Source organism: Hyaloscypha bicolor (assembly GCF_002865645.1).
Source record: "Hyaloscypha bicolor E unplaced genomic scaffold K444scaffold_58, whole genome shotgun sequence".
NCBI classification, from domain to species: Eukaryota; Fungi; Ascomycota; class Leotiomycetes; order Helotiales; family Hyaloscyphaceae; genus Hyaloscypha; species Hyaloscypha bicolor.
In genome coordinates this window covers 936,292-1,191,661 of record NW_020194560.1, presented here as the reverse complement: position 1 = coordinate 1,191,661, position 255,370 = coordinate 936,292, and the positions used below count along the sequence as shown (strand labels likewise).

General features: G+C 34.8%; 44 protein-coding genes across 44 annotated transcripts; 22 read left to right on the top strand and 22 right to left on the bottom strand.

Annotated features, from left to right (window-relative positions):
• Positions 1-324: 324 nt before the first annotated feature.
• K444DRAFT_527780 (HET-domain-containing protein) lies at positions 325-1,341 on the top strand (the record flags this gene model as incomplete). The annotated part of the gene is made up of 1 exon (XM_024874659.1): positions 325-1,341. A coding segment is annotated over one exon (1,017 nt), but the record flags the coding sequence as incomplete, so codon positions are not given.
• Positions 1,342-4,698: 3,357 nt separating this feature from the next.
• Positions 4,699-4,890, bottom strand: K444DRAFT_527919 (uncharacterized protein; the record flags this gene model as incomplete). The annotated part of the gene is made up of 1 exon (XM_024874667.1): positions 4,699-4,890. A coding segment is annotated over one exon (192 nt), but the record flags the coding sequence as incomplete, so codon positions are not given.
• A 499-nt stretch (positions 4,891-5,389) lies between these two features.
• Positions 5,390-5,605, top strand: K444DRAFT_612487 (uncharacterized protein; the record flags this gene model as incomplete). Its single annotated transcript, XM_024880143.1, has 1 exon — positions 5,390-5,605. A coding segment is annotated over one exon (168 nt), but the record flags the coding sequence as incomplete, so codon positions are not given.
• A 48,431-nt stretch (positions 5,606-54,036) lies between these two features.
• K444DRAFT_663133 (uncharacterized protein) lies at positions 54,037-55,649 on the top strand. The gene is made up of 2 exons (XM_024886788.1): positions 54,037-54,450; positions 54,534-55,649. Exons 1-2 carry the CDS (start codon positions 54,110-54,112, stop codon positions 55,423-55,425), a joined length of 1,233 nt encoding a protein of 410 aa, XP_024737706.1. The 5' UTR covers positions 54,037-54,109; the 3' UTR covers positions 55,426-55,649.
• Positions 55,650-55,670: 21 nt separating this feature from the next.
• K444DRAFT_721393 (uncharacterized protein) lies at positions 55,671-56,997 on the top strand. Its single transcript, XM_024888519.1, has 2 exons — positions 55,671-55,835; positions 55,890-56,997. The coding sequence occupies exon 2, from the start codon at positions 56,041-56,043 to the stop codon at positions 56,620-56,622; it is 582 nt and encodes a 193-aa protein (XP_024737705.1). The 5' UTR covers positions 55,671-55,835; positions 55,890-56,040; the 3' UTR covers positions 56,623-56,997.
• A 473-nt stretch (positions 56,998-57,470) lies between these two features.
• Positions 57,471-58,391, bottom strand: K444DRAFT_389956 (uncharacterized protein). Its single transcript, XM_024872424.1, has 2 exons — positions 58,018-58,391; positions 57,471-57,968 (listed from the first exon to the last, which is right to left on the bottom strand). The coding sequence occupies exons 1-2, from the start codon at positions 58,185-58,187 to the stop codon at positions 57,530-57,532; spliced, it is 609 nt and encodes a 202-aa protein (XP_024737704.1). The 5' UTR covers positions 58,188-58,391; the 3' UTR covers positions 57,471-57,529.
• A 2,355-nt stretch (positions 58,392-60,746) lies between these two features.
• K444DRAFT_629270 (uncharacterized protein) lies at positions 60,747-63,556 on the top strand (the record flags this gene model as incomplete). The annotated part of the gene is made up of 3 exons (XM_024883035.1): positions 60,747-60,873; positions 60,930-62,503; positions 62,555-63,556. The coding sequence occupies 3 exons, from the start codon at positions 60,747-60,749 to the stop codon at positions 63,554-63,556; spliced, it is 2,703 nt and encodes a 900-aa protein (XP_024737703.1).
• A 201-nt stretch (positions 63,557-63,757) lies between these two features.
• K444DRAFT_528101 (uncharacterized protein) lies at positions 63,758-65,857 on the bottom strand (the record flags this gene model as incomplete). The annotated part of the gene is made up of 2 exons (XM_024874688.1): positions 63,758-64,246; positions 64,283-65,857. The coding sequence occupies 2 exons, from the start codon at positions 65,855-65,857 to the stop codon at positions 63,758-63,760; spliced, it is 2,064 nt and encodes a 687-aa protein (XP_024737702.1).
• A 909-nt stretch (positions 65,858-66,766) lies between these two features.
• On the top strand, positions 66,767-67,644 carry K444DRAFT_721387 (uncharacterized protein; the record flags this gene model as incomplete). The annotated part of the gene is made up of 2 exons (XM_024888518.1): positions 66,767-66,830; positions 66,872-67,644. The coding sequence occupies 2 exons, from the start codon at positions 66,767-66,769 to the stop codon at positions 67,633-67,635; spliced, it is 828 nt and encodes a 275-aa protein (XP_024737701.1). The 3' UTR covers positions 67,636-67,644.
• Positions 67,645-68,582: 938 nt separating this feature from the next.
• K444DRAFT_721385 (uncharacterized protein) lies at positions 68,583-71,084 on the bottom strand. Its single transcript, XM_024888517.1, has 3 exons — positions 69,876-71,084; positions 69,090-69,673; positions 68,583-69,053 (listed from the first exon to the last, which is right to left on the bottom strand). The coding sequence occupies exons 1-3, from the start codon at positions 71,062-71,064 to the stop codon at positions 68,598-68,600; spliced, it is 2,229 nt and encodes a 742-aa protein (XP_024737700.1). The 5' UTR covers positions 71,065-71,084; the 3' UTR covers positions 68,583-68,597.
• A 315-nt stretch (positions 71,085-71,399) lies between these two features.
• K444DRAFT_629266 (uncharacterized protein) lies at positions 71,400-72,121 on the top strand (the record flags this gene model as incomplete). Its single annotated transcript, XM_024883034.1, has 4 exons — positions 71,400-71,440; positions 71,499-71,623; positions 71,710-71,837; positions 71,924-72,121. 4 exons carry the CDS (start codon positions 71,400-71,402, stop codon positions 72,119-72,121), a joined length of 492 nt encoding a protein of 163 aa, XP_024737699.1.
• Positions 72,122-73,827: 1,706 nt separating this feature from the next.
• K444DRAFT_389903 (uncharacterized protein) lies at positions 73,828-76,097 on the bottom strand. The gene is made up of 3 exons (XM_024872423.1): positions 76,077-76,097; positions 75,512-76,026; positions 73,828-75,460 (listed from the first exon to the last, which is right to left on the bottom strand). The coding sequence occupies exons 2-3, from the start codon at positions 75,776-75,778 to the stop codon at positions 73,991-73,993; spliced, it is 1,737 nt and encodes a 578-aa protein (XP_024737698.1). The 5' UTR covers positions 75,779-76,026; positions 76,077-76,097; the 3' UTR covers positions 73,828-73,990.
• Positions 75,884-76,511, bottom strand: K444DRAFT_389896 (uncharacterized protein). The gene is made up of 3 exons (XM_024872422.1): positions 76,264-76,511; positions 76,081-76,204; positions 75,884-76,026 (listed from the first exon to the last, which is right to left on the bottom strand). The coding sequence occupies exons 1-3, from the start codon at positions 76,447-76,449 to the stop codon at positions 75,989-75,991; spliced, it is 348 nt and encodes a 115-aa protein (XP_024737697.1). The 5' UTR covers positions 76,450-76,511; the 3' UTR covers positions 75,884-75,988.
• Positions 76,512-91,503: 14,992 nt separating this feature from the next.
• K444DRAFT_652591 (kinase domain-containing protein) lies at positions 91,504-92,768 on the top strand (the record flags this gene model as incomplete). The annotated part of the gene is made up of 4 exons (XM_024885809.1): positions 91,504-91,743; positions 91,773-92,028; positions 92,083-92,128; positions 92,162-92,768. The coding sequence occupies 4 exons, from the start codon at positions 91,504-91,506 to the stop codon at positions 92,766-92,768; spliced, it is 1,149 nt and encodes a 382-aa protein (XP_024737696.1).
• A 5,338-nt stretch (positions 92,769-98,106) lies between these two features.
• On the bottom strand, positions 98,107-100,108 carry K444DRAFT_389856 (uncharacterized protein). Its single transcript, XM_024872421.1, has 2 exons — positions 99,640-100,108; positions 98,107-99,591 (listed from the first exon to the last, which is right to left on the bottom strand). The coding sequence occupies exons 1-2, from the start codon at positions 99,795-99,797 to the stop codon at positions 98,154-98,156; spliced, it is 1,596 nt and encodes a 531-aa protein (XP_024737695.1). The 5' UTR covers positions 99,798-100,108; the 3' UTR covers positions 98,107-98,153.
• A 1,308-nt stretch (positions 100,109-101,416) lies between these two features.
• K444DRAFT_612475 (uncharacterized protein) lies at positions 101,417-102,236 on the bottom strand. The gene has a single exon (XM_024880142.1). The coding sequence runs from the start codon at positions 101,914-101,916 to the stop codon at positions 101,518-101,520; it is 399 nt and encodes a 132-aa protein (XP_024737694.1). The 5' UTR covers positions 101,917-102,236; the 3' UTR covers positions 101,417-101,517.
• On the bottom strand, positions 102,058-103,025 carry K444DRAFT_389131 (uncharacterized protein). Its single transcript, XM_024872420.1, has one exon. It carries the CDS (start codon positions 102,666-102,668, stop codon positions 102,171-102,173), a length of 498 nt encoding a protein of 165 aa, XP_024737693.1. The 5' UTR covers positions 102,669-103,025; the 3' UTR covers positions 102,058-102,170.
• Positions 103,026-103,813: 788 nt separating this feature from the next.
• Positions 103,814-104,660, bottom strand: K444DRAFT_528075 (P-loop containing nucleoside triphosphate hydrolase protein; the record flags this gene model as incomplete). Its single annotated transcript, XM_024874684.1, has 4 exons — positions 103,814-104,222; positions 104,336-104,355; positions 104,421-104,493; positions 104,611-104,660. 4 exons carry the CDS (start codon positions 104,658-104,660, stop codon positions 103,814-103,816), a joined length of 552 nt encoding a protein of 183 aa, XP_024737692.1.
• A 1,174-nt stretch (positions 104,661-105,834) lies between these two features.
• Positions 105,835-109,504, top strand: K444DRAFT_642956 (beta and beta-prime subunits of DNA dependent RNA-polymerase; the record flags this gene model as incomplete). Its single annotated transcript, XM_024884799.1, has 2 exons — positions 105,835-106,311; positions 106,358-109,504. 2 exons carry the CDS (start codon positions 105,835-105,837, stop codon positions 109,502-109,504), a joined length of 3,624 nt encoding a protein of 1,207 aa, XP_024737691.1.
• A 987-nt stretch (positions 109,505-110,491) lies between these two features.
• Positions 110,492-112,520, top strand: K444DRAFT_527963 (Di-copper centre-containing protein; the record flags this gene model as incomplete). The annotated part of the gene is made up of 5 exons (XM_024874674.1): positions 110,492-110,762; positions 110,811-110,941; positions 110,998-111,267; positions 111,317-111,583; positions 111,660-112,520. The coding sequence occupies 5 exons, from the start codon at positions 110,492-110,494 to the stop codon at positions 112,518-112,520; spliced, it is 1,800 nt and encodes a 599-aa protein (XP_024737690.1).
• A 921-nt stretch (positions 112,521-113,441) lies between these two features.
• On the top strand, positions 113,442-114,371 carry K444DRAFT_612469 (uncharacterized protein). The gene has a single exon (XM_024880141.1). The coding sequence runs from the start codon at positions 113,745-113,747 to the stop codon at positions 114,000-114,002; it is 258 nt and encodes an 85-aa protein (XP_024737689.1). The 5' UTR covers positions 113,442-113,744; the 3' UTR covers positions 114,003-114,371.
• Positions 114,372-114,661: 290 nt separating this feature from the next.
• On the top strand, positions 114,662-116,350 carry K444DRAFT_612465 (uncharacterized protein). Its single transcript, XM_024880140.1, has 4 exons — positions 114,662-114,792; positions 114,890-114,924; positions 115,082-115,598; positions 115,653-116,350. Coding segments are annotated over exons 2-4 (987 nt in total). The 5' UTR covers positions 114,662-114,792; positions 114,890-114,922; the 3' UTR covers positions 116,121-116,350.
• A 320-nt stretch (positions 116,351-116,670) lies between these two features.
• Positions 116,671-117,816, bottom strand: K444DRAFT_527948 (carbohydrate esterase family 15 protein; the record flags this gene model as incomplete). Its single annotated transcript, XM_024874672.1, has 1 exon — positions 116,671-117,816. One exon carries the CDS (start codon positions 117,814-117,816, stop codon positions 116,671-116,673), a length of 1,146 nt encoding a protein of 381 aa, XP_024737687.1.
• A 594-nt stretch (positions 117,817-118,410) lies between these two features.
• Positions 118,411-120,522, bottom strand: K444DRAFT_612461 (MFS general substrate transporter). The gene is made up of 3 exons (XM_024880139.1): positions 120,213-120,522; positions 120,131-120,164; positions 118,411-120,082 (listed from the first exon to the last, which is right to left on the bottom strand). The coding sequence occupies exons 1-3, from the start codon at positions 120,433-120,435 to the stop codon at positions 118,516-118,518; spliced, it is 1,824 nt and encodes a 607-aa protein (XP_024737686.1). The 5' UTR covers positions 120,436-120,522; the 3' UTR covers positions 118,411-118,515.
• A 2,058-nt stretch (positions 120,523-122,580) lies between these two features.
• Positions 122,581-125,480, top strand: K444DRAFT_642951 (uncharacterized protein; the record flags this gene model as incomplete). The annotated part of the gene is made up of 3 exons (XM_024884798.1): positions 122,581-123,174; positions 123,225-125,247; positions 125,287-125,480. The coding sequence occupies 3 exons, from the start codon at positions 122,581-122,583 to the stop codon at positions 125,478-125,480; spliced, it is 2,811 nt and encodes a 936-aa protein (XP_024737685.1).
• Positions 125,481-136,413: 10,933 nt separating this feature from the next.
• K444DRAFT_560785 (NAD(P)-binding protein) lies at positions 136,414-137,878 on the top strand. Its single transcript, XM_024876912.1, has 5 exons — positions 136,414-136,600; positions 136,662-136,986; positions 137,051-137,150; positions 137,212-137,446; positions 137,500-137,878. Exons 1-5 carry the CDS (start codon positions 136,538-136,540, stop codon positions 137,698-137,700), a joined length of 924 nt encoding a protein of 307 aa, XP_024737684.1. The 5' UTR covers positions 136,414-136,537; the 3' UTR covers positions 137,701-137,878.
• A 1,792-nt stretch (positions 137,879-139,670) lies between these two features.
• On the bottom strand, positions 139,671-140,310 carry K444DRAFT_388799 (uncharacterized protein). The gene is made up of 2 exons (XM_024872418.1): positions 140,136-140,310; positions 139,671-140,078 (listed from the first exon to the last, which is right to left on the bottom strand). The coding sequence occupies exon 2, from the start codon at positions 140,075-140,077 to the stop codon at positions 139,787-139,789; it is 291 nt and encodes a 96-aa protein (XP_024737683.1). The 5' UTR covers position 140,078; positions 140,136-140,310; the 3' UTR covers positions 139,671-139,786.
• K444DRAFT_527792 (uncharacterized protein) lies at positions 140,249-142,619 on the bottom strand (the record flags this gene model as incomplete). The annotated part of the gene is made up of 2 exons (XM_024874661.1): positions 140,249-142,003; positions 142,053-142,619. The coding sequence occupies 2 exons, from the start codon at positions 142,617-142,619 to the stop codon at positions 140,249-140,251; spliced, it is 2,322 nt and encodes a 773-aa protein (XP_024737682.1).
• A 447-nt stretch (positions 142,620-143,066) lies between these two features.
• Positions 143,067-144,957, top strand: K444DRAFT_588807 (riboflavin transporter MCH5). The gene is made up of 3 exons (XM_024878076.1): positions 143,067-143,460; positions 143,526-143,667; positions 143,731-144,957. Exons 1-3 carry the CDS (start codon positions 143,264-143,266, stop codon positions 144,688-144,690), a joined length of 1,299 nt encoding a protein of 432 aa, XP_024737681.1. The 5' UTR covers positions 143,067-143,263; the 3' UTR covers positions 144,691-144,957.
• Positions 144,946-145,625, top strand: K444DRAFT_388726 (uncharacterized protein). The gene has a single exon (XM_024872417.1). It carries the CDS (start codon positions 145,201-145,203, stop codon positions 145,525-145,527), a length of 327 nt encoding a protein of 108 aa, XP_024737679.1. The 5' UTR covers positions 144,946-145,200; the 3' UTR covers positions 145,528-145,625.
• On the bottom strand, positions 145,008-145,612 carry K444DRAFT_612456 (uncharacterized protein). Its single transcript, XM_024880138.1, has one exon. The coding sequence runs from the start codon at positions 145,198-145,200 to the stop codon at positions 145,012-145,014; it is 189 nt and encodes a 62-aa protein (XP_024737680.1). The 5' UTR covers positions 145,201-145,612; the 3' UTR covers positions 145,008-145,011.
• A 2,025-nt stretch (positions 145,626-147,650) lies between the features above and the next one.
• K444DRAFT_527783 (multicopper oxidase) lies at positions 147,651-149,445 on the bottom strand (the record flags this gene model as incomplete). Its single annotated transcript, XM_024874660.1, has 4 exons — positions 147,651-148,355; positions 148,415-148,616; positions 148,666-148,832; positions 148,888-149,445. The coding sequence occupies 4 exons, from the start codon at positions 149,443-149,445 to the stop codon at positions 147,651-147,653; spliced, it is 1,632 nt and encodes a 543-aa protein (XP_024737678.1).
• Positions 149,446-150,699: 1,254 nt separating this feature from the next.
• On the top strand, positions 150,700-152,588 carry K444DRAFT_528114 (phosphoesterase-domain-containing protein; the record flags this gene model as incomplete). Its single annotated transcript, XM_024874691.1, has 2 exons — positions 150,700-150,772; positions 150,820-152,588. 2 exons carry the CDS (start codon positions 150,700-150,702, stop codon positions 152,586-152,588), a joined length of 1,842 nt encoding a protein of 613 aa, XP_024737677.1.
• A 144-nt stretch (positions 152,589-152,732) lies between these two features.
• K444DRAFT_652576 (putative retrograde regulation protein 2) lies at positions 152,733-154,509 on the bottom strand (the record flags this gene model as incomplete). The annotated part of the gene is made up of 2 exons (XM_024885808.1): positions 152,733-154,344; positions 154,397-154,509. 2 exons carry the CDS (start codon positions 154,507-154,509, stop codon positions 152,733-152,735), a joined length of 1,725 nt encoding a protein of 574 aa, XP_024737676.1.
• Positions 154,510-180,782: 26,273 nt separating this feature from the next.
• Positions 180,783-181,728, top strand: K444DRAFT_663114 (uncharacterized protein; the record flags this gene model as incomplete). Its single annotated transcript, XM_024886787.1, has 2 exons — positions 180,783-180,825; positions 181,136-181,728. The coding sequence occupies 2 exons, from the start codon at positions 180,783-180,785 to the stop codon at positions 181,612-181,614; spliced, it is 522 nt and encodes a 173-aa protein (XP_024737675.1). The 3' UTR covers positions 181,615-181,728.
• Positions 181,729-183,251: 1,523 nt separating this feature from the next.
• K444DRAFT_527973 (P-loop containing nucleoside triphosphate hydrolase protein) lies at positions 183,252-187,565 on the bottom strand (the record flags this gene model as incomplete). The annotated part of the gene is made up of 7 exons (XM_024874675.1): positions 183,252-185,580; positions 185,627-186,709; positions 186,784-186,931; positions 186,981-187,233; positions 187,285-187,333; positions 187,390-187,418; positions 187,467-187,565. The coding sequence occupies 7 exons, from the start codon at positions 187,563-187,565 to the stop codon at positions 183,252-183,254; spliced, it is 3,990 nt and encodes a 1,329-aa protein (XP_024737674.1).
• Positions 187,566-188,326: 761 nt separating this feature from the next.
• K444DRAFT_721229 (uncharacterized protein) lies at positions 188,327-190,063 on the top strand (the record flags this gene model as incomplete). The annotated part of the gene is made up of 2 exons (XM_024888516.1): positions 188,327-188,844; positions 188,916-190,063. The coding sequence occupies 2 exons, from the start codon at positions 188,327-188,329 to the stop codon at positions 189,871-189,873; spliced, it is 1,476 nt and encodes a 491-aa protein (XP_024737673.1). The 3' UTR covers positions 189,874-190,063.
• A 4,484-nt stretch (positions 190,064-194,547) lies between these two features.
• K444DRAFT_721226 (uncharacterized protein) lies at positions 194,548-195,939 on the bottom strand. The gene is made up of 5 exons (XM_024888515.1): positions 195,754-195,939; positions 195,589-195,688; positions 195,199-195,361; positions 194,896-195,034; positions 194,548-194,754 (listed from the first exon to the last, which is right to left on the bottom strand). Coding segments are annotated over exons 1-4 (336 nt in total). The 5' UTR covers positions 195,826-195,939; the 3' UTR covers positions 194,548-194,754; positions 194,896-195,033.
• Positions 195,940-219,314: 23,375 nt separating this feature from the next.
• Positions 219,315-220,430, bottom strand: K444DRAFT_612450 (uncharacterized protein). Its single transcript, XM_024880137.1, has one exon. It carries the CDS (start codon positions 220,273-220,275, stop codon positions 219,601-219,603), a length of 675 nt encoding a protein of 224 aa, XP_024737671.1. The 5' UTR covers positions 220,276-220,430; the 3' UTR covers positions 219,315-219,600.
• Positions 220,431-221,096: 666 nt separating this feature from the next.
• Positions 221,097-221,906, bottom strand: K444DRAFT_528042 (uncharacterized protein; the record flags this gene model as incomplete). The annotated part of the gene is made up of 2 exons (XM_024874681.1): positions 221,097-221,654; positions 221,697-221,906. Coding segments are annotated over 2 exons (768 nt in total), but the record flags the coding sequence as incomplete, so codon positions are not given.
• Positions 221,907-222,246: 340 nt separating this feature from the next.
• Positions 222,247-222,548, top strand: K444DRAFT_612448 (uncharacterized protein). The gene has a single exon (XM_024880136.1). It carries the CDS (start codon positions 222,251-222,253, stop codon positions 222,479-222,481), a length of 231 nt encoding a protein of 76 aa, XP_024737669.1. The 5' UTR covers positions 222,247-222,250; the 3' UTR covers positions 222,482-222,548.
• A 1,676-nt stretch (positions 222,549-224,224) lies between these two features.
• Positions 224,225-226,514, top strand: K444DRAFT_612447 (uncharacterized protein). The gene has a single exon (XM_024880135.1). It carries the CDS (start codon positions 224,289-224,291, stop codon positions 226,182-226,184), a length of 1,896 nt encoding a protein of 631 aa, XP_024737668.1. The 5' UTR covers positions 224,225-224,288; the 3' UTR covers positions 226,185-226,514.
• Positions 226,515-241,285: 14,771 nt separating this feature from the next.
• K444DRAFT_588791 (HET-domain-containing protein) lies at positions 241,286-243,160 on the bottom strand (the record flags this gene model as incomplete). Its single annotated transcript, XM_024878075.1, has 1 exon — positions 241,286-243,160. One exon carries the CDS (start codon positions 243,158-243,160, stop codon positions 241,286-241,288), a length of 1,875 nt encoding a protein of 624 aa, XP_024737667.1.
• An 8,985-nt stretch (positions 243,161-252,145) lies between these two features.
• K444DRAFT_514211 (HET-domain-containing protein) lies at positions 252,146-253,100 on the top strand (the record flags this gene model as incomplete). Its single annotated transcript, XM_024873537.1, has 3 exons — positions 252,146-252,523; positions 252,597-252,860; positions 252,915-253,100. Coding segments are annotated over 3 exons (828 nt in total), but the record flags the coding sequence as incomplete, so codon positions are not given.
• Between the last annotated feature and the right edge of the window lie 2,270 nt (positions 253,101-255,370).

Below are 255,370 nucleotides of genomic sequence, written 5' to 3'. Positions count from 1 at the left end.
TCACCCCTCTCCTGTATATATATATATATAAATAAGAATCAAAGAGAGAGTAATATTTTAAGCAGTAATAATAGGTAGAGGTACAGGGAGAGGGGGGTGTGGTATGTGGGCGATTTTTGGTGGGAGCACGGGCCACAAATCGGACATCGAAAGTCGAAAACCGGATTCGAAAATCGCTTGATCACTTGATCCTTACGGCTTTCCGTAATCCGGCTACCTGAGATTCGAGCGCCGCCCCAGCCTGATCGCGTTGAGCGTGCACATATAGCTCCTGATAGAATTCCCACATCACTGGACATCCAACAAAGCTGGAAATTCAAAAACATGCTGAAATTCATCTTTGCCGCAAGAGATACTGGAGCACTTCCACCATATCAATACTCCAAACTCGCTACCTCAGAGTCGATCCGAATCATCGCACTACATCAGGCTGAAGCGTTCAACGACCCCCTTCACTGTACCATCATCACCAAAGATCGACCAGGACTTTACAAGTTGACCGACAACTGCCTGAACTACTACGAAGCTATTTCATATGCCTGGGGAATTCCTGAATTTACGAAGGCCCTTATCTGTAATGGCAACAGTGTTTCGAAGATCACCCCCAATGTCGACAACATGCTTCGCCGCTTGCGAAAGAAGCACCGAGTTCGATACCTCTGGATTGATGCGATCTCGTTGAACCAAGCGGATAAAGAAGAGAAGGCGCAGCAAGTTCCACTTATGAGCAAGATATATAACCAGGCCGCAAGGGTTCTTATTTGGCTGGGGGACGAGAAACATTGTATAAAAGAGTCATTTGCTCTGATCCGATCCTTTGCTTTGGCGCAATACGACAACGTGAGGATAGAGGAATTGATCACGTCCCTTCCTGAAGACTGGCATTTGATTCTTAATTCATTGCTCGACAGGCCATGGTTCCGGCGACGATGGATCCTTCAGGAGGTAGCTCAAAGTCGAAATACTACAATTCAATGTCACACCGAGGAAATCGGCTGGGTTTGGCTCGTAGACGCTGTTAGTTATCTTAAAAGTCACACGAGCATTCAAAATCAGCCAAAACTGAGCAGCCACTCATTTCATGCTCTCGACACCGTGCAGAACATCCAGGGCAAAAATACTGATTGGCTCGACCTTCTCTGGAATCTTGATCATGCCGAATGTTCAGACCCCAATGATAGACTCTTTGCCCTATACGGGCTAGCTAAATCGACGCCAGAAAACCTTACTCCAGCGATTGACTGCAAGATTGGTTGGAATATTAATTTTACCAACTTCGCTACCAAGTGCGCTGTCAATGGTCGATGGTTCAATTTAGTGCAACACGTTGCTGCTTTTGGGGCTCTAAGTGATTTGGATGGGAAGGGACCTTCCTGGGTTCCTAATTGGGCTGGGCCAAGACGCCGAATTCTACCCCCAGGTGGTAATAAAGGCGAGTCAAGCAGGGAACTGGAAGCAATTCAAGAAGACGGGGGAATAAGGTTGATATTACTTCCGAAATCCACTGGTACCACCAAGAGAAATTACAATGTTCTCACAGGTGTTTTTGCACCATCAACTTCGTCCTGGAAGTGGCAGGAACTATTGGATTGGTGGTATTCCCAAGATTGCTCGGGCAATCGCTCAGATGCGGAATATAGGCTAGTTGCACTTTTTCAGTTTGGTACGCCATTTTTCCTACGGGAAGATGTCTTGACTGAAGTTACGCGGATCAGATTAAGGGCAGAACACAAATTGTCAGAGCACGATCAAGAATACATGCTCCGATTGGCGCGATACCTGCTCAAAGAAAATTTCCTCTTTATGTACTATGAAGAGCTTGAAGAAAAGCTTATAGGACTGTACGGAGAAAGGAGAAAGCCACGGCAGAAGATTGGAATCTGCTCTGGAATCGTTAAACCGGGCGACGGTCTAACCAGGATTGGTAATTTAAGTTATGTGATTCGATTAGTAGAGGAGGATGCCAAAGACGTTGCGACTACTGTTCCTTACTGCACAAAGAATCTGCTTGGCCTGGATGATCTTACAAATGACGAGCAAACCGATCGAAATCATGTTCAACTAGTGGGTTTTGCCTATTCGGAGGAAGCCCAGAGTTCCTGGAATTTCAGTAGGAAGCGGGAGCAAATCAAACCACCTCAAAATCCTTACAAACAGAAAATCAACGTTATTTGTTAAATTTGAGCCGGGACAAATATAGTGTTAACTGTCGGATAGAATCGTCACTTCAGTGTTTGATATATAGTTTCCTATGGTTAGATCTGCGAATTCAGCACTCACTTCAAACAGATCGTCAGGATCGGGTGTCGGCCCCTTATTCTGCTGAAGAATAGGGGTAAATGCCCAAATTTCACTTTAACAGAACTCTCTTTGATTCATTATATAGTCTACATAGCTCCCATAAGGATCAAAGCCAGGCTTGGCAGAAATACCTAATTTCCGGTATCGATACGTATCGATGCCAGAATCGTAAGGTATCGATACTATTAATACCGAATCGATTCTTAGTAATACTTTGCCCTATTTCTAAGGCCCCAGCTAATTTTAGTACTATCGTCTGAACTATACCAAATAACTACGTGAATCATAGCTTCATATAATGCAATATAGCTTAATCTGAGTTATTTATACTCCCATTTTTAATTTTCGATAATCCAGATACCTTTAAAATAAGCTCTCAGCTCCCAACCCTCTCTCTAATTTACACATACTTTCCACATACCCTCCATTCTACCTACTCCCATATATACATATATACACACATATACATACATATACTAGTCAAGATAGCAGCTCAAGCTCAGCAAGATCTGGTAATCTGGACTCGTCTTAATAGCTATAATAACGTATATTACTTCCTTCGTATAGGAGGTAATGAACTAGAGCCATCTGTTATTACTAGTAGCCCTTAATAGTAAAATACCTTTAATATCACTAATCCTGCCCCCTCAGATATCGCAATCAAGGGTCCCTATACTCCTAATACCTTCAATATCCCGCTTCTTCCTGAGGTTATTAATATAATCTTGACTTAATAAGTATAAGTTACTTCTTTATACTTTATATAATCTATACTAAATAATATAGTAGCCAAGTTAATATCCGTACTTCTTATACTACTTACCAAAATGGTCAAGGCATTTTTGAGAAGTACTTAAGGGTTCCTGGAGAAGAGTGATATAGAGTATATAGTAACTATATTTATCGTGGTCATATGACCCATTATAGTATACAAGATATTAATAATAATAGAGAAGAGGATAATAGTAGAGGATAACCCAAACCCCCTTAAATTATATAAAGTGGCCGGGTTTTAAAGCCTGGATATTACCCTGGCCAGAGTATCCCTTCTATTACAAATAAATAGATAGAACTACTCTTTTTGTATTATATAATTGCCTGGCTTTTATATAATACCTAATAGACTATATTGAGCTCTTAATATTTGCCCTTTTTTGATTTTTCCCTAGCTAGTTTCAAGGAAAGTATTTAGAATTCCACTCTTTTTCTAATGCTTTAAGTACTCTCGTATCTTAATAGTCTCTGCCTCCATTTTTGCCCTATCCTAGCCTATTATATATTAACCCCCTGAAAATACTCTCTCTGGCTTATTACTTATTAGTGGAATAGAGAGGATATTAATAGCCATAAGAGAGAGCCTTAGCCAGTATTGCCTCTATATATCCTAATACTACTAAGCAAGGGCCCCCTGTTTACCAGGATTATATAATACTAGTAAGTTATAGTCCTTAAACTCGTCTTAATTTACAGGCCGAGCTACTGCCCGGAGAGATATAGAAATTCGATTAAAGATATCTAGTTCTAATATCTCGTAAGACGAGCTATTATACGAAAAAGCTAGAGGAGTAGGTATAATTATAGCCCTTTTCCTATACTTCTCCTAGAGCTTTTTAATCTTGACTAGAACTGGTTTGGACTATTTCTTTAGCTAGTATATCTTAATATACCTTGTATAATTACGAGGATTTAAAATTAATACGGTAGTATAAACTAGAGACATATTAGTCTTTATATAATAATTATCTAGAACCTTATATACTGCCTCAATTCGGCAAAGAAAGTCTTTTCCCTCTGGATCTCTACTCTTCTAATATTTAGCCTATTAGAATTAGTATAGTTATATAATAGAAAAGGAAAACTTATATTCTCTTCTTAGAGGTATTTAATTAAAATATCTATTATAAAAAGGGTAGAATTAAGAGAAGTCGAGCCCTTAGTAGTAAGAGTAGCTTATATAAAAGAAGCAAGGAACTCCTTAATTATACGAAGCTTTTTCTAATCTTTGGGAGTCAAGATATCCTCCTCAAGCTTCTCCTTATAGTCTTAATAATATCTTTCTACTATAGGCCATAAGTTGAGTAATATAAGAAGCATCTTATACTAGCTATTCCATCTCGTATAATTATCTATTGGAATTAGCCTTCCTATAAGTATACGGAACTTCACTATTCTTCTAGCTAATCCACAAATATAAACCATAATATTATATACTTGGCCAAGGGAACCTATTAGCCTGAATTAGGCCCTTATTGCCTCTATTATATTAAAGGCTTTAGCTTGCTCTTACTCATTATACGAATCAAGCTTCTCCAAGCTAATCTGATTCGTAAATAAGAAGGCTTATATAATCAGATTAATAATATAGCCCAGATAGCGAATATACTAGTAATCTACTTCCTAATTCAAGCCAAGCGTATCCTTTAGCTTCTTTTGAACCGTATGACAAAGAACATTATTCGTAAAAGCATTATTGCTTATAATAGCTCCAAGCTTATTAATAATGCTATAATTTTGAAGAACTGGCCAAAAAACTACTATTTGAGCCTCTGAGCTATGGCCAGAAACCTTCTTTAAAGCGAGAAGGGCCTTTTATTACTTTCTATTATACGTAGTAAAATGGCCACAGATCACAAGTAAAAGCTATTGATTTAGAGAAGTCCAGATATTAAGAGAGATATGGATAAGTGAGAATATAGCCTGGAGTACTTGTTATACGGTATTCTGATATTTTCCCCAAGCTTCTTTAATTGAGCTAGCAATTCCTGAATAAGAAGTCGTAATTTTGCCCGTAATAGCTCGGTTTAGTAGTTGGCAAAAGATATGGAACTCTGGTCATTTAATGAGAGTATAAGACAAATTCCGTATAATAATAAGAGAAATTAAAGCTTTAGTAATAATTAAGCTATTGAGATGGGCTTCCAGGATCTCGGTATTAAGCTCCTCTCTCTCGCTTGTTCCAGTAGCTTATTGGTAATATTACTTTAATTACAAATTAACCGCTACTTGGTTCTTGCTCAAAACCTTCTTAATAATAATCTGGTAATGGCCTTTCAAGTACTTCTTTATATTCTGAGTAATAGAAGTACTATATGGCGATTTTTCTGAATTAGTATAATGAGCGTAATAAAGATAAGCTTGGTTCTCCTCCTCAGTGGGAGAACGATAGTACTCCCAAGCAGGAGACCTCTATTTTATATAATTCTGGGAAGTCGAAATTAATTCTACTAAAGCGGAAGCTAAAAAGGAAAAGTCTAGTTCAGATAGAGAAGACATTTTGAGAGTGTAATCTGAATGGAATCGTAATATGAGGTGAGAGAAGTAAAGAGAGTAAAAATTAAAGGGTGCGGGGTAGAAAGCGGTATAAGAATCGATTCGGTATCGATACGTATCGATATTAGTAATACCTGAGTAATACCATCCAGTATCAATACCGAATCGATGCCTCAGGTATCGTTGCCAAGCCTAATCAAAGCAATGGATTCATCTTATAACATATTCTATAACTGATATTTTGGCTGATAATAACATATTCCCTTTGGTTCAAAGAGCCATTTTGGCGAATTCCTGGTCCGTGCCATAAGTTCAATAAAAAAAGAGGACATTTCGCTCCTGGTTGTATTTATAAGCTTGGGCGTGAGGGCAAGAATTGGCTCCACTTAGCAGCAGTACCTTGGAGTACAACTAGACAGGGGTACATAGCTACAGGTATCTGGAAATGGACTGCGCTAAAAAATAATTAACTAAAAAACTTGCGATACCCAATTCGCCTTCTACTATAAAGGAATAGCAAGTTAAATAATTAAATTAAAGAGGAGTTAAGCATATACTAACTTGCAAAATCGGCTGCCTCCCCTTTTACTAAAAAAAATGTAAGTATAGACTACCTCATCCAATTTTGGTACTAATACCTAGATACCTCTATTAAAGGCTGGTATATAACACCCAGCCACTTTGTCTTATATAATTGCCTATTATTTTGTATCTCAAATTCCTTTTTACTATTATTACTGCTTGTAGAATCGGCTCGCCCCCTTTTGCTTAAAAAAAACCCTGTGAGTATAGACTACCTCGTCTATTTTTGAAATAATTAAGTATTATTTTCCAATATACTATAACCCTTATAAATAATACTAGGATTTATTAGCTCCTTTATCTCTCTACTAGCATATTAATATGTAATAGTAACTTCCCTAAACCAGGAATATATAATTAAACTCTTATAAATAATATTATTATATTAATATCCTCCTATATTATTTCTTTATAAGAGGGGCCTATTAGCGGTCTCCTACTTACTATTCCGCTACTTGCTATTCTATATACTATTACTATTATAGTTAATATATTACTACTAATTATTACTATAGTAGTCCTGCGAGGTAATAGAATAAATTAACTAGTTATTTGAACTTTAAGTATTTCGGACCTTGCTTGGGAAGAATTTGGCTGCTATAAAATTAAAAGGGTTATTGAATTTGGTCGGTATAAAGTCTTTAAAAGAGTTATTATTATATTTAAGAGTTAGGTACTTATTATAGCTCTTAAGATAGTCGAATTTCGCAAACTAATATAATTTAGTAAGGTAATTAGTAATAAGAGAGAGCTACTACTAGAGATATTTCTAGCCGAGAAAGTAAAGTTAATAGGCCTAACTTTAATATTTGAGTAAATAATATAAGTATTGGGACTACTAGCCTTAATAGTTATAGGAATATCTAAAGAAGTAAAGCAAGTTCTATATAAGATACCGGGAGTACTAGGGTCTATAGTAGTAGGGTAGTTACTATTAAGCCAAAGAAGGTTTGCGGTATAATTGTCCTAAAAAGATATTACAAAAACTATTTCTTTATTTATAGTACTTATTATAGAGGCAAATCTACCGTAAGTAGCGAAATTATTAATATTATTAAAAATAGTCTTCTGAGCCTTATAGAACTCAGTTATAATTAAGTTACTAGATATACCAGGAATTATAAATATTGAGTTTGGGATTACTATACTGTTTTGGATATAGAATTGCTTAATCTCATTTATAGTTCCTAACGGGGTTCCTATACTCGTAAGAAATTAGGTAATAATAGTAAAAATAGACTCGGTATTTACTTTTATATATGGGCTATAGAATGTTATATTCCCTATATAATAGGAGTTGAAATTATATCCGTCTGGATTAGTAGTTCTAGTATATTTATTTATAAAGCCTATATTTTTATATAAGTTCCTAGTATATATAGTTTATAATATATTCTCGGTAAAATAGGAAATAAAGGCTATTAAAATGAAATTAGCCTCCCAGATATCTATTTCCGTATAGTATAACCCGTAATTACTAGTATTATTACTAGTATTATTCTTTAATATAACCTATCTATTTATATTTCCCTATTTATTTATTAGTATATATCTTTTATATTAGTAAGATAAGTATACTTGGCTATTAATAAACTTAAGATCCTATAGATATTAAGTATTATAATACCTAATATTATAGGTTATACTAGCCTTATTACCTAGGTATATAGAAAGACTATTATCTTTAGCTATAGCTAAAATATATATTAGTATATTTAGATAATATTTATATATTTAAGAATACTTGCCTAATATATATAAGGCTTTATTAAAACTATAAGATAGCTAAGAGATATTTATATTAAATATAAATTCTTAAGTAAGTATATTAAACTACTAGTATATAGTATTATTAGCTATAAGATAAATACGGGATCTAATATTCTTTTAAGTTAATATAGTAATAAAGTCAAGTTTTAAAAAGTTACTACTTATTATAATACTATATATACTAGTATAATTAGCTCTATTAAAAATATAGTTTATAGTACAGGTAATATTATCCGGGCAAAATATAGTATTTCAGGTATTATTAGTAAAGTAGTTAGTAGAGTTAACTATTAAGTAAAGCTAATACTAATTAGTATTAAGAATAATCTTATTACTATTATTTATATAATTTCCTCTTCTAGTATAGGTCTGCCAAGTTAAAGTAGGGTAAACTTTGGCTATAAGATTACTAATCTACTAAAAATATATAATGTTTATAAGAAGTATAATAAGAGTAATAATATAAGATATAGTAATATTATCTCTTGAATTTATTAAATTAATAATTATTAATAAATATTTGTTTAATATATTAAGAATATATTATTAAACTTTAGCTAGATAGGAGCTAGCCGGAAGTTGCTTTATTACTAAGTTCCTAAATAGTAGGCAATACTAAGCTTGGAAAACTTTTATTATTTTGGCCAAAACTAATCTAATAGGTACAAGTATCTAATTCATAATCTGCTATAACTAGGTTATCTAGTATTTTATACCCTTGTAATTTTATTTAACTAGTATATTAAATAGTTCTAATTAAAGTAATTAGTAAATATATTATATATTAGTATCTCGAGTCTTATTCTAGTTTTCTTTATATTCTTTCCAAAGGCATTAGCCTATATAAATAATAGTATTACTATAGTTAAAAAGAAAGGTATTAAAGCAGATATATATAGGTTATATAAAACTAGTAAATTAAAATCGGTTATAATAATAATTGCCCCTGGTATTATATTTATCTTTAAGAGAATTTATATAGGCCTAGCTATATCTATAGTACTATTAGATATATAAATATATATTTCAAGTACTATAGTCTTATTTACTAGAGTAGTATTCCCGGAGTTTAAAAAATATATTATACTTATTTTTATAGTTAGAGTTTTTGTTTTATTTAAGCCTACTATATAGTTTTCCTTATTATAAAGAGAAGCTTCTATAACTTTACTAATATTCTACTTTTTATTAGTAAAACCTATTATTACTTTTAGCTTTTCTATTTCCTTACTAGATAAATATAGAGTTACTTATAATAATATATTACTTGTTTTAGTATTTCAAAAATATCCAGAAATAATATAGGCTTATAATTAGGCTAATATTATACTTAATATACTATTAAGTATTAAATATATACCTATATTCTAGGGACTTGGGAATCCTATATAAAATTAGGAATTAAATATAAAGAAAGTAATTATATTAGATATAATTTACTTTCTTATATTTAATAAGCCTAATATAGATTCTCAAGTAAATCTTATTATTACTATAATAATAACTAGCTATCTTAATTACCTCTAATCTTTTACTAGTAAAATCAAGTTTAGTTCTTTAGCTATTACTAATAGAAGTAAATATATGAGTCTGAGATAGCTTAAAAACTTTCTCTCTAGATATTTATCTTATATAATTGATTTCGTAGCCATATACTAGTATAATAGTAGAAATATAGGTGCCTTTAAAGATTATATTATATAAATATATAAAAATAATAGTTATAGGCTAGTTTAAATTACGGAATTTCAAGGCCCTAGCTTAAAAAAAAAGGAAATAACGTTTCTAGAAGAAGTTTTGCCTTAGCTAGATAGCTAAGATTATATATATAAATATATATATTTTATGGCTTCTAAGAGAAATCTTATTTCAGGTCGTATTCTTTCTTATATTAAAGAGATATTTGCCTTCTTTAGTATAGATAGCTTATAGTATAGAAACTATAGAAAGACTTAATATTAAAAAAACTCTTTTAATAATAAATCTATAGCTACTAAGAGCCGTTTATATAGAAATAGTTCTGAGTTAAGGTATAGGAGAATTAAGATAATTAATAAGAGATTTAGAATATAGAATATTTAGGTATCTATAACTAGAATAATATTTAGGCTTAGGACTTACTATTTATAGTATCTGTTTTAAATTTAATATGGGTAAAATACTTAGTAATTAAGAGTATTTTTACTAATAACCTCTATATTTATTACTTTTATAACTCTTATAATATAAGTTCTGGGATTTAGATCTAGTAATATTTATTTATATTACTTTTATATCCTATATATAGAAGATAATAAGCTGAGATTCTATAATCTTAGTAGTAGAAGCCTGTTTTTATACCGCTTATAGTAATCTTTCTGAAATATTATAACTATAAAGTCTTTATTTTTTTTAGGTAGCTAATTCCGAAAATATTTAATACTAATAAATTCTAGTAATATTACTTATATTTTTATGAAATCTAATAGGATATTCTCTTAAGTAATAACGAAATAGACTTCTGAATCTAATTAAATATTAATAGGAGAATATCTCTTTCTTATATATATAAAGACGTATTTCTCTAGCTTTAAAATAGTATTTGGGCAAGTACTAGAGAACTTGTTCTGGATTCTCTCGGGATATATAGAGCTTAAGTCGAGGTTTATAAACGGAAAATATAATTCGGTAGGATTATTAGTAGACCTTAAGTATTATAAAAGAGCTAATAGTCTAGATATAGTTATCTTTATACTTATTATTAATTCGGATATTAAATTTAAAAGAATATTAAGCTAGTAAAGCAAACTATTATATTATTTTATAAAGCTCTAGAAGAAGCCTTGAAAATTAATGGAATTTAGCTTTAATTAGTTAATATTTATTAATTTCTTATAAGGCTATTATTAAGAACTACTAAAAGCCTTAGATTTCTTTAGAAAGAGATATAGATTAACGAAATTCGGGTTATAAATATACCTGGACTAGGCTAAGTTAATTAATTATTTAGTAGAGAGTTATTGAGTTATTTATAGAAAGGCTTAATAATGCCCTAAAAAGAATTAATATTAATTAGGAAATAGGTAATTAAACTTATATTATTTGGTATAGAAATATTTTTCTTTAAATTATAATTTTAGCTTAAGATTAAAGTTATAATAATAGGTTATAATTTTATTCTTATAATTATATTTATTTACTTAGTACTTAACTAAGATTAGAAATATAGTAATAAGAATACTCCAAAAATAATTACTACTAGGCCTATATTAAATAAGATTAAGGCAAAGCTATTTTTAGTATTTATTTACTAATCTTAAATCTGGAAGCTAGTTCTATTATTATATCTTTATATCTCTTCTAATAAAGGACTAATTCTGTTATTATACCTTAATATTTCTCGAATAAGTAGCTAGTTCTATTACTATACTATTTTAATAAAGAGTTATTTCTGCTATTATACTACTTCCTATAAGTAGCTAGTTCTACTATTATACTATTTTAATAAAGAGCTATTTCTGCTATTATAAATGCCTTACTAATTATTAATAAATATTATAACTTTCTAGCTACTAATATAATTACTATTAATAGTAAGACTTACTCTTATACTAAAGCTTTATCTCTCTTTATTAATACTATTTAAGCGGCTATACCAAGCCTTTATCTTTATATTATAGAAGCTAATATGGTTCTAATATTTCTTACTTTACTAGAATTTCTTGATTTTAAATACTAACTTACTAGGTAGTTTGTATTATTAGTAGAGGATTAATAGAAACCTATTTAACTATTTAATTGAGCCAAGATTTGAGAAATACTATTATAGTTATTAAAAAGTTAAATATATTTAGTAAATATATTAATACTTTTATTAATCCTATTATAAACTTCCCGGTTAATTATAGTATATAAGATTTCTATAACTCCTCGGTTATTACTAATTATTTTGGTCGGTTTAATATTCTTCTAATATTCGTTTCTTTAATAAATCCTTTTACTACTAAATATATGAATCTAAAGACCGGAAAAGTCGTATCTAGATATAGCTAATCTAATTTTATAACTGTTTTAGAAATTCTGGCTTAGTAGCTTTTACTATTCTTAATCTATTAGAAGGTTATAAATTTCCTAATCCTGTTTCTATAGATCTTTTATTTCTATTTAGTAACTTTATTACTAAATATAGTATTTAAGATATAGTCCCAATTATTTTTACTTTTACCTATAATATTAGAGACTTTCTTATATTACCTACTCTTTATATTTTTTAGAACTTTGGCCTTTTTTAGCTAGAAAGTATAATTACTAGTAGTTACCTAACTATAGCTTATTATAATAATAGTAAGCTTTACTAAAAGGCAATAGTACTTCTTAGATCTTTAGTTTTATATAGAAGTATACTAGTTTATACTAAGTATTATATTAATAGTAATTACTATATTATAGTTTATATCCTAACTAGCCTTAAACTAATTAAAGTAAAGAAGCTACTAATAATAATTTTACTTATTCTTAATAATCTGATTTCCTTTAAGCTAGATTACTATAAGTATAGTATATTTAGTTAATAGTAATATATAAACTATTATACTAGTATTATCTATAATAGTATCCCTGCTAATACTAGTATTATTAATATTACTACTAATTCTTTATTAAATATCCCGACTTCTTTATATATCCTCTATTTCTTATATTTTAGTATTCCTAATTTCTATATTTTCTTTATAGTCTTTACCTTTCTATAAATACTTTCTTAAATAGAAACCTTTATTAATTCTAATATTTCCCTATTATAAAAATCCGGAACTATCTTAGCCTATAGGGTAATAATTATAGTAATTAATAATTATATACTAATTTAAATATATATCCCGACTAATTTAATTAAAAAGCGATTTTACTCGGATTTATATATATTATAGAAATAGTATGGGACTTATTAGACTAGAGCTATATAAGTACCGGATAATTTATTCTTATTATAGGAGTTTATAGAAAGCATTTTACTATTAGTTATTAAGGCTTTAGAATAAGTTAAGATAAATATTATTAATTAATAATAAAAGTAACTCTCTTAATTTATACTTTTTAAAATCTTATTTCTTATTTAACTTTTCCTATTTATAGCTATAAATGTCTTATTTTTTATTCTAGTAGTTCTTTTTACTTTTTCCTTTATTACTTTAGGTATTATTATACTCGTAAGAATAACTAGTAATTTATTAAAATAATAGGAGACTTATAAGGACTTAGGAAATTATCTATAATCCGTTCTTAGGAATTATTATATAAATATTTATTTCCCTATATTATTCCTATAACTTTTCTAGAGTTTCTAGTTAACTAATATCCTAATATCTATTCTTATATAGTAGAAAACCCTATATACTAGAAAAAAATAATAAGTACTTTAATTTTAAGTATCTTAAAATCTATATATATCTTAATATTTCTTATATTTTCTTATAGGTTATAATCTATAGTTATTTCCGGATACCCTAAATTCTTTTTACTAGAAAATCACGTTTATATTATTATTCTTATACCTGATTTATTAAAAGTTTTCTTTTATAATATAATACTATAGACTTTCTTTATTATAGCTTTACTATAGAGCTTATATTATTCCTAATACTTATAAAGGAGTTTTATTTGAGCTTTAAGACCTTATTATTATATAGGAAATTATTAGTAGCCTTATAGCTATTATAGTATATATATTTATATAAGATTACTATACGGATTAGTATCTCGGATTAAAGCAAGTAATACTTTTAGTTAGGGCAAAATAGCCCCGTATATACTTGTAATATTTAGAATATAATTTTATTTATAAAGCCTTAGGTATAAAGGCTAATAGTAGCTAGCCTAGTATATTATATTTAGTTTAGTAATAACTTTTATACTCCTAGTATTATACCTGGTATAATATAAGTACTAGCCTATAGCTTATATAAAGCCTTTAAAATTAATTAGAATATTAGAAATATAAGTTAGTTTAGTAGTTAGTAAGTTATAAAAAATAAAGCAAAATACTTTTAAATATATAAAAAGAAAGTAATATTAGTAATATTAAAGTAGTCCGAAATAATAAGGCAAGCTATAAGATTTTTAAAATATTACTAAATATAGTATAAAATAATAAAAAGCTAAAAGTATTATACTTTCTTTTTCTTAAAGGCATTTATTAGCCTAAATAAATCTCCTAACTAATTAATAGTAATAATTATCTTACTAATTTAATATACTTATTCGAGAATATTATAGTCTATAAGTATATATAAATATAGCTAATATACTCTTATATATCCTATATCTTCTCTATAATTAAAAGAAAATAGTATTTCCCGGTAAGATCCTAGTATAAAGACTCTAAATATATTTTAAATAGATATTAGTTAGGCTATTTATAAGATCGTGATTTGTTTATTTTATTTAATAAATGAAATTTCTTATACTTAATGTCTTTACTATAGTATATTTTGGTATAGAATACTAGGTTTTCTATATTAAAATAATAATTTACGAAGTATTTTATCTTAATAACTAGAGTCTAGTACCTGAGTATAATTATACTAGAAGTAATAATTATATTATCCTAATAATAAAGATTTGACTCAAACTCGGTCTAATTAATTAGTTTACCTATAATAGACTCTAAAAATACTATAATCCCAGATTATATTTCCTAATTATTCATAAATAGTAAATATATATTACTAGACTACTATTTTACCTAAGACTAAAATGGGAATCCAGGCCTATAATTAGCCGGGAATAAATTAAACTAGTAAAGATTAGCCAAAAAGCAGTTATTACTACTCTTAGTTATCTGACTTTATAATTACTAAGGTAATATAGGTATATTTATAAGAAGTATTAATATATCCGGGCTACTTAATAAATTAAAATACTTCTTTATCTTATAGTTATTATACTTTAAATATTTCATTATATTTAAAGTTTTTTTTATTATATTAAAACTATTTAGGTATACTAAAACCGTTTAAGTATACTAAAACTATTTAAATATACTAAAACTATTTAACTATACTAAAATTATTTAACTATACTTGAACTATTCTATTTACTTTTAATTATAATTATAACTCTTTTTTAGCCCTATTATAATACCTAGTATAATAGAAGAATGGCCGCTACTATTATTAGAGGCTTAGCTTAATAATTTAAATAAATGCCTTATAGAAATAAAAACTTTGCTTTACCGGGAATTTCTTAGTACTTTAGTAAAGTAGTATTTATATCTAGAAACTAAGATTAAGAACTTTTAATAAGTTATTATATTATATAAACTTATTATTTTCTTTTAAATAGCTTTAAAATAGAATAAAGAAATAGCTACTTTTAAAAAATAGACCCTAAAAGGCCTTATTAAGGAAGTAATTCAAGCTTATTATAATAACCTATATAAAAACGGTAAGACTAAATACATATTTTATAAATATAGAGGTTTTAATAAACTTCTTATATTTTACCTAAATACTAGGTTTTAGACTGGCCTTTTTACTAAAATAGATATATTATTACTAAAGTTAAAACAAGATTTTATAGAGAAGTCCAGAGAAGAAAAGATTTCTTTTAACCTTTTTTTAGTATAGGTATATACCTATAATAAATTATCTAATAGTATTTTTTTCTTGCCTAATAAACTTTTAATAACTAATATTTCTAGATAAACTTAAGGAGGAAATACTTCCTTAACTTTATATATATAATAAGAAAAAGGAGGTTTTATCTAAGCTACTATATTATTAGTAAAAGAAAGGAGATCGAGCCTATATAAAATATATTAAATCTATAATAGAACCTCTATAGGACCTCTTATTTCCCGCTTTTAGTATTATAAATATAGACCTGGATATAACTTGAAATTAGGTTACTAATTCGAGTTTGTTTATAGAGGATTTTAGATAGTTTATATATTTATATATATAACTAGTATTCTAGAATTCTTTATAAGGCAGATTTTCGAGTATTCTTAGAGATAATTATAGACCTCGAGGCTTTCCTTACTTTTAGAATTATTCTCGAATATAAATAATTCCCTAATAGAAATATTAGTAATAGTACTATTCCCGAAATCTAAAGTATCTTCTTTTAAGTCTAATCCTTATTTCTTTTTCCTATAAATAGGTTCTTTATTATGGCCTCTATACCTGTTATTTTATTATTTAAACCATATTACTATAAATTAGCCCAAAATTCAGGGTAATAATAATAAGGTATTTAGAATATACCTCTTATAAAACCTGCCGGTTATAATTCTTCTTATTATACTTTACTACCTTATTAAGCCTTTCCTTAAGCTTTTTCTTATTACTTCTACGGGCTACTTAATTACTTGGCCCTATAGTATAGAACTAGATAATTGTACTTATTTAATAATAGTTCTTATAATAGTAGATAGAGCCGCAAAATACGAAAAATATTAATATATTATTATTATATACTATCTATAGAATACTATTATATATAGGTAAATATTATAAGCTTAATCAAATACGGTTTTCTCTTTAATATCCGATCGGAATATAAGAGAAATATTATTATAATAATATAAATATTTTATAAGGCTAATATACTTTACTATTAAGTAACTAGTAGCTAACTAAGATTACTAAGGATATAAAGGCAGCCATAATAAAACTATTAAAATCCTCTGTTTTTTAAGGCTATTACTAAGCCGCCTTAGCCTTTTTAATAATAATAGCTCTATAACCATACTACCCTATAACTCTTTTACTAATAAAACGAGGCCGGAAATTATTTAGGCTCTAGAAATTAATAATAGTATATAATAAAAAAAAAAGTAATTAGTAATTTTAATATAAGCCGGCTTTATTTAACTAGAAAGATTATAATAGTATTTATATAAATAATAATAGTAAGCCCTATTTACCTGTTTATATATATTCTAAAACTAATAGTAACTAGTATAATTCTTATTTAGATACTAGTCTATTTTCTCGAATTTCTTATAATCTCTAAGACCCGAATTACTTAACTAAGATATAAAATAAGCAAGCCCGAATTACTTGACTAGGGTATAGAATATATAATACTTCCCTATTTTTCTAATTAATTTAATAAGTTGCGAATAAAATAAGATACTCGAGAATATATTCCTGAGTTTAAAAGTAGCGGCCTGCTTATATCTTATAGGACTGAGCCTAATTAGTAAAGATCTCGGTTCTATATTAGAAGTAGTTATTGAAATAAGGAAAAGATTAAGAAAGCAAAGCTCCTAATAACTAGCCCTATTCTTGGTAGCTTATATATAGAAGAATTATAGAGCCTTATATATATTAATATTATATAATACAAATATCGTATTAGCGAAAATTCTGAGATAATAAGCCTAGTTAATATAATTTGAGCTATATCTAATCTAGAATAGCTTTAAGGAAAGATATTTATTAAAAAGCTAAGAAAGAAATATAAATATAAATATACGGGATATATATAGAAAATAGAAAGAGTTTATAGAAGCTATATAAACCTATGGCTTTAGAACTACTATCTAAGATTATTAGGCTTAAAGAGGCTAAGACTATTTAATTATATAAATTATAGAATAGATATTCTATAAAAGATATTTTACTATTTCTTCTTACTTTTTACTTAGTTAGTATTTATATTATTCTCTCCTTAAATCCTGTTTCTCTATTTTTAAATAAATAGCTTTACGTATTCCTAAGGGCTACTATAATGCCTTTCCCTAGTATCTAATACTTTAGTTTTAGTTTCTAACTTCCCTTAATTTAATATTATAGGATACTTATACTAATTAGATATAATCCATTATTTAGAGAACTATTCCAGGCTTACTAGAACTATTTTAGGGCTTGCTTAAATAGTTTTAGTATACTTAAATAGTTTTAGCTTACTTAAATAGTTTTAGTATATTTGAATAGTTTTAGTATACTTAAATAATTTAAGCGAGACTTAAACTACTCAAGTTAATAGTATATATTATAATATTTATAGTAATAGGTTCTTTCTTTATATTTTGGCTATTTGGAATACTTTATCTAATACGGGTAATAACTTAGATCTTCTCTTTTAGTCTTAGTTTCAAGCCCGATTATTAGGGATTCTTATTACCTCTTTAATTAATACAAGATTTAATAGATAGAAGTATAGTAATAATTATATATATAAAGAAAGGCAAGTATAAGACAAGACAGTTTTTAATCTATTTATTACTTTTCCTTAATTTATAAACTATAGATCTTCTTATTAGTAGAGCATTTTCCCCTATAACTATTTACTAATATAAGCTACTATTTAATAGCCGCAAAATCGTCTCCTATAATACTTTAATAAAACTATAATTACTATAAACTACTTCTATTATATAATATATCTAATATTCTCTCTTTATATAAACTAACTATAATTAATTTACTTAGTCCTATTTAGAATAGAAGCGTCTTTCTCTCTTAGTATTCCTATACTAGCCTATAGTATTAGTAGGAGGAAATAGTTTATAAAGTCTACTAAATCTCTAATTCCGGTACTATTTATAATACCCTTAGGTTACTTCTAGTCCCTAGTAATACTATTACCTTATTATCCAAGCGAGAAGAGAAATAGCTAAATACCTGTTTGGAAGTTACCTATAAAAGGCATAATATTAAAGTGCCTCCTTATAACTCGCCAGAATTCATAGCTCGGATAATTATAGATATTATTATATAGAGGCAGTTATATCTACTATAAAATAGAGATTAGATTATCCCAGTATTATAAGAGAAAATAGTAATTCTTATAATTACTAAATAGCTTGATTTTGAGATTTATTACGAGTTTTCTAAAACTATAATTCCAGAATAAGTAGTATAGTACCTTGAGTATCTAAATAATATTATAAACTTCCTTAATATAATAATTATAGTCCGTAATAGACTTATTTACTATACCTAAAGTTATAATACTATGAGATTAGAATCTTTTCTTTAGGTATTACTATTTTAATAATCTTTATTATAATAGATATTATTAAATATAATATCCTATAATAACTTGTTTCTTCTAACTATATATTTATAATTTATTATTAATCCTATTAAACGAGTACTTATAGAATAGTAATCTGATTTTCGATTACTAATTTAATATCTTTTAATTCTCGAAATATATTTCTAATTAAAGATTATAAACTCAAGTAATATAACTTAATCTATATTTTTTCTAATTAACTTTTGGCTCTAGAGAAGTATTAATACTTTATTACTATATATACTAGTAAAATTAATTATAAAAGTTATAAAGGAGTTATTCTATAGAGTTTTACTTATAAATATTACTTGAAATAATAGATATATAAAGAATATTAATATAAACTAGTTAGCCTTCTCTAATAATATACTAGTATATTTAAATATAAATATAGGAATAGTAAATTATATTAAGGATTTTATAAATATATATTAAAATTATTTTAATTATATATCTCTAACTTTATATAGGAATTACTATTTTCTAGCCTATAAAATATATATACCGTAATAATTATAAGTTTGGCCCTTAAGAGATAGGGATTTCAGGCTTATAAACCTTAGGTATTATAAGATGTTATTAATTCCGATAATAACTTTACTAGTTATATAGAACTTATATTTCTAGGAAACTATATCCTATACCTGAATTAAATTATAATAGAAGTAAATAAAGTTTATAGGCTTCTTATAATAAAGAAAGAGCTTCTTATAATAGAAGTAGAAAATAACTAATTACTTTACTATATTCTTCTAATCTTAAAAAGAATATAAGAAAAGGAAAATATAAAGTTAGTATATCTCGAGAAGAAAAAGCAGCAGAAAATAAGCTAGAGAATTATAGAAATTAAGGAAAAGTTAGTATATTTAGAAAAGTAGTAAATAAGCTAAGGAATTATAGAAAGAATATAAGAAGTTAAGGAAAATAATAAAATTAGTATATTTCGAGATAATTAGGTAGTAAAACACAAGTTAGGAGATATTAAGAGAAAGAATATAGTTTAAAAACGAATATATAGGTTCTTTCTAGGATTCTTTAGTTTTATTTTAATTAATCTTTATAAATAATAGAAATATACTAGACTTAATATTCTATAATCCTATCTTATTTTTAGGAAATAATACGGATATCTACTTATAAATATTTTCTTTATTAATAATTACCTAAAGAAAGAATCTTCTACTAGTATTTATTAGCAGAATATTTTCTAATATTAAAATAAATAATTTTATTTCCTCCTAATATATCGAATATTAGCTAACCCAAATTAGAGGTAGTAATAAATCTGTTTTATATAATATATAATTATCTAATTATAAGAAACGGGAATATAAGTTATCTAGAAATAATTATATTATATATAAGAAGAGGTATATAAAGTATAATAAAAGGAAGTCTTTTTATTAGTCTTTCTTTATTTTTTCTTTAATTTATTACTTATAGCTAATACTAAGTAAGTACGAGATATCCGAAAGCTAGACTTATATATCCAGAATATATATCTATAATAGAAGTAGACTCTTAGTCTTATAATAAACTTCTACTAATATCTCTTAAAAAAATACCTATTACTAGATTACTTTCTAATAGCCCTAATTTTATAATAGTTCCCTAAATTCTCGAGTTAATATAGTCAGAGCTTTTATATAACTTTCTTTTAATAAGATCTGAGTCTTATAAGAGACTTGCTTTATTAAAATATTTATTATTACTAAAATAGAACTTTCTTATATCTTATAAAGAATTAAACTCTGAAATCCATTCCTAGATATAGATAAAAAAGCAGGCAAGCTATTCTCCCGTAATCTAAGAAGTTTCAAATTATATAGCCTATACTAATAATACTTATCCTATTAAAGAAGTAAAGAGAAGTACTATTATATTTCTACTTAATACAAATATATAGCAAGTTAATTTATTTATTATAGAACTACTTACTAAAAGTCAAGATTCCTAGTACCTTATAAACTTACTAAGAAACTAGATTAAGGTAATTCGGGACTAGCCTAGATATACTTGCCCCTTATTATTATTAAGCCCAGAGATATACTCCCAAGTTTCCTATTTAGTAGTAATATTTATATAAACCGATTTTATAATAGTACTTTTATCTAAATATATTAATTAGTTAACCCAGATACTAAATATTAAAGAAAATCCAAGGAGAATAGATATCTAAAGGTATTGAGTAGAGAAGTAGCTAGATTATTCTTTTATTATTCAAAGGAATTATTAAAATCCCTCCGGGTCTATAATTATTTCGTCTAAATACTTTTACTTAGCTTTAATAAATAACTAATATAGAAAAATCCAAGATATTATTAATCCGGATAGTATATAAGCCCAGAAATCCTGGAAGCTTAATTCTTAGCCGGAATTAATATAACTATATATAAATAGAACGAGCTTCCCGTAAATTGAGTTTATAATAAAATAACTTAGCTAGTTATAAATCAAGTTTATCTAAAAACAGAGAATCCTAGCTAACCAGAATAGATATAAGATATATTATAATTAGTTTTATAAATAATACTTTCCCGTTAATACTATTAAGCGAAACTACAAGATTATATAGCTATATACTTTAGTCTTAGGATTAACTTAATTAAAAAGATCTTAGTCTCATAATATAATACCTAGCCTTTACTTTAATAAAGAATTAAACTCTCAAGTTTATTCTTTGGCTTATCCGGATTCAATTACTTATATAGCTATAGAATATATAACTTCCAAATACTAAAGGTCTATAATTTCTTTACTAGCTTCTTAAATTCTTATTATTAAAGCCATTAATAAAAAGCAGAGTAACTTTACCTAATATAGTACCTATAATCTTAATAAAACCTTCTAGTAAATACGAACCCGGTTTAAAGAACTCTTTTATAAAAGCTTATCTAATAAAACCATTTATCTTATAAGAATAAAAGTAAATATAAGTTTAAAAAAAAAGAAAATCATATATAAAACGAAATCCCGGCTAATTAATACGGAATCTTATTATACTAGTAAATATTCCTGGGTTAAGAATTACTATAAATAGGAAATTGAGGCAAACCTATAACGGGTAATACTGCCTTTAATTATACTAGAGTATCTTAGGCCATTTTCGGTTAAGGCTCTCGATTTTCTATAGTTCTTATATTATAACTTAGAGATTCCTACTAATTTCTTCCTGGATATATTCTAGCCTTAATATTTCCCAGAGATTATTTAAAAAGTATATTAGGCTGACTTTAAAAAAAGAGATATTACTTTAAGTTATAGAGATATTAGTAAATTATAATTAAGGACAGGTCCGTCTATTATAGCCAAGGTATATAATAAGAAGTTCCGTTTCTATAATCTTTGCCTAGATATAATTTAATATAACTGGATACTAGATATTTTTAAATCTAAAATAAGATATTCTTACCTCTATTATAAAGCTTTTTAGTAATTTTCTAAGCTCTTAGATAAGAAGAAAATAGAGCTTATAATAGTATAACTTTATAGATCTCTCAGGTTTCCCGGTCTTAAAAATATACTAGAAAGTATATTTTATTACTAATATAATAGAGAGTAATTATAGAAGTATAATACAAGTTTAAAGCCCGGACGAAAATTTTATATTAGGTTATATATAGAATATATTATATATAAAAACAAGAGGGGAAAGTATAATAAATTATAATTATCTAGTAAGTTTTTTTCTTTTCTCTTTCAAAATTTAACTAACTTGAATTAAAAAATAAGAAAGAAATAGTTAAAGAATTATTAGCTATATCTTCTAATATATCCGCAAATATATAATAGATTAATCCGGGAAATATAATCTCCGAATACCAAAATCCTATAAACTTTTATTTTTCTTTATTAATAAAGTAGTTATATTTGGTATATAAGTATACTAATAGTACTCTAATAGACTTCTATTACCTTAAAAGAGATAATAGACTAGATAAAACATATCCCTTTATATAAACTATATCTTTAAATACTATTTAAATAAGAATAACTTATTTTCTAGACAGAAGTTATAAATAAAATTTATTATAGCAGAAATAGAATAATCTTATATAAGATATTTTCGGGAATAATAGTAAGGTAGGCTACTATAATAATAATTATAATAATAATTATAATAATAATAAGCTAAATAGTACTAATATAATCTGTCCTAAAGTATTTAATAATTACTAAAATAGAAATTTATACTTAACTTCTCTATATATATTATATAATAAAGATTCTGCTTCTATATATAACTTACTCTAACTAGCTATTTAAAGAATCTAGAGAATAGTATATAATAATAAACTAAAGGTATTATTAGTTCTTATAATAATATCTTTAATTTAAGGAACTCCCCGTATTATATATAATAAAGCCAAGCCTATATACTAACTAACTTTAGTCAGGATATAAACGAGCTCCGGATTACTAAAAGTTATATAATAGAATTATATAACTAGGAGATAAAATCCCTACTATATAACTATAATATTTTCTTATTAAAAAACCGAACTTTTCTAGAGAAATAGCTAAAGAATAATAGTAAACTAATTATAACTTTATATATTTATATAGTAGAGATTTGAGACTTATAATCTATAAAATTATTCCGGTATATAGGGTTTTCTGGTATATAGAGATAAATATTATAATATTGCCTTATAGACTTAACTAGTAGTATTTATATCTTTAGCCAGGATTAGATAGCTGCTAATAGGACTCGATATACTAATATATAGTATTCGTATTATAATTCTATAGCTCCGGTAAGTAAATTCTTTAAAATTCAAGAGTAAGTTTTTAATATATTTAAAGTATACTAGGTCTATAATTACTAGAACTATAAATACTTATATATAAGTTACTAGAAATTAGTATACTAATTATTTTTAAAAGCAAATATATACCGAGATAATATTTAAAAATAAGAGTAATTAGGAAAGTATACTAGAATTAGACTTTTGAAAATCCATTTCTCTTACTAGATATTAAATATATAATAGGAACTAAAAGGTTTATAGAAGAGTAAAAAGTAACTAATTAAAAGCCCGTAAAGGTAAGTAAAAGAAGTAGTATTTTAGAAAGACTAGTTAGTTTAGTATAAGATTATTATTATAGATTATTAGATATGAAATAATTTATATTATTATAGTTCTATAAAGTTAATTCCATACTTATAATTCAATTTATCTAAAAATTATTCTATATTTATTACAGACCAAACTTAAAAATATAGTAAATAATAGAGCTTGTAATTTAATTTATAATTACTATACTATTTCTATATAGTTCCCGTTCTACTAATATATCCGAATAGTAGCCAGGAAAAGAATTAGAAATATAGCCTAATATTAGTTAAAGGCCTACTATAGACCAAGAGACTACTTTTAGCTATTAACTAAGCTCTTTAATTAAGGCTAGAAGTACTATACTTCTTAATAATATCTTTCTCTTAATATGGAGCTAAGAGATATTATAAGGCCTGGTCGGCCATTATTTGGTTCTCTGGTACTTATTAAAGTATAGATTTATAGCTTATTATAATAGGCTTAATAGATTTCTTATTAAGCTACCTATAAATATTTTCAAACTTCTTTTTATTTATTTTACTATCTAGCCTTTTATATCTAATAATATCTAGACTAACTAATATATAAGCCTAGTAATTAATACTATATCTATAATCCTATTCTTCTTATTATTCAGGTACTAGGTAAGGTATTATTTCCGGTTAATTATAGAATATACTATCTTTAATTATAGCAGATCCGAAATTAATAATTTGGGCTAAAGGAGGGTTATAAGATTCTATAATAAGGTTAGTAGGCTTTATATTACGATATATAATATTTTTCTTATAAAGAAATATAATTCCTTTAAGAACTTATATAAAAAGAATAATATAAACTTCCAGAAATGCCTTTAATATAATTAAGAAATAAAATATACTAGTTAAAAATAGGGAATAGAATATATATTTATTAATAATATTATTTAATCTAGGTTTCCAGGTATTATTTAAAAGTCTAGTAATATATTCCTATTTATTTTAATAAAATAATTAGATATTTTAATTTCCTAGAAATATATCTTTTTGGCTCTATTATAAATAGTCTTATAATAGAGTTCGAATAGTATTACTAAGTATTTCTGAAACTATTATTAGCTCTAATAAATACAAAGATTCATATATATATAATTAATTTTTATAAGTAAGTTTATAATAGAAACCTTCTTATTAATCTTACTTTTATTCTAGGGTATTTGCTATAGCTCTTTAGCTATTACTACTTGTCCGGTATATATATATATAATTATATAAATATAACTAAATAACTCTTTTATAATTATATATCTAATAACCTAATTCCCTATTATTATCTCTTATTTGAACGGAGTCGAGATAACTAATAGAGCTATATTACTTAGAATAATTCTATAGAATATAGCTAGTTCTATTTGGAACTACTTATCCTATTCGGGTATCCGTACTATAAACTTAAAGGTGAAGTAATACTCTCTAATTCCGATTATATTCCGGTAAGAAATTAATTACTACTTATTAGAGAGCTCCTTTCTATTTAGTATTACTATTTTTCCCTGCAAATTATCTATAACTAGGAAAAACCCACCTCCTCTCTTTATTTAAGTAAAATATATATATCTCCTAGCTACCTTATTATAGTCCTCTTTTATTAATAAAAGAATATTAACTCCCAGATTCTTTTTTATCTTTCTTTCCCTACTAATTCTCTAGCCTAGTAGTATAAATTCTAGCAGATTACTAAGTAAAAAAATAAAGTATTTACCTAGCTATAGTATAACTAAATTAATATATATAAAACAGTAATAGTATTTATATATATTATTATAATAATGAAATCCGAGATAATAGAAAACGTCTTTAGTATCTCGATTTAAGAAATATAGTTTACTAATAAATCCTATATTCTTAGCGGCCTTATTTTAGATTCTGTCTTTATTACCTTAATAGTTTCTACTCTCTAGAGTATTAGGAACCGTCTTAATATTAGACTCGCTAATTATAATAATATTATTTATAGCTCTTATCTATAGTAATCTCATTAATTAATAAAAGTATAATAAGTAAACCTTATTTTATTTAGTAAAGTATAAGATAAAAGCAAAGCCATTTTTGAATTCCTATCTAATATAAGTATTATAGCCCTATAAATAATTAAAAGTTTCTAATTACTAATATGGGTTTGAGCTAGTTAAGACCTAGACTAATTCTTTATTCCTGCCTAATTAACTAAAACTAAATATAATTATTAAAAACACATATTTTTACTTTATATATATTATATAATATATAGTATATAGTATATGGCTAGCTAGGTACAGGTTAGTAGTTCCGGATAGTAACTTTTTTACTAAGCTTAATTTTAATATAATTTTCGCTTAGTAAGCTATTCTTTCCTAACTATTAGCTATACTAATAACATTTGTTATTATATTACTAGAATACTTATTCTTTACTTATTACCTTATAACTCAGATATATATTTCCTTTAATTAGAATAATCTGTATTTTTTACTAGATAGGTTAAACCTAGTTAATAAGTAATTCCTAGAGTCAAAAATCTAGCTAAGAACTAGTAAGCTTAAACTCTACTTTAAAGGCTATAAGGAATTTTTAAAACTGCTACTATCTTTAACTCTTTTAGATAAAGGCAAATTATTTTCGTATTATAAATAGAGTAGCTCGAATCTTAATAAAGCTCTAATTATCTCATATTCTTATAATGAATTACTTTAGATCCAGGCTATAATAAAGAAGTTTTCGAATTAAGAGATATAATCCTAAGGTAATATTAAGCCCTTCTTTAATATATTATAGAGCTAATTGCTTTCTTTATTAGTTAATCTTAGTAGATTAAATTAGCTAAAGGCATATTCTAATAATACTTTATAATACGAAAAGAGAAGCTATAGAATATAGTAAAAAGAGATACGAGATAATATAAGTAATAATACTTTAAAGGCAAACCTAGTCGAGCCTCCTATATTACTATAAATAACTATCCTAAATAATATATTAAGTTATACTAATAGAGAATAGAATCGAATTCTAAGAAATTCTTATAGTAAAGTACTCGAGAGGCCCTTAATACTAATACCTAATTACAGATTATAGAAAGATAATAAATCTAGTAAATCGAAAGTTTATAACCTAATAAATACCCAAGAATATAAAGATAGATTAAGGTACCTATTAGGAGCTATTATAAGCAGGTTATATAAGGTTATAAAGCTACTAATAACCAGGATATAAGAACCTATAATAAGGTTTATAATACGGGAATAAATCCTATTAGAAATATAAATAGGAACCTGACTATAGATTAGGACTATAATAAGGAAGTAATTAGAGCTAATATACTAAAGAAATATATTCAGGGTAATAATATAGGATTATAGATATAGATAGTAAAGGCAGGATACGGAATTTTTATAAGTAATATATATAGTATATATTTAGTAGTTTCTTTATAATTATATCCCGGGATTATATAATAGCAGGTCTTATTTTATTAGCCTTAATAGTCCGGAGTTAATTACTTAAAGCCTGCCAAGTATAATCTTACCTATAAAGTAGGACCTATAACCAAGCTAAAGCTACTAGTAATAAGCTCTTATTAATTAATAGTAGCTAGGGTATATTATATTAATTATTTATATTCTTGGATTTAGTTATATAAGTAAGGTATACGAGATTATTATTACTAGTTAGCCTAATATTAGTAGGAGATCTATTATAGCTTCTCCGAATTATTATAGTAAAGGTAATTATATTATATTAGCTAAATTAGATAGTATATAGAATTATAGACTCTAGTCTTAAGATTTTATTTATAGTTATATATTTATAATAATAAAAGATACTTAAATAAGGAATTTAATATAGAAATATAATCCTAATTAATAGGTAAAAGCTTTTTTGCTTTCCAAAATATAGTTATATATATAAAATACTAATAGATTCTATAATATTATTATAATATCTTATCTTAACTATTTTTAATAAGATTTAGTTCGTAATAGTATTTACCTAAATAGTACTAAGATATATCTTTACTATAATTCTTTTTCCCTAGTTCTTTATATATTAGCGCTTCCTTAATCCTGGTACTTCTTCTAAGTTTCCTTTAGTATAGTCTATAGTTTTATTTATTATTCTTTTTTATAAGATATTATTATAATTATATTTAATTATATTTATAAACTTTTTTAGATTATTATAGAATTCTTCTATTATTTCTATAGCTATTTTCATATTATTAAGGAATTTCTTAATTATTATTATAGACTTTTTTAGGTTATTATAGAGTTCTTCTATTATTTCTATAGATTTTTTCGTATTATTATAGAGTTCTTTAATTATCTCTATAGACTTTTCCGTTTCGAGCTTAAAGATCCTGATTTTCCGTTTTATCTTGTCTCGAAGATTAATAGTTCCCTATCCCGTATTAACTTAATAACTAATTATTACTTATTTAAAGTCCGAGATTTATATAGTAGTATGGTTTTAAAGAAGTTTATTATTATTTTTAAGGCTATTAATATATATAATTACTTACTATATTTAAGAGATATTAGTATTAAGCTAGCTTTTTCTTTATTTTAAATTAAAGACCCTATTAGATAAGATTTAGTTATAAGTATAAATTCTTGCAAATAATTATATTAGTAGAAAGAAAATCTTAAATATTATATTACTTATAAATAAGGCTCTATTAATGGCTTTTTAATTAATAGATTATAGCAAATTTTCTCTCTATTAAAATATATATAGGCTATTCTCTTACTAACTAATAAGTATTTATTACCTAATTCCGTTCTACTTGTTTTATTAAATATCTCTATATTATTTATTACTAGTACTTTAAATTAAGTAATATAATAGAATAGGATATAAGTAATACTTTTTTAAAAGAATTATTATATTAGCTTTATTTACTAGAAATAAAAAGAGCTTTTAAATTCTTTCCTCTTTATTACTTATATATAACTATACTAATTCATATAAATAATATATAAGATCCAGACTTTACCTGTATTAGGAGCTATATACCCTACTACTTCGAATACAAGTAACTTTTATCCCTATACCTCTTTACTTATATGATTTATTAAGAGGCATAACCATATAGTAAGAATATAAATCTTCCTATAGTAAAGCTTCTTTCTATCTCGCCTATATAAAAGCCTATATTTCTAATTAAGTATGGGCTATATTAAACTAGATCTGCCTTACTCTAGGATATTATAATAGTAGAATTAAATACTTTATATAGAGAATAAGAAGAGACGGCCCAGATCTAGATAAATAACCCGTCTACCTAGATACTTTTATACTATACTTATTCTAACTATTTAAAATTCGCTATAATCCTATTCTATATCCGGATTATACGGAAATTATTCTTCCTATAGCCTAATAGAAATAGCAGACCCGTAATAGTATTATTCCTATATTGGAGCTAAATAGTTTAAATAATACTATAATACTATAAAGAATAAGTATTATTCTTCTAGATATATACTATAGGCAGATTTACTAGATTATAAAACTAGTAGGAAATCTGGCTTTATTACTCTAGCTATATTAACTAGGAAATATAGCTTATTTAGTATATACTATTAGACTTTATTAAGTAGGCTTTTTATACCGAGAGTAGGACTTATAATATAGTAGAAGCCGCTAATTATTTACTATAGTTAGGGATTTGGGTATTAAGTCTGCTATTAGAATCCCTGGTTAGTTATATTAGTATAGTATCCCAACTAATACTAGTATAGAATATCTCCTAATTAGTTCTATTAATTATTTATAATTAAGCTAACCTATCTCTAATAAAGTAATATTCTTGAATACTAAATTAGCTAAGGCTTATACTAAGCTATCTATTATAAATAGCTATAAATAACTAGACTTTTCTTTTTACCTTATACTTTATTACTAATAAGGAAAGTGCCTCAAATATAAGGTACTATTATATACTATAATAATACTTCTCCGAGATTTAATATTAGCTTTAATATATTTCAGAAAGTAGTTTATTTAATTACCTATTTATATACCTAAGAGAATTCTACTATATTTACTAATCTAATATAAGCTATCTCTTTCTAGAAGCCAATATACTTATAGGAAAAGCAAAAGTTCTTTAATTTTTTAATAAAGAGTTCTGGTCTATAAATAATCTCATCTTAATTATATAGGATATAAAGTAATAATAATAAGAATAGTAGTAATAACTATATTACTATTATAATTCGCTAGTAGACGAAGTTATAATATTATAAGATAGTACTAAATTAAGTATAGAATTAGGTCAGGAAGCCATAAGTTATATTATTAAGCTATAGAAAGAAATAAAGAATATTCTAATATAATAAATAGTTAATATAAAAAGAAGAATATTCTAGTATATCTTAAAATTCTTTTATTATACCCTATTATCTAACCATTTCTATTAATAAGATATTAAACCCAAGCTATAGTAATTCTTTCCTAAGATTATCTAATCTATTCTCAAATATTTTCTTATTAAGAAAAAGCCTATTACCCTAAATATTTTAGGGAAGTATAATACTAGAAATCTTGCGATTTTCTAAGTCTTAAATTAGGTATTTAAAACAAGTTACTATATCTTTTATTATAATAATACTTTTGATTTCTAGGGAAATAAAATATTTAAATATTTAAAGTCAAAACAGATTTAATTATTTATCTACTATATTATAATCGAAATACCTTATTTATCTACTTTCCCGAAATACTTATATATCCTTAAATACTACTTGGAGCTCAGGAGCCTGGATATTATTCTTTATAACTATTTGGAATAAAAGCCTAACTTTTCTTTTTATATTTTTAAAAGACTAAAAAAGCTATAATCCTAAACTATTATCTCTAATAATATTAAGTTAGCTAAAATATATATAGGACTTAATTATAGCTAGATCCTAACTATTTATACTATTAAAGCTCGAGAAAAAAGAGGGTTACTAAAGAGCTTAATAGGAGTTATTTATCTTTAGGCTAAGGATATATAGTTAATCTATAAGTCTTATAATAGAAATAAACGAGTCCGAGAGAGATAATCTATTTTAGTATTAAGAAGTTATATATAGTATTATATTTACTAAAGTTATAGATATAAGAAATAATATAGTAATATAAGAAAATCGGGTAATTATAGCCTTAAGCTTAGTTAAAACTTAATTCTTTAGGAAGTTCAAAAAAATCTATTACTAGATTCCAGCCCGTAATTTAGATAGAATATAATTACCTTTTTCCTTTAACTTAGTTATAGACTTCCCGTTTACTAGATTTATAGCCTATAATAACTCTTACTAAAATATATATTCTATTTCTTTTTTTCTCTAATCCGAGCCCAAGTTAGCTTAATAGCTTCCTTAGCTATATTAATAATCTAGAGTTAGCTATATTATATAAAGAGCCTTAGTATTATATATAGTATAATATAGAAAACCCTATATATATATTTAGCTAAAATATAGGCAAATCCTTAGGATATATATTAGTAGGCTAGATCTATAAGAACCTATATTCTCCTTTTAGTACCCTAATATGTCTTTCCTTATACTATATCGAATTCTCTATACTTTTCCTAACCAAGATATTAAAATCTAAAAAGAAAGCTACCTATATTCGAAAACGTATTTAAAAGCCAAGAGTTTTAAAGCAAAATCCCCTGGCTACTATAAATAAGAACTCCCTAGCTCGTTTATATAATATAGTCTTATTTATACTTCTACTTATTACTTATTAAAATATAAGTAAAGTTTTTCCTTACCTGCTTATATATTATATTATATCTAACTAGCTTTATGACTTTAATAATATTATAATAGATTTACTTATTAATAATATAAGATAGCTTAATATATATTTAAATAATTATAGCTGAATTTAGTATATAGATATATCCCGAGATAATAATTTAGAAGAACTATTATATATATTTAGTAGCTTATAAAAATTAAAAGAATATAGTTTAGATAATAAAAAATATTATTATTAAGTAAAAGGATCCTAGGAAAGCCGTTTTATAGTTATTATAGGTTCCTAACCTGAAAAGTTTCTCAGATAACCTTATATTAGCTAATAAGAAAGAAAACTTTTAGAAATATATAAGAAAATATATTAATCTTTACTTACCGGACTATTTATTTAAGGTTTTAAGAATAACTTAATACTTACCTATACCCGAGGCTATATTTAAAGTACAGAAAAATATTAAGAGAGGCGAGATTATATATTTATATAAAACTCAAGTCTGCTTTATAGAAAAGAAGGCACCTAACCAGAATAATTTCAGTTTTATAAAATCAAATTACTATAAGATCCGATTTAGAATACTTGACCTAATATATTTTGCAAATCACGCTTATGGCCCGAATATCTAGTTAATATTAAGTAAATTATATAAGGAGGTCAAGATTATAGCTTTAAGGAAGATTTAGGCTAGTAAGGAAATTATTATTTCTTATAATAAAAATGCCTTCGGGAAAGATAATTATAATTACTTTTATAAAACGAGCAAACCATAGTTCTATATAGCAAAATAAGCTTTTTATTATCTATAGTCTATAAAGAAAGAAATTTCGCTTAATAAGTTAATACTTATATTAATAGAACTCTGGTATAAGAAGCTATATAAACGAGAGTAGCCTATAATGAAATAATATATAGTTTCGGGTTTCGGAAGGCTTTAAGAAATAATTATAGACTAATATTAGGTAAGATAAATCTTAGGCTAGATAGTAAGAATATATTTGAGATATTATATTAATATATTTCTAAGAAATATTAAATATAGGATTACTAGTTCTATAAAATGGGATTATTATATTACTATAAAATAGGAGCTATTTCTATTTACTATTACGAGATAGCTATTTCAAGTTATATCTAAAGAAGTAGTTTCTGGCTTAAGTCAAATATTAAGTTTAAAATAGATCTTTTTTTAATATAGTATAACTTATATAATATCTTTTACTATAATCTCAAGTATTATACTTTACTATATTTATTTTTCCTCCTTTTTTTATATTCTATACTTTTAATTCTTTTATTTTCCTTTATTAACTATCTTAAAATTACTATTAAGTTAAGATATAATTCTTTAAATTTATAGTACTCTTACTACTAGTAATATTATTCTCCTTTACTTAATTTGGTCTAGCTCTAGTTACCCAGAATAGTACTATAATTATAATTAATAAATATAATTTTCCTATATATTATAAGTCTATTAGTAATTATTTAGTACTCTCGAGTATTATTCCTATTAAAGGAATTTATAAAGAGACCTACTAGCTTAGAATTATTAATAGAACCTTAAATACTAATAGTACTATTAATAGTACCTTTAATAATATATCTATTAAGCTCTTATTTAATTAAGCTATTATAAATATAATTAATAAGTCTAATACTTTTAATATAAATATAATTATATAATTTGAATATATATATAATCCAAATATAGTACCGGGATTATAGTATAATATTTCAAATATAAATAGCTACTAAAACAAATATAATAGAAGTTAGTCTTTCGAAATATTTAGAAATCTGGTTCTTAAAGGTACTAGTAATAAATATCTAAATATAACTTGTTCTCCTAATAATATAACCTGTTCTATAGCCTATACCTACTAGAATAATAACTGGGTAACCCTTAGTTATTAGAATAATAATTCTATTATATTAATACTCTATTTTATAATTAGTAATCTAAAAGCTTTAGAAGCGGGTCTAATAGCTAGTAATCCGGGGGCTATAAAGGAGGTTATAACTAGTAATATTTTAATACTAATAAGAAAAGATTACTCGGATAAATAAATATTAATAATAATAAGCTTCTCTTTATAATATAGTAATTCTATTCTAATAGTATAAAGTAATACTATTAATAATATACTAAAAGCTCTATTCTTTTTTAATATTTATACCTCTAAACTCCGTCCTAATTACAAGACTTCCTAAATTAAGCCTATAAATCTTATTTCCTTTACTAGTACTTCTAGGCTCTATATAATCTATCCAAGTACCTATAGTAGCTCTTACTATTTCTCTGCCTTAATCCTTGACTTTCCTAAACTAAAAGAAATAAGATAAAATAATACTATAAAGAGGTAACTTATTATATTGTTCTTATAAATATATATATAAAAGGCTTATATTAATAAGAAATAAAAGTAGTATAATATAATAAATTAAAGACAAAAAAACTCTAATACTATCCGGGTAAGTTAGGACTTGAGAATTAGGATATAGAAGTCGGCGATTAGAGATATTATATATAATTATAATCTTATATATATAGATAATATGAAGTCAAATATTAAAGGGGTTTAATAGGTTTACTTTAAGGTACTTTAAATTATTTCTTATATAGGGACCTTTAATATATTATAAGAGTTATAATATATATTATTTATTAAAATAAATAGAGATAAATTAAGCTATTACTAGCGAATTATATTAAGAGAAATAGTAATTAGGATAGTAAGGATTATTAAGATATATATTACTAATAGCTATAATTATAGTATAAAATCTTATATTTTATTTTCCAAAATAATCTATTATATCTAATATTATTAAGGTAATATATTATATTATATCTTAAGGCTAATTAAAGCTCTATTCTAGAAGAACATTTATAGTATATTCTTTTTAGCTTATATTTTAGAAAACCGCTTCTAGAATTAGCTTCTTAGTTTTTACTTATTTAATAATAAATATATTCCGTTAATAGCTTTAATCTATATTTATTACTACTAATATATATTTATTAAATTCCAAAAATATTATTTCAAATTCATTTAATTAAAACTTATTATAAGTATTATATAATTCTTATTAATAAAGAAATAATTTTCTTATATAAATATCTTAATATATAATTTTATATTAATATCTTCTTTATTCTCTTTACTTTTTTCTCTTCTATATTAGGTATAAATTTATCTATATCTAGAATTAAGAAAACTACTTATTATTATAAGTATTAGAAAAGAAATCTCTTTTCTTTTATAATATTTCAAAGTCCCGAAATATTTCTGAAAAAGTAATTACTAACTTCTCTATTATTTAGGGAATTACTATAAACCTTTTTATACTTGGCTATATAAGGCTATCTTTGCTTCTGGACCCGTACTTACCTATAATATCTTTAATAATTCTCTTAAAGACCTTAATACCGCTTCCGGTTATAATAGAGGTATAGTATATATATATTCTAATTAATCTTTTTAAGTAATCTCGGATAGTCTTATATATGGCTATATAGTAATAAACTTGAAAGAAAGCTCTAAAGCAAGTTAGTATTATACTTATTATAAGTTGACCTTTATAAGCGGCCTAGTTAATAGCAAGAAAATAGTTATTTAAGCTATAAATACAGGTAGAGATCTGGGTAAAAACTAGTTTAATCTTAGTATATATTTACCTTTTTTATTTCTCTTATTCTTACTTATAGAATATCTCTTAATATTAAACCAGATTCCTAATAGAGGAATCGGACTCAATAATAGCTATACTATTAAATAGAGAGCTCTAAACTCAGATTAGAGTACCTAATATAGTAGTATTTCCTCTTGATCCGATTATAATAACTTCCCAAAGTCCTTATAAGCAGGCTACTATTAGTACTTTAATTGGTTTATAAGAACTAATAATCCGAATATATTATTTATATAAATTAAATATCTAGCTACTATTATAGTAAATACTAGCTATATCCGAGCTATTAATAGAAATACTCTAGTAATACTATTAGTTAATAGGAGTTTAAAATATTTATTTATAGCTTAAAAATAAGAAACCTTTTATTAATTATAAATATACTAGTTTAAGGGTTAGAGGCTTTAAAAAAAGATAAATAATATCTGTTCCTATATACCGGAAAATCCGGTATATCGGAAATAACTAATAAGATTATAAGAATTACGGATTTTTTACTATAATATTCTTTTTAAACTAATTATAATAAAAAAAATTTAAGTTATATTTAAAGTTAGTAATAGGCTTATTATACGAGTTCTATTTATATAGTAACTTGTAAATATTGAAATTTGTCTAATTTTCTAGTATACTGGATTATTTATTATATAAGGACAAATATTATATAATATTATATATATTTTTAGTTTTATAATAATAAATAAAGGTAATTCAAATCCAGATTACTAACTTAACTTAGAATATTTTTTTCCCTTAAGAAGGGAAAGAGTAAGTATTAGATAGGGAATTAAATTTACTTATATAATATAGGAGAAACCTAAATAATACTCGAATTCTTAGTAGGCTTAGCTATAAAAACCATAAGAGAAGACTAACTAGGCTAGCTATTAAAATTATAATTTATAAGTTAGGGCTAATACTAATATCTATCTTTAGTAAGGCAAGTATATATTAAAAACTAGGAATTAGTAATTAGAAACTAGAACTAGAATTCGAGATTAGTTCCTTGCCTATACTTTCTATTATAGATATTACTAGTAGTTAATAAGTATAAGTAATAGTAATATATTCTCCTGTAATATTTATTAATTAATTATTACTAAAGTCTATAGCTAATCCAAATATATTTAAGATACTATAGAAAGCTATAAAGAAAAATAATTCTTAATCTTAATAAACTAGTTTCCTAATCCTAAAACAGATATACTATATATTTCTCTTATCTAAAAAGTACTAATTTAAGTATACTATTTAGTTCCTTTATCTAGCTTTAAGCTTATTTACTAGAATTAGATATAATAGTTATTACTTTATCTAGGTAATATTATTCTTTTCTTTTATATTTAAATCTACTAATGAAATAGGCTAAAGAAGCTATTTAATACAGATATAATAAATAAAAAATATAACTTTTATATTACCCCTTTAGTATTATTTACTGATTTATCCTTGGGTACTAATAGAGATTTATAGAATATAAATAATACTAATAGAGGAGATATATTAGTATAAGTAGCTAAGCTAGTTACTGAGCCCTTATTATCTTTTCTTAATAAGACTTTATATTAGATATTCTGCTATTTATAGTAGTCAGGAAGCCTAAGCTATAGGGTTTTATTATTTTTTATTTATTACCGGGTTAGTTATATCTTAATATATATAGTAATATCTAGTAACCTATAATCTACTCGAATAATAGTAGTTATATTAGTAAGTTTACTAACTTAAATATATAATATTTCCCTAAATTAGAATTATAAAAAGTAATAGTAACCTAATAATTACAGAACTCTACTATCTTATAGGCTTTATAAAAAAGCCCCTTTTTTCTTTTCTATTACTATATATTTCTTTCCTTTATTATCTTCTTGCTTTTTGTTTTAAATTATTGCCTTATCTATAGCCGCTTTATTTAATATAGAGAATCTATAATTATTATAGCTAGAAGTGAAAGTTACTATCCGAAATACTCTTATGAGACAGATATACTATTTGTATAGTATAAGTAAGAAAGAAATAAGAGATATAATATTCCCAAGCTTATAATATAATTTAAGAAGTACTAGAAGAAGGCTATAGAAAGTAATATAATATCTTACTACTATACTATCTATTAGTAAAATTCCGGTAATAGTAATTAGAACTAAAGTAGCTAGTTTTTATATTATACTTTTATATTCTTTTCTAGGGGGCTATATTAGCTATTATATTTTTCTTTTAAGAAGCCGTTTCTTATATTATACTTTTGAATTCTTTTCCGGGAAGCCATATCTGCTATTATACCTCTTTTATTAAGTAACTAGTTTTTATACTATACTTTTATATTTTCTTTTAGGAACTATATTAGTTATTATGCCTTTCTTCTAAGAAGCCGTTTCTTATACTATATTTTTGGATTCTCTTCCGAGAAGCCATATTTATTACTATATCTCTTTTATTAAATAACTAGTTCTTATTCTATACTTTTATATTCTTTTCTAGGAGAGCTATATCTACTATTATATTTTTCTTCTAAGAAGTTATTTCTTATACTATATCTTTTATACTCTTTTAAGCTACTAATTCTACTACTATACCTCTTTTATTAAGTAGCTAATTCTTATATTATATCTTTATATTCTTTTCCGGAAAGCTATATCTACTATTATATCTTTTTCTAAGAAGCTAGTTTCTATATTATACTTTTATATCCTCTTTTATTAAGTAGCTAGTTTTTACTTTATACTTTTATAACTTCTTCTAAAAAAGCCATATTTGCTATTATACTCAAACAAAAATAATAAGTTAGAATATTCGGAACTAAAGCCGATTTCGGACTTTATTATATTTAATATCTCGGTCTATATAAATTAGAATTTATAGTTAATTATCTAATACTTTAAAGTAAAGAAGAAATTCTTAAAAAATTAAAATAATATATAATTATAAAATAAATAATATAATAATTCTTATTAGGAAACTATAACTTCCTTAAACTTTCTATTTAAATAAGAGTTCCGGAAATAAGAACTACTTTAAAATAGTACTAAATATAATAATATTACCTAAATTACCAAAATATATAATATAAATTAATAGTTCAGAACTAGTTATCCGGATTTATATAATAATCTTATAGCTAATTATAAATATAAACTTTATAAATAGCTTTCGAGAGAATTACTTTATATTTGGCCTAATAGAAATTATAATAACTTTATACTTATTACTAATTTCATATAGATAGTACTTTATAAGTATTAATACTCTTTATTAGAAGAACTAAGAATATATATATAGATAATGAAATATACTTAGTAGACTAGCTAAATATATTAGCCCGGTAAATATAACCATAATATAAAGTATCTAATAACTACTACTATAAGTATTATATCTTTATAGATATTATCTTTCCGGAATCCTAATAATATAAACTATTATACTAATTATATTTAGCTCTTTTATTAATTCCATCTAACTCAAGCTTATTCTATAATCTTAGAAAACCCAATTATAGAATACGAGGCCATATATAATAAAGCAAATTATAGAAAGACCAAAACTAGAATATATTATAGCCCGATATAGCCGAAAATTTAAATAGTAAAATCTATAGTAAAGAGTAATAACTATATAAGTAGAAGCTAGAATTATAGCTATAAGCTAATATAGCTTCTAAAGCTTTGGTTTATAATAAAATCCATAATAGACAGAAGAAATAATTAATTCCTATATTAAAATTATAATACTCAAATAGTTAAGATAATTACTTAATACTACTATTACTAAACTATAATTCAATATAATATAGAAGAAGGCTAAGAGAAGAAAGCAAATAGTAATACTTTAGAAAAATACTAAAAATATAATAATATTACCTAGCTAAGTATTTATATACTAATAATAGACCTTATTATATATAGAAAACGAAAGAGTTCCGAAAATAATTATACTAAGAAAATAAGTATAAATATTTATAATTTTATTATAGATATAACCTAGGCTCTTTAGGGACTAGCAAAAAGATCCAGATATAGGGTAATAACTAGCTAGTATAAACTTATTATCTTATTACTAAATATATAATTCATATTATAGTAGTAATTAAATACTATTAACTCGGACCTTCCTGTTTCTAGGCTTCCCTAATAGTTTATTGCCTTTTATAATTCGTATATTATACTTATATAATTATATAATTAATTTAGATAATATATTCTTTCTATTTAAATATATAAGAAAAGCTCAAAAGTTAAAAAAAGGAAATATTATTAAAATAAAAGACCGGGATTAGATAAGTACTAAAAATTAATACTATTATTATAATATTAAGAAAAAGAGTCATATCAAATTCTAACCTTAATTAAACCAGAATTAGAGCCTTAGCTAAAATCAAGCCGGAAATAAATATAGTATAATTTATAGGAATTTCCTAGCCTATTAACTTTAAGGTTTCTATTTATATTAATCTATATACTTGGACCTATAGAGAAATATTATACTAGGTTTATTAATAATAAGTTTTTAAGTATACCTAGTAAAGAGCTAGTAATAATTCAAATCTATTTCTGTTTCTATTTATATAGCCCTTCTGCTTTCTAAGGCTATTAATATACGGCTATAATTAAAACAGATTCTAACTAATAGGGCCTCTCTAGTAACCAGATTACCGAACTAATTCAAGGAATAGGCTATATACTTAGGAAATAAGCAAATATCTTTCCTCGGGAAACTTGGATAGTAAAGCTCCTAGTATAAAAAATTTCTGCTATTTGTTTATAATAAAATATAAGCTAATATAAGCTTATATACTAGTATAAGAATTATAGGTAATATGAGAATTATAAATAGTATAAGAGCTAATACTAGTATTTTAATAATAGAAGACATTTTTATTAAATAATTCTTAATTAAAAGGCAGCTCGAATTTTAGCTCTACTAATAATACAAATAACTTACTTATTCTATTATAGTATTTAAATATATTACTTTAAGACTACTTTATTACTAATTTTTATTTCTATATATATTATTCTAACTTTTAATTATTATTTCAAGCCTCTTAAATAATAACCTCTAAGTAATTTACTTTCCTTTTAGCCTAGTACCTTATATCTAATTCTATAGCTATTTGGTTTCTTTATTTATTTAATTTATAAATAAGTCTTACTTCTCTTTCTTATAACTTATTAATCTTTATAATAAAGCTTACTTCGGTTTTAGGAAAATACAAATACTATATTTTAGTTAGTTTAAACCTATAGTTAAAATATTAATAGTAAATACCTTACTTTAAATAGCCCCTGCTTATAATTCACATATTAAATCCTTCCCGACTACTGCAAATAATATACTAATTCCCTTATATAATTTTATAAGACTTTTATTTAAATAATTACTTATATTTTTTAAGAAAAGATACTTTTTCTCTTCTATTCTCTTTTAAGTATATAGGTTATTAAGGTTTGGTTTAAGTTATATTTGGAAAGGATCTACTAGTATTTCTAGTCTATTTTCTTGAATTTAATTAGTAAAAGTAATAACTAAATATAGTATTATATCTTACGAATATAAGCTAATAATTTCTCTCGGTATTTTCTATTCTATTTCGTATATTTCAAGTTACTTAATTAAGCTATAGCTATTTAATACTTCTTTATTAAATAGTAATGAATTTTATTCTAAATTCTTCTATTTTTATATAAAAGCTAGGAGATGAAATTCTACTAATAGTAGTAAGTAGGCTATAATATATATAACCTAGTAATTTGAATATATATAATATAACCTATCTATAATACTAGATTAGAAAGAAAGATACTAGTTTTAGCTAAAGTACCTTTTTATATAAATTGCTATATTTGGTACTTCTTTATTTTAAAGTTATTCTTTAGTACCTAAGGTACTAAAGAGCTTGAAATATCTTTACCTAAATAACTAGTATAGAATAGATTAAACTAGAAAGGATTTTTATTACTTAGAAATAGCTAGTTAAAATCCAAAATAAAATAAAATAAAATAATATAGATTAATAACTCCTATAAAATAATTCTACTAACTATATAATCTCTTTTATTATTAAAACTTCCCCTAACTTAGGTCTCTAAAAGCTAAAGTAATTAATAATATTCTTTAATTATCTTTAGGCTATTAAATAACTCAGGACAGATCTACTTATTATCTTTAGGTCTATAGCTAGCCTAGTATACCTTATACTTATATTTCTTATTTCCGTTTAAATAGAAGACTTTATAGTTTACTATCTGCTTTACCTTATATAATTCTTTATTATCCAGAGAACCTGAATTAGAGTAGTTTAATTATTTATAAAACTTTTTCTTAGTAATAGATATAATTATATTAAGTTCCTAATCTAATATTAAAGACGAGTTTTTAGAAATAGGTAAAGCTATTATAGATGTACTTATTATAGAATTATTATTCGTATACGAATTTTCTAATACCTAGCTCTTCTCTTTATACTAAATCTAAATAATTAGATTAGTAATATTAGATATAAAAGTCTCTATAGTCTTATTAATAAACTTATTCTAAGAATTATTATCTGAATAATATTGCCTTTTGGCCTTATATAAATTTTACTCCGGCCTATAATAACGTTTTATAAGATTAATCTCTATCTAATTAATATAGTAGATATCCTAGCTATAATACTAGAGATCCTTAATAGAATCGAAGTATAGGATATATTAAAAGTCGGGATATAGAGCCGGTTTATTATATAGCCCTTATATATCTGATTTTTTTCGCTCGGCTTTCTAGTATAGGCTTATATATTCTTACTAGCTCTACTTAATTAGGAGCTATTAGAACCTCTTCTCGGGCAAGAGCTCGGGATTAAATAAGTAAAAGAGGTATTACCTAGTAGTAGTAATTGTTTTTCGGAAAACAAATAGGTTTAATTAAATAGGAAGTAACTTGTAATAATTAAAATAATATTAATAGTATTTGTACTATTAAGCCTTACTAGTAATTTATTAATTATATTAGAAGTAAAGCTCTATAAAGCCATATTTTTTAGAAAGATAAGACTTATAGTATATATAAATATAATATTACCTAGTAAAGGGATTAATACTAGAGAGGTAAAAAAGATATAATTAGCTTGGGCTTCTTAAATAAGGTTAATACCAGAAAATAAGGAAATATAAACTTAATTATTATTCGAGTATATAATAATATAAGGCAGTAGCCATTTACTAGATATAGGCTCGGATAGTATACTATTTAAGGGTTTTCCCGGTATAATATAATTATATTATAGAGTATAATCCGGTCCTATAGAGAATAGAGAGAGATATATTAGAAGAGTAAAGAGATTAGGTAATTATATAGAGGGTCTAGATAACGGATATAGTTAAAGAAGTTCGAATAGAGACCTATTAAGAGCTCTGGCTTAGCTTTCTTAAAAGCAATTTTAAGTAATTAGATAGCCTGCTATTAGCTTAGTTTATTAGATATAAGTTTATACCTTACTAAATAGAGTTACTATTAGTAATTACAAACCTCTTATCCCTTATTACCTTCCGAAGTCCTAAGCTCTTATAGCCGGTCTTCTAGAGCTATAAGTTCCTTACTAATTTGGATAAAGTCTAGGTAATACGAGAGGTTATTTTCTATTTTTACGGGTAAGAAGTATAATTACTATAGATTATACTAGAGAAAGAGGCTATAGAAAGTATTAATATAGATAATATAATATTTCCCGCCAAATATATTTAATTAATTATTAATTATACTTATATTATTTATATATAAATAAAAAAATATATTAGAATTAGTATAGCTACTAAACTTTATTCTCTTTACTATTAAATAGCTATTAGCTTTACTATTATTAGTACCTCCCTAGTTAATATATTATTAAAGAGCCCTTACTATCTGTACTAATAAGAGCCTCTTACTGCTTTATATGAAATATAATATTTATACCTATTCTAGTATAATAACTAGTATTTACTATCCGCTTACTATATAAGCCCGCTATTTGGATCTTCCTAATAAGGCCTTTAGTAGATATAACTTAGAAGAATAGTACCTAGTCTAGCTTTTTTTTAATCCGGAGTTCAAATAAAATTCTATCTAGAGATACTAGGATCTTAAAGATATCTTTAATAGTTTAATAGTTCTGGAAAGCCTTATCTACTATAGTAATAGCTAAGACAAGTATAATTAGATTTATATATAAGAGTTCTATATTCTTGTAAAGAATATACTTTGGCCTGTAATTATATAAAGTAGTTAATATAATAGCCCTATTAATATATAGAGGCTAGAAGAGGCAATTATCTTTTATATAAAATATATATTATATCTTTTGTATTTCTTATAATATAAATAGCAAGCTCTATTATTTCTTTCTTATTCTTGAAAACTATAAATATAATATTCTATTTAAAATAAGTATAATACTTCTAATTAATAGCCCTGGAAGTACTAGGGATACTTACCTTATATAGTAATCCGTAGCTATTATTATATCATATCCCGGACTCGAAATATTTCCCTATTCTTAATAATATATAGGTAAAGTTTAAGGATACTATATAATTATAAATAAGGATTTATAGATATATATATTAATACTAGTCTTTCTACTAAAGATACTTAGTTAGGATAATTAAATAGGCTAGTATTATAAAGTATTAAGGCCGTCGGTCTTTAGAAAGTCCTAATAACTTTCTTAATAGTTCTTATATATACTAGAAATAAATAGTTAGACCTTATATAAATAGGAAGTATAAGTAATTTATAATAATTCGAGACTTATATAATATATAAACTCTAATATTATAGATAAGACCGGTATATCCCGCCGGGCCGAATTCGTATTAAGGTCTGCTTATAATTAAAGGATATAGTATATAGATATCTTCTTTTCCTTATTTCGAGTAGCTTATCTAATATCTTCTATAAAGTACTTTATATCTATTATAGCTTTTTCGATTTCTATAGTATTTCCGGTTTTGGCTATAAGAATTATACTTTTATTTCTTATCTTATACCTATTTAGCTAGTATAGATATAATTAGTAAAGAATTTTGCCCTTTACCGGTATAGTAACTTTATACGGAAACTTACTTATTCTAGAAATCTAATATATAATTATAGTTATTACTAGTACCTTGCTCTAGTTTCTTTTAGATAATATTACTATTAATACCAGACTCCGCTACTAGTTTGAGACCGTTTGCTTCTATATTATCCCAAAATTTCTCTATACTTTGCTTTTTTCTTCCTATTTAGTTATTATAAAAATGGTATAAGAGGCAGGGAGTCAAGAAGAATAGTAAGATAAATAAGATAAATAAGATAAATAAGATAAATAAGATAAATAAGATAAATAAGATAAATAAGATAAGGAAGAATAGAGAATATATTAGTAAAAGAAATAGTAAAACTCGAGTATTAAAAGAAAAGAAGATTTTGGGAAAGTATAAGGCTTATATATAAATTACTAGAGAAAGATAAGTGAGAAGTATATTTTATTAGGGCTGGTTTATGGGAAAGGTCTAAAATTGGATCCTGGGCTTTATATATAGTAATACCTAGAATAGGCTCCCTAAATAGCTTCGGCAAAAGTTAACCAAAAAGTAAGTATCCCTGGTTAAGAGCAAGCAGGAAGGAGAGGGAGGGAGTTATGAGAGAGCCGAGGGTGAGCAATGAGAGAGTAAAGCGGCTATAATTAGTTAGCCATAAATCCCGTTAGATACTGAGTTTCTTATTCTAATATATATATATCTGCTTTTTATTTCTCGGTTATAAGTATCTAGGAAATTCGTATTTATAATAGATTTATAGAAATATAGTTATTATTTTAATAGTAATTAGCTAGAAAGCTATTATATTTTCGAAAGAGTTATAAAATAGGGTAATATTTATAATATTTGGGCTTAAGTAGGAAGTCTTTTAGGTCTTATTAGGAATCTCTTGAGTCTTTTTATAATATTTGCTATTAGGTAATTATTATTTAATATTTTATTTTTGAATTCTTATAAATAAATAAATAGTAATTTCTTATTTAGTTAGTAATAACTCGGTACTTTATTTTTAAATTCTAGTAAATTTGCAAATAGTAGGCTTTTATATTATATAAGACAGGCCTATACTTTATACTAAAAGTTCTATAGAATCGGGTATAGATTTTTAATATCTAATTAATAATTCTTATATATTTCGAGATTAAATTAATAATATTTAGAAGCCAAGTAGCTCTATATTTAAAGTACTTATAGTATTTGAATATTTTTGGATATAGTAAGAAGGTAATATACATAAAGAATTAGGCTATTATATAATTAGAGTTAAAGAAGTCGGTATATTTAAGGAAAGAGGTTATAAAGAAAGAGGATATTATTAAGAAAAAGGTTATTAAAGAGGTTATTAAAAGGAAGGTTATTAAGAAAAAAATTACTAAATAGTATTTAAAAAAGCTAGAAAAAGGCATATATTAGTTATTAAATCTAAAATAAATAGAAGAAGCTTAAGGGAATATAAGTAAATAAATAATAATCTATTAAATTAGGATCTGGAACTTATTAATACTTTTCTTACTAGTATACTTATTAAGTTATATTACTTTTATATTTTATTTCTTTCTTTTCTTTTTTACTTTTCTTTAGATAAGGTATTTTTAGAGAATTAGATTTAGAAATAAAAGATTAAAATCCGGTAATAATTTACTAAAAGTTTAGGATTAAAAGGCTATTAAAAAATTAGCTTATTTAGAAATAATATTTAAAAAAATTATTATTAATTATACTAAGAATAAAAGAGGCTTAGATTTAGAAAGTACTTTTAGTCTCAAACTCTAAGCAAGTTCCAGGCTTTTAATAATAAATTTATTATATATATTATAATATATATATTTAATTTAGTATTTAATTTATAGCCTTTTAGCCTTAAACTAATATAAAGAAAGTTATTAATAATATAATATTAGTTTTATTAAAGTATATATATTATATATATTATACTTTTTTGGCTTTTAATATATATATTCTTATTATAAAATCGTAATTAATCTACTATATAACTAATATATAATATATAGCTATAAGATTCATAAACCTAATAATATATAATTATTTTAGTACCTAATTTATAGCTATTTACCTATTATTTATTAAATTATTACTAGTATTATATATATTATACTTTTTTGGCTTTTAATATATATACTCTTATTATAAAATCGTAATTAATTTACTAGATAACTAATATATAATATATACCTATAAGCTTTTATAAATCTAATAATATATAATTATTTTAGTATCTAATTTATAGCTATTTACCTATTATTTATTGAGTTATTACTAGTATTATATATATTATACTTTTTCGGCTTTTAATATATATATTCTTATTATAAAATCGCAATTAATCTACTATATAACTAATATATAATATATAGCTATAAGCTTTTATAAACCTAATAATATGTAATTGTTTTAATACCTAATTTATAGCTATTTGCCTATTATTTAATATCGAGTTATTAACTATATGATTTTAGTAAGAGAGCTTCTTATTAATATATGTTTTTTAAAACTACCTTATTTATATATTTGCTTTTCAGGTATTTAATTAGAAAAAATAACTATAATTACTAAATTTAATACAAATATTTTTAATAAGCTTTTAAAGTAGAAAACCTTTATTAAAAACAGAACTAGACTAGAATTAACTAAGGAGAAGCTAAAGAACTATTAAGCTAATAATAGAGAATTCGAGAATATTATTAAAGGTATTACTAAAGGTAGATAAAAGAAACTTAATAAAATTAAAACTATAGTAAATAGTCTAGAAATCAAGAATTAAAATAGAATTATATTATATAATAAAGCCTTTAGCTAATATATTAATAATATCTATAATAATCTTAGTAAGAATATTTATAAGAAATTATATTTCCTTTTTAAAATAAAAGCTTTAGTATATAAGGCTATTTAGTTAATTAATAAAGCTATTTTAGAATATATTAAAAATAAAAAATATTAAAATACTAATATATTTACTAAATCAGATATTACTAAAGTATTTAAGTATAGCTAATAACCTTAAAGCTAAATAATATATTTTTAATACTTCTGGAATTTTTATTAAAGAATATTATAATAATAAAATTTTTTCTGGCTTCTATAATAAGCCTAAAGAATAGGCCTCTATTATAATCTTAATAGTAATTTAATCGAATTCAATTAGTAAAACTAGAACTAATTTAATAAAGCCTATTACTAATATTACTAGTAAAACTAGTAAAACTAGTATAACTAATTAAGAACCTAATAAGAAAAGAAAATAAACTAAGCCTAAAACTTCTAATAAATAATATAAATCTAAATACTAGTTTAAGTATAAGATTAGTAATATACTAGAAAATAAAATAGTAAGAAATAAGAAAGAAATACTATCTAGAAAGCCTCTAAGAACTTAGAAAAAAAAGATTAATAATATTAATTATAACGGCTGGTATTACATGGTTGGTTTCAGCCAAAGGGATTGGTTTCAGCTAAGGTTCCAAGCTATGGTTCAAACCAAGCTCGCTTCCAAAGCTCGGCGTTTCAGTGGTCTTGGCCATACCTACTTATCCACTGCCACGCCTCACTCCTTCTCTCCTTAGCTTTAGATTCTATAGGATATTGGAAATCATTAATCTTTGAGCATCGTTCCATTGCTTTGTTCCTGCCGTCATATTAATAATATATCTAAATACTATACTTATAAAATATTAGCTAAATAGAAGCTAATACTTAGTTATTAGAATAACTATATTTTTAAGAAATTATATAATAGTATTCTGAAATTTATTTATAAATAAGAATACTATAGAATTACTAATAGATTTCTTAAAGCTCTTTATAAAATATATCTTTAATAACTTACTAATATTTTCTTTATTTAGATAATTAATATTAAGCTTATAAATATTTTGAAAATAATTACTAAGATTTATAAAGTTATTAAGAATAAGAAATATATTTCTATTATTTAAGTAAATAAGAAAATACGGGTTTTCTTTTTAGAAAATAAAGAAATTATAAACTATAAATATAAATATCGGGTTTCTAATTAATTCCGCTCGAATCTATAGCTTTAATTTAATACTATAGCTTTTATTTCTGAGTCTAATACCTTTAATTTAAATATAAATAGCTATATTTATAAAAAGAATTACCTAAAATAGACTAAAAGGCTTAGTATTTAAAAACTTTTAATAGAAGAAATAGAAATACTATAATTTCACTTCTAAAAAAATAAAGTATTAAAATCTAGAAATCTAAATAATAACTATTTTACTTTAGCTTCTTAACTCTTAATAGTAGACTCTTTAATATAGCTTGAATTTTATAAAACATTAGCTAAATATTCTATTTATCTAGTTATTTATTCTTAATTAGCTTAATACTATTTTCCTAAAGATATTAATTACTATTAGTATAAAAATAATACTAATAATCTAGCTATTATTAAAGCTCTAAATAGCGAGTTTTTTCTTAGTAAGAAAAATCGGAATATTAGTTATATTTTCTTTATAAACTATAAAAAGGCAATTTTCTTTAATAAGAAATTTTTTAAGGGTATTAATTACTTTTTTATTTATAATAATTTCGATTTAGAAAATATAAAGAAATTAAATAAGTACCTAATAAAAGAAATAGAAGAAAAGTATCTAAATATATAATATTTAACTAGATAAATAAATACTTTTAGCTAGATAATTTATAAGTTTGAAATTATAATTAAATAATAATTCTCGAATAAAATAGTAATTAAAAAATAGCTTAATAATAATCTACTATTCGAAAAACCTTTTATTATAATTTTAATAAGCCTAATTACTATTTAGAACGAAATATACGAGAATAGAATCTTTTATAAAGTTATTAAAGTTTTTTACTAAGAGCTTTCTTCTCTTATTAAAGGCTAATTTAAAAATATTAAGGGTAATACAAAATTTAAAAGAGTTATTTATTTAGAATATATTAGTATAATTTATAATATAATTCGCTATAGTAAGCTATTTTAGTATCTAGCTATAAAGGCTAAGATTAATTAATAGTTAAAAGAAGATATTAAGTAATAAGAAGAACTATATTATATTTAGTATAAGAATATAGTTAAGCGGGTTTGAATTACTTTTAAGTAAGTTCAAGAATATAAAATAAGACTATTTAAAAGTAATAGATTATATTTTCGGTATATTATAGAGAAATTAGAAATACTAGTAAAGAAGAATTCTAACTATTTTATTATTTCAGACTTTAAATAGGGATTTTCTATTAGATTTTAATATTTAGAAGATAAGTATAAATAAATAAGAAATTAGATATAATATAATAAGCCGTACTTTATTAAAATCGCTTTATTTTAATAGTTTTAATATTTTGGTTATATAATAAAGGCTAGAGCCTTTTATATATAACTTGCAAAAATTATATAAAAAAGCTAGCTTTTCTATAGTTCTAGATAATAATCCCTTCTTTATATTTAATTAATTAAGCTTTTATATACTATATACTATTTATACTTTTATTTCTATTATTTTATTATTAAGTTACGTTTTATACTCTAGTATACTTTATATAGGTTTTTATCTTATTATAGTTTTTCTCTTATAATAGCTTTTAGCTATTAGTCTTTATTTTATTATAATATTTCGGAAAACTATTATTAAAATTATTAAAATTATATAATAAGAAATTATAACTTTATAAGAAATCTTTATTTTAGTTTTATAAATTTAAAAGTTTTAATTAGTATTCTAATAAATAATTAGTATTTAAAAAATAAATTATTAATTTTTTTAAAGTTAATTAATAGACTTTAATTTTTTATTATTTATATATTATAAATACTTAATTTTATAAATATTATTAAATTTATAGCTCATTTATATAATAGGCTTTATAAAATATATATATATTTACCTTTTATTTCTCGATTATAAATATTTAGAAAATTTGTATTTATAATAGATTTATAGAAATAGAATTATTAATTTAATAATAATTAGCTAAAAAGCTATTATATTTTTAAAAGAGTTATAAAATAAAATAATACTTGTAATATTTGAATTTAAATAAAAAGTTTCTTGAGTTTTATTAGAAATCTTTTAAATTTCTTCTTAACTTTTATTATTAGTTAATTATTATTTAATATTTTATTCTCGAATTTTTATAAATAAATAAATAGTAATTTCTTAATTAGTTAATAATAACTCGATATTTTACTTTCGAATTTTAATAGATTTATAAATAATAGGCTTTTATATTATATAAGGCAGGCTTATATTTTACTTTAAAAATTCTATAGAATTAGATATAAATCTTTAATATCTAATTAATAATTCTTATATATTTTAATATTGAATTAATAATATTTAAAGTATTTATAATATTTAAATATTTTTAGATATAGTAAAAAGGTAATATATATAATAAGTTAGATTATTATATAATTAGAAATAAAAAGATTAATATATTTAATAAAAAAATTTATAAAAAAAAAGAGATTATTAAAAGACAAATTATTAAGGAAGAAATTATTAAAAGAAAAGTTATTAAGGAAAAGGTTATTAAGAGTAAGATTATTAAAAAGAAAATTACTAAATAATATTTAAAGAAGCTAAAAAAATATATATATTAGTTACTAAATCTAAAATAAATAGAAAAAGCTTAAGGAAATATAAATAAATTTATAATAATTTATTAAATTGAGATCTAGAAGTTATAAATACCTTTTTTATTAATATATTTATTTAGTTATATTACTTTTATATTTTATTTCCTTTTTTTCTTTTTTGCTTTTCTTAAAATAAAATATTTTTAAAGAATTAAATTAAAAAAATTAAAAATTAAAAATTAGTAATAAATTATTAAAAATTAGCTTATTTAAAAGTAATATCTAAAAGTATTACTATTAATTATACTAAAAGTAAAAGGGCTTAGATTTTAAAAATATCTTTAGCTTTAATTTCTAAGCAAATTTTAGATTTTTAATAAAAAACTTATTATATATATTATAATATATTAGATTCTAAAATATATATTATTTATTATAATATATAAAATTAATTTAATACTTAATTTATAGCCTTTTAGCCTTAAATTAATATAAAGTTATTAATAATATAATATTAGTTTTATTAAAATATATTATATTTTCTTAGTTTTTAATATTATATATATTTACTATAAAGTTATAACTAATTTTCTATATAATTAATATATAATATATAGCTATAAGCCTTTATAAATCTAATATTATATAGTTATTTTAATATCTAATTTATAGCTATTTGCCTATTATTAGATATTGAATTATTAATTATATAATTTTAATAAAGAAGCTTTTTACTAATATATATTTTTTAAAACTGCCTTATTTATATATTTGTTTTTTAAGTATTTAATTTTAAGAAACTATATTTCTTTATATTTAGATCTATTATAAATATTGGAACTTGCTTTTTATTTCTTACTTATAAAGTTTTTATAAAAATATTATATAAAAATTAGATTATATAACTTAAGGAACTTTATTTTAAAAAAGGAAATTATATTTCGAAATATTTTCTAATTAGTTCTATAAAAATATTAAAGAACTTTATTTTAATCTATAAATTATATTTCACTTTTCTTTAAATTACTTTTATAGTAATAGTTTTCGATAGACTAGTAAAGTATTTCTATATTTCCTAATTAGTTCTATAAGAACTTTAAGGAACTATATCTTATATTTATTTAATTTTTTAAAAGGGTTTCCTTTATTTACTAATTAGTTTTATAGAAAATTTAAGGAATTATATTTCTTCTATATTTTCCGAATTATATCCTATATTTATTTAAATCCCTAAAGGGATTTTACTAAATCTTAAAGAAAAAACGGAATTTAAAGCCTCTATTACTTTTCTATTAATTTCCCTTACTAGTTCCCTTAATAAAGGGCTATTATAAAAAAATAGATCTATATATTATTCGAGTCTTAAAACTATATTAGTAGCTGTATTTATAGCTTATATAAAAAATTATATATAGCCTATATATATCCTAAAACCTATTTGAAATATTTATTAGATTAAAAGATTATATTATAGAATTAGCTTAATAAAAATTAAAGTAGCCTAAAAAATAAATAAAATTAAAAGAATAGAAGTTATAAATTAAAATAAAATAAATACTAGCTTATATTAGTATTTAAGGAAATAAAGTAATAAATAAAATAACTAAATAAATAGCTAAACTAAATATAGAAACTAGTTATATAAATAAGAATATATTACTTATAAGTAATTTTAAAGACCTGAATTAAAAGGCAAATAAGAGCCGAATAAATAAATAGCTAGAAAGTAGAAATAAGAGCAAAAATTATATTTAAATATATTTTATAGCTATTTTATAATATTCTATAATTATATTATAGCCTAAAGAAATCGAAGAATATTTTGCTTATTTAAATATATATAGAGAAAATTGGCTAAAAAACTTTCTATAAAAGAGAAAAGTACTAGAAATTAATAATTTTAGATATAACTATAGTAAAAAAATAGTAAATAATAAACTATATTTTACTAAGATATTAGATATATAATAATATATAGAGAAGTGTATTTGAAAGGAGAGGATATATAGATCTAAGGGTAATCTTAAACGAGTCAAAACTAGTTATAAAGGCAATTAGATTTATGGAATAGATATGCCTTCTTGAGCAGTTTTGGAGTTGTAATACAGAGCAAAGAAACGAAGTGAAGTACTTGGGGGAGACTAAAGGTACAGAGATACGAGATGGCTAGCAGAAGCGGCAGCCAAAGAGCCTGATATACTATTACAGGATAAAGCAAAGTACTCCTACTTAAACGCCTATATAAATAGTTATAGATAGAAGCCAGACCGTCCAGTAAAGAAGGTTTCTGGCCACTGCAAAGTAATGAAGTGAAGTGCGAATTACCGAATGTGGTAATGTACACTTCGGCAACTGGCGCCGAAGCTGGACTATGACGGCATAGCAGTCCTATGGTGGGCAGCTGGAACCGAGTATAAATAAATGAATAAATGAATGAATAAACAAAATTGCCCTTCGACTTTGGATTTTAAATTAGTACTGAGACAGCGTCAAAGTCTTCCAGACAGGGCAGGCGAGGAGTAGGTCGTCGGGAGTAAGTTGCAGGAAGTATATCGTAGAAAGCCAGGAGTGAGGGTAGACTTTGGAAAAGAGCTAGGAAGGATTGACGAGCGACGGTAGACTGTGTGCTGGTAGGTGTTGGACATAGGTCTGAATTTCCTTGCTGTGAATGTTACAAGCCCTTGCCAGTTGAACCTGACTGGCGTTATTGGTTGAATAAAATTGGTTTATGTTTGGGGTGGAGGCTGTGCCATGCGTATACCTGCAACCACGGCTGGGAGGTCTGGATCAAGTTGTTTGGGGTGGAGGCTGTACCATGCGCATACCTGCAACCACGGCTGGGAGGTCTGGATCAAGTTGTTTGGGGTGGAGGCTGTGCCTCTCCATGGCACACTCTGCAGTGCGTCTTGGTTTATCTCCTCGCACGTCTCGTGCCTTTAGACTTTCAATCTTGACCTCTAATTCTCTCATCGCTATATATGTTCGATCATTGTATCGTATCAGTTAAAGTTGTTCAGGAACGCTACACTCATGTCAAATGTCTGGACGAATCGTGGTACCATCACCACGACGTTTACCCCACCTTCATCATGCTTCACAACCACCTTTGACACGGTCGTTACCGAAATGTCCTTTTTCCACGTTGCGCATTGGGGCGGGTACGGCAAAGGCTACGGTGGATCATGCTATCCCAGCTCCGCGTCAACCGTGACGTTCGGCACCGCAGCTTCGGAGTCTGCCTTTGGCAATTATTATTACTCTCCCGCGTTCATCTGCCCAGCTGGATGGACCACCGCAAAGTCACTAAGCGTGGACCCTTCCTCTGGGTTGACGACGAGTACTGGCGTGTCAGCGTATCTTTGCTGCCCGAGGTAAGTCATCACGCGAGCCTTGTACATCAGACGGCTAGGTCTATATGTATCCAAGGTCTAGATCCCGATACTGACCATATCAGCGGACTGGCGTGGAGTTATGCGGGATATGCGCCATATCATCAGTGTGCTGTGACCACTATTCCGGGGAACGTCCTCTACAACGTCACCTTAACAGATGCCGGTTTATCGTACGCTTCTTTATCAATCTCCGCAGTCACGAGTGCTGTTGTATCTTGTGATGGCATCCCAATCCTATACGATCAAGCGGACTTGGCAAGTTTCCAGCGTGTTCTTTCGACCACAACATCGTCGTCGCAAACACAATCATCCAGCATTTCAAAAATGTCAAGTATTCCGCCGCCCACTGGGACTCCTTCGGGTAACTCAGGTCCGACAGGCTCAAAGGGACTCTCTTCCGGGGCCAAGGCAGGCATGGCTATCGCAGCAGTCCTCGTCGTCTTCGCCATCTTTCTCTTCCTCTTCCTATTCATCCGACGGCACAGGAAGCAGCAAGCTACCCAACGAAGCGAGCACGCAGCGACCAGCACAGCAGAAGCGGACGAAAAAGGCGTCGTTGTATCAGAATTCCCCACCTCAGCAAATAAGCACGAGCTACCCTCTCCCTATCATCAGAACCAAGAACTCGAATCGCCTGACAACCGCGCCAAATACTCAATGGGCCACGAGCTCCATGCTCCTGTTCCCAGTGAACTTGGATCCTACGGCCCACCCTCCGGCCCAATAGCGCAGGAGAGCTCGGCGTCGAATTTACGGTCACCTGTAAGCCACAAGGCTGTACCGACAGAGATAGCAAAGGACGACGACCCCGAGCTGGAGCGTATGAAAGCCGAGATTGAGGCGTTGCGAGTCGAGAAAGAGCGTAGGCTGCAGGATTTAGAGGGGAGAGAACGGGAGTTGAGCAGGGCTATTGTGGCGAAATCTCGGACGGAGATGAGAGGGAATCTGGGCTGATCATAGAATAGACGGCCTGGTAGGAAAGATAATGAATGCTGCTAAGATTAGAGGAAGGAGTATTGTTAGCGTGTGGCAGTTAAGATGTACCCGTTGAGTCACATGATTGACTCATTTGGAGTGATTGGCTTTTCTGCCTAATTTGCAGTACTGAGGTTTACTGCTGCCTGTCGTTCAAATGCTCTATATAAGCATCAATAACTGTAGTCTCAATGGGATAACTCAAACCAATTTCTTGAATCGTTCTATGTGCCACAAAGCGCGTCAATACCGCTTACCTAAAACCTGTGTTGTTAACGAGCCGGGCTGCACGGGTCTGTGCTCTACAGGGCATTTTTTACATAAAATCATTAAAATTAGGCAACAAAACAGCATTTAATTAGGAGTAGACCAGCCATGACGTTGCATAAGTACAGTAACCCAATGTTCCTGCTTTAAAACCAATTGATTGATCCAATATTGAGGGATTGCATCCCTTCTTCTAAAACAGCTTGGCGCATTTCTGCCACAGTTGTGGGTTGATGCAGACGACGATGCAATGCTTGTTTGAGGCGACGCTAGCACTTTTCAATTGGATTCATATCAGGAGACGTAGAAGGATGTGGTAGGGGGATAATGCCGAAGAAATCACAGCGGAAAGCTCTACGGGATGTGATCAAAGCTGCCGCGGACAAAACAGACGACAGTGAAGACGTTGCCCTCAAGCACCTTCTTCGGCGGTTCTTCTTTGCTCTGATCTGTCACGTCGTTGGTAGTGTGCCATTCCGGTCGCCCATCCTAAGCTTCTGTGCCATGCTAGGCAGGTCAGTACGCATGAGTAAGGTTGCTGAAGGAGAGGAGATGAAGACCAAATGGCAGGGGAAGGAACCAGGGATACTCAGCAGCCACTTGTCAGCCCTTACCTGGACAGCCCAGCTTCTCATCTTCGACTACGCCTGTTTTCAAGAGCAAGAGGACGAGAACCAGATTCCTGTCTTTTTGTCGAGGATCTGTAAACAGTTCTTCCAGCAGCTCGCTGAGACTCCGTTTGGGCACATCCTCCAATGGAGGCTGTATTTATTTAAGACCAATAAGCGACAACTTGCCAAACACCAAGCGCGGTGGTCTCTTGACAAGCAGACAGTCGGATACCGAGGGACAGATCTCCATATATCGCATATCCCGAAGCTTGTTTTGTCAGAACATGAGCAGACATAGTCAATATTATACTAAGATCTCTTATTCCAGGCCGGTGATCTCATCCCACTCCAGTCATGGAAACTAAAAGACGATCTGAGCATGCTAGATTTTAGAGAGTCTTGGCCCACCAACCCGGAGAACGTAGAGCTGCTCAAGGGTTCCGAGGTGACACTCTTGCAACACATACAAAAAAGTTCCGAACTTCGGTCCATGTTCCTGGTTGATGACCCAGATGGTACTATAGTTTTCAACCTTGGAACTATAAATGTCTACGAGGCAAAAATTCAGGACTTTCTCAAGCGAATGCTCGTCTTGTGTTATATTACAGTAGGCCAGCCATTGCGGGAGCCAGAGTATCTATTTATATTGTGGTATAACACGTCACGACAGAAACATATTATAATCTGGGAGAAGTTCGTTATAATATTTATACAGTATCACAAGGGGCGGCAGCAGTCTGGCGCCTACAAGGATAATATCCGTTTCTTGCCTAAAGACCTTGGAGATCTCCTGCTTTAGTATGTGACGTATGTTCAACCGCTCCGCCAAGTATTCCTCCGGCAACGAGAACCCAAAGCTTTAATTTCGCCGTATCTTTGGACTATACTTGATGGCAAAGTATGGCCTGATGGAACTGTTGCGGCTTGTCTGAAAAGGGTATGTGCTGGTGCTGCTGCTCGTGCTCAGATTCCTCAGCTACACACGTTGCATTAGCTTCACTTCTTAACTACAATCTATAAGGAGAAACTCTCTACTCGAGACAATGCAAATTTTAGTAGCCAAGATATATTACTTTAGAAAATATTGAGGATGAGCTCGATCTCGCAGCCCTTGTTTTTCAGAGTAATCATAACTATGCAACCTTCAATATGACGTACGCTAGCTCTACCACGCTCACAATAGATACTCTCCTCTATCGGAATCATCACGCTTCCAAGCTATGGCAGGATCTCTTCCGGTTTGATATAATTCTCCAAGGTAAGCGTGAGCGATCAGTTTCTGACGTGCTCTCGATTCGTATACTTGATGATATGAAACGGAGCCAGCAGCGGAAGAGGGTTGTATATTCTGAGACTGATTTTCTTACTATTGCACGCCGATACACTCCTGCTGAAAGCCGTTTTCGAGATACTGGTGGGTTATCTCCTGGCCTCCACATTATCACAATCCCATTAGCAACGACGTCCATGGTCGCGCTAGATATGCCTAGTGTCGTCCTACTTATTGTCCTAGCATCGGGAATCGAGGAGGATGACTCCAGCACAAAAAGGTCCGTCAAAACTTGTCCAGACGTAACTCTAGATTCACACCTTTGGGAAGCAAGGTCGTCGAAAATGCGTTGATTAGGAGGCGCGGAGAGTCCACTATGCGCCATCAGCATTCACGTATGAATTGAGAAGGGCATAAACGAACGCTGGGTAACACAGATAGGCTGATACATCTTTACTTGAGGGAAATACCACAGGTATAGATATTGCAGTCCTCCACCCACTGGGGCAATAGAATGCAGGCGAGTAGTAATCTTCCCCTGCTCCGTGGTACCATCGATAAAAGAAGCAGTACCCGTTCTTGATGGATAGCATTCTGTCCCGCCTGAGATCCAGTGCCCAACCTGTAGATACGTCTCACCTACAGGTGTTGTAAGGGAAAGACATGAGGCAGGCGGTGTAAATATAGTCGTGAGAGGACCACGATTGGTAAATTGGTATGCCATTGTATCAATTCGGGAAGAGTCCGATGCTCTACGGTGCAAGGAAATCTGGCGGACGCAGCACGCTTAATATGCTGCCTCGAATGGACGTGATAGCCCCCAATACTACTTTGCTTTGCAAGTTGACACGAATTGAGCCACTAGAAATTTGTGGGTTCGCTCATTGGTGACGAGAGACGCCTCCATCTGCAGCTCGACATTAGCGGCGGCAAGGAAGTGTATGCGGGGCCAAAAACCCCGCTGTTCAATAAAAACTCGCTGCAACTCACACTTTTGTTAGAGAAGAGTCTACAAGTTCTCGATTACTTACACACCAACATGACTAGTTCTTCAGGATTAGCTTGTTAGAAGAGATACAAGCTTTGCGAAACAGAAAGTATGAGATGAGGCATACCAGCAATAAACAACGTAGATTGGGGTTCCCCTCTGTCAGGTGAATCTTCAAGGTGTCGATACCCTATTTCAGGGCATCCTTCGTCCTCTCAATGCAAGCCTCAACCACATCCAACACCTTCTCATCCACCAAAGACGTATCAGGAATCACAGTTCCCAACCCACGAAATACTTGTAAGATTACATCATCGGCGCCCATAATCGCGTCAAGTATACTTTGCCTCCCTCCTTCAGCCACTCCCGGTAGCATGTTTGAAAAACACAACCCTGATGTCTGCACTCTTCAAGTTCTCCAGCTCCCTTCTCAAGACACGGAACGTCTGTGTTCTATGATACGTGCTCGAACTTGCCCGCCCTTCCACGACAACCCCAATCTGCTTCACCAAGGTCCTCCTGTCTCCGATGTTATCCGGCCAGCTGGTTGTTGAAATTAGGGGCCTGAGGCCCCTAATAGGCTTAGTAAGCCCTGGAACCGAACGCCATGGGGCTGTGCACTAGCTTAATACCCCGTCCAGCTGGAATACCCTGTACAGCTGGAATACCCTGTATAGCTGGAATCGGTTCAGCTGGCATAGGGATTTAGTGCATGTGATTTAGGGGGTTCAGGGCTATATATACGGGCTACTTACCACTGTAGAACAGCATTCAATTCAGTACGTTTTACTTGGCTTACATTGCAAGCACGTGACCCTAGCTTTATTACTTAGCTAGTTCAACACTGGTCACGCTGGCAGCGGTCATTCTCGCAGGAAACTGGAATGTGAAGTCGCCGCTGTACAACATGTCTACAGCCTCGGAATGAATTGATGGTTGATGCGTAACTGCCCGGTCATTGGTTCTTTGCCCCAGGTGCCGTGGATACGAGGTTTAGGTCGGAGTTGCAGGTGATAAAGGGGTTTCTGTATAGTGTATACCATAGTGCAAGCGTCACCTCGATGTCGGATAAGCTCTCGCACCTCCTATACGCAGTAACATATTGCTATAAATGCGTACTTGAGGATCTGACTACAGATTCCGACTGGGAGGTTGAGAAGCGTTGGAGCAGTGTGGGGAAAGGTTTCCGTTGTCATGACGACCCCGGGTTTGGTGCTGGGAGAGCGAATTAGAACCGCAGCTTGCGCTACCATTTACGGATCTTCTAAAAAGACCGCACAAGCACCAAACTCCTGAAGAGAGCGAGTAGGTCTGGTAGTTCAGCTTCCCACCGCCTGTCGGAGGGATCGGCTCGGGTCCGTATTAAGGTGTACTCCGTAGATTGCGTTGCATGGCTAAAACGTCCTGAAATTTCGATCTTACCTCGTATGCAGGTTCTCAGGGGCGTGATACTCTTGCCGCCGCCCGTTTTGGGGCCGGTGTCCTTTTCGCAGCTTCTTAGAGGCCCGTCCGTCCGTGTAGGAGCGGAGCGAGTCTGAAGTCAGACCCAATCAGTCGGGTTTACGAAGACCCGGGCTGCGGCACACCGTTAAATAAACGATTCGGGCGGTCAGCCCTACTCAGCCCTCCCGCCCTAAGGCAAGAAGAATCTTAAAATAGCCGGGGGTCATCCGGGACAGGCCTCGGCGAAGACGAGCAATTTGATGTTGCAATTTGCAAGGTTACTCGCACAGGTCAATGCGTTAGGCCCACTCCTCTATGCTCCAAAGCTCCACAGGGGGATTGTTTGTAGGGCGACAGAAGAGCGATCAAGGTTATCTCGTTATCTTTTTCTCTCGCAAGCTCCAGCCAAATGAGAATTTAATAAGTCTATTCAGTCTCCAAACCGCATGGTACGGAGCAAAGTTGATGTGAATAAAGGCTTCAAACGAGACCAGGGACTCTGCCCGCAGACCGGAAACTAATGCGAGTTTCGTCTCCACACCTGGGCAGACGCTCTTACCTCCCCGCACTTTTTGGCCCCCGACCTGCATTTCGCTGGTTCTTAGAGCAGGAGCTCTTCTCTCTTTCGTTCTTTCCCTTCTTCGTCCTTTCATTCCTTTTCTCAGAAAGCTACACTGTCATTACCACTTGATTTTCTTTTTAAAACGATTGTTGCGGCATTATGCCGTGGTTGATGCTCTCGCTGCTGATTTTCGGCACCTCGCTATGCCTTGCAGTTCCAGCCTCACCCTCGTCCAGCGCACAGGCATCGCAATCCACAGCCTGTGGTGCTATTGTAAATGATCAAGGTAAGAGATATTGCGTCTCTCATTTTGGTACACCTGCTAATAATTGAACGGAATAGAGAACAGTGTCTTCAATGCCAGCTTTGTCTATGAATGTCTCACAAGCGTGCCTTTTAATCCGGCTGTTGCATCGCAATTTCTGGACTACTACAATGACACGCTCCAATTCCAAAGCACTTTAACGTACCTCAAAGACCCGCCGCGCAGTTATCAGCAGCCTGGGGTTGATTTGCTGGGAGGTCTAGCGGCTCTGAAGAAAGGCGTTGAAGACGGCATCTTCCCCAACCAATACGAATTCGAGGCCGCACTTCAGACTCTCCTCTACGCCTCGCACGATAGCCATGTCAGGTTGAATGCAGGCATTCTTGCTGCCTTCTCGTTCTCAAGTCCTCAAGAAATCGTCTCACTGTCTCTGGATGGAATTCAACTTCCTCAAGTTTACCTGGTAAAGGATCTTGCCGACAGCAACTTTCTCTTGGCTTACAAACCATCCCCCATTATCTCAATCAACGGCGAGGAAGTTGTTACCTATCTCACGAAATTCGCTGGGAAGAACTCCATTGGCATGATCGAGCCCCACGGAGACTGGAATCAATTAATGCGCAGCGCGGCTCAGGATATCCAAGGCTACCGCAACACCTTCACCACGGCGACCTTCTATCCTGGTGACACGATTACATTCAACCTTGGAAATGGCACCAATCTGACTGAGCGATTTCAGGCAACTTATTATGATCTAGGTGACACTGGGCCGTTGCAAACAGGAGGCGATTTCTACAACTCCTTTGTCCTCGGGCTTCTACCGGCTTCGTACGATCCAGACTTGGTCGACAACAATACTATTAATATCACCGCTATATTAGACGACCCTGGTTCATTCGATAACGCGACGACTGCATCACCAACTGCAGCGCCGAGTGCGGCGCCAACAGCTTCCATTTCATCCGAACCAACATGTGGCAGCTGGTTCAATCTTGCGTATCCAGACTGCGCAGATACTTTCCAAAACGATCTAGGTACCTACGGGGGAGGCTTCGTATCCGGCTACTTTCTCAACAGCACGCAGGTTGCCGTCCTCAGCATCCCCTCTTTTGACGCTCTAGAGCAAGAAGCCGGCACTTTCGACTCTGCGATCCTAGATTTCATCACGACAAGTCAGAAAGCGAACATGAAGAAAATCGTCATTGACCTTCAATCCAACTATGGAGGGTCCCCTCTTGTGGCAGTTGATACGTTCAGGCGGTTCTTTCCAAACATCGACGCCTTCCAAGGTTCTCGCCTTCGAGCCCATCCTGCGGCAAACGTGATGGGAAACACCATAACGGAGTACTTTGGACTTTTTGAAAACACTGATGAGATGTACGCGGATCTGATTAGCAATGAATGGGTAGCAACGACCAAGATCAACGCCGATACAAATCAATTGTTCAAATCTTGGCCAGAGGAATTCGGCCGCCCTCAATCCTTCGATGGAGACAACTTTACAACAACGCAACGATATGATCTTGCGGACACCTTCTTTGACTCCATAGCGGTGGATGATCAAAACAAAACCTTTACAGTCTTTGGATATGGGTCAAATGCAGCTCCTGCAAACGCTGCTCCAGCCTATGCTGCCGAGGACATCATTATCGTAAGTCTTGTCGCACAATCCATCTTCAGCAGCCCCTAACATCCCAACCAGCTTACCGACGGAATCTGTCACTCGTCCTGTGCCCTCTTCGTCGAAATGATGCACCACGAGGCTGGCGTCCGAGTCGTGGTAGCGGGTGGGCGACCGGAGACAGGGCCAATGCAAGGAGCAAGCGGTAGTCGCGGAGCAAGCATCTACTACACCTACGAACTCGACCAAGACATCCAATTCACGCAAGAAATCTTGGAAGAATCCATCTTCGACTCCTCGTTCGCGAACCCCTATTTCCTGCCCAACCGCACGACCGAGCTCACAGTGCAGGTCTCATACGCTTCGATCAACCTGCGCGACCAGGTGCGAGCAAACGAGACTGTGCCGCTGCAATTCGCCTACGAGGCCGCCGACTGCCGGATCTTCTACACGCCCAGCACGTTCTACAACTACAGCGCGCTCTGGCAACACGCGGCCGACGCGATCTGGGCGAACCCCAGCCTGTGCGTGAACGGGTCAACAGGCTTCGCGTCCCAGGCAGGCGCGAAGAGCGATCTCAACGGTCCATCCGCTGACTCTAACGCGGGCACGGTAACGGCGAGCGATATCCTAGGCCACCTGAACACATCCGACACGTCCTCGCTCCCCTTCCTAACACACGACACCAACGGGCTCGACGACGGCGCCGACCCGGTCTCCAAGGCGAACCCCGTCAAGCGCTGCAAGAGCAACGACGACTGCGCCGCGCTGGGGAAGTCGCACCACTTCTGCGCCGTCGTCCCGCTGTGTGACGCGAACCTCAACCCGACGGTGACGACGGGGCTGTGTCTGAAGAAGTGCTCGAATGGGCCGCAGGGCGCGCCGGAGTGCAAGGCCGCGGAAACGTGTCTGCTTTCGCAGCTCATTTGTGATAAGCCCGGCCATTGTGTGAGGGAGAATTCGACGCCGAATAAGCAGGCGTTGGTTCCTAATAGTGCGGCGACGGTCCCGCAGGGCGTTTGTGATCTGATATGTAATGGTAAGGGTGGATTGAAGGCTGTGAAGAAGTCCGGGCCATCGTGAGAGTGCGGTGTGGGGTCGAGAATAATCAAGGGAGAGGAAGCGGCGTTGGATCATAGAGAAAATTCTGGGAGATTTTCATTGCAACACAGTTAGTTGCTTACTTCACTTCTTGCTAAATATATAATAAGAATACCTCATCCCGTTGGAGAGAGACAAGACTCATTTCTCTTCTCTACTCCCATCGACCACGAACCTTGCTGTTCACTCCAAGATTATGCTCACCTCTTGCCCAACGGCTGCTGCCTCTCCATTCATAATCCCATGCACATACGCCTCCCCCACAAACTCCCATTTCTCACCCGTCGCGTCCTTGGCTCTCAACACCACCGGAACGGCTGCCCCAGCCAACACCCACACCACATCCCTTTCCGTATCCAACGACTGCGCGGCGATCCCAAGGAAGTTTTTCCTCGTCCGAAACAGTCTCCGGCACTGATAAGCGGCGTTGAAGCTCTCCATGATATTCACAAGATCCTCGTGCATTTCTTCCGGGTAAACACCATACTCCTTTTTAAGCTTGATTGCGTGCCGAATGGATTTCCAACCCGGGATGACCGAGTTGTCCAACGCAGCCAACTTGTTCACAAGCCGCCGCGTGCGGGAATAGATTTCTGAGAGCGTGCGGAGTCGGGTGTCCTGTGTGATGATCCCGCTCTTGTTGACGGGGTTCTCGAGCGCTTTTCGCATGGACTCGATCTCGTAGTCCATTTCCCGAACAAAGTGTACGATGATCATTGGGAATGCCTTCCTCGCCTCGGACCCAGCCGGTCTCCCAAGAAACGAGTCTTTGATCAGCGTTTTCCAAAATGCCTCGAACCTATCTTCTGTTGTTGAAGTGCCAGAAGGGTTTGCAGATTCGAATTCCAGATATCGAGATAAGATATCCAGTAAAGTAACCATCTGGCACTCGTCAATTAGGTTTAGATCCGTTTCCGCACAGTTCTCGATGTCGTCAACGCGAATCCCCTTCACTAGGAGACGACCGGAATTCGTCTTGAGAAGAGGGAGTGCGAATGGCAACGCTTCCCCCGCAGCCCAACGACTCATGCCCGCCGGCGCAGGCGGAACCCCAGCTAAAGGCGTCCACACAAGGGGAGCACTGAAGTCAGGAACCCAGGACGGGAGACCGGGAAGTCTGCGCCAATTCTTATCTTCCACGAGCGAGAGCAAGTTAAGATTTTCCGTCTCGCGAATCGAAACGATTGAGGCTCGCTCGTAGACTTCGGCAGGAATGCTGTTCTTCATGATGAAGACCGCTGTCTCGTCCTCCACATCGCCGTCTCTTTTCCTCTTCCAGCTGCTCGGTTTCCACATGTTGAGGACCGCAAAGACACGATCTTCAGCTTTCGTGGCGCCGAAATATCTACTGTCCGCCAAGAGCCGCTCGAGCGTCAGCGGTAATGCCTGGGTCTTGTAGTCGTGAAAACGGAACTGGTTGGCGATGGGATTGCTGATGTATTGCGACGTCGTGCTTGGCTGGCCGATTGTCCTGTCTCTTTCTTCCATCGCTTCGTTGAGTAGTGTTCCGAGGCTGGTTGACTTGAGGACCCGAGATGCAGATGTGATTTGTGACCAGGGAAGGATGTTTGATCCACAGAAGACAATGAACTTCTTCGCGAAGAAGGTTTCTTGTACAACCCACATTCGACCGAACCATCTGCGGAGGACGAACGAACCGAAGCACACCCATTCAGTCTTTGAAATGAATTCGATGCCGAGGTTTTGATAGGTGTCGGCATTGCCTAGACGGGATAGCACTGCTGTCTTGAATTTCTCGGGCGGAATCTGAGAGAGTCGTTCCATGACGAGGAGGGCCTTTTTCAACCTTGGATCATCAGGCATTTCCGGGCCCAGCCAAACGACTACGCTCTGAGCGCGGGCATAAATCCGACTCATCATCCTAATCTGAATTCCCTTTTCATATTCGTTGTCTTGATTTATGCACACTGCGTCAATCCAAATCTTATCCTGTAGACCTTGAAGGCCTCCCTTGCCGCCGCGACTTTTACCGATTTCCACCAACGCATCACGCAGATTCTCAGCGATGTTGAAGGTCTGGCCGTTGCAGTCGATAGGGTAAGTAAGATTCTTCTCGTACACTCTCGGCATAAGGAGATATTTCTGGTAGAGAGGTTCCTCCCATGTGTATGAGAGGCAGTCGTAATTCGGGTTTCTGTCGAGCTCCGCCGCTTCGAGGGTGCATTTTATTTGATCGTCGGCGGGGGGGTTACTGATGATGGAGAGATTACTGATGAGGCGGATGGATCCGGCTTTCAATGGGCCGTATACGAAGGGTGCCATTTCCGGGGATGTAGAGACAGAGAGGAGAAGTGCTGCGATTCTGAAAATGTTCATGGCGAGAAGGGGATGGGGCCCACAGCTGGGTGGCAAGCATTCCGCCCCCAATCTGACACCATGATCATCAACCAATTGAGACCCGGATTCTAACGTCGTGTGCTGGGGTTGTAAGAGACCGAGAGCATCTGTGTCTGTCTAGAGAGGGTAGGGTGGTGAGCAGAATGGGTATCTGAGGATCTTGGCGGATCTCGGGCAGGCCCTGTGGTGGGAACGGTTGCCATTGCCCTGACGAGAGGGGAAAATGTAAAACGACACCCCCCCGGGTGTCGATTATATGAATCAGTGGATTTTAGAGTTTTAATAATGCCTAATTAGTTGCTTGTACTTACTTAAGTCTTTCTCTCGAATCAGATTTCCTAATATAGGTATAAGGAAGTTTATATATAAGAGCTCTAATTTGGGGCGTGGAACAGGCGAGGCGATAATTGCATACGAGGTAATTAGTTCCAGGCGCTTGATCGCTAAATTTTCAGGCTCTCATAGTACCTTAAAAATTCCGACTTTCCTTACCTTCTTTAAATTTTCTTAAATCTACTAATTATTATATAATAAAAACTTTATATTCTATTAGCTTATGATCTGGCTTTCTATAATATCAAAAAATAATTAAATTATAATAATTCTTTATATAGTAAATTAAACTTAAAGGAAAACTAGATTTTGTGGTGTTCCTCTCTACTTTAGGTTAGTCCGGCCCCCAATCGACCCCCGGGGGGTTGGGGGGGTCGTTTTACATTTTCCCCAAATTTGAGACATATTCCCTGCAAGAACTGACCGCCTGGCAGCGAGCAGTGTACCTTCCTGGAAGAACAGCCCGCCTTGCAGTCTGCCTTACTGCGAGTCAAATCGAAGATGCTTGACGCCCGACAGAGCAGTGGTCCACAGAATCAGCCACCAGTAGGGCTCGGATTAACTGGTAAGTATTACTGGTTCTTGGTCGTCTCGTCATGCGCGTAGATTCTTGTCGAGTTGCCATCCTGGATCACGACTGGATCGTCGCTGTGACTTCGAACTCATTGTTCATCATCTGTCAAGTTGTGCGTGCATTCGAAATGGCGGCCGGAACAAATTTGAGAACTGAGCCCTCGGAGCACTTGCAAAGGAAGATCATTAACAGCTTTTGGAAGAAAAGGCCAGCCGACATCAGAACTGTGGAATATATGTCGTATTTCCTCCATTACAACACCACTTGCCGAGCGTTGTTTCTAGGAACCATTCGTAGCGAGTCTATGGCAATTGCTTTACAGACTCATGAAGATATACTCGATGTGGTCAGCAAGATATGGCTTCTTGCAGAGGAGAGTCTCAATTTTGGCCGTCCGGAGTTACGAGCCTCACTCGCGCAGCTCGATTGCTTTGCTCAACAACCTTCATTCAAGATCGACAATTCGATCAATCTGGTGTTACGTCTTTGGTTGACAATCCGAATTCAAGACACGGACTTCAACCCAGCCGGCAAGACCATGCAATGGGATGATACATCGACATTCTCTGATTTCATGAACATACACTTCCCAGGACCGAGGCTGCAGGGACAGACTAACTCGGGAAACATGCTAGAAAGCAACTTCACAGCCGTCAATCTCTATCGAATGTGCGGTATTCGGATCGAGTGGATCAGCCACCTCGAAGATCACTTGACATTTGATATCGAGCGCCGGGCATTGATGGTGTATTCATTGGCTGGATGCCTTCAAGACCATATTGATGGGTACATATGAATCACCGACCCGAAATTAACTTCGAAGCTCACGTTTTTATGGCCGCACTATCCTCCCAACTTCTCTGGTTCGGGAGACATTACTCTCCCTCGGTATTCTATTCCCGACCTGGGATCTCAGAACCGAAAGATTTCTTTGCAATTCCCAGAATACACAACTCTATGATCATCCTTTTGAAAATCCCTGTCATGTCCATCTGAATGAGTTTTGGCATTGGAGGGACCGTCTTGCTCGGATCCACCATGAATTCCAAACCCCTGGACCAGGGTGGCGCCAACTCTGGTCCGATCGACGGAATCCATTGCAATGGTATACCTTTTGGTTTGCCGTCGCTATATTGATATTGACGCTTATTTTTGGTATAGCAACTACTGTTTTAACGTCTCTGCAAACTTTGTACACGTATCAAGGCCTGCAATTAGCTAGGCAAGCTGCGGCAACACCAGCAAGTGCTTCCTAGTAGACAATTAATTATGGAGTCAGGGCACTGTTATTGGGATAGATATTTCAATCATATCTGTACCACGTGGGTTCTGGGATATTTGGCCAGCTGCTTAACACTTATTGAAGCTTTTTGATTATTAAAGTGGGACAGATACACTGCACAAGATACAGATTTCGACTTTAGTAAGCTCTCCATAAAAGCAGTCAAAAAATCAGAAAATCACTTTTCGCTTCCGCGTTTTGTCCGCTAGCCAGGTCTGGGCCTCTATATAAGTGTGCGTGTCTAGGGATATGAAAGCAATGCAGGTACGTGACCAAATTCGCTGGACATAGTCTGTTTCTTGCTTGCCTAGAAAGATAGTTAGCGCGAGACATAGAGGAGAAGACTTCGCTCCTTCCTGCAAATTTATAATCCCCATACCACAAGCTTAAAACCTCTACTATATAGCTACTTGCCCTCACACTGTTCCTATGCTTGTAATAGCCCTTCTTTTCTTTTTGCCTTGTCCTCACCCCATTCATTCCCCATGTCGCCCAGAAGGAAGGCGAATCTTTGTTTGGGCTGCGTGATTATTCCCTACCCTCCTGACCACACCAACAACTCGCGATCCATCAATTTTCTCGAGGCCTACTACCGTCCTCTTCACCCCATCTTGCTTCATTTTCTCTTCCACTTCGCTATCCGTCATCATCGAGGCTATGGAAAGGTGATCTCTCGTCTCCTCAGTAACGGCTTGAGACAGCCCTTGCCAGGTATTGCCCAGCATGGAGAACCGGCTCTCGCGCGCAAAAACGGTCACGACGATGAGTAGCAAAATTATATGGAGCAGCAAGACAGTGCACACAGCCAAAAGCCCCCAGTAGCGTTGGGGAGTATTTGCAATGACGAAGTAATCCACCTCGGCTGTCTGGTTGTTGTTGAATTGAGCGATTTGGTCATAGTATGCCATGCTTGATAGCACAGTAATGATGGACTGCAAAGCAAAAGCTACAGAGGCGCCTGTGCTTACCATCTCCTGTACCAGCCAGACGTGCATTGGATCCGGGGCGATGAATTGAGGCTGTTGAGCAGTCGGCTGACTCGGCGGGCTGGCTTGCCACAGGATGGCGGTATAATTCCCGGCCATTCCAGATGTACCTCCAGCTTGGCCTTGCATGTTCGCGAAATCACGAACGAAAGGCTCGACAGGAGGCAGATCGGAGGCATCTGCTATCCAAGATGGTTTCTTCTCCAATTGTAGAACTCCCCTGTCTTCTAGAGATGCGGGATCGGGTCCTTGGCCAAGTTGATTTCGGATCTCGCTGAATGTGTACATCGAGTTGACCAAATCGAAGGAAGCCGCTGGTTCGGTCCGGTTGAAGTTGCTAGAAACCAAGACGGGAATATCTGCAGTACGAAATGCTGAATAGCATACAGTTACTCCGAGTACCAAGTCTCCTTTGGAATATACCAAATCCAGCCATTCTCCATTTTGGCTATATTCTGGAGGAGCAACAGGAGTCCCTCCCGCAACTGCATCCCAGGTATAACTTGAGCCAAGAGTCACGTTCAAGATCAGGTATGCCGCTCCATAGGCTTCCGACTCCTCGAAACCTGCAGAAAAGTTTCCAACTGCAGGTAAGACGTCCGCCACGAACTCTCAAGCCCCCAGCCTGGAAACCCGCGCCTAGTTGGCAAATTGCTAGTCTCCATCGGTTGACTTGGCTCGAATTAACCAGGTTGAACCCACTAAGTCCACTGGTAGGTGCATAACACTGAAAGGGGACCGATTCATTGTAGGTGGAGCGAAACATACTCCCTGATGGAGAAGGACTGGAACCAATGATTGAGTTCTGAAGCCTAGGTGTGATTGCGTTGGCTTGAAATGAGCCCTCCAGCAATAGAGTTTCAGTGTTGAGCACCTTTATGGTTTCATTGGAGAGTATTGGTACCTGGCAGGTCACACGCGCATCCAGTACTGTGGTTTTGCCGCTGTATGTTCGGATAGTCTGTCTGTCCTGAGCTGCGGGGAATGGAAGAAAGGCTCTCAAGGTCAGCCCTGTGTCGTCCACCCCGTGAGAAACAAAAGGTGGCTCGCTGTATTCTGCGAACGTCGGGTAGAATGGAGGCTTTCTCGACCAGGTAGTCCCACGTGTTAAGATCTCAGTTTGAGGGGCATTCGCCTGTTCGTTGCTGTAGTATGTGAAGCCGATGTTCAGCTCTGTTGAATTGGACTTCCCAGGGATCGACGATAGTCCAATATCACTAACTAGTACGACCGAGATGGCTTGAATCAGGCCCAGGATGGTGGTAGCCACAAACACCATGCCGGTCATCCCAATCTTCTTGCTGTTAAAGAAATGCCGATGAAATCTTTTCCGCGAGAGAAACAATAGTTGACCACTTCCAGTCCCAGCCCTCATGATTGAAATCGAAGCCAGCTGTGGCAATGGGACTTGGAAATTCTCCAACGCTAAAGCTGTCAAAATAGCACCGGCGACACCGAGCTGGAATGTCACGGCCTGTTTTATCACCTCGGAGGAGATTGTGACGGCTTTGACAAGCCAGTCTCGGACGATAATCGAGTGCCAGAATGAATTCCCGGAGTTGGCAAACCACAAAAAGCATAAAAATCCAACAGCCCCGAAGATCAACATCAGCCCGCATGCTAGAATGACTATTGCCATCTTGCCAAATTTCCGGGCCAAAGATGGGATTTGGATGACGCTGTTGTGAATTTCTTCGCTGCTGTTCTCTTGGATACGTTCTGGGACTGGTGAAGGAACTGGTGAAGGAACCTCGCTGTTCCTGACTTGGCCTTGACTGCCCGTCCACTGGGCCCCAACACTTGGGAGATGACTGCTCTCTCCATGACCTCTTTCCGTATTGCTCGCACTCCCCTGAGATGGGATCGAGGCTCTCCATTCTTGAAGCTCCACAGCCTCGTTATCTGGATGAGTTCGGTCAAGTAGGCAAGAACTTGCGTCGACTGCTTTGGCCTCCATATTCGTTGTCGGAGACCAAAGAACTCGAAAAGCATTAAATTGATGCCACTGGGTCCCATGCTTTTTACTACTAATAAACTTATGGGACTTGCCGGGCGGAGTCCTGGAGAGATTCTTGTGGTCTTTCGTGTAACACCAAAACACGAATCGGGAACCATATCGCTTGTTTTTTCCAGAAAGGGGTTGTCTAGATCCATTTTCCTTTTGTCTCAGCCGCCACATCGCACAAAGGGTGTGACAAGGCTGAGAGCTATGATATCATATACTTCAGATCGCTCTGGCTTCTCATCCATTTCCTCTGGCGTTCACACAAAGCTACATCGAAACAATTCAAGATGAAGTTCGAGTTGGCTCTGACTAGTTTTTTCCTCCGGGGGTGAGCATCATGAGGCTCTTCCTTCATTTGCGTCTCATTTGGTGACATCAGACAGCAGTGTTTTCTCCCAAGCCTGCTCAAGTGGAGTCTACGGCGCCCTAACCTGCGGCAGTCCCAGTGCTTCATATTGCGAATCAGCCAGTCTGGAGGGCAGCATCATTTTCCGATGTACCGATGGTTGTGGTACACCAGGAAAGTGCAATGATAAGTATAATTTTACCTTGCTCAACTGAAAGGTCTACGCAATTGACCAAACACTGGCCTTGCAGAGGCTCCTCCATATGGTGTCAAACAAGGGGCGCTCTGCTGGCAAGATAGTCCCACGGCGGGCGATGCGCAATGCACATTTGATTGCGTGAATGTTACTGCAGTAAATGGTAGTACTTTTTATCCTGTGGTAAGAGGCTCGACCTCGCTTTGGCTCTCCCTGCTTCACATCACTTCCTAACTCTCCTTCTAGTTGTACGCTAATGCGTAGTCTAGGGATGTAGCTTCACACTAGCAAACACGACAGCTCCTCCAAGCAGTGTGAGTCTGAACCTCCCAACCGCTGCCAGTACTCCGCCGAGCAGTACCACCAGTCAAGTAGCAACAACGCATACATCCAAAAGCGGAGTTGAGGCTATGCGTGTAGGCGGCGGTACTGCTATGATTCTAGGACTTCTAGGATTATTCTTGTAAAGTGAAAGATGCTTGGCTGGATATAAGTCCGGATTGGCATACGGGGATTTGTGCCTAGAAATTCAGAAAAGGAAATCCCGTTACTGAGCACGGACATCGAAAATAAAGCAGGAAAAGGGTGGAACTACCACCGAAGCTCTTGAAGAGAACTGAAAGGGTAGAATATGACTGAAAAAGACCAATGTATGGCTGTACTGAAAGGCTCAATTTCGCTTTTACGCTCAATTCATCATCCATCGTTCGTCTCCATCCCTAATATAATGTACACATCCTCGTCCATCACCTCTACTTCAATCTTCCCTCAACAGCCTTCCAGTTAACCACATCCCAAACCGCGCTAAGGTATTCCGCCTTACGATTCTGATACTGCAGATAGGACGCATGCTCCCAAGTATCAATACCCAGCAACGGCGTGAACTTGCCTACAACGAGGTCTTAATTGGCATATGTGCGGATCAAGACCTGTCCCGTCTCGTTGTCCTTGACCAGCCAGGCCCAGCCGCTGCCTTGGATACCGGCGAGCGGAGCATTAAACTTGGTCTTAAAGGACGCAAAGTCTTTATAGCTAGACTCAATCGCTGTCTATTTTTATATGTTTGTCTTGTGCCTAGTATATTATAATCTCTAAGCCATGAGTCAATTTTAAGAAGCATTAATAGAAGTAATAAACTTATATAAAGTATTTCTTATTATTTAAAAGAAAAATTAAAGTTTTACTAATAATATAAATAATAAATATAAATTCTTAATTATAATTTTAATTAATTAATAATAAAAATATAAAGTAAAGTATAATTTTGAAAGATATTAATTAAATAAGCTCATAAATATTCTTTATAATATATTAATTAAAAGTATATTAATATAAAGCTAAGCTTATAACTACTATATATAAATTTAATAAAATAAAAAGCTAATTAAAACTAGCTAGAAGAGAGCTTAAGTAAAGTATAAAAACTCTAGAATATAAGTATATAAAGCCTGATTAAATAAAGCAATCACGCTATACCTAAATGAGAGATTGTATTGCAATAGTATTGCAATAAATTTCAGTGTATTAAATAATTAGGTTTGATTTAATTAGACCCCCCTACTCAAATCAAATCAAGTCAAAATCAAGCTAATCAAATTATACTTAATTATAATCAAAGATAATCAAAGATAATTAATTAGATTTATCACGTGATTCCGCATATAACTCTGGAGCTTCGGAAGCCGAGATAAGGCTAAAATAAGGTCTGGGCTAGCCATATTCGGTATTACTAAAGGCACTCTTTACTAAACCAGGCCTAGTACTAATTAGTAAGCGAAGCCAAAGGCGCTAGAACCTCCTTAATATCCAGTAATTCCTTGCCACTAATAAAAGAGCTATAAATAAACCCTTATAGTAATTAAAGAAAAAGAAATGAGAAAATAAGAAAATAAGAAGGGGAAAGAGAAAGAGATTTCTAAAGAAGAAAACTATCAAGATAAAGTAATGTTATAGTAGTAGTAAAGAGCTTGAATTGAGCTATTTGCCAGGCTAAGGAAGTACTGGCCGCATTCTAAGTCACGTGCAATAATACTACGTGACTTGTACCACGTAACAAAAACTAGTTTATTATTTTAGATTTAGACTAATTTTATACTCTTATATATGCTCTATAGATTTTATTTATATTTTATTAATATAGCTACTAGTTATTTAATAATCTTTAAAAATGCCTAAGAAAGTATACTTTTGTATTATCACGTGATAATTATAGTTAATTATAATTAATTATAATAAAAATCAAGCTAATCAAATCATACTTAATTATAATCAATTCTAATTAATTCTAATTAATTAGCCTTGATTATTTTTTGACACACTGGCAATAATCCTCTACTTCAAACAAGAAGCCTCCGTGGTATAGATTTTGTATTAGCCATATGCACTCCATTACTACCAACTTCGAAGTGTCTCATCATGTTGTAGTTCTGGTCGTGAACATCGCCGCAAATGGTGACATCTAGTAGATTCGATTCTTGCATCAAGCGATTGGCGCCTTCTTCACCAATGAGCATAGTCAGATCCTCAGAAAATCCATCAGTATGGGAATGCTGCTCGTGTAGTAGGAGATTTCTCGAGGGTGCCTGGACCTCCTCCGTTGTGAAAGGCTCTTTGGCTAGATACTGCCGCAAGGTTTGAGACGAGCCCTTCCATGTCGATCCGGGACCGAAGGTTGTGTTCCTGGCCGTAAGTCTTTCGCCGGAGTCAGAGCATAGTTCGTTTGTGTGAAACGCCGTCCCAGGATGGCAGTAGACGAGATTACTTCGCTGCTCTAATTCAATCATCGCAATACCGATGTGCGAGCGAAAAAGATCGTTGTTCGCGTTGAGATTTGGGAATGGCTTATTGTTTGTTTCGAGGCATCTGTCACACCCTGGATTCGGATTCAGACTACACACGATCCTACGCATCAAGCAAAGCTTACACCAATTTCTTTTGCGAAGCGCATGTGCGCTTTCGTGTTTCTCGGGTGAAAACGGAGGCCTCTTTCTCATCACCTTCTTCCGGTCTAAACTAAAGGCTCCTTTCCAAGCTGCGAAGGAGTCGAGTGTCGCCGTAGTCCAGCATTGCATCTCACCTGACTGCATGTCCAGTCTTTCGACCAAGTTTCCCGATTTCTCGACGGCAGATTGTCTAATTGATGTAGATGAAAGCCCTACTGAGCTATCAATCATGATGTCCTCTGTCAAGTTTGATATAATCTCCGGGCTTGAGAATTGTGTTGATTCCGATCCGGGACCTCCAGTGTTTTTAGGGATATCATAGACATAAGTTTTAGGAATATGCCCCACATTATGATCTGGTAGAACTGCAATCGCGGGGTGATAAACCACTCCAGTACTAGCACTCTCTGCGAAAGTATCTTGAGTCCAGACAGGCGGAGGTAGATGGTGGTCTTCTATGATGCCTTCAACATCAGTGGGAAATGGCGGGGAGGAAGAACAGCCCCGGACATAATCGTGGATAAATAAACCAGCTCTTTCCTGCTGACCGAATTCCTCCAACGCGTCGTTCCAAACTTCGGAATCTCCAAGACGAGTAGACCTTTCTTCGCTACTATTGGAAGTTCTGGTACATTTTGAATCTGAGTCTCCGGACCTTCCTCGAAACGGCACCGGAGTCATCCATTGGAAATGGCCCTGGGCCTGCCATCGCTCATGTGCTTTGGTGATCAAGTGCTCTTGTGTTGGTGGATCGAATGTGATAGTCGTTTTGTGGCCAAGGTAAATCATGTAATGGGCTAGAGTTGCACAGAGATGCTCTTGAACTGATTGATAGAGGGGTATAGACAAGGTCGGGTCGATATGCTGTTGGATTATAAGCGAGAAGGTGTTGTAAAATGGAAGATAAGCACTCACTGAAGCATTAGCCAAGTTAGGCGTATCCTGAATTGGCTCCATGTAGCCCACCGCAAGGATGGTACCTAGCAGAATAAGGAATAATGCTTGTGAGTATTCAAGACTGCCTGTGCACTTCTCGAGTTCTGCAGGTGTTAGCCTCTTTTCAAGAGATACAAGAACACATTCTCCAGCCACAGATGTGATCTGTTGAAGTTCTCCATCACTGAACTGGGAGGTTTCCACGCTCTTGTCCTGATTGTAAGCCGTAGTGCAGGCGAGAAGCATCTGCTGGAACGAGCGACTCAGGTCCAATCCAACTTGGGCTTGAATGAGTCTTTGAAAACCTGTTGAGCACAAAATACCGACTTTGGACGTAGGTGACTTCGCAGGATCTACCAGCCAGGATGAGACGTGCCGCGATAGCGAGTTCAAGCTCCATTCAAAGTCCAATGGAAAGTTCAGTTCGATTGAGGCAGATATCAGGTCTTTCGCCTTTCACACGATTGTCTCTGTCTTCGCCTGTTGAGGCAAGCCTGTCGGCCAGCGATTAGTCTCAATGCAACAAAAATACCGAGCTTGGCGCCTACTGTAGCCAAAGATACTCAAATCTTTCAACGAAGCTCTGACGCAATACGAAAACTGAAGGTGCTTGCTCTGAGTCGACAAACTTGCCGCCTTAAGGCACGTTTGACATGGATTGTCTCCTGAGCACTGCACATCTCAAATTAGAACACTTTGGCGGGAATTTGGACGATGGCTACACTACGCACCCGCAACTTCAACAACCTGCATCTAAGACACGCTTTGCCTCTCAGTAGAGCAACCTCCTTTCTTCGCTGGGGCGTGAACTTGGCACGTTTGCGAGGATGGCTATCGTTGGTCTGGGGGAAATGCTCAAGCTCGAAGCATCCAAATGCTGTATTTGAGAGCTGCATGTGGTCCTGGGAGGCAAGCATGATGACTGAAAGCAATACTACAAATTGTGACTACAATATTGGTGAAAGAAGGTGGATGTCATCTCCATTTTATCTCAGGAGGTCCCGCTCAATATTGAAATAGCAGGCTTGTTTCGTTCTTAGCTGCCTGATTTTAGGCTCTGCTGTTCGGCCAATCATGGCGTTTTAAAACAAAGTGGCGCTCAACTCACCGAGCTGGCCTAATCGGGGTAGGCTGTCAAGTCACGTGAGTCTGAAACTCAAAAAGTGTGCTGCACACAAATTGGAAGCCAGTTTGCTAGAATTCTCCATAAGGCCGTTGTTTTGAAGATACTGGTAGCAGAGAAGTGCAAGGGAGAGAAGATAGGTATCCAGGCCTGGTAGTGCTCACCTGTTGCATGGCAGGATGGCACGTGTACGGATAAGCGAGGCTTCGCCCTACTTAGCTAGTTTTCAGACAGAGAACTCAATGAATCATCCTTTACTACATATACAGCATTCAATAATAGTAGCAATACCTTATTAACCATTTATTACAGGCTTCATACTAGCTTGCAATACAATCCGGATCGACCTCCCGCCCGTCGATACCATAATTACGTTATCTAAACACGCTTTAATACCAAGCCAGTTCCTAGCGGATATTATTAAGCTTATATACCAGCTTTAGAATATTATTAATAAGAACCTCAAACTTGCAGAGTCCATTGGCCCAGAGACTCGAATAGTAATTAAGGTAATCCTATATAATTATCTAGAAAGAGAATATACTCTCGAGTTATAATCCAGTTATTCTAATAGACTCTAATTACTCCTCAAACCCGATCTCTTCCTAATAGAGTAGCTTAATAGTAAGTATACCTTTAATACAGCCCTATAATAATTTATTACTATAGTAAAACCATTTACTATTTCCCCGCCTAATACAAGTAATTTACAAAGCCAGTAACAGATTTCCGAGAGCGGTACTATAGAGGAAATCACGAGGGAAGGTGTTCCTTCTAGTTCCGGTATATATATTACTATACCGGATATAAATCCTAATAATCCGGGAAGTACCGGGAACAGAAATAATAGTAATGGCCTCATACTAGATATATGAGAAAATATAGTCTAATTAATTATATAGACTATATAAGTATTAAATATAGGACAGAATAATAATAGTATATATTCCGGAAACAGAAATGGGAATATATAGTAAGATTCTAATTAAGATTTTACGGACCTAAGATAGTAATTATAAAATATTAGTTTCTTTAACCCGAAGCTTAATAAATTATATAGGAAAAATAATTATATTATAATAGAAACGAATATATACTAGCGAAATATTTATATATTTATAGACCAAGTTAGAAATAATAGTATAGATCTATAAGTAGCTATAGTTAGATAGAACCTATTCTCTTATCTTTGCGGTAAAGCCTTAGTATAATATATAGATAAGTTAGATAAGCTTTATTAGACCGGCCTTAAGTTTTTATAAAATAGTATAGAGAATTAGTATATAGTACTAATTAAGAAATTTAAAAATATACTAAATAAAGTATTAAGAAAGATATAAAAGAAACGGTTTACTAAAAAGGATATATATTCCGGGAAAGATATATAATTATATATTACTATAGTTATAAGATATATAAAAGCTATCGAGTTCCTAGAGATAATCTAGTAGCTTTCCTAAGCCTATAATAACCTTAACCTAGAGCTTTATATCTATATTTCCTGTCTAGGACTTACTATTACCCTTAGTAGCTTTATAGAGAAAGTATTAGTAAAGTTATAATTATAGAAAAATATATTAGATTTCTAGTTACGATTCTAAGGTAATAGATAAAGCTAATAGTAGTTATTCCAATAAGAAAATAGAAAAGGTAATACTAATTTTAATATTATTATAAGAAATAAGGTCTGCTAATATCCTATAATAAGACTAAATTTTAGACTAGTATTTAGATCTTTTATTCCATATATAAATTTCAGACCTTAATATTCTTTTATTTCTTAATTCAAACCCAAGACTTAATTCGATACTAACGAGAAACCTAAGCTAAAGCCTCTACTAGTTCTAAGACTAAGATTAGCCCTAATAGCAGGTTTCATATAGGAATAGGGAAGATAAAACGGGCCCTAAGATAGTAAGCCCTATTACGGATCTAGCTTCTTTAATAATAGCTCTTTATAAAATAGTAGTAGATTCTGCTATTTCAGATACTATAACGGGGTAAACTTTATAGAAAATAATTACTATAATATACCTGAGGAATATAAAGACTAATATAATAAGGAATTAGAGAAAAACAAATACTTTATTAGTAAAGAGATATGTTTTCTTACTAAGAAAAAGTAATTCGAGACTAGTAAACCCGAGAATAAAATTTACCTGACTATTAATTATATAGTTCTCAAGAAACTTATATATTGGAAATACCAGGAATCTTTCCTGTTTTATAATAAGCTCTTTAAATATATCTATATAAATTTATATAATATTAAATCCGAATAGGTTCCCCAAGATTCCTAGTAAGAACCTAATTCCTAGTATTAGGAACCGCCTTCTTATTCGAGTTCTTGTAATATAGAACCCTCTTCCTAGAATAAAGTATAAGCTACTTTCCCGGTATTTCTAGCTTATTCCTATTCTAATATATTAATTCCCAAGGTTCCTAATATAATTAATACTTTACTAATTAGACTAACCGGTATATTTATTTCCGGATATATATACTTTATATTTAATATATAGTTTACTATAAATAGAAAGAAATATAAGATCTATACTAATATAGGATATTCCCGACCTCTTATAAATAGGAATTAGCTTATAGGATATCCGGATATTAGTATTAATACGAAATAGTTTATAATAGTAAAGGGAATCGGATCTAGGCTAAAGTTATACGGGCTAGTAATATTTATATTATATATATCCGGTAAGATTAATAGCTAGAATACTTTTAGAAAAGTAACTATTAGAGTTTGGATTACTAAAAATCTTAAGCCTTATTTGCTTTTAGGTAATAAATTCTTATATCCTTATAATACTATTATTAATTTAAAGAAGAACGAGATTATTATTAGTACTTATAAGGATCTAATAGCCCCGATTATTATCTATTATAAGGGTAAACATATTATATATAAAGTATTAACTATAAAAATAGTTATTATTTTTCCGAAATCTATAATTATTATTTCCTTAATATATATATTATTACTAAAGAAATATAGCTATATATTTAAAGCTTCCTATAATAGTACTCGTAATATTATTATAGAATATATAAACTTTATTATAGTTATGAATTTTTCTAATAAAGTAAAAAAGATTTTAATAAAAACTAGACTTGAAATAGTAATAGAATTCGAGAAAGAAGGCTATTACCTAATATAAAACCTAAAAGTAATAAAGGAAACCTAATATAAGGAAGTTTTCGATTTTTAGGACTTTTCTAATAATAGTCCTATAATTAGTATCTCAAAGCTATTAAATATTCCCGAAATTATAATAGAAAATAGTATTTATATTTATAATTTCGAGCCCGAGCTTACTAAGCAGATTTAAATATTAGTTATTAAATTCACGATATATTAGGAAAAGAAAGGCCTAATTAATATACTCGAGAAAGAAATAATATCTATTTCTCTTATAAATGGCTAGTAGAATAGGAAGATCTCTATAAAAGTCTATCCTATTAGTTTCAAGAATCGGAAAGCAATTAATAATATCTTTAATAGTCTATATATAAAGAACCTAATAAATTAGGTAAAGTTCCCGATACTATTCGGTTATATAGTATTTATAATCTAAAAGATTATAAAGGGGAAATATAAAATATATCTAGTAATTAATCTCAGACTATTAAATAAATAGGCTATTTCTAATACTTATCTAATACTGCTTTAATTAGAAGTTATTAAAGCTCTATAAAATATATAATATATCTCGTATATTAATAGTTCTACTTTCTTTTACTAATTTCTAGTTAAGCCCAAATATAGGAAATACTTTACTATTATTAGCTACTATAGCCAAAAATAGTCTAAGATTATATTAATAGGATTTAAGAATTCCCTGGTATATATTTAATAATTTATAAATAAAAAGCTATACCTATATAGAGATTTCGCTTATATATTTATTAATAATATAATTATTTTTTCTAAGACTACTAACTAATATATTTACTACTTTTAATAAATCTTTTCCCTATTTACTAAAATAGGTTTTTTCCTTTCCCTAATAAAGTTCTTTCTAACCTATCCTTCCGTTTAGCTTCTTAAATACCGAGTAAACGAATTCGGAATATCTATAACTAAAAAATATATATTAGTAATTAAGAATCTTATATTCCTATTCTTATTTAAGGAACTTAAAACTTTTATTAGAATAATAAGATTTCTCAGATAATATATTTCCTTCTATATAAAGGTAATCGAGCCTTTATAATAGTATAAGACCGAGATATTAGTAAAGAAATACAAGTAAAATTAAATTAGACCTAAGAGAAAGAAGTTCTATACCTATTTTACCTGGGAACTAACTAATTTAGAGAAAGCCTCCTTTAAGTTAGTAAGAAGTTATCTTTCCGATTCTCGATTCCTAATATATTATAATCCTGAAAAAGTTACCTATATAAAAATTAATATCTCAAATACTTACGGTTTTAAAATTATACTTTTTTACCTTAAAAAGAATTATAAGATACCTAAAAACCTAATAAAGATTTCTTCTATAATAGTTTAGCCTATTTTATTTCTTAATAAGTTTCTTAACCTTATAGAAAAGAATTATTATCTAATGAAGCTAGAAGTTACCTGCCTTATTTATATCTATTATTACCTATATATTATATTTCACTTATTAAAATATCTAATTATTATTCTTACTAATTACTTTACTACTTATAAAATATATAATTAAATTATACTTATAACTTCTAATACTAAGTAAATATATACTTATATTATATATTATAATACCTTTCCTAGTTTAGCCTAGAAATATACTATATTTCTAGAAAAACGAATATTATTCCTAATATACTTTTTAGACTTTATATCTTTAAACCAAAGGATATCTCTAAGAATAATACCCTTAATAATATCTATATAATATTGGAAATATATATAATCGAGGAATTTAGAGAATATCTAGTAACCGAATATACTAAGAATCTATATTTCTAGTAAACTCTCCGATTTCTGGAATATATAAATAGTAAGCTTCCTGAATTATATATTTGGCTAGAAATTCTATTCTTTATTAAAAATAGTCTATTATATAATATTATAATAAAGGGCCAAGATAGATTATATATTTCTAATATAGTTCTCTAAGATATATTTGAGAAAGCCTATAGTCCGGAATATTTCGGAATTCTAAAAATAGTTCAGGAATTAAAACTATTCTATATTTCCAGACTAACTAAGAAAATTAAGAACTTTATTAAATACTACCCGAGCTATCTTATAAATACTATTCTCTATACCTAATCAAATAATAAACTTTAGCCTATCTATACTATTTCCTATCTATTTTATATAATTACTATAAATTTTATTCTCGTATTACTAGAAATTAATATAGTTATATCCTGGTCTATTAATAGCTATAGTACCTTTAATTATCTTATAATAAATACCTATAAGTTTTCCTATAAGTCCTTACTTATTCCCGGATATAATATATATACTATAGAAAATTAGGCTACTATTCTAGTTAGAATACTACTACTTATATTTTAAGGTATTCTAAAAGAGTTTATTTCTAACCGGGATTTCAAATTTATATTAGTAGTTTAAAAAAAGATTTTTATATTACTTAGTACTAAGCTTCTTTATTTAACTATATGGTATCTATAGACTAATAGGTAGTCCGAAATCAAAAACTAGTATATTAAGATTACCTTTTACTATTATATATATAAATACCCGGAAATTCCCTAGTCTAATAGTATACTATTTCTTTAATATACCTTAAATAATTCCTTTTATATATTAATCGGATATAGCCCTAATAAAGTTATTATAGGAATAAAGACTAATACGAGATTAAGCCTTATTATACTAGAATAGGAACAGGAACTTCCCTTAGTTATTTGCAAGCTATATTACTTAGATACTCAAGTCTCAATTAATTTTACTATAAATACTATTAAGGAAAGCTATAATACTAAATACTAACTAATTTCCTTGGAAATCGGTAATAAAGTATACCTGAAGCTATATAAGGGCTATAGCCTATCTAAGAAACCTAATCCGAAGCTTTTCGAGTAATATATAGGATCCTTTATAATTATAAAAAAGATTAGCCGCCTTATATATAAGCTAAATCTTTTATCTTTTTAGAAGATTTATTATATAATCTCTATTATATATCTCTAGCTAACTTCTAAAAGAAAGAATCTATTTAGAAAATCTAAGCCAAATATCTAAGAACTAGTAAAAGAAATTATAAGAGATACTAATAAGTAGAAGTCCTATAAGCTAGAATGTCTTATAAATAAATATATTATAAGATATAGTAATAAGATATCTATTAAATATCTTATATAATATAAGAGCTATTTATTAGTATATAATAAATAGTTTCTAGTCAAGCTTTTAGGAAATATAAAAGAGCTAGTTAATAATTACGAGAATTTTCTCTTAGCCCTTCTAGCTCTAAAATATTAGAGACGGTTTTTCAAAACCACAGATACTTACTAGTATTATTTTTTATACTTACTTAATAATTTTAGTATTACCTTATTATTTATCTTTATAATATTTACTTAGCTTATTTATAGAATAATCTCTTTATTATATTTCTTATATTTCTAATAATTTCTATTCTTAATTATCTTATAATATTACTAGGGATATTACTAGTTCTTCCTTCGAGATTTCTTTTCTAGAAGTCTTTATATAATTTAGTATTTACTAGTTACTAAATACCTTCCCCGGTATATATATAAAAATACTAGCTATTTATAATTAAGAAAGAAATTAGTAATAATTTTAATATAAGTAATATTAAAAACTATAACGAGCCTAATTAGAATATACTTAATATATATTATAATTTTACTTTATATCTATTTCCCGCCTATAATAATAATAAGCTTCTAATTACTTAAATATCCCCGTTATAATAATACTAAATAAATCCCGGACTCTTTTTCGAAAATAATAAAGATCCCGAAACTAGTTCCTAATAACTTCTAGCAAATCCCGAAGGTAATATAATAAAGTACTAATAATCTAAATAGGAATACTAATAATCCGAATATATTTCCCAAGTTCCTATATAAGAATACTAATAATTCGAATAGGGTTCCCAAGTTCCTATATAGGAATACTAGGAATTTCAAGATATTTCCCAGGTTCCCGTATAAGATTACTAGTACTTCTAATAAGCTTCCCAAGTTCTATAATAAGAATTCTAACCTTTCTAATAAGTTTCCTAATAATCCGAGTTCTTTCCTATAATTTCCGGCTCTATTTTTAGATAGTCCAGAATCCTATACCCGACTTCTAATATATCTATATAACTTTATTAAACTAAAAGGCCGGCTTCCTAGTTAGCTAGAATAAGCCTACTATAAAAATTATAAAGAACTAATAAGGAATCCCAGAAAGAACCCCTTTATTTCTAGTTAGATCCTAAATAATAAGCGGTTTTATAGTAATACTAGTATTATAAGGTTTATAACCTAGTTAGGAAAAAGAAATTACCAAGATAAGATAAGATTAATAAATATATTAGAGAAAGTAATAATAGTTACCTTATATAGGCTATATATATATTTATTAAAAATCTAATATAAGAGTTAGGAACTTTGAAGAAAAACCTTTAGTTAGACCTAAAGAAATTATAAAAGACTAGCTTAAAGGTATTAATAATATAACCTGTAATTCTAATAACTTTTCTTCTAGAAAAAGCTCTAATTTCTAATCTAATAACTAAGATATATTCCAAAGCCGGTCTAATATTAGTTCTAAAAATAAATACGGATTCCGAGATTCCAAAAATAAGCTTGGATTCCGAATCCGTTCTAATATTAGTTCCAAAGATATTTATAAATTCGGAAATATTAGTACCCCAAATAACTATAATAGACACCGAGCTATTCTATAGTATATAAAGATTAGTTAGACTCACAAATAAACTATATTTCTAGTTATAATAAAGTAAATTAATATTTTATAATATAATATATTCTATATAGTTTGCCTATTACCTTATATAAGATATTATTAAAAAGGATTTCGAGAATAATCTCGAGGAACTATAGCTACTTTTTCTGAAATATAAATATAATAATTACTCTTACTTTATTATTTCTATCTCGGAATCTAATCTTATATATATAAAGTAGTATATATTAGGATTTAAAGAGTACTTAGTAGAATTTACTAGTATATATAAGAAAAGTTTAGTATTTAGTATATTTCTTTGCCTTCTCAAATAGTATTACTAGGAGCTTTATATTATGGTACTAAATAATAACAAGCTTTATATTTAGAAATTACCTAAAGACCTACCTAAAGTTCTATAGGATCCCGAAGCTTTAAATAATCCCGAAGTTCTATAGGATCCTATAGTAGTAGATTTCCAAGCCAGCGGTTAATAAATCCCAGTTATTAAGTATAACAAATCCTTATTATTATATATCCAAAAGAATATTAAAAAAAAAGAATAAGAAAACTAATTATACCTAAAGGAAATAGTTAAGGCGAACTATATTAGGAAGATTAAGGGTAATATACTAGTCCTAATAGGAAATATATCCTATCTCGACTTTATTTCTAATAGGGAAATTCCCTAGTTACTAAAGGAATAGTAAACTCCCAAGGAGATTATTATAATTTCTAATAACTAGGAAATACGTAATACTAGTCTAATTCTCTTAGTTATATAATAAATATTATAACTTCTAGCTATTTATACAAGCCCTGAAATAAGATTAATAATAACTATAGCCCAAGCTAGTAATAATAGTTCTTAGTTCCCGAATACTAATATATTCCCGACTTCCGGTTATATTACTATATACGGTTTTTTAGTAAATAGTTTAATATAAGAAGACATATATTACTAATCTTCTCCTACTATAAGTTAGTAATTCTAAGTTTAGTACCTATTTCCTATATTAAGTAATTATTCCTAATATATAATTATATATCCTATACTAGTTCCTAATTTTGGTCCCGCCTTATTTCTATACCCAAATATAGCAGATCTCTACTATTATTAGTAATAATATAATCCCAGGCTATAATAATATCTTTCTTATTTCTTATAAAAATACTATTAAGGTCTATAGTTCGGCTAAAACCAAAGATTACTAGGAAGTAGTTAATTGGAATACTAGAAAGTATTAAATAGCTACTACTTTTATAAAGTATAATAATATATACTTAGTACTTTTTATTTGCTTTTCTATTAGAAGTATTATAGATTATATATAAATATATTAACTTTATAATAAGAATATTATAATTAGTATATTAGGGCAAATATATTATATAATAAGATAATATATATATAAATAAGCAAGGCTTTACTCTATTTAGCTAGTTTTTAAATAGAGAACTTAATGAATTATTCTTTACTATATATATAATATTTAATATTACTAGACCTCTTTATATATTATAATAGGATACTAATATTAAATTCAAGTATAATAAAATAGGCTAAATTTAGGATAAATATAGTATAAGGATTAAATACTAATATACTAGATCTTATATTATAATAGGGTTTTTTTTATCTCTTATCCCGTAACTCCCGTTATATATTATATTCTTCATATATACTAGTACTAGTTTAGGGACTATATAAGACGTCTATCTATTTATATAATGAGACTTACTAATATATTACTTTTTAGAGCTCGTTATTTTTACTATTTATATTATTTATTATTTATAATAAAAGTATTAAAAGTATTACTTCTATTATTTAGCTTACTATTCTCTTTTCTCCCGCCTATATATCTAATACCTATATATAGTATATTAAATAATTTAATTAATTATAATTATTAGCTAGTAATTAAATTAAATTAAATCAGAATTATAGTAATTAAATTATAATTAATTATTTGCTTAATTTAATTAAATATAATTAATTACTAGGTTACGTATTATTACACGTAACTATAAAGATAATATAAGTATTATAGTATAAAAGTAAAGCGTATTTTATTCTAATTTAGATATTACCTTACTATTATAGGTTTAATAGCTAGTATCTTGCCTTTACTTGTTTTATTTATTTTTATAAATAAGTACTATAGTCAGGGTTTTAACTTCTCTAGTTACATGAGTATATTTATATAATATATAGAGTAAATAATTCATATATATATTACCTTACTTTCTTTCTCTTTTTTTTAGAAATTAATTAATCTTTATTTTCTTTATATTTTAGTTATATATTATCTAAAGAAAAAGAAGAGAATTTATTACTTATATAATTTTTATATAGGTTTCATATAATAATTAGAAATATTTAATTATATTTAATTATAATCTTTCTAATAATTAAATTTTTTTAAAAAGTTAATAATTAAATTATAATTAATTATTTACTTGATTTAATTAAATATAATTAATTACCTTAATTATTTTTTTAATATACTACTTATATATAGTCCGAAATTCATATAATAATTAAATCCCTATTATAATACTAGTTATATCTGTTTTCAAATATAAGTAATAGTAGGAAATACTAATATAGTACTAGTACTAACTATATAATAGCTAGATATGTGGAAGAAATACTAATATAGAAATTAGGCTAATTAATTAGCTAGTTATTATAATAAGAATACTTTCTTATAGTACTTATATAGAGTAATAGCTAATTATTATAGTAAGACCGCTTACTAGAAATACTAATACTAAGCCTGGGCGGGCAAATAGCTAGTTATTACGGGGTAAGCGCTTGCTAGAAATACTAGTACAAGTTTGAGCTAATTAAGCGGCGAAGTAGTATCCTGAAAGCATTAGCTAGAAAACTAATACGGAAGCTCGGGCTATAGTTAGTCTAATCCAAAAGTAATAAAACGGTCGCTTTTTTATGCCCATAATAACTTTTTAACCATAACCCTAATTAATTAATACTAAGTAATGCGATTATAGAGTAGAACTAGGCGAAAAATATCTATTAATTAGATTTTTAATATAATTTGTGGTTTATTAATAATCGAGGTTCAAAGTATATGAACCCTTTTTACTTTTTTGATTTTTCCTTATACAAAACGCTAATATATTTGCTTGCTAAGGTTACGTGATGTGAGGCACGTAATAGCAGGGTGATGCACAAGTAGTCAAGGTAAGTAAGCTGCGGAGTGACGCTTGCAAGTGTAACTGATTCCAAGAATTGATTCCAACAAGAGACTAATCGATGCCCCTTCCAAAGCTAGGAGCGTCTCCCTATATATTCCCTAGTGCTTAGCCAGGCATGCGAAGCCCTTTACTTAATTAGGAAATCCCATGCGATCCATACGATTCCGATCGCAAGCTGTACCCAAAATAGGAAACTAGATCCACGACATCTGACACCTGTCCATGCGCCATCACGTGTGCCCATTACACGTGATTCCGGACTTTAGGGAGAGATCGCGGTATCTTACTAGCCTTATTATTAATATAATAATAATAATTAAGCCTTATAAGCTTAAGTAAATCTTCCTAAATACTAAATATAGCTTTTTCTAGTATTATATATATTATATATATAGTAGGGCCCTAATTATATAGGTTTTAAGCTAACTTTTGACCGAACTAAATTTATAAATCTTACTTATTACTTAGCTACCTTTTTTTTCTTACTTTTATATATTATTCTATTTATCTATTACCTTTTTAGATATTGTTTTATAGCATTTTTGCTTCTATATATACTAAGTAGTTTGTTTAATACTTAATTCCTTTTAATATATATTTATCTAGTAAAATATACGGTTATAAAATCTTTATATAGTCTTAATTAAATAAGATTTAAGTACCTCTATTATCTTAATCTTAGTATCTGGAAAGCTAGCCTTCTTTACTTAATAATATCGAGTTTTGCTATATCCCTAGTATATTTTAATTAGGTTGATTTTATAGTAGAACTTTAGTAAAAACATAGCCTTATATTTCCGATCTATAATAAGCTCTTTAACTTGGGACTTCTTTTTAAAGAAGTCTTAGTAGTTTAATAATATATAAGCTAAATAGTATATTTGTTTAATAGCAGGAGGGTATTTAAGAGATATAGTATATTTAGTATCCTTTAGATACTTAAATCTTAAGCCAGGTATATTATAACCTTATTTAATAAGAATCTGTTCTATATCCTTAGGCTCTTTTTCTCTATTTGGATTAAGTTACTAAAGGACTTAAATAGTGCCCTATAATCCCGGAATTATATACTTTGGTAGAAAGTATATATCCCTTTTATAGGCCTTAATATTACCCTTTTTAACCCCTTTTAGTACCTTGTTTATACCAAAGGTATTTAGTATGTTTTTGCTATATAAAGTATATATAAAGAACTAATCGAATATTAGAATAGCTATATAGTTTGAGTGCTTCTATTTAAATATATTAAATATTCTAGTAATTTGTACTAGTAGCTATTTTATATCCTACTAGGGGTCCCTATTTAAGCCTGGATATATAATTTTATAGGTATCCAAATCAGGATTATCCGGAATAAAAATATTTTTATTATTTAGGACCCTAATATATTCTTTAGGGCCTATGAATTCAGAATTACGAATTAGCCTTTTTTTGCTCTTTCCGGGTATTTTTTACTAACTATTTACTAGCCAGAGGCTCTTTTTATAGTTATATCTATAGAAATAACTCTTATTTTAAAGGTATATTATATATACCTGAACTCTAATTAGGAATAAAGGTTAAATTATATGCCATATACTAGCTTTATCCTTCTTATATTAAACTATATATAATAAAAGCTCCTTTATTAATAGTAAAAATATCTTTTAATAATACTGAATTATATTAGATTATTTATATCTATTTATATAAAGCCCTTTCTTAGTCTTATAGTAATAAAAGCCGAGCCTAGGAAGCTATAAGTAAGCTATATTACGAGTAATAGGCTTTTTTATTATTAATAATAATTAGGGTAAAATCTCCTAATTAATAGTATTTAGGAAATTATTTAGTAATATTATTCCAAGCTCTTAATTAATTAACCAAGTATAGTAAGCTAAAAAAATATCTTTATTATCTAGATAAGAGGTACTAGCTCTTTTATTACCCCTAGTTTCCTATAAAATACCATGCTACTATTAATAGTAATTAAATAGCTCCCTAATTTACCGAGCTAATATCTTTCTATTATTAAAGTAATAATTACTAGAAGCTACTAGAAGTAATATATTAACCCTTCCAAGTTAATATTGCCCTAGCTTTAGAAGCTATTGGGTATATTACCGGAATAAGTATAAATTAGTAATTATATATAGAGTATATAGCTCTTTGATTTGAGCTAGCTTAATATCTATATTATTAAGGACTTCTTGGTAAGTTATTTATATGTCTAGAGTTTTGTTATCTCCGTAAGCATTTCTAATAAGGGCATCCAAAAGTAGCTTATTAGTTCTATTATCTTTATTTTTAAGCCTTTGCTCTTCCCTTAATTATATATTTCTAGGAATATTAATTAGCCTCCTAATAATATCGAATTATAGCTTCTTTTATTTAAGAGGTAGTATAATTATAGGGGTCTTAAGCCTACTAGATTACTTTATAACCTGAGTATCTTTTGCCCTCTAATTATATATATGTCTTTATTAAGTTCTTAATAGCTTTACTAATTCCTTTATTATTTTGGAGAAATAGGAGCCTCTGGAAGCTAGAAATAATATTAGTATACTTATATTATAATATAAAAATAAGAAAATAAAATAAGAAACTTACTAGTCTGTTCTATAAGTCTTTATTCTCGCTATGCGAATATAGGCTTCTCCAAAATAATCGTCTTATTACTACTAATAAAAAGCTTTTACTAAACCCAAAAAAGTATCGAATCTTTAAGTTCTACTTTATTACTTGGTTTAATATCTGAATTATTAGAATTATTCTCTATATTAGAGGGTTTCCCATACCGTTCGTTAATAGTTACTTAGATTATAGCTTCTTTAGCTAGGGTAAGAACTATAACTGAATCAAGAGTTGAATTAGCTCGCTTGCGTTTCTGAAGCCTTATAGAGGTAGCCATTAGAAGTATATAAAAGGAGCACTTGATTGGGTTTGTGGCTATTGAGGTATTAATATAATTATAGAAGAGCGGTTAACTTAGGGGGGCAGTTACGTAATAACCAAAGTAAAAAAACGACTATATAAAACGCTAATATATTTGCTCGCTTAATCACGTATATTATAACTTCCTTAATAATAAAGATATTATAATTTTGAGAATATAGAATTAATTCCTATAGTATATAGTATAGTTTTAATTAATATGATTTATATCAATTAGTATTGTGGTGGTTTTTTTTTTTTTTTGTCGCTTTTGGATCGGACCGACTGTAGTCGCGGCTCCTCGAGGGCCGGCTACACCAATGATTGCGACGTGAACGCTTAAGAACCTTGAGAAGGCTGCTAGGGTCATTACTATGGCCCAGACGGTTCGGCCGCGCTAAATAATATTATCATAAGTGCTTACGAGCAACTTTAATCTAAAGTCAAGGCAGAGGAGCTAGCCGTATAGAATTGCTGTAGCCTAATGGCTACGAGAAACACCCTTTGTAACGGCGCTGGCTGGGGTCACATGGGGTTGGCTGTCATATGACTAGTTTCACTTGTCAGGGGCCGGCGTTTTAGTCCTTTTAGCTAGTACTTCTTCTCTTTTACCCTCTCTCTCTCTCTTCTTCTCCCAACCCAATCCAGACAATATCAGTCACCCACCACAGACAGATGACCCTTTCTCTATCCCTGAGAAACGATACCTCTTCTCGGCTCATAAACACAGACAAGATAGTACCATTTAAAGCAGAGGCTATTGCCCCAGGCTCGGCAGGCATCTATCCAGCAACTGACGTAGCCGCTACTCCAATGGCATCTGCACCTATCCCTAACATCCCCAACGGTGGCGACTTCGGCGATTTCATCGATTCCGATGATGAGTGCGAGGTAGAGACGGATGCTGAACCTCGCATACGGTACTGGGAAGGCTTGTACTGCCCTCTTTACGTCGGAGAGGTGCTCGACGGCAGGTACCGTATCGAGCACAAACTCGGCTGGGGAGGCTTCTCTACTGTATGGCTGGCCCACGACACCCAACAGAACAAGGCCGTGACCTTAAGGTAGCGATATCCGGTCAGCAAGGAGAACACAAGCGCGCCATGCAAGACAAGATTATACGGACCGTACGAGATACATCTAACCTCGTTACGTATCCAGCTTTTTTCCGCTATCCCGGCCAGAGAGGCGATTACCATACAGTATTCGTGTTTCCGCTACGAGGCCCGAATCTCGACACGGCCTGCTTCAACCTACCGCCTAAGTTTCGGGTCCCCGCAGCAATGCCGCTGCTTTTGTCTCTGAAGAGTCTACACGACGCTGGAATTGTCCACCGAGGTAAATCCATATTGAACCCGTCCCTTGGTACATAGGGACTAAGTAGTCGTATAGACCTAAATAGCGGAGCAGCTCTATGGGGTATTGATTTCATTGACGAGTGGACAACCGCGTAAAAATACCGGCGCCTCAGCCGACCACGAAAGGTGCTTTTAGCAGAGGATGAGGGGAGGCCTGGGGAGCTCGTAGAACCAATCAGTTTTCCGCGGGAAATGCTTAGACATCCCGTATGCCTATGCGACTTTGGCCTTGCGATCAAGTCCGGGACTGTGGTAGAAAACACCGCTCAGCTTCCGCCCTTGTTATGTGCTCCAGAGAGGCTGCATGGTATAAACCCGAGTTTTGCGAGCGATATGTGGAGCTTTACATGTATCTTTGCAAAGATCTACCTAGGCGTCGAAATCATTTGGGGTGAGGGCTCTACCCCGGTTTCCAGTATAGTCAATATAGTGGGACCCCTTCCAGCGCATTGGAAAGGCCATTTTGGTAATGGCACCGCGGCTAAGGACTGGTGGTACGATCAAAGTGGCTCGATGCCTCTGTCTAAGATCTTGGGAGGATATGAAACGCTCGAAGGGAAAGTTGACCGCCTTCGACCTGATATTTGCCGAGATGGGCGAGAGCATGCTCTGTCTATTATGAAAAGGGGGTTTTCTTGCTCACCAGAGCGCCGAATTACTGCTACTCAGTTGCTCGAGGATCCTTCATTTAAAGCTCTCATGTCTTATTATATACCTTAGATTCTAGAATCGAGACATCTATTTCAACCGGCGGGTGGCGGTGCAGCAGCAAGAGAAATCATTGTATAAGATCGTATGTAAAATCAATGGAACCAGTGAGGAACGATACGAATAACCGTATAAAATGAATGCGGATGGTATTTGTTAGTAACATAAATCAGAGATACAAAACAGTGAGGATCAGGCAGTAATAATATGAGGGTTTTATGTAGGTCTTCAACCAACAAGTCGCACTAGTCACCACCTTTAAAAATCTACCTGAGTATGACAAGAAGTCGCCGCCATATCGAAAATGTCGTTCAGCCGGGCTGCTTTTACGAGGGACGACGTTGAGGTAATCTGGATTCTGAAGACGACCTCGAAATTAATACAAATGGCCACAGTAACCGCTTTCGGATAGAGACGGATTTAATGTAAGGAAATAGCTAGACCCCACAAGAATAGCTGTACTGGCAGGTTTAATTTCTCGGCAGGGCGAGCAAGGCGGCCCCCTCCTCCATTGACTCGAATACTCACGCAAACCAGACCATTCATGTCAACTCAAGGAAATATCTAACATTGACTGAAGCCAGTATATGACATTCATTTGGGGAAATATTTTACATTGATTCAAGATAATAAGTATATGTAATTAGATTCATAAACTTACAGACTCAATGCTCAAATACAACCTGGATATCGCTCCAACTCTTCAAACACTTGCCCATGATTTACTTGAAGGCGGCCTCTCTCTGCGCATACTACGGCCTGTATGGCGTTTCAGATACCTGCATATGCAACGGTACCTCTCCAATACCCATACACCGCCTTCACACCTGATGCAACCGGCGCTCTCAACTTAACAAACTCCACATATCAGCAGGCGAATGACCGAAATATTGCTCAGCCCAACTACAGCATAGCCCCTGTGAAGGTTAGCGCTGGGTTGTTGGGCCTTGTTGAGGCTGTTATGGGGTTGTTGCGGAGAGGGAGTATAGAGAGAAGACTGGATGTAATGGGAGGGATATCGCATGAGAGAGAGGACATCTTGAACTGAGGGCATATGTTGTGGTAATTTGGTTTTGAGGGGCAATTTGTCAAATGTTGCTTTTCTCGAGTTGTGGAAGGAACTTTATGGGCGATGTCGAATGGGATAGTGCCACTTGTTTGGAGTACGATTTGGCATGAGAGAAGATAAGAAGGTGACTCTCGGTCGGTCTTGGGAAACCATGGAAGCCAGTGCTAGAATATCGAGTAGAATGAGGGACCTGGCAAGAGTTTGGAAACAAAGTTAGATCCTCGAGCAATGGAAGTAATCGTCTGTTATCTCGGCACCAAATTGGGAGTTCAACGGATGTCAACTTTATTCGTATCAGCGGAGTTCCTGCCTCTTCGTGCATCAGTGTCTTTTTATCCCATTAGAGAGCGCTCATAGCTCTCTCTAAAGAATATATATTGACCTTTCTAATATCAAGCGTTTCCAGCATTTATAATCGCGCATGCTTCTCTTTACTGGCTCGGGAGATACCGCGTCCTACTACCTCACGTACAAGGTTCAAGAGCGAGGTGTTTGGAGGACCTCTCGTAGTCTTGATGTACTGTAGATCCTTCTAATCCATCCGATATTGAGCGGGTGAGTACTCTTAAAAACGCCCCACATCGGAAGACGTTCCAGTCATAGACGGAAATCGGTTGTGTAGGAAGGAATTTATATGCTAACGAGAGCTAGTGCGGCGACTGACCGCTCATTTTAATTGGCCACAGTTTTGGCGGACTTATCATCGAGCAGGTACGTTTCTTGTTTTTTTCATCCGTCCACATCGAAAAATCGTCATATCTGAACTTGTTGCAGGCGTTAGTCCTTGCCACGGAACCTGTGATTGACGCAAGAGTTGCACTGCAAAATAAGAGCATTGCTCAAAGCCTTACTAAAGTATCTGCCTGTGGCGGGATCAAGGCAATGGTTAAAAAGGCTCAAAGTTCCGAGAATCCCATGTATTGAGAATACTAAGCTAAAGAGGAGAAGGAGAGAGAGAGAGAGAGAGAGAGAGAGAGAGAATGGAGAGAGAATACTAGAGAGAGAGAGAGAGAGAAGGAGAGAGAGAGAGAGAGAGAGAGAGAGGTTAAATGGAGAGAGATACTAGCTAAAACCACTGAAATGCCAGCTAGCAAGGTGAAACTAGTCAAGTGACAGCCATCCCCTTATAACCCTAGCCAGTGCTGTCACACTTCCTTTGAATACTAATAATTTTATATATAATACAAATTTAATTCTATTATATATATACTATAGTACTTTCTTTAAACTACTTTAAAATTGTACTTATATAATTAAGAATTTAATCATCTTTTAACTTTGCCTTTTTCTTTTTAAGAAAACTAGTTTTACAATTTTATTATAAAGCTAAGCCTTATATTTTCGTTACATTTTAATTTCTTTTATATTTAAATAAGATACGTGTTTCTAATTTCTGTCTTATATATTACTTAAGTTTCTATCCTTAATTATATAATTTATTTAATATAAAGTAAAGAGTTAAACTAGAGTTATATATTAAAGGCATGTTATAGTATGCCGCTGGAGCTAAAAGCAAGCTACGCCACACGTAAAGGAAGCTCCTAGTATTAGTAGAGACAAGATTTAGACCTCTCTATTCAAGCGTACTCTCTAGTTCGCTGCAAGACGAGCGAGCTTCAGCCAGAGAAAAGAAGTAAAATTGACTTCGCAAAAAAAGAAACTTACAACAAAACACTAGTAAATGGAGCAAATACTGGGCATAATGGGTTACAGGTAACTTCGTGCATTATGGAAGGATTGAAGATTTAACTTTAGGACTCATCCTAGCTCTGCTTAATACAGACGGGAGGAGACGGTTTTAGTAGTATGCCCTCTGAAACTTTCGTTGAATTGAACAAGACTTGAGTTTCAATGACTCAACTTGGGTCAGGCGATAGAGCACATAGAAGGAGTACGTCAATAGGGAAGACCGTGGTTATGGAGGGAATGGTATGCTGCTGAATGATTTTGGGCAGAGCATGACTGTCGGAAGGAAAGCGAACAAAGGAGAGCGTTGCAGAGAGTGGAAATGGACAACAACCTGCGCTCAAATAATATGCCTGCAACTTGGAATAAATTTGAACATGAGAAAATGATTCAGACACCCCTGTGGCCAAGTCTTGGCTGCGAATTTTTAAATGCCTACCTGTAACCCCAGGTCTTCCTCTCCAAACCTCCGTTCTTCCCAACAGATCATCGGCCGTCAATCGTGCCTCTATCCTCCAACTTCAGTCAGAAAACATGTGTCTCAAAAATATCGAGTGCTTTAAGTGTGGCCACAAGGAATACTATGGCGACATCCAGAAATGTCCTGATTGGGATAATGAAAACCAGACATGTCCAAGGCTTCGCACGGAGGATCACAGCCATAATGGTAAGTGTCCGCAGTGTAATCCAGCAGACCCGAAAGAGCGATTTTGGTACAAGGTATTTAGATATCCCCTCCTAACCAACCATTTGGCTCAGCTGACAATGTTAGCACTGTGACCAATCCAAGGTCTGTCAGCATGAGTACAATCATATGCTCACAGACGTTGAACGAGACGAGGACGAGGACGATGTCGTTCTCGTGAGTCCTCAATATGGTCTCTGCCCTGACTGCACACGCGGAGGTTACGATGTGCTCCCTGGCGGAAGCAACCCTCCTCCGAATACTGCGTCAGTCATGCCAAGAGATTTTGAGGACTTGACGAGAAAGCCATACGACGCAGTTGAAAGATTTTCCAAGATTCCGAGCTCATCTCTTCGGCCCGCCTCGCCTTCGCAACTTGGTCCAAGCCGACTTCCTTCTGACACCTACAACCCTGGAGCTAGTCGCCGAACTCCTCAATCCGCAGCAAAATCGTACCTAGGCCAAGCCGCATCGAAGTACTCAACTCAAGCACCCTCCGAATATGTAGGTACCTCTCAAGTTCCAAGCCCATCCCAAATTGCACGAGAGTCGCATCGACCCTTGCAATCTCAAGTCTCTAGAGAGTCACAACGCCCCTCCCAATCTCAAACCCCAAAGGAACCGCATCAACAGTCGCCTTCCCAGGCTCCCCGAGAGTCCCAAAGGTCTTCATATTCTGCCTCAGCTGTCTCATCTGTAAAGTCGCCGACCGCAATCTACAACCACATCTCAAAGGTGGCAGGCACAAAGGTCGCCCCCTCAGGATCCAGTTTCTATGGTCGCACGAAAGGGCCCCTAGCCGACGAAGAGGCTCCAGATCTGGAAGTGTTGTTGAATAGCGAAACGATTACGCCGTCCAGCAAACACCCCGATGAGCCGCTGAGTCCGCCTGGAGCCACAGTTTTCCCTGGCAAGTCATTTGCTCCTCGTAGAGCGTCTGCGTCGAAACAATCACAGGTGCCTTCGCGGTCAAAGATTTCAAGTGGCACATACCTGCCGAGATCAGTGATCTCGAGAGATTCGCAGATGACATCGCCTTCAAACATCGCGAGTGCCTCATCGGTGTCGAAGTCTGAAGTCCCAGGACAGACTTCGCAATTAAAGATTGCAACTGCCTCAACCGTGTCAAAGCATTCACAAGCTCACTCATCTCGCCCCCCACAGGCAAGACGGTCCGCCCTCCTCTCATATACCTCTCAGTCTGCGTCCAAGAAGCCTGCTATCGCGATGTCGCCTGCCGAGCTCCTGAAGCGCGGACCGCCGAAGAACGTGAATGCGAGTGCGTTTTATGATAATCTTGATGGCGAGGACGCGAGAGCGCGAGCGGAGGGAAGGGGACAGTCCTCTCCTCCTTTTGGAAGCGCTGCACCGAAGAGCAGCGCGTCGAGGAGTGAGACGCCGAAGGGATGAGATAATTGACGGTGGATAATGGCGGATCGGGTTTTGGCGTGATCCATGGAGCAGAGACATCAAGGTTAGGCCAATATTGGTAATGATGCAGCGAGCGGGATGCATGCCTGGCGAAAGAAGAACTGTAAGATAACTTATCTCAACGATTTTTCTTATCCAAGGGATAGCAATGCGAAGATGTTCAATAAATCACGTTGCAAATATCACAGTTTGTTTGATATTTGATGAATTGATTGTCGAACACAATCTCTTGACCGCCGAGCCCTCGAACTCCTTAGAAACTCAAGAGCTCTTAAACGCCAGAAAATGCTACTACGCAGTAGATGCACATATACAATACTATAGTGAAAGGGGAAGAAACAAATATAGTCACCCTATCGATAAAAGAGAAATGGAACCAGACCAACATTCAAACGGAATCCAACCACAGCCCCAAGTTCTATTCACACAGTGAAGAAAGGGAATCTTATCAAGAACAAGAACAAACGAGCATTGTATCTCATTTCAATCAACATCATCACTTCGTAATCCTCCTCCCACCCCATATCTATTGACGAACAGGGTCCCAACGTTGAGGTTCCCGTGCTCCTCGCGAACCTGGTGCACTACTCGGCATCGCGCCTCTACTTCCTTGGCCAGGAGCTTGATACGGCCGATATCCAGGATAGCTGGGCTCTGGCGGGCCCTGCTGGTTTGGGCTTCTCCCTGAGTATCCATTCCCATTTCCTTGAAGTGGCGGGCTTGGTCTGCCTCCTCCATTCGACGATTCGTATGACATTTGTTGAGGAGGTGGCGAGGGTCGTGATGAATATGGTTGTTGGTTATTGGTGCCGAAGTCAAAGCCGGAATTGTTGTTCAACGGCGGGGATGCCATGCGGCCCGGTTGGAAATTGTCGCCAGGATAAGGTCTATCTGAGTAGCCGCGTCCAGGATTCAGAGGACGAGCAGAGTCAGAAGAGTATTGTCTTTGTGGTTGAGGAGGGAAGGCTCTGCCGGAATTATTCGAGTTATTCGAGTATTCGCGATTTGGCTGAGGACGACCGTATCCGCCAGCTGCAGCGCCAGTAAGGCCAGCATCAGCGGCATAGGGATCTTGTTGTGGAGTACCATATCCACGGCCTTGTGCGCCAAAGTCTTGACCTTGTGGGGAACCATAACCTCTGCCTGGTCCGCCTCTCCCAGGTCCACCCCTTCCAGGCCCAGGTGGAGTCCCATATCCTCCTTTCCCATTGCCATCGTAAGCTCCTTGATTCTGCGCATATGGATCCGATGGAGGGGCCGCTCCTCCATAACCTCTCCCATTTTGTGCATACGGATCCGCGGCGGGAGGCGCTCCGCCATATGCTCTGCCATTCCCGTTGAAGGCAGCTTGATTTTGGTCGTGGTGATCTCCAGGAACATCAGAATATGCACCGCCAACAGCTTGACCTGGAGCGCCATATGGACTGTGCCCATGAACAGGACTTGGAGGCATACTTGTCCCAGCAGGTGCTGCTCCGGTCATAAGAGGAACCTTTTGCCCAGTCGCCGGATCCAATTCCCCCAACTCAACAGCATTCTTCTCTTCCTCCGTCAAGACGTGCTTCTTCGTCGCAGTCTCCCAACTAGGCATCGGAGGCAAGGCATCTTCGCTCAAGCCACCGGCCTTAGGATCAACAGCAAGTCCACTCTTTCCAACTTCGAATTGTGCGTATTGAGGAGGCTCGGGCTTCCCATGTCCGGTTGCAGCGCCAAACGCAGCACCAGACATCATCGGAGCAGGAGCCTGGTATCCTTGTCGTGGCGGAGGAAAGTATGGATCGTCGAGATGCTTCATAGGTTTGTCCTTCTTACCGGCACAGGAATCTCCGCAACAGTCGCAGCACTTCAAGAACGAAAAGCAACTGCAACAACATGAATACCCACAACAACAGCATCGAGCTATGCACGTAATGACTGACAGGATAATTAGGGAGACGACAACGATCGCGATAATGACAGGCCATCTGAGGCACCGTTAGCAGAGGCCTGGGGGAGAGGCTGGCAACACTGACTTGCAATATGATGCCTTCATGCAATTATCCCAACTCGAAAAGGAATTCTTGACACTGGACGCTTCTCCGATGATATCTCGCGGCCGCAGACTGGCCACTATTACGTCCCCAACCTTCTTCCTCATACTCCGCTCCATCGCCGTTGTAATATGAGGCATCTTGGAAGTGTCGCTGGCGTATCCACGAATGGCAATAAAAAAAACGAGAGTGATTCGCGAACGCGGAGAAAGAGTGGGTGACTGTTTCGAGGCCCGTCCCGATTGATGTACGGTCGCAGATCCTCCCTACTCCATACCCAAAAGCGGTGTTTTCAAACGTCAATTTCCAGGGCTGATGATCTTGCTGATCGTTCTCGACGCTTGAGATCCCTAAGAGGGCCCGGTTTTCTTTTGGCCTTTCGTCGCAGGAACAATCTGAAGTCGATACGGAAGGGGGACGTCCGAAGTTCGAGCGGGAGTCTGATGTTTTGTTCTCGTCGCTCTCGGGTTGCTTGGCCGTTCAAAACTGGGCAGCGCTGAAACGAGGCGGCTGGGCTGTGCAATCTCACGAGAGTTGGGGCTCGAGTCGCAACCCGACCAGCTCAAAATAGACCCTCAACTTCGATACCAGACTTGTCAAAGAACGAGAAGATGGCGCGCAACTTCAGCAGCGCATAATGGATGTCAGGGAGGGGGATAGAAAAGGAGAGACTGTAGTTGGAGCAAAGAATGGGGGGATAAAGAAGGGAGCGGGAAGAAGGAAAGTCAGGTGGCGCAGGGGGGGGAATGGAAGGGGATGAAGCTACCAAGTAGAATATTTCGTGGCCAGGCCCCGGGCTCCTGGGCGTTCACTGCCGAGCCCTGGCATTAGCGACGGCTCCAAGGTCGGCCGAACGCAAGAACGCAAGAACGCAAGAACGACCAAGGAGAAAAGTCTACTCATAGAATATTCTAAACATTTATTCATAAGTGTCACGGTAAGGCGATGTTGCAGTAGAGCTTCGATTGAGCTGAAGGCTGTTTGCCAGCCTAAAATCATTAGCTACATTCTAAGTCACGTGTAGTACCACGTGACTGGTGCCACGTAACAATAAGTTTATAAAGATTTTAGTAGTTTATTGTAATAATAGTTGCAAATTATAGTATCAAGGGAAGGGTGGCGCGGATAGCCGGAGCTAAATAAGCTCACGGAACCATTTCACACTTGCCATGCTGTTTAACAGTAATATTTTAAAAGTTATTATCGGCAAAAAAAGGCTGGCTGGGTTGGACCGACTACAGCAGACTTCAGTCAGCCTTGGCGGAACTGAACCACCCCTAATCTCAGCCTCAGCCACGCGCGGGGCTGTGAGTGAGGTGTGGCGGGAAGATGTGGGGTGGCTGTTGAGGCGGTGGAGGCGGGACGCGCGTTCATGGGTTATGGGTGATGGATGTCACGACGGCGAGGTTTGAGATCGGGATGGACGGCTTTGGAAACTATGTGGTCCATCGTGAACCTCGCATTCATGAGATATGAAAGCGTAAACCGATCAGACTTGCGTCTTGAGGCGACTCAAACCTTACGAAGTAAGGTAATTTGAAATTTGTTATTAGCATTTTGCCAGGCTTTGCCGTGAGTGACAGCTCGCTCATAACTCTCTGCACTCCATCCGCTCCTATTTTGCGCAATCGGATTTCCCCCAATAAACGTGTAGAGTCTCTCTCGATGTCTTTGCATCATCCCTCAGAAACGACAGACGTATCCCTCAACATATCAGACTTCCTCCGCCAGAGAGATGTGTGCCACCAGGACGCCCCCAAAAGAAAGCATCGCAAATTGGTATGTATCCTATCATTACACCATTCCTCGTGTCTTGTTCGTTATCCTCCCACCATCACCTTCTTGCTCCATCCTCATCCTTCATCGAATAATCCCGTCTCCCTTCTTCGGCGGCGGTCCCTGCGGAGCATCATACACCGGATCACCTCCCCGTTGAGGCTGATAGCTGTTCTGCGGTTGCTGCAACTCATACGCATTGTGTCCATAGTAGCCATCATTACTGTTGAAGGTCGTGCCTGTAGCCTGGTTGGGGATCGGTGGTTCGTAGGGAGGAGCTGCGCCGCCGTTGTAGGGTTGGTTTGGGTAATATCCTCCATTATTTCCGTACTGTTGACCGACGGGAGGCTTGTGACTCCAGTTTCCTCCCATCCAGCCAGTTCCGTACATGGGGGCCATGCCGCGACGACGGCGACGGCGACTGTTGTAGCGCCTGTTAATAGGGGTCAGTGGGGAGGTAGGTGGAAGGGAAGAGAGGAACATACGAGAAGAGGAAAGCTAGGAGAATGAACGCGGCGACGACTACACCCAAAGCGACCCATCGCCCCCAGGTATTCCATCTCGAGTAGCAGTTGCCGTAGACATCGTAGCCGTAGGAGCAGCTGTACATCGCCGTGTTAGTGGTTTTTCGCGTGCTGAGCTGAGGAGCATTTTGTGTTTGGACATTGATGGTAGAGAAGCAGAACCAAGAAGATGTCAGAGCGAGGAAGCTTACACATATCTCCTTCCAATTCTATTCAAAACCTCGTCCATGAGCATGTCCTGCATGGAGGTTGGCGCCATGGTGGGGTTGGGTGTTCGTGGTTGATTGTGGAGTGGCGGAGGAGGTGGAGTGTTGGGTTGTGCCCTGTCCCGATTGTTTCGATTGTTTCGATCAAACGACAGACACTCTGATGGATTCGCAAGTTGATGTAATCGACTTGATGGAAAATGAATTCGAGTGTCGAACAAAGACCAGATTGTCGGTCGGTCGTGCGTGTGAGTAATAAAGGTCTCGAGGTTCGCGTGATGTTGCGAAAGAGGGTGGCTGAGCTCGGATGCGGAGCTCCCTTCAGCGCCCGGCTTTCACTACGGACAGTACGTAGTACGTACTGGGGTAGTACCAGAATTGCCGCAGCCTGCAGGAGAGGACTCGAGGAGGGCCGCGGAATCAGGTGCGTCGTTCGGGCTGTGTGTGTCTGGCTGGGTGTCCGAGCAGAACAGGAGCGAGGCGAGGACCGGTATTCCACATCCATTCTTTCAATGGGGTTTTGTCTTGAGATGTGAGATCACCTTCTGAGACCCCCCTTCCGGCGACTGCATGCAGATGTTTACCAACCTCCTGCTTCCAAGATTCCATAGCCCAAGCCCAAGTCAGTTTGGCTCCGGCCACACAGAATCTGTCACGACTCACAATCTGGCATCTGGCATCTGGCATCTGGCCAACCCTTGCCGTCTCGCCGTCTCGCCGTCTCTCCGTCTCTCCGTCTCTCCGTCATCATCAAATGATCGGCGCCGAAGCAGAGCACCCTTTCCGCAGTGGCCAATCAACGTCCCTTATTTCTGCAGCAAGGGTGTCCCATGCGTCAACTGCCAACGCATCAAATGGTTGTGCGTAGTCTGAGTTGTAAAACTGTACTTGCTGCAATGAAAGTCCGGTTCTGAGTTCTCCCAATTTTTTCTTCTCTCTCAATTCTACTTCCCCCGTACACGCAATGATGTGGATTCTGAACAAGCGGCGCTTCACTCCGTTGCAAACTTGCATCATGATGTCCAACACACCGGGACCACCAAAGCATTCATCCTGCACATGACCAGGAAGAACATTTCACAAACGCAAGCTGGGCGAGACCCAAAGTCACACACCTAGAAAAATCTTGTTCGAGAGAGACCGCTACCAAGGTCGCAATATGAGTATAATATGCTAATTACAGTGCCATTCCCAATCCAGGAACACCCAAGCGATGCCTTCACCAAAGCCTCCGCAAAAATATCACCCCCGAGGAACCAGACCACGCTCGAATGCCAGAACCAAGAACAGAAAACACAAGAAATCTAGCAGCTTGCAGGCCGCTGATGCAACGAACGCAGGTCATCAAAGTCGTCTCATCGTTGCAGACATGGCGCATTCGTTAGAGAAGGGGAAGAGACAGAACGGGGAGCAACGAGATCCCTTTCGAACCAGATTTGGACGCCTATTGCGTCCTGGAGGCCGTGAGAAGATGTACGGAAAAGGTAAGAGTTGCAGTGAGCTGGGGAGATGTATTTGGTCTTCGCAGACCGGAGAGGAAGTTTTATCTTTCCTTCAGTTTTCATGATCGTCATTATTGGGGTCCCCAGAGGTTCAGCCACGAAGGGAAGGTGGAATTTGAGTTTCTAGGAAGTTTTCGACTCCACGGGACTACTTGCTGGCACGAGCAACGAGCCATTGCAACACGGCATCCAGATTCGTCTCCTCTTTCGCGCTGATCCCGTAGCAGCTCACTTCCCGGTGGGAGATGCTTTTGAGATCCAGCGCTTCGATCAACTCGTCGACGGATAATTTCTCCTCGAGATCCGATTTATTACCGAGCACGAGCAAGGGGATCCCATCCAACACCGGCTTTTCCAGGAGAAGATGGAGTTCATCCTTTGCGACCGGCAGGGCCTCGGTGTCTGCCGAATCAACGATGAACACAATGGCGTTTACACCTCGGCAGTATCTCTCCCACATGGACCGAAATCGAGGTTGCCCTCCTAGATCCCAACATTTGAGCGTCACATGGCCCTTTTGTACGCGTTTCATGTTAAATCCAACGGTTGGAATGGAACTGTAGGGGGAGAAGGATGGTCAGCCAGCATTCTCCATCGGGCCGTGTGGTGGGGGTGTCGCAGGACCCCGCCACAGCACCAAAGAGGTCGATTGCGCGATAGTGGGACATACTCAAGAGTGAATTCACCGCCCTGTTCGTCGCAGAAGAGTCAGCGTTGGCGCGATAAGGATTTGGAGTGAGTGGTGGGTGTCTTACCGCCAGAACCCTCAATAACGAGGTCTTGCCAGCATTTTGCAGGCCGATCATCGTGATATCCATCTCCGTCGCCCTACCATCAGGAAATTCGGGTCAGCATCATATTGCAGTTGCGGCACGAGAACTCCCACGCAGAGGTTTGCAAATGGGCGCGCAAGACCTGCTCCCAGACACAGCAGAGAAGACTGACCAGAACAGCCTCAACAGCCAATCATACACCCGCTTGAATAGTCCTGCCATGGTTATTCGATCGCAAAGGGGAATCGAGGATTGCCCGAGATCTTCGTTTTGGGGCGAGCAGTTGCCTGGGAGTTGCGCAAGGCTGGAGGGAGAGCAAATGGGGGGGTGGTGAAGCTTGAACCTGGAGATGTGGGATGCCGCAACTTCGCAGAAACCAGATAGTCGCAATGCAGATCGTTAATCGTATGACAGTTGCAGTCTCCGCTTGCAGCAATTGTAAAAGGAGCCCCTTCTCGCAGATGACGGTGTAGCGAACAGCTGTAGCGCAGTGAGAGATTCAAATCAAATCCGCAGAGGGGAAGACGCAGGAAAAGGCCCCTGCCCCGAGTCCAAGCTCCTCCAGTCGGCCAAGAGTATGCGGCCGAAGAACAGAAGGATTGTTGATGCTGGACGCGTCGACGGCCGTGGATTGGGGCGAACGAGCCAGAGCTGACGAGCCAGAGCAGAGCAGAGCAGAGCAAAGGCGAGAAGGTTTGAGGCTGGAGTCGGCAGGTGAGGTTCTGCACCTGGTTGTGCTGCTTGTGCTAGTAGTGCTGCTCGTGCTGCTGCTAATGCTGCTAATGCTGCTGCTGCTGCTGCTGCGTATGCTGCGTATGCTTGCTTGTGCTGCAGGTTGGAGAAAAGAAGGCGAGCTCGAGGTTTGGGTTCGGTTGGTGCAGGCTGCTCGGGCTGGGCTTGGGGAGCAGCGGCGAGGGGAACACGGGAGGGGGGGGGCGGCGGGCAGGGCAGAGGCTTCGCTGCTGGTGCTGGTGATTTGCTCCCGTGCAAGAACGCTGTGAACCTATCGTGGCTTTTCCGGGCTGTTGGCCTGGCTATTGGATGGACCCCGTGGTGTTGTGGCCAGTCGCAGCGCTGGAAGGGGCTCGATGGTGTTGCCTGACGCTATCGGGCAGGAATCAATCCGCCTCGTTAGAAACTAGTGTGAACCTTTTATCATAAGCGAGCAAAAAGTCTGGAGATGTTTTTTTGCCTGCCACGCCTGCTTAGCCTGCATCGAGCGAAAACCTCACCTCCGCCACAGCACATTGGACCGAGCCTCACGTTGGGCATTGATGACCCGGAGCTCGTAAGGAGACGAACGAACCGCACGACCGCCTATGACCTATGCATCTCCATCACATCACAATCACAGCGCAGGTGAAACCACAAGTGCTGACCCCATTACGGCTCCAGCATGCCTCCTCCTCCTTCAGCCTCCCCCACAAGCACGAGCTGGACGCACGAGTTTGACACAATCCGCAGGGAAAACCTCTTTCGAAACCCCCCGAAAGATCACACTGCATATCCAGCTCTCAAGGCCGCAATCGCCCCCCATGTCGAGTCGTTCAATGCGCTCTTTGGAGAGGACGGGCTGATTGCCCAAAGCCTACTGGACATTGGCACCAAAACATACCTCGATGGCAACGACAGAGATGGGCCTGCCGGAAAAAACAAGTTGGCGATCAAAATCAAGGAGGTCTTTGTGGAAAAATCAGTCTTGCCACCCTCGAACAAATTCTCCACTCGGAATCGAGAAATCCTGCCAGCGGAATGCCGAGAACGACATGTCACTTACCGGGGGAAGATGCGTGCCCGGTTCGAGTTCCAAATCAACAATGGAGACCCAAATGAGTTTGTTCGGGAACTTGGGCAGATACCCCTGATGTTGATGGCAAGTGGCACCCGCCAAGTTCCGGGCCAAATGCTGACAGTACTAGTCAAGTCGATGCCATCTCGAGAACAACTCCCCTGCCCTATTGGTGCAACGAAAAGAAGAGGCCGAAGAGCTGGGTGGATACTTCGTGGTCAATGGCATAGAAAAGCTCATCCGACTCTTGGTCGTCAATCGAAGAAACTTCCCAATGGCAATCGAACGGCCGTCATTCGAAGGCAGGGGACCCGCATTCACGAAGTATGGAATGATCGTGCGATCAGTACGTCCAGACCAAACATCCCAGACCAATGTTCTACATTACCTCAAGGACGGCAATATTACATTTCGGTTTTCGTGGCGGAAGGCAGAATACCTCATTCCTGTTATGATGATTTTGAAGGCGCTGGTAGAAACCAATGACCGAGAGATATTCGAAGGCCTTGTTGGATTTGCTGGATCCGAAGGATCAAATAATACATTCTTGACCGACCGAGTTGAGCTGTTACTTCGCACATACAAGAACTACGGACTCTACACGAAAAGCAAGACAAGGGCATACTTGGGAGGGAAATTTCGGGTTGTGCTCGGGGTTCCTGAAACATGGTCAAATTATGACTGTGGAACCGAATTCTTGCGAAAGGTTGTGCTTCCACATCTTGGAAATGTCAATGTTACAGAAGCACAAGATATGGACAAGTTCAAACTGTTGTTGTTTATGACAAGGAAACTGTATGCTCTAGTTGCTGGGGATTGTGCTGTGGACAATCCCGATGCTGTTCAGAACCAAGAGATCCTCCTCGGAGGATTTCTATTTGGCATGATCATCAAGGAACGGCTCGATGACTGGGTCTCAACCAGCTTGCGAGCTGCAATACGAGACTACATCCGAAAAAGCCCCGAGCATAACTTTGCCTCGCCAGACTTCCTCAAGGAATTCCCGGTCAAAATCTGCGGTCGTACAAACGAAAACATTGGAGGAGCTTTGGAATACTTCATGTCAACTGGGAATCTCATCAGTCCGACCGGCCTGGATCTGCAGCAAGTTTCGGGCTTTACTGTGGTTGCCGAGAAGATCAACTTCCTCCGATTTATCAGTCACTTTCGAATGGTACATAGAGGTAGTTTCTTTGCTCAACTGAAGACTACAACCGTGCGAAAACTTCTGCCAGAAAGTTGGGGGTTTCTCTGCCCTGTTCACACTCCTGATGGAAGTCCTTGCGGTCTGCTAAACCATCTCGCCCACAAATGCAAGATCATGACCCAAGCGGTGGACGTCTCGGCAATACCCCAGTTAATCTTTGATCTCGGAGTAGTCAGCACAGGCTCAGCATCCACGAAAGAGAGTGTTGGTGTTCTACTGGACGGGAAGATTCTCGGATGGTGCTCGCCAGAACAATCTCTCGTGATTGCTGACACTCTGCGATACTGGAAAGTCGATGGCACGCACAATGTCCCAAAGGAGCTCGAAATCTGCTTCGTTCCCAACTCGCATGGCGGTCAGTATCCCGGAATATACATGTCGTCAGCCCCAGCTCGAATGATCAGACCAGTCAAGTATCTCCCACTCGACAAGGAGGATTTTGTTGGGCCTCAAGAACAACCTTTCATGTCAATTGCTGTCACTGAGACAGAGATCATATCTGGCGAATCCACCCACGTTGAATTCGACCCTACCAACATTCTCTCCATTCTTGCAAATATGACCCCATTCTCCGACTTTAACCAATCCCCAAGAAACATGTACCAATGTCAAATGGGCAAGCAATCGATGGGAACGCCAGGGACAGCACTCCGATACAGGACCGACAACAAGACGTACCGACTCCAGACCGGACAAACGCCAATTGTTCGAGCCCCTCTCCACAACGATTACGGATTCGACAACTTCCCAAACGGTATGAATGCTGTCGTTGCTGTCATTTCATACACCGGTTACGACATGGACGACGCTATGATAATCAACAAATCAGCACACGAACGAGGCTTTGGTCATGGGACAATCTACAAGGTCAAAAAGATTGATCTTGAAGAAGGGGGCTCAAAATCCAGGTCCTCAAAAAATGTCAAGAAACTCTTTGGGTTTGCACCGGGCTCTGAGATCAAAGCCGAGATCAAGGGGCAGATCGACGAAGATGGACTGCCATACGTTGGTCGCCTTATCAAAGAAGGAGACAAGATTTGTGCTTGGCATACGGTGTCTCCTGACGGAAATGGGAACCTCGTCAATCGAGACGGAATCACACACTTTGAGAAGTACAAGGAAACTGAACTTACCTTCATCGAAGAAGTACGACTGATCGGCAACGAAAACGGTGTCGAACCTTGTCAAGCAATTTCGATTAAATTCAGAATACCCCGATCTCCAGTCATCGGTGACAAGTTCTCTTCTCGCCATGGCCAGAAGGGTGTTTGCTCTCAAAAATGGCCCAGCATCGACATGCCGTTCTCGGAATCCGGAATCCAGCCAGATGTCATCATCAACCCTCATGCTTTCCCTTCTCGGATGACGATCGGTATGTTCATCGAGTCCCTTGCTGGGAAGGCTGGCGCTCTCCATGGTTTGGCGCAGGATAGCACACCGTTCCGATTCGACGAGGAACATACCGCTGGTGATTATTTCGGTCACCAGCTCATGAAAGCTGGATACAACTATCACGGCAACGAGCCCATGTACTCCGGAATCACGGGCGAAGAATTACATGCAGACATCTACATCGGAGTTGTCTACTACCAACGTCTACGACATATGGTGAACGACAAATTCCAAGTCAGAACAACGGGACCTGTGACGCAGCTGACGGGCCAGCCCATCAAGGGAAGGAAGAAGGGTGGTGGTATTCGTGTCGGGGAAATGGAGCGAGATTCATTACTTGCACATGGTACAGCATTCCTTCTCCAGGATCGTCTTCTCAACTGCTCCGATTACACCAAATCTTGGATATGCAAACAGTGCGGGACATTCCTGTCAACTCAGCCAACCGTCTCTCAATTCGCCCCGAGAAAGAAAGGAACCGGCGTCGTGAGATGCAGAAAGTGTGCGCATAGAGCGGAGGATTGGTCAGGCAAAGGCGAGGTGTGGGAAGACGGGGATGGCCAGAGATATATTGGTGGTGATGAGACGACGATTGTTGCTGTGCCTGGGGTGTTGAAATACCTGGATGTTGAGCTTGCTGCTATGGGCATCAAGCTGAAGTATAATGTTGGCCCATGATGGGCTGTCGTGGCGTTTTGGAAGTTTTGTAGCATCTACATGGAGCATTGCTGGGTGGTTCTGGCAAAAGTTTGTAATCTCGAACTCGATCAACGACACCGTTTCCTCGAGCTCATCACGTCCTATTTATTACCTGGGCTATTCCCGACGATCTAAACTTGGAAATCGCATAAGATACAATCCTAGTGTGAGAAAGGGCGCCACTTTGTCGATCAGCTTCTGACTCGATGCCAGCACAGCGGGTTTTCCGGGGTTGCCGCTCACAGGTTCCCGCGTCTGTACTGTACTTTTCTTTTAATCACACAGCAGATCATGATTGACATCACGGAAACTTCACTTCATCCACACACGCAAACAAGAGATCGGGGAATGACTCGATCCACGACCATGCATTGTCCCGCGGTGGCAGCAGACGACTTACAAGATCTGACGAACTCGTAGGAGAAAGGGACGCGCAGCTGCCTGAGAGGGGCGTGGGTTCTCTCGCTTCGACGGTTGTCACTCATTGTACAAACCCCGATGTAACAATCGTGGCACTGGAAAGCGCCACCAGGTTCTCTCGATAACCCAAGTCAAGTTGGACATTTCCGATACTTCGCCGCCGAAAGCTCCCTCAAGTGAAGGTATAGTATATTCAAGTCCTCTTCTCTTCGGATGTCCTCGAAGTTTTGAGACATCCAATTCCACTCCCACCGATGCATGTCCAACTCAGCTTAGGACATTGAAAGCTAGGTGTCATTTTTGAGACTGCCAAGCGTTTGTGGTTGCGTTCGAAATCATGATCTTCAGAAATCCCGAAACGGGTAGTCGCAGACCTCGTTCCTGCATGTTGAAATACACGCAAGAGTCCTGCCTTCCTTCCCTCTAGTTCCAGGCACACAAGTACCACATTCGTTCCGGCTGGAATTACACCATCTTTCCTTCATTCAGCGGCTTTCTCTCAACACCATCAGCATGTCGTTCCTTTTGCTGCTCCTCCTCTCATGGATGTACCTGTTAGCATTGGTACATTCGCTTCCATTCTCTTCCTACGACTATGGCGGTATCGACCGCAGCACCACTATCAAGCGCCAGTCCCCTTCGCCGGTTGTTGTGACGGGAGTGCAAACCGGGAGCGGGCCTAATGGCTCTGTGCCATTGAGACTCGAAGTTCGGGAACTGGAACGGGATTCTACGACATGGACACTCTACATCTTGGGATTGGACATGCTGCAGTATACCAACCAGACGGAGATGTTGTCCTGGTACCAGATCACAGGTTGAAGGCCTCGGTTCTATTTCGGTCGGCCATTAACAGATACACCAGGAATCCACGGTCGTCCCTTCACTCCCTTTGATAATGTTCAACCAGTGCCTGGCAACGAGGAAAATGGATACTGTACGCATGTTTCGATCCTCTTCCCGCCATGGCATCGCCCATATCTTGCGCTCTACGAGGTTCGTGCTGCCATTGAATGTCCTGTCATGTGTTTGCTGATATTAGGTTCCTTCAGCAAATACTCTACAATTTGATTCAGCAGATTGCCCAGCTCTACCCCGCTGGACCCACTCGAGACAAGCACACTGCTGCTGCTGCAGACTTTCGCATACCATACTGGGACTGGGCTGCAGTTCCACCAGCTGGACAAAGCGTGTTCCCGTCCAGCGTTGGGGGATCGCCATACGTTGTTGTTGATGGCCCCGTTGGAACTCAAACAATTGCGAACCCTTTGTGGAGCTACCAATTCAACCCCTTGAATCCAAACGACCTTCCAGACTTCCCAGTACGTTGTTCCCGCCGCATTACATTCCTCATCACTGATTTTCGAATAGCTCAACCAATATCAGCAAACCATGAGATATCCCACCACGAAAACCGCCTCCGCTCAATCGCAAAACAATCTCGTCGCACAGCAGCTTGACAACAGTGCACCATCATTTCGTCGCAGACTGTATAATCTCTTCACAAACTATCATTCCTACGAGTACTTCAGCAACGAGGCATGGTTCAGTTCATCCAATAATCCGAACGGCTACGACTCCATCGAGTCACTTCATGATCAAATACATGGCCTGACTGGAAGTGGTGGTCACTTGTCTGTAGGTGCATAATTTCCCAACTATTCCAGAAAAATCTGTTGTCGAGCGCTGGCTGACCGACTTCCCCGTTATCTAGTACATTGACTACTCAGCTTTTGATCCAGTATTCTGGCTCCATCATGCCATGGTCGACCGATGCTTTGCAATGTGGCAGGTGCTGAATCCAGGGAGCTATGTCGTCCCGAGGCCAGCAACGTACAGCACTTTCACGACTTACGCCCACCAAACTCAGGACACCAACACCGCTTTGACACCGTTTTACAAAGACACCTTGGGGGCCTTTTGGACTTCAACTGAAGTTGCCAATACGACAACCTTCGGTTATGCTTACCCAGAGACCGTCAATTCCACCACGAGTCAGGTCATCGCCGCCATCAACAAGCTTTACGGTTCTGGAGCACAATCAGCATTCCTGCCTGGAACATTGAAAATACGGGAGTTGGATTCTACTAACTCTTGGGGGACAACCATGGAGTGGATCGCCAATATTCGGGTGCAGAAGTACGCTCTCAATGCCCCATTCTTTGTACACATATTTCTTGGTACATTTAATCCGGATCCCGCGTCGTGGTCTTTTGAACCCAACCTCGCTGGCTCTCACTTCATCTCCGTCAAAGGCCTTTCGGCAATCATGGACTCTCCTTGCAGATGTAATCCGGATCAGATGGTCTCCGGAACCATACCTCTTACCCACGCTTTGATCAACGACATCGGCGCGGGGCATTTAAAAAGCTTGGATCCCAAGGACGTCAGCCCATACCTGGCTCAGAACCTCAAGTATCGAGTCACCTTGTCTGATGACACAGCCATCGGCAATGAAGACGTGCCGAGCCTCAAAATTTCCGTTGTCAGTGTGGATGTTCAGATACCTGCGAGCACAACGGAGCTTCCGATATGGGGTGATATTAAGGGCCATATGGATGTTAGCACTGGTTAGTTTTGCATTGCATTCATTATTTCCGCTGCGTTGGGATATTGTGCATCCACGGAGCGAGTTGTACTGCGTGACTAACGAACAACGATAAGTATTTAATGTGGCCTTATTAAATTAATTCGGAAATTCTTGTACAACCTGCTTAGGTAGCGGCCCATCATTCTCCATGGCTCTTCATGTATGTTCATAGATAACTTCAAAACCTCAAGGCGAGATATGATTTCTGGTCTTATAGAGAGCTTGACTATCAGAGTCATGACGGGCTGCATTTAAGAGGGGCACGTGATGCCGAAAGCAACACGCAAATTTTCAGGCTCAGATGGGATAATTTTGACACGCAGGATATAAATGAACAGAAAAAGATCCACTTGGCCACTTGGTACAAATTTTGCCCCGGGTATACGAGAAGACCAATATATACTCGTGTTGCAGGTTGTGCCAAACCAAAAATAGGGGCACAGGGATGTGCCTGCAAGCTACGGTCTGACGTCGCACCACCTTGGCGAGCTGCACGTTCCCCAAAAGCCTGATCTTCCTTCCCACCACGCTTTCCTCCAAGAACCAAGTCTTTCTAGACTGCTTCTGCCAGATCTCCTCTCCACGATACGAATCGGTACACAGCCCCGAAGGAGCCGAGTGAGACGGGTTCTGAGTTGTACCCGTAATCCGACTCGCCACCCTACGAATGGGGCTTACACAGCCATGTTGGTGTCAGCTGGCTCGAGTCCTGCCTCGCCGAGCCGCAATCTAGGCAACGAGATCGAACGCATTGTCGAAGTTTCCATTACTCACTTAGTCGGTGAGAGAAGTTGGAGGCTTTGCAGCCTCCGTTTCCAACAGCAGAAATCGGGGACACTTTCGTGGCCAGTGACATCCTTGTAACCTTATAGTTGCTGGGAGTCACCTGGTTGGTAATGGAGGGGTGAGAATGTCAAACATTTGCCGCTGCGATGCGGTTGCTGGCTTGCAGACCAACTTAGCTTGCAGGGGGGGTTCATAGAGGCAGGTTTTATGTCATTGGAGCAGCCTTGTACAGTACACCGGGTGAGTCGACTTAAATATGCCTTGTCCCTCCGAGTTGGGTTGGGAGTCACGCACAATTCCAATTCCTGCATTCTGGTCTATTCAGTCCGCTATTTGAACAAGTCTTCCGACCCACGCTCCCCTTCAAATCTCAACCCTATTCCTATACCACGACAAGCCAGTCAAATATCAAATTAAGTCAAGATGTGTCTCTTCTCCAGCCCCAAACCGCGCCGCCGGCACGCATACATCGAGGAAACCTACATCGCACCTCGACCCGTCTCACGGCACTCTCATCATCATCACGGCCACGGCAGATCGTCATACACCGAAGTTAGAAGAACCTCTCGGCCAGTGAGCAGAGAGTATATCGCCCCTGCGAGGATGAGCCAGAGCAGCTACAGACGAAGCGCGCCTGTGGTCGTCGAGGAGAGGAGGAGCACAAGGTCTTACCGTCGATAAACCAGCAGTTTGGACTGGAATCACAGTTGGTGCCGGAGGTTCGAAAGCAATGAGAAGTCGTTTCGATAATACGATTGATGGTTTTAGCGTGGCGGAGTAAAGGCCAGGGATGAGCGTGTAAGGTACTAAGGAGTATGGTTGGTTGAGCGGGGCGCATTTGGTGGATTCATTTTTCTAGCGTATTTCGTCATATTCCAGCGTAATTTCATGGTCAGTTGAAATGTGTGTTATTTTTGAAGCTCGTGAGCATCGTTAGCTGTTGCCCAGATGAACCAATTGCGTGATGATGACGATCCCACGCTCCGGCCGTTGCAATTTCCAGACTCCAAGCAAGTCTGCCACGCCCATATCGCTTACTCTTCCAGCAACCAGACATGCGAGATTCAGAGGAAGGGAGTCGGTCACGTGATCATCAGCCAAACCGCTGACGAACTGTTTCTGCGTAGAACCCTTCAATCGATCACAAAAATTCAAACCAGCTGGGTCTACTACTGTTCCTCACCTGAGTCTTGTGCCTTTCGCCTTTCTTTGGGTCGGGAGCGTTGAACACGAGGGGTCAACTTCGGGGAAGAGGAGGGGCCCTGAAATTAAGCGAGCACTTCACTGCGAGACGACGTCATCGGTCCTTCCTCCGCATCTGCAGTCCGTAGAGACTCCTTCTTCATCCCAAAACATCAAATACAAACAAGCCAGGACCCTGAATCTGCACAGCCTCCCTGTCCAAGCAGAATTATATCCTCATATCCTGGTTCTTAATATCCGTGATCACCCATCTCCACATATTTGCAAGGTTCGTCAGTCTACCTGCAAAGTAATCAGATGACGTTGCTGAGGTCGCGACGACAAATGGGAACCATAGAACTGGAAGGTGCTGACCGGAACAACAGGAAGTCGACTCTCGATCGCATTCGAGATTCAAAATGTAAGTCAACCCGGAATGCCATGCTCTGGCACATCACCATGCGACGCAGCAATTCCCGCAAGTCGGCGGACAAGAACTCTCCTCTCAGACACCTGTAGAGACATTCCATGGCCCTTTGCTTGCCTGCGACACGTTGCTGACCTTCTGCCTCCTGCAGGAATCGAGCCCTCTCCATTCGTTCCAACAAGAATTCCAACTCCTCCTCGGGCGCCCGTCATGGCTTCAGCTTCAGTTCCCTCCGCGGTACCGTCCAACCCGAGCTGAGCAAGAAACTCTACAAACTAATTAAGTCCGAGAATCACCTCATTCAAAACTACGAAGCCGCTGGTAAAGAACGCCTTTCCATCGCAAGCCAACTCTCCGACTGGGGCGAAGCCACCACCGACGAGGCAATCAGCGATATCTCCGACAAGATTGGCGTTCTACTCTCCGAGCTTGGTGAACAAGAGGATCTCTACGCGCACAATTTGGATGACAGCAGAGCTATTTTGAAGACAATTAGGAACACCGAGAAGAGCGTCCAACCCAGTAGAGATAGCAAAGCGAGGATCCAGGATGATATTGCCAAGCTGAAGGCGAAGGAGCCGGAAAGCGCGAAGTTGGTTACATTGGAACAGGAGCTTGTTCGAGCAGAGGCAGAGAACTTAGTTGCTGAAGCACAACTTACCAACGTCGTACGTCTGCATCCTTGACACAAACCCATGCCCCATGACTCACAATTGGGACAGACTCGTCAGAAGCTGAAGGAGGCATACGCTGCCGAATTCGCAGCCACCATTGAACGCGCGGAGAAGCAAATCATCCTCGCCCGACACGGCCGCAGACTTCTCAACCTCCTCGATGATACACCTGTCGTCCCAGGAGATATTCGGCCAGCCTATGAACACACCAACCAGGCCCGTCAAATCCTCAACGACGCAGAAGATGACCTAAAGGACTGGCAGCCGGAATTGGAAGACGTTCCTTCAAATGCCGAACTCAACGACAACCTGATGCCGAGTTCAGCGAGCCAGCGCCAACAAACTCTCGAGGGAAGTGTTATGGGTGGCGAGAGCGTTGGCCATCACGTTGCTGGCGAGCATTTGGAGCAGAACGCTGATGGAAGCCGGATCTCCAGTGGAACAAGTGTTACTACAGGTCCTGTTACGCAGGCAAATTACCCTCAAAGTGAATCTGTAGTCTCGGCGGTGGCATAGGATGCTTCTTTGACGAGGGGTGGTCTTGTAAAATTGATGTATTGGCCTGTTCTTCTTTTCGGTTGCACGGGAATTGGGTTGTGTTTCGCCAAACCATTGCATACCTTACTGAGTTTCTTCAGCATGGGTAACAAAATGTAAATATAGTTTTTCCACTGTTCGGAGATGTCCTAGAAATAACTCCGAACGCTTGCTGATGCTCACGAACTAGTCAACTCACCCGCCAAAACATCCAAGAAAGCGTTGTTCACTCCCTTCCAATAAGTATTGAATCGGAAAACACGATTGAAGGAGGGACTAAGAGCCACAACTTCGGCGTTTTCTTGCATCTTATTTCTGTCATTTTTGGAAGTCTCAGAAGTTAGTCCTTGTGGTTATGTACGCATCTCCTTCCGCTGGCTCCATTTATCGAGCAAGTGCTGCAGCAAAGTTATTCACACAGACTTCCCATCAGTCCATCCTCTCCTCTGTACAAGGCCGTTTTCTTCCTACTCATTTTTACCAACTGAATCTTCAAGCAAAGAAAATCAGTAATACGCCCAAGCGCAGCTTATGCCAAGCTTGGGACAGCCCAGGAGTAGTATGTGCTCAGTGTAGCCTTCGCACTGCTCGTCTGCACTTGCTTGATATCCCCTGTCCCTCCATTAATCAAGAAATGCGTGATATACGCGTTCAAATCCGTAGACTGCGAACTCGGGAACGCACAATGAGAATGGCCCGAGAAACCAAAGTTGCCCGTGGCGCCATTTGCACTATAGATTAGCTGTCCAATCTCCTGGCAAGCGGTCATGCTGACAGGACCAAGCCAGTCAATGTCGTTTTCAATTACAAACAACCCACGGGGATACACAAGACCAGTCAGCATGTGGTGGTCCAAGGGCAGGGTGCTGGTTACCTTTGCGTAGGTGTTGAACGGGGTTCCGAACCACGCATTCTCGCTGATAATTTCCCCAGCGGTTTGAATGTTCTTCCCGGCCGCCTTTTCATTGTCAGAGATACGCCAGCATGCTGCTCTTCCAGACCCGGACTCTTGCGGGATGGTGAGCGCGATGCGCTGATCGAGGGCGCCAACGATGAAGGCTCCCTTTCCGTTCCGCGAGCAACCCGAGACCCCAAGACGCTTGGGGTCGATATTGTGGCCTGCTGTGCTCTCCAACGCGTCGATGAGGCGGGACACACCCCATGCCCAGCCGGTGGTGGCGCCGGTGTTCATGGAGCTGCCATACAGGTCGAAGAATTTCCCCTTGCCATGGGAAGCGCTGTTCTGCTGTGCGGCCATCTCGTCGTTGCCAAAGGTGATGCTTCCGACGCCTGCTGGGATGGGGATGCTGACTCCTCCGATACCAATGATTGCTGGGTATGGAGCAGTTCCGCCGGTTGGCGCCTTGATTATTGCAGAGAAGGTGATGGATTTCCCACCTTCAGTGACAGTGACGGATAGTTTTCCAGCTGAAAAGCTTCCCGCCACAGCCCCCGCCTTCGGTATCGGCTTGGTTCCCAGTTCATACTTCTGGAAGGGGTCGTTGATCTCTTGTCGGCGGCAGGGCCAGTCTGCCTTGCTCTTCACTTTGGTGCCGTTAGCGAAAGTGAAAGGATCAGGGAGCTTCGGGTCGCTTGTGAAACTGTAGCCTGATGGGAGGCCACATCTCACATCAACGAACTCCGTGGCGGAAACCGGGCTCTGACGCTTCTCCATATTCAGAGCCAGATTGGCGAGCACTGGGATGGCCAACAATAAGATCGAAGACAAGGATTTTATCGTGAAAGCCATTTTTGTCTATCTTCAAGCTTATAAGAACGTTGAAGAAGTCTCCCTGAATAGTGGATGAAGGTGTGGGTGCCGTCTTAAACAGCATAATGGACCTTCGGCCGGCGGCTGGCGTGGGCACAATTTCTATTCTTCCTCCCCATTCCTAGAAGAAAGACGTATCCGCTAAGGATCAGATATTAAACGGCGGGTCGGAAAATCTGTACTTCCACACGTACTTTACCAGCTGATAAGTTCAAAATTTCAGGAGAGCGAATGAGAATCGAGGGGACCAGGGGCTTGACGCGAGGATATATTACATGCATTACCCCAGAAAGACCCCCAGAGACTGGATTGAGTGGACATCAGACGTTGAGCCGGCAGCTGCCCATCAGGCTGAATATTCTGCCGCTTCGGGTGGGCTTGATTCGATTCGGGTGCGGCTGACCCCTTTCCCAGACATCGGTTTCGAACATCTGAAGTTCGGGAATGCATCCATATTCCTTTCTTCCGGCTTGGACTCATATTCCTCTTCTCCAGCTCCACGCCTCATGTACATCTCGGGGTCCTGACAGAACATGGCGCGTCTCTGCCAATATTGTTTGCTGTCTCGAAGCAGCTGCTCGGTCAGTACCTGGCATGCCACCATCAACAGTCATTTGTGTATCTCCCCTCTCGCGCAAATAATATTGAAGTGCTGGGGATAAAACGGAAGGTTTGTTGTCCGGCTTGAGTCAAGAATTGTACACTTACAACCTCTTTCCTAAAATAAGCTGGACAGCTCTTTGACCATTCCGGCTTGCTCTGTACACCATCGACCACATCATAACACGTATCTGAACCTTGGCCCCTCAATCTCATCCCCAAAACCAGCAGGTCCTCCTTCCACCTTACCATCCCCAGAGATCCTGGCCACGGGACCATACCTATGAATTCAGTTAACATCACTCCCAAAAACTCTAATCTCCCATCCCCACACTCGCCATTTAGTACCGGAGAAGTAGCTCTAAGAAATACGTACTTCTTATCAAGCTGCCGATTCTCCCACGTAAGCAACCCTCTCAGTCCCACCGCAAGCAAGGCATTGAATAACATGAACCCCGCACAACACCACATCCCCAACCTATAACACGGCGCATCCTTCGCAGGATACACCCTTGTGCCCAGCAACGGCCCACACTGACCCACCAGTCCCAAAATCCCCAATCCAGCACCCCGTCTCGTATCACTACTCGCATTGTTCGCAACCCAAGGAAGAATATTAGTGATCGCGGCAAATATCCCACTCGCAGCAAGAAAGACGCCCATGTATATTGGTCCTGTTGAAGAGGTGGCAGCGAGGAGGATGTACCCGACAGCGCCGATGAGAGAAAGGGCGAAGATGACGAGGGCGCGCTGCTGTGTGCGGTCGGCGATGTAGGTTGATGCTATGACGACGACGAAGGCGAGAAAGTAGGGGGGTGCGGAGAGGCCCTGGGAGTGGATTGGGGAGAAGCCCATTTCTGTTAGGATGGTGGGGAGGAAGACCGGGAGGGAGGAGAAGGAGACGTTGCATGAGAAGTACATTAGTGCAGTGAAGTAGTTCTTGAGGTCAAGAAGAGCGGCGAGGACGTCTGCCCATATGATTTCGCCGATGCGGTGATCTGATTGAGAGCCTACTTGCCGGATTCCTCGAGCGCGAGCTACCAGCTGGTCTTCATGGTTGAGGAATGTGGCTGCACTGGGGCTGTCGGGGAGGGTGAAGAAGGTTATGACTCCGGCAACAATTGAGGGGAACCCTTCGACGAGGAAGAGGAGTCTCCAGTTCGCAATCTTTGATCCATCGCCGCTTGTTATGCCATAAGCTAGAGCACCCGCGAAACAAGTAGCGAGCGGTGCAGCCGAGATGATGAATCCAAGTCTGAGGCCGATTTCATGGCGGAGGTAGAAGTAGGAGAGGTAAAGGGGGAAGGCAGGACCGAATCCAGCTTCGAACATCCCCAGGAAGAAACGGGCGATCATCATGCCGGTGAAGGAGTAGGTTGCTGATTGAAGGGTTGCGACGATGCCGAAACCCGTGACGCAGATTGCGGACCAGATATGTGGTGGGACGACTTTCCACATCAGAATGAGCCACTCGAAGAAGATGTAGGCGATGTAGAAAATGGTAAGGAGCCATTGGTAGTCTGGGGAGGAGAGATGGAGTTGTTTCTGCATGCCTGCGATTTTGGCGTTGCTGGGAAAGAGTTGGTTCAAGAAAGGGCGGGATGGTGAGAGACCTTACCCAATATTGGAGCGGTCCAAATATGAGAGCATGTCTGAAGAAGTTAGCGAGGAAGTTTCCATAAGAGAAAGGGTACGCATACATAGAAACATGATATGAGGAATCAGTCTCCTGTCCAACTTTCTCAGAAGCCTCTTTTCCATTTCTGGAGTCACGTGGGGCTCATTCCCGTGACGTGTAGTTTCAATACCACCTTCATCTCCAGGCTCGCGTTTTCCCGTTCCGAGGGGTGCTGCAGTTTCTGCCGCAGCCGAGTCTTCGTCAGTTGGACATACTTTCTTCTCAAACTTTGAGAAGCAACCCATTATTTCCTAAGGCTCGAGATAATGATCAAACTTCGCAAGCAGAGTCGAGATGATTCGAATAGCACACATTCAAAATGTGGGGAGACAGAAATAAAAGGAAGAAGCAACCCATTGCATCCGCATTCACACAAATGTAACTGTACAATGTGACGATGCGGCATTTTGCCGGTAAGCCTGCTCTAGCTCCGGCAGTCAGCATGCACGCTTTTCCTTCAAACCAATCGACTTGGAGAAATATGCGTTCTCTGGCTGCAGTACCTGGCATCAGAAAGCTTCAAACAGAGCGATAAGCCGTGCGACTGGCTGACTGTGCGGAAGTTGAGCCATAACGGCCCAATGGGAGGGAGTGCTTCCGGGTTGATGTCCGGAGAAGAACACGGAGTAGTTTGGAAGCTAGGCTCGAGCCGGTCTAGATCTGGGGCTCAGAATCGGATGACTGGGCCCTGGGTCAGCATACGTGTATTATTCATGAGACTCTGGGTGCCAAAGTTGGTACTATGAAGAGACTCTCCAACTCCGAACTTTTGACCGTGGCCCGTGGGTGGAGATGGAAGATGTCTGAGCTGGGCGGGTCCATTAAAAGCCCCTTTCCCCGTACTTGGCCAAGCACTGCTAAAAATAGGCCCTGTGCATGGAGGCCATGCTCGGATGAAACTTTGCGCAAACAACCCATCAGAGTGGGTGCTCGGAGTTAGCAAAGGGCCGATGGCCAGGGGGAATGCAAGGAGGAGGGAAAGAGAAAAGGAGATATTTAGAGCGAGAGAGCGGGAAAGTTCTGGTGGAGTGGTGGTGGTGTGGTGGTGTGGTGGTGTGGTGGTGGCACTCGTGGATTCGTGGATGTGGATGCGTGGCAGTGCATGCCACTTCATGCCACTGCATGGTGCCGGCATGATCCGATCCCCAGTGCCGCCCGAGTGGCGTGTTCCACACGGGTCTGTCGATCGCCCCAAGACCACCAATAGCGTTCTGCTTCAGGCGACCAGAGCGCCAGAGAGGGTTCTGAGTCCTGACACCGCGTAATACCCAGCCAGTGGGGGGCACTACTATGAGTACAAGTATGCAGGGCCCTGGGCCGCTGTGGATACGCCCATGACGTTTCCAGTTACCAGGGAACGCCATGGTCGAAGACTGTGGTGCGCTGTTACCCCACAGTCACAGTCTCTGCAATTGAGAACGAGAATAGAGCGAGAATAGAACGAGAATAGAACAGAATAGAGCCAATTGCGCTAGAAAACTACGACTAGAACGCTGTAAAGGCCAGCCAAAGCAACGAGCAGTTAATCCCTCAGACAAGTCGCATCCAACGTGCGTACTTCGTACTGTGTGTGGTATTGCACCCCTGTCTCAGCCACAGGACGACGTCAGGCAAACAAGTGACAGCTCCGTATCCAAGGAGCATCCCTCTGTGATTGACTGCAGCCTCTTGACTGTCTGTGAAACTGTTCGAATCTCTTTGTTCCTGCACTAGACCCCATGGAAGAGCCATTAACAGCATCCGCGGACCAGAATAGCAAACGTCCTATCCTTGCAGGTGCCAACATTCCTAGCAAACAAGCTGCCTCCCCTCCCCCTCGAAGGTCGTAAACCTCAACGTCCACGTCCGCAACCTTCTGTCTGCATCTTCTTCCAGTCGTTACCTCTGGCTCTGATCGTACAGCTCGCAGTCATTCCTCCAGGCACTCCGCGGGGTACGGTTATCGCAGTCACCACACTCGTTTGGCACACCCCCCTCACTCGAAAGTCCCATTACCCCGACACTTTCTCCCGACCTTTCTTTGCTCTCAACGCAATCTGTCCACTCCTGCCCGAGAGTGTCGCACGGCACTGGCCTGCTCTTATATCTGGTTCCTTTCCCCTTCACCTTTAGATCAAACACTGGAGGGGTCAGCGACGCCGCTGCCACGTAACTTGCAAACGCGCCCTCCCTCCTCCAACTCCACCTTCCAACTCCACCATCACACGCAACACGGCGATCTATAAGATCTGAGGTATAGAAGAGCTCTTACAAATATGGAGCAACGTAAGTCACTCAGACGCAAGGTCTCCTCCTTCTTCAATCCACAACGGTCTCTCTCAACAGTCAGCGAGGTCGAGGAAGGTACACGGGAAGAGGAGCACAAAGAGGAAGTCCTTCAACAAGCCAACATGCTCTCCGATTCCACCCCTTCAAGACCATCGCGTCTCCGTCGACTCTCTTCCTTTCTTCCCTCCATCAGCACCCAATCTAAGCTGCAAAAAGATGTTCTACGAAAGGCTGTTCCACGGAAACAGCTCCCGGCGCAATTCGAAGCACCTCCCACGAACGCTCCAGCGCGACTTCCGCCAGCAGTACCTAATCTGACCTCCGAATCTTCGAACATGCCTGTCGCTGCTCCTCCGAATCGACTCCAGAAGCCCAACGGTCGGCCTCTTTCTGAAGACGAGTTCTTACGTGCTGCCGAAACAGCCCTACCAACAACGAACGGCATGCTGTTGTCACCACAAGTCGTTCAATCCGAAAACGTCCACGGTCGTGTCGTCTCTGGTCCTGCGAGTAGCAGTCCAGTATCATATCATTCTGAGGGCGAGGGTGGCCATACGGCGATCTCAAAGTTGCGACGCAAGAGCTGGATGCCCGGAGGAAAATCTCGATCCAAAACAGCGTCTCAGGAGGAGCGCGAGAACTTGTTTTCAGCTTGGATCAACGCCGGACAACACAAGATCGACTATAACATCAACGGGTTGCTGAGCGGCGAGAGAGTGAGTTTGCTGACTGCCTTCCTTTCCCCGCATGCTAACGCGCGCTCCAGGTGCCCGAACTCTGGGACGAGTCGGCAGACACTTACGTATATCTGTCCTCTCGAGGTCAAGAGCGCGGTCCGTCCTTCAAAGTTCATTCGCTCGTTATCCTGAGTTCGAGGCAGTTGATGGAGGTCCTTGTCGGCGATAATGTACATGGCGAGGCACAGGGCAATGGTTTCAATGGTAGAGAGAGTATGTCCGCAAAGTCCTTGGAGGAAGCTACGCGTAATCTCGCTGTTCAAAGCGTCGCTAGCCCGCCATACACACCCACTACCTCATTTTCGGAAGGACGGTCGATCTATGATAGCTCAGTCGGATCGATCAAGTCATTCGGTGACTTGGGTTCTGGCGAAAAGCACCTCTACTTCCCCATGCACGAGATGACACGAAGCCAACAACGCAGCCCGCGGCAAGGTGATATTCAAAGTACGATCGATGTTCGCAATCTGTTCGCGTTCTTCACCGGTCAACCTCTTGTGGCAACTCGCACATACCCGTCCCAATTCCACATCTTCTGCTCGATTGCGGCAATGCTCAAGAAGTTCGAGTATACCAATTTCGATGGAACATCTTATGGAGAATGTGCTCAAAACAGCTTTCTCTTCTACTTGGAGGAACAGCAGTTGGCAGATGTCAGAAACAGCAGAGAAGCAACCCTCGAGGGGCTTATCTTGGGAGAAGCAATGAAGTGCGCTGAGTTGTATAATGAAGCTTTCACTCATGCCGCTGGAAAATGGAACGCGATCCAAGAGATCAAGTCCCCCCTCTTCAACCAACTTTCCACCGTTACCCGAACTCGGCTCGACAATGCCTCACGACAGCTTAAGGCTCGCCTCCAGACGGTTAATCTACGCCTCGAGAATTTTGAATTCCCGTCATTGTTCGCAGGCATCGCATCTTCCACCTCGCTTGAGGAATCCAAGGCGATCAATTTCAAGAACTGCAAGTCCGATTATGAGAAGCTCCGCAAGGTCGTTCGATCCTACTACGTTGATTTACATGGGCAGTGGCCACCGAAAGCCAAGAGCAAGAAGAACGACTTCAATGAGAGTGGTCTGAATAGACTGGTTTTGAAGTGTCTGTACGACGATTTCGCGAGTCTTTACGATTACTTGGTCGATCGAAAGTCCCTCACAACCAGAGCTTCCAGTACGTCCTTGGATCTCGGTGCAACGAATGGTTCTGCTTCTGTAGCTGTCCTTCGGAAGCTCCTCGCTGAGTTTGACGCTTCAACTCCACCAGTTCAGCCACCGATCCCCTTCGACGTCCCTCTCATTCCCACGATTGCATCAATCGAACCGAACTATGTACAGCTCTCTCCAACTGATCAAGTCAAGGCTGACAATCGAAAGCTGAAGTCCCACGAAGCTACCCTCATCTTGACCAAGTCCCACAACCTGGACGCGGAAGTTGGTAAGAAGTTTATGGATATGTTCCAGGAGTTTGAGACGAAGGAGTCGCAAGGCAAGAACGTTCAAGAACTTGCTGAGCAGCGAATTGGGTACTGGATCTTCCTCTACGCCGTTCTTCAGTCTCTGCCGCTCCTCATTGTTGATGCACCTGGTCTTCACTTCACCAAGCACGTCGAATACTTCCTGTGTAAGCCTCCTTTGGGCCCCAGCCCTTGGATTGATGAAGCTGCTCGCGGTGTTCAGATGAGCCTGTACGAAGTCAAAGGTACCGGTGGATACTCTCTTTTACCTGACGATATGGTCAACCATGGTGTCGAAGCAATATTTCGGCGATCCCACTGCTGGCAATTGGCCGAGATGTGGGTTGGATCAGATACCGAGACCCCGCAAACCCAGACATCCGGACCTCCCTTGTCTCCGCTTTCCCCGCCTCCTGTCTTTGGCAGCTTCAGTGGAGATGGAATGGCAATACGGGCAAGTTCTCGTCCTCTCAATAGAAGCCCCGTCATCGGTCAACATTCGGAGTCATCCAGCCCGACCCCTCAACCCCGAAGCCGTACCAACAGTCGCCATCATCGCCAGAGCAAGAGACAGAGTATCGCATTGGGCCTCGAGAAGTGTGACAGGGATTTTGGCGAAGATTTGTACACGAGTTCAGGTGGGTCGAGACCAACAAGCCGAGGTGGTAGCCCGATGATTGGTCCTGGTGGACGACGTAATTCGAGCATACCCAGCGGAGGTGGAATGGACAGCAGACCGGCGAGCGCAACTACGAATACCGGCATGACGTTCGACGATATCCTCGGTGACATTCCCGGCCAGGCTGGTGGCAAGAAGGGGAAGAAGAAGTAAAACGGGGCAATGCTTGGATGGGAGCCGTTAGGTACAATTAAAATGTTTGAGTGGCATAGCGGTGGAGTTTTAGCGTTGATGATCGATGATTTTTCTTTGTCTCATGATGATTTTCGTTCCCTCCCTCCTAATATGGCAGGAGGGGAGGATATACCCCAAATCAAAAGCAATGCGTTGTATGCTAGTAGATACCTTTCCGGCTTTTCGAGAACCATTGATTGTATGTAGTTATAATAGAACACTGAAAATTCCAAAATCAGATGTCGTCGTGATTCATTTCTCTGGGACTTCGTGAAGTTATTCGAGACTCCAAATTCGTTGTTCGGAGGCGAGTCGGAATTCACTTCTAATATCAGGAACCAAAAATTCGCCTTCTATTGGACAGCACTTTTGTTATGCTTTCCCATATAACTAGGGCCAAAGCCTCGCTCCCAGGTAATCTTTTGCTATATGGGGTTCCTTTATTGAGTGGGGCTATGGCTGATGATTTTAATTCCTCGAACTTTTGATTATAATGTTCCTTATACCAATAAGTAAATAGCTTGAAATAGAGAAGATATACCCATAACTGCGAACGCAAGTGCTATAAAACGTAGCTAATTTTCCATTAGGCAATAAGACAGCTGTTCAGGGGGTTTAATTATAAGGCCTTATATAGTATTATAACGACTTCCAAGAAACCGAACAATTTTTTGTTTTCCTTGTAATCTTTCACTTTGTTACGAAGTAATAATAGAAAGACTCTACCCCCCTTTAAGAGGCCCCGGTTAGATAGCGAGATATGAGAGGGTTAGGAATCTAGAAACCCCCACATGTGGTTTGTTACCTTACGAGCCATTGTTTCATTAGGGAACAAGCTCGAAGCCTCGATTACCTGGGTACCACAGGGTGAGGTTCCCTTGCACTCTACCATCTTTGGAGGCTTTAATGTATACACAACTGTGAGAGCATCTGAAGCGAAATTGTAGTAGTTCGGTAAACCCCCTCACAGCAATATCATATGGATGTATGAGTCAGTTGACTCTTCAAGATAGCGCTCTCTGGTTAAGGTTATTGTGTTAGTTTGAATTGGGTACATTCACCATCCTCTTGAATAACCGTTCGATTTGTTTGGCAGCGCCAATAGTGGAATTTGAAAAAGCTTGAAGCAGTTAAGGCATCCCTTAAGTTCTCTGCGTATGGTCCGGGTCTCTTTGTTGTTTTGAATTACTGCAAGCCGCGTTAAACAACAACCAAGGCTTCTGTCATAAACTATGGTTGCTATCGTATAGTTATGCGTATATGCATTCCTCTACCTAACATGTCTCAGGCTTAATGCATCCTTCCTAGTCCCCTTTGCCTCCCTCGCCGACTCCATCCCCTCTATGCGCTCTCCCCTTTCAGTGGCACATCAACATTGATACACTTGCTGCAGTGGTCACGAGCATTTGGGTCGAGGACGTGACTGCTACTGTAGAAAGGACAGCGTACTCCACGTTTATAGCCACCACCGCCCGGGCAGGTGGTCTCCCATTCGGAACGGGTGACCGCGCGGCATCTGCTGCAAGAATAGAGGATTTGGCTGCATATGGTGGGGTGGATGGGTGCTGGTGGTTGGTCTTGTTTCTTGTACTTTTTAGTAGTGTTGAAGCTTTTCTATTGCTTGTTGATAGTGTTGATCCCAAGGTAGGGTGTGCTTTGGCAAATAATGTTGAGTTGAAGATAGAGAGATATTGTGAAGTACAGTCGGTCCGGTCCAAAAGCAACAAATAAAAATAAAAATCACTATAATACTAGTTGATATAAATCGTATTAATTAAAACGATACTATATACTCTAGGGATTAATTCTATACTCTCGAAATTATAATATCTTTATTATTAAGGGAGTTATAATATATATAATTAAGCGAGCAAATATATTTGCGTTTTATATAGTCATTTTTTTACTTTGTTGTTACGTAACTGCCCCCCTCTATTGACCGCTCTTCTACAATTATATTAATATCTCAATAACTACAAATATAATTAAGTACCCCTCTTGAATACTTCTAATGGCTACCTCTATAAACTTTCAGAAACGCAAGCGAGCTGATTTAACTCTTGATTTAATTACAGTTCTCACTATAGCTGAAGAAGCTGCAATCCAAGCAACTATTAACAAACGGTATAGGAAATCCTCTAATATAGAGGATAATTCTGATAATTCAGATATTGAACCAAGTAATAAAGAGCTTGAAGATTCGACCCTCTTTTGGGTTCAGCGGAAGCTTCTTATTAGTAGAAATAAGACGATTATTTTAGAGAAGCCTATAGTTATATAGCGAGATCAGAGACTTATAGAATAAACTAGTAAGTTTCTTACTTATTTACTTATTTTTATATTATAATATAAGTATACTAAGAATATTTCTAGCTTCCAGAGGCTTGTATTACTTCAAATTAATAAAGGAATTAGTAAAGCTATTAAGAACTTAATAAATATATATATATAACTAGAGGGCAAAAGATACTCAAGCTATAGTATAATCTAGTAGGCTTAAAACCCCTATAATTATACTATCTTTTAAATAAAAGAGGCTATAATTCGATATTATTAGAGGGCCAATTAATATTCCTAGGGATATATAATTAAGAGAAGAGTAAAGGCTTAAAGATAAAAATAATAGAGCAAACGAACTATTTCTGGATACCCTTATTAGAGATGCTTATAGATATAATAAAGCTCTAGATATACAAATAACTTATTAGGAAATCCTTAATAATATAGATATAAAGCTAGTATAAATAAAAGACTCCTATACCTCCCGTATAATTACTAACTTATACTTATTCCGGTAATATATCTAATAGCTTATAAAGCCAGAGCAATATTAGCTAGAAAGAATTAATATATCTCTCTTAGTAGCCGCTAGTAATTATTGTTTTAATAATAGAAAGACGCTTACTCGGCGAATTAGGGGGTTATTTAATTACTATTAATAGTAGTATAGTATTCCGTAAGAGGCTAAGGGTAGTAAAAGAAATAGAGCGTCTTATCTAGATAATAAGGATATATTCTTAGCCTATCGAACTTAATTAATTAATTAAGAGCTTAGAATAATATTACTAAACGATTTCCTGAATACTATTAATTAAAAGATTTTACCTTAATTATTATTAATAATTGACAAGCCTATTACTTGTAGTATAGCTTACTTATAGCTTTCTAGGCTCGGTTTTTATTGCTATAAGACTAAGAAAGGACTTTATATGAATGGATATAAATGATCTAATATAATTCAGTATTATTAAGAGGTGTTTTTACTACTAATAAACGAGCTTTTATTATATATAGTTTAATATAAGAAGAATAAAGCTAGTATGTAGTATATAATTCAACCTATACTTCTAATTAGAGGTCAGGTATATATAATATACTTCTATAATAAGAGGTATTTCTATAGTTTCAATTATAAAAAGAGCCTCTAGCTAGTAGATAATTAGCAAAAAATGCCCGGAAAGAGTAAAGGAAGGCTAATTTATAATTCTGAGTTTGTAGGCCCTAAGGGATATATTAGGATACTAAATAATAAAGGCATCTTTATCTCAAATAACCCCGATTTGAATACCCGTTAAATTATATATCCAGGCTTAAATAGAGACCCCTAATAGGATATAAAACAGCTACTAGTTCAGATTACTAGGATACTTAATATATTTAAATAGAAATACCTAAACTATATAGCTATTCTAATATTTGATTAGTTTTCTATATATACTTCGTATAGTAAAGGTATACTAAATACCTTTAGTATAAATAAGGTACTAGAGGAGATTGAAAAGGGTAATATTAAGCCCTATAGGAGGGATATATATTTCCTACCGGAGTATATAATTCCGGGGCTATAGGGTACTATTCAAGTCCTTTGGTAACTTAATCCGAATAGAGAAAGAGAGCCTAAGGGTATAGAACAGATTTTTATTAAATAAGGTTGCAATATCCCTAGCTTAAGATTTAAGTACCTAAAGGGTACTAGATGTACTATATCCCTTAGATATCCTCCCGCTATTAAACAAACGTGTTATTTAGCTTGTATTCTATTGAATTACCAAGACTTTTTTAAAGAGAAGTCTTAAGTTAAAGAGCTTATTACGGAGTGAGGGTATAAGGCTGTATTTTTACCGAAGTTCCACTGCGAAATCAACCCAATTGAGATATATTGGGGGTATAGCAAAACTCGATATTATTAAGTAAAGAAGACTAGCTTCCCAGATACCAAAGCTAAGGTGGTAGAGGTACTTGAAGCTTGTTCGATTGAGACTATATGAAGGTTCTGTAATTATATATTCCGCTGGATGGATATATATCGGAAGGGATTGAGTATTAAACAAGCTGCTTGATATATAAAGAAGCAAAGATGCTATAGAACGATATCTAAAACGGTAATAGAGGAATGGGATAATATATAAAAGCAGGAGAGCGAAGGTAGCTAGAGTTTATGGAATTAGTTTGGCCAAAATTAGCTTGAATTCTATATAACTAGGGCCCTACTATATATATATAATATATAGTACTAGAGAAAGCTATATTTGATATTTAGGAAGGTTCTTCTAAGCTTATAGGGCTTAAATATTAATATTATATTAATAATAAGGCTGGTAAGATATTGTAATATTCCCTTAAAGTACGGGCTTATGTAACCTTAGCGAGTAGAAATATTCGCATTTTGTATAACGAAAAATCAATAAAATAAAAAGGGTCCGTATACTTTAGGCCTTAATTATTAATAAACCACAAATTATATTAAAAATCCGATTAATAGGTATTTTTCGCCTGGTTCTATTCTATAATTGCATAACTTAGTATAAATTAATTGGGGTTATAGTTAAAAAGTTATTATGGGCGTAAAAGAGCGACCAATTTGTTGCTTTTGGATCGGACCGACTGTAGAGGAAAAGTCGCTGCATTTTATAGATAGTCAGAAGTTTCTCTCGTATTCAAGAACTGAATCAATGATTCCGTGCTTCGACCAATGGGTCACCAATTGTGGATTGAACACTAATTCGTAGGTACATCTAATACTAGTCCATTCACAGAAAACAATTTTACAAACTCCCATCGCTTACTACTTTGCACCTCTGGATTTGCGCAGGGACTATTTTGTATGAATAAATAACCACCTCAAACCTAACCACGCGAGGATGTGAGAGAAGGCAGATACTGAATGGTATTAGAAAGGATAGTTATGAACTGGCTGGCGTGGGACGAGAGAGTTATTCACAGGGCTAGTTAATCCGATCAGCTCACATCTTAGAGGGGGTTTTCCACTCTCATTCTACGCATAGTGTATCATCACACGCATGCTACACAACTTAAGCTTTTTATTTTTTCGGATATGAGACTTGTCAAAATACCAAGATTTCGATTTCGTTCAAAGTTGTGTTTTACGCAAGCCGCCCCCAATTCAGCCCCTGCACAGCCGAAATTGCAGCTGATTGGTTGAATAACCAACCTCACGAAATCGACCTGGAGCACAATATACCCCGACTCTATGCTGCGGATTTGAGGGTTATTAGAGTGCTGACGAGGAAAACTCTATTATGCACTTCTTATCTGTAGACCTTAATTTAAGACGGTGAAAGTGGAGTCGTGTATTCGGGAAGCAATTCCCGGACTGAAGCACATGCATGATCAGGAACCGATATCGCTACCTTGGACTATCAACTTATAAAGTACAGAAATGAATTGAGAACTGCAAAACTGTAAGTGTTTAATTCACTTGCTAGTCAGGTTCCTGGTTTCCGGCCAGTTACTAATTATGAAGATCCAATGCTTTTTTTTCCCTTCCAGCCTTGGCTTGTCTCTCCGTCCCCGCCAACGCAGTGCACTGCACCCCAACAGCAAAAGCCCTTAATGGCACCTGCACCGAGTCTCACAACTCTCACTACAAGGTCGACTCCTTTCACTGGATCGCGTATGCTCAACTACCTCTCAAATACTGGAGATATCAGCAGCCACAGACCACGAGCTGGACGGGAGAACGCAAGGCGGATTCCTTTGGAAAGCAGTGTGTGGGCTATGGCGTCAATCTTCTGAGTTAAGCATTGCCGAGAGAGTTGAAGATGCTGATTGCACCACACTGCCACCGTCAGATACGTACAAAACGCCGGTTCTTAGTTCCGAGGACCGTTTGTTTTTGAACATTGTGAATCCGACGAAGCTTCATGTGGGAGTTTGGGTCCATGGGTATGTTTACAGTCTACAGAGGTACATTGTGGGAAAAGGGGGTGGCTAAAGAAACGGGGGCAATTATCAAAAAGGCAGCAGTGCTGATCTGAGGTACAATTCGAACTTTATTGTCCAGGCTTCACTCGAAGCAGGAAATCCCAGGATTGGAATTGGAATCAGTTATCGGCTACATGGTGAATTCCAAGAATATGAGACTGGAGATAGATGGAAAGCTGATACGAGCAGATTGAGGTTTTCTTTTCTCAAAGAAAATTGTTGATGAGACGCTGGGGAACCTGGGGCTTCGCGCCCAACGGTACTTCATACTTCGACACAGGATCTTCAATTAGCTAACGGAAGATAGTGCTGTTTTATCTTGGATTCATGAGAAGCATTGCGGAGTTTGGAGGTAATCGTTCGATTACGATCTGGGGAGAAAGCGCGTAAGCAGCGGCAATGTCCACACAGCCTACCTCATTGACACAGCAGAATGGCGAAGCAGGTTCTATTGGATTACAACTTATTGCATACAATGGCCAAAACGATGGATTCTTCAGAGCGGGAATTCTATAAAGCGGATCCTCAATCAGATGAGGCAAGGTGCTCAGGATATTAGCAATGAAATCCGTGCTAACCATCACATGAAATAACCTGGGGTCAATGTAAATTATTTTGCCTAGCGAAACAAAGCGGCAAGTTGACGCTCGTAGATTTACCCTCTATCAATATACCAGAGCTTGTATGACAACATTACCTTCGCAACCGGCGGTATTAACGCAACGAATACGGTAGACTGCCTTCGCTACCTATCGTTCGAGACCTTTACAATGTTTTGAACTCTTCGGTCACCAGCGGAGATGTAAATATCGCTCTATTGTAGCAACCTTTCATCAACTTACACCACACAGCTCCAATATCCTGTAATCGACAGCAATTTCATGGCGCAGCCTCCAACTATCCAACTCTACAACGGCCAATTCGTCAATGTGCCTACTGCAACTTCGACGAAGGCGCTTCATTCGCATCTGGGAGTGTAAGCACCGACGCTGACTTTCCTGCATATATGGAATCCGTCAGATTTGTTACCGAGAACTCCTCTGTCCTTGGTATACTCTCTATCCTGTGGCCCGATATCCCGGCCATCGGCATTCTAGCTACCTTTACCGGCCGCCCAGCTGCAGCCCCTGGTGGCCTTGGGTTGCAATTTAAGCGTGCCTCTTTGATTATCGGAGATGCACTCATGCACGCGCCGCTGAAACTCATGACAGTGATCTGGGTTGCGAGTAACTCAACGAGTTACAGTTAACACTTTAACGATGTTCGGAATGAAATCTCGTACTCTTTTGGAGCTAATCACTTTCAGGAGGTGTCATTTGTAGTGAATAATATTGAGGGGGTGGGGTATATTCAGAAGAGTGGCAAAGATCCATTTCCCAATAAGCTGGACAGTTATAAGAAGTTGGCGAATTTTGATAACGAAGATGTGGAGTTCTTTCATGCATCGTTTGGATCCAAATGATTCTGGAGGAATGTTGAATTCTTCTGGGGAGATGAGTTGAAGTGATAACAGCTGACGAGTTTGGGGTTTCAGTGAAAAGTGTTGAGTGGCCTGTGTATGGAGCTGTTGATGGCCGGAATTATGTGTTCTATGCCAATGTAACAAATCCGGATTTGACATCGCGGGAGGATCACCCCTATTTTTAGATGGGTTTAAAAATAAGTCAAGCGAGGGAGAAGAAGCGAAGCTACTTGGCAACGCGAAAGTTCAGCGCAACGCTGAATGACGAAAAACTGCTAACAAAGACACATCAGCAGTTTCAATCAAGCCATGGGAGAAGCAAGCATATATAGTGCAGCAAACGGACGTGAATGGCGAGTACCATGGTACGGACACCTTGGCTGTATTTTGGTGTTCTCGTGTTAGGAGCAAATGACCGACCTCAATTTGGGGGCGGGCGCCGCGAATCCGCGGTGCTGCAGGGGTGGGCCGGGGCCGTAACGCAGCGCCAACCCGCATTCTCGTAACGCAAGTGTGGGCCATTTAACGACTACGTGTGCAGCTCTCGAGATATGTTTAGAAAGCGTATTTATAGGCAGTGTGCTGCGATATGCAACAGATTTAAGCTTACCTCTTGTGAGTCTCGTGGCGAGGATTGATGGAGAGGGATTAGGGAGGATGGTTGGGGCCGTCACGTGAAAAGGATGTGAGCTTGGAGGCTAAAGATGGGGTAGTGGGGCTTAGGAGGAATTGACGTGAGAGTTGATTAGGAGTAGGCTTTTGGAAGGAGCGTTTGATTATAAGGCTGACTGATCGATTTGCAACAAACAATGGGAATTCAGTTTCTGTATGCCTGTTGTTGTCGAATGCTCAGACTAGGCGGAGAATTGGAGCACGTCACGTGTTACAAGCGCGTAGCAGAATTACGATGTTTCAAGACTGCCTTGATGTTGGAGCGTCAGCGTAGCGTGTGTGATACAACTCTGCTTTTAGATTGGTTATTTTTAACGTGATCTGGCGATCTGCAACAAAAGCTGGAGAAAACGAGAGGAGGAGGGACTAGTCACGTGATAAACCTCTCGATTTGGTAGGCAACTGAGCCGAGGGGCTGAGCATTTGTCAGACGCGGCCGACAGAGTGCAGAATATCGACAACCTAGGCCTGTTTACAGTTAGAATGCCGGTAAAAATTTGGAAAAGCACTTAGTATGCGTGAATACTAAAGGAAAACTGGCCGTGGCTGTCACGTGGCGTGCTCACGGTCCATACACCGTGGGGTATGGAGAGTCTCATTCGTGAATATGATTGTTCGATGAATAACAAATTGAAAATATCGGGAATGCTTTGCTCTACGTTAACTGGCGTACGTTCTAACATCTGCCAGGAAACCACGAAGCACGGTACATTGGCACAATGCTCGAACCTCTTCGCAACACCACGGCTAACTACTACTTAGCTCTTTGAACCAAGAAGGTCTGCTCGGCAACTCCCTCGGGGATCCAAAGTCCACCGGATTTCCTCTTTCCGGAACAGCAACCGCTTCAGAATCCGGAATAATTTCCACCCGATGCGCCACCGTGATGACAATGTGGTCTCTGAACCCCTTCCTAATAATTTCCTGTATCCGCTTATCAGTTTCTATATCTACATTGCTTGTTGCCTCATCAAGAATCAAGATTTTGCTCTGGCGGGCATAGCCCGAGCCAAGCAGAAGAGCTGCTGTTGCCCCTGGGAATGAGGCTGGGACTTCACGTCTTGGTCCAACCCTCCACGATTCTCAATGATAGACCAGAAGTTAACTTTCGTCAGTGCCTCTACAACTGCGTCTGGGCTAGAAAAACATCTGCTTTGATTGGTTGACTACAGAAAGACGCCGAGGGCAGGCAAACTTGTATGAAGCAGTAACATCGAAAAACTCAACAGAGCCTTTACGCGGCCAGTGCTCATCCGGCACGAAATCTTCCCCTGGTTTGTATTCTGAAATGGTAGTTTCTTCGACTGTTTTTAGACGTGCGATGACCCCGAGCGGGGTCTCCATAGTAGTCCATGTTGCCACTGGTCTCAACAGAACAGTGCTGAATACCACGACAATGTTGAGAGAAATACCGTTTCGTCCGCTAGTTGTTGAATCGCGGAAGAACACAACACGCTGCCTACTAATATCCAGCACGTTGATATGAAGATACCCTGCTACTGCCTTTTTTAAGGCAGTTGAGAGTTGGCAGGAAAACGCAGCACAATTCAGCACAGGAACGAAGTTTCCTCATTCTAGCGATCCCCGAAACAATACTCCTACAATTACGTCTTCGAAACCTCCTCCTCGATGCCGGGAGTATTAAAGATGGGGTTATTATATGATCTGGAAGTGGAAGAAGTGCGTGCAGGGACATCTTTTCAATCAGCAGACTTTGATTTGGAGTGGCATTTGTCCTCTGCTGACGACGAAACTCCACAGCCTGTGTGGACAAAATATGCTCCACCAGAGCAGGGATGACAGGGAGCGTTTCAGTATACTTCATCTGGTTGGAGTCATGGATAAATATTGAGAAGGATAACTTCGAGCCGCCTGACTTGACAGGTTTGAAGAATGAGGAAGAGAAGAAAGATGCAACATCGAAATAATTCATGTCAACTCCGATTCATATTGAATATGGTCAAGAGAAAAATATCCGCCGATGGCGGTGAACTAAATAAATGACAAATTTACACTCCTTGTCTTCTTCCTTTTAAATTCGGAAAATTGCGTTTGGTTAGCTTGAAATATTGTTACCGCTTACGTGTGCATGACTGCTATTAGGTATTACCTCGAAACTGAAACATCCTTTTCTGCGTTATTGTTCGGTTTTGAGGGAAGTAACGTATTGTTATTCCATGAAAGTAATTTGTAAAGTGGCTATGGGTTTGTGCTTTGTCATGCTTGCTGATTATAGCTCTTGAAGCGAACCTGCCAAACAAAACTTGGTTTCATAAGCTGACTGCATGTGAGATATTAGTGTCACAATGTAGTCAAGTGTGGGCTCCGATAGGTTCGATAACTGATCGATAGATAATTGTGCTAATTAGTCGATAATCGTTAATTATTGATAATCATCAGTTATCCATTGATTGCGCAGTACGATTACTGATCGGTAATTATGGATAATAATTTATCGGAACCCACACTGATCTAGTCAAGGCAACAGGTTGACAAGTTGCTTATTTCTTAAAGCATGTGCCACTAACTTGCTTCAATTATTCAGATTCCCCATTTTCACCCCACAGCTGGTCACCTTCATTGCATTTGAATCTCGAATTTGTGACAAGATTTGTCGTTTTTATCAAATCTGCCCGCTTGAGACACTCTCCACTAACTCACAAACTCAAATCTACTCATGACTCAAACCCCAAAAATGGCGCCGCAGCTGGCTTTCCTGGGAATGGGTGCTTTGGGAAAAGTAAGTTCCCTCCTCAGTCTTGAGATACTCAACATGGGCTGACTCAACTTTGCACATACAGCCAATAAGCAAGAACCTGGTACTTAACGGCAAGCTCGAGAAATCGCTCATTCTATGGAACCGAACCTCAAGTCGTGCCTATGAGCATAGTGCACAGATTGGGAACTCAGTTGTCGCTGAGACCATCAAGGATGCAGTCTCCATGTCAGACATTGTGTGGTCTTGTCTTGCGGATCAAGATGCCGTATTTGAGACATTCGAGATAATCCTCAAGGAAGACATCAAGGGGAAGTTATTCGTGGAATGTTCGACTATGGCCATTGAAGCAACGAATGATCTTGCACGAAGAGTAGTTGATTCTGGAGGGGAGTTTGTTGCCATGCCAGGTAAGAAGCTGCCCCTTAATATTTAAATCGAGAGCGTAGTTGCTCACTATTCACGGGAGATTAGTATTTGGAGAACCAGGCATGGCGAATCGCGCCATGTTAACTTGTATACCGGCAGGCGCTGCGGAGTCTGTTCAGAAAGTCGTGCCGTATGTTGTGGGAATGTGAGTTGACAGCACACCAGTAAACACATATTCACGGGTTCGTGTGCTCAGGTTGTCCCAGCATAGGTAGATCCATCGTCGACTTGAGTGGGCAATCACCAGGAAGTGCTTCTCATGCAAAGATTGTCGGCACTGTGATGGTCGTTCAAATGATTGAAAGTGTCTCAGAGGCCCACGTGCTTGCTGAGAAGAGCGGGCTACCTGCAGAAAGTCTACACAAAGTTATCAACGCAGTGTTCGGTGGCCCTTTCTCGGTGTACTCCAATCGAATGATGTCTGGAAGCTATTTTCGAGAGGTAAGTAAAATTTTGCGGCGGCATCATTCATTCAATCAAGCTAAATAGCAAAGCCGGTTATAGCAATCGGAACGGCTAGAACTGCTGTCGAGCATGTTGCAGAACTCACTCAGCAGTCTAGCATCCAATTGGGTGCATTCAAGGTTGCTTCAATGCACATGGAAATGGTTGAGAAGTATGCTGGTGCTAAAGGAGATATTGCTGGTATTTATGGGGCAGTTAGAATGGAGAGTGGCTTGAAATTCGAAAATTGAGTTTGTGACAAAGACAAATCTTGAAGGCGAATTAGGTGAGGGGAAATTGATTTGTGGTTCAATGGCCTGCACGAAGTAATCTTACTTGTTCTCCCACTACGAAGATCACGGCATAAAGTGACGGGATTACAGGGCATTTGTGCTTTACAGCACTTCGGTGTCTTTTTTAGTGTACTCGGTCACTAAATTACCCTATAATTCTAGGCCATTGCCATAAAAGCTCGCTAGAAAGCGGGAGCTAGGGGTACCACACCCTTTTAGGGCTCATCCCCTGTACTTATAAAGAACACCTCGCTAAAGAGCCCTATAGTAACTACCCATTTAGCGTCCAAGCGCTATTATTGCTCTGCCAGCAGCGCTATTTACCCCTGAGAACTTCTCATACCTTGCGAATGTCTCACAGCGCCTCTTGAGATCTGCTTAGGGCATATGGCCTGGAGTTATAGGGCCTTACAGCGCGCTCAAGCCACTAAATTGTGTCCTGAGGGGTGCCAAGGGTCCAAATGCCCCGTAATCCCGTCACTTTATGCCGTGATCTTCGTAGACAAGGAATTACAGATTATTACCATGTCCAGAAGTTTCACAACAGCCGATGAACGTTCAATGGAGAAGTGGTGCCAGAAGGTAGTGATGTTGTGATTGTTTTAGGTTTTAGCTGAGGACTTTGGGGTTTGCCTGGTTGTCGTGTGGCCCTAATTTGAAACATCTCACCATTACCACGGCTCATACGACCTATGAGACCACTCACAAAGCTCGGGTTGGATAACTGCTGCACTGATTTGTTCAGGATTCGGTGGGAATATGCGGGCCACACCGGTGTGCTACTCATCATTACCATCACACCGTGTTGGGATGACTTTACACAATTTCGGCCTCAAAATCGGGATGAAGAATAAAATAACAGTTTAGTATGTGAAAAGAAATCTGCTGTTGGCCCTCGGCGTGTACAAGAGTATACCAAGCATAAATACGACAAGATGCCGTGGACTCGTGGAACAAACTGCAACACTTGCTCACTAATTCTCGCAACCAATAAGCTTCGTACTGTACTTCAATATGGCTTCAACTATCGCTATCTTCACGACTTTTCTGGTATTCATCTCATCAATATGTGCAGCTTTACATGAAGTAATCCCCTCAAACTTTTTGCTTCCTCCAGCTGGTATTTCACTCCAGGCACTGAATTCCGATGGGAACGGTTGCTTTCCCGTTGCTACGAGCATCGCTTTCATAAATAATGGAAATCCTCTATCCATTGATTGCAGCAACTTCCATGCCTACACGGACTCTTCCTAGGGATTTTTTTGAAAACAGCGGCTACGAATTGGTCCTTCAAGTTACCTGTCCACCCAATTGTCCATTTTACGTCCACGATCCCGAGTTCGATGGAAATATTACCCTGGGTGCCAGCGATGCTTTTGATGCATTTTCGTTCTTTGGGCCTTGGTTGCCCGACACTAGCAAAATAGTGTTTCACAGTGGAATCTGAATCAGTATCGTGTCCTAATATCTCCTCAAGATGCCGACCAATTTGAACTGAAGGGTCCGTATAATGGAACTTTTTCGGCGTTCTGTTCTAGTGAAATCACTCGAAAGTGGCAGGCGCCTTGTAGAACACCAAGCGCAAATCTTACCACTGTGACGCGATGGCATGATTTGGGAGATATTCTGACCACGGACATGTTGAATCTGGCGATTGCCAACCTTGATCACAAGAACAGTGTTTATGATGTCATGTGGAATTCTTGCTAGGATGGATAAGGGAAAACCCAAGCGTTGGATTTCGAAAAGACTTCCAAATTCATGTACAAGTCGCAAAATATAGCTTCTCTAAGGCTTCATTACATTTTCTGAACATGGTGCAAGAAATCTATTAATCTCTTGGCATAAAGCCGAGACTACGAGAAAACCAAGGACTTAATCAGGGAACAAAACTAATTTTAGCTTTTGAGCTAGAGAAGTTAGACCAGACTAACAAGTGGAGGCACCCAGGTCCAGAACAAGATCCATAACCAACACAAGCCCAATGTCTGCCTTAGCCGTCTAGAGCTCAATTTGCTCAATTTAGGCTAGAATAATTAAATAATCATAGCTCAATGAACACCACTATTTCCATTCCCTTGTCCCTCTCTCTCATCCAACCCAACACTTTACCCGCAGTACTGACACTGACAATAATATCGTCTGGCTCAACATCCACACTATTCACCTTACCATTCTCAACCACAATGGCATATCTCCTGCTTCTGTTTGTGCCAAGGAGAGGTGCGGCCTCAAACTCGAGGTCTAGGGCACGGGTAAAGGCTCGTTCCTGATATGCGCCGAAAAAGCGGATGCCGGAGGAGTCCCCGTCTATGGATTTGCTCCAGGCATTCATGCTTTTGCAGAGATTAGAAGCGGATTCTAAGGGGGCGGAAAGGGAGAGGAGGAATTACTTGCGCAGAACAGTGAGGCATAGTGAAGGGTTTAATTATTCATGACTGAGGTGAGAACGTTCCTCTTCCATGAAAACAATATTGTACAGCAACAGTGTTCTTCGACTTCATGCTCAGCAGTGCCACCAGGCGCCATCTTCAAATCCCGACTTGAACCAAGTCTCCTGATTACTCTCCGGGTCCAATGTCCAGTCCTGCATCGCAAAGTCCATGCTGAAATCTTGCCCACCACAAAATCCCATTGTATCATTCGTGCCATTGCCATTGTCCACTGGAGGTATTGAGTCATTCATGTTCGAATATCTCGCAACTAACAAGTCATAGCACATGTCTGCACTCTTCGTAGCGGTATCTAAGGCGCTTGCCCCGGGATCAATTCCTTCCTCCATAGCGTCAATTTGAGCCATAAGGAGGGACATGAACAAATTCCCTTTGATATTGTTCTCAACCTCGGCGATTCGATTGGCGGATAAAGTGGTGACTTCTCGCAGGCATTGCTTGAGATGTTCTCGACTGGCTTTTCCCTGCTCAGAGAATGTGATATCTTCTTCAATTTGGGACCAAAGTTCTGAGAAGATTACCATTGAGACGTGAACCATTATGCTTTTGAAGAAGCCACCACTTATCGTTTTGAGTTGAGCATAATCGTCCCGCGTACCGTCACTGACCATTCCTGGGGGTGGATAATCCGAACAAGGGTATTTTAGCATCGTGACGGCGGTTTCCAGACACATTTTCCGCGAGAAGTAATAATGGGGATCCTTTAGTCCCTTGGCGGCAAAAGGGCGGTGGACTAGCAATAGGAAACGTCTAATAGAGAGATCGAATAAGTTTTGCTGAAGCTGTGAAACTCTCGCTGACGGTTCTCGTGATTGATTAACTCTGGAAATAAAGGAAGTGTTTTCCTTGAGCGCTTTCGACAGGGAGGACCCGACGCGAAGAACGTCATCGTACGACGGTTCACCCCGGAGATTGTTTGCAAATCGAACGACCTCTAGGCGAAGTGGAAATGATTTGAGGAGCGCAATTTGGATGGAAGTCTGGGTAAAAATAGTACTTGGCTTCGCGATTACTGGGCCAACTGTGCTTTCGCTCATGTCGGCATCGTCAATGTTGGCTGGAGGCTCCGTATCAAAGTCGTCGATAGAGAGAAGCAAAGGCATGCCCGAGTCAAGCGCGGACTGAAGATTGATCTCCAAGATTGTAGCCCATAACCTCCTACGTGTTTCTGCTTGCAGAGCTGACATTTTCGGGAGAACCTTTGGGTCCCTATGGTAACCCATCTGCAACGCAGTTCGAAGAAGAGATCCAGCTGAAATCCAGACGAGGTCACCGGCAACTGAATGATCCTGGCGAGCTAGAAGTAAAAGGCATTGCAATTGAATGGCCGACGTATGCAACCTAGCTTTTTCGAACGGCGACGACAGCCAGGCCTGTGCTGCAAATATCCACTTCATTGCTTCACTTCGCCAATGCGTAGCGTCTCGACCCTGGTAAAGAAGGGTCCCTATCGACATAGCAAGTAGAAGTTTAAGGATAAAAGTAGGACTTGCAGCATTGGGGTTCTGCCAATACAGTTCGTATTCCTGCCGAAACGAGGGGATATGAAGAATTCGATAGACGGATTCGGAGGTTCTGAAGTAAAGGTCTACTAAGATATCCGCCACCGCCCTCGAAGGAACGGCCCCTCTGAAGTTCGGATTGGCAAGCCATTGTGTGTAGGGGACAGACTTGACAGTTCTTGCTAGCGACTTGCATTTTTCTGTCAATTGGACGATGTGGCGACCAATTGCGGATGCCTCTAGGTCGTGACTGAAGGTAGGACTCGGATCATCTCCATCCATACGCATCGGGGCTACTTTGTCGAACTATAAATGTTAGCTCATCTGTTTATGTGGCAAGAAAGAGATGTCTTACTACTCCATAAGAGTGCATCCAATGAGTTGGGCCAAAGAATCGAGTTTTCGATACCGTACCACGAAGTCCTTTGGAAAATGGGCTCGGATTATATGACTCGCATGTGGGGAAATAGGGTTGGGAACCCGAGCTCGCCAATTTCTTCTCAACCTTCTCGAGGCGCAGAAGGAGTGTTTTAGGGTCAGGCGGCTCGTCATCATATGCATGAGCACTTAGGGATGTCCATGAGCTGGAGTGGGTGGCCTCAGAGTGCGAAATGGCATTCGGCGATACTCCAGCTGAAGACGCATGTGCACTTGAGTCTCCTGGGATATCTCGCCGTCGGGTTGGGATACCCGCTAAGGATTGAAAAACTGTTTGAGGGCAGGCTGGACCTGTTTCGCTCACGTGACGAAGCGTTTGAACAGTGTCTGGACTGTAGCTGCAAGAGGCGGTTTTGGACTGCAAACACTGACCACATGGATAGGCCCTATCACATTTGATCTTTCGGCGCCGACATTGTTCGCAAGACAGTGCTGGTCTGCGTCGTTTTCGCGGTGGTGCTGTTGAGCCTGGAGGTTCGGACATGTCGCATCGGATCGGACGGGGCTACACCGGAGGCGGGGCCGAGATTTCTCCCGTTTGGCCAGTCAAGCCCGTTCCAGGAAAGGGGTTATGAATCGTGAGGCTGGGCGGGGATATTGTTATGGTACAGACGAATTCCCCGACGGTGGACAGGAGTTGAGGTTGTATTGGGGTCTCGCGTCTTTTGAAGGGGCGAAGGCCGAGAGGGCGTGCGAAAAGGGGAAGGCGTAAGAACAGGCGAGTTTAAGTCCGGCACGTCCACCACTCTCAACCTCAAGGATCAAGATCTGCGGACCACAACAACAAGGATGAAACGCCCATGGAGGCCCATCTCCAGCCTTACAGAACCTCTTGACGCGGTTGACTCATCCCTTGTGGGTCATTTGGCGGAGGAACATTGTTACAGGCTTACGAAACTGCAAGATCATCGCTAAAGAATAGGCCGATTTTGAGAATCGGTATATTCGGAGATACCGGCTAATTCAATTTAACCACCCTATGAGCTGCGCATGTACAGAGTGCATATATTCCAATGTCGCGCCTTCATGTTCTACATTCATTCCTCGCCGTTCTTGTACAGATCCTCGTCAAATACCTTTCCTCCTTTCAATTCTCCATGATTGTGTAATATCAAACCTGACAAAAAGATGGTGGAAGAAAAGAAACCCGAGGTGCCGCGAGAAAGCGACATTGAGGCTTCGATTGAAGGACAATCCGATGAGAAAACCCGCTGTCCTCAAGGCGGGTCACAAGAATTTCCAGAAGGCGGTTTCAGGGCTTGGTCTGTAGCAATTGGCTGCTCTGGGATATTGTTTTCAACGTTTGGTTATGTTAATACTTTCGGGTGCGTTCCCCCTTCACGCTGGACAAAGCTCTGGCCACTTCTTTTGCAGGTCTAACTGGAGCCAGTGTATTTCAAGAATATTACCAAACCCATCAACTGAGGCATGAGACTCCTTCAGCAATTTCCTGGATTGGGTCCCTCCAATCATTTTTCCTTTTCGGTGGAAGTCTTGGCGGCGGTCCCCTATTTGATAGATACGGTGCCAGGGTATTTTTCTCTTCCCTCTAATACATATTGCCGGACAATCCCTGACCCTTACTTGATTTATAGGTTATATGGCCAGCAGCAACCGCTTACATATTCTCCGTAATGATGACCAGCCTCTGCACCGAGTACTATCAATTCCTCCTCTCACAGGGGATTCTCGGCGGAATCTCAATGGGCATGACCATGGCTCCCGCCATGGCAGCAACTGGCCAATACTTCAACAAGAAACGAGGAGCAGCAATGGGTCTCGCTGTGGCCGGATCATCTTTGGGTGGAGTCGTATGGCCAATCGCTCTGGGGAAGATGCTCTACAACCCAAGTCTGAGTTTCGGCTGGTCTGTCAGAATCTCCGGCTTCATCATGCTTGCTCTTATCGGCCCTGCATGCGCTGCCATCAAAGCACGACTGCCGCCGAGGAATGGAACATTCTTTCTCCCTGAGGCGTTCAAGAACCCTCAGTTCCTTGGCGTCGTGGGTTCGACCGCTCTGATGATGCTTGGTATGTTCCTGCCATTTTTCTACCTGCCGACTTTTGCAGTGGCGAATGGAATGGGCACCGATCTAGCTTCGTACATCATCGCTATTCTGAACGCGGCTTCGTTCTTTGGAAGAGTGATTCCCGGCGTACTGGGGGACAAGCTCGGGAGGTACAATGCATTCAGTGCTGCAGCACTCAGCTCTGGCATTCTTCTTCTCTGCATGCAATGGTTAAACAGCAATGCCTCCATCATCGTCTTTTCGGCTTTATACGGATTCTGCTCAGGTGCGATTGTGTCTGGGATGTCAGTAGTCTTGGCACAAGTACCGAAGGATCCCAGAGAGATTGGAACATATATGGGCATGGGAATGGCGACTGTGTCGATTGCGGCGCTCGTTGGACCACCAATTGACGGAGCCTTTCAGACACATTACCATAGTTTCCACGAAGTGGCAACGTTCAGTGGGGTCGTGGTGTTGGCAGGCGGAATTACGTGCTTCTTGACGAAATACACAACTGGCAAGGGCATTTTCGGAAAAGTTTGAATGGCCCCACTTGAGGATAGGGATTTTGTACGGCGGTCACGGGAAATAGAATAACTAAATTGCATGGGCGGAGTTTAGATACCTTGTAATTTAGCACCTCTCTCATCTCAAAACTCTTCCCACCTTCCCGGTCTTCTCAACCATCCACTTCATAATCCCTCTATAAACCCGACTCCTCGTCGGAACAAAATACTCACTGAACCGATTTCCCTTTCTGTTGATCCTTAGCCAGATATATCTTATCAACATGCCTGTAGCGTGCTGGATCTCGGCGCTCGCAATCCGCCGAGTTGGACCTCGAGCCAAGTACCTCCTCTCGCATCAAAAGTTAACCTTAGCGATATCGTAGTTCATCTCCTCTTTCGCGTTATTCATATCAAGCATATTCTCTATCCAAGAAATTTCCCACAGCGCACCCACTTCGGCGTAGATGGTTGTCGGCACACTCGTCACAAACCCGGTGAAAATGAGGGAGCGATCGTTCTTCTCGACCTGGGAAGACGGTAGCATATGGCGATAGAGACGGAAGGGAATGTAATCCACCTATTGAGGGCGGGAAGTGGGAAGATTCTTCAATACAGGAAACTTCCCGAAGACTTCTTTCTCAGCTTCTGCTTGAAGCTCCGCTCAGTGGACATCCGTTTCGGGGGTTTCTTCGGTAGTGGTGCGGTTGTTCGAACTTGGAGGGCAGTCGGAGGGTGGAAGAATTTTAGTTCAAAGTCCCAGTCTTCGGTAAAGATCGCGGTATTGCAAGGGAAACACTCACTGTTTGGGAGGGCGGTGGTTAACCCGGAAAGTGAGGTGGTGCTTGCGCGATGGACTGGGAGTCTGGGATGAGGTATCTTGAGTGGAGTTCTTTGAGGAATGTATCTTTGCCGTGGTTGAGCGAGATACCTGTAGTGAAGAATAGTAGACTATTGAGAATAGTCATTTTATCTATGTCCAGAAAGGGGCGTGGGGGGAAATACTTCTGAGTTTCCGGCACTAGCTCCTTCGTGTTTTCGCCGCCCGTTTTATACGGCTCCATCGGAAATGGCACCGAGCTGTCTTTCCTCCATGCCCTTTGGAAGATCCAATTGCCCAATCGACTCTTCTCACTATGAAGAAATCGATACCAAAAACACTCGGTTCAGAATATGGCGGCGTCAGAACGGCCCAGAATTTCCGAGCTGGTCGTGCCGCACGAACATGGTCGTCCAAAGTCTTTACTCCTCCCATAACGCCAGGCCCATTCCCCTTTTCGCGAATCACTCAATCTTCTTTCTTGTCCTCCACGATGCAGAAGGTAATTGAACCTACTGTGAACTTGCCGCCACAGTAGAGCGTGACGCGATTTATCTTCTCTCCTGCGAGTTCTGAGTAATGGAGGCTGATGTCTTTACAATGAATAGCCAGCCCTCAAAAACCCTTCCAGTCAATGTCCATGCCCGTTGCGAATTCAACCCTGAGGCGGCAATCAATATGTCACAAGTCACAACCTGGCCTGAACCCTCTGTCTCAACATCCCACGCCTGATCATCTGCATTCCTGGTGACTTTCTAGACCCTAGTCTCCAGTTTAAGTCTCTCCAGCAGCGAAAATTTCTTTGGGTTAATGGTGAGATATTTATAGACTTTGGATCCGGGGAAATCAGTCCAGTTTTCAAACCCATCCTATCGCGCATGGAGAAGACGGAGAAGTCGAAGAAATCTGTATGACCGCCGGCCAGGAAACCGGGGAAGCATCGGTCTTCGTTTCAAACGCCGCCGAGTTTGCGGTTAGACTCGAAGATGGCGAGTCCGATATTAGGGTCGAATTCCAGGTATTTGCGTCGGAATATTAAGTATTGAGGACAGGAAAAGGGCGAAGTGGAGATTCAGACCTCTCACAGCCACATGCCCTGCTCAGCCAGCCCCAATGAATACTACGCGCTTGGGTGCTACTTCTGAGCTGCAGAAGGAAAAGTAAATCTATTCTATTTCTCCTCGGTTAGTCTATCTTACCTTTATGCAAGCTTATGCCGGCTGCAAGAGACGCTTCGTACTTCACATAAGGCACCAACCGGGCTCTCACCGGAGTTTCGGAGTTTACATTGCCCTACTTCTAGTGGGATAACTTGCCATGATATTCCTATCTGTCAAGGGGAAGAAATATATGTTTGATCGTGCGTCTAATAGCGATGTGGCGCTATACTGATAGGACTACGCTGTTAAATGATCCATGAAACCTCGTCGTCGAGGATGCCTCGCTAAAGACTAGGGGCTGTAGCCCGCTAGTTTACCTCGTGACAACATTGACACTTCGTGAGAACCTATGAATTATCAGAAATTTGACTTCAACTTGCCGGAAACTGTATCCAAAATCAACATTGGAATTATTTGATCTTAACTTGTCAGCGCTCGATTGATCTCTGACCTTAGACATCTCCAAGTCGGCAAATATCAGGTCTATGATTCTTCCAACTAGGATGACTTGAATCGACGACTCACTGTTCTGTATTTAGGGATTCTCAGCTATGCTCGAGACTTTAGATACCCGCAAGATTATTCATTCAACATACTCCGTCCAGTTTCCGGTCTAAAAGCTGGCCCATAAAATCGTCCCAAAACTCCATTCGTCTCCTATCTCCTCCTTCTTCATACCCAAACAATAGTCTTCCCAGGACCAACAAAGCTCCGCTATCTTTGGAGGAAACCACAAGATCTCCACCGGACCCTACAAGAGCGCGGCAGCTGTGCTTTGGTGGTTGAATAGTGTCCAACCTGGCTTGCATCCGCGACCTAGGCCTTTGCCTCGCCGCTGGAGGTAGCCCGCCATATTGGAGTCATGCCCTAAGGTTTGAGTTTTTGGTGGCTGGAGTTTATCTAAGAATTGGATATAGAGAAAATAGATTCGTTGAGCTCCGCGTTCGTCTCTGTTTGGAATGTTGTAGCTCCATATTCAGGCTCCAGATGTCTACCTCATGACTCCCAAGGCAAAGTCTACGCTGATTCGCAGAATTCTCTCGCACCCAAATCAACCCCTGCGTGCCTTTCATCCCCTCCAACGTGAATCCCCATCGCCATGCCGCTCCCCTGATGAAACAGCACATGGCAATGTAACATCCAAATCCCTTCATTGTCCGCCTTGAGTCGTATAACCACGTATCCTCTCCTTGGCACACTGACTGTGTCTTTCTTCACAGGGTTCCTCAAATTCATCACAGGCGCGATGGAACTCGCTCCACTGGTAGAGTACGGGTTGTAGCTTCCCCAACCATTTTCCGAACGATGAGAGGCGAGAACATAAAATGAGTACCCATGTAAATGAAAAGGATGGGAGCCATCATCTAAGTTATTGATTACGATATCAACCCACGCATCAGAGGGGATGTAGGGGATAAGTTGATTCTCGTCCCAAGCTGAGCGGGGGAGCGAGAGAAGTGGGGCGGATTGCGGGCTCCAGGAGGTGCGGTTCATAAATCCCTGTGGGTGGTTGGCGGAGATCGATAGTTTTTGCGTTTTGGTATAGAGGAGGATGGTTTGTTGGGCGGCTTCTGGGAGGGAAATGGGGTGGCGTGAGGTTGCGGAAGAGAGGTCGAAGTGATTTCGAATCATTGAGGCAGGAGATGGTGGGGGTGTTGGTATGTTTGATGAGACGGGGAACATGGGGAAAGACTGGTTTGGCCGAAGGGCCGAGTTGGTGTACTTGAAATTTCTAGGTTGGCTCGTTAGCTGCTGTTTTCGAAGCTTGGGAGGGGAAGAACATGCTCAGGATCGAGAGAAATATGCAAACGCGGGGAAGTTGCCGGAGAAGTATCGTCCCATGTTAAGAGCAGATCTACCCGCTCGCCAGGGTATATAATTCCAACTGAGTCTGGCGCAGCTCCCGTGATGGAAAAGCCACTATCCACGGTAAGTGGTGTCAACTTCGCAGACGAAATTTGGATTGTAAAACCCGCCAGAGAACTAAAATCGATGTCAATATGCGTCGGTATAGAGGGGTCGGGAGAGCTACCCAACGTTGACAAGTCTCAACCTTGTTGTAGTATTCATCAAATCCGGCGTGAGCAGTCCGGGAAATTGATTCCTTCCGATGTTAACGCATTCGACTGGTCGAGCTGGGGCGGCCATTGAGCAATCGAATGTCCCACGTCCGTTGATTAACATTGAGTCTGGGACAGGCTGGGCGGAAGTTAGCTTCATCTTCCCGTAGGAGATAGAACAGATAAATTCTAACCTCGTTTCCGAAGCCCCTGACGCTTGTGTACCATCCAAGGACCTCCTCAGCACTTCGATGATACCAATCACCAACCAGAAACAACACCTCGTCTTTGTATCCAGGCCCCTTCCCCTCGGATTTAAAATCAACTGGCTTATGCACCACCAGTCCACCATACATCCCATCTCCTCTCTCCACCTGTGAATGTGCATGCCACCAAAATGTGCCCGCTTGCTCCAGGTCAACCACAAAATCGTAAACGAAGGTTTTGTCTGTAGCAATGGCACATTGAGTGAACCCGACTGCGCCATCCATATTTATCGCATTTCGCATCCCTAGCCCATGCCAATGAATCGAAACCCCCTCCCTTGAATCAAGACTGTTCGTCACGTGTATGACCAACCTGTCTCCAGATCGACATTCAATTGTAGGGCCTGGGAAGAGATCATTGACGAGATAGACCTTTTTCCTGACACCATCTGGAGAGCGATAGCCAGCTGTGATATTCCAGTGATGAGTGAGCGTGGTGGGAGGGCGGGACATGTGGTCTTGGGGGTGCAGACGGATTCCAAGCATTTCATCGTGGCTGGCATCTGCATTGAAGGCCTGGTGAGAATCATCAGAGTTGGAGGAGTGCCGGAATGATTGATACAGGGTCGAAGACGATGTTCCTGCTATTGTAATGAAAAGCAGCGCCGAGAGCGCGATGCCGAGAGGTCGAAGCCATCTGCTGTGATCTGCACTGGCCTTCTGGTTTCTAACGTTCAAGTCGATGGATTGTTCTTCATCTTCTCCTTCCTCCCCTTCCTCTTCCTCACTCAGAAGTCCAAGGGCTTCACCGTTCTCGGTCGTGGTTCCGATGGCTGGCGAAACGCCTCTTCGCGAGTTCCGTCCGGTTTCCATGATCCTTGTCGCTTGTTCCCAATCGCGTCGCTATCACCACCTTCCTCCCTCTGCATCAACCCATCTCATATTTGTTTCGACACTGCTCACGTGAGAGCGACCTGGATGTTCACGAAGTTGTGATCGCGATATCGTTCCTGGATGGGCATTGGGCTGTTGCTCTTGCTCATCTGACCTCTGCTCGCCGATCCTCCGAGCCTAGGGCTTCCTCCCGGAACACGTGGGTGATCTGTGCTGCAGGTGGACTCAGATTGGCAGGTCGATGTGAGCGAGCAGCTTTCTCATTAAAGGTATTTCTGCTTGCCATCCCGTACTCCGTATAAGTTCTTGTACGGCGTACGCATCCAGGTGGATTCCTGCGAGTGCGGGGATCCAGGATTCGGAGTTGGTTCCTGAATTGCACGGGCAAGAACGCGGAGCAGCCATTGGACATCTCGTTATGAAAGGATTCTCCCGTGCCTGCTGCTTAACCTCGGGGCGAGCTGCTAAAAGGTGATCATGATCATCGCCTGAATACCGCGGAGCAGGCAACGTGCTGACCTTGAACGATCTCTCTCTCATTAACTGGTGTGGAGCAACAAACCGTTTTGTAGCGTTTTGTAGCGGGTCTTTCTTCCCTTGGTGCCAGCAGCTACTCGGAAAGGACAAAGAAGGCGGCCACGTCCTCGCAAAACGCCAAACGCTTGGTCAATCTCCCGAGCCCTGTTCAACAGTGAACGCAGGTCCATGGGCCCCTTTTTGTATTTATTGTAGGCAAGGGGCTATGCAAGCCGACGAACCCCACCTTCAGTTTCCAGCTGTAAGACCGTGGCTGCTTTGAAGCATATATCTCTCACGTCCAGGTATCATGTATACGATGTGTCTGCTGGAAAGTACTGATCAGTCGTTACGATGGCAGTCCTCAAAACTCTTCCCGCCGTCGCGGCTATGATCCCCCTCCTCTCTCCAGCGTTGGCTGGGTCTATTGCAGATATCGAGCATGTCGTCCTCTTCATGCAAGGTCTGTCCCCTAGTCCTCGCCCCGTTATCATCTCTAACGGCTATTAGAAAATCGAGCCTTCGACCACTACTTCGGCTCAATGGCTGGTGTCCGTGGCTTCTCTGACCCCAATGTCCAAGTCAATTCAGACGGCAAGCCAGTGTGGCAGCAAGCTGCCAACTCAGCTCTCACAACAAACACATCTTACCTTTTGCCATGGTACCTCAACTACGAGGGAGGAAGTTTTCTCAATGCAACCCAATGCATGGTAGCCGGCAATAATGGCTGGGAGGACAACCACGCTGCTCTGAACGGCGGCCTAAACAATCACTGGGCAACTAACAACACCCCCTGGTCTTGGGGCCACTTCAAACGAAGCGATATCCCAGTTCAATATTCCATCGCTGATGCCTGGACCATCGGAGACATGTACCAAGAATCCGTCATCGCATCCACGAACCCCAACCGCGTGACCTGGGCCTCTGGCAGCATCAATGTCCCCGGTTCTCCCCAAACAAAATCCGAAGGCGGATACCCATATATCGATAACAACGAGACTCCAGGTTGCGAAGCCAACGATTTTAACTGCTACCCCTTGACCTGGAAAACCACCGCCGAGTTCTACCAAGATGCCGGCGTCTCTTGGTCCATCTACCAAGACGCCGATAACTTTGACGACAACCCCTTAGCCTGGTTTGGGCAGTTCCAAGAAGCGTTGACAGGGTCCCCGCTCAGCACAAAGGGCATGGTAGGACAGAGTCTCGATGATTTCTACGCTCAAGCAAAGAACGGGACGCTCCCTGCAATCTCATACATCATTGGCCCCGCCGAGCTGTCCGAGCATCCGCCCTACTCACCGCGCGATGGCGCCTGGCTGCAAAAGAAGATCGTCGACGCTGTCACTCAAGGGGCAGGCTACGCCAAGACCGCGCTCATCATCTCCTACGACGAGACAGGCGGATGGGGCGACCACGTTACGCCCTTCCACTCCCCGTCCGGCACCGCAGGGGAATGGCTCAACGACCCGTATAACCTCGCAGGGTATACCTATTCTGGGCCTGGGTTCAGATTACCGTTTTACATCGTGTCTCCTTGGACGAGAGGCGGACACGTCTTCACCGAGCACGCGGACCACAACTCTCAGATCCTGTTTATTGAGAACTGGCTTGCTGCTAAGGGAAAGAACGTAGTTACCAATCAAATGGTGCCGTGGAGACGGAACAACATGTCTCCTCTACTCAACGCTTTCGATTTCGCAAATCCGGATTTCTCGATTCCGGACTTACCAGATGCTCCGGTGCCGCATATGACTGCGGACGGTGTGTACGACGGGAGCAGTTACTGCGAGTCTCTGTACGCTGTCACGAGACCGCAAGTGCCGTATGCCTCTCAGGTTGCACCCGATAAGGTGGGCAGTTTCAGTGAGCCGGGTTTCAAGGAGATGAGGGGCGCGTTGACCGAGGGTCGATACATCGTTTTCGAGTTTGGAGGGTATGCTCTTACGAATGCCGGGAAACCGGCGAGGGATTTTACCGCGACTAAGGCGTCGAGTGCGCATAGTGATTTGGCGCAGAGATGGGTGGTGCACGCGTTGGCTACCGCGGGAAGTGAGTTTACGATCAGTAGTGCCAGGGATGGGAGATATATTGGGGCGCATACGGGGCTGATTAATAGTGCGAGTGGGGCGGAGATTTACACTGTTGAATTTTTGGCGGGCGAAGGGTATGCGTTGAAGAAGGAGAATGGGAAGTACGTTACTGTTGATGGCAGTGGGAATGTGCAGATTGCTGGCGATGCTTCTTACTTCAAGGCGTATAGTGTTACGTATTCGAACTAGATAATGTTGAATAAAGTAATAATCGATGTGCTTTGATCATCCTCCCTGGCAAATGGGTGCAGCGTGAAAGAATTAAGAGCCAATGAGAGGCGTGTATTCATGAATCCGTATCTAGGGTATCAATGTTATGCAAATCGCGATCATTCAGTTCTCAACCTCAGCCTCAACCTTCCACTCCAGAGGCAATCCTTTGCCCACTCTCCCAAACATTCCTTCTAAATCACCAGCACGAATACCACGGCGCGCATGTTCACTCAAGAAAATCTTCAACCTAATGCCAACTTTATGGCCCTTCTTCCCCAAACCATGACCCGTCCAAGTCTCAAACTTCACCATTTTGCCTAGAGCATTCTCGCTTGAAGGGAAGGCAGGGGTCAAGGTAGCCAGAAGCCCCGCCACGGTGCCAATGTAGTCGCACCACCAGCACATCTCTGGTCCTATCAAAGCTTGGAGATTCTCATACAGTTTCTTGTCGGCCGGGCCTGGCGCCATTCCCCAGCGAGCGCACATTGTCAGAGCCAGAGTGCCTCTAATTTGGTGTGTCATCCCGGGGAGGCCAGCCAGTTGGCCAGAGATGGGGTTATGAAGAGCTTTGGCTGAGTTGGCATCATCAGGATCACCCATGTTCTGCCAGATATTCTTTGCGACGTAATTGAGTAGTTCTGCTGAGAAGATCGCAGGATAATCTTTTGGCAATGCGGAAGTGATACACGCGGCAATGGAATCGACGACTTCCTTCTTCTGGTTCGGAGATCCCGCAGGAAGTAGAGGAAGTGGACTTGACTCTCGGATTTCTGGTGGGAGCTTCATGAACAGAACACCTTCTCGATTCCCGCCACTGCAGAAAACGACTTCTTTGATCTTTGGAATGGCTTCAACCAAAGACTGGACGACGGTCACAATCGCGGGAAATTGTTCCCTCCTTCGTTTCGACATCCCATAGATCTTCCCCTCCTCATAATTGTTCGCATGTAGCATCTCCCTCCACTTGACGAACCTGTATCCGGGTACAACGTAGCCGCCTATTGCTGGTATGGGATATGGTTGAATTGGATCAGTATGCATGAGCATGCTTCCATATCCACGGAAGCCTCCACCACAGAAGTATATCGTCACACCGTCGTCATTCTCCTGCTCCTTCAGTAGCGTAAATTTGTCCTTCAGACCTTCAAAAGTATCCTTCATGCTGCTCCTGAGCTCCGTCTTGGCAGCTTGAGCGGTGTCTTGCGTGCTTAAAGCAGCCGTGAGCTTAGCAGCTCCAAATGGCATGCTTCTCGCAGCCTCAGCCGCTAACACATCGTAGCCAGCTCCGGCGGCCGAGTTGACGTATGTCATTTGTACGCTGCCGCCTCCAAGGTCCATGAATAGCCCGTTTACTTGTGTGAACCCACTTCTAGCACCCATTGCTCCGAACAGACTTTCCATGCCAGGATTCAAGATGTCAACTGTCAGCCCGCTTGATGTTTTGATGGCCCGCAGCATCTCGTCTCTGTTGTTTGCCGTCCGCATAGCCTCCGTGGCAAAGACACTAATATGATCTTTGTGTACCCCGTAGCTATCACATATGCCCTTGAATCTCCCCAGCGTGTCTGCAACTTGTGTGATGGTATGCTTCGAGAAGTGGAAGGGCAGCGAGCCTGGCATGGATTCATGCAGTGCATCATAGAGGGAAATGCCAGCTCTTTCGCGATAGACGCAGTGCAGCAGACGGCTTCGGGGAGGGGAGAGGTCAGATATCGAGAAGCGGATGCCGTTACTTGGGTGCATTAGAGCGGGAGGTTCGAGAACACGCAGGCATGGGGGAATACCTTCCCATGTCAACGAGGCCGTAGAGATGGTTCTCAATGTGATTGGGGTCAAATGTGGACATTTTCGCGCTGAAATTGTGGATTGTTATAACGGACTCCATTGTTTCCGCCATGTTGTGATATATCGATCGAGAGCGATGGGGCTGCAGTGAAGAGGAGGGAGTTGAAGCTGGAAAAAAGTTGCTCCGCGATTTGCCCCACGTGCAAACATGACAAACATACGGAAAGCCGTAAGGATCAAGTGATCAAGCGATTTTCGAATCCGGTTTTCAATATCTGATTTGTGGCACATGTGCACCCTACCAAAAATCGCCTGTAACCAAAATACCGTATTCTGCGGGCGCAACCACTATTATACTCGTATATATAACTTATATAAAGGTAGCCAAAATAAAGCTATTTGCAGTTACTAAATATACTAATATTTGTATTTATCTTTATTATAATATCTCTAGTACTTTCTTTATTTTTACTCCTATCTCTACTTTTCTTTTTTAATTATTATTAATCTGTTTTTAACTTATATAATTTATATAGTAGATTTTATAGATTATAAAATATATCTTCCTTACTATTATTATCCTTACTATTATCTCCTATAATACTCGAAATATCTCTATCTCTATTATTTTCTTTATTCTTATTTTTATCCTCTTTCTTTCTTTCTTCCTTTCTCTTTATTAGTCTCTTTACTTTATTACTTCATTTCGAGAATATTTATAGTTTTAAAAGTTAAGGTTTTATAGAGGCTAATTTGAGAGAAGCTAGATCTTTTAGTATTATATTAAGGTAATATAAGATATATATTTCTATTATAGGCCTTTAGAGTTCTTTTTCATATAATTAATATAAGATATAAATACTAAATAGCCTTGAGTTTAATTATATACTGCCTCTAGGTTTACTATAATCTTTGAATTATTTAAGTTAACTAGCTTTTTTCTAAAATAAAACTTTATATCTTAAATTTCTAGTATTTTATAAATATTTTTTATAACTTGTATTATCTTATTAGAAACATTAAAAAGCTCGAGATAAAACTATTTATTAGTAATAATAAGAAAAGATTATAAGGTATTTGAGAAAAAGAGAAAGTTTAATAGATTTAATAAATTATTATTCTAATATTTAATTAGTATTATATTCTAGCCTTTTATATAGGAAAAATATAACTTACTATTTCTTTATAATTTCTTGAGGCTTAAAGCCTTTATACTCGAGCTATATTATATTACTTATTTTTACTAAATAAATATAGGTTATTAATATTATTAATATTATATATATTATGTCTTTTTTCTTCTTTTAAGAACTTTTTTAATAATATAATAAAGAATTATATTTACTTTATAATAAGAAAAAAAGCTTAAATAATATTTAAAAAAAGAAAAAAAGAAATAAAAAAGAGATTAAGTATAATATTATAGTTAAGAAAAAGAGGCTTAATTAGAAGAAAAAGAAGGCCTTTTTATAATATTCTTTTCCCGAAAAGTAATTATAAATTCAGAGTTATTTTTATATTATAAAGGCCTAAAAAATATAAAAGAACGAATTTATAAATAATTCAGGAAATCGAATTAATTTTTCCAAGTTCTTTATCTTATAAAGTAATAATAAATTCGCAAATAGAAATAAAATTAAAATTAATAAACTAATTAGAAAATAGAATTAATTTTATAAATAATAGTATTTATTATACTAATACTACTTTTATAATAGGGAATTATAAGATATAATTCCGGAACTAAATAGGTAAGTTAGATAAGCTATAGTTATAGCTTTACTACTAGTATAATACTAGAATATAAATAAAGAGTTCCTAGTTAGGCCTAAAAAGTATAAGATTAAATTAAAAAGCCTAAATAACTTTAAAATTATATAAATAGTAAGTTATTTTCTCTAAATTTTATATTAGTATCTCGGATTTAGGGAATTATATAGTTATATAATACTAAAAATAAGCTTTCTTTATATATAAGAATAAAAATATTAGTATTATTTAATAATCTAGATATAATATATCTAGATAATATAATATAAAAACAAGACTATATTTAGAACCCTAAATTATAAAGCTATTTCTATATAAAAGTAAAATATTTATACTAATATAAACTAATATTTAAAGAATTATATATTTTCTTTTATTTTTTATTTTTTATTTCAAATTATTATTATTATAACTTATAAACTATATTATATTATAAGAGCTAATTACGAGATTTCTACTAATTTTACTTATTTCCCTAAAAATAAATAAGATATACCCAAAAGCAAATTTTAGTAAAATACAAGTTATTTATATAGGAATTGCCTGAATTATTACTATAAAGTAACTTTAACTCATTTCTCTATAATAGATTTAATTCAAAATGCCTATTTCTTCTATAGGTATTAAGAAACAATTATAATAAGCTATTAAAGCTATTTATATAAGTCAAATTAATACCTTTCTATAAGCTATAAAATACTATTATATTAATTATAATCTTTTAATTACCCGCTCCTATAGAAGACCTATAAACCAAATAAAGAAGAGGCAGAATAAGAAGCTTATAGAAGAGGAGAACTAATTTTTAAGGTAATATTATAAGTAGTATATTATTACAGGAGATCCCTCAGAGAGATACTATATTAAAGTAATAGCTAATAGTATTTATTATATTATAAAAAAGAAGCCTATATTAAAGCCTTAGTTAATATAATAGATAAAACGAAATCCAGATTTCCTAAAGAAGAAGAAATCAAAATCCCTAGCTACTAAATAGAAAGTAACTTATAAAATTAAGGAGATTTATAAATACTTTTGGAGATTTAAAAAAACAAGAAATAAGTATGAGATTAAGCTAGAGAATTACTAGAATTTCAATAAGACGAGATAATAGATTAGATCTTTAAAAGAATATATTATCTTTACGTTTCCTAATATTACTATAGTTTATATATCTAATCTAGATATAAGAGAATTAATAACTGGTTTAGAGGCTATAAATACTACTAGTAATATAGTACTTATAATACTTATATTTCCTGGCCTTATTCTTTTGAAATATAAGTTTAATAATAATATTAATAATAATATTCTTTTTATAATAAATATAGAGACTAGTACTGGGTTTATAAATAACTAATTAGCTATTAATTAGCTAGAATACTTTGAATTAGTAACTCGTTCTAGAAAGAAGATATACTATAGGATTAAGTATAATAGGAAATAAAGAATACTAGTAATAGATAACTATAGTTCCTATCTTATTTATAAGTTTATTAATTATTACTAGGACTATAAGATCCTTCTATTCAAGCTAATTCCTTATTCTATATACTTGCTTTAATTATATAATATGGGTTTCTTCTAGCCTATAAAGTAATACTATTAAAATATTCTTATAAAATAAATTTAATATAGTAGGGCTCTTTATATAAAAAACAATTTCCTTAATACTTATAACGAGATCTCTATTTATATGAAAAAGAAGAATATAATTTAATATACTTAGGTAAAAGCGGGGCTATAGCTATTTAATCTATTAATTATCCTTAATAAAATAGAGAAAATAGAAGTATTATATTTCAGGGCCTTTAATCCTAATTAATTCAGAACTCCCGAGCCTGAATTTCTTTTATCTAATTAAGAGATAGACTAGAAAACTATAAAATACTAGATAAATTACTAGTTATAATTTAATTATATAGTAATTATATTAACTATTAAATCTCGTCTATAATTAAAGATATAATTACCCTTATACCAAGTATTACTCGTATTATAAATAAATAAAATAAGGCCCTAAATATTATGGTTTTAGATAGAGTTCTTAAGAGAGAAAAGCTAAATAAAAGAAGAGTAGAGGAGGCTTATAAGGCTAGATATAAGATTAAGAAAGGAAATCGATATATACTTATATATTATAGAATAATTCTCAAGGGAAATACTAGGCTATATATTATAGAAAGGGCTTAATTCCTTATTTAGGAGAAGGTAAAGCATTAATAAGTACTTATTAATAGGGAATTACTATATATATAATAATAAGGAGAATCAAGGACTAATAAGAGGAGAAATGTATTATAGAGTAGTAATATAGGTATTAGATAGCTAAGTTAATATACTTTTATAAGACTAAGAGCTATATATTATTATCTATTAATAATTAATTCAATTAAGTACCTTTATAGTACTATATAGATCCGTAGAAATTAATTTATATAGTAATTCTATATAAATAACTTGTATTTTACTAAAATTTACTTATTAGTATACCTTATCTATTTTTAGGGAAATAGGTAAAATTAGTAGAAACCTTATAATTAATAGAATTAATTCTTAATTATACAAACGGTATTAAACTTAAATTAAAGAACTTTATTATATTTAAGAAATTTTTTTTTAGAATATTAGATATATCTTATAATTAGAAGAATTTAATATTAGTAAAACTAGCTATATTACCTAACTATAATAATAAAATACTAAATTCTCTTTAGATTAATAATAAGTCAAGCTTAAGAGATATCTCTATAATAAGAAACTAGTTAAGATAATATATTATTTCTAGTATTAGAACTATTTATCTAAATATATACTTTAGATCTTTAATTATAAACTCAATTATTCTAGGCTTAATATATATATTCTAAAAATAATTCGCTATTATTATAAGCTTTAGCTAAAATAAAATTAATTTAATACCGAGTATATTAATATCTTTAAAAAAGCTAAAGAATTTATTTTCAAGAAACTAAAAAGTAATTAATTAATCCGGTATAGTTATAAGAGAATATATTATTAGGTCTAAAAAAATACTAGTAAATTTATATTTTATAAAAAGATATAGTAAATATTTAGAATATTAAATAAAGTAGAAATAAAAATATAAAATAAATATAAAAATTAGAAATATAGAAGATTTATTATAAAAAGGCCAGATTAATATTAGTTTATAAATAGATATAATAAGTTATCTTATTATAGCTTCCAGATCTATAATATTATTAATATATATTTTTAAATAATAATTAGTATTTTTATTAATATATTAAATTATATATAGATTATTATTCTAAAGTTCTATTTCTTTTATATTAAGAAATAAGACTATTTTTCAAAAAAGTAATAAGCTAATAAAGGCTAGGAGATATTACTTATAATAATTATATAAGTCGAGCTCTAGTAATTAGTAAAGAATTATAATTTATTATAGAAAAGGGCCTTTACTTATAGGCCCTTAATAAAGAATTAGTATATTAAAATATAATAAAATACCTTAGCTAATAAGCTTATAGAAATCTAGAAATAGTTCTTTAAATCTTTTTATAATATAAGTATTTTTAATAGAAAGTTTTACTATAACCTAATTATTATTTAATTTATTTATATAAATATTCTTTACTAATAAATTAATAACTTTATTCTTTTTTATAATATTAGTCTAATCTATTCTTAGTAAATAAGAGCTAATTATCTCTAACCTAAAGTTCTAGAAAAGCTATATAATTATTACTAGAAAGTTTATTATTATAGTATTTCTCTAATAAAAATAATTAAGTAATTACTTTCTAAACTTAAAGAAAAAATTATAAGATATAATTATATAATATATTAAATCCCTAAAATTAAAGAGCTTTATATAACTTTTCTTAAAAATACTAGTATTATATATTCTATAAATAAGCTTAAAATAGGACTAGATTAAGACTATATTAGGGTATATTAATTCCTTTATTATATCCTTAAATTTTATAAGAAAAGAATTAGAAAGCTTTTATTTAATATTAAGCTTTCTTATAAGAGAAATAAGTAATTAGAGGCAGTTTAAAAAGCGAAATAAAGACTAGAAAATATAATTATAGCAAATTAAGAACTAGGAAATATTAAAGAAAATAATCTTAATAATAAGATTTTTATAAATAATAAGAAATAATATAAGAATAATTTAAGGAATTTAGAGAATAAGGGAATCTTAGATAACTTATTTAATAACTAATATTTAGGCTATAAAAGTTTATTTATATTAAGCTTTTTAAAGGTAATATTATAGCTATATATAAAGATATAATTCCTTTAAATTAGTATAAGGAATTATATAATTATATAACTTTATAGAATTAGCTAGCTATAAAAATACCCTAAAGCCGGAAACTTATAAAAAGTCTTAAGGGCTTTAGAATATCTGAACTATTACTAATACCTAATACTTTTTAGGAAAAAAGTATAATATATTTTATAATAAGTAATTTATTATAAACTACTTAATCTTGAAATTAAGCGAGAAATCTAAGAACTAGGCTTATAATTCAAGTTTTATTAAGGTTATTAAAGTTTTTACTAGCTAGTATTATAAATTTAATATAAATATTACGGGAATTCTATAAATTTTATTCTAATTTATTTAAAAAATATATATAATATATTTCTATATTTATTTCATTAATATTTATATATAATTCCTAAAAGCCGAACTATTATTTAAGAAAAAAGTAAAAAGGCTAAACTAATATTATTAAAAACTAAGGCCTTAATAAGTTTATTTAGAAAAGCTTACTAATTTTTCTAAAAATAACTTAAGCTCTAATAAGCTAGAAAATTTTAAGTTTATTTTATATTATAATTCATATAACTAGAAATAGGAACTACTTTAATAAGCTAGAAAAAGTTTCTTATATAGCTTATTTATATAATTAGAGATAGGAACTTGAATTTATTATATAAAATTATTTATATATAAAGACTTTTATTACAAACTCCTTATTTAAATTAATTAGTTAAACTTATTTTTAATATTAAGTTTTTATTAAAATAACTTCTTGCTTCTAGAGGTTTTAGATAAAGTAGCTAATAAGTTTCTTAGCTATTAGCTAAGATTTATTAGCTAGAAAATCTATAAATAATAAATAAGATTATAAAATAGAACTTTTCTAATTATAATACTATATATTTTACTATAATATAAGGTAATTAGATATAAAAGCCCTATTAAATATAATATATCTAGAACTATAAATAATATCTTATAAGATATAAGAAATCTTAGTACTTAACTAGTATTATAATCTAGCCTAAAAATATTTACTATTTTTTATATCTAATTTAATAGAAATAAAAAGTACTTATACTTTAATTCGAGAGATAATTAGAACTTTTATATGAATTTAGGATAGCGGTTTGCTTTATAGAGAAAGAATAAATTAGAATTACTTATATTATATTAATTTTTAGAAAGAGTTATAATAAATATTATAATTCCTGAAATACTTTTAAGAAAGCTTCCCCGAACTAAAATAGGCTAGTTTATAATCCCAAAAGATTTATAAAAGTCTTATATACCCGAGAGTATAAGTATTTAAAATAAATACTATTTGAGTTCTAATTTATAATAAAAGAAAAGTAAAATATATAAAATAAAATATATAAAGTAAAAATAAAATAAAATATTCGGATATTTAATAAATAGAAAGCCTAATTATAGGTTATAAGAACTAGTACTAACTAGGTATATATATAGTAATATTAAAGAGAAAGTAAGGTAAGGAAAATAAGATAAAAGAAACTAAAAAATAAGTTAATATATATTTTATAAAAGAAAATAGGGAAATATCTAAATAGCCTAAAAATAAGAAGTATATATTAAAGAAGTTAAGATTAGAGAGAGAAAGGCTATTTCTTATAAGAATAAGTTAGTATATATTCTAAGATAAAAAATAAAGATACTTAGTAATAGCCCGAAAACTTTTATAAGTATTAAAGAAAGAAAAAAGATATTAGAAAAGAAAAGAAGGTATTAAAGTTTAGAGAAATTTAAATAAAAGTTAGTCTTTTTTTAGAAGTTTGAGAGAAAATATTTCTAAAGGGCCTAAAGATATAAAAGATATTAGAAAAAGAAAAAAGAAATCTAAAATTCAGCTTTTTAAGAAATAAGTAAGTTAAAGACTTATAATATAAAAGTTTCGGATAAAAGTAATCTGGAAATAGTAATTAGGTACTAGCTTTTAGTATTATTAATAAAGGAATTAAAAAATGAGAAGTTTAAAAAAGAAGAAATTTAAAAAAGAAGAAATTTAAAAAAGAAGAAATTTAAAAAAGAAGAAATTTAAAAAAGAAGAAATTTAAAAAAGAAGAAATTTAAAAAAGAAGAAATTTAAAAAAGAAGAAATTAAAGAAAAAGAAGTCTAAAAAAAAAAGTTAAAGAAAAAGGAATTTGAAAAAGAAAAAAAAGATTATAGGTAATTAGATACTAGTTCTTAGTATTAATAGAGGTATTAATAAAGATATTAGTAAAGGATAATAAAATACTAGCTCTTAGTATTAATAATAAAATTAAAAAAATATAAAAGAAAAATAAAAGTTTTAAAATAAAAATAAAATAAAGTTATATTTTTATAAAAAAAAAAGAAAAATACTAGTATAAGATAATTATATTATTAAATTCCATATTTACTTTTACTATTTATTAAAGATATATATTTTTTAGGGAAAAGTATTATTTAGTATTTTTAGGAAATAATAATTTAATAATAATATTATTAAAAAAACTAAACCTAATATATTTAAATATATTAAAATAAGGTAATTATTTTTATATTAAAAATTAAATTATAATATTACTAGATATAGAACTATTTTAGTTTATAGACTAGGTTATATATAGAAATCCGAGAATATTAAAGCTTATTTAAATTACTTATAAAATAGCTATATAAATAGCTAGTATTATATCTTATCTAATTAGGTTAATAATAAAGCCCTTTATTATAGCAGATATATAATATCTATTTTTTGAGATATTATATAGCTAGAAGAGAAAAATATATAATTATATAATTTCTAGATTCTTAAAATTAACTAGAAATTAGTTAATTAGAAATAAGTAAATATTACTTTTTATATTTCTAATTTAATTAGTTACTAAAGTAATAAGATTCTTAATATAACTAATTTAATAATATTAGGAAATTTAGTTAGTTTTTTATTACTTATATATTTTTCCCTTATTTTTAATAAACTATAAAGAGCTTTTATTAATATTAGGCCTAGTTATCTCGAGAAATCTAGAGCCTTTATCCTGGATCTCTTATATAATTACCTAAAAGGCTCCTTATATAATAAATATTAAGCTTTCATTTTTATTTTATTAAATAACTAGCTTACTAAATCCTTTCTTATTTCGTGTTATATAATTAAGACTTTATTAAAAAGCCTCTATTATAAGCCTTATCTTTTCTTATAAGTCTATAATTTCTAAATCTTTTTTTATAAAATTATTAAGATACTTTAAACTTATAAATAATTTTTTTTTAATTACCTTATCTTAAGAATTTTCTAAAAGAAAAAAAAAATCTTTATATTTAACTTTTTAAGATTCTTTATATAAATTTTAGTAAGACTTTATTTTTTAATTTTAAATTTCTTTCTTATAGCTTTTAAAAGCTATATTCTCTTATTAAGCCTATTTATATAAGTAATACTTTCTTTAATTATTATATTTCTTTCCTTTTTAAAGTTCTATTTTCGTACCTCAAATTACTTCTTTTCTTTTTTAAGATCTACTAGCCTCTTTTTTAATATATATTAATACTTATTAATATAACTTTTTATTATAAACTCTTTTAGCTACTTATATTATTTATTAAATATCTTATTAAAGGGCTTCTTGAAATTACTGGCTAGAGTAGGCTTAGTAACTAGAATAGGCTTAGTAACTAGAGTAAACTTAATAACTAGAGTAGGCTTACCGGATAAAGTAGGCTTACTAACTAGAGTTTTAGTAACTAAGGTAAATTTACTAGCTAGAATATATAAAGACTTAGATCTCTTATAGTTCTCTTAATAAATAATATTAAGTTATTTACTAGTACTTTAATATTAATATTATTTCTTTTTAGATATATAATTATTTCTAATTATATTACTATTAGAGTTATTAGTATTAAGGGTTTTTAATAAGTTATTAGTATTAGAGATTATTATTAAATTAATTATTAGTTTTTTATATAATTAATAATCTTATAGAGGCTACTTTTTTTTAATAAGAATAAGAAAGTAAAGTTTGGGCTTTTAATAATTTATACTAGAATATATTTTCTTTATATATTTAAGAAATTATTTAAAAATATAATTTTCTCTAAATAAAACCGAGAAGTCTAGAACTTTAGAGTAAGTAATTCTACTAATAAGATAGCCTATAATTAGGCTTTAATTCTTAAGATTAAGTTTATAATATTTAGCTCTTCTAATATTTTTCTAGATATTAGATTCTAGAAAATAATTAAGTATTTAGCTACTAAGTCTTATAAATATCTTATAAGAGTCAAGAAAAAATAATAGTTTTAAAGAAATAGTCTATTTAAATAGCTTTCTAGGATAGCTAATATAGTAATAGATAATTATTAATAAGCCTATTAGTAAAGGCTTATTAGTAGAATTATAGCTATATTTACTAGTTAGCTCTTTTTTATTATACTTTCTTTTATTATTTTTCTTTACTTTTAACTTTTACTAATTATAAGCCTTAATTAAAGTTTTTCCCTAAAGCTTCGATTTCTTTTTTTTTCCTAATAGAGGCAAGGTTATTTTCCTATATACTATAAAGAATATTTCTAGTAATAGTTCTTTAGAAACTTTTTCTCTTTTTCCTTATTTACTTCTTTTTTTCCTTTTTCTTTTTCTTTTCCTTATCTTTTTAGAACTTGGCCTAATAAGTATATTAATTTCTAATATTTATTTCTTTAATACTATTATTATTATTATTTCTCTTATTATTCTTGAAAGAATAAGAAATAAAAGGCTTTGACTTTAGCTTATAAGCCTTTTATAAATACTTCTTTTCTAAAGTAAATTTAATCGGGCTTAAAAAAGAAAAGATAATACTATAATAGCTATAAAAAGGGCTAATATCTTTCTGCTTTTAGTACTTTTTATAATAGGCTATAATATTATAATATATAAAGTTTTAAATAAAACTAATTTTAAAAAAATTAGATTAAAAATAGAAATAAAAGAAAATAATAATAATAATTTAGGAAATAAGAATATAGTAGGAAAACTCCTCTATATTAAAGAATTAAAGGAACTATTTATTTCTATTTTAGATATAAATCTATATCGAGTTATTTTATAATATATTTTTATTTATTATTACTAGTTTCAGATATATTTTTTACTAACTAGTAATTCTATATATATTCTTATTTATTACTACTAGTTTTAGATATATCTCTTATTAGCCGGCTACTATAGGAGAGAAACTATAATAAGACAAAAACCTATATAAAGTATACCAGAATATAAAACGTAATTTAATAGTAAAATAATAAATTAAAAGTATAAATAGTAAAGTATAAATAGTATATAGTATATAAAAGCTCAATTAATTAAATACTTATAAAGAATTATTCTTTAAGTCTATAGAAAAACTAGCTTTCTTATATGATTTCTATAAGTTATATATAAAAGGCCATAGCCTTTACTATATAACCTAAACCTTAAAACCGCTAAAATAATATAATTTTTAATAAATATAGCCTGCTATACTATATCCAATCTCCTATTTATTTATACTTGTTTCCTAAATACTAAAAATAATAAAAAAATCCTATTTAGAGTCCGAAATAATAAAATATTTAGGATCTTCCTTTATTAGTTAATCTAACTTCTCTTCTATATACCTAAAATAAGACTTATTACTCTTAAATAGTCTTATTTCATATTCCCGAACATACTTAAAGGCAATCCGAATCCGCTTAGCTATATTCTTATATTAAATCCAATATAGTTCTCTATATTAATTAATATCCGCCTTTAACTATTACTTAATTTCCGCCTTTACTATAGGGTATTAAGGAGGCTTATTATAGCAAATTATATTATAAATTATACTAATATATTCTAAATAGATAGTTCTTTTAAATTTCGTATTATTTATTATATTCTTAAATTAATCTTTAATAGGAGAGGAAAGCTCTAGATAAGAGGCTTTAATAATCTTATAGGAAATTCTATTTTTGTATATTTTATTCTTAATAGTAACTAGACTTATAGAAACTATAGTAAAAGGCCTATTAAATAGTAAATTATTATTAAGCTATTTTTTGACTTATATATTATCCGAGAATTAATACTTTCCTATAATTCCAGACTTATAGATTACCTAGCTAAAGGTATTTATTTATCTAGTTAAATAGATTATATTTAGAGTCTTTCCTCCTGCTATCTTTAGTAAATACTTGCCTATTTCTTTAGCTACTTCCGGCTTAAATTTATTAGAAATAGAAGAGTAATTAATATTTTTAAAGAATTTCTTACTAAAGGTAATAGCCTTCTTATAATCCGTAAGGAAAATATAGCTAATATTCTAATACTTTTTATTAAAGTAGAATTTGCTATTTAAAGCTTTAGTAATAGCCAGATCTTTAGTATTACCTTTATACTAATTATAATTAATATTTCTAGAAATAAGGTATTAGACTAGCTAAGAGTAAATAATTAGATAGATAGAATACTTACTTAATATCTTATAAAATCCGAATTATATTAATAGATCTATTATTAAAAGTTAAAAGGCTAAAATAAAATAGCTATTATTAAGATTTTTATATATTAATATATTATCTTTTCAGAAATAGAACTATAGTATCTTTATTTCTTCTATTAAGAGCTCTTAAATACCAAGCTTCTTAATTTACTTTAGATAATTCTTCTTATAAATATAGCTATTAGTACCCAGATTAGTAGTACTAGACTCAGGAATAGGGACTATAGTATTGAATTAGAGCTATAGATTAGGGCGGAATTAATCGGAAATATAATATTTATATTTATATTTTTTAATTTCCTAATTCTTAAAAAAGAAATCTTATATCTTCTTATTTATTCAAGTAATAGAAATATGCTTTTTGCCTTTAGTAACTTTATAGATCTTAGTAACTAGCTTTAGAATATTTTTAATCTCTTATATATTAATAGAAAAAGTATTAGTAAGTTACTAAGTATATACTATATAGGGAGCTTTAAAGAATTCATTATTAATCCTATAGTATTCTTATTTATAGATAGGTCTTATAATACTACTATATACCTCTTTAAAGATATATTTATTCTATTAAGTAAGTATTAACTTCTATTTAGCTAGTATTTTATAGATATACTAGATACCTTTATTAAGTTCTTCGGATTTAATACTTTTAGTTTTCTGCTTTTTAGTTCTAGATATAATTATAAGAGTTTTTTTAGATAGTATTTTTTCTTTTAGAATAGAGAATTCTTTCTTACTTTCCTCTAGTTTATTAATCTTATATTTAGTCTAGTACTCAGATCTCTATTATCTATTAGGAGTTTTAGGCTCAGTTTATTTTCTATTCTTACTAGGTTCTTCTTATCTAGTTATACTAGTTCTACTAGCTTTATTAGTAGTTTTCTTATTAGGCTCTACTAAATTAGCTCTATTTTTCTTAGCTAAATCCGGTTAAATTAAAGCTAAAATTATAATAAAGGCCTATTCTTTAGGCTTATTTCGGAAAGCAGAAAAAGGCTTATTATTATAAACTCCCTTAATTAGGATTCCGGAAGTATTAAAAGTATACTATTTAGTTTTAAGGTTATTAGCTAATAGTAGTTTAAACTCTAATTCTCTATATTCCGAAATAGCTTTAGTATACTTGAATATTTTAGTAATATCTGATTTAGTAAATATATTAATATTCTAATATTTCTTATTTTTAATATATTTCAAAATAGCTTTATTAATTAACTAAATAGCTTTATATATTAAAGTTTTTATCTTAAAGAGAAAGTATAATTTCTTATAAATATTCTTATTGTAACGGCAGGAACAAAGCAATGGAACAATGCTCAAAGATCAATGATTTCCAATGTCCTACAGAATCTAAAGCTAAGGAGAGAAGGAGTGAGGTGTGGCAGTGGATAAGTAGGTATGGCCAAGACCACTGAAACGCCGAGCTTTGGAAGCGAGCTTGGTTTGAACCATAGCTTGGAACCTTAGCTGAAACCAACCCCTTTGGCTAAAACTACGTCTGTATCAACCATGTGACACCAGCCGTTACACTTATTAAGATTATTATAGATATTATTAATATATTAGCCAAAAGCTTTATTATATAATATAATTCTATTCTAACCCTTAGTATTAAAACTATTTATTATAGTCTTAATTTTATTAAGCTTTTCTTATCTGCTTTTGGAAATGCCTTTAATAATATTCTCGAATTCCCTATTATTAGCTTAATAGTTCTTTAGCTTTTTCTTAGTTAATTCTAGTCCAGTTTCATTTCTAATAAAGGTTTCCTATTTTAAGAGTTTATTATATATATTATTTAGCTTATTTAGGATATTTATATTAAATTCGATAATTATAGCTATCTTTTCTAGTATTAGTAGACCTTCTATAACTACCCAAGCTCTTTTAATACTCTAAACTTTAATACTATTAATTTATAGGCTTTTAATAATACTATAGCTTATAAGAACTAGCTATTATATTTTACTAACTTAAGAAATCTATTCTTCGACTATTTTATTATTTTTAATAGATTATAAAGGTATTATTAGTATAATAATTATAGGTTATAGAGTTAAAGGTTCTTAAAATTACAAGAATTTCTTTTTTAAATATATTCCAAAATAAAAAGTAAATTGAAATAGTTTTAGATTATATAAATATATTATATATATTCGAGTTTTTCTTTCTTCCTAGTAAGAAAATAAAGCTGAAATAGTAGTATATATAATAGGGAAAGTAGATATAATAATTAGGTATATTTAAGGTAATATAGTTATAAATTAGAAATAATTATAAAAAATAAAATATAGAATTAGGCTTCTATTATAGAAAAAAATATAAATATATATACCTAAGAAAATATAATTAAGGAAATAATTAAGGCAGATTAAACTAAATAGTAATAATAGGGAAATAAGAAAGTAATATAATAGAAATATAGATATAGTAATAGTATTTGAAGTATTAGAATATAAAAGGAAATAATGAAAATTTTATAATATAGGTATATCCCGACTTTCTATTTATTTAGAGATATCTCTATTAATTCAAAAAATAGTATAAAAGAAGAGAAATAATATAGGAAATATATAAAAGATAAGATATATAAATATATTAAAAATATTAGAGAAAATATAAAGTAAATATTAATAGAAAAGAAATTAGAATAATAGGATTAAGAAATAACTTAGAATAAGGTATTACTTTTTCTAAAATTAATTTATATCTCTTCTAAAAGCTAATTATATTTGTTTAGTACTTATTAGAGTCGACTTTAAATAGTATAAAACTATTTAGTTATTTAGGATTTTAAAATAATATCTATATTAATAAAGGTAATACTAAAGATATTAGAGTATATAGAAAAGAGAACTATAAGATAATATAAATAGGGTTTATAATATTATTATTAAGTTTGGAATAATTAATATTAAAGTTAATATAGAATATAGAAAAATTAGGTATTTCGAATTAGTATTAAGGATATAGGAATTATTTAGATAATATTTAATAATAAGAAATAGATTAATAGTAAGAATTAGTAAATTATACTAGCTTTTTAAAGAAATAATTAGTTTCTAGTAATAAAATAGTATCTTAATTAGGGAATAGGTTCTATATAGGAGAAGTTCTCTTTATATAAAAGTAGAAATATATAATATACTAACTAAGCCTTAGTATGAGTTTTAAGAGTAGTTATAGTTATATTAAAAAGAAAGTGGGTTTTCTAATATAAGATAGGCTTTAAATAAACAGATCTAGTTTATCTAATATCTAATAGATTCCCAGAATTATATATTATTAAGTACTTTTAGAAATAATTATTAGATTTAATAAGGTTTCCCTTTTCTTTTATAGGACTTCTAGTTTAGCTATTCTATTTATATATAACTTCTAATTAGGAAGTTTATTTAGATATTATAAGGAAACTTATAATAGTAATTTAAGTTAAAGTTAAGATTTATAATTATTATAATTAAGCTTTAGACTAGTATAAGCCATAAGAATAACTAGTTAAAAAGGCAAATAAAGCCTTTAAAAGATTTCTAATTTAGTAAAATATATATAAAAGACCTCTTTTTTTCTTTTCTTCTTTTTCTAATTTCAAATATAGTTATTATCTATTATTATAGTTTAGAATTAAGAGTTTATAAAATAATTTTTTAACTTTTTATTTATTTTTATACTAAAAGAAATCTTTTATATTTAATTCCCAAGCTCTAGTAATAGAATTTTATATATTAAGAATACTATCTAATAGTAATAATTAGATAATAGTAAGAAATAAGTAATAATAAAGTTTATTTAATTTCTAGAATAATAGTCTAATAATAATATTTTCTAAAAGTTATAAATATTAGTTAGAAGAAAAAAATAAAAGATATATAAAGAATTAAAAGTAATAAGTTTTATTTCAGGTTAAGAAAAACTCCTATTATTAGATACTTTTTTTTAATTTTTTATAAAAGAGATATATTTTACTTTTTCTAATTCTAGTAATTCTAGAATATATATAATAATACTAGTAGCTTTCTTAATCTCCTAAATACTATTTTGCTTATAGTACTTTATAATTACTTCTCTTTCTAGTTTTATATCTGTTTTAAAATATTTATTTATAGATATATACTTATTTTTAATTTTATTTTTAGAAAAATACTAGAATCTATCTCTTTTAATAAATTACTTAAATTAATTCCCGGTATATATTTTTTAAAATATAATACTATTAAGTTCTTCTAGTATATAGTATTCTTTTAGTTAATCTATATATCTTATTTTATATAAGCTAAACTAGTAATATAATAGCTTTATATTCTTTAATTTATCTTAATTTATTAATTTAATATTATATATAAGAACTAGATCCTTTTCGGAAATAGGCTTTAAATAAATCTAGTAGATAGTATTAAATTATTTCTTTCTCTTTTAATATCTTCTATTCTTTTTTATTCTGGCTTCTTTAATATCTTTATCTCTTATTTATATTTGCTTTATATATATTTCTAGAAATATTTCTTTATTATAAACTTTATTCTATTTAAGTATTTTCCAGGTTAGAAAGCATATTTCTATAGGTAATACTATTTCTCTACTATAGACTATATAAAAAAAAAAAAATCTAGTTAGTCTATATATAGTTACTCGGTTAGTAAATAAAATATATAATAGTAAATCTATTTAAGGCTTCTTTCTATCTATTATAAATATAATAAGTATTTAAATAATTAGTTAATATCTTCTTTTAATTATATTATTTCTCTTGAAATTATAGGCCAAAATAATAATTTTATTAATTCCTAGTTTATTAAGTTCCTGAATTATTACTTCTTTAAATTCCGATTTACTATTTACTTTAAGCTATCTAAATAAACTATATTTATAAATGATTTCTTTTTAAATAAACTTAGCTATTTTTTTACTAGTTAGGTTTTTTAAAGATCTAGCTTTAACCTATCCTAAGAAGTTATCTCTAGTAATAACTAATAAGTTATATTTTTTATAGTCTAGTAGTTTAACTATATTAATCCTAAGATAATAGAAAAGAAATATAGTTTTTATTAGATATAAAGCTTCTTTTTATCTTTTTTTACTTTTATATTAATATATTTTTATATATAGTTATAGTAATCTTTCTAATAATAATAGCTAGCTACTAAATAAAAAGTACTTTCTTTTCTAGTATATCTAATCCTATTATATAGTTCTTTAATAATAATTTCTCTTTATTTTTAATTATTAATAATAAGTTAAGGCAGATATATTTTAGATATAACTTTCTAGAGTAATTAATTTCTTATACTATAATTTAAAGCTTTTTTATTTAATTTTCGAAATTCGGCTCTAGATATTTCTTCTAGTCTAGAAAATATTATAAGATATTATATAATATTCTAGTATTATTCGGAATAGCTATTATTTAAGAAATCTAATAAAATAATTAGATTATTAAATAAAGTATATAAGTTAGTATTATTATTTACTATTTTACTAGTAATTATATATAAAAGATTATAGCCTTTATTATATAACTTCCGGATTTTATTATTTTTTAATATTACTAATTTGCTTCTAGATATAGTAAGGCTTTAATTATTAATCTCTAGTAACTAAATACTATTATCTAAATATCTAGTAAAGGTTTTGGAAATCTAATTTCTTAAAATAATATTATATAACTAAACCGGAACTATTTCCTTTATTCAAATTTTCTATCTAATAAGTACTATTCTAATAATATTAAGCTTTATTACTAATTATTTATTAATATTCTTATTATTTTCGGTATTACTTTCTTATTATAGACATTTTAATAATTTATTAGTAGTAATATACTTGGTTTCTTTAATATACTTAACTTTAAAATCAAATAACTAAATTTATACTAGCTAGTAAATAATTAGAACTTTAGAAAGATTTATAACTACTTTATTTAGCTATATAACAAGTATATTAGTATTTAGTTTAAGGATAAAGTAAACTCTATATAGCTAGAATTAAACTTTCTATAAATACTTTATTAGCCCTTAGTATTTTCTTTTAGTAATATTATATTTCTATTTAATATTATTCCAGATTTCAGACTTATATTATATAACTTTCTTTTTTTCTTTATTATTATATTAACTAAAAGTTCTGCCCTATTTATCCAGGCTAATATCTATTACTAATATAATTATTTTCTAACCTTCTAATAGATTATAGTATAACTTATAAAATATTAGAATAATAGTAAGCTTTTTCTAAAGAATTAATATAGCTTGCTTTTATTTATTATCCTAGTTCTATATTATATCCTTTCTTATTAAATAGTAAATAGATTTAGTAATAATTATAAAGCCTTTAATCCAAATATAATAGTAAATAATAATTCTAATAAATATTTTCTCTTTAATTATACTATTATAATACTTTTATTTTAAGATCTTAGTAATTTCTAAGTTTAAAGAACTTCTTCTAAATACTTTATAAATAAAGCTAATAATAACTATATTATTATAATAGAACTATAATTTTTCTTTAGTACTAGCTCCGGTTTATTTAATTCTATTTAGGGTTATATCTAGATTTTAAAAGTCTTTAAATATAAAATACCGAATTCTAGGTAAAATAAGCTATTTATTATAGTCTATATAAGGTCTTTTAATTCTAATATTATTAATAAATAGTATAGCAATTTTAGGAAACAGATTCTTTAGAATAGTTATAATAATTTATATAAATTATATAATAGAATTAGTAACTTCCTAAGATAATATAATTATTCTTAATAGCTCTAAAGATATTATAAATATAGTTAAATTTCTATTATAAATATCTAGTATAAGTTATTTATATCCAGAAAAGAAATTAATTAGAAAAATATAAATATATTTAGTAAATTCCTCTAAGATCTCATTAATAAACAGGAATAAGTTAGTATTTTATAGAATTACTAAATTCATTTTTATAATAGTATTAATTAATCTATAAGTCCTAATAATCTTTTTTATAACTAAAAACTATAGATTTTAATAAGGTTTATTATATTTCTTAAGGATTCTATAATCTAGATATTTTAATAATATTTTTACTATTACTAATACTAGAGTTTTGGAATATAGGAAATTCTTTTCTTACTAGGCTTTATATTTAATAGTTTTAATTAGAATAAATAAACTAATATTTTTATAGACTTTTTCTATTTCTTTCTAATTAAATATAATTATATCTTTTTAATTAATTATTAATTCTTGAAATATAGCTAATTATTTTTCTTAAAGCCAGTTACTAATATCTAATTATTTAAAATATTCCAAAGTAAGTTATAAACCTCTTAAAATAGCTAATATTCTTAATAAAAAATAATTCTTATATTTCCTAGTATATTTCTATAAGTATTCTCTAGCTTTAAATCTTTTAAACTAGTCCGGATATTTACTAGGGCCTTTTCTAGTTCTATTATTAGTATTTACTAGTTAAATCTTCTTATTTTTTATTTTATATATTTCTATAACTAGAAATAGACTATAATTATTATTTTTTTCTTTAAAAGCTATAGCTATTTTCTCTAGTACTCTTTTTATCTAATCTCCGAAATTTATAACTTTCTTATTTAGTTCCTTTCTAGTTAGATATAGAAAATACCTTTTTATCTAGTATTTTAATATATTTTCCTTAAGCTTCTATATATTCCAGAATTCTTTCTAGTCTTAAGTTTAATATTTTTTAGTTTCAAGAATATATTTCTTTATTATTAGAAGATATTATTTTATCTCTTTTTTAGAAATATCTTTATTTAATATTCTTTTTACTTCTTTTTCTATTAATTCCGGAATTATTCTTAATAATATTTTAATTAGAACCTTTTTTATTTTAGTTTCTCTAAAAATATTATTAATTTCCTAAATTCCTAAACCCAAAATAAAAGAATCTATAGGAAATTCCGGTATCTTTCTATTTCTTCTAATATTATTACTAGTTATAATACCAGATTCTATTTTTCTTTTTTATCTTTAGTTTCTTGTTTTATATTACTTAATTCCTTAATTTTAGGAACTTAGTATTCTTAAACTATTACTTTTTTCTATTTCCCGGTATTTTTTAAAAGTAAAATAATTATAATAATATAAGTATTCTAGTTATCTTTAGAATTAGTAAATCTTCTATTCTATAAACCATTACTTTTATATATAATATTTATTTTTATCTTTACTAAAAATAGTTAATTAAGTAGGATCTTTAGAATTCCTTTAATTAGGAAAAATATATTTTTATATTCTATTCTATTTATAATCTTAGTTTTAAACTTTACTATTTCTATAAATCCAAATTCTGTCCTAGTAATAATAAATATTTAATAATCTATAGTATTATATACTATTTTACTAATATTTCTAGAGATCTTTTTAAAGAGAATATTAATTTTAGCTCTAGTATTAATTATTTCTTTATATTTAATACTTTCTTAAGGTTCTTGAAATATAAACCAGAGATATAGAGCTCGTATAATATATTTATAAGCTAGTAATATTTGAATATTAATACTATTATTTTCAAATCGAATAATTCTATTAGTATTAGATATTTAAGCTAGTATTTCTAATTTTTTAAATATTCTATTTATTATATAAGCTATAGCTACTAGTTTTATAGATCTTCTAATATATCTAATTATACTTAATATAATAGTATTTTCTATTTATAAAATAATAAAATAGGAAGTATTATCCTTAATTTATTAGTTCTAAAATATAGTAGCTAGATCTAGTATTTTTAAGGTATTAATAAATATTCTTATTTCTTTCTAAATCTTTAGAAATAGAATAGTTACTTTCTTTAATAATCTTATTAGAATATTATTAATTTTAGGAATTTTATACTTATTATAGTTAAGAGTATATTAGGTCTCTAATTTATCCTATTTATTTCCAGAAATATTAATATCTATATTCTTAGCTAGACTATTTCTTTATTTATTATTTCTTAAAATAATATTCTTTTAGCCTCTTATATAAAATAGCTTCTTTTCTATTCTGGCTCGTTTTCGGAAAACCTCTTTAACTATTTCTATCTCTTTTCCCTTTTTCTTTAATAAGAAACCCGTTATAGTATTAATAGAAATACTATTTATAACTAAATCTTAATATTATTTATTAATTCTAGAATCTAAAGTATTAGTAATTCTAATATAATTTCCTCTAAGGCAAAGCGGCTATTTAGATTCCCTAGATATAACTTACTTACTTTTATATATAGATCCCGGTTAGCTAGTTCCCTTTTCTTTTTCTTATCTAGTAAACTAGATATCTCTTATTAATTTCTAGATATTTTTGGGTTAAGTATTTAAGTTATAGTTAAATTCTTTTCCTTAAACTTAGGAAATAATTTAGTTAAACTACTAGTACTTACTAGTAAGGAAAAAGGAAATACTTTCTTATTTAGGCTTAAATAGTTCTTTATACTATTTTTTATTAAATTAGTAAATATATTTATAGTTTATAAGTTCTTTTATTAGTAAATAATAGAACCAAGAGATATAAATATATTCTAGATTAATATTATTATTCTTATTTCTATTATAGTATTTATAGTAAATTTATTCTTTTAGTTCTAGGTCTATACTATAGGCTATATTAACTTAAATAATATTTTCCGACTATATTTAAAACTAACTTTTTCTAGAATATAATTATCTAGACTCTTTACCTATTCTAGCTTAACTACTATAGCTACTATAATATTTTTTATAACCTTTATTATAACTTCTAGTATATTTTTTCCAAAAACTCGAATTATACTTACTAGGCTATTAATACTATTATACTTATTATAGTTAGCTAGGCTATATAAGTAGGCTATAGATATTCTTTTAAATTATAATAATAGCTATATTAAATTATTTCTATAAGTTCTCTTAAGTTATAATAGTAATAAATAGTTTTTCTAAACTTTTTATTAGCTAGTTAATATTATTTTTCTTAGGTTTATTACTTTTAGTAAATTTTATATAATTAGCTATAGGCTAGGTTTTTCTCTTATTTATATTTATAATAGCTTTAGGAAATATAATAGAAGAAACTAGTAAGAAATAATTATTTTCTAGTTTAAGAACTATATTATAAATTACTATATTTAAGTATTCTTATTTAAGTCTAAATATATCTGGATTATTAATAATATTAAAATAATATTTTTTCTTTTTATATTAATAGGATATTATTATCTTCTTATATATCTTATTATATTTATAAATAGAAATATTTATAGGCTTAAAGTTTATATTCTTAAAAATATAATCTTTTATTAAAATAAATAATTTCCTTATAAATTCCCGATACTAAGTAATTTTATTTATTTCTTTTCTTTTTAGTAATTCTTTTAATACTTTATTAAATATATTAATATAAGACTTAGATAAGATTCTTTTATTCTGGGCTTATATAATAATCTAATTAAGAAAGTTATAGGTAATTTTAAATATTTCCCAGTTATATTCTCGGAATTTCTTTAGTAAGGCTTTAAAGAACTTGGTTTCCTAGTAATTTCCCGGATTATTAGTATAATATTCTAATATAGCCTTAATCTAATTCTTATAAATAGGAGAGATATAATAAATAATTCTCTTTTTTTAGTATTATCGGGAATATAATAATTCTTATATATATTTATATACTATTTTAAGAATATAAAGATATTACTTTCCTAAAACTATAATATTTTAGAAGCTCTTATAAATAGTAGGTTTAAACCTGGTACTAATATATACTTATTCTTAGCTATATTAATCTTAATAATTTCTTTTATAATTAATTATAAAGTTTTTATATCTAAGACTTCTACTAATAAGATTCTTAAAAAACTAACTTCTTATTTAAATATATTTTTTGGTTTAGAAACCGGAATTAGAAAAAAACCAGTTAATAATAATAAATATAATTAAGGTTTGAGTTTTAGTATTAATAATAATAAAATAGTAGCTTTTCTAGTCTTATTTCTATTATTTATATTCTCTTTTCTATTTCTTTAGCTTAATACCTATAGTATTTTTCCTTAATTTTACTAAACTAGATATATTTATTAATATTATTAAAAGTAATAATAAAAATAATAAATATAATTTTACTAATTTTTCTAACTTTTCTAAATTCTCTTTTCTTTCTTTACTTAGTATTTATTTCTTTTTTTAAAAGCTTCTCTAGTTTATTTATATAATTTCTTATTTCTGATTTCTTTTTAATTCTTATTTCTAATTCTAGTTTACTATTTTACTTAAATTTAAAGATATTTTCTCTTTTGGGTATTTTTTTCGGATTTAGAAATAAGCTTTATTACTAAAATTAAAGCTATTTTAATTCCAGCTTTTATTATAACTAAAAATAATATATAAATTAATAATATAACTTTATTTCTAAATACTAAAGTCTAATTCTAACTAAGGTCTAACTTATATTATCTTAGTATAATATTTCTTATTTTATTTCCTCTATTTCTTTTTCTTTTATAATTAGCCTCTATTTCTATTATTCCTATATACTATACTAGTAATTATATCTTATAACTAATCTATATCTAAATTACTAGATATATCGGAAATTAATATAAGATACTAAGATTAATACTTATATATCCTTAATATTTTAGTCTTAGGCTTAAGGTATTATAATAGCCCTTTTCTCTTCTAACTTACTAAGCTAATAATCCGCCTTATAAATATTTCTTAGAACTTTATAAGAGTATTACCTTAACTATAAAGTTTCTATTCTTCCTATATTACTTACTATAAAATATATAAAAGAGAAACTATAATAAGACAAAAACTTATATAAAGTATACTAGAGTATAAAACGTAACTTAATAGTAAAATAATAAATTAAAAGTATAAATAATAAAGTATAAATAGTATATAGTATATGAAAGCTTAATTAATTAAATACTTATAAAGAATTATTCTCTAAGTCTATAGAAAAACTAGCTTTCTTATATAATTTCCGCAAGTTATATATAAAAGGCCATAGCCTTTACTATATAACCTAAATCTCAAAACCGCTAAAACAATACGATTTTCGACAAGTATAGCCTGCTATATTATACTACTCTAAATATATCCTTATTTAGTATTACTAGTTTCGGATATATTTCTTATAAACTAATAATTTTATATATCTTAACTTATTTTTACTAGTTTTAGATATGTCTTTTACTAACTAGTTATTTCAAATATATTATTTATAACTAATTCTCTAATCTAATATAATTCCGTTCTTTTATATATATTTTATATATATAAAGCTAATTATATATTAATAAGAATAAAAAGAAGAAATAAAGAAATATATAAGTAATAGTATAAGGCTAGTATAATCTTATAAAAATAATTCAGAAGTATTATAGTTAATTATATTATAAATTATTTATACTTAGAAATATAATTTAATTATATATATGAGTCTTATAATAGGTAGTAATAAAGGAACTTAAGTTAGATGTAGTTACGTATACAGAATGCGGTATTTTGGTTACAGGCGATTTTTGGTAGAGTGTATACGTGCCATAAATCAGACATTGAAAACCGGATTCGAAAATCGCTTAATCACTTGATCCTTATCGCTTTCCGTACAAACATCCCTCACAATAACAACCTCACCAAACTCTTCTTAACCAACTTATTAAAGTTAGTAACCAGAAGCATCCCCATTAGAAGATCTTAGATCACGTTCTTGTTTAATATTTGTCGAATATTCGTTTATCCTCACTTCTTACAAACGTTTTGACAGCTCACCAGTCAAGAGTACTCTCATGCCCCAGGACAGGTTGTCTTCATTCAATCACTCCTCCATGGCAACTGGGGGCTTGCAGTCTAAGGTACAAACAAATCGTGCCAAAGGAATGTAGCTATTCCAGTGCAAGTTTGGCATTCCTCCTTCCATCCCCGGTTCAATAGTCAACACAGTCACACCCCAGAGGCATGACCCCTCTTTACTCATTCGTTCCAGAGGATTATATCTCGTACCTTTCCCACTCGTTTCGAACCCGTGCTTTGTCTTCCACCTCGTCATACCTTACATTGCCGCTCTTGTAGGACATATTTCCGATGTGTACCTGGCAAATCACTGCCATATGACAATGCTGCCGGGTATGCGCAGTTGGCGCCAGCCAAGCCCAACAGACACTCAAGATGCAGGGCAGGTGATCTGCGGCTGAAAGCGCCACTCTCCCGGACTGCATCTTCGCTACCAGTGAGCTTCCTGCACTGTGTTCTACGGGACTAATTGTTTCAATAGTGCTTGGCAATGCACCGAAGTTTCTGCATCACACTCGGTTCCAACCCCTTTGCAACACCAGGAACCATTTCAATCATAATACATCTTTCGCAAAACCCATCACCCACCACCCATCACCCGCCACCCCCGCCCCCCAATCCACCACATCAACCAAAAACCAAGAAAGAAAGTATACAAGTACAGATAATGGCCGACGACAGGGAATACTCGGTCGCCGACTGCGAATACAAATACGCCCTCCCCGACGACGGGCCCCTCTCCATCCGTCTCATCCAGATCCAGAAGCGCATCGAGGATGGACACCCTACAGAGAGTAAGATATGATGCGCGTGGTTGATCTCGGCCCCCTACAACTGCTCCCCGGCGAGAGCGCTGAGCCGACGGGACTACCCTTGGTGCGCTTCGACGAGGAGATGAACGTGGAACGGCCAGAGGAGTACATTGGCATCCCGCCGAGCTCGATGCCGAGTAATCATCGGCCTCAGGCTCAGCAGCAACCTGAGAGGAAAGACCGGGGAAGGCTGAGCCGGTTGGTTGCAAAGTAGAAACCCAAGCCGGGAGCCTCAGAGAGAAGACCTCACGCTTTTCCCCCAGTTTGAGGGCGACAACATGATTTGCTCCGGCTGGGTCATCGACACGGTCGACGGGCTCGGTGCGTTGAGCGCGTCGGATATGTCCTCTTTCCTTGGACCGTAATTCAAGGCGGGTGTAGTGCTGCTGCGCTTCCATCCCGACTGGTCAGCCGCAAGGGAGGTTCCAGACTATTACTCCTATCCCAACTCAGAGCCGGCCGTACAAGCGATTCCAGACCAGATCTGGTCGGCGTTTGTCGGGGGGACAGGCACGCACGGCAAGAAGGTGCCGTCGGGTTTCAGCCGCCTGCTGGACTCGTTCCCGGGTCCATCTATCCCAACTCATCTTAGATCTGAACTTGGATAGACTCGTCAACTGACAAACCCAAGAATCATGTCCACGCAACGACGGCTTTCTGTACAAGCGAAACTGGGACTTCCTCCAAGGAAACCGCAACCTCCCCATCGCCGGCAAGCCGCTCTCGTCCTACTTCACCTTCCAGCCCGTCGAGAGCTATTTCGACGCAGCCATCAGCAACCCCGTTGAGCACACGTACCACAAGGTTGCCGAGGCCCATCGCGCCATGGATGCCCGCACCAAGTTCCGACAGCTGATAACGACGTCTAACCGCACCCTGATGGGTCTTGTGCCGGCGTCGACGCAGCAGTGGGATGTGGTGATTATTTTGTGGTACCACAGCCGGCCGTTGATCACGTCAGCCACGATTCCTGATAATGCTCCCGAGGGGAGTAAGGTCTATGTATTTAAGCTCAAGGGCGAGGCGTTTATCCCGGGCGTGATGAACGGGGAGCTGGCTGAATCTGGGGAGTTAGACGCGATGCCGATGAATAGGTTTAAATTTGTCTGAGTGGGGTTGGTCTAGAGGAAGGAGTAGTGAAGGGCATGGTGCACTAATTCCATAGACATATAGGCACTGCTTCGTGTGTGTTCGGGTTCTGCTTAAAGGCTTGGGGGATTGGACTCGCGTCATCCCCAAGTCTTGGGATCATATCTTACTTCGTAACCCGGGGCGTGCAAGTAGGGCTGCTTCCAGCCAGCTTGGAAACCGGCAAGGGCAGGAGTCGAACCCGCAAGGTTGCGCCATTACCAGAGCCGACAAGGGGAGATGATGAGCATACCCAAGCAAAGACAGGGGGGTTCGTGATTAGTTCACTGACCCCAATCACGATGTGCTATGCTATCTCCTGAAACGCCAGAAAGGAGTGATGCTGTGATCAGTGTAGGTAGACGCAGAGTCAAAGGCAAGAGGAAAAGGCCTTTGGTCGGTTGATCTCAAACAAACAGTCCAACATACTTGAATCGGCCTGCTGGCGGCAATGGCAATATACAGCCCCAAATGCGGGTATCCTTTGATGGGGAGCACTGATGCCAATATCAATGTGTAGAGTCTCAGAACTTTTATCGGCCTAGTAGATGCAATGGCAGTGTAGTGTTTGAAATCTGTTGATGAGCGACAATGGCGATATGCAGAGCCCGAGACTTTGAAATCCTTAGGTCGATTCAATAATCGTGATAGAGACATGCGGTTGCAAACGCCGACGGAAGGGAGGAGAGGAGCCGATGTGATTGCACAAGCGGTGGCAGACTCAGCGACAGAGGCAGAGCCGAAGGTTCTTTGCTCTTGACAGCTCTAGATATTCCCACTATGGGCCAGACTTGTGGCTCTTCTAATTAGTCTGCTATAGTACTATTTATAACTAACTTAAATAAAACTTCTGATTTTGCTAACCCCTCGACTTTTACTCTATATTAACTACTTACTAGTACTGTCCTGAGTTTTTTCTTAAAATATATTATTTTCTAAACAATTAAAGTCTTACATTTATTAATTAATTATATTTAATTATATCTTAAGTTAATCTTATATTTTTAGAATTATTAATTAAGGTATTTTTTTATAAAAAAATATTACTTTAAAAATACTAAGCTTTAGAATCTTTAAAATAAGTATTATAAATACTTATTTAATTAAGATTTCAAATATATTAGTAATTTTAATATTTGGCTTTATAATAATAATTACTATTATAGCTTATATAATTTTTAAAGCCTTTAGTATTTAATTCCAATAATAAATAATTATAATACAAATCTTAATCTTTCTATTTTATTTAGTAGTAATTTAATAATAATTGCCTTATAATAGAGCTTTTATCTTTAATTTATATTATTATAAGGTTCTCTTATTATATATAAATATATATTCAAGTAAAATATAAATTAAAATATTATATATAAGTATAAATATTTTTTTTCTTACTTGCTTTTTACTTAATATATCTTTATATTAGTTATTACTTATAACCTAGCTACTCGCAAAATAAGCAACTATGTTAAGTTTACTAAATAGCAAAAAACCCTTTATTCAAGTCAAGCATATCAAATCACTCGAGCCCACTAAAATTTGCTCCTTTTCGTAATACAATGTAGAAAAAATCGCATAAACCAAGGGTGTTTAACTACCTGGTAAGCTTTCTTTTTCGTCTATTCCATGTAAGAACTAATAGGTGAAGTCTCCAGGTTACTCCTTAGAATCCTAAGAGCTTGCTCTGCGGCTCTGATCGTAGCTCCTTGTTTACAAGGGGCTGTTTGAGGGTCTCCAATTTGTTTTCCGTTTACTCGAACTGTGCAACGATAATTGTTTGCTGGTGTTGAATCTGTTCTGTAAGTTACGCTCAGATCGCCAACCATTTCCCCCAACCGGTTTTTTGGGTGCATGACGTCCACATTATCGTGCAATAATCGACGCATAATAGGGAGTATTTTGAGTTTCTCAGCGAGCAGAGAACATTGGAGTACATCTCCATTGCTGTCAGCATACACCGCGCCAAATAAGCTTCGCACGATGTCGGAGAAATATGCGTTGGCCTCCAGATTTGCAAGGTCTTGCCAAGGGTAGGTCATACCCGAGGCTAGTGTAAGTCGAATGCCTTGACAGGTTTCGGTATGCTTTTGGAGGAATTCCGCTCTGTCGGGCGCGATTTCAAAGTGACCAAGCCTCATAAAACTCCATAAAGGGTTTTTTTTTTGGCGCCGTACTTCACAAAATCGACTTGGGCCAGATTCCTGGATATCGTAAAAATCCAGATCTAAAGAAGTGTCGATACAGATAAAAGCCAAAAACCCCTTGTTGATGGTAGCGGCCCGGAGAAGTTGTTGCTGGTTGCTTGAAATCATTTCGGTCCCGGGATATAAAGATTGAACAATAGTCATACTCAGAACACTGCTGCCAAGGACTGCTAATCTTCCATATGAATAGGTTGTCAGGTCTTGTTCACACGAAGGATGTGTCATTGCTTCTGTCAAGATTGAGGTGTTGTGGAACTTGTATCCTAACAACTTTTCCAATGGCCCAAAATGAGGGACTCCAGCCGACTCTCGTCGACCGCAGGCCATCCTTAGAGAACAATCCGCAGGATGTTCTAAGAGCTCTGGTGTGAAGACCTGGGCACACTGGAGAGCTGTTTTGAGCTTCCCTTGTAGATACGCAGTGCCGATTATAGCCTGAACAACATTCGCTATTGCCGTCCTTGAAAGGTATCTTGTTCTTCCAATATCATCAAAATAGATGTCTGGGCTTTTTGGAGATTCCGAAGACCTTTTCTGACAAGACTTAGTAATGATGAACTTATCTAGTCCGGTTTGCAGAGCCATTTTTGATATATGTGCGTTTGAGATGATTAACTTTCTCTTAGCAGAAAGATACCCCTCGTGCCAAGTGGCATGTGCAGCAAATAGTTTGCTCGTGACAAGAAAATCCAATACGGTATCGCCGAGAAAGGCAAGACGAGTATTGTTTGACAGAGCATTGGCAGAGGGCAAGCAGAGGGCTTGTGCAACCAGGTCTACTCTTCGTAAGTGTACGTTGAGGTGGAGTCTGTCCACCATTTCCTCACCCAACAATAGGGTTTCTAGACAATGAATTATGTGTGGCGCAAATTTAGCGAATCGATTGGGATTGTGTAGCCATTTTGTGGCGCTTGTCACTTCTGATTTCTGAGATATAGGGATGGTGACGAGAGGCACCGTTGAACGTGCCCCGGGGTGGCGTTCTAGACCAGCATCACGGGGCACTTCGAAATTTTCAGTCGAAGATTGCCGAATCCATGCTCTAAGCTCATCTTGTGTTATCGGCGGTGTGAATTGGACTAAGAAACCATTGTGGCAGACAGTGATACGAGTGCCGTGGACTTGCCGTAACATTGATCTTGTGCTGGCTTGACATGAACCAAGATGAAAATTGTCCGGATCTGTAATCTCTTCTGAGTCATCGATGCAAATTTCGCACCGGATCCCTTGCTCTGGCAATGGAGACCACGGCAGTGAACATATTTGGGTCGGAAGGGTGAGCTTTGTCGAAAGGACCACTTCGCTTGCGACCCGAACCTTGACGGGATTGAGGTATCTTTTTTTGGTAGTAGCGCTTTTCTTGGCTATGTCAAGCCACGGATTGTGTTGTTGTTGAATCTTAACCATGGAAGATAAATCTTCTGCGGATTTCGTCTCTTCGAACACATCTCCTGGCATCAATGGCAATAGATTATCATTCAATAAACCAGCTTTGTACAGTGCCACATAGGCTTGCAATGCTGCATCTTTGGCTGCCATATTCTCCTTTTGCCAGCTACGGAGCGATGATGCTTGACGAACCGAGGGATGAACTGAGTTTGGAAGTGTCACAAATCCCCGGATGCGACCTGTCAATTCCGTTTGGTAGGTGAATGTTGGGCGGCTATGAGCGTAGCGATAGACAGGCAATGTTGCACAGAAATGGTGTAAATGTCCTACAGCATCGTCTAGAGTGAGTCTCGCCCTGGGGAAGTTAGCCATGTAAGAGGCCTTTGTGAATTTTTACCAACCCAGTCGATTCAACTCTCAAAGTCATAGAGTCGTCCTCGATCTCATCAAGAAGTCTGCCCTCTTCATCATCTAACTGTCGTGACTCTCTCATATACTCCTCAACCATCTTAGACTCCATTCTCTCCCAGGCTGCTCCCAGATCTGCATTATCACCCAAAGATAGCAAGATCATGAATGTAGACTTCTCATGTCTTGCTCTGCCCCGCCTTTGAATGAACGACTTCAAATTTGGCGGCTTGTTGAAACAGATGACTACATTGCATGCTGATACGTCAATGCCCTCCTCGAGGGCGCTGGTGGCGATGATAATATTTTTGCTGCCTTCACGAAAGTTCTTTAGTACTTCCTTCTGGCATTTCTGATCCAGGAGATCGGCCAATTCCGTTTTTCTACTTTGATTTGTCGAGGTACCTACGAATGTACCGCTGCTGAAGAGATCCTTCGTTTCGGGGTGTTGTGAGAGAAGTTGGCAAAGTGCAATGGCAGTCACTCGCTGCTTGACAAATATAAGGCCACGGAAATCCTTTTTATAAGCACTTTTCAAGAATTGAAAGAGAGAGTCACATTTATTTGAGATCTTTTGGAGTGACGGAGGGTTTAGGGACTCGGCAACTCGAATTTGCCCTAGCGTATTGAGGATGTGGATCCTTTCTTCATCTTTCCAGTCGAGGCGTGCATTTTGTTGTGAATGCATACATGATGTTGCCCGAGAGATTGTGGCGGTAATATAGTAGTCAGAAGCCCAGGCTCCAAGTTCTTGTTGAATATATCGAGACCGAGCAGAGAACCTCTTTAGCTGTTCTTGTGCGGAAGTGCTCCAATTTCGCACTCTCAGAGAGCTTGTAGAGAGCCCGGCGATTTCTTCTGCTGATAGGAGACAAAGTTTGTACTTCGACCATTGGTTTTCGGCGTCTTGGACACGGTCGAGTAGCAATTCCAATATAGAAGACCTTGTTTTGGAGCTAAGACAATCTTCAGAGTAGACAATTTCGACCAGCTCAGGAACGTGGACATGCCGGGTCAACTCCTGTCGGTTGATGCGAGGAGTCTTGGTGACTGAATCCAAATTAACCTCGATGACTCTTTGGTGCAATAAGTTAGTGAATACCATAGATTATACATCGAAGGAAAACTCAGCGCGTGGAGTTCAACCTACCGAAGATCTTTCGGTTTTGACCTTACAATGGGGCTGGCAGTCAAGCCTAGAATCTTGGGTCTGGAATTTAAACCCAACTCTGCCCCCCGGTGGTGATAGTATCCCTTCATAATCTTGTTGGCGGGATGGTTACCGACACAGTGGTGCGCTGTCGGGTCATATGATTAACCGAGTTGGAAAGCAAGAAGGATGCTCACCTTCATCAAATATCAAGAGTGCCAACTTTGCCATGACTACGAATCCATGACTTAACGCATCAGCCAAAACTGCATGCGTAGATACTACTATCCGCGCTCCAGAGAGTGCAGTATCCCAGATATGCTGCGAGCTCCATCGGTCGACATTGTCACGACCCAACAATAGCCTTATTCCTACCGTTGGTAGGTGAAGAGAGAGGACGCTGTATTGTTGTTCGCAAAGTGAAACGGTTGGAGCCAAGAACCATATTATCTAGTAATTATCAGTAGCAGTAGTGAGTGCAGATGGGCAGATATAGATAACCTGTGAAGCGTGACAGATTTCAAGTTCTGCAGAAATGCGTAGTACGGCTCTACCATGGCAATTGAAATTAGTTATGTTGTGTCCTTTCACCAGAGTTAGACCTACATTTGAGTCTTCCCACTTCCGGTGTCCATCTGTTAATTCGTCAACACTCATCTCTTCGAGCCCATGGCTTCACTGACAGCAACGATGATGTTTCCTTTAAGACTTTCTTCCAACATCTCTAACTGATAAGCCCGGGGGCGTATATTTGTCTCTGCAAGTAGTCCCAGCGTGGCCATCTTTCGGATAGTTTCGTCTATAAGGTGTGTAAACAAACTAATAAGAAGTATAAACTTCTTGATAATCAGAATCATTAATCGAAAACACTCTCCAAAAGAGATCGCTGGTCAAGATGACATAAAATTCCTATTAAATGGGGCTGGAAAATTAGGAACACATTCCGAATCCAAAAATTCAACCTAAATTTCTAATCTTAGATCTGGTTCACGAAAATGCTCACTCATCAACACAGCCTCGCGAATCATTATGGAGCACGAACTACATAAGGATAGCTATGCAGAAATTGACACCAATGAAGTTCGCCTCACTCGCAGAAGCCTCTTATAGGTCTTAGGAAATTGTAAGCTACTCGACCTTAATTGGATGAAAACTCGTTAGACAGCCTCACTTTTGAGGCCCACTGGAGGCCGACTGGCGCCCTCAGAATTCGGTTTGCTTCTTCTCGATTCTCTCATTGTTATTGGTATTGCGGGGTTTAAGGGGGTGATGCTCGATCGTATGGGTGGGTAAACCTGGGTCTCGCATCAGAATGTCAACCCAATACCAAACTTATTGCCTTAATATGAGTGTTCATTGCAGCCGCCGAACAGAGTGAAAAGACTATATACTGTGCAAAAGGTAGAGACGGAACGCATCTGAAGGTGAGATACTGCAATTTTTAATTTTTAGATCAGCGACAAGGTTACTGACCGAACAGCTGTGCATCCAATGAATCCAGCTCATGCCACCGGCTATCGATCAGCAGGAAAGCAATCTGGCAATGCCAAGACCGTTAGGTATTTCTCCGATACGGCATAAGGTAACTAGGAGGTTTTACGAACCACTATTACTCCTTCACGCCCTTAGTCCGATACGGGGGGAAAGAATCAAATCCGAGATAATCTCCGATGATCCAGAATCAAATCATATCCAGCTCCGACGGTCTTTCACAAACGCCATCGCCTACATCTGTGCCTACCGAAAGGGGCCTGACCACGTCGCTGCAGCCGCTCTAGAGAAGACCCCCCAGGGTGTTGTAGTCTGGCTCTGCGCTAACGCCGATGTTGAAGAGGGGGTCGTCACTTTCTTGAAGGGGGTTTTGGCATGCGTGTATCGAGTTGTCGAGAAAGACAGTATGGAGGACTTACACCAGGAAGCTTCACTGGCAACCCAAAGGCTTGCATCTATGATTGTCGATTTTCAAGCTCCAAGACTCAATGCGTACCGTGCAGAGATTATCAAATCATGCATTCTTCCTTGCCATGAACTCATGACAGGCTACGTTAGGGGCAACGGTAAGTTTAGCATTGCCAGGGTGTGTTGTCATTATTTCGCTAAAGCTTGGCAGGAGCTACGGACAGAGACAGGAGTGCACTCGAGGTTAACAACTTGCAACAGTGGCTCAGGAAATACTTTGGCGATGACACTGGAGGATGTACAGGACCAAGTCTCTTCGACTTATCCAAAGCTTGCTATGACATTAGACACACTCAGTACTTGAAGACTGTTAGCATGTTTGCTGGGCAAGGGCGGACACGGCACGAAACATTTGAACGGCTTTATAAACTACTCGGCAAACTTGGGAAGCCTCTCAAGTCCTCAAAGACACTAACCGAAGCGGCAACAAAGCTTGCGCAAGACTTTGCTCAGGGATTTACTGTGAAAACAGTACGCTCGTCAGTACCACAACAACTTCCCTTCCGAGGCAAGAAGGAAGCAACGATAGAGCGCACTGTTCATCGTATGTTTTCGGATTCTTCAAAGAAAGCCGAGTTCATGGAACGGCTCAGGTCGCTCGTGTCTCCGGAAGAAAAGGAAATAGACAGCTTTCTGCAACGTGAACGAGCTACTAAGACGAGAGTTCACGCCGAATTGCTCCTTATCGATCATTTCGAACGAAATTCTTGCAACTTTCTGGGCCAGGGCGAGAAATACATTGGCTGCAGCAAGCCAGCATGCTATTTATGCCACATGTATATCACCCACCACCCAAGCCATTACGCAATTCCGGCTAGTCACAACAAAGTCTATGTTGCTTGGCGTCCCCCTGATGTCTATATTCGGGAACCTGGAGCTTTCCGTTTATTGCAGGTACAGGAAAGAATTCTATTGCGGATGATCGACTTAGTCCGTAAGGACTTGTTTTCTGAGATAAAGAGTCACAACATGCGATTGCCATACCACACCGATTCTACAACTGGAATAACAACGACATTAGAATCAATGCGATTGGGCGAGACAGACACACCTCCAGTTGCGTACCCAGGTGATCTCGGTATTTTATCCTCCATTCCATCACTCTATAACATCACTAAACATCCAATCTAGAACAATCAATACTGAGCTTGCGAGAACTAAACGAAGATGTTGAAGTAAGCACTTCTGAGGATGAGGATAATCAAGGCGGAGTTCCAATTTAATCCCCACCTTACTATTGTATAGAGGGAGGCTAATCCATGAACGGATTTGAGAATGGTTTCGAATGCCTGGCGGCTGACACAGAAGAGCATAATTTGAGGCGAAGAATGAATCTTATTAACGAAAACTATTACTGCATTTAGTTTGAAAATTTTCTTTCTTTCTTTAGCTTAGTTATTAATTTAGTAATATAGCATTTTAAAAGCTTTATAAAGATCAAATCTTCTTAAAAATATATTATTAAATACTAATTTTTTATTTTAATATTAAGTAAAATATTTTGGCTTATTTAAGCTTAATTCTATATTATTATAAAGTACTTATTTAATTTATTAGAGTTAAGTTATAATATATTATAAATTTTAAAACAAATTTTTATTAATATCTTTTTAAAACTAGTTTTAATAATAATTAAAGTAAAGCAAAAAATATAAAGTACTTTTCTAATTAATTAGAATTAGAATGCAAAACGAAGTATATATAAGAAAATATATATTAAAGCTAATTATTTCTTACTAATTAGTAAGCTCGCTTATATTTATAAGTATTTAGGGGCATTTAGTATTTATTAAGCTATTAGAACACTTTTAATAAGCTTATAAAGGCTTATAAAATACTAGAGCTAGTTATAAGAAGATTAAAATAAGACTTTATAAGGCATTTAATAGCCTTTATAAAACAATGCCTTGTATTTCTAATACTTTATATTATTATCTTTATATATTATATTTTATAGATTATTATTATTAAAAGAAATAGCTTTATTTTTACAAGATTTGAACTCGATATAATAATGGAAGATTCGGGTAATGACTGCCGTTTATAAAGTAATTAAGCTATAAATTAAAAAAAGGGGGTTCTTGTATAAAAGTCAAGGTGGCTTAAAAACCAATATAGTCGTTTATGTAATTGTTCTACAATGGCCGAGATGTAGTATTAGCGGGCTTTAAAGTGCATCTTCAGTTGGGAGGAATCTGGCTACCGTATTGTCAAGGAGATGAAATGTCTTTTTTTGGTCTGCTAAGAATAAAAGCGTTGTTGGTTGTTGGTTGTTGGTTGTTGGCTCACGAGGTGAGGTAAGGCTACGCGTTCTGTTGAAATTAGGGGCCTGAGACCCCTAATAGGCTTAGTAAGCCTTGGAACCGAACGCCATGGGGCTGTGCACTAGCTTAATACCCTGTCCGGCCGGAATACCCTGTATAGCCGGAATGCCCTGTATAGCTGGAATCGGTTTAGCTGGCATAGGGGTTTAGTGCATGTGATTTAGGGGGTTCAGGGCTATATATACGGGCTACTTACCACTGTAGAACAGCAGTCAATTCAGTACGTTTTACTTGGTTTACATTGCAAGCACGTGACCCTAGCTTCTTTATTTAGCTCGTTCAACACGTTCTATCTATAGCCAGTGGGAAGATGCCCGAGCTATCGTATTAAGGTTTCAGAGTATACTTTAAACTAAAAGGAATCTGGCCACTGGTGTTGTCAAGTAAAAGGAATATCTTTTTTTAGTCTGCTAGGAATAAAAATGCTGTTGGTTTTTGGTTTACAGGGCAAGGCTACGGGCTGATTTAGCGACGATGCTGCAACTATAATTTTTTTCGCAAAATCAAAATTACGATGAATCGCGATTTATTTAATGGCCACATTTTATATGGAAAACACACCTAATTATGGCCAAATACGCAACTCCCATGTATCATAGTCAAATGTATCCAGTAGTATTACTCTGTTCTCGCTTTTTTGAACTGCCCCCGATTATCCCTACGCCTATTCCCCGGCCTATAATCACCATCCCCTGGTAATTCCTTCTCTCTATCGTCAAGATCTGAATTATCGTCGTTATCGCTTGATATAATTACCTCCCGCTTCCTCTTTAATATAGACTTTAGAGGACGTTGAGTGGGTGGAGCGGGAGCGGGAGCGAACGCTAGTAAAAACGTCAGATCTACTAGTATATTTAAATCTATTAACTTACTAGGTATAGAAGCAGGAGCAGGAGCAGGAGCAGGAGTAGGATCAGGAGTAGGAGCAGGAGCAGGAGAAACCGTAATTCTAGCTTCTAGCGTAGGCATATCGTCGTCTGAATTAAAATCGTCAGAATTCAGGTCGTTACCTGACCAATTCTTTAAAGGAGCAACCTTCTCCCATATAGCTTCGATCTGTTAATTAGGAGTCGAAGCAGGTAAAGAAGATGCCGTAGATATAACTGTAGATATAGATACTACGTTAGGGGTGGTATCGGGAGAGTCTCCTAATAGGGGGCTAAAATCTAGGAGGTAAGGCATCTCTCTATCCCTTCTTTCACGCTCATCCTGAATCTCGTCGTCTCTTGCCTGAATTTTATTAATATCTTAATTAAATACAAGATAAATATGCTTTGGCGTTCTCTTATTTAATTAGCTAAAGTAGGATAATAAGCCGTTAATAGTATTTTCAGCTCCATATATTAGATTAGTCACATGGTCGATCCTCTTGTTTTTGTCCTTTGGCCATACCTGATTATATTAGTACTAATTATATTAGGATACTAATAAACAATAGCTTACTTTAGTAGCAAAAGACACCCTATTTGCGCGTTCCAAGATCGTGATCCATTAATTAAGCTCCCAGTCTTCAAGTAACGGAATTGACGATAAAAAAGCCTTGGCTAAATACATAGCGAACTCCTTATATAATAGTTCTTGACTATAATAAAGTACCATATTAGCAAAGAGGTATGTATTTCTATAAATAAGCTTTACGTACGTATTAAACTATTCTACTATCTATAGCTCAATTTGAATATTTTGAGCCTCCCGATACTCTTCTAAGCTAAGGAACTTCTTTGTGATTAAAACAGGTATACTCCTCCCAGTAAAGCTACTCTCTAGTTCTTCTATTTCATATATACGTAGTATAATAGAAATAAGGACCTTATATCGTTTTTCGATAATAGGAGCAGGAGGGATCGGCGATTTACCCTTACTAAAAGCCCTTACACGTGCCCCCTGGCCGAGAGTAAGGGAACCAAGGGCTTTACCCCTTTTAAGGGCTGAACCTAATAAAATTAGTATTAATATAGGAGTTAAATAGATAGATACGCACTTTCGCCCTGAGCTTCCTGATAGAAATTACCACGTAATCGCTCTAAACGCTCGAGCTTAGCCTGCTGTCTCCTCTCACGTGCTTCTGATTCAAGGACCTCCTCTGAGAGATCCATGCCCGGGGGGTAGTAAAAAGGATAGGAATTAGCTGAGATATTGACCCCTTGGTCTCTTAATAGCTGGGCGGTAGTATTCTGAAGTTGAGTTTGACTAGAAAATGGTATACCATCTAATGCAATAGTCGGTGTAGCTGAAGTAGGAGTAATAGGAGCAGGAGAAGGAGTAGCTGGGTTAATCGCACCACATAATGGACACTTTACCATAGAGGGGGGGTGTGGTGCCTCCCGTACAAAACAAGAGTTCCATAGATTAAGATTATCCATTGAAAACGTTTGGGGATAATATAATAAGGATCTGATTTATAATTAAATATTAGAAGGAGGGTATAGCTAATAAATCTATAGTTTAGTAAATGGTGGTGTGAAGTCAAGTAGCAGGATAGAACTATAATATATTAATATTATTTTAACCCTTTAGCCCATGCCCCTATAACTTTTTCCCTAGGGAATTTATGTATTAGAGACTTATTTTGGAGGTTATTAATAGTGGCGTATTACTAATATATAAAAAGGAGTAAATGGAAGGACTACAAGGGATGCCCCTTAGCACAAGTTAAATTCGGACATATTTTATTTATCCCTAGCATTATTCCTATATAAACTATGGTTTCCTATACTAGGGGCTATAGAATATTAAGTAAGGGGCTATAGAAATTAAGGGGGGGAAACTAAATTCCATATAAAAAGAGACATTTTCACTAAATATGTCTTGTAATCACTTCAAAAGTTCTCAAGAACTATTAATTTAATAGAGCTAGTATTAACGGAGAATTTGATCTATACTATGGACTCCTTACTACTAAAATAACAAGTTAATAAAATAATTATAGGGGGTGTGGAAAATAAAGGGGCAAGGGTCGATTTTCTGACGAGGTAAATCATGTGACCTTTTGACATTAAACCACCTGTAACTATGTGAATTTAACTAATTAAGCAGATTACTATTAGCTTCTGTAATTAATTGCTTTACCAAAAATTAATGTTTTTAGCTAGTTCTTTCTTTAGGATATATATTAATATGTCCCTGTTTAGCCTCTCTGAGGCCGGGTAAACCGACTAATATTTACAGGAGGAATTTCTAGATTATCCTCCTCCTCTGCTTCAGGCTCAGATACGTATCCATTATCCATAAACTGTCTATACTCTTGACTATTTATGACCCAATTGCCATTTGCCCTATTAAAAGTAATACTATCTATAGTAAATCTAGTATCCTCCGCATTATCTTCAACCTCCGCTTCATCGTCAGAGCCAATATAGGTGAGATCTTTATCTCTATAGCTAGCGTCTCTCCCTTTATTAATGAACTAAATGCTATCTTGATTATTATAATCCTTTAGCCTTGCCTCTTCTAGTCCCACAGCTACCTCTGGTAATGGATTCCAATTATATATACCCTTAGGTATTAATAAAAGCCCTAGCTTTGGACAAGTATTCTTCGTATTAATTAGGTGGTCGCTAATTGACTCCCTTAGATATATATACGTACTCAGGTGGTTCAGATCCCTATTCGAGTCACGTGTAGACTCCGTAATTGGGAGTATAAAGCCGGCATTCTTAAGCTCTTGCTCACACCACTCAAGTGTAACCTCCGGTAAATATGCGTCTTTATTATAGCTAGCATATCCTTCACGTAGCTCGTTCAGTTTATCGATATTAATAGGAATCCCGTAGTCCCTGACCCCTATCTGCTCTGAAAACATGTAGTTCTGGAATGGTTGACCAGGGACGATATGTGGACGATTAGGCTGTTTCCTAATTAAATGGATATTCCAAACCCGGACGAACTCCTTAGTTTGCTCCCGTATAATAGGTAAATAGACGAAAAGCATAGCGATATAGTCAGGGAGAAGTTTGCGGGAGTAAAGCCTTTGAGAGCGTAGTTACTTGAAAAATATCTTTTATTTATTTAGCATGCCCTATATAATATTAGCTAATTAAATAAGTCTATATGGGATTAGTATAGATAAATTACCTTCGCAACTTGCCCCCACCATGCCTCAATTCGTTAATTAGCTGTACTAGTCCCGAACTAATAGAGATCTGAGAACTGATATGGATTAATACCCCTTGTTTGGCACGTCGCTTTATAGAGGATATAATGGGCATTAGTAATTATGGGTGTTTCGCATCCTCTATCCGATCGAATATGGAGCGGAATAACCTCCATTTCGTCTACCAAGTCAAGGTATTGCACTAGGATAGTAACCTGGAAAGTGGTATAAGTAAGTGTATATTAGTATAATATTAATTAGCCTAAAGGAGAATGTGGTGTGGAGATTCAGGGGGTTTATCGCCTAAATTAAGGGTTTTTCAAATAACTAGTTCTCTATAATACTACAGAATTATATAGCCGGAATCACGACTAAGTGAATTTTGGCATTTTCAAGGGGATGTATTCATACCGAATTAGGAAATATTACTACTTATAGCATAACCATTTGAGATTCCAATATAAATCCAAGGTACGAACCGTGAGTAGGCATCAATACCAGCATATATCTCAATCCCACAAAATCGTAGCTAAGTAAACGGATTAGTAGTTATTGAGATAATGATTTTTGAAGTTAAGTATATGCTGTACTTACCTTGCAATAGCTATCGATAGACCAAACAAAGTTCGGCCCATGAATATTATATTCCTCCCTAGCTGCCTTCATCTCTTCCGAGCAACGTTATATACTTTCTGGATCAATTTCCTGCATTACAGAAGCTATTCTATTCCTAGAAAACTTCTGGCCATCCCCTAGGGAGTTAAGATAAGTATATAGAAGCCGGCAGCCATAACTTCTAGTATTGCCTTGTGGGCCTTTATCCACTGTGTGTTGCTTGAGGATATGGCGAAGTTGCTCCTTTTCTAGCTTAACTTGCGAATTAAGCATTCGACGTCAAAGGCCCATAGCCCGGCGAGCTTATTGTAATAGTCATAGATTAGGAATGTCATATCCTAAGCTCCGGAGGTTGGTAAGTATATTGGCATTAGTCATATGGATATCACAAAAGAACCAGGCGATAAGACCCTTCACCTGCGGCGAAGGATCAAATATCGAACGTTTAGAGGGCGTTTTCCATTCGGAAAGCCTACTGCGTAGCGTTCTCAGGGAAATATCAACGTCAAAGTCATGCTTTAACCTCTCCACAATAGTCTCATGTGACAGCTGCTGCTCAATTAAACAAAGAATATGGGCTTAATAGCACATAATATTAATCTTGAAACGACCCATTATAAAGAGTTTAATGATAATAGATCAATAGTATTAGAAATAATAACGTAGGAACAAAAGTATGAACGAAGTGTGCCAGATGGCTAGTAGGCCAGGGGGCATATCACGTGCATTTTATTGATTTTTCCTACCCTATTGCATTCCTACCATGGAATGCGATAAAACACCATATAGATCGACTGTTTTAATTGTATTCTACCATAGAAATTAGCTAGACTATTAATAATAGCACATTTTTAAAATATCGTAATTTTGATTTTGCGAAAAAAAATTATAGTTGCAGCATCGTCCTTAAAGGAGCCCGTACAAGGCAGGGTCACGCGTTCAATCTACAGCCAGTAAGCAGGTGGCCAAGTGATCATATTAATGGGTTTTTGAGTGCATCTTAAGTTTGGAGGAATCTGGCCACCGTATTGTCAAATAGAAGAAACATCCTCTCCGGTGTAGACCCTCCGCACAGGGTTCTGCATCTCTGCCAAATTCTGCCTTGCAGCTATTATAGCCAACACTGCCTTAGAGCGTGCTCGTCTACCCCTGTTTCCAACCCAAGCCTCTTTCTTTATACAAGTATTTATGTTGGATAAGGCAGGAGAGGAGGCCTTATTTTTAATCTCTGTTTTAAGTATTATTAGACGGCGACGGGCATTTAATAGTTGAGGATTCCTCGTTCGTTTGAGCAAAAGAAGAGCTATAGAGCGTCTGATAGTTACTTGTTTATCTCTCAATTACTTTCTCACTCAGCCCGCGCCATCTTCTTTTATTAAACGTGGACACACTACCTTATATATTAAAAGATATACGAAGACAATAGTATAAAGTATCGGGAATACAGGGCATTATTTTATAAAGGCTACTAAATGCCCTGTAAGGTCTTACTTTAGTCTCCCTATAGCTAGTTATAGTCCCTTGTAAGCCCCTATAAGCTTACTAAAAGTGCCCTGAAGGCTTAATATAGGCTTATATAGCTTAATAGGTATTGAATGCCCCCAAATGCCTATAAATATAGGCGAGTCTACTAATTAGTAGCGAGTCAAGGAGGGGTAATTAGCCCTAATATATACCTCTCTATATATACTTTGTTCTGAATTCTAATTCTAATTAATTAGAAAAACACTTAATATCTTTTACTTTACTTTAGCTATTATTATAGCTACTTTTGGAGGTTTATTTAATTTTCTTGATTTATTAGATAGCTAATTAGAGCTCTCCTTTCCTCCTAATTCCTCAGATAATAAATACTCTAACGAGTATACCGAAAATAAAGAGGATATATAGTATAATTTATTATTAGATTCGGATAATTCAAATAATAATTTAGCTAAACCAGCCCTTCTATTACCCGCTTTATTAACTGCTTTTATACTTACTACTCTTAGGCCCAAAAAGCACTTTACTATTACCAGAATTAAGGCTATTTATATATTTAAGAACAAGAAGTTTTTGGAACAAATTAGGGAAGTTATAGAAGTATTCAGATTAGCTATTTATTAACTTATAGCTATAGCTAGGAAGTATAGATAAATAGAGAATAATAATATATTTTTAGAGATCTTATATATACTTAATATATTAAGATCTAATTAACTTATAATTTCCTCTAAGGTAATTAAATATATTTTAAAAGTTATTCTCTAAAATTCTATTATAAGAGGCTTTTCTTATATTATAATTATAAAGAAAGTAAAGAAAAGGGGTTATAAGATTATATCTAGGACTATATAAAAGGTTCTTACTTATATAGTATAGTACGGCAGGCCGTACTTATCGAAAATTACATTGTTTTAGCGGTTTTAAGGTTTAGGTTATATAATAAAGGCTATAGCCTTTTATATATAACTTGCGGAAATCATATAAGAAAGCTGGTTTTTCTATAGACTTAGAGAATAATCCTTTATAAGTATTTAATTAATTAAGCTTTTATATACTATATACTATTTATACTTTATTATTTATATTTTTAATTTATTATTTTACTATTAAGTTACGTTTTATACTCTAGTATACTTTATATAGGTTTTTGTCTTATTATAGTTTCCCTCTTATATATTTTATAGTAAGTAATATAAGAAGAATAAAAACTTTATAATTAAGGTAATACTTTTATAAAGTTCTAAGAAATATTTATAAGGCGGATTATTAGTTTAGTAAGTTAGGAGAGAAAAGGGCTATTATAATACCTTAAGCCTAAGGCCAAAATATTAAGAATATATAAATATTAATCTTAGTATCTTATATTAATTTCTAATATATCTAGTAACTTGGATACGGGTTAGTTATAAGATATAATTACTAGTATAATATATAGAAGTAGTAGAAATAAAGGCTAATTATAAAAGGAAAAGAAATAGAGGAAATAAAATAAGAAATATTATATTAAGATAATATAAGTTAGATCTTAGTTAGAATTAGACTTTAGTATTTGGAAATAAAGTTATATTATTAATTTATATATTATTTTTAGTTATAATAAAAGCCGGAATTAAAATAGCTCTAATCTTAGTAATAAAGCTTATTTCTAAATCCGAAAAAAATATCTAAAAAAGGAAATATTCTCAAATTTAAATAAAATAGTAAATTAGAATTAGAAATAAGAATTAAAAAGAAATTAGAAATAAGAAATTATATAAATAAACTAGAGAAGCTTCTAGAAAAAGAAATAGATACTAAATAGAAAAAGAAAAAAGAATTCAGAAAAGTCAGAAAAATTAGTAAAATTATATTTATTATTTTTATTATTACTTTTAATAGTATTAATAGATATATCTAGTTTAGTAAAATTAAGAGAAAATATTATAGGTATTAAGCTAAAGAAATAGGAAAAAAAATATAAATAATAGAAATAAGACTAGAAAAGCTATTATCTTATTACTATTAATACTAAAACTCGAACCTTAACTATATCTATTATTATTAACTAGTTTCTTTCTAATTCCGGTTCTTAAATTAAAAAATATACTTAAATAGGAAGTTAGTTCTTTAGGAATCTTATTAGTAAAAGTTTTAGATATAGAAACTTTATAATTAATTATAGAAGAAATTATTAAAATTAATATAGCTAAGAATAAATATATACTAATACCGGATTTAAATCTGTTATTTATAAAAGCTCCTAAAGTATTATAGTTTTAGGGAAATAATATTTCTATATTTTTGAAATAATATATAAATATATATAAGAACTATTATATTTCTAATAATATTAAAAGAAAAAAAATTATTTATCATATCTCTCCTATTTATAAGAATTAGATTAAGGCTATACCGGAATATTATACTAATAATCCGGGAAATTATTAGGAAACTAAGTTCTTTAAGGCCTTACTAAAGAAATTCCGAGAATATAACTAAGAAATACTTAAAATTAGCTATAGCTTTCTTAATTAAATTATTATATAAACCCAGAATAAAGAAATCTTATTTAAGTCTTATATTAATATATTTAATAAAATATTAAAGGAATTACTAAAAAGAAAAAAGATAAATGAAATTATTTAGTACCGAGAATTTATAAAGAAATTATTTATTCTAATAAAAGATTATATTTTTAAAGATATAAACTTTAAGCTTATAGATATTTCTATTTATAAATATAATAAGATATATAAGAAGGTAATAATATCCTATTAATATAAAAAGAAGAAATATTATTTTAATATTACTAATAACCCAGATATATTTAGATTTAGATAAAAATACTTGAATATAATAATTTATAATATAGTTCCTAAACCAGAAAATAATTATTTTTTACTAGTTTCTTCTATTATATTTCCTAAAGCTATTATAGATATAAGTAAAAAAAGAATCTAACCTATAGCTAATTATATAAAACCTATTAAAAGTAGTAAACCTAAAGAAAATAATATTAACTAGCTAATAAGAAGTCTGGAAAAACTATTTATTATTATTATAACTTAAAAAAACCTATAAAAATAATTTAATATAGCTATTATTATAATTCGGGAAGATATTTATAGCCTGCTTATATAGCCTAGCTAATTATAATAAGTATAATAGTATTAATAGCCTAGTAAGTATAATTCGAGTTTTTAGAGAGAATATACTAGAAGTTATAGTAGAGGTTATAGAGAATACTATAGTAGCTATAATAATTGAACTAAAATAAATAAAGGATCTAAATAACTATATTCTAAAGAAAATTAGTTTCAAATATAGTTAGAAAATACTATTTAAATTAATATAGCCTATAATATAAACCCAGAATTAAAAGAACGAATTTATTATAGGTATTATAATAGAAATAAGAATAATAATATTAATCTAGAATATATTTATATCTCTTAGTTTTATTACTTACTAATAGAAGAACTTATAAACTATAAATATATTTACTAATTTAATAAAAAATAATATAAAAGGCTATTTAAGCCTAAATAAAAAAGTATTTTCTTTTTTTTTACTAATAAGTACTAGTAATTTAACTAAATTATTTCCTAAGTCTAAAAAGAAGAATTCGATTATAACTTAAATACTTAATTCAAAAATATCTAGAGATTAATAAAAAATATCTAGTTTATTAGATAAGAAAGAGAAAAGGAAACTGGCTAACCAGAATCTATATATAAGAATAAATAAGTTATATCTAGGGAATCTAAATAGCTACTTTATCTTAAAAGAAATTATATTAGAATTACTAATATTTTAGGTTCTGGAATTAATAAATAATATTAAGATTTGGCTATAAATAGTATTTCTATTAATACTATAATAGGTTCCTTATTAAGGAAAAAGGGAAAAGAGATAGAAATAGCCAAAGAGGTTTTCTGAAAATAAGCTAGAATAAAAGAGAAGCTACCCTATATAAGAAGCCAGAAGAATATTATTTTAAGAAATAATAGATAAGGGAATAGCCTAGTTAAGAATATAAATATTAATATTTCCGGAGATAAATAAGACAAATTAGGGACCTAATATATTCTTAATTATAATAAGTATAGAATTCTTAAAATTAATAATATTTTAATAAGACTATTAAAGAAAATAACTATTCTATTTCTAAAGACTTAGAAAGAAATAAAAATATTTATTAATACCTTAAAAATACCAGATCTAGCTATTATATTTTAGAATTAATAAATTAAGAATAATACTCTTTATTTTATTATTTTATAAATAAGAAATACTATTATATTAAGTATAATTAGATATATTAGAAGATTTATAGAACTAGTAGCTATAACTTATATAATAAATAGAATATTTAAGGAATTAGAAATACTAGTTTAGGTATTTAATACTAATAGAATTATTTAATTTAAAAGTAATAATATTAATATTCGAATATTACTAGCTTATAAATATATTATATAAGTTCTATATTTCCGGTTTATATTTCAAGAACCTTAAAGAAGTATTAAATATAAAGAAATAATTAATACTAGAATTAAAGTTAATATTTTCTCTAAAAAGATCTCTAGAAGTATTAATAAAATAATATATAATATTATAGATTATTAAATATTTATTATTATTAAAATAGAATTTGGATTTATAGAAATAATAAAGCTTAGAACTAAGGTTATAAACAGAATAAAATATAAAGATATATTTTTTCTAGTTAAAAGAGCTCTAAAGATTTTATTTAGTTAATTATTCTTAATAAAAATAAAAATAAATATTATATATAAAAATAATAATTTATAGAATAAAAGATTTACTAATTCTAAAAATAACTAGAATATTTATATTATTATAATTATTTTATTTTTAAAGAATACCGGAAAGTAAAAGAAAGTAATAGTTTAAGAGTACTAAGCTTCTAGAATTAAGGAATTAAGTAATATAAAGCAGGAAACTAAAAGTAAAGAGAAAAAATAGAGCCTAGTATTATAACTAGTAATAATATTAGAAAAAACGGAAAGATATTAGAATTTCCTATAAATTCTTTTATTTTGGGTTTAGAAATTTAGGAAATTAATAATATTTTTAAAGAAACTAAAATAGAAAAGGCTTTAATTAAAGTATTATTAAAAATAGTTCCGGAATTAATAGAAAAAGAAATAAAAAAAGTATTAAATAAAGATATTTCTAAAAAAGAAATAAAATAATATTTCCTAATAATAAAGAAATATATTTCTAAAATTAAGAAATATTAAACTTAAAATTAGAAAGAATTCTAGAATATATAAAAGCTTAAAAAAAATATATTAAAATACTAGATAAAAAAATACTCTTTATATCTAACTAGGAAAAAGCTAAATAGAAAGGTTATAAATTCCGGAAATTAGATAAAAAGAATACTAGAGAAAATAGCTATAGCTTTTAAAGAAAAAGATAATAACTATAGTTTATTTCTAGTTATAGAAATATATAAAACAAAAAATAAGAAAGTTTAACTAGTAAATACTAATAATAGAACTAGAGAAAACTCTAGTAAATATCCGAACTAGTTTAAGAAATCCAAAACTAAAAAATACTTATAGGAATATATTAGGAAATATAAGAATTACTTTTTATTAAGAATATTAGCTATTTTAAAAGGTTTATAACTTATTCCGAAATATCTTAAATAATTAAATATTAGTAACTGGCTCTAGGAAAAAGAACTAGCTATATTCTAAGAATTAATAATTAATTAAGAAAATATAATTATATTTAATTAGAAAAAAGTAAGAAAAGTTTATAAAAATATTAGTTTACTTATTCTAATTAAGATTATTAAATATAAAGCCTAATAAGAAAAGAATTTCCTATATCCTAAAGCTCTAGTACTAGTAATAGTAAAAATACTATTAGAATACCTAGATTATAGAATTCTTAAGAAATATAATAGATCTTACTAAAATCTATAATTCTTAATTATAAAAAAAGTTACTAGAACTTATAAACTAATTAATATTACTATAAAAATAAATTTAGTAATTTTATAAAATACTAATTTATTTCTATTTACTAATAAGATCTCAAAGAAATTTACTAGGTATACTTATATCTCTCTAATTAATTTCTTTTCTAGATATAATTAACTTATACTAGATACTTATAATAGAGATTTAACTATATTTATAATACCTCTAAAATTATTAAGAATAACTATATTACCTTAGGAAGCTACTAATTCCGTTATATAGTTTATATAAGTTATTATAACTATTCTAGAGAATCTGTTTCCTAAAATTACTATATTATTTATTAATAATATTAGAATTAAGGGACTTTATATAGAATATAATAGGTAGCTTATTTTATTCGGAATTCGGTATTTTATATTTAAATATTTTTAAAACCTAAATATAACCCTAAATAGAATTAAATAAGCCAGAGCTAATATAGGAGAAAAATTATAGTTCTATTATAATAGTATAGTTATTATTAGCTTTATCTATAGAGTACTTGGAAGAAGCCCTTTAAGTTTAGGAATTACTAAGATCTTAAAATAGGAATATTATAATAGTATAATTAAAGGCAAGGCATTTATTAGAATTATTATTTACTATTATATTTGGATTAAAGGCTTTATAATTATTACTAAACCTATTTACTATTTAATAAGGAAAAGTATAATATAGAACTGGGATAATAAATAAAAGTAAGTTATATAAATTCTTTAGGAAAAGCTTATTATTATTTTAATACTTTATAAGTTATATTATAATTTATTAGAAGATTAGGAAATAATTATATTAGTAATAAATACTAGCCTAAATAAATAGAACGGAACTTTTAGTTAATATAATAATAAAAGAAAAAAGAAAGTTATATAATATAAGTCTAAAATCTGGAATAATACTAAATAAAGATATAATATTACTAAGAAAAAATACTAAGGGCTAGTAAAGTATTTATAGAAAGTATAATTCTGGCTATATAGAATTTATTTTATTCTTAAACTAAATACTAATATACTTGTTATATAACTAAGTAAAGTAGCTATAGATTTTTCTAAAGCTCTAATTACTTACTAGCTAGTATGAATTTAGTTATTTAACTTTAAAATCAAGTATATTAAGAAAACCAAGTATATTATTACTAATAGATTATTAAGATATCTATAGTAAAAAGGTAATACCGAAAATAATAAGAATATTAATAAATAGTTAGTAATAGAGCTTAATATTATTAGAATAGTACTTATTAAATAGAAAATTCGAATAAAGGAAATAGTTCCGGTTTAGTTATATAATATTATTTTAAGGAATCTAATTCCTAAAATCTTTATTAGATATTTAGATAATAGTATTTAGTTACTAGAGATTAATAATTAAAGCCTTATTATATCTGGAAGCAAATTAGTAATATTAAAAAATAATAAAATCCGGAAATCATATAGTAAAGGCTATAGCCTTTTATATATAACCTCTAGTAAAATAGTAAATAATAATACTAACTCTTATACTTTACTTAATAACCTAACTATTTTACTAGATCTTTTAGATAATAGCTATTTCAAATAATATTAGAATATTATATAATATTTTATAATATTCTTTAGACTAGAAGAAATATCTAGGGCCAAGTTTCGAAAATTAAGGAAAAAAGCTTTAAATTATAGTATAAGAGATTAATTACTATAGAGAGTTATATCTAAAGTATTACGGTTATTATAATATATAGTACTAGTAGGGATTAGACTAGAGCTAGAGAGATATCTGGTATCTAAGTAAGGTATCTATAATTACCTAATTATTATACGTAACCCCGAGCTTAAGCTAGTATATGGGCCCGTATATAGCTTATAATTATTTAGATCCGAGACTCCTTTAGGATTCTCTTTTCTCTTTAGCTTTGAATTATTAAAATAGAGATAGTCTAATTATGCCTTCTAGGCCCTAGATCTTATACTTATAATATAATTTAAAGCTCGCCCATTTCTTAATCCTATAGAGAATTTAAATAATACTTACCCGATCAGTTTTTGACGAGTATAGACGTAATATGCCATAGCTACTCCCGAACCGGTTAACTAATATTAGAATAAAAGAAAGCCCTAGAATAACTAGATAAGAAAGCCCTGGACTGGCCAGGCAAGCGGATAGGCTAGTAATCTTATTACTAAATAAAGATCTATAAGAAAGCAAGTCCCGGAATAACTAGGTAAATCAGAAGAAGCTATAGTATAAGATACTACTAGTATATTACTAGAAGATAGACTAGAGCCTCTTATTAAGTCTCCTGAGGGATTCGAGTATCCCATTAATATTTATAGTAAAAGAAATACTCTTTTCTAGAGAGTAAAGAAAAAAGAGGAACCTGTCTTATTAAAGGCAGAGTTCCAAGAATTACTTCGGAACCCAGAGGCTTTATATAAAGAGATTATTAAGCTAATTCTAAAGACATATAATATTCTTGCCTATAGCGAGAATTATTATAATTAGCTAAGAGAAACTAAATAAGCCTTATAAAAGAACGAAGCTATTATTAAAAAGCTTATTATATAGCCTGCCGGGATAACTAGTTTCCCTATTCTAGAAAGTAGATACTTAGTTAAATTCCCTAACTCTCTTATTTTCGAAGATATAACTAAGAATAGTATTACCTTTAATAATTAGTTAGTTTAGATTAAGAATAAGCTCTATAGTAACTCTAATACCTATTAGATAAAGGACCTCAAGATTATTTATATATCCGGCCATATAAGTAGCTATACCCTTATACTAATTTCTTCTTACCTAAACCAGGATAATTAATATATATATAAGACTATTAGGGAACTATATACTTATCTAGAGGAGCTATATAGTAACCCAAATAAGAAGTATAATACTCGGCAAGTATTTAAGGAGCTATTTATAAAGAAGGGCCAGACTTTTTAGGAGTTCTATACTCTATTTCTAAGGCATATAGCAAACGGAAATATTAACTTATAGGACCTTAAGGATAACCTAAATAATAAGCTTACCTGGAAGCTCCAAAAGGCCATAGCTATATACTATAATAACCCGGCTATTCATATTATAAAGTTCATATAATACTATATTATAAATAACTAGTAAATCTAAGCTTGCTATAAAAAGAAAGAATAAATATTTAAGAAAGCTAATAAAGATACGGATAAGCCAAGTCCAGAAGGCGCCCCTTATATAAAGCCTGCTCCTAAGACCCTAGTAATAGATAAGCCTACTACCCCGAAGCCCGGATCCTTAGATCTCAAATACTATAACTATAATGAATTTAGTTATATATCTAGGAACTATCTAAAGCCTAAGATAAAATATATAAAGCAAGTTTTAGTAGCCAAGCTAGTAGTACTTACTATAAGTAAGCTATCCAAGGGTATAGAATAAGGAAATAAGGACCCCTAAAGGAAGTTTCCTCTTTAGGGCTATATTATATAAATATAGTAGAAGTTAATTTAAGCTAGCTACTAGAAGATAAAGCATTTATACTTTCTTATATAATTAGTAATAATAAATTAGGTATTAAGACTTCTTCTCTTATTAATACCAGAATAAATAAATATACTTTTATTAATTCCAAGTTTATAAGAATAATTAAATAATTTCTAGATATTAAACCTATTTAATTAGTATTACCCTATAATATAAGGGGGTTTAATAGTAAACAGGCCGTATTTATTACTTACTATATTAAGCTTATACTCTTAATTAATAGACGGAAGGTCCTAGTACCTATACTAGTTATAGAGCTAGGCAAGTATAATATGATTTTGGGATAATAGTAGTTTATAAGTACTAGTATCCTAATTAATTACAAGAATAGAAGGTTAATCTGGCCAGATAATTAGCCTAGAAAAAAGAATTAGAATAAGATCCTAACTATTATATATAAGAACTTGGAATCTGGGAAAAGTAACTAGTACTAAGAAAATATAAATAGAAGGAATAAAGCTATAGCTATAGATAAGTCCTAGAGACCTTAGCTTATAAAAAAGAAACCCCCTTATTCTTTTCCTAAGCCGGACTCAGAAAGCCATATATAGTAAAAGAATTAAGCTTAATACTATAGAGAAATATAAGTAGCCTTGGGGAATATAGAAGTTTCTCCTAAGCCAGAGATAGGAATATTAAAACCATACCGTCTAAAGAAAAGCTATAAGATCTAGTTAAGGCCCTTAGTTAATATTATAAATATCTCACCGGCCGCTTTCTAGATAAACCTATAGAAGAAAGAGAACCTTTTCTTTATAATATTATTTTTCGAGATTAATAAAGAGCTAGAATTATAGTAAGAAAACAAGTTTATTCCGGGTAAGTAATAGCTAGAAGAGATAGAGCTATAATAGCTAGTAAGAGTCTTACTAGAGGAGTTTAAGGATTTTATAGATATTTTCTTAAAGGAAGTATTAAATATCTTACTCCCGTATTAATTATATAACTATAAGATTTAGATTAATAATCCCAAAGGCCCAGAGAGCCTAGGGTATTCCCTACTCCGTTAATAGTTAATCCATAAGCTATAGGAGGTTAAGTGCTTTCTTAAAAAGAATCTCTAATAGAGCTTTATTAAACTAAGCTAGTCTCTTTTTATATCTCTAATTCTCTTTATAAAGAAGGCTAATAGAGCTCTCTGATTTTATATTAACTATTATAAGCTAAATGACTTAATATAAAAGGACTATTATTCTCTTTCCCTTATTTATAAGACTCTTATATAGCTAGCTTAAGCTAAGGTTTATATAAAGCTAGATATTTGGCAAGTATTCTATTAGATCCGAATAGATCCAGAATTAGAAGAACTTATAATATTCCGTATAAGATATAGGGCCTATAAGTATAAGGTTCTTTAGGAAGACCTAACTAATAGTCCTATTATATATTAAAGATATATAAATAATATCCTCTTTAATTACCTTAATATCTTTTATATAGCTTACTTAGATAATATCCTAATTTACTTAAATAATTCCCTAGAATATAAAGACTATATATAAAAGGTTCTTTAGTAATTATAGGATACTGGCCTCTAAGTAAATATTAAGAAATTAGAGTTTAAGGTTACTTATATAAAGTATCTAGGCTTTATTATCTTTACTAGAGGTATTAAAGTAGACCTAGATAAAATAGTAATTATTAAGAACTAGTAATTACTAAAGATAATTAAAGAAATATAAGGCTTTCTGGGTTTTTATAACTTTTATTAGTACTTTATTACGGAATATAGCCATATAATAAAGCCCCTAATAGCTCTAATATATAAGGAAGTTCTATTTAAGTAGACAGATTAGTATTAAGAAGGTTTTACTAAGCTAAAGTAAGCTATATTCTCAATATTAATTCTATATTACTATAACCCGAATTTCCCTACTATAATTAAAACGGATATATTAAATAAAGTTATAGCCGGTATTTTCTTATAATAAGACTTCTAGATAGGACTCTAGTATCTAGTAGTATTCTTTTCTAAGACTATATAGTCAGTAGAGCTAAACTATAATATTTATAATAAAGAGATACTTGCTATTATTCTTTCTTTAACCAAATAGTAAGCGGAGCTAGAAGGCCTATAAGAGGTATCCTTTATGATTTACTTAGACTACTAAGCCCTTAAGTACTTTATAACTATAAAGAAGCTCTTAGTAAAACAAGCTTACTAGGTAAAGTATCTTTTCTACTACTATTTCAAGCTTATATATTAGGCAAGTAAGTTAAATAAATAAGCAAATATCCTAAGTAGGAAATACAAGAATATAACTGCCTAGGATAAGGTAATAGTAGCCTACCGAATCCAAATTTTCCTCTTATAATAAAAGATTAATAATAATATTATACGGGATTTCTAGTTAGCCCTAATTAAGGCCTTTATAAGCCCGGCTTAGAAAGAAACCTAATATAATAGTATTTAGCTAATAGATAAGCTATTAAGCAAGAACTAAGAGTTACTAGAGCTAGAAGAGCTATAGGATAAGGTAAGAAATAAGAAGAAAGGTATTTGGATATTATAAGACGGCCTTTTCTTATAATATAGCAAACTATTTATATCTAATAATATAATAATACCCGAGATACCTTTATATACTACTCTTATTTAGGAGGTATACGTATAGCCCCTAATAGGATACCTAGAATAAGCTAAGCTTTAATAGCTTCTTTAGGCCCGCTATTACTAGCTAGGCTAAGGTATAAATATTAATTAGTATAGAAATAATTACTATACCTGCCAATAATCCTATATCTCTAGAAATAAGAAGCCAGGGCTCTTATATTTGTTACTAGTTCCTGATTATTCCTAGTAATATATATTAGTATATTTTAAGAAATGCCTAGAGAATAGGAATAAGTTAGGAATAAGTATAATATAGTAATAATCTTTATTAATTACCTAGATAAGCGCCCTATTATAATTCTTATCCAAGATATAGTAATAGCTAAAGAGTTAGTACTCCTATTTCTTACCTATATAGTTTACTAAGTTAGTATCCCGGAGATTATAGTATTTAATTAAGGCCCCTAGTTTATATTAGATTTCTGGAGCAAGTTCTATAAGTATATTAGTATAAAGCTTAAGTTATTAATTACTAATTATCCCTAAACTAATAGCTAGATAGAGATTATTAACTAGTACTTTAACTAATAACTATATTCCTATATGAATTACTACCAGAATAATTAGAATAAATAGATAGTAATAATTAATTACTAGTAAATAGCTCTGGTCTATGAGACTATAGGCTAATTCCCGTTTCTTATAGAAAAGAGCTATAAACCGCAGATATTATTTAACTAGGAAACCCAAATATAATTGGGTATCCCAAAAGAAGAGCTAAATAGATAGGAGGCAAAGGCCCTAGTAATATGGCTTTATAAATTATAGCAAAAGATATAGGAGAATATAATACGAATATAAGAATATTATACTATTTAAGCTAATAAATATCACTAACTAATAGACTTCGGAGTAAGAAATAAAATATAGATTACTACTAAGTACTAGAAGAATAATTATTCGAGCCATAAGCTGGCTTACTAAATAGAAGAACCATACGAAATCCTGGAATAAGTAGGATATTTCTTTAGGCTTAAGCTTTCGGAATTAATAAGAATATATCCGGTATTTTATATAGAGAAGCTATATAAAGATTTAGATAACCCCCTTTCCGGATAAGTAAATCCGGAGCCTTTACTATTAGAACTATAAGATAGGGAAATAAAGTATAAAGTTTAAGAGATATAAGTAGTAAAACTGCTTTATAGGAAGCTAAAGTACCGAGTCTAGTAGAAAGAATAGGACCCAGATCCGGAATAGTATCCTGCTTCCTTATTAAGTAATAGTACCCTAGCTTTTTAGAGCTTCTATAATAAGAACCCCGAATAGCCAGGACTGCCCCAGAATCTCTCTTATTAGTTAGACTATACTAAGAATAATATATTACCGGAACCATATAATATAGACGGAAATCCTTTAAAGTCATATATAAAAGGCCCTGGCCTTTAATATGTGACCTATAACTTGGAAATTTAATAGGGACTTTCAAAGCTCGGGGATAAGCTTACTTTAAGGAAGGGAGTAATATTATGGTTATTATAATATATAGTACTAGTAGGAGTTAAACTAGAGCTAGAGAGGTATCTGGTATCTGAGCAAGGTATCTATAGTTACCTGATTATTATACGTAACCCCGAGCTTAAGCTACTATATAGGCCCGTACGTAGCTTGCGATTATTTAGATCCGAGGCTCCTTTGGGATTCTCTTCTCTCTTTAGCTTTGAATCATTGAAATAGAGACAGTCTAACTATGCTTTCTAGGCCCTAGATCTTGTACTCGTAATATAAAGTATACTTATCTTAACTTATTATTAATAATTAAAAATAAAGAAAAATCATTATTAAAGAACTATATAATAAGATTAAATATACTAGAAAAGAAAGTATCTTTTATTTAATAGCTAGTTATTATTACTAGAAAGGTTACTATAACTATATATAGAAATATATTAATACTTATAAAGTCTATTAGTATAAAAATAAAAGAAAATAAGAAAAAGCTCTATATTTAATAAAAGCTATATCTTTTTTTTATTACCTTAGAATTAATATAATTAAATTACTAGACTATAAAGAATACAACTTATTAGTTATTACTAGAGATAATTTCTTAGGATAGATTAAAGCTAAACCTTTAAAGAACCTAACTAATAAGAAGGTTACTAAGTTTATTTAGAAAGAAATTATTTATAGGTATAGTTTATTTAGATAACTTAAAATAAATAATAAATCAGAATTAAAAGAAGTAATAATTCAGGAACTTAATAAGCTAGGAATTAATAAAATTATTATTTTGGCCTATAATTCTAAAGGAAATAGTATAATTAAAAAAGAATATTAACTAATTATTTAAGTACTTATAGTATTTATAATAGATAGAAAAAAGCTTTAAGTAAATTTACTATTATATATTTTATTTACTAACCAAGTTATTATATATAAACTAACTAGATTTATTTCCTTTTATATAGTTTATAGTAGGAAAGTAGTATTATTTATAGAAATATACTTTCTAATCTAGAAAATACTTGAATAAAATAAAGTCTATAATAGAGAAATATTTCTGGAAATATATATAAAGCAAATATAGATAAGAAATAAAGATATTAAAAAGCCAGAATAAAGAAAAACAGAAGATATTAAGAGAGAAAGAAGTAATTTAATATTACCTATTAGATTTATTTAAAGCCTATTTCTAAAAAGAATCTGGTTCTTATATATAATATTAAATTAATAAATTAAAACAAGTTAAAAAATATAAAGCTATTATATTACTAGCTTGACTTATATAAAGTAAGATATATGAATTAACTAAAAGAATACTATATACTAGAAGAACTTAATAGTACTATATTTTAAAAGATATATATTAGGAATTAATTTAAATAGTTTATTAAAAGAAATAGATTCTAGTATTTCTCTAAAAATAAAATTAATAATAAATATATATTTATAAATAAATATTTCAAAACAAATATAAAACTAGAAAGGGAAATAGTTATAGAGTACTATAAGTAAAATAGTATTTAGGAAATTAAGAAAGCTACTAGTATTATTATATATATTCTAGAATTACTAGAATTAGAAAAAATAAAATATATCTCTTTTATGGAGAATTTAAAAAAAGTATCTAATAATAAAAGCTTTTATTAACCTAGAATAAAGCTTATTATTTTTAATTCCTTATATATCTTTTGAATTTTTCTTCTAATTATTATTTATAACTTTTAAAGAATATTATTATTAGATTATTATTCTAGAAATTAGATAAGCTTTACTATTACTTATTTCTTATTATTATCTAATTACTATTACTAGATAGTATTCTTAATATATAAAATTCTATTACTAGATCTTGGGAATTAAATATAAAGGATCTCTTTTAGTATAAAAACAAATAGAAAAATAAAAAAGTTATCTTATAGACTCTTAATTCCGAACTATAATAATAAATAGTAATTATATTTGGAATTAGAAAAAGAAAAGAAAAAGAAAGGGGATCTTTTATATATATCTTACTAAACTAGAAACCTTTTAAAGGCTTTACTTGCCTTTTTAACTAGCTATTCTTATAGCTTATACTAGTCTAAAGCTCGACTATAATATCTATAAATCTCGATTTTAACTTAAATTACTATTATAAGTTTTCTTATAATACCTAAATAAACTTCCTAATTAGGAGTTATATATAGATAAAATAGCTAAACTAGAAGCCTTATAAGAGGAAAGGGAAACCTTATTAAACCTAATAGTTATTTCTAAAAATACTTAATAATATATAATTCTGGGAATTTATTAGATATTAAATAAACTAGATTTGCCTATTTAAAGCCTATTTTATATTAGAAAACCCACTTTCTTTTTAATATAACTATAGCTACTTTTAAAACTTATATTAAGGCTTAGTTAGTATATTATATATTTCTATTTCTATATAAAGAAAACTTCTTCTATATAGAACCTATTCCCTAATTAAGATACTATTTTATTACTAGAAACCAATTACTTTTTTAAAAAGCTAATATAATTTACTAATTCTTATTATTAATCTGTTTTTTATTATTAAATATTATTTAAATAATTCCTATATTTTTAATACTAATTTGAAATATCGAATTTTTTTATATTTTATATTAATTTTAATATTAATTATTTCAAATTTAATAATAATACTATAAACCCTATTTATATTATTTTATAGTTTTCTTTTCTATATACTCTAATGCCTTTAGTATTACCTTTATTAATATAGATATTACTTTCAAGTCCCAAATAATTAAATAGTTTTATATTATTTAAAGTTAATTCTAATAAATACTAAATAAATATAATTAGCTTTCGGAAAAAATACGAATTAGTTTTAGAAGAAATAATACCTTATTCTAAGTTATTTCTTAATTCTATTATTCTAATTTCTTTTCTATTAATACTTATTTTATATTTTCCCTAATATCTTTAGTATATTTATATATTTTACTTTTTATATATTTCCTATATTATTTCTCTTTTTTTATATTATTTTTTAAGTTAATAGAAATGTTTTTAAATAAATAGGAAATCGGAATATATTTATATTATGAAATTTTTATTATTTTCTTTTATATTTTAATACTTTAAATACTATTACTATATTTATATTTCTATTATATTACTTTCTTATTTCCCTATTATTATTATTTAGTTTAACCTGCCTTAATTATTTCCTTAATTATATTTCCTTAAATATATATATTTATATTCTTTTCTATAATAAAAGCCTAATTTTATATTTTATTTTCTATAATTATTTCTAATTTATAACTATATTACCTCAAATATACCTAATTATTATACCTATTTTCCCTATTATATATATTACTATTTTAGCTTTATTTTCTTACTAGAAAAAAAGAAAAACTCGAATATATATAATATATTTATATAATTCAAGACTATTTCAATTTATTCTTTGTTTTGGAATATACTTAAAAGAAATCCTTATAATCTCGAGAACCTTTAATTTTATAACCTATAACTATTATACTAATAATATTTTTATAATCTATTAAAAATAATAAAATGGCCAAAAAACAGATTTCTTAAGTTAGTAAAGTATAATAGCTAGTTCTTATAAGCCGTAGTATTATTAAAAGCCTATAGATTAATAGTATTAAAGTTCAGAGTATTAAAGAAGCTTGGGTAGTTATAAAAGGCCTACTAATACCAGAAAAGATAGCTGTAATTACCGAATTTAATATAAATATTTTAGATAAGCTAAATAGTATATATAATAAGCTTTTAAAGTAGAAAACCTTTATTAGAGACAGAACTAGACTGGAATTAACTAAAAAAGAGCTAAAGAACTATTAAGCTAATAATAGGGAATTCGAGAATATTATTAAAGGCATTTCTAAAGGCAAATAAGAGAAGCTTAATAAGATTAAGACTATAATAAATAGTCTTAATACTAAGGGTCAGAATAGAATTATACTATATAATAAAGCTTTTGGCTAATATATTAATAATATCTATAATAATCTTAGTAAGAATATTTATAAGAAGTTATATTTTCTTTTTAAAATAAAAGCTTTAGTATATAAAGCTATTTAGTTAATTAATAAAGCTATTTTAGAATATATTAAAAACAAGAAATATTAGAATACTAGTATATTTACTAAATCAGATATTACTAAGGTATTCAAGTATACTAAAGCTATTTCGGAATATAGAGAATTAGAGTTTAAGCTACTATTAGCTAATAATCTTAAAGCTAGATAGTATACCTTTAATACTTCCGGAATCCTAATTAAGGGAATTTATAATAATAAGCCTTTTCCTGCTTTCCGAGATAAGCCTAAAGAATAGGCCCCTATTATAATTTCAGCTTTAATTTAACCGGACCTAGCTAAGAAAAATAAAGCTAATTCGGTAAAGCCTAGTAAGAAGACTACTAATAAAGCTAGCAGAACCAGTATAACTAGATAAGAAGAACCTAGTAAGAATGGAAAGCAAGCTGAGCCTAAGACTCCTAATAAATAGTAAAGATTTAAATACCAGACTAAGTATAAAGTTAGTAAAATAGCAGAAAGCAAAAAGAAGCCCTTTATACTAAAGGGAAAAATACTATCTAAAAAGACTCCCTTAATTATATCCAGAACTAAAAAGCAAAAGACTAGGAATATTAAGTCCAGAGAACTTAATAAAGGCATTTAGTATACTTATAAAATATTAGCTAAATAGAAATTAATACTTACTTAATAGAATAAGTATATTTTTAAGGAGATATATAGTAGAGTTATAGGACCTATTTATAAGTAAGAATACTATAGAATTAATAATGAATTCCTTAAAGCTCCCTATATAATATATATTTAGTAACTTACTAATACTTTCTCTATTAATATATGAGAGATTAAGAATGCTCTGAAGCTAGTTACTAAGATTTATAAAGTTACTAAAGGCAAGAAGCATATTTCTATTACTTGAGTAAATAAGGAAATACGAGATTTCTTTTTTAAGAACCAGGAAATCGAAAAGTATAAATATAAGTACCGTATTTCTAATTAATTCCGCCCTAATCTATAGCTCTAATTCAATACTATAATCTCTATTCCTGAGTCTAATACTACTAATTTGGGTATAAATAGCTATATTTATAAGAAGAATTACCTGAAATAGATTAAGAAGCTTAGTATTTAAGAGCTCTTAATAAAAGAAATAGAGATACTATAGTTCTATCTCCGAAAAGATAATATATTAATATATAGAGATCTTAGTAATAGCTACTTTACCTTAGCCTCTTAACTTTTAATAGCAGATCTATTAATATGGCTCGGATTTTATAAGATATTAAGTAAGTATCCTGTTTACCTAATTACTTATTCTTAGCTAGCCTAATACTTTACTTCTGGAAATATTAATTATAATTAGTATAAAAACAATACTAAAGATCTAGCTATTACTAAAGCCTTAAATAGCGAATTCTATCTTAGTAAAGAATATTGAAATATTAGCTATATTTTCCTTATAGACTATAAAAAGGCTATTACCTTTAATAAGAAGTTCTTTAAAGATATTAATTACTCCTCTATTTCTAATAAATTTGAGCCGGAAGTAGCTAAGGAAATAGGCGAGTATTTATTAAAGGAAATAGGAAAAAAGACTCCGAATATAGTTTATTTAACTAGACAAATAAATACCTTTAGCTAGGTAATCTATAAGTCTGGAATTATAAGAAAGTATTAATTCTCAGATAATATATAAGTTAAAGAATAGCTTAATAATAATTTATTACTTAATAGGCCTTTTACTATAGTTCCTATAAGTCTAGTTACTATTAAGGATAAAATATACGAAAATAAAGTCTTCTATAAGGTTATTAAAGTCTCTTATCTAGAGCTTTCTCCTTTTATTAAAGGTTAATTTAAGAATATAATAAATAATTCGAAATTCGAAAAAGCTATTTATTTAGAGTATATTAGTATAATTTATAATATAATTTACTATAATAAGCCTCCTTAATACCCTATAGTAAAGGCGGAAATTAAGTAATAGTTAAAGGCAGATACTAATTAATATAGAGAACTATATTGGATTTGGTATAAAAATATAGCTAAGCGGGTTCGGATTACCTTTAAGCAAGTTCGGAAATACGAAATAAGACTATTTAAAGGTAATAAGTCTTATTTTAGGTATACGGAAAAGAAATTAGATTAACTAATAGAGAAAGATCCTGAATATTTTATTATTTTAGACTCTAAATAGGATTTTTCTATTATTTTTGGTATTTAGGAAATAAGTATAAATAAATAGGGAATCAGATATAATATGGCAGGCTATACTTATTAAAAATCGTATTATTTTAGCGGTTTTAAGATTTAGGTTATATAGTAAAGGCTGCGGCCTTTTATATATAACTTGCGGAAATTATATAAGAAAGCTAGTTTTTCTATAGACTTAGAGAATAATTCTTTATGAGTATTTAATTAATTAAGCTTTTATATATTATATACTATTTATACTTTACTATTTATGCTTTTAATTTATTATTTTGCTATTAAGTTAAGTTTTATACTCTGGTATACTTTATATGAGTTTTTGTCTTATTATAGTTTCCCTCCTATAATAGGCTACTCTTAGTATAAACTAATAGTTAATCCTGGTTTAAATATCCTTAGTAAAAGAAAAAGATTAGCCTAGTACTTAAAATAAGAATATTAGATACTTAATAATTAGAAAGATATAATTTTTATAAACGAAATTATTATTTAATTAGAAAATATAAGAGAAAAGAAATATATATAGAGATTATTTAGGAAAGTATATAATAAGTATTATATATAAAGAAAGTAGAAAGGATTTTCTGAGTTTATATTTTGGGAATCTTTTTCTTATAATAAAAAGAGGCCTTATTATATATAGGAAAAGAAGACTTTATAAGAGAAGAGAGATTATAAAGCTAATCTTAATACGAGGAACTCGTTAATTAAGAAGGCTAATAAACAGAAGTGGGAAAAGAAGTAAAGGAAATAGCTAAGGAAATAAAAGAAGGCTTATAGAAGGGCCCTTAGAAGAATATAAAAGATATAAAAATATAATAAGAAAACTAGTACTTATATTATAAAGAATAAATAAGGAGGAATTAATTAGTATTAATATTAGAAGAAGATCTTAATTAAGAAGCTCTTGCTATTTATAAGGAAATACTAAAAGAATTATCCTAATACTCTTATATAAGAGAATAATATAGGATCTTATAAATTATATTACTAGAGGGAGATTTATAATCTATAAAAGATTATAAAGATACTTTGGTTAGGAAACTTACCTGATCTTAAATAATTAAGAAAGCCTGGTTCTGGATAAAAAAGGAAACTACTTAGCGGGGACCTACTAGTAATAGGAAGAAGCTGAGAGTAAGGTGGGAGAAATACTAGAAAGACCTTCCCCGGAGCAAGATTCAAGAGTGAATTATAGTAATTCCTGATTATATAAAGGAGATAATATGTTTGGAAGGGGGGAATGAGTATAAAGAAGGGAGGAAGAAGGATCAAGAGAAGGTGGCTATATAATAGATAGTTATTTAGATAGATAAAATCGAACTAATTAAAAAATTATCGAAATTAGAGGTTTAGCGAGGTAAGCCACATTTCAGGGGACCCTTACAGGGCTTACAGGGGACTAGGACTAGCTACAGGGAGATTAAAGTAAGACCTTACAGGGCATTTAGTAGCCTTTATAAAATAATGCCCTGTATTCCCGATACTTTATGCCGTTGTCTTCGTATACTATCATTATTTAAGCCCGCCTTAGCTATGCGCTTTATAACCCAAGCTACTTTGTGCCTTTTGGCTTGCGCCTCGACCCTTCCGGGGCTTGGGGCAGCCACACCAGTTTACGCCACACACTCTACGCTTTCTTCAGAGTCCCACTATATCGAAGCCCGAGTTCCTATCTCTGCCAGTCAGGTAGTCAAATGGATCCCAAACGCATATTCTGACACACAGACGGGATGGAGGACCTTTGTCCAGGCTCCCCCTTTCCGGCCTACCGATTACAAGGGGACGACCCGGGCCTACGCGAGACAGGTGTATGACATTCTCCAGGCAAAACATCATATCTCTTCATATAAGTAGACCCTGCTCGTTGCATGCTTGTGTATTCCTTGCAAGGGATGGTATATCTCTACTCAAGACTTTATTGGGAAGATGGATGTTAATAAGGTGAAGGCGGAAAAACAGTTTGACGGCGAGCCCAGACGTGAATGGCGTGACTCCATTCGGCTCAACTAGTCAGGCAGGCATTACCCCATCGTACGCTTCTGTTCTAAATAAGCTGGTGGTTGCGAGTGATAGCAACCCTAACCCGAGTGGCGTCCTACTCGGGTGAAGGGCCGCTTTCCGAGGGGTTGGGTTAGGTTGGACGCTTAGCAGGGTTTCCAAAGGTGGTAGTTCGGTCTGGGTAGATAGCTGAAGGTTCCTATCTCTCGGTGTTGGTTTCTCTTTACTCTCTCATACATGGTTGGATCGCTTGTAAGTGCTATAGGTTGTCAACATTTCGTTTGTATAGAAGATAGTCCGCTAGTTTAACTAGAACAAGAAGCATTCAAAGCTCTACGCATCGTAAATAATATCGTGGGTTTTTTGAGGGGGGCGACTCGTATATCGATGATTTCCCAACCTTGGGCCTCGATAATAGCCCTCTTGTCTAGAAAACTGTCCCGGAAGCCCACCCCTTCCCCCTTCCCCTCCCACAGGACCGTAATCCGGTCCGCTGCAAACTCCCTGCTCGACCGCTCCACCTGGTTCGGAACGGCCAGGCTATCCCAGCCTATACACTAGCCCTTTCACCCGGAATAAAGTCTTCAGATAGAACCAATCTCAGGGTCAGAGCGCGTCCTGCCTTGCCCAGGATGCGGAAACAAGCTTCGATAGCAGGGCTTAGATAATCTACTGGCTCCCGAGAATCTTTGCCGGAATCACAACTGAACGCCACTCTCCGAAATTGCCAAGGAAGCCCGTAGTGGTAGCAGAACTCGTGGCTGCCATGCCGATCTTGGATAAGCCCCTTGGGAAGAAGCACTTCTACCATAAGATTTTGCAAATGAGCCCTTGCCCCTTCCCCAATCATGTCGAGCCACCGGTACATAGGCTGCCAGGCCTCGTGACCCGCGAACCGAAATGTGTTGAGGCTATAGAAGGCCGCTCTAGCCTCGACCGCTAGTTGCCGGCTGCAAGATATAATGGCCAACGTGGGCGGTGCGAGTATTGGACAACTAGGATCTAGAGTAAGCCTTTCGATCGACGTAAATCTCCTGTCTTGGGATCTGGTAGTCCATGTATAATGCATTGAGCATACGGAAATAGGATTTGGCGAGACGAGAACGGTATAATAGATTTGATCGCGGACCTCTCTTGGGAGATCGAGGAAAGTAGGTGATGTGTATTCGATCAGGCCGAGAGGTTCCCCCCGTCGCCATCTGATTCGGCACACTGGCTTGGGCATGTTGGCGTTGAGGAAGGCCTTTGTATAAAGAGGATTTTCAAATAGGGTTGAGGTTCCAGGTATTAAATAGGTTGGATTTCTCACTGCCTTCCCTCCCAAGAGTGTTTTGAGAACCTTGCAAGCGCGCGGCTACGATGGCTTAGCTGGGTTGCGGAGGTTGTGGCCAGAAGGTCTTACAGCCGGTCGATACGCTGCCTCTCTTAGTCGACTTGAGAAGAGGGGACCCTTGTGCTTTTGAGGTCCGACCAGCTTAGATGTTCGGAGGGAAAGAAGCAGGTCGAAGAAGGGTGTGGTTGGGCCGGCAGCGCTAAACTTCGGCTATCCCTTCGTCCGGCGAGACATGGTCCGTACCCGCAGGCCTAGCTCAGGGCGAAAGTGCCTGCCTTTACTTAGAAACTTACAGTATTAGTAATCTATCGCGTTTTCGCCCTGAGCCAGGCCCCCCTGCTAGTACGGACCATGTCTCGCCGGACGAAGATAATTTTGCTACGCTAGAACACCTCGGGGTTGGTAGATGAGGTGCCAGACGATTTGAGACATTGGTACGCGAGCTTTTCGTACTTATATCCACCTATTTATGCTATCAAAATTTGTGGTCGCCAAATTGCCCCCGGTTTTTTTGAGTGCGCAAAAGTCTTATACGAATTCAATTCTCACTCCGCTGCCCCCATGAAATCGAAACAAAACATATATAAAAAATAGGAGACTTTCTCATCTAGGTAGTAGACTTGCAGGCCAAAAGGATTCTCACCCCGCCACCTTCGCCACATCGAAATAAAACCAAGATATAAAAGCCAAAAAGATACAGGAAACCCTCTTTTCTAAGTAGTCCCGTCAGGGTTCGAACCGCTTGCAGTACTTGCCGAGCTTTCTTTCCCTTCATTGGTCTGGCAAATAAGATTGATACCTTCTTCGAGCTCTGCATCCTCAACAATAAACTCGGGTTCGACGAGGGCAAGGGCATCAATGGCTATGTCGATGAAGTCGCACACAAATTGGAGGATGGATTGAGGCGCCGTGTGGAACTCGATCGTAGCATGGATGAAGTCCGTTGGGCCGGGGTAGGCCGCCTGGCGCCACCAAGGGTTGAAATAGTTGGCCTCGTAGAACCAGGCGCTGTTGCAGAAAGTGTCCTTCGGGTTGGGAGCGGGACTGCCTACCCCCGCGCTGCCCTCTGGCACATAGCAGTTGGATCCTGTGGCGGCCTGCTGGGCAGAGGTCGCCAGCGAGACAATAAGAGCGTCACGGAGCTGAGTAGTATTGTACCCGCTGATATCGGCAGTAACGAGCAGTTCGCCGTCGGTGGCTAAGTCGTCGCCCGAAGCGTAGGCGATGTTGGGTACAGTCGCACTGCCGCTACATTGCGTTAGAGCTGTGGTCTGGGTCACCGACGGGCAGATGCTCTCAAGCGCGCTCGAAACGGATGTGTATAGCGCGGTCCCTGTCAGTGTGCCGACATTGACGGGCGACGAGCCGATGGAGACGGTCGCCACGGCCCCTTGTGGGGTGCAGTTCGGGATCGGGGTACAAGAATCTTCGTTGACAACAACCGGCACGCACACCTGGCAGGCCGCGATATTCGTCGAGGCGGGGCCGAGCGTCGTCGTGGGGGCGATGGCCGCGGTGCCCGGCCAGGCCGTGTAGGGACAGCTGTTGGTGCCGCTCGGGATGGCGTCGCCAGCGCTGTTCCGGGGGAGGGCAGCGGTAATGGTGGTCGACTGGCCCTGGGAGCAGACGCAGTATGCGGACGTGACTCCACTACCAGGGTTGTCTCCCTGGAACGAGCAGCCATAGCTTGCGGCCGTGGCCACTACAGTTTGGAAGGTCGTCGTCGTTGCGGCCCTCGTCGCGGCAGCTGGAGTTAAAGTTGCTGAACATGCCCCCGTACATGCTCCCGTCTCGGTGTCCAGGGGAAGGGCGACGCTCAAGGGGGTCGGGTCGTACGAGACTGAAATAGTGATGGTGGTAGGGGGGGATGCTGCGGAGGCGGGGCACACGAGCAAGGGGCCATCCGAGCCCGAAGCACTTGGAGCAGGAGGAGAAGCAGGAGGAGAAGCAGAAGGAGAAGCAGGAGGAGAAGCAGAAGGAGAAGCAGGAGGAGAAGCAGGAGGAGCAGCAGGAGAAGCAGAGGGATCAGCAGAAGGGACAGCAGGAGAAGCAGACGGATCAGCAGAAGGGACAGCAGGAGAAGCAGACGGATCAGTAGAAGGGGCAGCAGAAGGAGAATCGACTTGTCGGACCTTCATCGCCGGGGAGGGCGCTGGAGCTGGAACTGCACCTGGCGCTCCTGGGGCAGGGGGATCCTGCAGAGCGAGGACGGTATTATCGCATCCCAGGAGCAGAAGATCTGCCTCGTCCAGCTCCGCAGGATACGGGTCGTCGGCGTTCGGATCCGGCGTCACCCCCAGACGGCCGGCGAGCTTCTTGCAAGTTGGGTCGCGCGGCTTGTTGGTGGCCGTGGCGCCAGTCGTGCCACAGAGCCCGATCCGACGGCCCGTTCCTGGGCCTTCAGCAGTGCCCTTCACACTGGCAGGGTCGGAGTTGAAGTAGCCCCAGACCACTACCTTAGAGCCAGGCGCGTACCTGGTTTCCCTCAGAATATTAAGGACATTATCATCGTCGCTATCGGCGTTATCGACGAGGGCCGAATACCGGTGTGTCACGAATTCCATGAGGAAGTACGCCCCGTCTTCAGCGTGGAAGGCCAGCGAAGGTGAGATCTCGCTCCCACGTGACCACCACACAGGGGCCCGCGTTTTTGCCTTGGTCAATACGAGGTTATAGAAGGCTTCACCCCGGGGGATGGTAGACGCATAGACGACGCTGGTGATTGGATCCCATAGCGCCGCCACGAGTAAATTCCCATCCCTGGTCGGGGCGTCCGATCGCAACTTGACGTCGTCGAAGTTCGCTTGTGCAATGTCGTAGAGCGCCTGGAAGCGGGTGCCACTGAACTCGTCCGCGTTGGTGACTGAGGTCTGTGACCAGAAGACTGTGTTCCTTTCTGTCTCGTCCCAGACGTTCATCTGGTGCCCATTGCTCAGGCTGAAGATATATGAGAGCAGCGCTATTGCCCAGTGGAGGCGCATTGTGCAGGGGATAGACGACAGTAAATGGCGAGATACAGAAAAGAATCAAGAAATGACGAGGGGAAGATATGGCAATGGAGAAATACACTGAATGAGCGAGACTGTACTGAGAATGAATATTGCTACTTGTGCCGCTAGGAACAAGCATATATATACTTGAGCTCGAGCTTGGGTATTTCAGTTTCCTATTTCTATTCTTGATATTATTGAAAATAGAAGGCAGCTGTCGTCTGAGGGCCGACAGGATTGACTTGGTAATTAATTGTAGATGCCGGGATTCGGCAGGCTGACTGGCCTCACCTTTTGGCCTTCCTGGCTCAACTTTTTGATTGTAACAACTCTAACATTCCAGGAATCTGACATTGGAATCTCGGAATGACGACAACCGACGAGCCTTGCGACGAGGAGGCCAGGGAGTAAATAAACCTTTACACTAATGAGTAAGGCCTATATTCAGTTATTCTGTCGTGTTGAAAAATAGCAGAATGCAGGTCAAATGCAAGCCGGCCTCAACGTTTCCAAAATTAGGCGCCAGGATGTCTGCTTTCAAAATCCAACTCACCTAGCTTCAGGACATGGCAGACGCCCTTTCCAGAAAGTCGTTTGATCAATCAGGGACCACAGTGTGTACTCGTATGTGAAGAGTATGAAGAATTATCACAAGCATTCAAGGGAAGAAGATGTTTCATCACGAAATCCTAGCGCTTAAAAATGCCGCGTTTTTCATAGACGAGATGAACGCGAACCCTGAGCCGAGCCACGCTTTCACTCGGAAAGACGCCTTTCCGCTGTATTCTTGGCTTAGTGCATATGCAGGAAAATCTGTACCTATTTCCTTCCCACTTCTCTATTTCTCTCTTTCCTTCAGCATTCTCCATCCCGCTGAATCCATAATCGCCAATCGATATTCGCCTTCGAATAGCAATGCTACCAGTCTTTTCCAGGTTTCTCGACCTCCCACCCGGCCTTCGACGCCACATTTATGTGGACGCTGGGCTTGTTATTAACAGCGGCCGAGATCTTCTACTCAATCCCATGGAAAACGAGCATGACGATGAGCGACCCAACCTGTCGCCGTCTCTCGCCCTCATGCGCATATGCCGTATCGTACACACCGAGACATCGCTCTTATTTTACTCTACCAACCGCTTTGTTATCCGATACCGTCGCGCTGGCGACTTGGGAAATCTACGCATCCTTCAACCCAAGCTGCTACTCGCCCTTACCTGCCTCACGGTACAACTAAACGTGGCCAACGGTTCGCAGAAACGCCACGCGCCTCCCAATTGTCCCTCGTCGGACGACAAAATGCTACAAGCAGACTGTTCTTCTGCACAGATCCTACTCTCGGAGTGGGAGACGACGGCCGATTACCTTTCCCGCCACATCATGGCCGACGCTCTTGACTTCGGTCTGGTCTGCGACGTGGCTGATGTTGAAACAGCACAGTATATTGTGGCACCACTATATCAATTGCCCACTCTCGCGGGTTGCCATATTCGACTCGGCCCCAAGCCCAGCCACGATGTTAGGCTCCAGCAAATCGCCCGCGACGCAGGCTTACAAGCCGAGGGACGAAGAGTTACAAGTGAGTTTTCCGGCTTTTCACGCCTTCCCCCCGAGCTGCGCCTGCGCATTCTCGAGTATACGGACCTCGTGGCGCCCTTGAGCAAGGTGTCGTGGATCTTCGGTCCAGGCCACGATTTCGGCTACCAACTGCCCTACCGGAGAGGATGCCTGAGCCGGTCTTGCGAACCTCCGTATGATGTGTGCCATCCCAACGTTCACCAGGCATGCCTCATGAGCCAGTGCCGGCTAGGCCCCGACCACGAGTGTCCACACTATGCCTCGGATTGGGGATGGGAGCCAGCAGGCCGCAAGTCCAGGTGCTGGACTTGTAGCCACTACGCATGCCAGTTCCGGGCCTGCTGGAAGGGCAAGAAGCGCGGTACGCACAAGGGGCAATTCTGCTTCTGTCAACGCCGCCACACCTCTTACACGCGCTTCTGTCACTGTTGGGCACCCCCGACGCAGCTGTTCCTTGTGAGTCATGCGTTCCGGCGTGACGCCCGCCAAGTCTTTTTCGGGAAAAACCACTTTGATATCGGCTTTAGTGGCACCGACTCCATGACTAGCCGGGGTCCTCGGCCAGCACGCTATCCTGAAAGCCTGTTCCTGAATGACGTTGTCTCTGCCAGCGCCTTGCAGTATTTCCGCTCCCTAGAATTCCGCTTCCTGCTCCATGATCGTCTTCCAACTCTCGGTCCGTCCCAAACAGCAGCCGAGTTCTGCTTCCCATCCCAGGATTGGTTGCCACTGGCAAGTTATCAGTCCCAAGAAAACGCTGAAGCCGAGCAGGCAACGCATCGAGAGTGGCAGCGGACTGTCGAGCGCATCACGAGCAATGATGGGAATGGGTTGGGTGCAGCCTTGTCGTCCCCGTCTCTTCTACTGCATATCAACGCCTGCTGGGTGGCAGGACTGGATACCTGGGAGGACTACTGCTCTCGCCACGCAATGCCGCTTGACAAGTGCGACTCGGCCATCGACACACTCAAGACCCTCGTGGCTTCCTTCTGGCCTCCGCTGCTGCAGGCGAAGGGCCCGCCGCAGGTGATTTTTGCCCTCATCCATTCTAATTGGATGCGTGCGGGCTACTTCATCCGCCCGGGACAACCGCAGGATGCACTCTCGATCCACGAACCGCCTGAGTTCCGCTGCATGCAGGCCGACTTGACCATCGAGCGCACTGCCGAAGTGGAGAGTGGCGAAAGTAAGTGGGTCGAGGGAATCTGGGCTACCTATTGGAGTTTATTGTAGTAAGGCTTTGATAATAGTTGCTTCGGCCCGGTCACGAAAGAATATCGAATTGAAAAACTGCGAAAAATTGTATGTGATTATTAAAATTGTCGCCTGTGCTGAGGCTTTAACTAATCAAAGCCACTGTGTCGAGAGAATGGAGATCACGTCGACATGTGGACTTCTGATGTTGGGATGGGGTTCGAGAGGTAAGGGTTAGAGCAAGGTGGTTAGAACGCTGCATTTCCCTATGAAAGTCACTGATATGAAATCAAACTTTAACGAAAGTGCTAGATTGAAAATATTAAAGAGAAGAAACTAGACATATTAATAAAATAAAAGGAAAAGGAATAAAATTAAAATTATTTAATATTATATGAATTAATTTTTAAAATTTTAAAATTTTAAAATAATTTAATAATTTTTTGATTTATTTATTTAATATAATAATTTTATTAAATAAAAATATTAAAAGATTTATTAGAAATTTAATAATTATATAATAAAGAGAAAAATTAAATTCTTATAATAAATATATTTATTTTAATTATTAATTTTATTAATAATTTAAAAAATTTAAAGTAATTATTAGTTTACTAGAAATATATAATACTATTTATATAAGTTAGTAAAGTAATTAATATTTAGAAATAAAAATTATAATATTATAATATTAATATATAATTCCTAAATCTATTAAATTTAATAGAAACTAATTACTATATATTAATATTATAATATTATAATTTTTATTTCTAAATATTAAGTTATTTATAGAATACGAGATTATATAACTATATCTTATAATTTATATTCTATTACTTATAGCCCGAATCTAGTAATTATATATATAATTCCCGAAAAAATAATTATATTAATATTAGTATAGCTATTCTTTCGGGAATTATATATATAATTACAAGATACGGGATACGAGATATAAATAATAGAATATAGGTAATAGGATATAGAATACGGGATATAGTTATATAATCTTATATCCTATAAATAACTTAACTAATAGACTAGACCCCTTTAGGCTTAGTAGATTTAGGGATTATATATTAATACTATAATACTATAATTCTTATATCTAAATAATAATAACTTTACTAACTTATATAAATAGTATTCTATAATTATATAATAATACTATATATTATTAGTAAACTAATAATTAATATTAAAACTTTTTAAAAAATATAAAAAATAGTATTTTTCTTTAATTATATACTAATTTTCTAATCTAGTCTAATATTAGATATTTCAAATATTTTATATATTTATATTATTTTTAAGATTTTAATTATATATTAAAAGTTATAGTTTTATTTATATATATATTTTTATTATAATATTCTCTTATTTTATATATTTATTTCTTTTTATTTTATATATTTATTTCCTATTTTTTTTATATTTAGCTAATTTCCTTATATTATATTTATATTAATTAGATATTTAAGAATATTTAATACTTTTAATTTTATTATAAAATTAGTAAAATTCGATTTTCTTTTAATTTTTTATTATTTATATATTTAATAAAAATATATTATATTAATTATTAGGTATTTTCTATAAATAATATCTAATTTAATAAAGTATATATATAATAATTTCGAATTTATTTAAATAACTAATAAAAGTTCTATTTCTAATATTTTATTAAATAAATTTAGCTAAAGTATTTATATTAAAACTATAAGCTATATTATATAGTTTTAAAGCTAAAATACCTTTATTAATTTTCTTATATTTAATAAAAAACTAGTAAAATATTTTAATATATCTAATTCTATTTACTAAAACTAGAATATATCTAATTTAGAAGAAAAGATCTTTATTATTTATAAATAAAATATAAAAAGGTTTTTATTAGTTTTATAAATTCTAATTCTTTTATGATATTTTTAATTTATTATTAAATATATTTATTAAATCCTTTAATATTAATTTCCGAAAAGTTAATAGTTTAAATAATAATTATTAGATTATATAAAGCTTTTAGTTAATAAATTAATATAATATATATTTCTTTAGTATAATAAATAATATATTAATTTTTCATAAAAAGATTTTAATATATAATAATATTTTTAATTAATATAGTTTTAAAGTTTTTATATTAATATTATTATATAAAAATAATTTTTATAATTTTTATATAAATAATATTTTTATTAAACTTAAGATTATAATTAAAAATAAAGTATTTATATTTTTTAATTAAGAATTTAATTTTTTAAAGCTTTAGTTATTTTATATTTATAAATTTATTATTTCTAATAAATAAGATATTATTAATTTAAAAACTAATAATTTCAAATAATTATTTATTATAAAAGAAATAAGAGTTATAAATTAATTATTTTATAAAGAATTTATTAATATAATAGAAATAATAAGTTTTAAACTAATAGTTTCTAGCTTCTAATATATTATATAATAGTTTTATAACTTTTAAAACGAAATTATTATTTAGATTTAGTTATTTAATAATTTTATAAAATAAATTAATATAGAAATTATTATTAAATAAGATTATTAATTAAAAATAAGTTTATAATATAGAAAATAATTCTTTAGCTAATATATTAATACTATATATTTCTTACTATTATTATAAGTTTAAATAATTAGTTTCGATTTTTTAAACTTTCTTTTTATATTTTTATTTTTATTTTATTAATAAATTAAAAATTAAAAATATATATTTTCTTTTAATATTTAAAATCTAGAAATAATTTTAAATATATCTTTTATTAAAAGACTAATAATTTTAATTTAGTAAGAATTCTTATATAAGTTATTATTTTATAAAAATACTATAATATTCGGATTTTTATAAAAGTATTTTCTATTATATTTTAATAAAATAATAATAAAAAAATTCTTATTTATATTACTTTTAGTATTATTATAAAATTCGGTTTTAGGTTTAAAATTATTAATACTAACTTTAATATCTTTTATATAAAAGAACTTTATAAAAATTAAACGAAAAATAATATTATTATATAATAGAACTAATATATAAAACTTTCTATTTATTATTATAAACTTATATAACTTATTTTAATTACTAAATTAATTAATATTCTTTTTATATTATATAAAAATATATAAATTTAAAAGAAATTTATAAATATTTATAATTTAATATTTAATTTAAAGCCTTTAAATTTTTATTATTACTTTTTTTTAAATATTATTAATTATTATAATATTATTTCTAATAGAATATTATATTTAACTATTTAAAATAAAATACTATAAATTAAAAAATTAAAGAATATTATTAGATTCTATAAAGTTATTAATAGTTTTAAAAGCTATTTAAAATATAATATTCTTATTAATTCTATTAATTTCGGCTATAATAATAAAATTATAAACTATTATAAAACCGATTTTAATTTTAATATTTATAATATTTATAAATTAAATAAATTCTTTTTTAGTAATATATTTTCTAATATTTATTATAATCTAATTAAAAAAGCTTAAATAAATATTAATTATAATAAAATAATTAAAGCTAATATTATTTCTTAAATTAAATTTAAATTATTTTAATAAGTATTTGAATTTCTAATATTATTTATAATATTTTATAAAATATTTAAAGGCTTTTATATTAATATTATAACTTATTTATTTTAATATATTTCGAATTTTATTAATTAATAAATTATTAAAATAATAATATAATTATCGGTTTACTAGTAATATATAGTACTATTATATAAGTTATAGAATATTATTTATATATAGTTAGTAAAGTTATTATTATTTAGAAGTAAAGATTATAGTATTATAGTATTAATATATAATTTTTAAATCTGCTAAGCTTAAAGAGATCTAGTCTATTAGTCGAGTTACTAATAGGATATAAGGTTATATAACTATATTTCGTATTTTATATTTTATTATTTATATTCTATTACCTATATCTCATATCTCATATCCCGTAACTATAACTTTTAAAGAAATAGCTATACTAATACTAGAAACTTTCTAAAAACGCAAAAAAATAGTATCTTTTTTTAATTATATATAAATTCCCTAATCCGGTCTAGTACTAGATTCTCAAATATTTTATATATTTATATTACTTCTAAGGGTTTTGGTTATATATTAAAGGCTATAGCCTTTTATATATAACCTCTATTTCTATAATATTCTTCTATTCTATATATCTATTTTCTGTCCTATTTATACCTAACCTATTTCTCTATATCTAATTATATAGTATTTATATTAATTAGATACTTAAAGGTATTTATTAGCTTTAATTTTATTATAGAATTAATAGAATTCGATTTTCCCTTAATCTATTTAATTTCTATAATCTCTTATTATTTATATATCTAGTAGAAGTATATTATATTAATTATTAGATGTTTTTCTCGAATAGTTCCTAATTTAATAAGGCATTTATATAATAACTTCAAATTCATATAGATTATTAGTAGTAGTTCTATTTCTAATACTTTATTAATTATAGATTTAACTAAAGTACCTATATTAAAACCGTAAGTTATATTATAGAGTTCTGAAACTAGAATACTTCTAGTAATTTTCTTGTATTTAATAAAGAACTAGTAAATAATATTAGTATATCTAGTTCCGTTTACTAGAACTAGAATATATCCGATTTAAGAAAAGAGATTTCTATTATTTATAAATAAAGTATTTATAAAAATAATTAAATATAAGGACTTTTTTACTAGCTTTATAAATCTTAGTTCTTTAGTAATATTTTTAATTTACTATTAAATATATTTATTAAGTACTTTTATATTAGTTTCTAAAAGTTTAATAGCTTAAGTAATAATTAATAGATTATATAAAGCTTCTGGTTAATAGACTAATATAATATATATTTCTCTAATATATTAGATAATATATTAGTTTTTAATAAAGAGATCTTAATAAATAATATTTCTATTATTTATAATAGTAATATTCTTTATAGAAATAGTTTAAAGGGTTTTATATTAGTATTCCTATATAAGAGTAATTCTAGTAGTATCTATATAAATAATACCTTTATTAAACTTAAGATTATAATTAATAATAAGGCATTTATATTTCTTAACTAAGAACTTAGCCTTATAGAACTTTAGTTATTTTGTTTTTATAAAATTATTAGTTCTAATAAATAGGATATTATTAGTTTAAAAACTAATAATTTTAAAGAGTTATTTACTATAAAAGAAATAAGAGTTATAAGTTAACTATTTTATAAAAAGCTTATTAATATAATAGAAATAATAAGTTTTAAACTAGTAATTCCTAGTTTCTAATATATTATATAATAGTTTTATAACCTTTAGAACCGAATTATTATTTAGATTTAGTTCTCTAGTCAGCTTATAAGATAGATTAATATAAAAATTATAATTAAATAAAATTATTAATTAGATATAAGCTTATAAGATATTATATAAATATAGTTCTATAATATCTATCTATTAGTAATATATAGTACTATTATATAAGTTATAGAATACTATTTATATATAGTTAGTAAAGTTATCTAAAATATCTAAATATCTAATTCAAATATTAGATATCTAGATATTTAATAGAATATTAAAGTAAATATTTTATTTATAATAAGAAATTTAGAAAGTAAAATATTATAATTTCAAAAGAATTTAAAGCTTAAAAGATTCGATTTTTAATAGTAAAATCGAAATAGTAGTTAAAGAGCTTTAAGAATATATATAGGATATATATTTCGGAAAGAGGATCCTATAAATATAGGTATTATATAAATAGAAAAAATGGTTTCTAAAAAGATAATCTTGGGACTAAAAGAAATTAGTTTTAAAAGATAATAGAAGTTAAATAGTTAATTATTTATTAATTAATAAAAGCTAGTATTTTCTTTTTAGATTACTAAATACTTTTTCGGAATTAATAATAGTTTCTTCTTTTAACTAAAAGTAAACTACTTATTTTAGGCTACTAAATACTTTTTTAACTAGCTAGGTCTTTTATTAATTAGTAAGTATTTATAGATTAGAAAAAGATCTAGCTAGTTAGAAAAGTATTTAATAGCCTAAAACGAATAGTTTATTTCTAGTTAAAGCAGGGAACTACTATTAACTTCAGAAAAGCATTTAGTAGCCTAAAACAAGTAGTTTATTTCTAGTTAAAAGAAAGAACTATTATTAATTCCGGAAAAGTATTTATTTCTAGTTAAAGCAGGGAACTACTATTAACTGCAGAAAAGCATTTAGTAGCCTAAAACAAGTAGTTTATTTCTAGTTAAAAGAAAGAACTATTATTAATTCCGGAAAAGTATTTAGTAGCCTAAAAAAAAGATACTAGCTTTTACTAATTAAAAAATAGTTAGCTATTTAATTAATTATTTATTTATTTAACTTTTATTATTCTTTAAAACTAATTTCTTTTAGCTCTAAAACTACCTTTTTGGAAATTATTTTTTCCATTTATATAATATTTATATTTATAGGATTCTTTTTTCGGAATATATATTTTATATATATCTTTAAAGCTTTTTAACTACTATTTTGATTTTATTATTAAAAATCGAGTTCTTTAAACTTTAGACCCTTCTAAAATTATAATATTTTATTTCCTAAATTTCTCGTTATAGATGAAATATTTAAAAGTGAAATATTTAAAAGTGAAATATTTACTTTAATATCTTATTAGATATCTGAATATCTAGTATTTAAATCAGGTATCTAGATATTTTAAATATCTTTATTACTAAACTCTTTCTATAAACCTATTATAAACTACTTTATTTTTAAATATCTCTTACTATAAACTATATATATATACTAGAAAGAAACTAAACTTGGTTTAGTATAGATAATAAAAAAGAAAAAGAGTTAATTAAGAAATAGAAAAATAGAATTAATACTAATAATATTATAAAAATAGATTTTCGGAAATATCTAAATATTAAGCTATATTAATATATATTATATAGAACTTCTAATAAGAACCTATAGGATCTATTTAAAAATAATTTTAAGAACTTTACTAATATAACCTTTAGTTAATATAGCTATACTAAATTATAAATCCTTTAAAAATACTTTTAATATAATAGTATTTATATTAAATAGAACTATATATATCTTATTATAATATAGTCTTTATTTAATATTATTTAGAAGGAAATAATATATATTTAGTATAAAGCTAATATTATTAAAAATAATCTAATTAGAATAGATTTTCTAAAGAAACCTATTATATTAATTTATTTTATTCTAGAAGGAACTAGATAGAAAAGAACTAAATATTCTCGGTTAACTAGCTAGTTAAATTAAAATATCTATTTATTTTTTCTAAATTAAGGTTATTTACTACTTTTATTTTTATTACTATTACTAGATCTACTATATCTAAAGAACCCTTAGTTAATTCCTACTATTATTACTAGGAAGCTTATTAAAGAAATAGTAAAGTATATATTAGATATAGAAATATAATAGAACTAATAATAGTTTCAACTAAAAACTTATTATCTTTTTTAATATCTACTAATATATAGAGCTCTTAAAAGAGATATTAGTAAGAGCTTTTCCTATTATATTAAAGAAACTAGTATAAGACTACTTTTATAATAACTAGTTCTCTTAATATATATATATAAAAGCCTATATAAATATTTATAGTTTCTTTAAAGGCCCCGGTTATTATTATTAAAATTTAGATAAATGAAATACTATTATTTTAGTAATTATAATAATAAAAGACCCTAAAAAAATAATATTTGAGCTTATCTAACTACTAATTAATAACCTATATAAATTATAATATAGCTTTATTTCTATTTTATAAATTACTAAATTCCTATATAATAAGATTATTATCTCTTATTAAGGCTTACTAGTATATTAATATATAGTCTTAGACTTTTCTAATAATTTTGACTAGCTTATTAATAAGCTCTAATTATCTATTATTACTTATAAGAAGAAATAATAGATTAATACCCAGATTTTTTTTACTAATCGAAAATACTATTCTTAAAACTCTTTAAACTACCATTTATTCGGAAATTATTAATATAAATCTAACTATAATTTGGGAACCTATAATAACTATTTCAAGTCCTATAATTATAATAATTATATTTCGAAGTTATATTTTATATATAAGAAACCCGAATACTATTTATAGAAATATATATTAGAGAAATAAAAAACTAAGAAAGCTCGATTTAAAAATAGAAATATTTACTAATTTAGATTCCGAAATACTTGTAATTTTAATAAATGTTTTAGTAATATTTATATATAGTATATTACTAAATTTAAAGAAAAAGAAAATAATAAAAATAGTAAAAATAAACTAATAGATAATACTTTTAAAGCCTTACTAGTAAAAATAAATAAAAGAGAGAAATATTATTCTAATTTCTATTTTACTTCTATTAAGAGCTTTCTAGTTACTTCTATAGCTTCTGCTTCTACTATTCCTATAACTAAAACCCTTAAAAGTAATATAGATATATAGAGTATTTGGGAATCTAATACTAGGCCGGATTAGAAAATTTATATATAATTAGAAAAAGATACTATTTTTTTATATTTTTAGAAAGTTTCTAATATTAGTATAGTTATTTCTTTGGAAGTTATATATATAGTTACGGGATATAGGATATAAAATATAAATAATAGAATATAAGTAATAAAATATAAGATATAAGATATAGTTATATAATTTTATATCTTATTAGTAATTTAACTAATAGACTAGACTTCTTTAGGCTTAATAGATTTAGGAATTATATATTAATATTATAATACTATAATTCTTACTTTTAAATAATAATAACTTTATTAATTATATATAAATAATATTTTATAATTTATATAATAATACTATATATTACTAGTAAACTAATATATTAGTATAACTATTTCTTTAGAAGTTATATATATAGTTATAGGATATAGAATATAGGATATAAGTAATAGAATATAAGTAATAAAATATAAGATATAAAATATAGTTATATAATCTTATATTCTATTAGTAATTTAACTAGTAAACTAGACCCCTTTAGGCTTAATAGATTTAGAAATTATATATTAATATTATAATATTATAATTCTTATTTCTAAATAATAATAACTTTACTAACTATATATAATAGTATTATATATTATTAATAAACTAATACTAATTAGTTAATACTTATAGATTAGAAAAAGACCTAGCTAGTTAGAAAAGTATTTAATAGCCTAAAATAAATAGTTTACTTCTAGTTAAAAAAAGAAACTACTATTAATTCCGGAAAAGTATTTAGTAGCCTAAGGAAAAGATACTAGCTTTTACTAATTAAAAAGCGGTTAGCTATTTAACTATTTATCTATTTATTTAACTTCTATTATTCTTTAAAACTGACTTCTTTTGGCCCTAAAATTACCTTCTTAAAAATTATCTTTTCTATTTATATAATACTTATATCTATAGAATTCTTTCTCTAGAATATATATCCTATATATATTCTTAAAGCTCTTTAACTATTACTTTAATTTTACTATTAAAAATTGAATTCTTTAAGCTTTAAACTATTCCGGAATTATAATATTTTACTTCCTAAATTTCTTATTATAGACGAAATATTTAAAGGCGAAATATTTATTTTAATACCCTATTAGATATCTGGATATTTTAAATAACTTTACTAATTACATATAAATAGTATTCTATAACTTATATAATAGTACTATATATTACTAGTAAACTAATAATAATATTATAATTTAATATTTATAAAAAAAAGATTTATTATAAATAAAAAGTTCGAAAATAAAGCTTTATAATATATTATTTCAAAATAGAAAAAAGTATTTGAAATATTATATTATAAATATAAAATATCTAATAAAAATAAATTTCTAGCTTATTTATATTAGCTAAACTAAATAAAAATAGAATTTTTATAAATATAATATAAAATTATATTTATCTAATTAGTACTTTAATTAATATAAATTTAATCTTTAGTAGTTTTATTAAATTTAATATTATTACTAGTCTATTATAAAGCTTGAAATTAATTAGAATTAAAAATTAAAAATCTGAAAGCTTTAATATTAATTATAATTATATAAAAATAATAGATATTATATTTAAAAATACTATTTATTATAAAGATTTAGGTATTTTTTATAATTAGTTCTATTAATAATTTACTAAATTTCAAGATATAATTCTTATTTATTAATTAATATATATAAGAAATCAAAAATTAAAGTTATATATAAAAGTATTAATTATAGTTATTAATATAATAAAAAATAGCTAAAAGGCTTTTAACTAAAATAAAATAGAAATCTAAATATTAATTTTTTATTTTATTTATTAATATTAGAAAAGCCTTAAAAATATTATTTAAATAATTCTTTATATTATTATTTTTATTATTTTTATAATATTTTTCTTTTCTAATTTTAATTACTAATTATAAGTAGTTATTACTAAACTTTTATTAAATTAATAAAAATTTAAAGCCTTAAATTAATAGAAATTTCGGGTTATAAATCGAGTTTTTTTAATTTTTTATTTCTTTAATATATATTTCTAAAAGTAATATTTGAGTTTTTATATATAAAATATAATTTATCTAAATAACTATTATACTTACGGAATTTATAATTATATAAATATTTATTTTAGAAGCTATAATTATAATTATAGTTATATTAATAATTTTTAAAGAAATAATTATTTAATTATTTTTTTAAATAATATTATTAATTAAAAAAAAGAATTTTAGTATTAATTTATTATTTTTTCTTATAAGTAATAATAAATTAGCTAAGATTAAAAAAAGAATCCGAAATTATATATTAATATATTAGTATATTTTAATAAAAAATAATAATTTTATTATACAGGAATTTAGTATTTTACAAAATAAATATTAATCTATATTATAATTTATATATATTATTAATTAATAACTTAATAGGCTTAAATATTTATTTTTCGAAATATTAAACTATTATAATTATTATAATAATAATATTTTATTTATTTAAATTTTAATATTAGAAATTAGAGCTTTTAAAAAGCTATAAATATTTATATAGGCCTTTTTATATATATATTAAAAGAGCTAGTTATTATAAAAGTAGTTTTATATTAATTTCTTTAATATAATAAAAAAGATTTATATATTAATAAATACTTTAAAAAAATAAGTTTATAATTAAAACTATTATTAGTTCTATTATATTTTTATATTTTAAAATATATTTTAATTATTTTTCTAATAAGCTTTCTAATAATAAAATAAATACTAAATAATAAAAGTTTAGGTTTAAAAATAATAATAATAATAATAATAAAAGTAAAAATAAATAAATAGCTTAATTTCTTAATTAGAAATATCTAATTCTTTTATATTTAATTTTATTTAAAATAAAATAAACTAATATAATAGATTTCTAAAAAAAAAAAAGATTTAATCTAATTAGACTATCATTAATAATATTAGCTTTATTTTATTTATTTTTCCTTTTTTCTTAAATAAAATTAATAATAAATTATATAATAATAAAGCTTTTATAATTCTATTTAATATAAATATTATTATATTAAAATTAGACTTAAAGACTTTATAATAATATTTAATTAATTTAATTAAATACTATAATATTAAAGTTCTTAAAATTATTCTAAAATAAATCTTATAAATTATTATTACTTTTAGAGTCAAGGTAGTGGTGTTTTGATCCCTGGATCCGGGATAGTTATATTACTGTTTTTAGGGGTCGGAACACCAAAACTAAGCGAGTATTATTAAGGGCAGCTAAATTAAGCGAGTATTATCAGGAGCAGCCAAACATAGAGGGGCAGCCAAATATAGAGGGCCTTATCCCCATCGCCATGACTATCGCTTTTTCCGATTTCCTTTTCTCGCATAGGCAGGCCTTACGTAGTCATTCGTTACTCTCCAATCTCAAGTAGGCAGAGCAGATCTCAGCTCGCAAAGTCCAGTTACCCTCTATTGCTCTTCTAGCAATGTCCCTCACTATTCCTCTGAAGTTAAGCCAAGGCCGTGGGTATGGAAGTTGACACCGCCTAACAGTAACCGTACGACCCCGTAGCAGTTCTTACCAGATATGTTAACCAGCGCAATAAGCCCACTGCACGAGAGCAGAAGGAAAAGCACACCCTAGAGGGACTCAATATCCTCAGTTCGAAGCTCAACGCAGCACTTCCTTTACAGCAGAAAGATGCGGACACCACCAAAGAGAACATTAATGGTATCACGAACAAAATTCCAGTAGTACGTACCGGCGGGAGTCAGGAAGACCCCAACTAGAGCTAATACTTCACAGGTAGGTCAACTCCATTCTCGCTCCAAAATGTTTCTGCTCGTATTGTTATCCAATCAGATTGAGTGGTTCAGTGACTATTCCAACACCTTCGGGTGCCGGTATGGCTTTTTTGATGTACGCTATTGTCCTCTTCCTCGCCTGTATACTTTGGAAGGCTGCACAGAGAGTTCTGTTTGAGCTGTTATCAATTCATTACCGCAAGCCGTTGCGGGCACACCCAAGGTTTGTGGCTGCAGTGCACACTCTTGGAGTGATGCGCCTGCAAATCATCTGCCTTTTCAGTCTCTCCTGTACACTTCTTGCGCTTATGTGTTGCAAATTTCCACACTATAGCAGACTATCGACTTGCTACTTTCTTCAATTTCGAAAGGCTGCCTGGACCACATCTTCAAATCCCCTCTAAAGAAGTATATGGGTCCTCTTCAGCAGTTGGAAAGGTCTTCATCTCAATACCTCGTTGCCCCTGTCCTCATCGGGGAATGAAGTCGTCCCACAAGAGTTTATTTATGCTACATGTCGTGGAACGCATGGCTATAATGTCCGAGGTATCTAGTCTGTGCGATTGGCCAAGGAATACGCATTTGCTGTGTGGCACAGCTGCGCAACGCTTGTCCGTTTTTACGTGAAAGCCTGAAAGCGGAAGTCCAAAAAGCCCAAAAGCTGTCGTCCGCTGATGATTTGGATTCAATCGATTGTCAGAGCGCCCGAGCTATGATGTCCTTGAAGGAATAAAATGAGCTCTTCTGATGCGATGTTGAAGTTGCTGCCTAGCAAGGAACCGTTCTAGTTGCACAATCGGAGGGTTTCTTCGTCGCTTTGTACCACTGCTATTCGGATCTCTCTCGGAAATGCAAGAACATTGATTCCGAATCTTGGATCAGAACCCACGTTGATAGGTCTGTCCGAGCGGCGAGTGCAGGAATCCGAGCACCTAGTTTCCAAGCAAGCAAGGGGATGGACGTAGAAGTGGCCTTAGTCACGTGACTGTATTCCAATGACATGGGAAGATGATTCACATTGGTATCTGAGCTCTAATCGTTCAATCTTTGTCCCATATTCGGCTGGTAAGCATAGCTGCTTCTGCTCAGGTTGTTTACCACTAGACCTCACGTGACTGGATCTTGCTCCGGGTTGCGCCTGATCCAACATACATACAATTATTCCCGATCCTCAACGGGTCTTAAGCTTCATCCATATGCCAGGTCCCCGCGACGCAAATAGCTCCTCCAATAAGAAACAGGATGCCGAAGCGCTTATGCTCTCGGCGTCCTCAAGTCAATGCAGCACCTAATCCTCATAATACGCGAAGCAAATATGAGGAGGTATCTGTGGGAACGGATGGGTGTGATGAATTGCGTACTGCCGCAAGCAAGTAAATTTGACGTATCCAAAAACATCAAAGCCTCTACCCTCCTCTCGTAATTCATGGTCCTTGACTCTTGAGATACTTAAAGGCACAATTGATTTCTGCCTAAGCCAAGTAGTAGAAAATTCGCATTATGTCCAATCGCATTGTCTTAAGGGCTCTGCATTAACGTGTGGCCAGTTCTCAAGTAGCTTTCCTTGGCTCGTATCGAACTAGTCGAATCTGATTCCTAACGTTTCGACGATGCTCTTAACACTTCTTCGCTATAAGGAAAACATATGGCGTGTCTTTACCCCGTAACAGTTCAAAATGAACCTGGCGGTTTTCGGTAGCAAGTCCGTTCTCGATATTTAGTTTTCGTATATCATGATTATAGAGGTAGAAATATCTAATATGTGTCGCGATATATTCTCGTAATAATATATTATTGTCAGGAAGATCAATCTAGACGTTAATGAAGGTATTAAGTAAAGTTAATAATAGTAGGATAAAGTTATCGACCTCGTCGATAGTTCGAGGAAGCTTTTAATGCTAATATTTGGCCGGAAGGAGTATGACACCCGGAATACTCACATTATCTACCTTTAATAGGTTTACTATATCGTGGATGGCGTTGGCAGGTATCTGGATTAGGCGGTGAACATTGTCGCTAATCTATGGAATATTATAGAATCTTAGACTTGGTGTAGTGCGATTACATCCGTGAGAAGCTAGTACTCGTGTCGCGCTTTCTAGATCGTATACTAGAAGGAAGAGGTCGACACAATTGTAAGAATATCGTAAGTTGTTAAAGTATCTTTACCTTATATAACGCTAGGAACGCCTACTTCGTAAAGTATACGGTAAGGTGAGAATCCTGAGCTCTCTATGACAGATAGGCCCTTAAGGGAGTCGTCAAGTGATTGTGGTGGAGCTGCTATTTGAGGAGGATTATTATTCTTTCTCGAGAGCCAGCGCCAGAAGCGCTGGGGATTTTAGAGACGAGAAGGAGATTGGGGGGTGAGGATGTAAGGATGATATGGCCTAGGTATTTGAAAAAAAAATGCTTATAACCTTTGGATTTATTATCGAGAAAGGTTGGAGAGGATTGCAAGTTGGACTTGGGAAGTTGGCGGTAAGAAGTGGGGTTGCTCCCCAGAAAGATAATCACCACTTGTCATCATAGTCTCCTAAAGACCATTCATCTTGAAAAGAAAGGTTTCTCTTTCGCCCGTCAAGTATAGCCTCCGCCGTATTCCAGACCTTGACCGACCTCCATTTTGAACACCTTCATATGAGTCTGACTTTAGTTGTATTCAGAATCCCCTATACAATTATGTATGAGTGCTAAAGACCGCAAAGCGGAACACCAGGAATTCTTGCTAAAGTTGGAAAAATATTTGTATAGAGCGGCACACGAATCACCTCAGAACAAAAGTTTGAGACGCTTGCCCAGTCTCCAAACACTCTCCCATCATGATCCCATGACAGTAGCACCAGCCAATTAGCAGATGCGTCTGCTCCTCTCCAGCCTCTACGGAAACAGGCCGCAATACGAACGGCACCTCCATGCCAAAAAGAACACAAATAATGTCTCCAACTCTTGCTTCTTTCGGGACTATAGCCATGAACCCCCCGGTCGTGGTTGCGAACTTGCGGATCTGAGCAACTCGCAGCACAGCAGAAGAGAAGTACCTGGCACTCTCCAAGTGCTCTCCTTCTTCTGAGTCCGATGCGTTGTTGTTATCCAGCTCAACCCTTTCCTCTGCCGCCGTGCGTAGATACTTGCACCAGTCTTTGTAGTACTTTCGATAATAAACGGCGGGAGCTTCCGATCCGTAGCCGTCTCTGTCTGCAATAAGTGTTCTGATAAACGCCCTGCGTCTTGATTCGTCGCCGCAGCGGTATTTCAATGGGATCTTAGCCGTTGCAAGTGCTATAGCTTCTTCGTGCCAAGCGTTGAGTGCTGGAGCAACGTAATCGGCAGACATGGGATTCAAGGAGCGTTCAATGGAGTGTGAAGTAAGAAAGTCGATCTGATCAACATAGACTCCCTGCACTCGAATAATTTTGGACAAGTCAATACCGATAGAGATAGCTTCACCTCCAGAGGCTGCGTAGTGGTCCTTGAGGTGAAGCCCCGTCCGAGCCATTGGAGGAAGCAAGTCATCCGTGCTCGAAAAGTCCGGAACCCAGGATGGGAGGTCAGGTAGCTGCCGGTCTTGGGCAAGTCCAGCTTCAAGGATCAACTTCCGGAAATTGCTCTGTATGTATCGCTTTGTGAATCTCGTGAACGCTTCTTGTGCCGATATTGTGTAGTCTGGATCCAGAGCAGCGGCTGCCGGCTCTCTGGCGATATTGCAGAAGGCATAGATCTTATCCCTCGGGTCTGTTGCTTTGAAGAGAAGTGTGGCTTGTACAGCACCATGGAGTGGAGGGAATTGGCCTTGCTGGAAGAGACGTCTGAATTCGAAGATGGCCCTCATGTTGCCGTAATTGGAAAGCATCCCTTTCTCGAGCGTCCCCAGCTGCCACGGTCTTTCCAATAGGGTATCTGTTTCGGGTGCGCGCCACAACCGATTTATGATATCAGTTACGGAACTCAAAGGCACACAATGTGTGCCGTACAGTATGTCCACGGTTCGTGAAACAGCCACCTCCTGTACGATCCAGACACGAGACCAGTATGGATGAGCCAGAAGCTCTGAGACTGCATGCCAATGATGAACATTGTCAGGGCCAAGGCTACTCTTCTCGACCATCCGAGTGATGGCTTTGATATCGTGGTTCCCAGCTAAAAGCCGCTTCAGACGGCGAAGTTGGAGGAAAGCGAAATCAGCGTTGGAAGAGCCGCCGAGCCAGGAAACTGTTCTTGTTGCTTGCTTGTATATTTCTCCCATTAATGCAACCTGTCGGCCCTTTTCCACATCATCTCCTTGGTTAATGCATATCGAGTCTATCCAGACCAGTCGTTTCCCCCAGTGCGGTGCGAGAGCATGGAGTGCTTCAAATGCATTTTTGGTGGTCAAAAGAGAATATCCTTCAATAGGAAGAGAATGATTCATTGTAGGATCCCCCCAGGTATACGATAATGCCTCATAAAACTTTATGCTCGGTGAAGGGGTCGCCAGAAGACGGATGCTTAGCTTTGCCAGAGGATGGGTTCTGCGAAGCTCGAGCAATCTGATCTCTGAAGCTCTGAGCTTCGAATACTTGTAAGGACTTCTTGGAAATAATCCAGAGCGGCGCCTTGTGTAAATTTGGTAAGACGTTCTGCATCGACGTCGCAATTGCATCGAGAATAGCCATATCTTGTCTTGGCCTGCAAGAAAGAGCGACTTGCAGCGCACAGCTGCCCACCGGAGAATTCCCAGAGCATGCAAGCTTAGGAGACCAATCAATAAGAGTACCATAGGTCTTGTCAACACACGTAATACCGATCTAATGTTGTGACAAATAAAGCATCCAATGGAATATAGAATCAGAGATGCGACAACGTCGGAGAGATCAATTTCTGGGCCGCGACGTCGAGTCAAAAGTTGCGCCATTGTTTGCGCAACCTTTTTGAAGACCGTCCAGTAGACCCAGAGTAGCAAGCAAATATGGATAAATATGTCCACTAGTTTCGGGTAGTTGAAATGCCAATTAAGCTGTGAAATGCTACCAACGGAAGAGATCATCCACATCATGAGACGGCATACCACAGTGTGCCAAACCGAATGCCAAAGAAGAAAGGCTGCGGCCATCATCAACCACTGATTGTAGAAGATATCATTGAGGCTGGATTGTGACAACGGCTGCGAATGTCCTGACCCATCTGGGAAATCTGGGCCAAGTCCGAATCTCGATGCGAATTGCGCGTATTGGTACGAGTTGTAGAAGTCGATTCCATGCAGGCCATAGGATGCTGAATCCTGAGATGTATCGCTGTACGACGACTCTTCATCGAAGTCCATCTTGCGACAGCAATTCCTCCATCAAATGCTGATAAATAGCTGAGGACGGCGCTGGCACGAAATTGCAAGATGGTTCACATGGGTTTTCAGCTTCTGGACCGTGCACTCTACCCAGTAGTCACATATCGTCCGAGACAAATGTCTGAGTATTCAGCCAGGCTATCGCTCGACTGCCGGAGCAGAAGCTCTTCGGAAGCTTCAGCCCGAAAAGTCAGCTGCTTTGTTTGGTCGCTCCGTCCATTTCGCAAGGAAAGCATTGCGCCATCCTGACACCGCCACCACCAACAATGTCACTGAGGTCCTTCAGTGCACTTGCACCAGAAGAAATCCTACCTTGTAATACCCCTTGAACATTTCAAGAACCTCATTAGGAAAGAATGGATGAGGAAACAAGTCCATCAATTCAGGTAGTTTATTAATTCCTATCGTATCATTTCTGACACCTTTGTTGTTATTGAGGACACACCAATTCCCACACTCAAGGATATTTCAAGACAACTTGCAAGAAACTTCTCATCTGGCATTAGCCTTATAAGCCTATGAGACTCTCCTCTACAGTACACATTACTACATGTTGGCAGTGGAGTTCGACCTCCAAGCACCGGCTTCAGTCACGAGCTTCATGCTCCGCTTCCAACTAGCCGCTCTCGAGAATTCACAATCTATTCAATTATTATCGGCCTCCATTTAGCTCTAATACTTTTCATTACAGGTGTATTTAGACAACCCAAGAGGAGACATTGCTAAGTAATTTATAGCAAGCTATTACTCAGATTGTTAGCGTGGAAACGGCACTGATACTTGAAATTGCAGACAGGGTAACAGATTCAGAAGTTAATAAAGGGATTAAAAGGAAAGAGATGGATAATAGCTCTTTTTCGATAATAGACGGGGAGGATGGACTGAGATTATACAGACGCTCTGATTAGACAAACTGTAATAGATGAGTTGGTAGAGGTCTTAGGGGACATCTAAACTAACATGTTAATCTCATTGACTACATTCTAACACGAAAACTGCTCTCTTAACAACCCGTTACACTTGGCCTTCACTGCCTCCACATCCTTCTACTCTTTTCTTAATTTCTTATCTCTCAACATCCCTTCTTCTCTACTACCAGAAACCCTCAGCTCCCCTTGCATCCTCGCGCCCTTTACCAACTCTTTTGTCCTCGGCTATCTCTTTGCCGCAAACTCTTTGAAAACCTTCCTTAGCTTGTCCGTCTCTAGTTCCCTCCTATTTTTAACATCAGGTAGTAGACTAGAAAGCTGCTAATAATCCTCCAACGCCTGATTAGTACCCTATCCCAAATACGGACTCGTCGGATACGCCGTATCGCTTACTAAGTAACACCTTCCCCCTCTAGATACCCAATTCGCCGGATCCAGCGCCTTGCGATTATAAAGTCCATATCTAATTACCTTCTCCGCTCCTCCTACCAAGGCTCTAACTTCCTTACACCACCCCTTAAACTCTATCTTCAGCTTCTCCCTAAACTTCTCTAATTACTTATCATCCATCGATTGCCACGTCTCAACATTCGGCGTTAAGGACCGCGACGTAATAGCCCAACCTGTCATCCCATCCTTAACACAAAAACTAGGAAACGTACTAAAGTACTTCTCCGCTCTATAAAAATTCCTCATTGCCTGTTTCTGCCCCCGTACAGCCTCAGGCGCTCGCGAGATGCCAGCTACCTGCACCAAATCTGTGAACACCGGTTCTAACTCCTCTATGCCTCTTTCCTTCAATAAGAGATTACGGACAGCAGAGCGGATACCGTCGCAGCCTACCAGGAAAGAACCGCTTCCCCGCCTTTTATCTTCTCTTCTTAGTCGCACTAAGCTAGAAAAACAGACCAGGATACCGGTTTTATAGCTGCCCTAGCTACAGAGGAATTACCTCCTTGCCCTTCTTAGACTTGGAATACTTATTTTCGGATTTCCAAGTAGAGATTACTTGGGACTTATTTTTCTCTGCTCTCGCTTACTAGGCTTTTAGGAGATTCTTATAATTAAACCTAGATTTAGTGATTCTCTTATCGCGGTCGATATTATCCTTCTTTGGCTCTTTTTCCTCTGGAGAACTTTACTTCTGGATGGAAGAAGGGGTTTTTAGGGAAGGAAGGATACCCAAATTCGGAGTTGCATATATTTTATCCAAGAAGAACTCGCGTCCTTTTATAACCTGTAGCAACCTCAAGGACCCGCTATAAGCTGATTCCGTTATTACTCGCGAATTGTACAAGACAGCGAATAAACATCCTAGACTCGTATATAACGTATTGCAATACATTGCATCTTCCTTAACTGGCTTCGTATCTTCTACATTTATTTAGTTTATTAAGGGGTCCCTAGTATATAATCTTCTTTTCTAAAAAGATTTAATTAGTCAAAATCTTATTTACCTTATAAAGAGACAGGATAGAAGTATACTTACTAAATTCACTATAAAACCTAGACTTATTTTATAACTGGACTCGCAACTCGTAAAGTAATAAGCCCCTGAAAATGTTAGCCTATAGCTCTAAACTTACAAGATTTATATAGAGAACCCCCCGGAATATCCCCTAGCTATAAACTCAAAAACCCCAGTATATTATTTGTACGCTTATCCCGACCCAGATATTTTCATCTAAATTCTCTCAGAATATTAAAAGAGAAATCATTTTGGCTACTAATTTTGCTATTAATTTGCCTTATCCCTACCAAAGTTACCGAAATAGAGATTATCCTATATTTCCTTTATACCGTCTTCCCCTGGTAAGAGTAGTATATAGCGAGACCCTTAAGGTTTGTAATCTATAAGAGGTGGGCCAGGCTGCCAGCTTGGGTTTCTCCGTCGCTAATACTATTCTCTTCTAGAGTTCTCCTGGTCCTATTCCTCAGGAGAGGCCTTCCGCCCGTACTAATACTTAATATTCCATTTAACTTGTCTTTCGAGGTTATCTATTTTGCAAGGTATAGTACCTTTCCTAGTCCCTTTCCTTTTAGATTGGCTCTCTTTATAGCCTATTAGTATTAATTCATCTCCAGAATTATAATTCGAAACCTCCCGGATTGATCCTGGATACCTTATATATATATATATATTCGTCAAAAATGAAGTCCTATCCTAGTATAACAGGGATATAATAATTAGGCAGGAGTTCAAATACTATTAGAACTACCTTGCTATCCGGGAAAGTTATAGTTATTTATACTTATCTAACTATAGCTTCTTTGGTACTATCTGGAAATATGATCTAGCCATAATTTTCTGGTTGAGAAAGAATTTCAAAGCTACTAGTCTTAGCTCTCTTTAATACCTAGTTAGTATTTATAATATTCTTAATAGATCCGATATTAGAAAGAGCGAAAACCTTAATTCCTTTCCCTAATTGCCTATAGAACCTGTTTATAGTCTCTCCAAGCAAGTTTATAAATCATTTTGACTTTAGAGAAAATAGGCAAGAAACGAACTAATATATATATTTTATTAAATAATTAGTAGCCTTAAGGAATTTGTTTCCAAGGAGAATATTATATATAAAGATATATATAATATATATAATAATTATTATAATATTTATAGGATTATCTTTGAAGGTAATAGGAACCTTAATAGTTCCTAGTAAAAATATTCGTTTTGAATTTCTTATCGGGAAGTATATTAGGTTTGAGCTTATTTTAAGGCCGAGTTTATCCCGCTTATAATCCGATATTATATTCTGACTAGTACTAGTATTACTAAATGCCAAGTTCTTATATCCCTTAACTATAACCTTAAGGCTTCTTTAGCGAACTATAGGGCCCGATAATAATAATCTCCTATAACTAAATAAACTAGCTAAGCGGATTATAATCTGGACAGAAGTTATATTTATATCCATTTCGAATTCGTACTTTTTCGGTAGATAATATAATATAAAGTTCTAATTAGAACCGGTATTGGGAAATATAAAGACATTATGGCTCGGTAAAAATGACTTATTTAGTATCTTTCTTATAACCTTAATTAGCTCTGTCTTATTAATAAGATTAATATTTTCCAGAAAGCTCTTCTTCTATATCCTCTTTCCTATTAGCCGCCCTATCCTATAAGTTATATCCCAGGCAGGTTCTCGGAGTTTCGTTATTTTTTTAAATAGTATAGTAGCCTGCTCTTTAGTCCTTAGTACCTTTGCCTTAATATTAAACTCGATATTCCTTACTAACTCCAGCTGCCCTAGGGCCCGCCTATAGCCCTCAGAGTCTATAAAATATCGGCCGCTAATAGCCGCCTGCAAGTTATAATATTCCCTATATATATTAGTCTAATAATATCTAAAGATAGCTTAGATAAACTATATTATAGCAGAATCCTCCTTAGTTACTTCTAGATGTATTATATATAGTCTTATAGCTGAGTTCGGCTTATATCTCACCTAATAATCTATTAATTCCTCTTCTGAAATAGTTAGAACTACTAAGTATAATGGGAAAGTTGGTTTATAGTTAGAACCGGTATCTAATATAAGATAATTAAAGGAGGCTTGATTCGAATAGTTATTATTTCCGAGACTTTTAATTAGGTTATTATTATTAAAGTATATATAGCCTTTCGAAAATCTTATACTAGGGTTTAATAGCTGATTTATAAAGCTGTTCTAATGGAAGGATTAAATAGCTATACTATTATTACTACCTATAGTAAGATTATTAGGGTTAATACTTCTGCTATAGAAGCCGAATTAATTGAAGTGCTATTGAGTTATATTAAAGCCTTATTACCTGCCGCCTATAAATTGCTAATTATTATTAGACGAGAAGAACTAGTTTTCGGGTTCGTCTTTAATAAATAGGCTAGATATATACTATACTAGCCATATTCGCTCTTGTAATAGGCTTATAGAGCCGTTGATGCCGTCTGGCGGTGAGGCTGAGGCGGCCATAATCTCCTCTGGTCTTATAGATAGTAATAAACCGGAGGCTGAAACGCCTTAATTTCACCTAGTACGGTGAAATTATTAAAAGTGAGAAAATGGCACTATATAAAGTATAATGACAATTAAATAGATATAATAGTGGACTTAATAATAAAAAAAAGATATTATATAACCAAAAAAGAAAAGTTGGGAGGTATATGTTATTTCTGTAGTATAACCTAATTTGGGACTATACTTGAGGGCAAGGCTTAGAACGAGTATATAATGTAACCCAAGAGCTCTATTATTGCTTCTCAACTACCTTATTATTTTAATAATCAAAAACTTCTTTAATAACTTGGAAAGACTATATCAGATATCGAAGCCCAAATCGGTCGTATCTACGATCCAAAACGTTTAGATGGCTTCCCTGCCCTCTCTTACTTTATAAGTGCTGACTAGGATAGTATAATCTTCTAATGCTTCGACCGTCTCAGCGCCTGTAATCTCTTATATCTCCAAAGTAATGTGAACGAACTGCAAGAGAAGCTAGATGAACTCGACTAGATTGATACTGAAACTGGTGTATATGATGCTACTGCAAGGCTGTCGGCGAAGGCATATAGCGACTTGAAGGCCAAGGCGAGATGGTACTAAGAAGAGCGGGAAGGGGGAAGTATAGTACTATAGCCAGGTGTGACTAAAAGAGTAGAGCAAAATAGGGAAGATGAGATAGGAGCTAGTGCTTTTGAGAGAGTTGAGCTGTATAGACAGATCAAAGAGGCAATACGGGACTATAGTATGCACTTCTACTACCCTTTATAAAGATTTCTGGGACTAATACTTGTCCAGAAGAGGCATTGATATAGGCAAGAAAAGTCATGAACTTTGCAGCTCCTTCTAATCATATACTGGAAACGCTCCAGAGATATTTCTGGACGCCAAGGGACAAGTCGATTCTTATTAACTATAATGCGAACATGTTATCGGATCATTACGATCTCGTAACTTTGGTTTAATCTAATGACGATCGACTAAGTCGAATACTTCGAAAGATATTTGGGAGATGTTTTCGGGTAAGGCTTCTCGTATAGTACTATCTTTCTGTTTCGAGGGGAGTTTGTAATGCAGAGATAATGTCCAGACTATACTAATTTAGTATAATTAAGCTAACCTAACTCTGCTAACTCCTTCCAGGACCGAAGACGTAATCCCCAACCAGACCTTGGTATCTATTACTTTTCCGAAGCGCGAATACAACTCGCCAGCTATCTTATAAGCATCGTATTCAGTGGCATTCTCCTCCTAGGAGTAATAGCCTGCCTCTCGATACTCCAGGACCGAGGATGGCAACTGCGACTGGGTTTGGTTGCCATTTTCACTAGTCTCTTTGCCCTAGTAATCGGCTTACTCACAAATGCGAAGCGCTCGGAGATCTTTACTTCGACAGCTGCGTATGCTGCTATACTTGTTGTCTTCATTAGTGTGAATCTTGGATCTTTGATACTCCCAGGAACTATCACAGCTGGAGGCTGAGGATTAGGAGGGAGTACTTGTGGCTCCCAAATTCATATTGAGGGTATCCTTAACCCGTCATATATAGAAGTTGCTTACTCCGCATGAGCTGAAAATCCAAGCCCTCAATCTCCACTGTTTTGCAACAATTTTTCCGTTTTAGCGAGCGGTGAATCGCTAAAGAAAGGGGCGGGGTAATGCTAGCAACGAAATGTTCCAAAAAATAGACCTACAATCTGAATCGTCATTATAATCTCGGTCGTGCTTACTTGAGAACATTATCGTCAGAAACGGCGCATTAAATCCTTTCATAATATCAAACAACGAAAGTTGAGTAATTCAGGTCCCAGAAGAATCTACGAATATGTGCAAAGACTCTTAGTGGAGGTTCGACGAAAGATAAGAAATCGCAAACACCTCACTTATTCCTCTAAGGTTTCGGCATATTATTTGGAGATTTTGAAAAGGGATGCTGAATGTGCTGTCTGAATATATAATTGAGTATAACCCGTTTGGTATCGGTGTTGAATTCTCCAGGAAAACACTTATTATAGTAATTAGAGAGCGGTTGCGTATACCTCTAGTACCTTGGCTGCCGCCTATATTATTATCTAATATTAACTGTGTTAGACTAGGACAGCTTTTACTTATGTTAAGAGTAGGCTCTTTAAGATACTAGAGGATATCTTTAGGATTTTAATATCCCCTTATTAAGATTCCCTTGTGTGAAATCTAACTTAGGAGCTCTTTAATTAATAGGAAGTTATCGTCTGTTCTATTGTCGCAGTTAATAAGGTTATTATTATAGCCTATAATATATGTAATAGATTAAATAGGCTTATTTCTAGTATTCTTTTTAATTTTACTTTAAGCTCTAGCTATAGAATTGTTTTCTTAGTGCCGAGCTATTATAATTATAGACATAGACTAGTTATTATATTTAAATATTTAAGCTATTTAGTTATATAATAGTACTAGCTAATTTCGAGAACTAGTTATATAAATAGACTTGCTACAATGCTACTACCACTCTTCGAGCAAGTGATGGGACAACACCTACAGACCTTGCGCTCGATCATAAACATTTTCGAGTTGTTCTATTGCTGCTACAACATGGAGGGACTTTTAGCAAGGAGAGGCGTGGTTATACTAGCGCATGGGAACTGGCTGTCTGGACCAGAAACGTTGCTCTAACGGATGTCCTTACTCGGAATAATAGCCCTGCCAAATATATTCTCGCCAAAGCAAAAGCTTTCGAGACAATCCTATCGGGAATTCTCAAATCCATTCCAGGCAGCCGGAGAACCGGGCTTCAGTTCTGCTCAAAGTGCATGCATTTTCAGAGTCGACTTTGCTCCAGTTGGGAAAGAGGATATGCCGAGGGGACTCTGAAGCGGGAAGATGCACAATACAATTATCTTACCCTTGAGAAGGTTAAAGGTTCTGCAGAGGATGGTTGTGTGTTGTGCAGAATGATCTTGGACTCCTTGTATGGCCCGAACCCGGTGCTAGGGGAGTCAACCGCTGGGACAGAAGGTGATGGAACTTTGTCCCGGGGCGTCAGATCAGAACCCAGAACTGAGCACCTGAACTTGGATGTTCGATTAGCATACAAGGCCTATTCGACACGCCACTTAAGAGCCTCACCAGAGCAGCTATGGTCCGATTTTATGGATAAGATTAAGGTGCAATGCGGAAATAAGTTAGGATTCATTCGTGTCGCTTCACTGGATGGTAAGATATTCGCATCCTATTGATTCTACTGGGTTAATTCTTTGCTAGATGACATGGCAACCTTGCTCTCGCAGGTTGATAGCCTTGATGATTCTACTACTGGATCAGCAAGTGCATTAGCTATGGCTGGAGTATGGTTACACACATGCCTAACACAGCATGTCAAATGTAACCAGTACCAAAAAAGTTCTTCGCTTCTTCCTTCGCGCGTAATTGATGTTGGACCGCCAGATGGATCTCAAGAACCATTTCTCTATTCAAGCAAAGAGCATTCCGACTATTACCTGACACTAAGCCATCGATGGGGAGATTACGATACGGTCAAGACGAGGTTGGAAAATTTGAGTGACCGATCAATCTCCATGCCAATACGCACTCTACCCAAAAGTTTTCGTGACGCTGTGGTCATCACCAGGAAGCTCGGTCTCCGTTACCTATGGATCGATACGCTTTGCATCGTTCAAGATGACCCATCAGACTGGGAGAGCCAAGCCTCGAATATGGCTAATATATTTCGAAACTCACTTATGACCATTGCTGCCGCTGTCGACAACTGCTATGAGAATGGAGTCTTCCGACAAAGAACCTATCAGCGCAAGCGGCCTTGTGCTCTTAATCTTCGGCTCTCTCATCGACAAAAAGCACTATTCCAAAAATCTGGGCAGCTTTTCGCTTTCGCAGATCGTCATGAATCAGGCGCTGGGAAGACCTTCGGGGGTCCTGGATGCTGGTGCATGGATCCTTCAAGAACAATTGCTCTCACCAAGGGTCTTGTATTTCACAGCCGACGAGCTGTTCTGGGATTGTGTCTGCATCAACGCCTCAGAGTCCTATCCAACACGTATACCCGATCTAGTGTACAACAGCCACAGCCACGGGCGAAGCTACCGATCCTTCAAGGAAGCTGTGGCGAGTAAGAAAATGAACTCAAAGTCGCTGTCCAGAGCGGAAATACACAAGACGTGGAGGCAGATTGTCCAAGCTTACTCAAGTCGTGACATAACCCTAGAAACAGATAGGATGATCGCTACGGCGGGGGTTGTGAGCCTGACGGAGAAGATGTTAAACGACCGATGCATTTTTGGGCTATGGGCAAAAAATCTAAATGGCGAGCAAATGTGGCAAGAGTTACTATGGTCGGTGGATCTGAAAGTCCCCAAGTCGCGCGCTCGACCCATGAACGGAGAACACCATATTTTAATGAGGAAGAATCCAATTGTTCTGGAAAAAGACGAGACGGATGCCTTAAGTGTGCAGCCGGACGCGGATCTTTTCGGCTCGAGAACTTCTAGTTATGAACACGAGCTGGTTCGCCATACAGAACCCATCCCAAAGCATAAGACGCCAGGGATGTTCAACCGACCAATTATATTTCGAGCCCCGACCTGGTCCTGGTACGGAGTCATAGCGCCCATAATGTTCAAGGAGATTGATTCACGCGACCACAATAGTGTGACGTGCGAAGCGCATCTTGAAGGGATTGAAGAGCAGGCACTTCAACTATTTACGGCGCTACGCCTCATGGGTCGCATGACGAGGATGTATCCACGTTCTGGCCGCACGATTTCTCCAATACCAAGCAGCGAGCTCAACAGCAGAATCATGGCAATCCGGTACGCGAACACGATCCGAACTGGAGTAGAGAACTTCGCGTGTGATCGGACTGCGGACTGAGAACCAGATATCCGTCACGTCTCTACACGGACCCACGAGATATGGTGCTTTGAGATTGCTCGCGCAAATATTTATCAATTGTGTTTGTGTGTGGTGCCCTTTGATCCGTCCAAAAGACCTGATCATTTAAAGGGTCTACCTCTTTATGAGCGGGTGGGTATCTGCTCTTGGAATATGTGTCGACATAGCGAACTGCCTTGCGACTTCCCTACCAATATCTATATCGTGTGAAGATTAGGTATAATGGTCTGAGTTGATTATCTTTAATAGCTACCGAATCGCTCTTTGGACGGCCGGGGTAATGGTGGGGGTGGGCTTCGGGCCTCCGTCCTTTGATTTCCTGAAGCTTAAGATCAAGCAACTAAGGGGGCTGAGTGCGTATCGAAGAATTGTATATGGTGGCGAGTCTGCCTTGGATAGAGTCCAAGTACGCAGATTGGTTAAATGGATGGAGAAGGATGTCATGTACAGGAGACGCTGCCTTCGAAGCCATGCAAAGGGAGACAATTCGGCCAGGGGTACCCATGCCCCTATTTTTCCGTTTGCTCTACGGCTTTCAAGCTGCAGCCACGGCCATGAGGAAATATCCACCTGGCAGTCTGTCGAGCGTCGCTAGCCATTTGAGAATTCCGAGGGACTCAGTTCGTTACTCCTAGGCCCGTTACTTTACAATACTCGGAGTCTCTTGGAAATAGTAAATATTCATAGGAGCGGATAGTTACAATATGTCCCTATATAGACAGATATTATAATCTTATATCTGGAAGTTATATAAAGCAAATTTATTCAGGATTAACTATAGATATATTCTCTGAATAGTAATTCTCGACTCTCTTCTTATCCCTTATCTAATATTTGATAGATCCTTCTCCTACCGTCTTAGTCCTATTAGGCCTGCGATTATATACTATATATTCTCTCTCAGGAATCCGGCTATTCCAAAGCTAAATCAGATTAGGAAGAGACTTTTATAAGGGTAATAGTATATCTAGACTAAAGAGAATTTATAGTATATATAAGATAATAGCCTTATTTTTTAGAAGACGGAAATATTAACCCGGGTAACTTATCTGAAGTTTTATATAATCTCTATAAAATATAGCAAAATAGACAGTTTCTATTCTAGTCTATAAACGAGTTCTTTAATACTTATAGGACTTTCGGAAGCCATTTCTTAATTATAATAGCTATATTAGAGAGGTTTTATATTAGTAGTAAGGCAATATATATAAGATTATCCTTTAAATTATAAATTTAGTTAAAATAGAGATATATAATACCCGAATAGTATTCCCTTTATAATCTTTTCTATAATGCGAGATGAACTATATTCGGAGGTATAAAGCGTGAATTATAGGCTTCTAGAAGCCTTATAAGTATTAGAAAGAGGTAGAAGCCTCTCTCCTGAACCCGTTATTATAAAGCTTCAGGTATTACGAGACCTAATCTGCCTATAGTCTCCAAGACTATCTCTAAGCTTATTTAGAGGCTCTAAAGAATCTCGTCTATAACCTTATCCTCTGCCTTCTTTCGTTCGTATTTGCTTTATAATAAAGCTATAGCTATTCGAGTAAGATAATAAGGTGGCTTTAACGAGATTATACCAAATAGCGGCAGGAAGTAATATAAGCTAAGGCCTATTACTTGCAAGTATTTAGAGTTAGGCCAATCTTGCTTACGGGAGTAAAAGATTTACTAGAGAATATCTCTTATCTTAGCTAATAGGCTTTGATTTATGGTTT

What these genes read in the sequence shown, in the direction of transcription:
- K444DRAFT_663133 (XM_024886788.1), top strand. Translation starts at nt 54,110, where the DNA reads ATGTCAAATGTCTGGACGAATCGTGGTACCATCACCACGACGTTTACC. An exon ending in GCGTATCTTTGCTGCCCGAG is followed by an intron (nt 54,451 to 54,533) that starts GTAAGTCATCAC and finishes TGACCATATCAG; the next exon opens with CGGACTGGCGTGGAGTTATG.
- K444DRAFT_721393 (XM_024888519.1), top strand. Translation starts at nt 56,041, where the DNA reads ATGCCGAAGAAATCACAGCGGAAAGCTCTACGGGATGTGATCAAAGCT.
- K444DRAFT_389956 (XM_024872424.1), bottom strand. Translation starts at nt 58,187, where the DNA reads ATGCTATCCATCAAGAACGGGTACTGCTTCTTTTATCGATGGTACCAC. An exon ending in GCCTATCTGTGTTACCCAGC is followed by an intron (nt 57,969 to 58,017) that starts GTTCGTTTATGC and finishes GATGGCGCATAG; the next exon opens with TGGACTCTCCGCGCCTCCTA.
- K444DRAFT_721385 (XM_024888517.1), bottom strand. Translation starts at nt 71,064, where the DNA reads ATGGAGGCCAAAGCAGTCGACGCAAGTTCTTGCCTACTTGACCGAACT. An exon ending in CAGTCCTTCTCCATCAGGGA is followed by an intron (nt 69,674 to 69,875) that starts GTATGTTTCGCT and finishes ACTTTTCTGCAG; the next exon opens with GTTTCGAGGAGTCGGAAGCC. An exon ending in TCTGGCTGGTACAGGAGATG is followed by an intron (nt 69,054 to 69,089) that starts GTAAGCACAGGC and finishes TTTGCTTTGCAG; the next exon opens with TCCATCATTACTGTGCTATC.
- K444DRAFT_389903 (XM_024872423.1), bottom strand. Translation starts at nt 75,778, where the DNA reads ATGCTTCTCGCCTGCACTACGGCTTACAATCAGGACAAGAGCGTGGAA. An exon ending in CTAACTTGGCTAATGCTTCA is followed by an intron (nt 75,461 to 75,511) that starts GTGAGTGCTTAT and finishes ATAATCCAACAG; the next exon opens with CATATCGACCCGACCTTGTC.
- K444DRAFT_389896 (XM_024872422.1), bottom strand. Translation starts at nt 76,449, where the DNA reads ATGCTTGCCTCCCAGGACCACATGCAGCTCTCAAATACAGCATTTGGA. An exon ending in GCAGGTTGTTGAAGTTGCGG is followed by an intron (nt 76,205 to 76,263) that starts GTGCGTAGTGTA and finishes TGAGATGTGCAG; the next exon opens with TGCTCAGGAGACAATCCATG. An exon ending in TTTGAGTATCTTTGGCTACA is followed by an intron (nt 76,027 to 76,080) that starts GTAGGCGCCAAG and finishes GCTGGCCGACAG; the next exon opens with GCTTGCCTCAACAGGCGAAG.
- K444DRAFT_389856 (XM_024872421.1), bottom strand. Translation starts at nt 99,797, where the DNA reads ATGCCTCATATTACAACGGCGATGGAGCGGAGTATGAGGAAGAAGGTT. An exon ending in ATGAAGGCATCATATTGCAA is followed by an intron (nt 99,592 to 99,639) that starts GTCAGTGTTGCC and finishes ACGGTGCCTCAG; the next exon opens with ATGGCCTGTCATTATCGCGA.
- K444DRAFT_612475 (XM_024880142.1), bottom strand. Translation starts at nt 101,916, where the DNA reads ATGTTCCTCTCTTCCCTTCCACCTACCTCCCCACTGACCCCTATTAAC.
- K444DRAFT_389131 (XM_024872420.1), bottom strand. Translation starts at nt 102,668, where the DNA reads ATGGATGTGGAATACCGGTCCTCGCCTCGCTCCTGTTCTGCTCGGACA.
- K444DRAFT_612469 (XM_024880141.1), top strand. Translation starts at nt 113,745, where the DNA reads ATGTGTCTCTTCTCCAGCCCCAAACCGCGCCGCCGGCACGCATACATC.
- K444DRAFT_612465 (XM_024880140.1), top strand. An exon ending in AAGCACAACTTACCAACGTC is followed by an intron (nt 115,599 to 115,652) that starts GTACGTCTGCAT and finishes CAATTGGGACAG; the next exon opens with ACTCGTCAGAAGCTGAAGGA.
- K444DRAFT_612461 (XM_024880139.1), bottom strand. Translation starts at nt 120,435, where the DNA reads ATGGGTTGCTTCTCAAAGTTTGAGAAGAAAGTATGTCCAACTGACGAA. An exon ending in TCCTCATATCATGTTTCTAT is followed by an intron (nt 120,165 to 120,212) that starts GTATGCGTACCC and finishes TAACTTCTTCAG; the next exon opens with ACATGCTCTCATATTTGGAC. An exon ending in TTGGACCGCTCCAATATTGG is followed by an intron (nt 120,083 to 120,130) that starts GTAAGGTCTCTC and finishes ACTCTTTCCCAG; the next exon opens with CAACGCCAAAATCGCAGGCA.
- K444DRAFT_560785 (XM_024876912.1), top strand. Translation starts at nt 136,538, where the DNA reads ATGACTCAAACCCCAAAAATGGCGCCGCAGCTGGCTTTCCTGGGAATG. An exon ending in GTGCCGTATGTTGTGGGAAT is followed by an intron (nt 137,151 to 137,211) that starts GTGAGTTGACAG and finishes AGGTTGTCCCAG; the next exon opens with CATAGGTAGATCCATCGTCG. An exon ending in CTGGAAGCTATTTTCGAGAG is followed by an intron (nt 137,447 to 137,499) that starts GTAAGTAAAATT and finishes TAAATAGCAAAG; the next exon opens with CCGGTTATAGCAATCGGAAC.
- K444DRAFT_388799 (XM_024872418.1), bottom strand. Translation starts at nt 140,077, where the DNA reads ATGAATGCCTGGAGCAAATCCATAGACGGGGACTCCTCCGGCATCCGC.
- K444DRAFT_588807 (XM_024878076.1), top strand. Translation starts at nt 143,264, where the DNA reads ATGGTGGAAGAAAAGAAACCCGAGGTGCCGCGAGAAAGCGACATTGAG. An exon ending in GGTTATGTTAATACTTTCGG is followed by an intron (nt 143,461 to 143,525) that starts GTGCGTTCCCCC and finishes AACTGGAGCCAG; the next exon opens with TGTATTTCAAGAATATTACC. An exon ending in TTGATAGATACGGTGCCAGG is followed by an intron (nt 143,668 to 143,730) that starts GTATTTTTCTCT and finishes CTTGATTTATAG; the next exon opens with GTTATATGGCCAGCAGCAAC.
- K444DRAFT_612456 (XM_024880138.1), bottom strand. Translation starts at nt 145,200, where the DNA reads ATGCTACCGTCTTCCCAGGTCGAGAAGAACGATCGCTCCCTCATTTTC.
- K444DRAFT_388726 (XM_024872417.1), top strand. Translation starts at nt 145,201, where the DNA reads ATGGCGATAGAGACGGAAGGGAATGTAATCCACCTATTGAGGGCGGGA.
- K444DRAFT_721226 (XM_024888515.1), bottom strand. Translation starts at nt 195,825, where the DNA reads ATGAAGGCAGCTAGGGAGGAATATAATATTCATGGGCCGAACTTTGTT. An exon ending in CTATCGATAGCTATTGCAAG is followed by an intron (nt 195,689 to 195,753) that starts GTAAGTACAGCA and finishes CCGTTTACTTAG; the next exon opens with CTACGATTTTGTGGGATTGA. An exon ending in AAATGGTTATGCTATAAGTA is followed by an intron (nt 195,362 to 195,588) that starts GTAATATTTCCT and finishes TTACTATCCTAG; the next exon opens with TGCAATACCTTGACTTGGTA.
- K444DRAFT_612450 (XM_024880137.1), bottom strand. Translation starts at nt 220,275, where the DNA reads ATGCCCAAGCCAGTGTGCCGAATCAGATGGCGACGGGGGGAACCTCTC.
- K444DRAFT_612448 (XM_024880136.1), top strand. Translation starts at nt 222,251, where the DNA reads ATGCTGCGGAGGCGGGGCACACGAGCAAGGGGCCATCCGAGCCCGAAG.
- K444DRAFT_612447 (XM_024880135.1), top strand. Translation starts at nt 224,289, where the DNA reads ATGCTACCAGTCTTTTCCAGGTTTCTCGACCTCCCACCCGGCCTTCGA.